General features: G+C 39.8%; 2 protein-coding genes, 2 non-coding genes and 1 pseudogene across 13 annotated transcripts; 2 read left to right on the forward strand and 3 right to left on the reverse strand.

Annotated features, from left to right (window-relative positions):
* Window positions 1–6868: 6868 nt before the first annotated feature.
* UBE2R2 (ubiquitin conjugating enzyme E2 R2) lies at window positions 6869–105577 on the forward strand. 2 transcript variants are annotated; one of them, XM_055427303.2, is made up of 5 exons: window positions 6870–7647; window positions 79805–79891; window positions 89281–89378; window positions 99206–99340; window positions 102368–105577. In XM_055427303.2, exons 1-5 carry the CDS (start codon window positions 7471–7473, stop codon window positions 102585–102587), a joined length of 717 nt encoding a protein of 238 aa, XP_055283278.1. In that variant the 5' UTR covers window positions 6870–7470; the 3' UTR covers window positions 102588–105577. The 2 variants fall into 2 exon arrangements, with proteins under 2 accessions (XP_088694190.1, XP_055283278.1); XM_088838064.1 differs by lacking the exon at window positions 79805–79891 and having other exon boundaries at window positions 6869–7647.
* Window positions 105578–106769: 1192 nt separating this feature from the next.
* Window positions 106770–237643, reverse strand: UBAP2 (ubiquitin associated protein 2). Of its 9 annotated transcripts, XM_055427294.2 has the most exons (30): window positions 236979–237074; window positions 232978–233226; window positions 199829–199968; window positions 179342–179419; window positions 176665–176775; window positions 171977–172130; window positions 170395–170472; window positions 162269–162323; window positions 160387–160490; window positions 154946–155011; window positions 151610–151662; window positions 148442–148509; window positions 144800–144989; window positions 141015–141228; window positions 134596–134876; window positions 133818–133987; window positions 130890–131103; window positions 126951–126990; window positions 124680–124863; window positions 123721–123790; window positions 112590–112782; window positions 111945–112036; window positions 111633–111680; window positions 109239–109317; window positions 108815–109020; window positions 108446–108545; window positions 108254–108361; window positions 108031–108098; window positions 107757–107948; window positions 106770–107681 (listed from the first exon to the last, which is right to left on the reverse strand). In XM_055427294.2, exons 3-30 carry the CDS (start codon window positions 199925–199927, stop codon window positions 107586–107588), a joined length of 3411 nt encoding a protein of 1136 aa, XP_055283269.2. In that variant the 5' UTR covers window positions 199928–199968; window positions 232978–233226; window positions 236979–237074; the 3' UTR covers window positions 106770–107585. The 9 variants fall into 9 exon arrangements, with proteins under 9 accessions (XP_055283269.2, XP_055283272.2, XP_055283271.2 ...); XM_055427297.2 differs by lacking the exons at window positions 232978–233226; window positions 236979–237074 and adding an exon at window positions 237514–237643; XM_055427296.2 differs by lacking the exons at window positions 232978–233226; window positions 236979–237074 and adding an exon at window positions 237319–237374.
* Window positions 125511–125594, reverse strand: LOC129557665 (small nucleolar RNA SNORD121A). The gene has a single exon (XR_008686265.1). It is a non-coding gene; the product is annotated as a small nucleolar RNA SNORD121A (small nucleolar RNA).
* Window positions 144597–144677, reverse strand: LOC129557664 (small nucleolar RNA SNORD121A). Its single transcript, XR_008686264.1, has one exon. It is a non-coding gene; the product is annotated as a small nucleolar RNA SNORD121A (small nucleolar RNA).
* LOC129556945 (large ribosomal subunit protein uL23 pseudogene) lies at window positions 217983–218526 on the forward strand (annotated as a pseudogene).
* Window positions 237644–267939: the final 30296 nt, after the last annotated feature.

Consider the following 267939-nt stretch of genomic DNA (forward strand, 5'->3'; position numbering starts at 1 on the left):
ATTATGAGCGAAAAAGTGATAGGTAAGAAGTAGAAACATACTCTATAGACAGAAGGTAGACCATTTCAAAATGTGAGACTGGCCTCAAAATATGATGTGGTTAGCTTTTACAGTCTGGGTAATTTCATAGGCTAATGAGCAGGAAGATTATCCCAACTATTTTAGGGAAGGGGCAAAGATTTCCAGGAACTGATCCATCACCCACTTTTTGGTCTTTAATGGTTGGCCTTAAAATTTCATGGCGCCGATGGAAGTGTCATTTAACTTGCAGATATGTTACAATGAGTGTTTACTGAGGCTCAATGTCCAGTGGAACTTGGCTCATCCACTATGTTGGACCCATTTGGTTCTAGTCAGTTTGTATCATGTCCTTGGGCTACATCATTCTTTTAAAGTTTGTGCTTTGCCCCCCTCTCTTCTGTTTCACCTTGAGTAATTTTCTTAACATCCCTAAGCCTTGGATATTTCTCTGTGCGTTAGTTGCTTACTCAGTCAGATCTGACTCACTGTGACCCCACAGATGGTAGCCCGCCAGGCTCCTCTGTCCACAGGATTCTCCAGGCAAGAATACTGGAATGGGTTGCCATTTCCTCCTCCAGAGGATCTTCCCAACCCAGGAATTGAACCCAGGTCTCCTGCATTGCAGGAAGATTCTTTACTGTCTGAGCCACCAGGGAAGCCCTAGATATTTCTAGTAATGTTCATGTCATGGATTTTTGTCAGAATTACACACATGAGATTTACCACATGTGGAGAGCCTGTCACATACTGATGCATAGCAAATCTTAGCTGTTGTTTTTAAAGGAAGATTGTACCTCTTTAGAAGCACCATTTAAGACTTACATGTATTAACATATGCAAAATGAAACAAAATAGTGGCCTCTTTCAAAAAGTCATTCTAGGGAGTTCCTTGGTGGCCTAGTGATTAAGATTCTGGGCTTTCACTTAATGGTCCAGGTTCAATCCCTGACCAGGGAAACAATTTCCCAAAAGCCATGCAGTTCAGTTCGGTCACTCAGTCGTGTCTGACTTTGCAACCGCATGGACTGCAGCAGGCCTGGCTTCCCTGTCCATCACCAACTCCCAGAGCTTACTCAAACTCATATGTCTATGGCATCACCTAGTACTCTCTAGACAGGGCTCCTCTGAAGAATCTATTACCTTTCTTACAAAGAGAAAAGATGTGGAAATAAATGAGAGGGAGGGTTTTTGCTTAGAAAAGTTAATTCTCACTTTACAGAATAACTAATTTTTGCCACAGTGCATGGCACTGCAGCCATGAAAGTCAGTGATGCTGACTTTGAGTAAGTGATGCTATCCAACCATCTCATCCTCTGTCATCCCCTTCTCCTCCCACCTTCAATCTTTCCCAGCATCACGTTCTTTTCCAGTGAGTCAGTTCTTCGCATCAGGTGGCCAAAGTATTGGAGTTTCAGCTTCAGCATCAGTCCTTCCAATGAATATTAAGGACCGATTTCCTTTAGGATTGACTGCTTTGATCTCCTTGCAGTCCAAGGGACTCTCAAGAGTCTTCTCTAATACCACAGTTCAAAAGTATCAATTCTTCGGCACTCAGCTTCTTGATAGTCCAACTCTCACATCCATACGTGACTACTGGAAAAACCATAGCTTTGACTAGACAGACCATTGTTGGCAAAGTAATGTCTCTGATTTTAAATATGCTACCTAGGTTGGTCATAGCTTTTCTTCCAAGGAGCAAGCATCTTTTAATTTCATGGCTGCAGTGCTAGGCAGTGTGGCAAAAAAAAAAAAAAAAAGTTATTCTGTAAAGTCAGAATTAACATTTCTAAAGCAAAAATCCTCGCTCTCATTTGTTTCCACATCTTTTCTCTTTGTAAGAAAGGTAATAGATTCTTTAGAGGAGCCCTGGCTAGAGAGTACTAGGTGATGCCAGACACTAGGGATAAATGTCCTGTTTTCTTTGCCACCAGAGGGCACCAGTCAGTCAAGTCAATCTCTACCTGTCATGAAACTAAGAAAGCTCTAGGAGGCTGTTTCTGCCATTCAGTCTTTGTGCTTTAAAGTAGCCAAACATTATAGTAGCTTGAATACGGTTATGTATAGCTGACAAAAGAAGAGAAGCTAAAGACAAAGGAGAAAAGGAAATATATACCCATTTGAATGAAGAGTTCCAAAGAATAGCAAGGAGAGATAAGAAAGCCTTCCTCAGTGATCAATGCAAAGAAATAGAGGGAAACGATAGAATGGGAAAGACTAGAGATCTCTTCAAGAAAATTAGAGATACTAATGGAACATTTCATGCAAAGATGGGCACAATAAAGGACAGAAATGCTATAGACCTAACAGAAGCAGAAGATATTAAGAAGAGGTAAGTAGAATGCACAGAAGAACTATACAAAAGATCTTCATGACCCAGGTAACCATGATGGTGTGATCATTCATCTAGAGTCAGACATCCTGGAATAGGAAGTCAAGTGGGTCTTAGGAAGCATCACTATGAAGAAAGCTAGTGGAGGTGATGGAATTCCAGTTAAGCTATTTCAAATCCTAAAAGATGATGTTGTTAAAGTGCTGCACTCAATATTCCAGCAAATTTGGAAAACTCAGCAGTGGCCACAGGACTGGAAAAGGTCAGTTTTCATTCCAATCCCAAAGAAAGGCAATGCCAAAGAATGTTCAAACTACCGTACAATTGCACTCATCTCATATGCTAGCAAAATAATGCTCAAATTCTCCAAGCTAGGCTTCAACAGTATGTGAACCATGAACTTCCAGATGTTCAAGCTGGATTTGGAAAAGGCAGAGGAACCAGAGATCAAATTGCCAACATCTGTTGGAGCATTGAAAAAGCAAAAGAAACATCTGCTTTACTGATTAGGCCAAAGTTTTTGACTATGTGGATCACAACAAACTGTGGAAAATTCTTTAAGAGATAGGAATACCAGACCACCTTACCTGCCTCCTGAGAAATCTGTATGCAGGTCAAGAAGCAACAGTTAGAGCCGGACAAGGCACAATAGACTAGTTCCAAACCGGGAAAGGAGTACATCAAGGCTGTATATTGTCACCCTGCTTATTTAACTTTTATACAGAGTACATCATGTGAAATGCTGGGCTGGATGAAGCGCAAGCTGGAATCAAGGTTGCCAGGAGAAATATCAATAACCTCAGATACGCAGATGACACCACTCTTATGGCAGAAAGTGAAGACGAACTAAAGAGCCTCTTCATGAGAGTGAAAGAGGAGAGTGAAAAAGCTGGCTTAAAACTCAACATTCAGAAAACTAAGATCATGGCATCCAGTCCTATCACTTCATGGGGAAACAATGGGGACAGTGACACACTTTATTTTCTTGGGCTCCAAAATCGCTGCAAATGGTGACTGCAGCCATGAAATTAAAAGATGCTTGCTCCTTGGAAGAAAAACGATGGCAAACCTGAACAGCATATTAAAAAGCAGAGGCATTACTTTGCCAACAAAGGTCCGTCTAGTCAAAGCCATGGTTTTTCCAGTAGTCATGTATGGATGTGAGAGTTTGACAATAAAGAAGGCTGAGTGCCAAAAAATTGATATTTTTGAACTATGGTGTTGAAAAAAACTCGAGAGTCCTTGGACTGCAAGGAGATCAAAACAGTCAATCCTAAAGGAAATCAGTACTTTAATTTGGGAAGGACTGATGCTGAAGCTGAAACTCCAATACTTTGGCCACCTGATGAGAGGAACTCACTCATTAGAAATGACACTGATGCTGGGAAAGATTGAGGGTGGGAAGAGAAGGGGATGACAGAGGATGAGATGGTTGGATGGCATCACTGACTCAATGAACATGAGTTTGAGCAAGCTCCGGGAGTTGGTAAGAGACAGGGAAGCCTGGCATGCTGCAGTCCATGGGGTCGCAGTGAGTCAAGACACAACTGAGGGACTGAACTGATATGAGCAAGACTTGTCCTTACACAACAGGGCACCTACTATGTGTCTGAGATACCCTATTAGACTACAGGAGTGGAGGGTGAGGCTTAATTTGTGATTCATTGTTGTTATTGTTGTTGTTACTGATTATCTTCCTGCCTTTGGCTATGGGCCCTTGAGAATAACTACTTGGTATCTATTTTATGTCAGAGAGTGTCCTAGTTGCTGAGGATCCAGGGATGAATAAGACACAGTTGCAACCTACTAATAAACAATGTCTCACCTGCTAAGATAAAAAGGCATGATACAAGTCCTGTGGAACTTGACTTCCTCTGACCTGAGGATGGAGTCTTTGGACAGCTCATTAAGACACTAGGCTGTGAGCTTCCTTGATAGGTATATGTTTATTAGTCACCCATCTTAGGGTCATGGCATTGTGAATACTTAGTATGAGTTTGTGAGTTGATTTGAGTCCAGGGAGCAGTATTTGGTCTGGGTGCCAGGTGCATGTTCCAGTGACTTAAGACTAGGGATCTGCCATCTTCTGGGTCAGGGCGGGGCTGTGATGAGTTTATGTGGGTGAAATGCTTTGAAGATGAACTTTCTGCCTATTTGTCTACTCATAGCCTTGCTATTAAAAGTGTCAACATCATCATCCACATTTCCAGGTCAGCAATCTTCTTGTCCTTAAATTGAGTGGGGAATCAGTCATACTCCATCCTTTGGGATGTAGGGGCTACACTGACTAAGAAGCACTCTAATGCCAGTGAAGTTTGGTCTCAAGACCAAGAGAATAGAGTTGGGAGCTAAGGAATGATTATTTAAAATATTGAGGCTTTGTGTCTGAGAAAAAAATAACACCAACAACAAAATGAAGGGGCTCTTTCCTTGTGGATAGTGCATAGTGACTTCCTTCTTAAGAGGACAGAAACGAGGTAAAAAGAGTAACTTTACAGTGAAGAAACCTGACACACTAGTTCAGCCAGGTGATTGAGGTCAATATCAGCATATCAATACAGTCATGTTGATATTATGTGTTCTTGATATGATGTGATGAAAATATTTTTCTCCTGGGATCTCTTCCCCTGTGGGCATGCTCAGTTGCTCAGTCATGTCCGACTCTTGGCAACCCCACAGACTGTAGCCAGCCAGGATCCTCTGTCTATGGAATTTTCCAGGCAAGAATACTGGGGTAGGCTGCAATTTCCTCCTCTAGGGGATCTTCCTGACCCAGGGATTGAACCAGCATCTCCTGCATTGGCAGGCAGATTAGGATTCTTCACCACTGAGCCCCCTGGGAAGCCCCAGGATCTCTCCCCAAACTCCAGTTTAATCATGAGAAAAACATCACAAATTCTAGCTGAGGGATATTCTAAAGTATACTTGACCAGTACTGTTCAAAACTTTCAAAGTCATCAAAAACAAGGAAAGTCTGAGAAACTTTCATAGTCAAGAGGAGCCTTAATAAAATATGAAAACTAAATATAGTTTCTAGGATGGGATCCTGGAACAGAATAGGGACACTATAAGGAAATGTGAGCAACTAAGATTTTAGTTAATAATATATCCAACATTGGTTCATTAATTGTAATGAATGTATTACACTAACGTAAGATGTTAATAAGGGGAAATTGGATGCCAGGTATATGGAAATTATCTGTACTATTTTCTCTCTTTTTTTTTAAGTCTATTAAAAAATGGAGGGGGTGGTATCCAGAATATAACTATGCCTAAAAAAAAATTTTTTTTTCTTATTTTAAAGTTCCTGTTTACGGAGCATTTACCATATGCTGGTCATTTACCATATGCTAAACCTCTGTATATGGATGATTTAATTTAATTTTTATAATTGTATATATATTAGGCATAATTAACCTGTTTTACAGAAGCTGATGAAAAAGGAAGAGGTAATATAAATGGTGGAGCCAGGATTGGAACCAGGGATGTTTCTGATCCCAGAATTCTAAGTGTGTGGAACTCACAGTATCCTGGCTTTTCTAGAAAATGTTCAGTTTTCATAGGACAGGCCTTCCAAAGAGAAACGGGGCCTAAATTATGGGGATTGCAGGCCATTTCCACATCTCACTTCAGTCATGATTATTTTAAAAGAACCCCAGTTCTAAGATCTGCAGGGGGTCAAAGTTCAACCAAGTACCTCATTTTACAAATGGGTAAATGGAGGATAGCCACAGCATTTGTCCCAAATCACACAGAAAAGGGCCAAGAACCCAGGTTCAGTCTGTATGATTACTTCTCTTTTTATTTCTCACAACTTCCTCTTTGTAGTCAAGAAGGGAAGTAGAAACTGACCTATCTGCCTTCCCCATTTCTCGGATGGGAAACTGCACTTCAACCCCACAAGTTGGTAACACGTTGCTCTCCAAGGACACAATGGCATGAGGGCTGGACCGGCAGAAGTGTCAGGACGCTTGTTCCCACCGACAAAACCCGTACTGTCAGCACATCCTTGTCAAGCACCTACTGAGTGCTGGGACGACAGACCGTGTGTCATGGCGGGGTGGGGAGGGGACGTTAGGCCTGCAGAGGATCAGAGCTCTTAGGAGGACAACTGCGGGAGGGCTGAGAATACAAGTAGGGGGAGGAGGGCGATGACAGCTCTAGGACAGAGGTCCCTTTCCGGGCGCGCCTTTGGAAACGAAGCGTCAAGCCGCACAACCGTCATTTTGGGGCCAAGGGCATCCCCAGGGGCCACCCTCAAACCCCGGCCCCCACCGTCACCCCCCACTGCCGCTTGGCCCTTTAAGGGCGGGGGACGCGCGCCGGCGTCACAAAGCGCCGCCACCTGGCGGGGTGGCAGAGAGGAGGCGGGGAAGTGGGAGGAGGAGGAGGGGGAGGAGGGAGAGGAGGGCGCCGGGGGGGAGGGAGGGGAGCGCGCACGCACGCGCGTCGCGTCGGGCCGCTCGCCGCCTAGAGCCGCCCTCAGCCAAGAGCCGCCCTCCCTCCCGACGCGCGCCCCTCCTCCCTCCCTCCTTCTCGGCTTCGTCGCTCCCGCGGCGCTAGGCGCTCTCGCTCTTCTCCTCCTCCTCCGCCGTCGCCCCTCCCCCCGCGCAGCCGCCGCCGCCGCAGCCGCGAGACCCCCGGGTGTCGCGCTTCCCCCGCCCTTCGGCCCCGCGCGCCCTTCGGCCCCGGCGGCCCCGGAGGAGAACAAGAGAGCGAGCGAGCGCGGCGCTCCCGGGCCATCCCGGCCCGGTCTCCTCACCGTCGCCGGCCTTTAGCCGCCTTCCTCCGCTTCCACCTCTTCTCCCCCCCCCCACCACCAAGTTGAGGCCCCCTCCGGGGGGGGGAGGCCCGAGACCCGGAGCGAATTTCTTTAACTCTCTCCACCCCTCCCCCCACCCCGGCCCGAGTGTGAGGAGAAGGGCCCGGCCCGGCCCGCGTCGTGTGTGAGGAGGAACCGGGCCGGCCCACGGGCCGTGTGGGGCCTGGTCCGGGCCGCCGGGTGTGTGAAGACAGGGGCCCGGAGCGGCCCGGCAGAGGGCGAGCGGAGGGGAGGGGCCTGGTCCGGCCCGGCTGGTGCGTGAGGACTGGGGCCCCGGCCCGGCGCCGCCGCCGCCGCGATGGCCCAGCAGCAGATGACCAGTTCGCAGAAGGCCCTGATGCTCGAGCTGAAATCCCTGCAGGAGGAACCGGTGGAGGGCTTCCGGATCACCCTGGTAGATGAATCCGACCTCTACAACTGGGAGGTTGCCATCTTCGGACCCCCTAACACGCTCTACGAGGGCGGCTACTTCAAGGTACCCCACCCCCTCTCAGACCAGGCTTCCCCCGGCGGAGGCCGCGGTTTTCGGCTGTTTTCCCCGCCGAGAGTGGGAGCGCGGGGGAGCGGTGGGGGCTCCTCACCTCGGCAGCCCCCTCCCCCCATCCGTGGAGGCAGGAAGGCCTCGCTTGCTCACCCGGTGCCTTTTCTTTGTCATGGGGGCGGGGGCGGGAGGCCAGCCTGCACCGGGAAATAGGAAAGCCTCTGTGGCTAGGGTAGTGGCTACCAGAGGAGGAGGGGGGAGGTCTTTGTTTTGTTTCCCCCGCCGAGGGTGCACGGAAAGAAAGGTGGTCAGTCCCCCACGGCCTCCCACCGGAACCATCTCGGCGCTGGCTGGAACTACCCCAGAGGGCAGAGTGACCTGCACTTATGGGATTGGACCTTTTTTGGGGGTGGGGGGGGTAGGAGGGTGGGGGGAGGGGTATCGGCCTGTCATTCCAGAGTCTGCCTACTGACCTGACATTTTGGGGATTTGAGGGCTTCTTGCTTATAGTGGTGGTTCCAACTTCGCATTCCAGTGGGTGGTAATGGAGAATAGGACCCTAGGGGTGGTAAACAAGGGCGCCTGCGTTTTCTTGCCATCAGCCACTTGAGGGAACTCGAATTTAGCCCTTTTCTGTCCTCATTTTCTATTTACTTTAGTGCTGTTTCCAAAATGCCCTTTGTCCTCACCCTGCCACCAACTTTACTGCACTCACCCCTGCCTTCCCTGGCCTCCCGTGTAGAAATATCCACTGAGGGCAGAACATGTTATGTAGGGAGATTGATAATTTCCCACTTCAGGGAGACAAAATTGAAACCTTTTGCTCAGATGGCTAACTCTAGCAAACGGGGAGGGGGGTGGTCTCACCGGTGAAAAGTATCTGCGGTGGGATGGTTTCACAAAGTAGGACCGCTCCTTAGCGACCGTAGATGTGCTTTCTATTGTTTTCGAGGATGTTAGAACAGTGGTTTTTATCATCCCTGAATCCAGTAGTTTTTTCAGTTCCCAAATAGATAGTTGGAGATATTGAGGGTCTTTTTGTTTTTATTTAACCATTTTTTTTTTAAGGGGAAAATCACAGATTGAAGGTCGAAGTTTTAAATGGTAGGGGACAGAGAGGAAATGAGTGCTTAGGAATTCTTTTAAATTATTTTTTTTAATTTCCAAAATTAAGTAAAATAGGTCTGTGAGTCAGTCTTAGTTTGTTTTGAAGGGAGGGGCTATCTTGGCATAAGTTTTAAATGAGTATCTTAGTCATGTAGTTACGTGTATTTTTAAGGACTGCCCAGTTACTTTAGTTTCTACTCTTCTAAAGGTAGAAGCCTTAGTTTCAGAGTTGAGATTGGGTCTGTTTTGTAGAAAATGTGAAGAATTGATTGGGGAATGTTTACTATACATGTCTGTGATAGTCACTTAATACCTGGTTAAAAGTATCCGTTTAGTGTTTAGAATACTGTATATACCAACCATACATTGTACTCTTAAGAGGAAAATACTTGGAAAATCTATTGGCTAACTTTAGTGAAATGAAGTTTAATTTCCAAAAAGTATCATTATTTGGGACAATCGCTTGTCAGGATAAATGGTTACTAACTAGAATTGTCTAACTCCTACGCAGTGCATTAAAAACAAAAAGCAACAAACAAAGGAAATAATGGGTTTAAAATGGTAACAGTTTTGCTGAGGTAACTGAGAACGGAGTGTGGCATAGGTAATATGGAAGGAGGATTCCTTGAAGCATGCACTGATTTAAATCAACTGCTTTTTAAATTCAGTCTTATTTAAAAAATTTCTTTTTGTTTTATGTTTTAGATGTATATATATTTTACTTTTGTGACATGTAAAAAATGTATGATAATTCTTAAACAGATTTAGTGTTTTAGTCTTATCTGAGAATTTTGTTCTCTTCTGCTTTTCTTTTTTCTTTATTAAATGGCTTTTTATTCCAAAGTCCATTATTGGAAAAGGCAAATTTATGGTCATGAGCAGTTAACACTGGTGACAGGTTTAAAACCATTGTTTTTTATTTCACTGCTTTTGTGAAACAAGGCTTTTAGTGTGTCCACTACAGCTGCAGTTAAAAGTTGGCACAGATCTTTCTCTACTACTATTCTCCCTGATCAAATGGTGGTTCTTAAACTTTTAATATAATTTATTTTCAAGTGAAACTATTTTCTTTATGGTATTATAGTTTCCAAAGGCAGTGGGCTGCCAGTCATTTTAAATTTTTCATAATTTAACTCCTTTACCTTTTACATATTAATAGACTTCTAACTGATCTTACTCACCATGAATTAGTTGACCCTAGTCTGTTTTAACTGTGGCATCTGTTGTAGTAGAGACTTGTGAGACCTGTATTTCACAAATTTGTTTTTTCAATGTATTTTTCAAATATCTTGAATCTGTGTGATTCTTAGCTTGGGTTGGGGATCGAGGGGAATATGGATGTATGGTGGGCAAAAGTAGTTTCTTGTGTTTGATTTTCTGTGTGTTATAAACTCTTCTTTGGCCTCATTATCTTTATGTCCAGTTTCTTTAATTTAAAAATTTTTTATTTTTATTATTTTTTTGGCCGTCCTGCGTGGCATGTGGGATCTTAGTTCTCCCACCAGGGATCAAACCCTGGTAACCCTGCTTTGGAAGCCAGGAGTTTCAGGGGAGTCCTTTGTCCAGTTTCTTGATCTCATTGATTCACAGTGAATTTCTTTGCTGCTTCAAACTTTTCCTCTGGGGTCAATCGTTGTAGAACACAAAGTAGGAGATAACTTAGAATACCCAGAACACTTCTGATCTTAATTTTGCTCTTGTGGAGCAAGTTGGAATTCTTTTATGTTACTGGAAGAGGAACTTGTTGATCATGTGAGCAATAGTAATGACTTTTAACAAATTTACCCCTTTTCTTTTAGAAACAACTATCTTTTCAAGTAACTCCTGATAATGACTCTAACTTAGTGTGGCGGCTTTTGTATAGAACCCCCTTGTAACTCCTGCATTATTTATATAAATACAAGATAGCAGTGAGTCTGAAGATCAGAGAGAGTGACTCTTTCATTATATGCATAACATTTAAGTGTTACAAAATGCTGAAAGTGTTGCAGGTTTTGTAGTTTTGATTTTATTCAGTAATGTATGGGAATGAAATACAGGTGTGTTCCATTTTTGGATAACTCCCAACAGATAAAATTTAGGAAGTATTTGTTATATTTTCAGAGTTTTCCTTAATAGGATATTCTTTATCAAATATAACACTTCATTTTATATTAAAGAAACTCTTCAATAGTAATTGTTTAAGATAAAGGACATACATTATTTTCATTTGTTCTGGAATCTGTTCTTCACGTGCCACCCTTCCCTGCCCCATAAAAACTTTTATGACTCTGAAATTTTTAATATATAGTTGAAACAATTTTTCTAAATAGCTTTGTCTTTTTGGCGTACGGATCCTTTTGAGAACTATTTATAAATTTTCTTCAAAAGACAATGAGAACACGCAAACTAGTTTGTATTGAGAAGGGTTAACTGAATCCTTGTTTTAAGAGATTTGGATTGTCAGCTTTAAAAACAAAATTAAACTCCTTTGACATTGTAAAATACTGCTTTTTTAAAAAAATTTTATGATAAGTCTTTCAGTTAGTTAAAATTTTCTTAGTTTAAAACTCTTTCTCAGTCACTTTAAGAACACCTCTTAGGACTTTTAGCTGTACCCTTTTCTGGAAGCTGAACTTGTCTTGAGTTCTGGGTGAACTAAGGGAATATTTTAAGTGGAAACATGGTTAATGTCTATTGATTTGGAACACTGAGTGCAGTTTTAGTCCCCAGCCTGCATCCCTGGCAAATGTATCATTCCAGTATTTCATAGATTATACTTTTACTATATTGATTCCAAGATGCTTATTTTTCTAGTTTCACATCTCAGATTTGGAATGAGTCCAGGAAGTCTTAGAATTGCCATCAGCTAGGTGGCACTTGTGACCTAGCTGTGAGAGACCCTTCTATTGAAATCATCTGATAAAAATTTTTTAAATGCCAGCATCAGTGTCTTAAATTTGATCAATAAGAATCATTTCTTTTTGAATGAAAGATTTGTTTCCGTAGTACTTTTTTGCTGCATGTTGATTCCTCTTTTTCAGAGATTTGTGTTAATAAACAATAATTATTGAACACACACCAAAGGCAAAGCACTATAGACGTGTCACTACCTTTCAGATAGGAAGAGTATTAGGATATTGATAACCTTAGAACTTTTATGAATAATCTTCATAAAAGTCTTTGTGCAGAAATGTGAGGGGTAGGTGTTACTGACAGAATTGTAATGGTAATTAAAATCAAAGTTTTAAGGCCAGTTAGTTCATTGGTCAACATAACCACAGTCTGTCATGATTAAATATTCTGCTCCATTTTTAAAACTTATTGATCCTAGGCTAAGTAAGGTTCCAGAAGAATCTGTTTGTTGGATACAGGTGAAATAAAAGAGGTTATCTAAGAAATTGGCCACCTCTGCTAACATAGTTTGGGAAAATAACAGGAAGAGTTATAAATTCAGGATTTAAGACAACAGAATTCCTTTCTTGCTGAAAGGTCATATTTAAACTTTTTAATTCTTTCATGTTCGTGAAATTCTTTTGGATGTTTCATCATATACAGCTACATATATATCTGAATAAGACTCAGCTGAACCTCTTTGAAAGTGTTTTGTCAGCACGGAATTAATTCATTTCAGCTTCGTTCAGTGAGAAATTATTATTGAGTTTATGCTTAAGTATCTTTAAATGAATTGATTCTGAAATTATGGGATGATAAATACTTAACTGAAGAGAAAATTTTAGTTTGGATTACTAAGGTTTGATTTTACATAAATTTGCCTCCATATAAGAATTGGAATATTCAGGGGGGAAAAAAAAGAATTGGAATATTAAGATTTGGGGATATGTATTTAACATAGAAAGTGAATATCCACTTTAAGCACCTTTGGTTGATTTGTTTTAATAGCAAATTAAATATCTTTTTGTTGCAACACAGTAAATTACTGTTATAAACTTACTGGCAGGGTAATTTAAAACATGCAAAACTCTGAATGTCATGTCTAATTGCAGATACACACTACTATCCTTATTACAGTAATGTAGATGTTAGTAGCTAATGTTTATTGAGTACTTACTATGTGCTATGTACTTTATATAGAATATTTCATACAATTCTCCTGTGAGGTGTGCTGCTATTACTCTCATGTATATAGAGAAACAGTCACAGAGCTTATTTAACTTGCTTGGGGTCCTCAGCTAGGAAGTTGTAATATCAAGATGGATTATCAGACTGCTTGATTCTAAAGCCTGTGTTATTCTCGGTGAGATCTTTTATTATTTTGGATGATGTTTGAAGGTACAGAAATGGAGCTTTAAGAAAATAAAATTTATGGACGGGACTTCCCTAGTGGTCCAGTGGTTAAGACTCTACTTTCTCTGCAGGAGGTTGCGGATTCGATCCTAGGTTGGGGATCTAAGATCCCACATGCTGCATGGTGTAGTCAAATAAATAAATAAATGAAATTTTTGGAACATTTGAAAAGGAACTTTTTATTTTAAATTGTACAAGTTTAAAGATCACAAGGGTAATTTGTTCCTTCAAATTTCAGGGAGATTATTACAACTTCTGCTTATAAATCTTAAATTGACTGAAGAATTGGATTTTGATGTTGTTCTTGGACCACTTGGATTAGAGAGTGACAAGTCATATTAGAGAAGGATTTTTTTTTTTAATTAGCAAATTGACTCCTTTGATAGCAACTTTTTCATTATGGGAAGAGTGGGATGTGCTAGAGTTCAGAATATAAATCTAAAAAAGCTACTTTTGGGATTAGAGATGATGGTAAACGTCTTTGAAGTCATACTGGATCATAGAGGAAGTTAAATTTCTTAATACAGTGTTGCTTTATGCTTTTAAAATAATGTCAGTACTTTTCCAAGTATATTTAAACATCATAGGAAACTTGAGCAGTGTAAAGTTGAGACCTTATTGTTTTTTCAGTTGAGTTTTAACTGGTATCCCTTATCTCTATTACAGCATCTTTATTTTTTTTTAATTATTGATATATGTAATAATTTGAATGAAGATTACACTGAGTGAAAAAGTCAGTCTCAAAGATTACATGGTCCCACTTGTTTAACATTCTTAAAATGTCAAAAGTATAAAGATTAAAACAAACCAGTGAATGCAGAGGGGTGGTGGGGGAGAGAGGAGGGGTTAGAGATGTTTGGGTTATGGGAAGCAGATGGATGTGACTATGAAGGAGGAGCATGAGATCTTTGTGGATGGAATAGTTCTATATCTTGTGTTGGTAGTTACACAGATCTATACAGACCATAAAATGATGCAGAACTGCACTCATATATTGTACCAGTGTCAAATTTCTAGTTCTAATATGGGGCTATAATTATGTAAGATGCAGCCATTGGGGGAAATTTAGTGAAAAACAGATTTCTGTGTACTATCTTTGCAAATATATGTTGTGAATCTGTATTCCAAAATAAAATGTTAAAAAATTAATCATCAGAGGAAGCCATATATTCATGCATTTTATAGCATCTTGAGATCATTGCCATAGTTTCAATCTATGTGTATTTGGATTTTTAGATTTCACAAAGAAAGTGACGGTGAAGTCCCTCAGTCCTGTCCGACTCTTTGAGACCCCATGGACTGTAGCCAACCAGTCTTCTCCATCCAGGGGATTCTCCAGGCCAGAATACTGGAGTGGGTTGCTGTTTCCTTCTCCAGAGGATCTTCCCGACCCGGGGATTGAACCTGGGTTTCCTGCATTGTAGGCAGACGCTTTACTGTCTAAGCACCAGGGAAGTCAGATTTCACAGTTATTTAGTTATATGCTTTGCTATATTTGCTGCATGGGCAGCTGATGCTTAATTTGAGGGATAAATCCCTTGAAATAATTTGGATTATGTGACTCACTAGTAGCATACATAGTAATTCAGATTATAAACATTGAATGTTTATTATCTCTTTGAAAATAACCATTTATAAGATAATATTGGCAAAGTCACAAAAAGTTGGACAATACTTAGTGATTCTTTATAGAAGAGTGATTTAAAGCTTAGAATACAGATTTTTAAGTTTACTGGAAATCATACTTCATATATATATATATGGTGAAACAAAAAAGTTTCATTATTGAAAAAATATCCTTCATATGATTTGAAACTTTTGAAATTGTTGGTAGAGGCACAGGTAGAATTTCTATAATAATACTTCATATTTGATTTTTTTAAAAAATGTTTTTAAAATATTTATTTTTGACTGTGCTGGCTCTTCATAGCTATGTGGGCTTTTCTCTAATTTTGTTACACAAACTTCTCACCATAGTGGTGTCTCTTGTTGAGCACATGCTCTCGGGTGCTCAGTCTTCAGGATTTGTGGCACATATGCCCCATATTGTGGATCCCAGACCCTGGAGCATAACACTCAACAGTTGTGGTACACAGGCTTAGTTGCCCTGTGGCATGCAGGATCTTCCCGGATTGGCGATCGACCCCATGTCCTGCATTGGCAGGGGTCCTGCATTGGCAAGCAGATTTTTTACTACTGAGCCATGAGGGAAGCCACACATTTGTTTTTGACTAAAATATAGTATTACTCAGATTATTTTCCTCCTTTACTGAGTTGAATCTGAATCACCTTTGGATGTTAAAAACAAGGTCCACAGGAAGCAAAAATTTGCCGCTAATAAGGACATTAAGAAGTTGTACAATAGATTCTGAGGGCAGTTCTCAAAAAAGAGTTTTGAACAGTGGCAGTCTAGCACTGTTGGAGTGGATATATAGCCAGCCTTCTGAGGTGTTTGCTTTGAAGGGAACAAAGCTCATTTGAGTCCTGTGGTAGTTGAGTTTAAAACAAACAAAAAACCTTATTACTTAAGGCTCATCTTGGTCTTGTCACATAACTGTTCTTTCTCCCACTGGCTAAATAGGGAGAGGAACAATATAAGCTAATCCTTCTGGAAAACTTCAGCGCTAAAATTAAAAAAAAAAGAAGGGAAAAACCACCAACAAGGTCCTACTGGATAATATAGGGAACTATTGAATGTACTGTAATAAGCCATAATGGAAAAGAATATGAAAAATAATATATATGCATATAACTGAGTCACTTAGCAGAAATTAGCACAACATTGTAAATCGACTGTACTTCATTAAAATTTAAAGAAAGGAAAAAAATATATAGTAACTGTCCTTAGGGTTTTTACCCTGAGTTCTTTCTCTTTGTTAATCATGTTTCAACGTTTAAGAATGAAGGAAAAATAGGTAGATAAAAAAAGAGACGTCTTAAACTGAAGATACGGAAATTCTGTAGAATTTAGATTGTATCTAAGGAATCTTATGTTAAAAGGGTTTTAAGGGGAGTACACTTCCTGAGTTTGGATTTGATGAGTTACCACTTTTTTTATATAACCATTTTTTATTGATAAATTGTTGAATAAGTAATGTACAGAGAGTTTCCTTAAATAAAAATGGTGTAAAACTGAAAGTGTAAGTGTTAAAACTGAAAAAGTTACTTCAGGTCATGTGTTATACTAAGAAAATAAGATTTTTAGCTTAAAAATTTTTTTTTCTATTGTGACCAAACCTAGTAGTGTGAGAGTCTAAATAAATTCTTAGATTATGGGCTTCTTAAGAAATGACTAGATCTTACTTCAGTCTTTGAAATTCCTTAGCATTTGGCATAGGACTTGAAAGAGTAATACTTAATCTTTTGGCAGAGGTCACATCTTTTGAGAAGGACGGTTGTCCCTCCACCCAGTTCTCCAGGCAGTTTCAAGAAATAACTGATACCTGAGTTTCTTCATAGATCTTAGGTGATTAGTCCCTTTTCTTGAATATAGTGGTTAGACTAGTGGGTCAGTATTTGGACTGTGTAGTTCCTCTAGTTTTGTGCTTTCCGTTTTTGGAGAACTTTTATTTTATTTGGGTTTTTCCCTCAATGACATTTTTCTGTAGTTGCTAGGTTGCCTCAGTTAAATCTAATGTTCTTAGTGACTGAAGGTTAGCTAAAAATTAATTAAGATTGAAATCTTGGTTATAGTAATATAGGAAATTAAGATCTTTGTAACGGGCTCCTTAAAAGAGGTTAAGAATTTTGGAGCAGTGATAACAAGAGGCATTGGGAAAACTGGCTAGAAATAGCAACTTTGACTTTTGTAGTCCCGTGAAGATAAGGATTGCTTAACTTCATTTGGAAATCTACTGAATAAAGCAAAATAATTAAATTCAGTTGTTTTAGCCTTTTTGAAAAATAGCTGAAGACATAGATCTTTTATTATTTTTTTGAATCATTTAAAAATTTTATTTATTATTTCCTTATTATTTTTTATATTTGGCTGCGCTGGGTCTTTGTTGCTTTGCTTGGGCTTTCTGTAATTGCAGTGATTGGGGACCACTCTTCATTGTGGTGCTCGGGCTTCTCATCGCCTTGGCTTCTCTTATGGAGCACAGGCTCTAGGCACTTGGGCTTCATTAGTTGCAGCACATGGGCTCAGTAGCTGTAGCGCATGGGCTTAGTTGCCCCATGGCATGTGGAGTTTTCCTAGACCAGGGATTGAACCCATGTCCCCTATATTGGCAGGCAGATAGTTTCTCCACCGTACCACCAGGGAAGTTCGACATAAGATCTTTTAAAAGCAGACTAGAAGTGCATTTTAGAAGTGCAGAATTTTTTATACAGTGGAGGATTTTTAAATATTGATTGTAAATGTTATGAATATTTTAATGGTTCTTGATACATTAAAGGAATCAGAATTATTAGAAAAGTACATTTTTATAGCTGTGCTTTGAAAATACACTGCATGTGTGCAATTTGTTAAAGAATAATTTTGATGACTTTTAGCCAAATATGTATGTGTTCTTATTTCTCCTATATCTATATCTATATAGTTCAGTCGCTCAGTTATGTCCAACTCTTTGTGACCCCATGGACTGTAGCATGCCAAGCTTCCCTGTCCATCACCAACTCCTGGAGCTTGCTCAAACTCATGTCCACCAAGTCAGTGATGCCATACAACCATCTCATCCTCTGTCATCCTCTTCTCCTCCTGCCTTCAATATATAGTCTAAGTATAAAATTAACACATCTTGATCATTCTATTTACATAAACACTTTAATTTTTAACAAGGTGGAGTAGGGAGGCAGCTGTTGCCAAGTTGTGTCCGACTCTTTGCGACCTTGTGAGCTGCAGCACGCCAGGCCTCCTGTCCCTCACAATCTCTTGGAGTTTGCCCAAATTCAGGTTAAATTTCTGTGTTGTGTCAATTGTAACAAACTCTCCTTGGTTGTTGTTCCACCTACCAAATATGTCCTAAAGATTTTTATGTCTATATTTTCTAATTAGCCCTCGCTTGAGTTTTTGCCTGGCTATTAACACATTTCCACCAGTATGTCCTTTTACACTAAACACTAAGCTGAACTCTACCTTTTTCCTTAATCCTGTTCTGTGTTCACTTTCCTGTGTATGGGACATTGTCTACCCAGTTGCATAAGCCTACATGCTAGAAATCAGTCCAGATGGTCTCTGCTCCCTCTTTCTGCATATTCAGTTATTTTTAGTATCTCATGTCTCAGGTTTTAGCCTCTAATCTTTATTTCTGCTCCCACCATATGAGTTCCCATTCAGTTGTCACTCCCCTGGACTGTGACAGTAGCCTCTTGACTCTGTTTTGTGGCCCTTCAATCTATAATGCCACCAGGGTAACCTGTCTAAAGCTCTAATCTGACCTGTCCCCACCAAGGAAAAAAAAAAGTTAGCAGTCCGTCTTCCATAAAATTAAAAATTATGGCATATAAGACTCTTCATGATCTGGTTGTTCCTTACTTTTCTGTGTTTTTTGTTCTTGCCCCATAGGTGGTCTTTGACAGTGCCATTTCTTAAGCTGTTACCTGTCTTTTTCATGTCTTCTCATGCCCTCTTTAGTCTTTGAACTCTAATTTATATCTTTAAGACCCAATTCACTATGAATGACCTCTTGGGTTCTCTCCCGTTAATTCCTACTCTTTCTAATTAGATTATTTTAAAGTAAATTCCAGACATGTCCTTTCACCCCTAAATACTGGAGTCCCTAAAAGATAAGGAATCTTTAAAAAAAAATATATTGTTCTAATACTTACTGAATAAATAATAATCCTTAATATTATCTGATATCCAGTGTTCATATTCTCCCAGTTTTGTCGTAGATATACTTGTAATTTCATTTGAATCAAGATCCCCAGTTGCTTTTGGTGATGTGCCTCTTAAGACTATAATTGATTTCTCTTCTTCCTTTAAGAAAAAAAAAAACTTTATTGAGATATAACATATACAATACAATTTATCCATTTAGATGTACAATGACTTTTAGTCATTGTACAACCATTACCACAATTTTAGAACATTTTCACTCCAAAATGAAACCCCATACCCATCAGCAGTCACTTCCCATTTCTCCCACACTCTAGGCAACTTGTCTACTTTTTGGGACTATAAATTTGGCTCTTCTGTAAATGTGTAGATTTGTATTTCATATAAATGTAATCATTTAATATATGGCCTTTCACTTAGCATGTTGTTTTCAAAGTTCATATATGTTGTGGCATGTATCACTTCATTCCTTTTCATTATTAAATAATCTTCCATTGTATGGACCTTTTATTTATTCATTCATTAGTTGATGAATGTTTGGGTTTCCCACTATTTGGCAATTATAAATAATGCTGATATGAACATTTGTGTACAAGTTTCACTGTGGACATATGTTTTCATTTCTCTTGAGTATTTACCTAGGAAAATAATTATTAGGTCATCTGATAATTCTGTGTGTAACTATTTGAGGAACTGCTAGACTGTTTTCCAAAATACATTCCCAATAGTAGAAAGAGGGTTCTAGTTTCTCTATATCTGCACAAACACTTGTTCTTTCTCCAAAAATTATTTGTTGGCAATTGAATATATTTAACTGCTAAACACCTGTCTTCAGTTTTAAGACTTTGAAACTGGACTGATAATTATATTTTATTCCAAACTAAAGCTACTTTTATAGTATTAAAAGTAAAGGAATGTTATTATGTTTCTAACTCTGGAGGTCACCATACATTTGTTATAAAGTAATTATGGTAATCTCTGGCCCCAAATCTAGTTGTTGTTTAGTTGCTAAGTCCTGTTGGACTCTTTGTGACCACATGGACTGCAACAGGCCAGGCTTCCCTGTCCTTCACTTTCTCCTGGAGTTTGCTCAAACTCATGTCTGTAGATTCAGGCTGCCATCCAACCAACTCATCCTCTGTCGCCGGCTTCTCCTGCCCTCAGTCTTTCTTAGCATCAGGGTCTTTTCCAGTGAATCAGCTCTTCGCATCAGGTGGCTAAAGTATTGGAGCTTCAACTTGAGCATCAGTCCTTCCAATGGATATTCAGGATTGATTTCCTTTAGAACTGACTGATTTGATCTCCTTGCTGTCCAAGGGACTTTCAAGAGTCTTCTCCAGCACCAAATCTAGTTAGCTACCTAATTTTTCCACATTATTTCTCGACCCACTTTAATTCATAAACCACCGCATGTAGGATCTTGTCATATCTCAGCTTCAACATGGAGCCACTTAAATTTAGTGTAGTAGGTTTGCTGGGGGAAAATACTAACTTCATGATGGATTAATCTATCATGTAGGTGTTATATAGGAATATATATTTCCTAACATTAAAAGATGTAATGTGCTCGAGTTAGTCGTTCAGTTGTGTCCGACTCTTTGTGACCTCATGGACTGTAGTGCTCCAGGTTCCTCTGTCCATGAGATTTTCCAGGTGAGGATACTGGACTAGGTTGCCATTGCCTTCTCCAGGGGATCTTCCTGACCCAGGAATCGAACCAGGGTCTCCTGAATTGCAGGCGGATTGTTTACCAGCTGAACTACCAGGGAAGCCCAAAAGATGTAATGAGGGATATTTATTAAGGGTGTTGATTTAATAATTTTTCTTAAAATCAGTCCAGAAAAACAGTTCAAGCAGTAAGAAAGTCTGGCCCCTGAAAATCACTTAACTGTTTGAACGTAATCCTCCAGAAATGTTCCATTTATCTACAGACACATCTAAGTATTTTAAAACTATGAATGTAGTTAGACTACAAGTATTTTTCTGCATCTTTTTAAAAAAACTTAATCTTGGAGATCTTTCCATTATTAATATTTATGAATTATCTTATAATTTTTAACTGCTCTACAATATTCCAGTTGTTAAGGAAGTACTTTTTTTATTCCCCTATTTAAGAAAAATCAATTATTTTCAGCTTTTTACTCTGGTAAGTGAAGCTGAAAGGGACATTTTTTCATACATCTACTTTTTTGAGTGCATTTGCTGAATTAAAGGGTTTGTGTATTTAAATTTTACTAGATAGTCAAATTACCCTTCAAAAATATTAATTTATATTCTGTAGTGTAACATAGGGATTGTCAAATATGAAGTTTGCAGTCATGATAAATTGGCCTTTATGATGGTGGTTTCTTTTAATTATGAATGAAATCTAACTTACTTTCACATCACTGGCCATTTGTAATATTTATGCAAGTTATCTGTATTTGTCCTTTGCCTGTTTTTCTTTTTTTAATAGGTAAAAGCTGTTTGTATAAAGGAAGTTAGTCATTGGTCAGATGTATTGCATGTTACAAATGTCTGTCATTTATTAATAACGTAATTAAAATAATATATTTAGAATTCTGTCCAAAGTTAAACATGGAGTCAAGCATAGAGAAAATTGTGTTGTAACTGTTGTGACAGTAGAGAAGAATTTATAGTTTAGAGTTGAACTCTCTTAACTTGTCATATGGGTTATTCATATGTTATGAACAAGCTCAATATTAATAATGTACAGGGTAGTACAGAGGTGCCTGGATTTTTCTGTGTAAGTGGCAATACCATTTTTTAAAACTCAGTATTATCTCCAGTTATAAGTCAACATGTGTTCATGGTAGAAAGTTTTTAAAGTTCTTGAAACTATGAAGAAAAAAGTCACTTATAATGAGCTATCCAAAAATACTTTAAAATATATTTCTTCTGAAATATACTATATTTCATCTAAAAAGTTGGATACTGTGTATCCATTTTTTAAAAGCAACATGTTTTGACCATTTCCTCAGCTAGTTTTTATTTAACATTTCCCCTTTTGTTGGACCTGGAGATTTGGTTTCTAAGCAAGACTGTGTTGAACACATTTTTATATCTGTATTTGTGTTTTCCACGTAAGTTTCCTAGTACTGGATATATTGGATTGAAAGTTCTGGGTGCCTACATGTTATATTTTGAACTAGTTTTGACAAGATAAAAGACAACAGTAAAAATTGCCAGTTTTCTAGGGGGCAAAGAAACCATTTAAAAGGTGGTTATTATGGCTTTATTTTTATTTTATTTTTTAATCTTTTTTTAATTTATTTATTTTAATTGGAGACTAATTCAGTTCAGTTCAGTCGCTCAGTCGTGTCTGACTCTCCGCGACCCCATGAATCACAGCACGCCAGTCCTCCCTGCCCATCACCAACTCCCGGAGTTCACTCAAACTCATGTCCACAGAGTCGGTGATGCCATCCAGCCATCTCATTCTCTGTCGTCCCCTTCTCCTCCCGCCCCCAACCTTTCCAGCATCAGTCTTTTCCAGTGAGTCAACTCGTTGCATGAGGTGGCCAAAGTATTGGAGTTTCAGCCTTAGCATCAGTCCTTCCAATGAACACCCAGGATTGATCTCCTTTAGAATGGACTGGTTGGATCTCCTTGCAGTCCAAGGGACTCTCAAGAGTCTTCTCGAGCACCACAGTTCAAAAGCATCAATTCTTCGGCGATCAGCTTTCTTCACAGTCCAACTCTCACATCCATAAGATTCCCCAAATTTAATGCTTTCCATTAGAATTCAGTATTTGAGAAGGTGGTGAATTTTTTGTCTCTGGGAGTAGTCAAATGCATGTTGGATGACTCTGAAGGACAGTGTTCTAAGAGGATGTTAATAATCTGGATGAATGATTAAGCTGCTTTAGAATCATGTTAGAAACTTTTAGAAATAAAGATGCCTGTCTATCCTCACACTGTTTGGTAGAATCAGAATCTTTTTTATTTGGCTGTGTCTTCCAGCATGCAGAATCTCGACCAGAATTGAACCCATCCCTTGCAGTGGAATCATGGAATATTAACCATTGGACCTTCAGGAAAGTCCCTAGAATCAGAGTGTTTTGAGGAGGGACCAGGTATACTAGTGGGCATCTCCAGTGATTCTAATGTAAAGCAAGGTTCCTGTCCTGTTCCTGAGATTCAGTGTGATTTTACATTTTGCTTTATTTTGTGGGTAGAATGCATTTATGTTCCAAAGGTACTGTATCTATAAACTCTTTATTAGCCAAAAAGAATGCTTTAAAATTCATTGTTATGTGGCTTCTAATTGCCAAATACTACCTTTCCCTCCTACTGTGAAAGACACACCTGTGAAATTGTAAACAGTTTTCTTAAGCTGTGGAATTTTTGCTAATAGCTTGCATAATTTTATTCCAGTGATTTTTGTGTATGATTTTTAAAAATAGAAGTATAGTTAATTTACAATGTTGTGTATGTTTTTAATGAGTAGTTGACAGTTTTGATTTTTGTTCAGATACAGAAGTTGTTTCATAGCATATCTAATATATTTTTGAGTCAGTAATACATCTCCTTAGTAAATGAGAATATGGGTAGAAAGTATTGCTAAACTGAATATTTTAGCTTCTTAGGTAATTCTTTACCACTTATGGAAGAATTTGGGACCTAAGTAAACCATAAATATGTTCTTTCTCATATATAATTAAAGCTGTTAGTATTAGAAATATGGAGAACATTTATTTTAAAGTTTGTCATTTTTATTGGTAGTTTCATTATCAAAGATTTATTGAGCACTTACTCTGTGTCAGGCACTTTTGTTGATGCTGAGGATACAGTGAATCAAAACCAAAAATTTTCTCCTTCATGGAACATTCAATGGGAGAGATAGGCAATGAACAAAAAAAGTATGTGGCATCTTAGAAGTGGTAAGTTCTCTAATGAAAGAAGGGTGAAGCGGTGAGGTAGAGTCTGAAGTTGGGAAGAGGTTGTAAAAAATCTTTGTGTGTCACATTTTAGACATCTCTGAAGAAAGGTGAAGGTGACTTGGAGTAAAATCATAGGGAAGGGGTGGGGCTAACCATGAGGATCCATGGAAGAGCATCTTACTGGAGAGCTAAAGAGTGTTCTTTATTGTTTGCCCTCGTGGGGTTAATCAAGTAGAAGGCAGTGAGTAAAAGTTGAAATTTTTTTTTTTCCTGTTGCAAAGATTTGTGGTAAGATTTTTTAAAGTGCTGTTTATTGTAGCTGATTTATTGTTTTTTTTTTATGGGTTATGATTTTAGAGTCTGCAGGCAACTTTAGAGATTATAACTTCAAGGTTGCCGCTGGATAAAAACTAATATTATATCTCAGTGGAATTAAGAGAGTAGGCATTATGTATTCTAGTGATCCTTTGAGTTTTGTGCTAAATCTCATTCTTTTGTATATTTAGGTTTGGTTTCCCTGGGTCTTTGTTGCTGTGGTAAGGCTTTCTCTAGTTGCAGGGGCTTCGCTTCGTTGTGGTGCATCGGCTTCTCATCATGGTGGCTCCTCTTGTTGCGGAGCACAGGCTCTAGGCATATGGGCTTCAACAGTTGTGGTCCACAGGCTTAGTTGGTCCGTGGCATATGGGATCTTCCCAGACCAGGGATTGAATCCGTTCCCCTGGCAGATGGATTCTTATCCCCTGTACCACCAGGAAAGTCCTAAATCTCATTCTTAATGTTAAAGATCAGAGAGGCAGTATAGGATAGTGGTTAAAAATGTGAGTTCTGGAGTTGGAGAGCTAGGTTCCAGTTCAGGGTCCATGACTATGATATTGGGCAGATTATTTATCCTGTTTGTCTTTGTCTCATCTGTAAAATGGAGGAAAGTATGGCATCTACTCTGTTAAGGATACTGTGAGAATTCAATACTGTATGTTAGTACATGTAGAGGTACATAGAATGTGCCTGCTATATAAAAAGCACCCAGTGTTAGTTGCTACTAGTGTTAGCTACACTGTTTTGAATGTTCCTTTTCACTTTATAAGTTAATACATTTGCAAGGTAAAATATCATAATCTTCTAGAGGTTTTTATTTCTTTTTAATTTATTTTAAAAGTTGTGGTAAAGTATACGTAACGTGAAATTTTTCAGTTTTGACCATTTAACAAAAATGTGTAGTTCATTGCTTAATACCGTTGATTTTTGTGTTTTATTTATAAATACTATTTTATGGCTGCATCGCATGATCTGTAGGATCTTAATTCATCAACCAGGGATTGACTTGGGCCTTTGGCAGTGAATATGTAGAGTCTTAACTATTGTACCACTGGTTTTTGCTTTTTAAATTTTATTCATTATATATGATAGCTCCCCATGGAAGATAAGGATTTCATTATTTTCCCTCCACGTCCTTCTTTCTCCCTCCAGCATACATGTACATACTTTCACACATACATGCACATAGATTTCTCCAGTCTCCCAGTAAAGTTATATCATAATTGTGATTTTCAGAGCTTACAATCTTAAGGTGTAATTATATATTTTTCATTTCTCATGTAATATTTTGTTTTCCATGCAGTTAATTTTTTTCCCCTTAGTTTTCTATCTACTTACTACTAAGAACTTTTAATAACAGCTTTGTTGCAATATAATTCACATTATCATATAATTCACCAATTTGTATAATTTAGTGGTTTTAATATATTTAGACTTGTGTAGCTGTTATTATAGTCATTTTTAAAATACATATTTCATCTATATTCTAAAAATGATTATCCAAGAAAATCTCTTACCCCTTAGCAGTCACATTCCATTTCCCCTCACCCTCTTCAAACTTAAGCAGTCACCAGTCTTCTTTCTGTCTGTATAGATATGTCTATTCTGAGCATTTCATGTAAATGGAATTATGCAGTGTATAATATGTGATCTTTTGAGACTGACTTCTTTCACTTGGCGTAATATTTTCAAGGTTTATCCATGTTGTATCAGTATTTCATTCCTTTTTATTGCTGAGTAATACTGCATTGTATAGACATGGCACATTTTGTTTATCCATTCATATGTTGATGAACATTTGGATTGTTTCCACCTTTTGGCTGTTATGAATAATGCTTCTGTGACTGTGTACAAGTTTTGTGTGGATATACATTCATTTCTCTTGGATGTATACCTAGGAGTCAGATTGCTAGATCATATGGTAACTATGTTTTACCTTTTGGAGCATTGCCAAACTCTTTCAAAGGGACTGCATCATTTTACCTTCCCTTGAGTTTCCTGGCGTACTCTGAACTTCATTCTGCATGGTTGCTTTTTCTATACCTAGTTCACAGCTGTTACCTGAGATCACCCCCTTCACAGTTGTTCTAGGTACTTTATGGAGGCTCCTTCTACCTGTGTTGGAGTGGTTTCCTTTATCTTCTCTGTCTTCTTTGGTTGATTGTCTTGTTTTGGTTTATCACATCCTTGAGTAGATTTTTGAGGAAATATGTATAGCAGGTAAGTTTTTTTTAACTCTTCTAACTTTATACTTCTACTGCTTGACAGGGTAAAGAATTCTAGGTTGAGAATCACATAGCTTTAGAATTTTGAAGCCATTTTTTTTCTTGGTTCTAGAAGTGCTATTTGAAATTCAAAGCCATTGTAAGTCCTGTCTGTTGTATGTGAACTCTTTGTGTTTCCAGTGTTCTGAAATTTCACATTACTGTAGGTACATTAAGTCTGGAAACTCATGTTCTTCAGAGTTGGAAATTTTTCTTGAATTATTTAAATGATATTTTCTACTATTTATTTTTGCTGTTCTCTTTTGGAAGCACCGATTATCTGGATATTGTATTTCCTGGCTTAATTCTTTAATTTAAAAAGTCTTTTTCTCTGATTTTCAGTTTCTTTTTGTTTTTACTACTTTTTATCTCACCTTCATCTTTCATCCCTTCTGTGGAACTTTTTGTGTTTTGTCTGATACTTTTTTTGAGTCTAAATGCAGTAAAATGTGTCAATATCAAGTGTATGATTTGATTAGTTTTCAGAAATGTATATACCCTATTGAGCCATCACCATAGTAAAATTACAAAACATTTCCATTATTCCAGAAAGTTCCCTTCTTTTCCAGTCATTTTTCCCAAGGCATCCTAGACAACCACTGTTCTTTTCTGTCACCATTGCTCTTAATTTTTCCTATTCCAGAGTTTTGTACAAATGAAATGATATGGTATGTATTCTTGGGTTTAGCTTCTTTTGCTCAACGTAGTGTTTTTGAGATTCACGTATGTACATGTATGTTCCTTTTGATGAGTGGTACTCCATTGTTTTAGTCTATCAATTTGTTTATCCATTTCTCTTCTAGATACTTGAATTGCTTCCAATTCTTGGCTGTTCTGAATAGAGCAGTTTCTATGAGCATTCATGTTAAGGTCTTTTAGTGAGCATTTATTTATTTCTCTTGGAGTAGAATTTGTTGTGTATATTTTAATTTCTAAGAGCTGTCTGTCTTGATATCTGATTTTTAAAAATAACATTATAGAATAAAAACATTTTGGTTTTGAGTTGAGTCATGGTTGCAGTGTCTCCTCTAAATCTCTGAGGACACTGTGTGTGTGTGTGTATATATAAAGTAATGTATGGGCTTCCCAGATAGCTCAGTGGTAAAAAAAAGTCTGCCTGCCAGTGTAGGAGGTGCAGGAAATGTGGATTCAATTCCTGGATTGGGAAGATCTTTTGGAGTAGGAAATGGCAACTTGTCCAGTATTCTTGCCTGGAATATTCCATGGACAGAGGAGCCTCAAAGGCTATAGTCCATGGGATTGCAAAGGCTCAACATGACTGAACATGCACACAATGTAATATATAATATGTATATTTTAAAAGTTTGCCTTCTCTTGTAGGCTGTTTTCTTCCAAGTTCTTATTTATTTTTGATAGGTGTATTTTGTGTTAAATATTTTGCCCAAATGTCTTGTAATCTCTGGTTATCTACTTAGTAGTTTTTAATTGAGACATAACATGTAAAGGGTATATATATTTATATCTTAAGTGTACAGCTTAATGAACTTTCACTGTATACTCTCTCATATATTCACTGCCTAGAACAATAGAGAGAACATTTTTAGTTTCCCAGAAGGCATTGTTGTACCACTTTCAACTTAATACATTCATTCTCCTATAGCCAGTAATTGTTCTGATGATTTACATCACCATGATTTAGTCTTGCCTGTGTTTCAACTTCATGTAAGTGAATTTGTTCTTTTTTTTCTTCTTCTTTACTTGATTGTTTAATTGTGCAGCTGGTAAAGAATCTGCAGTGCGGGAGACCTGGGTTTGATCCCTGGGTTGGGAAGATCCCCTGGAGAAGGGAAAGGCTACCCATTGCAGTATTCTGGCCTGGAGAATTCCATGGGCAGAGGAGCCTGGCAGGTTATAGTCCATGGGGTCACAAAGAGTTGGACACGGCTGAGTGACTTTCACTTTCATTTTCAGTGGTTACTTTGGATCAGAATTTTTCAGTCTTAGCACTGTTGACATTTGGGGGCAGATGATTTTTTGTTTTGGGGTGGAGAGGGCTGTGCTGTGTATTATAGGATGTTTAGCAGCATCCCTGGTCACAGTCCACTAGATACTAGTAGCATCCCCCAGTTTCCCAGTTTTGATGACCAAAAATGTCTTCAGATAGTACCAAATATCCTCCTGGAGGCAAAAATACCCTCTGGTTAAGAACCATGGCCCTAGCTAGATATTTCAGTCTGCATTGTTAATTTATTACAGTTTAAGTTAATACTTTTCAAAGAATGCAAGAAATCATGTAACAATTTAACTCCATCCCACCCCCACCTCTTGCCCTTTGTGCTGTCCTTGCTGCTGTATATTTTAGTTTCACATGTTTTATAAGCCTCTAAGGCAATAGTGTTTTACATAGTTTATAATTTTAACCTTTGTATTGAAAAGTAAGCGGAAAATCTTACTCACACACAAACTCATTTTAAAATAAAGCAAACATCCTTGTAACCATACCACCTAGGTCAAGAAATAGAACTTTTTGTAGATGGGAATAGAAATTGTCATACTGAGTGAAGTAAGTCAGACAGTTGAGAATCGTATGACATCCCTTATATGTGGAATCTAAAAAGAAATGATACAGGACTTCTCCAGTGGTTAAGAATCTGCCTGCTAATGCAGGGGGACACAGGTTCGATCCTTGACCTGGAACAATTTCCACATGCTGAGAGGCAGTTAAGCTCCTGCACTACAATTACTGAGCCGGTGTGTTTAGAGCCTGTGCTCTGCAACAAGAGAAACTACCTTGTTGAGAAGCCTGCACACCAGAACTAGAGAGTAGCCCTCACTTGCTTGCGACTAGAAAAAGCCCTCATGCAGCAACAAAGACCCAGCACAGGCAAAAATAATTAATAAAATAGAAATGATATAAATGAATTTATTTACAAAACAGACTCACAAACTTAGAGAAAGAACTTACGGTTGCCAGAGATGGATGGGAGGAAGGTATAGTTAGGGAGTTCGGGATTGACGTATATACATTGCTGTATTTAAAATGGATAACCAACAAGGACCTATTGTATAGCACAGAATGTTATGTGGCAGCCTGGATGGTAGGGGAGATTGGGGAAGAATGAATACATGTATGTTATGGCTGAATCCTTTTGCTGTCCACCTGAAACTATCACAACATTGTTAATCAGCTATCAGTTCAGTTGCTCAGTCATGTCCAACTCTTTGTGACCTCATGGACTGCAGCATTCCAGGCTTCCCTGTCCATCACCAACTCCTGGAGATTCCTCAAACTCATGTCCATCGAGTCAGTGATGCCATCCAACCATCTCATCCTCTGTCATCCCATTCTCTTGCTTTCAATCTTTCTCAGCATCAGGATCTTTGACAATGAGTCAGTTCTTTGCATCCGGTGTTGGCCAAAGTATTGGAGCTTCAGCTTTAAGCATCAGTCCTTCCAATGAATATTCAGGGTTGCTTTCCTTCAGGATTGATTGTTTAGATCTCCTTGCAGTCCAAGGGACTCTTGAGAGTCTTCTTCAACACCACAGTTCAAAAGCATCAATTCTTCAGCACTCAGCTTTATTTATAGTCCAACTCTCACATCCATACATGACTACTGGAAGAAAAACCATAGCTTTGACTAGTCGGACATCCATTGATAGTCATGTCTCTGCTTTTTAACATGCTGTCTAGGTTTGTCATAGCTTTTCTTCCAAGGAGCAAGTATCTTTTAATTTCATGGCTGCAGTCACCATCTGCAGTAATTTTGGAGCCCCCCCAAAATAAAGTCTGTCACTGTTTTCATTGTTTCCCCATCTATTTACCGTGAAGTGATGGGACCGGATGCCATGATCTTAGTTTTCTTAATGTTGAGTTTGAAGCCAACTTTTTCACTCTCCTTTTTCACTTTCATCAAGAGTCTCTTTATTTCTTTGCTTTCTGCCATAAGGATGGTGTCATCTGTGTATCTGAGGTTATTGATACTTCTCCTGGCAGTCTTGATTCCACTTTATGCTTCATCTAGCCTGGCATTTTGCATGATGTACTCTGCATAGAAGTTAAATAAGCAAGGTGACAATATACAGCCTTGATGTATACTCCTTTCCCGATTTGGCCTTGTCAGGTTCTAACTGTTGCTTCCTGACCTGCGTACAGATTTCTTAAGAGGCAGGTCAGGTGGTCTGGCATTCCCATCTCTTGAAGAGTTTTCCACAGTTTGTTGTGATCAACACCCTCTTCCAACAACACAAGAGAAGACTCTACACATGGACATCACCAGATGGTCAACACCGAAATCAGATTGATTATATTCTTTGCAGCCAAAGATGGAGAAGCTGTATACAGTTAGCAAAAACAAGACCAGGAGCTGACTGTGGCTCAGATCATGAACTCCTTATTGCCAAATTCAGACTGAAATTGAAGAAAGTAGGGAAAACCACTAGACCATTCAGATATGACCTAAATCAAATCCCTTATGATTATACAGTGGAAGTAAGAAATAGATTTAAGGGTCTAGATCTGATACATAGAGTGCCTGATGAACTCTGGACGGAGGTTCGTGACATTGTACAGGAGACAGGGACCAAGACCATCCTCATGGAAAAGAAATGCAAAAAAGCAAAATGGCTGTCTGAGGAGGCCTTACAAATAGCTGTGAAAAGAAGAGAAGTGAAAAGTAAAGGAGGAAAGGAAAGATATAAGCATCTGAATGCAGAGTTGCAAAGAATAGCACGGAGAGATAAGAAAGCCTTCCTCAGCAATCAATGCAAAGAAATAGAGGAAAACAACAGAATAGGAAAAACAAGAGATCTTTTCAAGAAAATTAGAGATACCAAGGGAACATTTCATGCAAAGATGGGCTCGATAAAGGACAGAAATGGTATGGACCTAACAGAAGCAGAAGATATTAAGAAGAGGTGGCAAGAATACACAGAAGAACTGTACAAAAAAGATCTTCACGACGAAGATAATCACGATGGCGTGATCACTCACCTGGAACCAGACATCTTGGAATGTGAAGTCAAGTGGGCCTTAGAGAGTATCACGATGAACAAAGCTAGTGGAGGTGATGGAATTCCAATTGAGCTGTTTCAAATCCTGAAAGATGATGCTGTGAAGATGATGCTGTGAAAGTGCTGCACTCAATATGCCAGCAAATTTGGAAAACTTAGCAATGGCCACAGGACTGGAAAAGGTCAGTCTTCATTCCAATCCCAAAGAAAGGGAATGCCAAAGAATGCTCAAATTACCGCACAATTGCACTCATCTCACACGCCAGTAAAGTCATGCTCAAAATTCTCCAAGCTAGGCTTCAGCAGTATGTGAATCGTGAACTTCCAGCTGTTCAAGCAGGGTTTAGAAAAGGCCGAGGCACCAGAGATCAAATTGCCAACATCCGCTGGATTATGGAGAAAGCAAGAGAGTTCCAGAAAAACATCTATTTCTGCTTTATTGACTATGCCAAGGCCTTTGACTGTGTGGATCACAATAAACTGTGGAAAATTCTGAAAGAGATGGGAATACCAGACCACCTGACCTGCCTCTTGAGAAACCTGTATGCAGGTCAGGAAGCAACAGTTAGAACTGGGCATGGAACAACAGACTGGTTCCAAATAGGAAAAGTAGTACGTCAAGGTTGTATATTGTCACCCTGCTTATTTAACTTCTATGCAGAGTACATCATGAGGAATGCTGGGCTGGAAGAAGCACAAGCTGGAATCAAGATTGCCAGGAGAAATATCAATAACCTCAGATATGCAGATGACACCACCCTTATGGCAGAAAGTGAAGAGGAACTCAAAAGCCTCTTGATGAAAGTGAAAGAGGAGAGTGAAAAGGTTGGCTTGAAGCTCAACATTCAGAAAACAAAGATCATGGCATCTGGTCCCATCACTTCATGGGAAATAGATGGGGAAACAATGGAAACCGTGTCAGACTTTATTTTTGGGGGCTCCAAAATCACTGCAGATGCTGATTGCAGCCATGAAATTAAAAGACGCTTACTCCTTGGAAGGAAAGTTATGACCAGCCTAGATAGCATATTAAAAAACAGAGATATTACTTTGCCAACCAAGTTCCGTCAAGGCAATGGTTTTTCCCGTGGTCATGTATGGATGTGAGAGTTGGACTGTGAAGAAACTGATCGCCAAAGAATTGATGCTTTTGAACTGTGGTGTTGGAGAAGACTCTTGAGAGTCCCTTGGACTGCAAAGAGATCCAACCAGTCCATTCTAAAGGAGATCAATCCTGGGTGTTCATTGGAAGGACTGATGCTAAAGCTGAAACTCCAATACTTTGGCCACCTCATGCAACGAGTTGACTCACTGGAAAAGACTCTGATGCTGGGAGCGATTGGGGGTAGGAGGAGACGGGGACGACAGAGAATGAGGTGGCTGGATGGCATCACCGACTCGATGGACATGAGTTTGAGTGAACTCCGGGAGTTGGTGATGGACAGGGAGGCCTGGCGTGCTGTGGTTCATGCGGTCGCTAAGAGTCGGACACGACTGAGCGACTGAACTGAACTGAACTGACACAGTCAAAGGCTTTGGCCTAGTCAATAAAGCAGAAATAGATGTTTTTCTGGAACTCTGTTGCTTTTTTAATGATCCAGCGGATGTTGGCAATTTGATCTCTGGTTCTTCTGCCTTTTCCAAATTCAGCTTGAACATCTGGAAGTTCACGGTTCACACACTGTTGAAGCCTGGCTTGGAGAATTTTGAGCATTACTTTGCTAGTGTGTGAGATGAGTGCAATTGTACAGTAGTTTGAGCATTCTTTGGCATTGCCCTTCTTTGGGATTGAAATGAAAACTGACCTTTTCCAGTCCTGTGGCCCCTGCTGAGTTTTCCAAATTTGCTGGCATATTGAATGCAGCAGTTTAACAACATCGTCTTTTAGGATTTGAAATAGCTTGACTGGAATTCCTTCACCTCCACTAGCTTTGTTCATAGTGATGCTTCTGAAGGTCCACACTTCACATTCCAGGGTGTCTGGCTCTATGTGGCTGATCACACCATCATGGTTATCTGGGTCACGAAGATCTTTTTTGTATAGTTCTTATGTGTATTCTTGCCACCTCTTCTTAATATCTTTTGCTTCTGTTAGGTCCATAGCATTTCTATCCTTTATTGTGCCCATCTTTCCATGAAATGTTCCCTTGGTATCTCTAACTTTCTTGAAGAGATCTCTGGTCTTCCCCATTCTGTTGTTTTCCTCTATTTCTTTGCACTGATCACTGAGGAAGGCTTTCTTATCTCTCCTTGCTCTTCTTTGGAACTCTGCATTCAAATGGGTATATATTTCCTTGTCTCCTTTGCCTTTAGCTTCTCGTCTTTTCTCAGCTATTTGTAATCAGCTATACTCTAATACAAAATACAAAAGTTAGCCTATTTCAGTTATAACCCTCTCCCTCCCTGCTCCAATAGTCACTGTTCTAACTCTTACAGTAATTCATTTCCTTTTTTTTTAAAAGTTTTGTCACAAGTGTGCATTCCTAGACACTGTAATGTTACTCAGTTTTTAAAATTTGATTTCTTATAAATATCTTTTAGTATACAATTTACCTCTCTGTCCCTTTCTTTTCCTTACAGTTTTTCTGTTGAAGAACCCTTGCCAAAATTTGAATTTTACTGACTACTTAACTACTACAGTTGATCCTTAAACACCATGGATTTGAACTGTGTGGGTCACTTATTTGTGGATTTTTTCCAATAAATATGTACTAGAGTACTACCCAGTCCACTGTTGTTTGAATCCATGGATGCAGAATGACATATGTGGAGAGCTAACTGTAAAGTTGTGTGCAAATTTTCAGCCACATGTAGAGTCAGCACCGTAACCCGAATGTTGTTCAACTGTATTTAGTTACTCTTAAGTAGAGGTTATATAGGAAAGGTAGGATAGATGCTTGATTCTTTGGTTTTATTACTTTTCAGGAGAGCAAATTAGTTCCTTATTAGTTTTCCTCTAAGAGAAAATTGTGTTTTTGTGTTTGTTTTTTTTTTGCTATGCCATAGCTTGTGGAATCTTAGTTCCTCGACCAGGGATTGAATCTGGGCCCTTGGCAGTGAAAGTGTGGAGTCCTTAACCACTGGACCACTAGGGAATTCTTGAAAAACAGCTATTTTTAAAAATATCACTGTGAATTCAGGGATTCAGACATATTTGATGGTTTTTAATCAATGTCAGTTATTATTATTTATGCTAAAGTTGCCCTATCTTTGGTCACTTGGAGCCTCAAGTTGGTTTCTAAATAACTTGATCCACTCCAGGTAGTCTTTGTAGCATCCTTGTTATCTGTTATGACCAAGTGTTCTAGGCTTATCTTTTAGATTTACAGCTCCAAAGTTGTAACCAGCTAGTTTCTCCAAGAAGTCCTAGTTTTAGTGGGAAATGGTGTTTGGAAATGTAATCTGGGCGTTAAGTGTGCTCATTGCTGTGAGTTACTGTGTCTCAGACAGAGTTAAGGGTGATACAGGTATATCTGTATATCTATATATACATACCTCCACTCATAAAAGATTTTAAAAATTTACTCTCTTCTATGCTACATCTATTGGATGTGAGAGTTGGACTGTGAAGAAAGCTGATCGCCGAATAATTGATGCTTTTGAACTGTGGTGCTGGAGAAGACTCTTGAGAGTCCCTTGGACTGCAAGGAGATACGGCCAGTCCATTCTAAAGGAGATCAATCCTGGGTGTTCATTGGAAGGACTGATGCTGAAGCTGAAACTCCAGTACTTTGGCCACCTCATGAGATGAGTTGACTCACTGGAAAAGACTCTGATGCTGGGAGGGATTGGGGGCAGGAGGAGAAGGGGACGACAGAGAATGAGATGGCTGGATGGCATCACCGACTCAATGGACATGAGTTTTGAGTGAACTCCGGGAGTTGGTGATGGACAGGGAGGCCTGGTGTGCTGTGATTCATGGGGTTGCAAAGAGTCGGACACGACTGAGCAACTGAACTGAACTGAACTGATGCTACATCTATACCTCTTTTTTTCCATAACAAAAATTCTGGTTCTCAAGGATATAGGGGATAATGCGTTAAACTTATTATTAATTAGTCACTTGTTTTATTCCACATTATACAATAGTCTCAGAATAGCAATACTAATGTTACCATTTCCTGTATGATCACTGAGAGCAGTTACAAAAAATATTTTGCAAATGTTATCCTCATTTCCTTCTCACTTTGTATCTGTACTACTGCTGCTGCTGCTAAAGTCACTTCAGTCGTGTCCGACTCTGTGCGACCCCATAGATGGTAGCCCACCAGGCTCCGCCATCTCTGGGATTCTCCAGGCAAGAACACTGGAGTGGGTTGCCATTTCCTTCTCCAGTGCATGAAAGTGAAAAGTGAAAGTGAAGTCGCTCAGTCGTGTCCGACCCTTAGCGACCCCACGGACTGCAGCCTACCAGGCTCCTCTATCCATGGGATTTTCTAGGCAAGAGTAGTGGAGTGGCTTGCCATTGCCTTCTCCATCTGTATAATTAGATTATATTGCCATTACATAGTATATAGTGGGCTTCCCTGGTGGCTGAGTTGGTAAAGAATCTGCCTACAATGCAGGAGACCTGGGTTTCATTGCTGTGTTGGGAAGATACCCTGGAGAAGGGAATTACCCACTCCAGTGTTCTTGCCTGGAGAATCTGTGGACAGAGGAGCCTGGCAGGCTACAGTCCATGGGGTCACAACAGTCAGACACGACTTAGCGACTCAACCACCACCACCACCACTATATAGTAGTCACCCCTTTGCTGTGAGGGATATGTTCTAAGACCTTTAGTGGATGCCCGAAATGGGGATAGTACTGAACCCTACGTATGGTTGTTGTTCAGTCGTTCAGTCATGTCCAACTCTTTGCGACCCCGTGGACTGCAGCACGCCAGGCTTCCCTGTCCTTCACCATCTGCTACAGTTTGCTGAAACTCTTGTCCATTGAATTGGTGATGCTATCCAACCATCTCAACCTCTGTTGTCCCCTTCTCCTGCTCTCAGTCTTTGCCAGTATCAGGATCTTTTCCAGTGAGTCGCCTCATCATATACATAAAGTTTAATTTATAAATTAGGCTCAGTAAGAGAACATCTGAATTGCCAGCATCACTACTCTTGTGCTTTGGGGCCATTGTTTAGTAAAGTAAGAATTACTTGAATACAAGCACTGTGGTACTGTGACAGTTGATCCTTATAACCCAGACAGCTACTAAGTGACTAACAGGTGGGTAGCATGTACAGCATGGATACACTGGACAAAGAAATGATTCATATCTAAGGCAAGATGGAGAGGATGGTGTGAGATATCATCATGCTACTCAGAACAGCAATTGAATTGCTTATTTCTGGAATTTTCTTTGTAATATGTTTGGATTCCTTGCCCTCAGGAAAGTAAATCTGCGGATCAGGGGGCACTACAGTATTTTTTACCTTCATTTATTTTTAGCAAGTAATTAATATATAGTTTAGGGGAACTAGCTAGTTCAGAGATTGACATACTTTTTCTGTAAAAAGTTAGAGCAAATATTTTGGGCTTTGTGGGCCAAAATGCAAACTCAAAGATACTGTTTAGTTATATAAAATGAGAAATTTCTATAAATCTTTATTGAAAAGTTTTAAAATACAAGTAATTGAATATGGTTTTTTAAATACAGGTTTGCTAATGAGAAGAATGGAATTAATTTGGGAGGGTTAGATAATGCTTCACTTAATTTGGGTTCAGTTGTTACTCATTATCATTAAACTTGATTGTAAATGTTCATCTGTGTTGATCTCTAATGAGGTTTCCTCTTTGAAATGTCTTTTCAGAGATTGGTGCTACCAAAAACAGTTATCAGTCCACCAGAATGTGTTTTTAATTGGGATATTGATTACTAGGAAGTCATTTGTAAAATTCTGTTAGATTTCTGCTCTTGATATTTGTCTTTTAGCATGTTGTTACAATGCAGATTAATCACTTTGAATGGAAGGGTTTCACCTTCAGTTGAAGGTCCAATCACTTTAGATTGCACAGTTAAATGAATTTAAGAATATGTAAATTTATCTTATATTTTGCTCAGAGTTTAGAAACACTACTGAAACTCCTTTGAGCTCAGAACATGTATGTTGCAAATTTTTATGGGAATGGCAATCTCACTTGTTTTAAACTTTGTTTAGGAAGTGAATAAAGCATTATTCACTTAATATTAAAAACGTTCAACATTACAGGTGTTTCCAGCCGGCTTTAGTTGTCATCAGAATATTTTAAGCTTTACTGTTGTGTAAGTTTTGCATATAAATGGTATTTTACCTTATAATTTTATTAAGATACATTATCATGTTTGTAAGCAAGAGTTCCAAAGCCATTTTAGTATTTTGTAATAATGATGGAGGCTAGCTCTTTTCTTCTTTTTTTTTAAAATTGTTATTTAATAAATGGTACAAAGCACAATGCCATAAACATTAACAGTTAAAATTTCACCAAATGAAAAAAATACTATAGAATACACAGTTTCAAAAAGCTACATTGTTATTTTACAACTGCCTCAAGCTGCAAAAAGAAAAAAAACCCAATGCCATACCTAAGTTATCCCTCTCTCAGAATAATGCCATTTATATTATAAACCACGAGCTCCCCATCAAAAGACGGGAACTGCTTTTGTTAATTCATGTATATATACATATATGACTGTATCACTTTGCTATACACCTGAAACAAACACAACACTGTAAATAAAATATAGTACAATATAAAATAAAAATAAGTAACAGATTTTTGGGGCTTTACACCGAGTTAGAGTTCCTGTCAGAGGGATAACAGCACCACAGCCGTACTGAATCCTCATGAAGGAGGCAAACGAATGACTGGATTACAAGAGTTACAGGAATGAGAGCTGCTCACTTCCCAGAAAGTACAGCTCACAGAAAACCAACAAAGGCACGAGATACAGACCATTTACTTATGAATGTGTAAAACTCAAGAAAGTCCACATTATTCCTACAACATGTTGAAAGTGCTTCAGAATTCACACAATACTAATTTTCTTTTGGTTCTGGTTAAATTATATACCAGTTTATAACAAATGGTAAAATCTGTAACTCTGTTCAAAGTTTTAAAAGATTACTTAAGAATAGTTTCTTGTATTTCTATGCCACCTTCATTGTTCTAGTTTCTCATTTCTTAATTAGTAAATTCAGCATGCAGCTTCTACCCCAGGCTAATTTATACACTTCCGGAAGGAACGGCCTCTTAAATCCACAGAGTGTTGAGGTGGGGAGCCCCCAACCATGTCAGATTCGTTTCACATATGATAATATACATGTTTCAATCCATTCTCCCAAATTATCCCACCCTCGCCCTCTCCCACAGAGTCCGAAAGACTGCTCCACACATCCGTGTCTCTGCTGTTGTCTCATATACAGAGTTATTGTTAGCCTCTTGCTATATTCCATGTATATGCGTTAGTATACTGTATTGGTGTTTTTCTTTCTGGCTTACTTCACTCTGTATAATAGGCTCCAGTTTCGTCCGCCTCATTAGAACTAATTCAAATGTATTATTTTAATTGCTGAGTAGTACTCCATTGTGTAAATGTACCACAGCTTTCTTATCCATTCATCTGCAGATGGACATCTAGGTTGCTTCCATGTCCTGACTATAATAAACAGTGCTGCAATGAACATTGGAGTACATGTGTCTCTTTCAATTCTGGTTTCCTCGGTGTGTATGCCCAGCAGTGGGATTGCTGGGTCATATGGCAGTTCTATTTCCAGACTGTTCTCCATAATTATAATTTTATTAAGATACATTATCATGTTTGTAAGCAAGAGTTCCAAAGCCATTTTAGTATTTTGTAATAATGATTGAGGCTAGCTCTTTTCTTTTAGAAAAATTTTGTGCTCATACCTGAGCTCATAAGATGAAAATAAAACATTATCAACATGATCTGCTGTGTAGTGGCAAGTCAGGATATTTGGCTTCTATTTTGGAACAGAAGATGGCTAAATGCACGAAAGCAAATGAAAATATACATCTTTTGGCACTATTGGTCAATAAGATATGATTAATTCAAATATTTTTCACAAAGTACCTGCTGATGAATTACTATAAGCTTGCAAGACCTTACATATTTTACATGTTGTTCACAGGTTTTGTTAATTTGTCCAATAAGCCCTTTTCTGTTCTACACATATTTTTTTGCCACCATCACTTGTAATATTCTTCAGCAGATTCTACTTCAGGTTATACTGACTTGGTATTTTCTCAAGTTTGAAAATACTGTTTCCTGTTGTGGTTTCACATAGACCTTCTTAGAGGCTAATTCTGTAGTCTCTTCAAACTCTGTATTGACTGCTCAAACAACTGGGCAGCAATCAGTAACATCTTTGACTCCTCTTGAGTCAAGGAAACCCAGTGAAAACCATTTGTCTTGTTTTTTTAATTGAATTTTTTTTAATAAAAAATTTTTTTGGCCATACTGAGCAGCACGTGGGATCTTAACTGCACCAGGGATCAAATCTGCACCCCTTGCATTGGAAGTGGGGAGTCTTAACCACTGGACCACCAGAAACATTCCCTTTGTTGACTGTTGATGTTGTTTCCAATAATCTCAACTTGGTTGAATGACTATTCTCACCAAAAAGCTCAGTCTCTTTTTTTTTTAGTATTCATTTATTTGGCTACACCAGGTCTTAGTCGTGGCATGCAGGATCTAGTTCCCTGACCAGGCATTGAATCCTGGCCCCCTACGTTGGGAGCGCTGAGTCCTAGCCAGTGGACCACCAGGGAAGTCCCAAAACTAATAATCTTAAACAAGTTTATTTTCTCTGGATGCATTTCTTTGACTATTCTGTAATCCAGCACTTTGACTACTTTCTATGTAATCAAGCACAATTTAATTAACTTATGAATAGTAAATGGGTTTTCTTGCTAGGCTGACCAATGAGCCATTCACCTACTTTATTTGCAGTTGCATTTTTTGTTTTATGAAAAAATTCCACTACAGTCTAAATGTTCTGATTTTTCTGACTGTAGCTTTCCTGTCAGTTTGGGAGTTGTTGTGGTGAGTGCAGTCTAGTAATGTCTATGTATATTGTATTCTTGAGCATAGTGTAGTGTTATTGCATAATAAAGACAAGGCTATGCCATTTAGTTTGATGACAAAACACACTGCACTGTGCCTTAATGTGTGGCATTTGAAGTGCACTTTTCTTGTTTTGACATGATGGGTTATGTACTCATAAATAAAATTGTCATGGTGTAGCAGCATTTGTGACAATCAAAATGCTGTTGGATATATCTGTATCACTGCAGTTTCTAGTGTACCATGATGCAGCAGTATGAATCAGTAAGGGCACTGCACATAGTCTCTGTTGCAACTACTCATTTTACCATTACAGCATTAAAGCAGCCACAGACAAGTCATAAATGAGCATGACTGTGTTCCAGTAAAACTTTATCTTACAGATACTGAAATTTGAATTTCATATATATCTATATGTTGTTTATTTATTTGGCTGTGTCAGGTCTTAGTTTCAGATCTTGGTTGTTTGGCAGCATGTGGGATCTTAGTTCCCCAACCAGGGATCAAACCCTTGTCCCCTGCATTGTAGGGCAGATTTTTAACCACTGGACCACCAGGGAAGTTACTGAATTTTATATATTTTTTCATGTGTCACAAATGTTCTTTCATATTTATGTATTTCCCTTTCCAGTTTTTCATTTTTCATTCCTTCCTGCAGAGGTACTTTTGTCTGAGATATTTTCCTTCAGTCTACAGAACCTTTAATAAATTTTGTGCAGCACCCTCTTTCAGATTTTGTTTGCCTGAAAGCATCTATTTTTTGAAAATCTTTTTGGCTAGGTGTAGATTTCTAAATTGGCTTTTTTTTTCATTGTGTCTTTCCACTCAGCACCTCCAAGTTGTCTTCCGTTGTTTTCTGACTTCCTTAATTTCTTTTTTCTAGCTTTATTGAGTTATAATGGACATGTAACCTTATGTAAGTTTAAGGTATACAATATGATAATTTTGATACGTGTATTGCGAACTGATTATCATAATTAAGTTAGTTAACTCATCCTTCATCTCACATAATTACCATATTGTAGTGATAACATTTAAAATTTACTTTCTTTAACTTTCGAATATTACAATACATTGTTGTTAACTGTAATCACTGTGCTGTACATTAGGTCCCCATTCGTATTTCTCTTGTAACTGGAAGTTTGTACCCTTTGACCCATCTCTTCATTTCTCCCATCCTACCTCCTCTCACTGCCAGTCCCTGGCAACCACCAATCTACACTCTAGTTTTTGTGACTTTTAGATTCCATGTATAAGTGAGATCATACAGTCTTTGTGTTTCTCTAACTTATTTCACTTAGCATTATGGTCTTAGGGTTCATCCATACTGTCCCAAGTGGCAGGATTCCCCTCCGCCCCTTTTCTTAAATGGCTGAGTTATATTCCACTGTGTGTACTTACACACACACACACACACTCTTCCTTATTTTCTTTTGACCAGTCAGCCATCAATACTGTTTTACTGCTTATTGTTCAGTTGCTAATTTGTGTCCTGTTCTTTGTGACCCCGTGGACTATAGCATACCAGGCTTCCCTGTCCTTCACCATCTCCCAGAGTTTGCTCAAACTTACGTACATTGAGTCGGTGATGCTATCCAATCATCTAATCTTCTTTCATCCCCTTTTCCTCTTGCCCTCCATCTTTCCCAGCATCAGTGTCTTTTCCAGTGAATCGACTCTTCATATCAGATGGCCAGGGTGTTGGAACTTGGGCTTCAGCATCAGTCCCTCTAATGAATATTGAGAGTTGATTTCCTTTAGGATTGACTCGTTTGAGCTCCTTGCTGATAGTTAGGGACTTTGGGAATGTCATGTACACACTGCTCTATTTAAAATGGATAACCAATGTTCATGTCTTTTAGTGTCTTGATATCTTGTGTCTATTTATCACTTGATAATACTCTATTGCTTGGATGTATCAAAATTTGCTTATCCATCACCTATTGAAAGACATCTTTGTTGCTTCCAAGTTTTGGCAGTTATGAATAAGGTTGTTATATAAATATTCATGTATGGGTTTTTTTGTGGACATAAGTTTTGAACTGATTTGGGTTTTAAATACCAAGGAACACAGTTGCTGGATTGTATGGGAAGAGTATGTTTAATTTTGTAAAAGACCGCCAACTGTCTTTCAGAGTGGCTGTATCTTTTTGCATTCCCACCAGCAGTAAATAAGAATTCTGTTTGCACTATATCCTCATCAGCATTTGGTGTTTGTCCTTGTTTTTTATCTAATAGATATGTAGTGGAATCTCATTGTTTTAATTAGAAATTTCTGTGATGTGTAATGTTGAAAATATTTTCATATGCTTATTTGCCATTTGTATATGTTCCTTAGTGAGATGTCTGTTCAGACATTTTGCCCATTTTAAAATTAAGGTTATTTTCTTACTGTTGAGCTTTAAGAGGTCTGTATATTTTTGATGTCTTTTATCAGATGTATCTTACACAAATATTTTCTCTACTCTGTGGCTTGTCTTTTCATTTTCTTGGCAGTGTCTTCTACAGAGGATGTATTTAATTTTAACAAAGTCCACCTGATCAATTCTTTTGTGCTTTTGGTATTATATCTGAAAATTTATCAGCAGATCCAAGGTCATTTGAAATTTTTCCTATGTTATATTCTAGGAGTTTTGTGGTTTTATGTTTTACTTTAGATCTGTGATACATATTGAGTTAATTTTTGTGACGGGTGTAAGGCCTATGTCTAGATTCCTTTTTCTGCACAGTTAATTTGCAGCACCCTTTTTTTTTTTTCACTTAATGCATAGTTTCCATATTGTTAAAGAGTATCCTCATTCTTTTCCTTCAGTTATTAATTTTTGCACATTTCAGTTTTATTGCTAAGTAATTTTTATTGTTATTTCAAACACAGGTGTACTTGCTTTTATTTTCTAAATAAATATTTGTATGTGGGGCACTGTTTAATTTATTGCTGTTAATTTATTCCAGCACCTAACTGGATTCTGTTACCATTGAAATAATCTTCCAGTTGATTCTTTATAGATTTCCAAGTAAATCATATCACTGAAAATCCTGATAGTTTTCTGATTTTTGCACTTTTATTTCTCCTATTTTAGTTATATTGACTGGTACATGCAAAATAATGTAAAAAATTTTTAATAGTAAAGAATATCCTCAGGAGAAGGAAATGGCAACCCACTCCAGTATTCTTGCCTGGAAAATCCCATGGATGGAAGAGCCTGATAGGCTACAGTCCATGGGGTCACAAAGAGTCAGACACGACTGAGTGACTTCACTTCGGAACACAGATTCCTTTGCTTTTCCATCAATGTCCTATACATAGATCTTGATACTTGTTGAATGACTTTTTTAGGACATAATGTTTTTGTAAAGAATTCTATGAGGAACATTTTAATAAAGCAATCAAAATTTTAAAAAAATATTCTTTTTTCTGACTTTTGCTGAGAATGCTTGGGAGCACTTATCAAAGATTGTTGGGTTTTGGGTTAGACATACATTCTTTACTATGCTATTAAAGTATCTTGTTTTAAAATAGTCAAGAATGAATGTTGAATTCTGTTGCATGCCTTTTCAGGATCTTTGAGGATGATCATTGATTTTTTATTCCCAGTTCTATTAATCATTAAACGACTTGATAAATAAATAAACCTGGTGGTGTATGGTTATTATTTAGAACCAGATAAGGAAGGTGGAGAAGGGTCTAGACTTGCCCACTTGTTTGAACTAAGACTGCCTGGAATTGAACCAACCTCACACATGTAGAAAAATAGTCCAGTCTGATGGACTGAGCAATTTTCAGGCCAAGATGAGTCTAATCTGAGATGAGTATATTATCTTAACAGAGAATTACAAAATTAATACTGGGCACTGTTTATTGAGTGATTGACATGTGCTCTGCTGTGCTAAGTGCAAGTAAAAATTATATACAGTACATATATATTAATGTATATTAGTATCTCCACAAGTTACTAGATATGTGACCTGATGGAAATTTCTAAAATTTTTAATTTATCTTCCTCTTTGTAATAGATAATAATACCTACCTTGTATGTGGTTTTAATAGTTAAATGAGTTAAGGGGATTCTCCTGGCAGTCCAGTGATTTGGACTCCTTGTTTTCACTGTCTTGAGACCCCAGGTTGAATTCCGAATTGGGCAACTAAGACCTTGCAAAGTTGCACGGTGTGGCCAATAAATAAAATTAAATGAGTTAGTAGATGTAGAAAATGTAGAACAGTGCCTGGCACATAGTAAGCAGTCGGTAAGTGAGAGATGCTGCTCCTGTCTTTATTCCTTACAGCAGCCCCATGAGGTAAGTTTTACTGAGCCAGTTTCTCTCTCTCTCATTTTATATATATGTATGTATGTATGTATGTATGAGTTCAGTCGCTTAGTCGTCTCTTTGAAACCCCATGGACTACCCCACACCAGGCTTCCCTGTGTTGGCATCACCAACTCCCGGAGCTTGCTCAAACTCATGTCCATCGAGTCGGTGATGCCATCCAACCATCTCATCCTCCGTCATCCTCTTCTGCCTTCAGTCTTTCCCAGCATCAGGGTCTTTTCAAATGAGTCAGTTCTTCGCATCAGGTGGCCAGAGTACTGGAGTTTCAGCTTTAGCGTCCGTCCTTCCAATGAATATTCAGGACTGATTTCCTTTAGGATGGACTGGTTGGATCTCCTTGCAGTCCAAGGGACTCTCAAGAGTCTTCTCCAACACCTCAGTTCAAAAGCATCAATTCTTCGACACTCAGCTTGCTTTATAGTCCATCTCTCACATCCATACATGACTACTGGAAAAACCATAGCTTTGACTAGACAGACCTTTGTTGGCAAAGTGATGTCTCTGCTTTTTAATATGCTGTCTTAAGTTTATTGTAGCTTTTCTTCCAGGGAACAAGGTCTTTTAATTTCATGGCTGCAGTCATCATCTGCAGTGATGTTGGAGCCCAAGAAAATAAAGTCTGTCACTGTTGCCATTGTTTCCCCATCTATTTGCCATGAAGTGATGGGACTGGATGTCATGATCTAGTTTTTTGAATGCTGAGTTTTAAGCCACTTTTTCACGCTCCTCTTTCACTTTCATCAAGAGGCTCTTTAGTTCTTTGCTTTCTGCCATAACGGTGGTGTCATCTGCATATCGGAGGTTATTGCTATTTCTCCTGGCCATCTTGATTCCATATATATATACATTTTTTTTTTTACTATGCTATTGAAGTATGACTTTTAAAAAAAATAGTCAAGAATGGATGTTGAATTCTGTTGTATGCCTCTTGTTGTGTGTGTGTGTATAAACTAAGGCTTGCAGGGAGTTTGAGTCTAGGGTTACACAGATTCCTGGTTCTTTAGCTTATTTAAGTCTGTCTGCCTTAATTTTGCCCTGGCTCCCAAAGCAGGATACTTGGATGTTCAGAAAGGGAGGTTTTCCAGGAAGTTGTTTGGTTAGAGGACTAGATAGATCCCTGCTACTGGAGTTTGGACAGATACAACCTTCGGTAAGATATTGGTCACGGTAAACAGAAACTGAATATACTTTTAGAACAAGAACTTCAGCATTAGAGTTGGCATACTTTGGCATTTGGGCTGGATGAAATAGATTGGAGTCCAGTAATTAGACCATTCAGGATTCAACTGAGTCTGAGGATTGAGGGCTTTAAATAGTAATCAAGTCAGAGTTGTCCCTGGGAGTTAAGGATGCCCTGATTCTCTGGGTGTTGAAAGTGGCAGTAGCCAGCTATAGGTACGATTAAAGCGGAAACTGGGAACAAGGCCATCATTAGTTACCTCATTTCTAAGTTACCAGTATTTACTTTTCTTCTCATGATACCACATTGGCTGTGCCCTGATATCAACTGGATTCGTGATCTGCTGAACTCATTTTAGATGCCCTTTGCAGTAACAAGTTTAACCTGTGTCCTGATGGCTGGCAACTTAACTGACCTGCCTATCTAGATTCCTGACTTCTGGCTTACTCTTAATCCTTCAAATCCTAATTTAGATTCTTTACTGCCTTCTCATTACTGATTTGACGCTTGCTCCTTTTTTTTTTTAATTTCTCATTTATAAAAATAACTCACATATATAGTTTTAAAAGTCAAACATGCTATAAAATTTATAAAGGAACATTAGTCCATTACTCGGAGAAGGCAATGGCAAGCCACTCCAGTACTCTTGCCTAGAAAATCCCGTGGATGGAGGAGCCTGGTAGGCTGCAGTCCGTGGGGTCGCTAAGGGTCGGACACGACTGAGCAACTTCACTTTCACTTTTCATTTTCACACATTGGAGAAGGAAATGGCAACCCACTCCAGTGTTCTTGCCTGGAGAATCCCAGGGACGGGGGAGCCTGATGGACTTCTGTCTATGGGGTCACACAGAGTCGGACACAACTGAAGTGACTTAGCAACAGTAGCAGCAGCAGCAGTCCCTTACTACTAGTCCCCCCTGCTACTTAAAAGCAATGTCTTGTAAGCTGTTTTAGAAATGGAGAGAAAGTGAGTCTTAGGTTACTTTCTGTCCTGTTTCTAGCATAAAGCCACACATTAGGTGAGCCCTACCCCCAGACTGAATCACATATTTAAAACATTTTTTCTTGTTACTGTTCCTAGGATTGAAGTAATCATACTTCTCAATTCAAAGCTCTTTATCATTATTTTGCCTATACTAGACCTTGTCTTTTGATGGTTGGTTGATATGTATATATGTATCCATTTATTGTTATTCTCATTCCCATTTTTCTCCCTTTCTTATTATCCCTTAGGCAGCCATTCTAGCAACTTTATGAATATCCTTTGGTAGCTACTTTTTTAATGATTAAAAATTTTTTTTCAATAGTTACAGACTTACAGCTTTCTTTCTGAACCATTTGAGAGTAAGTTGCCAATCTCTGATGTCCCACCATTCCTCTGAATATTTTAGAGTTTATTTCCTACAAACTGGATCCTTCTACATAATCATAATTGTCAACAGTAACAAAATTAAGATTGAGACATTACTGGAATTAATCCTCAAGCTCCATTCTGTTTTGTGAATTATCTTGATGTTATTCTTTGTAGTGGAAGGATCCAGTTCATAAATGTGTTGCTTTTAGTAGTTGCCCGTCTCTTATACTCTCTTGCAGACTGTAATCATGCCTTCTTAGTCTTTTCTGGACTTGCATGCCCTTTATAGGTTTGACAATATTCTGTTTTAAGTATCTATTGATGATATTCTATTTGTAGAATATCCTTCAGTTTGAGTTAGGAAAATTTCCTCATGTTTATTTGTCTCATTACTGATGATGTCCACTTTGGTCACTTAAGAGAGATCTGGTAACTTAGTTCTGTAAGGTTTTACCCTTCCCCTTTTAATTAATAAGTATTTTGTTGGAAGCTATTATGAAACTGCATAAATTCTCACTTCCTGTTGTTATTCAGTTGCTAAGTCGTGTCCAACTCTTTGCGACCTTAGAGCACACCAGGCTTCCCTGTATCTCCTGGGGTTTGCTCAGACTCATGGTCATTGAGTCAGTGATGCCATTGACCCCCTCATCTTCTGTCACCCCATTGTGCTGCTGCTCTCAATCTTTCCCATCAGGGTCTTTTCCAAAGAGACAGCTCTTCACAGCAGGTGGCCAAAGTATTGGCGTTTCATCATCAGTCCTTCAAATGAATAGTCAGGGTTGATTTCCTTTAGGATTGATGGGTTTGATCTCCTTGCTGTCCAAGGAACTCTCAAGAGTCCTATCCAGCACCACAATTCAAAAGCATCAGTTCTTGGCACTCAGCCCTTCTTATGGTCCAACTCTCACATCCATACATGACTACTGGGAAAACCATAGCTTTGACTATACAGGCCTTTGTCGACAAAGGAGTGTCTCTGCTTTTTAATATGCTGTCTAGGTTGGTCATAGCTTTTCTTCCAAGGAGCAAGCATCTTTTAATTTCATAGCTGCAGTCATTGACTGCAGTCAGTTTGGACCCACGAAAATAAAATCTGCCACTGTTTCGACTTTTCCCCTATTTGCCATGAAGGCTGCGAGGGATTGGGGGCGGGAGGAGAAGGGGACGACAGAGAATGAGATGGCTGGATGGCATCACCAACTCGATGGACATGAGTTTGAGTGAACTCTGGGAGTTGGTGATGGACAGGCAGTCCTGGCGTGCTGTGATTCATGGGGTCACAAAGAGTCGGACACGACTGAGCGACTGAACTGAACTGAATGGGACCCCACATGACATGATTTGTTTTAGAATGTTGAGTTTTAAGCCAGCTTTTTCACTCTCCTTTCACCCTCATCAAGAGGCTCTTTAGTTCCCCTTGCTTTCTTCTATTAGAGTGGTATCATCTGCATATCTGATGTTGTTGATATTTTTACCACCAATCTTGATTCTAGCTTGTGATTCATCCAGCCTGGCATTTCACATGATGTACTTTTCATGTAAGTTAAATGATAAGCAGGGTGACAATATACAGCCTTGATGTATTCCTTCCCCAATTTGAACCAGTCTCAATTCCTACTCAACTTTGAATTTATTAATATTTATGTCTGTATGGATTCATAGTTTCGTGTTTTATTCAGTGGGTAATTGTATGCATTCAGATAAAATATGCATTTATATGCATGTATATTACAGTGGTGTAAATGATAACTGTTTAATTTTAATATATAGCAGCATATTAAAGTATTAAAATGGGATGTGAATCCAGAAGGTCATATTCTAAAATATTCAGAATGATTATTTGGTTGGTAGTGAGTAACAAAGCTAGTGGAGGTGATGGAATTCCAGTTGAGCTATTTCAAGTCTTGAAAGACGATGCTGTGAAAGTGCTACACTCAGTATGCAAGCAGATTTGGAAAACTCAGCAGTGGCCACAGGACTGGAAGAGGTCAGTCTTCATTCCAATCCCAAAGAAAGGCAATGCCAAAGAATGCTCTAACTACCACACAATTGCACTCATCTCACACGCTAGTAAAGTCATGCTCAAAATTCTCCAAGCCAGGCTTCAGCAGTATGTAAACCGTGAACTCCCAGATGTTCAAGCAGGTTTTAGAAAAGGCAGAGGCACCAGAGATCAAATTGCCAACATCCGCTGGATCATGGAGAAAGCAAGAGTTTCAGAAAAACATCTATTTCTGCTTCATTGACTATGCCAAAGCCTTTGACTGTGTGGATCACAATAAACTGTGGAAAATTCTGAAAGAGATGGGAATCCCAGACCACCTGACCTGCCTCTTGAGAAACCTGTATGCAGGTCAGGAAGCAACAGTTAGAACTGGACATGGAACAACAGACTGGTTCCAAATAGGAAAAGGTGTATGTCAAGGTTGTATATTGTCACCTTGCTTATTTAACTTATATGCAGAGTACATCGTGAGGAACGCTGGGCTGGAAGAAGCACAAGCTGGAATCAAGATTGCCGGGAGAAATATCAATAACCTCAGATATGCAGATGACACTACCCTTATGGCAGAAAGTGAAGAGGAACTCAAAAGCCTCTTGATGAAAGTGAAAGAGGAGAGTGAAAAGGTTGGCTTGAAGCTCAACATTCAGAAAACAAAGATCATGGCATCTGGTCCCATCACTTCATGGGAAATAGATGGAAAAACAGTGGAAACAGTGTCAGACTTTATTTTTGGGGGCTCCAAAATCACTGCAGATGCTGATTGCAGCCATGAAATTAAGACGCTTGCTCCTTGGAAGGAAAGTTATGACCAACCTTGATAGTATATTAAAAAGCAGAGACATTACTTTGCCAACCAAGGTCCGTCTAGGCAAGGCAATGGTTTTTCCCGTGGTCATGTATGGATGTGAGAGTTGGACTGTGAAGAAGGCTGATCGCCGAAGAATCGATGCTTTTGAACTGTGGTGTTGGAGAAGACTCTTGAGAGTCCCTTATACTGCAAGGAGATCCAACCAGTCCATTCTAAAGGAGATCAATCCTGGATGTTCATTGGAAGGACTGATGCTAAAGCTGAAACTGCAATACTTTGGCCACCTCATGCGACAAGTTGACTCACTGGAAAAGACTCTGATGCTGGGAAAGGTTGGGGGCGGGAGGAGAAGGGGACGACGGAGAATGAGATGGCTGGATGGCATCAGCGACTCTGTGTACATGAGTTTGAGTGTACTCCGGGAGTTGGTGATGGACAGGGGGGCCTGGCGTGCTGTGATTCATGGGGTCGCGGAGAGTCGGACACGTTGAGCGACTGATCTGATCTCAGATCTGAGTGAGTAGAACTACACCATAGTTAGATAGGTGGAGTTCCAAAAATTTCATCACAGAAAATATGAGCCTAGTGTTATTTCTAGCTGGCCTGTGAAAGTCACTCAGTCATGTCCAACTCTTAGCGACTCCGTGGACTATACAGTTCATGAAATTGTCCAGGCCAGAATACTGGAGTGGGTAGACTCCAGTCTAGCATCCCTTCTCCGGGGGATCTTCCCAACCCAGGGGTCAAACCTAGGTCTACCACATTGCAGGTGGATTCTTTACTAGCTGAGCCACAAGAGATGCCTCTAGCTGGCCTGGAGTTACAAAAATTCATTTACAAAAATCTGCTTGATGGCGATCTGATCAGATCATGACTGTAGTTTGGTGCCACCTGGTGGCATTTGTCCACTTCAGGATAAATATAGACAGACAATTTGGCTGGCTAGGACTTCTGGTGTCAGCCCCAGTTTTAGGTGTGGATAGCTGTTGCCAGGTTTTTTGACAAAATCTTAGGAGATTGGGCCAGGGAAATACTGAGAATGAGAAGACTGTTTGCTGCCTCCTTGCTTTCTGAGACAGATGGCCTGGTTTTCTCTTCCAGGCCTCACTGTTGTCTCTTTTAGGGCAGAGGTGAATGGTAGGTGAATATATTTACTGATAATAGTGTCAGTGGTTTTATTTTTCTCTTTTAATATCTGTACCTTCTGATAAGTTGACATGTACGAAATGAGGCAAGTGAGTAGGTAATTTATGTAGAAACTTTCCCAGCACTGCAAAAGATTCTTTCAAGTAGTATTTATTTAAGGCCTACTCTCAGGACTTGTTCTGGCTATGTAAAAGAATTCTCTCTTCCAAAGCAAGTCATGGTGTCTTCAACTTTTCTAATTTAATTCTATTATGTATTATTGCCACTCTTGAATTATTTTCAAATTTCTGTTGGTTATTCACCACAAACAATTTTCTTTTTGTATCTTCGATGCAGATTAATGGAGGATGAATCAAAATCCTTAGGTTATGGCCATTGTTGTCACTGGTTTGTGCAAATTATACTTCTCTTGCCATATCTTTCCTTTTATCCCCAAACTCCACTTTCATTTGGCAGCTATTCTACTTTACTTAAAGTTCTTGTTAAATGTGTTTTCTTCATGTTTATGTACTTTATGTATTCCTTTATGTTAATTTTTTTCCTCCAAAATCACCGCAGATGCTGATTGCAGCCATGAAATTAAAAGACGCTTACTCCTTGGAAGGAAAGTTATGACCAACCTTGATAATATATTGAAAAGCAGAGACATTACTTTGCCAACAAAGGTCCGTCTAGTCAAGGCTATGGTTTTTCCTGTGGTCATGTGTGGATGTGAGAGTTGGACTGTGAAGAAAGCTGATCGCCGAAGAATTGATGCTTTTGAACTGTGGTGTTGGAGAAGACTCTTGAGAGTCCCTTGTACTGCCAAGAGATCCAACCAGTCCATTCTAAGGGAGATCAATCCTGGGTGTTCATTGAAGGACTGATGATAAAGCTGAAACTGCAATACTTTGGCCACCTCATGCGACGAGTTGACTCACTGGAAAAGACTCTGATGCTGGGAAAGGTTGGGGGCGGGAGGAGAAGGGGACGACCGAGAGTGAGATGGCTGGATGGCATCACCGACTCTGTGGACATGAGTTTGAGTGAACTCTGGGAGTTGATGATGGAGAGGGAGGCCTGGTGTGCTGTGATTCATGGGGTCGCGGAGAGTCGGACACGACTGAGCGACTGAACTGAACTGAACTGAAGTAGTTTAACGATCCATCCATGCTGCATGCTATGTGTACACCTAATTGCTTCAGTTAATATTGTAATATGCTGCTGCTTCATGCTCCTCAGTTGTGTCAGACTCTTTGGTTCCCCATGGACTGTAGCCCATCAGGCTCCTCTGTCCATGAACTTTTTCCAGGCAAGAATACTGGAGTGGGTGGCCATTTCCTCTTCCAGGGGATCTTCCCGATCCAGGGATCGGATTTGTGTCTCTTGCATTGGCAGGCAGATTCTTTACCAATGAGCCATCTGATAAGCCCAAATATATATTTATTTATCTGGCTGGGCCAGGTCTTAGCTGTGGCATGTGGGACTCTTAGTTGCAGCATGTGGATCTAGTTCTCTGACCAGAGATTGAACATGGGTTCCCTGCATTGGGAGCATGGAGTCTTAGCCACTGGACCATCAGTGAAGTCCCCATTATAGTATGAGTCCATCATAATCTAGCTGTTCATTTTCAGTGATAATCATCCAGATTGACTTTTTACTTTGTGATCGTTACTGCTATAGTGAATATCCAAATATGGGTCTTGTTACATACCTTTTTGAGAATTTCTTTGGAATATAGAACAAGGAGCAGAATTGCTGGATTATAAGGGATGCCAACTTAACTTTACTGAAGAGTGTAGGATTTTTCTCTAGCAAATAGAATAGGGAAGAAATGAATATGCACTCTTAAGTAGCAGTACATGATGTTTCTTTTATCTTTGCCAACACTTAACAATATGCAGCTTTATTGTTTTGGCCAATCTATAAATGTATATACTTTTAGTCTCTTAAAGGCATTTTTTGGTCTTAAATTGCATTTTATCAGATTGCTTCTCAACTTTTAGCATGCTTTTTCTTAGTACATTATTCTATCCTTTTGCTTTTTCCAATATTTTTTAATCTTATAGATAACAAATTGTTGGATTTTGAAATAGATCGAGAATTTAAAATAAGCATGATAATTTTGGAGTGGGTATAGAGTACTTTATTGATGGTACTCAAGAAGGTAGGGCTCCCTAAGCCCCTCCCCTTCCTCAGGGCATCTGGGATGGAAACTGTGGGCCATCATAATAATTTTAAGGAAACAAAGGATTGAAATAGTATTGTTGTCTGGTTCTATCTGTCTCTTATTATTGTTGTATGTATTTTTCAGGTGATTGTTCTGTTTCATGAGCAGCTTTTTTTCTGAGGTTTTTAGCTACTGTGTTTGTTAGTTCTCAGCTATTAAGACTATTTTGGAGAATGGAAATAATGGAAGTCCAGGTCCAAGTCTGTGTACATTTCTAGAGAAAGAATGAGCCCTAGGCACCATAAAATCAGTGTTAGTCATTCCTGTTTGCTGTTATACAACAACTTTGAGCTGGGTTTTACTTTGAGACTCACAGGAAAAAATGAAAGGCGGCATTAGATTATAGTCTATCTTTCCTGGGTATCTGGAGGAGGAAAGGGAGAAAGGCTCGGAAGAGTGAGTGCTGAGGATAAGGTATGCATTTTTGTCAGTGCCTTACAGTAGCAGGGCTTTTGCACTGTCCTGACTTTACACTGAAGACACTTGCAAAGTGAAGTTAAACTGTAAATTTATTTGGAGAAAGGGACAGGTGGTCATTATCCCAAAGCATAAATAGGGGAGAACAAAAGGAGGTCAGTCCTGGGTGTTCATTGGAAGGACTGATGCTAAAGCTGAAACTCCAATACTTTGGCCACCTCATGCGACGAGTGGACTCACTGGAAAAGACTCTGATGCTAGGAGGGATTGGGGGTGGGAGGAGACAGGGACAACAGAGAATGAGATGGCTGGATGGCATCACCGACTCAATGGACATGAGTTTGAGTGAACTCTGGGAGTTGGTGATGGACAGGGAGGCCTGGCGTGCTGTGATTCATGGGGTCGGAAAGAGTCGAACACGACTGAGCGACTGAACTGAACTGAAGAATGAAAATGTAAAACCTCTCACCATCCTGTTCTTTCATCACTGCTTCCATTAGGCAGTCTTTTTCTCCCAGGTAGCACTCAGCAAAGCACTATTTTCTAAAGGTTTGTTTTTTTTTTTCCCCCACTCTTATCAAAGTGATGTGTATATATAGTTGTGGGTGGGTTTTTTTTTTTTTTGGTAACTATACACATTGAACATCAACGTCCCTATTTCCCCTCTGCCCCCATTCCCTGGCAACCACCATTCTATTCTCTGCTTCTGGGAGTTTGACTATTTTAGATACCTCATATAGTGGCATCATGCAGTATTTGTCCTTCTGTGACTGACTTCACTCAGTGGAGTGCCATCCATGTTGTCACAAATGGTGGGATTTCCTTCTTTTTTAAGGATGAATAATATTCTGTTGTATGTATATACCACATTTTCTTTTGTCCCTTAGTCTGTTGATGAATATTTAAGTTATTAGGATATTTTGTCGCAAAAAAAATGCCCCTAGATTTATGATAGCAGTTAAATATGATTCTGTTAAATAGCAGTACACTGCTTTACCTATCTCTCCCACATTTTCTTTCTTTGGTCTTGTTTTCTTATATGGTTTTTTCCTCCAGATTTCTAAATGGTGTGCTAATACTATAAATGATTGTTAAGTTTTAATATTTTCTTTTGAATTGCTGTTCCAGAACCTAACAGTTTAGTCATCTTATACCACTGCCTCTTATCACCATTTCCCCTTCCTTTGGCTTTCCTAATATGGTTATAGCAATATTTAGTTTACTTGTCATTTAATGTGTATGTATTCCTTATTTTTAATACAGCTGACCCTCTGCATCCATGGGCTCCACATCAGCAGATTGATCCAACCAAAGATTGAAAATATTCAGGAAAAAAACAATTCCAGAAAGTTCTAAAAAGCAAAACTTGGGTTTGCCGTGTGTTGGCAGTGGTTTACATTGTATTAGGCATTTTAAGTAATCTAGAGATGATATATGGGAGGATGTGTGTGGGTTAATGCAAACACTGCATCATTTTATATAAGGGACTTGAGCATTCTCGGATTTTGGAATTCATGGGGGTCCTGAAACCAGTCCCTGCCATGGATACCGAGGGACAGCTCTACATATAAGTATTATGTTGACTTGTGTCCCCAGTGTGTAGTATGATTACATTTCCTTTCTTAGAAATTCTGTTATTTTTCCTGGACTTAATAATTGTCTTGCTTTTCCATTTTACTTGGTTTCCTTTGGCACTCTTCATTTATGATTCCAAATTCTCTAATATTGTAGAATTGTAAAACCCCCTTGAATACTGTTTTCTACATGGTCAAATAAATTATTCTTGGTTTCATTTTAAATTTTTTATCATGTATTATACTTACCTTGGGGAAGATCCCTTGGAGGAAGGCACTGCAACCCACTCCAGTATTCTTGCCTGGAGAATCCCGTGGACAGAGGAGCCTAGCTGGTTGCAGTCCATAGGGTTGCACAGAGTCGGACAGGAGTGAAGTGCGTTGCTGCTGCTGCTGCTAAGTCACTTCAGTCGTGTCCGACTCTGTGTGACCCCATAGATGGCAGCCCATCAGGCTCCCCCGTCCCTGGGATTCTCCAGGCAAGAATACTGGAGTGGGTTGCCATTTCCTTCTCCAATGTGTAAAAGTGAAAGTGAAGTCGCTCAGTCGTGTCTGACTCGTAGCGACCTCATGGACTGCAGCCTACCAGGCTCCTCCGTCCATGGGATTAGCATGCACGAATGCACACCTCTAAGGTGTTTACCTTAGAGGCTTCTTTCTGTCTGGAAACTCTAGTCCTTTAGTTCCAATTTTATTAACTTCTTTAATTCTCTTTCTGACATTTTCTTTGCTCTCTTTCTGAAACTCCTGTATTACTTGCCTGATGAGTTAGATAGATTCTTTAATTTTTATGCTCTTATTTTTTACATTTTTATTTTCTCAGCTTTAATCTTCACAGTTTTATGAATGATTTTTTTTTAAATTTTATCATTTAAAACACTTTACTACTGAAACTGTAAATTAAAAAGTGGAGATAGAATCTTAAAACTGTGATGCACCTATCATTCAGTTTAGTGATTAACTTTTTACCAATATTTCATTTCTCTGTAGTTTCTGAGAGCAGATTTAGATATCATGCCATGTTACCCATAAATAACTGAATATGCTTCTCTAACTATGATTGTCTTATTAACTGGGGGACTTTGTTTTTCCAAGTTTTCCCATTCATGTTACTGTTTTGGGAAACAAAAATTATCTGAAGATACTAATTACAGTGTTGTTTTTATTTTCATTTAAGTTGTTTTTTACTTTTTCTTCTAATTTTGCCTCTTATTCTGGAGGTTTTCCTCAAATTTCTAGTTTCTGTTTGCTCTTGGGTTATAGTTACAAGTGAGTCACTAAGAAGCTGCAAGTGGGAAATTGAATGTACCTTATTGATTTGTGGGGCTCAACAAATTTAGATTAGAGCATCAACCTTTTTATGGGGAACCCACAAGGATCAGTATCTGTAGGCCTCTTCTCTTAGTGAGTAGTTTCTCTGGAGAAGAATCCTGTAATCTTCCACCTGAGAGAGAGAGAAGACTAGTGTTTGGATTGGGTAGATGAATGAGACAGCCTGTGGTTTTAGTGTTCAGTTACAGAATTTTATTTAATGTCCTTGTTTTTCAATAAATCTTAATTCTGTTGTCAGCTAGAGGTTCTCTTGTTTAACCTTCCCATAGTACAAACCTTCTGCCTTATAAGGGTAGTCACCTGACTGAAGAGCTAGAGGAAGAGATTTAACTGTTTTTTTTAAACCTTTCATCCTTTTTTTCCAGCCCCATCTCACACCTTGACTTTCAAACTGTTTGGATCCTAAGCCTTTACAGGTTTATCTGTGCACAAGAGTTTGCTTCAGCCCCTCATTCTGCACCCGGCACCCCACCTCCACCCCCCAGTTAGGTTTCAGCCTTCTACCAGTCTGCTAACTTCATCTTCTTCATATTGCAAAATTCTCTCAATATCTGGTCTATTGTCCTCTTCCATTTTCTTTATCCTTTTGAGGTTATATGTATTTTTATTCTTCTTACGATCTTTTTGTTAGGGTTTTAGAATTTTAAGTTCTTTCTTCTGTGTTCAAACCACAATTAGTATTGACTTAAATTATTTTAGGCTACAAAGTGTTGTTTCCTGTGATAATATACTTGAAAGTCATATTAGGTATTTTTGAATTTATAAGGTAATAATATTTAGCTTTGAGAAACAACTCAGCTAGCTGATTAGACTGATTGTTAGCCTTTTGTGTTTTATGCAAAAGATTGACTAATTGTTGAACAGCATGCAAGCTATTTTGCTTGTAATATACAGTGATGTAAGGACTTGTTTGAGTAGCTATTTTCATTTTTTACATGTAAGATAGGAAGTCTTGCGTTGTATTCTGTTTTCTACTACTATAAGGCTAAGACACTTTTTTAGGCACTGATTATGCTCATTTGAAATTTTTTTTGAGCTCATGGAATAATTGCGTATAATAAAAGCTTACCTATTTTTTCTTGAACTTTTCTTGCATTTCTCTTGCACATAAAATATGCACTTTCACATGCCTACCTAAGTACATTATTGAGTGATATAAATAATAGTTTTGATGTAGTTTCCTGAAGTTTCAGAATCCTCTCAGGGAGGCTAAATTAGATTTAGAAAGGTGGCTTAGCATTATCATGAGTTGGTGCTCTTTATTCTGTAAAATGCCTTCTTACTGTTCTGTTACCAGGGGAACAGGTGAAGGCAATAATTATATTTTGTTAAGCTTAGGTTTTTGGAAATTGATGATTTATAATAATACAGTATAAATGTTACATTTCTAATTATAATCATTACTAAATGATTGCATTCTACTCTAGGACTGTGCCATGTAATAGTCTGTTTTCTTTACATTTCAGTTTATGGAAGAGTTCATTTTGTTGTCTTTTAAAAATACACTGTAAGTTATGGTTTCTGTATTTGGGAGCAGAAATGCAAAAACTTTGAAAACGATGTATAGCCTTTGTAAATTCTTATTTCGAAAATGTTCATTATCTCATCAGTATATGTAATTGCTAATGTAATGTATTTTTGTGTGTTTTATCTCTTGCCCTAAGTTGACACACTTGGATCCTCATGAAAACAGTAGAACCAGGAAGGACAATTTATGTTTAAATTTGTTTAGGCTCATTGCCCAAGTTTAGTTTAGAATTCCCGCCCTACCTGATAGTTTTACACCCTTTAGAATATCCTTGTTTTAACATGGAAGGTCAATCAGAGTTTCACAGATCCATGATTGTATAACATGCTGCTGCTGCTGCTAAGTCACTTCAGTCGTGTCCGACTCTGTGTGACCCCATAGATGGCAGCCCACCAGGCTCCCCCGTCCCTGGGATTCTCCAGGCAAGAACACTGGAGTGGGTTGCCATTTCCTTCTCCAATGTGTGAAAGTGAAGTCGCTCAGTCGTGTCCGACCCTTAGTGACCCCATGGACTGCAGCCCACCAGGCTCCTCCATCCATGGGATTTTCCAGGCAAGAGTACTGGAGTGGCTTGCCATTGCCTTCTCCGTGTATAACATGAGATACCCATTTTTTACTTGTTTGTCATGTCTGACACCTACTTTTTTTTTTCCTTGGGGTGGTCTGGTAAAGAATATGAGTTAACTCAGTGTTACACAGTATTCTTTAGTAATGAAATAATTCAAGATAAGATCTAGGTTTCCTCCTCTGCAAGGTTTCAGTTCAGTTCAGTTGCTCAGTCGTGTCCGACTCTCTGCGACCCCATGAATCACAGCACGCCAGGCCTCCCTGTCCATCACCAACTCCCGGAGTTCACTCAGAACTCATGTCCACAGAGTCGGTGATGCCATCCAGCCATCTCATTCTCGGTCGTCCCCTTCTCCTCCTGCCCCCAACCTTTCCCAGCATCAGAGTCTTTTCCAGTGAGTCAGCTCGTTGCATGAGGTGGCCAAAGTATTGCAGTTTCAGCTTCAGCATCAGTCCTTCCAGTGAACACCCAGGATCAATCTCCCTCAGAATGGACTGGTTGGATCTCCTGGCGGTACAAGGGACTCTCAACAGTCTTCTCCAGCACCAATTCTTTGACGATCAGCTTTCTTCACAGTCCAACTCTCACATCCATACATGACCACGGGAAAAACCATAGCCTTGACTAGACGGACCTATGTTGGCAAAGTAATGTCTCTGCTTTTTAATATATTATCAAGGTTGGTCATAACTTTCTTTCCAAGGAGTAAGCGTCTTTTAATTTCATGGCTGCAATCAGCATCTGCAGTGATTTTGGAGCCCCGAAAAATGAAGTCTGACACTGTTTCCACTGTTTTTCCATCTATTTCCCATGAAGTGATGGGACCAGATGCCATGATCTTTGTTTAGTGAGGATCTATTTTCTTTCTTTTCTTTAATTTAAATTATTTATTTTAATTGGAGGCTAATTACAATATTGTAGTGGTTTTTGCCAAACATTGACATGAATCAGCCACGGGTGCACATGTGTTCCCCATCCAGAACCCCCCAGAAGATCTATTTTCTGTTTATCTGAGAAATTACTGATTTTGAAAAAAGATGAGAAATAGTTATATTAAACTTTATTATTTCACAGTAAAATATGGATTAATGAAGAAAGTTTTAAATCTCTTCATTCTGTTGTTTCAAAGGAGGTATCCTTTGTTGATCTGCTTTTATCTTTGGTAATAGAATGTTATGCTTGTCATTTGATAAGAGAAGCAGAGGCAAGAATTAGCAATTTGTTCCTTTTTCTCTTGCCACTATTAAAATTTAGATTTCCCCCCCTCCTTTCTGGTGAGTTAATTTAACCCCCTTCAGCTATCATGCATACCCTTATCAAATACCTCCTCACTCCTTCTGTTAGACTCCTACTCAAGAAACTTGTGTTTAGTTAGGTAGGAATGCAGAAGATAGTATATAGGCAGAATATTGTTAGATTCCTTTTCTTGTTTTGATAAAGTTAATTCTTGGCATGTATTTCTCTGCTTGGCTGAATTATATGTTGTATTGTGTACTCTCATTTCCCACTGGTATACATAAAAAAATACCCTATATTTGAAAAAGTTGCTGACTCATTTTGCATATAGGAGTGGCTTTCTATCTCAATTTCTCAGTCTTAGAGAGTTCGTGAAAAGACTGCTAAGAATGTATTTCTCTGTTTTGGCTTGTTCATGTCTTTTACCTGTTTTTCTGTAGATAGTTTTATCTTTATGCTTCATGCATAAACCTATATATTTTTGTCAGAAGAGTTATATACATCTCCCCCAGTTTGTGCTTTTGCTTTTATCCATATTTATGGTATATTTTCTGTGTTGTATGGAATTAATTTTCATGTTATAAAATTCATCAGGGTTTTTACCTTTTGGTGTCATGATGGAATTAAAGTTTTTCATGAAAAATTTAGAAAGAATATAATCAATCTTTTTGGCCATGTAGCTTGGAATCCTCATTCCTCCATCCAAGGATTGAACCCTGGCTTTGCCAGTGAGAATGCTGAATCCCAACCACTGGACCGCCAGGGAATTCCCTATAACTAATCTTTATTTTTTATCTTACAGTACCGTTTTAGGATTGTTTATGTATAATCATTTTTTACTTGTCTTAGGTATGCTCTCCTAGTTCAGCATCAAAACTGGTTAGTAATTTTATCTGCCATTGTTCACATATGTAAATATATGAGGTGCTAAAAGATACCTTGTTAATAAAGGCAGAGAGAACTGAGAGGAAAAATCCCTTAGCAGTAGAATGCCTTTTCTTGTGACTGCAAGCATTTTTTGTTTTGTTTTTAGCTTTGAGCTCATGTGTTCAGATCAGGAGCCCAGGATGTCTTACCCTGGCTGCCAAGAATTCCATCATTCTTAGGTTAGCCATAACAAATCATTCATGGATAACCTGTAACACATAATTATATAGTAGGAACTCTGTGAGAGGCCAGAATGCTACATGATTGTTAACAACAGCTAAATCTATTTTTTTTTAAGTTGTTGTCAAATTAATAAATGTAAATAGTGTAAAGAGTCTGATAATCCTACAAGAGCTGCACTGTCCATTTCCTACCCCTGAACACTTCTCCCCAAAGAAAACTTCTTTGAAACTTCTCAACCTTACCTTCTGGCATTTGCCCCCGTATTTCTAAAAGCTTTTATTGCTATTTATTTACCAACAGTTTGCTAAATTGGTATATATTCGCACAAGCACTGTGTGGGAGTTAACTGTACTTCTGCATCATTGCCTTGCCAGTCTCTTTCATTTGAGGTATTATTGTGTTTTAAGCTTGCATTTCTCTAATGACTAATGGGGTTGAATATCTTTTTTTGTTTTATTCTTGGCATTTGGATATTCTCTTTTATGGTGTGCCTGTTTAAGTCTTTAGCCCATTTTTATTCTTTTTCCTTTTTCTTATTAATTTGCAGGAGTTATTTATATAATTTGGATAAAAATCATTTGTTGGATATATGTATTGTAAATTTTCTTCTGCTTGTGCTTGTTTCAGTCTCAATTCCTTTTGATGAACCAGAAGTTCTCAGTTTTAATGGAGTCAAATTTAACAGTATTTTCTCTTGTGGTTAGTGCTTTTTGTGTCTTATTTGATTATCTTCTCCAGTGTCATGAAGATATTCTGTGTGTGTGTGATAACATACATTTAGATTTACAGTTAAGTGGCATTGTAAGTGCGTTCATGTTGTTGAATAACCATCACCAACATCTATCTCCAGAACGTGACCATCTTAAACTGAACCATGAAATAAAATAATAACTCTTTACGCCCACTCCTCTTTCTAGCTCCTGGCAACCACCATTCTGCTTTCTGTTCCTGAATTATTAACTATTCTAGGGAACTTAATATAAGTAGAGTCATATAGTATGTATCCTTCTATGACTGGCCTAACTTGGGATTCCCTGCTGGCTCAGACAGTAAAGAGTCTGCCTGCAGTGCCGGAGACCTGGGTTTGATCCCTGGGTTGGGAAGATCCCCTGGAGAAGGAAATGGCAACCCATTCCAGTATTCTTGCCTGGAAAATTCTATGGATGGAGGAGCCTGGCAGGCTATAGTCCATGGGGTTGCGAAGAGTTAGACACGACTGATCGACTTCACTTTAACTGAGCATAATGTCTTTAAGGGTTCTACATGTTCGTAGCATGTGTTAGAATTTTCTTCCTTTTAGAAACTAAATATTTCATTCTATGTATATACCACATTTTGTTTATCCATTTGTTCATTGATGAATACTTGGGTTGCTTTTACCATTTAGCTATTATGAATAAGCGGCTGTGAACATAGGAGTGAAAATATCTGCTTGAGACTCTCTTTTTTGATTCTTTTGGGTATATACCTAGAAGTGAAATTGCTGACTCATATGGCAATTATATTTTTAATATTTTGAGGTACCACCATACTGTTTTCCATAGTGGTTGCACCATTTTACATTCCTACCAGCACTGTATGGGAAGTGTTTTCAGGTTCTCCATATCCTCACCAACATTTATTTTGTTGTTTTGTCTTGATTTGGCCATCCTAATGGTTATAGTGGTATCATTGTGGTTTTGTGGTTTAGTCATTACATTTCCTTATTGAGTGTTGCTGTTGAGCATCTGTTCATGTGATTATTGGCCATTTGTAAATATTCTTTGGAGAAATATCTACTTGTCTTTTGTCTGATTTTTAATCCTATGTTGAGTTGTATGTAGTTCACTATATTCTGGATATTAATTCCTTATCAGATACATGATTTGAAGATAATTTCTCCTGTGGATTGCCTTTTCACTTTGTTGATAGTATCATTTGATGGATAAATATTTTAAATTTTGATGTAGTCCAGTTTATATTTTTTTCTTTCTCTTACTCTACTTCTGTTGTCACCTACATGTCACCATGTAGAAATCATTATCAAAGCCAGTGTCATGAAGCTTTTCCTGTTTTCTTCTTTTATAAATTTAGGTGTTATGTTTAGGTCTTCAATCCATTTTGAGTTAATATTTATATATGGTGTAAGGTAAGGGTCAGTTTCATTCTTTTCTATGTGTATGTCCAGTTTTTCTGTCATTTGTATCTTGGCGGCCTTGTCAAAAATTATTTGATCACATATGTGAGGGTTTATTTCTGGGCTTTCTAGAATTATATTTCATTAGTGTCTTTGCTTTATGCCTTTGTCACATTGTTTGTTTACTGTAGCTTTTTATTAAGTTTTGATATCAGGAAGTATCAGACCTCCAAACTTTGTTCTTGGAAACAAACTTTGTTTTTGGCTATTCGGAGTCCATTGAGATCCCATTTGACTTTTAGAATGAATTTTTCTATTTCCCCAAAAGTTACAATTGGGATTTTGCTAAGGATTGCATTGAATCTGTAGATCACTTCGGGTAGTATTAAACATATTAACAACGTTAAGTCTTTGAACCTGTGAACATGGGTTGTCGGGCCATTTGTTTGTGTCATCTTTAATTTCTTTGAGTCATGTTTTGTAGTTGTCAGTGTGAAAATCTTTCCCCTTTGGTTAAGTTTATGCCTAAGTATTTTATTCTTTTCATATATGTGTGTGTATGTATAATACATGTAAATACTTTCTTATAGAAATACGTGTAAGGATAGAGCATCCTCTTATCAATAAGGGGGCTTCCATGGTGACTCAGCAGTAAATTTTGAAAAAGTATTTATTTTATTTCTTCCTTTCTTTTTCTTTTGGCTGCGCTGTGCGGCAGGTGAGATCTTAGTTCCCTGACCAGGAGTCAGATAGTGCCTTCTGCAGTGGAAGTGTCAAGTCCTAACCACTGGACCACTAGAGAATTCTATATGCCTAAATATTTTATTCTTGCTGATATGGTTGTAAACAGAATTATTTTCTTAACTTTCCTCTTTGAATTCATTGCCTTTTTTTTTTTTTTGGCCTTGCCACAAGGTATGGGATCTTGGTTCTCTGACCAGGGATCAAACCTGAGTCCTCTGCGTTGGAAGTACAGTTTTAATCACTGGATTGCTAGGGAAGTCCCAGTCTTACAATCTAGTAGTGTATTTTGGGAATAATAAGGCTTTGCTTTCTAAGCAGAGAGGAACATTTTTATATTGCTCTGTTAAAAAATAAGACTATCAGCATTGATACTGAGAGTTACTTCTCCTTAACTGTCAGAGGTTTAATTTTAAGAGTCCAGGAAACTTCCTGGCAGTCCAGAAGTTAGGACTCTGTGCTTCCACTGCAGGGCACAGGTTTGATCCCTGGTCCAGGAACTAGGGTCCCACATGCCACACAGTGCAACTCCCAAAAAAGAGTCCAGTAAGAGCATCATGGGTTTACTGCTATTTATTATTTCATCTTAACTTTAGAATAATTACATTATTATAGTAATTGTAAATTCACTTTTTGTATTGAGATTTATAGTCAGTAAAGGGGCTTCCATTGTGACTCCAGTGGTAAAGAATCTGCCTGGCAATGCAGGAGGTGGTTTCAGTTCAATCCCTGAATTGAGAATATCTTCTGGAGAGGGAATGGCAACCCGCTTTAGTTTTCTTGTCTGGGAAATCCAATGAACAAGGAGCCTGGTGGGCTGCAGTCCATCGGGTCACAAAGAATTGGACATTACTTAGCAACTAAACAACAACAAAGAAAGACATAATTTCTTGATTTTAAAAGTCTGTGGCATATATTAATAGCATCACTGGGTATATGTTTTTCACATACTATTAATGGACAATTTAAGTTTGTACTGGTAATTGGCAGATTTTTGAAACTTTCAGCAAGTTAATAAGAAAATATGTTTTGATTGCTTTTGCTGTCATGTTGAAAACATATCTTATAGCAGATGTGAGCTGATGACATAGCAGAAAAACTCAGCAGTGGGAGTGTCCTCATTTCATACTATCTTCAGGCACTAATCCAAAAGCAGCAGCAACTCTGCCTTTGCAGTCAACTGACTTACTACCAAATATAGTTATGTTTAGAACTGGAAACTTTTTCCTCACTTATTTAATAGTATGTTAATAACAAGGTAACAGGAATAATTAGAATATGTTTCACTCTTCATATTTGTTTTTTGTTATGTTATAGCTGAAATTCCCTCTGTATAGAAATAGGGGGTAACATAATTAATGTTGCACATTGGGGTTAGCAAAATTTTGTCCCAAGCAGATGTATACTTCATACAGTAATGTTATCTAAATTGTTTTTTGGTGTTGTGCATTGTAGGGTTTCTTTTTCTTTGCTCAGAAGTTTTTGGTTTTTGTCACATTTGGGGTGAATAAAGAACCTGGGAAAAGTTATAATGAGAGCACATCACATTAAAAAGGAGACAAGAGGAGCTAAGGAGTGTGATAAAGAATGGGCAGAAAAGAGAGAACATGAGTAGACAATGAAATTGGTGAAGTCCAGGAAACAGAAGAGCCTGCTAACTGGATAAGTCCTAATGCTGGGAAAGATTGAGGGCAGAAGAAGAACGGGTTAACAGGATAAGATGGTTGGATGGCATCACTGACTCAGTGGACCTGAGTTTGAGCAAACTCTGGGAGGTAGTGAAGGACAGGGAAGCCTGGCATGTCGCAGTCCATGGGGTCACAGAGATCCAGACACAACTTAGCAGCTGAATAAAAACAACAGGAAATAGATGGTGAAACAAAATGATAAACATGGAGAGGTGCTTCTTGGTAGTCAGAAATGTGAACTGGAAATAATCTATTACTCAGTTAAAAGTCATCTGCGTTTGTGGGTGTATGTAAATCTCATCTTTTGATTTTATAACTGAATAATGAAATGACTCATTGGAAAAGATCCTGATTCTGGGAGGGATTGGGGGCAGGAGAAGGGGACGACAGAGGATGAGATGGCTGGTGGCATCACCGACTCGATGGACATGAGTTTGGGTGAACTCCGGGAGTTGGTGATGGACAGGGAGGCGTGGCGTGCTGTGATTCAGATTCATGGGGTCGCGGAGAGTTGGACACTGACACGACTGAGCAACTGAACTGATTGAAATGAAATGATACATATGAAACATTTAGTTCAGTGACTGCCATTTAGTACATACTTTGTAATTATTATTTATTAGCAGTTCCAGCTATCATTGTTCACCCATTTCCTCAATCCAGAAAACATCAAAAGAGTCATTTTATCCTGTTTTTCCCTCTTTCAATCCCAGAATCAAATCAATTACTAGATCTCATTGATTATATTTCTAGATGCCTTGAAAGTCCTTAAGGACATCCCATGTGGTCCAGTAGTTTAAAATCTGCCGGCCAATGCAGGGGACTCGGGTTTGATCCCTGATCTGGGATGATTCCACGGACTGAAGAGCAACTAAGCCTGTGCACCACGACTGCTAAGCCTGTGCTCTGCAGCAAGAGAATCCACCACAGTGAGAAGCCCACATCATAATCAGGGCGTAGCCCTTGCTCGCAGCAACTAGAGAAAGCTGGCATCCAGCAAGGAAGACCCAGTGCGACCAAAAATAAATAATATTTTTTAGAAATAGAACGTCCCTGGTGGTCCCCAGGGTAAAACTCTGCTTCCAATGCAGGAGCGTGAGTTTGATGCCTTGTTGGGGAACCACAGCCAAAAAAAATTAGTCTTGTTATTTTCACTCCTGTCCCTGCGTTTCCTCTCATGCATAAACCTTTCTGCATTTTTTTCCCTCTGCCTCTAAGGTTCTTTTTTGCTTTGGCCTCAATTTAGCTCACGTTTCACCCTTTAGGAAATCTTTCTTTACCGTCTCAGGCAGGGGCAGACATTTGTTCACAGTGCTCTTTTAGCACCTAATAGATATCTCTTTTAAGGCACTTAATTTGTGATTATTTATATGCGTGTCTGTGTTTTCAGTTAGTTCACAGCCATTCTGGGGTAGGGATATAAACAAATTGTTGTTTGTTGTTGTTGTTATTGGCTATGTTGTGTGGCATGTGTGGCCCCGTGGCATGCAGGATCTTAGGTCCTCAATCGGGGTGGAGCTTATGCCCCCTGCAGGAGTCTTAACCCCTGGACCATCAGGGAAGCCCCTAAATAAGTTTTTATTGTAAATACCTTTGTTTCTTACCTCCCATATTGGCATCTGGCAGCATGGTTGATTTTCAAGAGTGATGTATTGAATGATTGACTAAATGAAAATATTAACATAAATGCTCAATGTGTAAATAACTAGTCATAAAATTAGTGAGTTCAGTGATTTCATTAAGGGTAGAGTTAGGAGTAGCTTGAGCATTTTAGAGAACGCATATATTGTGATGGTACAGAAAACATTTTGGAGATACTTTATGAGTTTGCAAGTTAGCCAAGAAAAATATGAGGAGTTGCCTACAAAGAGAGAGTTTAAATTACTTGTAAAACAACTGTAGGTGTGATTTTTCACATTTATTTCCTGTATCTCTAGATATAGTTGTATATGAAATTTAAAACTGTACTTCATGAATTAATATGTTAAAGGTATAACAGACCTTAGTATTTAAACCAAAACCCACAAAGCTCAGTTTATTGCTTATTTAAGTAAAGAGAGCTTTGCTGGTCAGTCTTAATCTCTCCATGTAGAACAGACGGCTAATCTTATTATAGGGCATTTGAAAAGTGTGAAGTTCAGAGATTAGTGGATTTTTCACAGTTGTTGTGCAGTTGGCATTAGCTGTGGAAGCATGGGTACTTGGCTGAGAGCATTGCTGATTGGTTGGTATTCAGAAGTGTGTTTGTTGACAGGAGTGTGTACCCAGTTGGCTGGCTTTCAGAAGAAAGGGACTGTTACTGATAGGTTGGCTTGCAAAAACATACTCATTGATGAAAGTTGTTTAAAAGGGCTTAAAGTTGGTTCTTATTCCATGCCTGTAGAACTGTCAGATATTACTTAGCAATTTAAAACCGATTCTAATTATACATAGAATGGATAAAAACAAGAGTCCTACTGTATAAAGCACAAGGAACTATATTCAGTATCCTGTGACAAACCATCATGGAAAAAATAAAAATGTGTATATTCCCCTTGATTTTTAACTTCAGTTAAACGCTTTAGGATTGTAAATTTCATTGAAAGAGTTCTTATAAGAACTTTAGATAGCCATGCGGGGGTATACCACCCAATGTTAACCTTTTTCAGTTGTAATGTAAGCATAATTTAGGCATAATACTTCCTTTTGGCTGCACCACTCAGCTTCCGTGATCTTAACTCCCTGACCAGGGATTGAACCCCAGGCCACAGCAGTGAAAACACCAAGTCCTAATCACTGGACTGCCAGTGAACTCTCCAGCATGATACTTTTATTTTTTTTATTTTATTTTTTAAAATTAATTTATTGTTTATTGGAGGCAAATTATTTTACAATATTATATTGGTTGGTTTTGCCATACATTGACATGAATTCGCCCCGGGTGTACATAAGTTCCCCCTCCTGAACCCCCCTCCCACCTCCCTCCTCCCTTTATCCTCCCTCTGGGTCATCCCCGCACGCCAGTTCCGAGCATCCTATAACATGCATCGACCCTGAACTGGTGATTCGTTTCACATATGACAACATACCTGTTTCAATGCCATTCTCCCAAATCATCCCACCCTCACCCTCTCCCACAGAGTCCCAAAGACTGTTCTATACATCTGTGTATCTTTTGCTGTCTCGTATACAGGGTTATCATTTGCATCTTTCTAAATTCCATGTATATGCATTAGTATACTGTATTAGTGTTTTTCTTTCTGGCCAGCATGATACTTTTAAAAATCAGTCAACAGTAGTTTAAACTTGACTTTAGCCTGGAGATGTTACTTTTAAAATTTTTGCAGAGGAAACATGTTCGAGGTAGAGATTGTTTACAGATGAAAGCTCAAAAGAAATAATGTAAAATATTAGATGCATAGAGGAAATAGAGAAACCCAATTAAAATATTAAATAATTGATGTTTTCTAATTATATTTAAGTAAAAAGTAATTAGGATTGGTGAAGCTCTAAGGAACTGGTTCCATAAAATTCAGGTTGGGAAGCATCTCTCCAGCTGACTTTTCTAAAGCTGGTAGTGTTAGAATCAAAAGGCAGGTAAGTAAAAGAGATAAAGTGAAAATGAGTAGTCTGTTAAAGACACTTTTTATAAAAAAAAGATTTCATGACATAACCCTTGACAGTTTAATTTGCAAACAAAACCCTTACGTATTTCTTATTATATGTTACTGAAAGTGAAAGTCACTTAGTCTTGTCAGACTCATTTCGACCTCAAGGACTGTATAGTCCATGGAATTTTCCAGACCAGAATCCTGGAGTGGGTAGCCTTTCCCTTCTCCAGGGGATCTTCCCAACCCAGGGTTTGAACCAAGGTCTCCCGCATTGCAGGCAGATTCTTTACCAGCTGAGCCACAAGGGGAAGCCCTGTTTATTATATGTTAAGCACTGTTCTAATGCATTTTACAAGCATTTACTCACTCCTCATACCAAGTCATTTAATAAGTACTATAAACTTTATTTTACTGATGAGGAAATTGGAGACACAAATAACTTACTTCGAAAAACACCTAATAAGTGGGACAGCCAGGATTCAAACCCAGGTAGTCTGGCTTCTTGAGCGGATATTCTTTACTATTCTTTTGTGCTGTTGTATTAGTGCATTTCATACATTCTTTATAAATTTTCATGCTGCCATAGTTACTCTGGAAGAATTTCTTTATAATATAGTAGTAGTCTAGGAAAACATTTTGGGGGGACCTCAGGATTTTGACTACTAAATTTTATAATTTTTAGAAAGGATAATCTAATTTCTCATAGAAATGTGATAAGGAGGCTGCATTTTCAAGCAACAGAGTTCCAGTCTTTTATGGAAATTTTTATAATCCTGTTTTATTCAAACATGCATTATATAACTGTGTGTGTGCTGTGTGTGCTTAGTTGCTCAGTCATGTCTGACTCCTTGTGGCCGCATGGACTACAGCCTGCCAGGCTCTTCTGTCCTTGGGGATTCTCCAGGCAGGAATACTGGAATGGGTTGCCATGCCTTCCTCCAGGGGATCTTCCCAACCTGGGGATTGAACCCAGATCTCCCACATTGCAGGCGGATTCTTTACTGTCTGAGTCACCAGGGAAGCCCATATAACTATGTAATAAATACTAAAGCTTTCTAAAGTATATACAGATCCGGGAGATGAAACAGATAAAATGAAAAAGAAAAGAAACCACTTCTAACTTAATGTCTGTTTTTTTTATCCCATTCAATTCATCTTTTACAGTGCTGTCCTAGAGTCATTTTTCTAGCATACACATCTGGCCTTTTCTGTCTGTATGTATGACAACCAACTGCAGTATTCTTGCCTGGAAAATTCGATGGACAGAGGAGCCTGGCAGACTATGCCCACAGGGTCGCATAGAGTCGGATATGACTGAGTTACTGAGCATGCACGTACAGCTTTCCACTAAAACACCTAAACACGGCCTCAGCCTGCCTTCATCCAGTCTCCTGAAGTTAATTACCACCAAGCATCTCACTAGCCATACCTGACGACTCCTCATTCTTTGCACCTGGTGCCTTCTTGCTGTTTCCTCTGCTTTAATCCACTCGGAATTACTCAAGACAACACCTAGCCATAGTACCAATACATTGTAGGCTTTCAAAGTATACAATTTATTGGATTTTTTAAAATTCACAAGGTCATACAGCCATCATCACCATCTAACTCCAGTTTATTTCATCAACTCCAAAAGAAATCTCATACCCATTAGCAGTCAGGCTCAATTCTACCCTGCTGCTGCTGCTGCTGCTGCTAAGTCACTTCAGTCGTGTCCGACTCTGTGTGACCCCATAGACGGCAGCCCACCAGGGTCCCCCGTCCCTGGGATTCTCCAGGCAAGAACACTGGAGTGGGTCACCCGTAATTGCCTTTTATTATTCCTGGATACACTTCAGAATACTGTATTGCATTTAGTTGTCATGTCTTCTTAGTTTCCTCCAGTATTTGATGATTTCTCCATCTTTTTTGTATTTCATGACAGTTTTGAAAAGAACTGGTCAGATATTTTGTAGGATGTCCCTTCATTTGGGTTTGTTTAATGTTTTTCTCATGATTAGAAGGGTTATGGGTTTGGGGGTAAGAGCATCACCAAGATGCATTTCTCATCACATCTTATCAGGAGGTCATGATTTCAATGACTTGACACCAATAATGTTAATCTTATTCACTTGATTAAGGTGTTGTCTACCAAGTTTCTCTACTGTAAAGTTAGTGTTTTTTCCTTGCCCTACTCTATTCCTAGGAAGTGAGTCATTCAGTCCAGCCCACACTCCAGGGGGAGGGGAACTAAACTCCACCTCCTTAATGGGATATATCTATATATATTATCTGGAGTGCTGTTGTAAGAAAGATTTGTCCCTTCCCTAATTTTTTTTCACTCAATAATTTATACCAATATGCACTCATTTATATTTATTTTTTACCTTGGTTTATCACCCAGTACTATAAATTGCTTTACCTTTGGCCAGCAGGGCCTCTTTCAGATTGGCTTCTATGGTGTTTGTTTTTGCCTTTTGTTTTTGGCATGCCTCCATTGTTAACAGTTCCTTACTTTCAGGCACTGTAAGATGCTCCATGCTCATGCTGTATTTCACTCCCCCAGATCCAGTATCAAGTATTCTTCCAAATAGCCTTGATTCTTTTTATTAGAAAATGGTATTTTGAAACTAAGATCTGAAGAACTGAGTATTCTTGTTGCTATTAGGATGTGACTGCATTTGGACTCCAGGTTTATTTATTTTTGGCTGTGCTGGGCTTTCTCAACTTGCGGCGAGCAAGTTCTCTAATTGAGGTGCATGGACTTCTTATGGCAGTGGCTTCTCTCATTGCAGAGCACGGGCTCTAGTAGTTGTGGTGCACGGTTTTATTTGGGGCTTCCCAGGTGGTGCTAATGGTAAAGAATCTGCCTGCCAGTGCAGGAGTCGTGGGTTCAATCCCCGGGTCAGGAAGATCACCTGGGGAAGGAAATGGCAACCCACTTCAGTATTCTTGCCAGGTGAATCCTATGGACAGAGGAGCCTGGCGGGCTGCAGTCCACGGGGTCACAAAGAGTTGGACATAACTGAGCACAGCACAGTACAGCATGGGCTTACTTGCATGGCAGCTTGCGGGATCTCCCTGGAACGGGGATTGAACTGCTGTGCCCTGTGTTACAAATAATGGCAGATTCTTAAACCACTGGACCACCAGGAAACCCCCCACACCTGCCCCCCTTTAAAAAATAAGCAGCTTTTTTGTGATTTTAATGTACATATACTGTTCACCCATTTAAAGCACACAATTCAGCTGTTTCTCGTATATTCATAAAATTTTGCAGCCATAACCATAAACAATTTTAGAGCACTTTCCTCATCCCCAAAGTTCGTGCATCTATTTCCTCCCAATTTACCCTAGGCAGCTGCTAATCTCTCATTTTCATAAATATGTGGTCTTTTGTGACTGTCTTAACTTCACATAGCTAATGTTTTTGTTGTTCATCTACATTGTAGCATGTGTCAGTACTTCATTCCTCTTTTCCCCTGCAGGGAAGCTGAGTCCTAACAACTGGACCACCAGGGAACTCCTGTATGTCATTCCTTTTAATTGTCATATAATATTCTAGTGTATGGATATATAATGCCTTTTGTACATTCATTCCTCAGGTAGTGGACATTTGGGGTTGTTCTACTTTTTGTCTGTTTGCTGCTATGTACATTTCTCTACAAGTTCTTATGTAGTTCATTTCTCTTGGTCATATACCTGGTAGCGGACTTGCTCTGGCAGAAGTTTATCCTTTGAAGGAACTGCTAGACTGTTTTTCAAAGTGACTACCATTTAGTATCCCCTTCAGCATTCTGATTTCATGACATCCTGGCCAACATTTTTTTAAATTATCTCTCTTTTTAACTATAGCCAGTAGGTTTATGTCAAATGATATCTCATTCTACTTTTAGAATGCACTTCCCTGATGGCTAATGATGTTGAGCATCTCTTCTTATGCATATTAGCCATTTGTTTATATTCTTTGGAGAAATGTCTGTTCAGATACTGTGCCCATTTTTAAATTGAGTTATTTCTCTTTATTACTGAGTTATAAGCATTCTTTATGTTTTCTGGGCATATGTCCCTTATCAGATTTGCAAGTATTTACCTCCATTCTGTAGGTTGGTTGTCTTTTCATTTTCCTAATGATGGCTTTTATTCCTTCTGGTGTTCCTATTACATGTATCTTATACTTTTTGCATTTCCTACAGTCCTTGGATACTGTGTTCTGGTCCATCCCACCCCAAGTCTTTGTTCTCTTTGCTTTTCTGTTTTCAGGGATTCTATGCATAATATCCTCTAGTTCAGAGACTTTTTTCCCAACCATGTCCAGTGTTAGAAAGCAGCCCATCAAGGCATTCTTCAGTGTTTTTATCTCTAGCATTTCACTTTGGTTCTTTCTTAGGATTTCCATCTCTCTGCTTATGTTGCCTATCCGTTTTTGCATACTGTCTACTTTGTCCATTGGAATCCTTAGAATATTAATCATAGTTTTAAATTCTGATAATGCCTACATCCCTGTCATATCTGGTTGTGATAATTTGCTCTGTTTCTTCATGTGTGATATATCCTTTTGTTATTCCTTATAATTTTTTCTTGTTACTTAGCTGTGATATACTCTGTTAAAGGAATATGCTATAAGTATCTCAGTAATATAGTGGTGAGGTGTGAGGGGAAGGGAAAGAGTTGTGTACTTCTGTGATTGAAAAGTGAAAGTGAAGTTGCTCAGTCGTGTCCGACTCTTTGCGACCCCTTGGACTGTAGCCCACAAGGCTCCTAAGTCCATGGGATTTTCCAGGCAAGAATACTGGAGTGGGTTGCCATTTCTTTCTCCAGGGGATCTTCCCAACCCAGGGATCGAACCCGGGTCTCCCGCATTGTAGGCAGACGCTTTACCATCTGAGCTACCATCTGGTCCCTAATCATTTCTGTGATTAGGTTTCAGCCTTTTAGCGAGGTTTTGCCTCTGGACTGTGAACTTTTCAAGAGTTTCTCAATTTTTCGTCACCCATGAGGTGGCATATTAGGGTTGGAGTTCTATATTTCTCTTCCCCTAGGCTAATTATGCTTTGACAATAATCCTTCCAAGTTAGATTCTAAGTAGTTTTTCCTGAGGGCAGGCCTGAAGCAAAATCCTCTGGTGTATTTAAAAGGATTAAACTTCACTCCTTTGCATGTGAATATCTAGTTGTCTCAGCACAATTTGTTGACAAGGCCTTTTCCCCATTGAATTGTCCTTATGTTAATACCAAACTGTCTTGATCACTATGCTGCTGCTAAGTCACTTCAGTCGTGTCCGACTCTGTGCGACCCCATAGACAGCAGCCCAAGCAGGCTCCCCCGTCCCTGGGATTCTCCAGGCAAGAACACTGGAGTGGGTTGCCATTTCCTTTTCCAATGCATGCAAGTGAAGTCGCTCAGTCGTGTCCCACTCAGTTCAGTTCAGTCGCTCGACTGACTCTTTGCGACCCCATGAATCACAGTACACCAGGCCTCCCTGTCCATCACCAACTCCCAGAGTTTACCCAAACTCATGTCCATCGAGTCGGTGATGCCATCCAGCCATCTCATTCTCTGTCGTCCCCTTCTCCTCCTGTCCCCAAACCCTCCCAGAATCAGGGTCTTTTCCAATGAGTCAGCTCTTCGCATGAGGTGGCCAAAGTACTGCAGTTTCAGCTTTAGCATCAGTCCTTCCAATGAACACCCAGGACTGATCTCCTTTAGGGTGGACTGGTTGGATCTCCTTGCAGTCCAAGGGACTCTCAAGAGTCTTCTCCAACACCACAGTTCAAAAGCATCAATTCTTCGGCGATCAGCTTTCTTCACAGTCCAACTCTCACATCCATACATGACCACTGGAAAAACCATAGCCTTGACTAGACGGACCTTTGTTTGCAAAGTAATGTCTCTGCTTTTTAATATGCTATCTAGGTTGGTCATAACTTTACTTCCAAGGAGTAAGCGTCTTTTAATTTCATGGCTACAATCACCATCTGCAGCGATTTTAGAGCCCCCCAAAATAAAGTCTGACACTGTTTCCGCTGTTTCCCTGTCTGTTTCCTATGAAGTGATGGGACCAGATGCCATGATCTTAGTTTTCTGAATGTTGAGCTTTAAGCCAACTTTTTCTCTCTCCTCTTTCACTTTCATCAAGAGGCTTTTTAGTTCCTCTTCACTTTCTGCCATAAGGGTGGTATCATCTGCATATCTGTTTTGCACACATTTTTGTTAAAGACTTTTTTCTTTTTTATGTGAACCATTTTTAAAGTCTTTATTCAATTTGTTACGTTATTGCTTCTGGGTTTTTTGTTTTAAAATATTTTGGTTTTTTTGGCCATGAGGCACATGGGATCTTATCTCCTTCACCAGGGATTGAACCCACACCCCTTGCATTAGAGGGTGAAGTGTTAACCACTGGACTGCCAGGGAAGTCCCAAGTTTTGTACTTGTTATTAAATTCATTCCTAAGTATTTATTATTTTTGTTGCTATTATAAATATAATTTTCTTAATTTAATTTTTAGTTTGTTCAGGGCTGCTGTATAGAAATATAACTGATGCTGATATTACAAGTTTTATCTTGCAACTTTACTGATTTGCTATTCTAATGTATTTAGTGGATTCTTTTGATTTTTCTGTATATAGGATTATGTAATTTACAAATAGAAATAACTTTGCTTCTTACTTTCTAACCAAGATACCTTTTATTTCATTTGCTTGTCAGTTGCCCTGGCTAGCATCTCCAATACAGTGTTGAATACACGTGATAAGAGTGGACATCCCTGTATAATTTCTGAAATTCCTTAACCATTAAGTATGATATTAGTTTCAGTTTTGTTTACTAGATGTCCTTTGTCAAATCGAGGAATTTCCCTTGTATTTCTAGTTTGTTGGGTGTTTTCAGTCATGAAGGGGTGTTGAATTTTTGGAATTATTTTCTATAATCAACATCATATAACTATACAGCTCAATTATTTATTGGTATACAAATTACTTCTTTGTGTGCTTTGTGCTCTTTAGTAGATTTATAATTATGCTATGTATTTTTTAAATTTGTTCATTTTTGGTTGTGATAGCTCTTCACATCCAAATCACATTGGGATTTTCTCTAGTTGTGGGGAGTCGGGGCTACTCTCTTGTTGCTATGTGCAGGCTCTTCATTGCAGTGTCTTCTCCTGTTGTGGAGCACAGGCTCTAGGGCATGGTGCCTTCAATAGTTGTGGCCAGTGGGCTAAGTAGTTGTGGCTCCCAGGCTCTAGAGCACAAGCTCGACAGTTGTGGCACATGAACTTAATTTCTTCATGCTGTGTGGGATCTTCTCAGATCAGGGATCGAACTCATGTCTCCTGAATTGGCAGGCAGATTCTTTACCACTGAGCCACCAGGGAAGCCCTGTTTTTTAAATTGGGAGGAAAAAGTTATAAACAAAAAGAACATTTATTGTATCTTTTGTATCTATTCTGTCCTTGTACTGTGTATTTATTTGTGCTCTTTCTTCATCTTGTTTCAGGTAGTAGCTAGTGTCCTTTCCTTTCAGCCTAAAGGACTCCCTTTAGTATTTCTTGCAGGTGAGGTCTGCTAGTCATCATCTGCTAGTTCTTAGTTTTTGTTTACCTAGGAATGTTTTAATTTGCCTATTTGAGTTTTGAGGAATAATTTTGCTAGCTGCAGAATTCTCAATTGACAGATTTTGTTCTTTGTACTTTGACCGTTATTCCACTGCCTTCTGGCTTCCTAGTTTCTGGTGAGACAGTGTCTGTCAAGGGATTCTACTTGATGGATTGTTTCTTGATGCTTTCAAGATTCATTCTTTAGCTGTGAACAGTTTGATTATGATATATAGATAGATGTGTATCTCTTTGAGTTTTTCTCTTGGGAGTTTGTTGAGCTTTTGGTTATTAGAGTCATTGTTTTAATCAAATTTGGCAAATTTTTGGCAATTATTTCATCAAATGCTCTTTTTGCCCTTTTTGTTTCCTCTTCTGAGACTCTTAGTAGGTATATATTAATAACCTGGTGTCCCATAGGTCTCTGTTAGTTGCTTTTTATTTCTCTTAACTCAGACTGGTTAATCTAAACAGAGCTTTCTTCAGTTTCACTGATTCTTTTTTCTGTTTCATCAAATCTGCTGTTCAGCCTATCTATCAGATTTTTAAAATTTCAGTTACTGTATTTTGCAGCTTCATGGTTTATATTAGGTTCTTTTCCTCCAAAGCTTTTTCGTTTGTTTTTTACAGTTTCTTCATGTTGATATGCTGAAAGATTTTCCATATACATTTCCTTATTTCTTTAGCCATGGTTTTCTTTAATCTTTGGAATATATTTAATACAGCTGATATAAAGTCTTTTTCTAATAAATTAAATATCTGACCTTCCAGTTTCTGTTGGTTGCTATTTTTACCCTTTGTATGTGCCATACTTTCTTTCATGTTTTGTAATATTTTGTTGAAAACTGGATGCTTAAATAATATATTGTGGCAACAGGATTTTGGTTGTTCTTGTTTGTTGTAGTGCTTCCTTCCTTAATGACTTTTCTGACCTAATTCTGAAATGTATTTGTTCTTGGTTGGGTGTGGCCAGTAAAGTCTTCACTCCTTAGCTTAGTGGTCACCCAGTGATTGGGCAGAAGTTTCCCTTACTAAATTAAATGCAATTATTTTCCTGGAACCAACAAACCTGGGCATTTTAGAGGAGCTCTGTGTGCATTTGGGGGCACCCCTTTAACACTCAGCTGCTGCTGCTGCTGCTAAGTCACTTCAGTCGTGTCCGACTCTGTGTGACCCCATAGACGGCAGCCCACCAGGCTCCCCCATCCCTGGGATTCTCCAGGCAAGAACACTGGAGTGGGTTGCCATTTCCTTCTCCAATGTGTGAAAGTGAAGTCGCTCAGTCATGTCTGACTCGTAGCGACCCCATGGACTGCAGCCTACCAGGATCCTCCGTCCATGGGATTTTCTAGGCAAGAGTACTGCTGCTGCTGCTGCTGCTAAGTCACTTCAGTCGTGTCCGACTCTGTGTGACCCCATAGATGGAAGCCCACCAGGCTCCCCCGTCCCTGGGATTCTCCAGGCAAGAACACTGGAGTGGGTTGCCATTTCCTTCTCCAATGTGTGAAAGTGAAAAGTGAAAGTAAAGTCGCTCAGTCGTGTCTGACCCTTAGCGACCCCACGGACTGCAGCCTACCAGGCTGCTCCATCCACGGGATTTTCTAGGCAAGAGTACCGGAGTGGCTTGCCATTACTGCTAGGTAGTTGCAAATTCGGCCTAGCCCTCACTTCCTGCTTGTGCAGATCTCAGGTTCACCAGAGGTGCTAGTTGAAGGCCATCTAATGACCTCTCGTGACTTTTCTGAGCATGTGCCTAGCTGAGGCATATTCATGGCCCTATATATTGGCCTGATCTTTTAGTTAGAAATTGGTCAGAGATTTTCAAAGCCATACAGACATTTCATATTCCACCCTTTCCTATTAAAATAGTTGTTTAGTCTGTTTGACCTGCTGAGTCCCTGGTGGCTCAGATGGTAAAGAATCCACCTGCGATGTAGGAGACCTGGCTTCGATCCCTGGGTTGGGACGATCTCACGGAGATCTTTTAACTAAAGCAAGTTAAAATACCACAAAGTTTACTATAAAAACCATTTCAATTATTTTCCTTGAATAGATCCTCCCTGAATTGCTACAAGCCTCACGTGATTTTCTAGATTTTGAAGAAGTTGATCACTGTTATTTTTTGCTATTTTTTCTCATTGCTTTTATTGAAGACAGAATTTTTGAGGATCCTGACTGCCATTTTCACTGCTATCCTCAGCTTTACTCTCAGCTTGTCCTTTCATTCCCATCCTCATTCCCTTTGACTGGTGCGGTTAGATGAGACTTTGTTTGGATTTATTCATATTTGAAATGTGGGATTCTGCTGAGGACATTCACTGTAACTGTATTTACAATAGCAAAAGAGTGCAAAACCACCAGTATGTTCCAAAAGAAGGAAATAGGTTTTTTAAAATGGTTCATCTATATATCCATATGATGGAAACATCTTCCAAATACTAAAATCATACATACATAGGAGAATGTTTATGATATAATACAGATGGAAAGAAACAGTATAAATACAGTAATTGAAAATAAGCTTTGTAAAGAGATAAGCATACTTGAGCATGAAAAACTCCTGGAAGAGCCATATCAAAATGCTAGCATTTGTTACTCCTTGGTGGTAGTTAAATGGTGTTAAGTAAAACAAATTATCTTTGTTTTTTATTATACCATAAGGTCGTATTAATTGTTATTAATATAAAATGCAGCCATTAATGTGACACATATTAAACTTTTTCACTCATGTTTATTCAATTAAAATTATATAACTGTTGAGCATTGGCAGTTTAACATAAGTTTTTATAAATATTTAAAGAGATAGTTGTAAAAACATGCTAATAAGTCTAGCATTGGGGCTAACAAAATATATATGAACTATTTTAATCTCCAGAGTTTATGGTGTAGAAAGATGTTCTGTTTCACTGGAGTATATTAGGGTGAATTGTTAGGCAGATAAGTAACCTGTAGTCTTACTTATTAGCATTTCATTTTTTTTTTCTTTTTAGGCGCATATTAAATTTCCTATTGACTACCCATATTCACCACCTACCTTCAGATTCTTGACCAAAATGTGGCACCCCAACATTTATGAGGTAAGAGATATCTATCATGAATTTCTTTGAAGATTTGATTTTTTGATACTGTCCTTTAAAATAACCTCCATAGCTCAATATGCTGTGGTGACAAAGAACTATTCGTGGCTTTTATTATACCAGTATATATTATGGTTGGGGCTTTCCAGGTGGCTCAGTTGTAAAGAATCCTCCTGCCACAAGGAGCCACAATTTCGATCTCTGGGTTGGGAAGTTCCCCTGCAGTAGGAAATGGCAATCCACTCTAGTATTCTTGCCTAGAGAATTCCATGGACAGAGGAACCTGCCAGTCTGCTGTCCATGGGGTCGCAAAGAGCTGGACATGACTGAGCACATACTGTTTCATATTACGGTTAATTTAAGATTGAGACTTTAAACCTTTGCTGCTTGTTGCTAAGATTATAATTCATATGTGTTAGCATTTACATTTTTTAAAATTTAGTAAAGTTATACAAATTTATTTGTGTACCTGTTCCATAGCTTCATAGACTCTAGCTTCACAATTTGTCACTTTGATCCGAGATTCAACTTGTGGGCAAAGGGAGTGGGAATCATTTGTACTGGTCTCCTTTAAGGAGTTGCTGCATACCAGTTGAGAGTCTCTTCTGAAATAAATTCAAGGTTAGGGTCTGTTGGACAAGTGCACATGCCTGGGAACACAATTTCTAGCTTTTTTGATAAAATGTACTTAACTTTGTGCTAAGTTTTAAGCATCCTGAAACTATTCCTTGTTTCTTGGGGTATATATCAAGGCCCACTGATAAATCCTTTGAGTCTACTCCTTTACCGTTTTGTAGTCTGTTTCATCACAATAGGGCTCTGAAGTTGTAGCTGAGGCCCAAGCATTAAATTTGTTTTTTTTAAATTTGCAACTTTAGTAGTATAGTTTTTGTTTTTGTTTTTGGTCACGTGTATGTTGGCAAGCTCCTGTGCTCCAGAAATAGAGCTACAAGGCCTTTACTTATTCTATAGTGCTGAATTTTGGATCTCAGTCTATGTAAAGAACACCTTGGAGCAGCTTTATTGTTTTTCACAATCTGCTTTTTTCTGTAAGTCATTATCTTCATTTTTCTTTTCTTAAAACAGGACAAAGAGTGCTCAAAAGGTGATACATTGTAACATTTCCAGAAATAAGCTCCCAGAATATTGTTTTCTTTAGTATTTGACATAACCATAATACAAACAACACTGAATGTGTTATACCGTTCTGTATAACAGTTATCCTGTTGTAGGAGAGAGACTATAGAAATATTTCACTGTTTCATAAGTTAAAACTGAGTTCAGTTAACGCCGAAATATTTTTGTGTCTGTCTCCATTTAATAATCAGAAATTCTTGCCTTCAAAATTAGGTGGTATATATAGGTTTTAGATAATAAAAGAGAAAACAACATTGAATGTGTTATACCGTTCTGTGTAACAAATATATACCTTGTCTTGCCACTGAGAATGAATTCACCTTAAAGCCACACACTTGCCTGTTTCCATCTCTCATTTATCTAATTCTCAAACTTTTTCAAAAAAGAAAAAAAAGCGTGATAAAGGAACCAGAGCTCTTTCAGAAGAAAGTGTAGGTAGATACAGTCCCCTTTCCAATTGCTTTTTCACCACTTAGGTAGGCAATCTAGTTCTGTCTCTTAAGATTTAGCATTGGATCATTATTTTTAGAAATATTTTTCATATTCATAGAAATTTTAGTGGTAAAATAATGTATATATATCTTACGAATATGCAGTTGTTTACCATGCCGTATAAGTTGTTTGTAAACAAGTGTTAAGTCATAGTTAAGCATTAAATTTGATGTAATCAAATGAGTCACGAGAGACTTTCCTCATATTTGTTAATTTACTTTGCTACATTCTGGAAATGGTATCAGAATTGAACTTGGAGGTCCAAGTAAGTATTTGTGATTTTAGACATTAGGGCTCATGGTTCTTAGCTAAAGGGATGGGATATTCTTGGAGGTTGCTCTCTACTTATCCATCTATGTTGTCACCTAGAAATAAAATGGACCTCAGTGTCAAATTGTTCTAGTCACCAAATTGTTTACTGCAGATCTATGATAGAACTGGGGTTGAAATGGGGGAACAGTGACAACAATATCAACAGCAACAAAAGAAAAATACTAAAGCAAAAGCCTACTCAAATGCTAAAATATATGAATTGATGAGATTTTTGTGTATTAACTTCATGAGTATTAAAAATATCATAAAGACTATTTTTGGTAGAAAATAGTTTATCAAGTTTTTAAAAACTAGAGCTTTGGTACAATTTTGTTAAATACATTCACAGATATTACCGTAGCCCCCAAAGTTATAAATAAACTGCTGTGTTATAAATTTCAACATTTCTTTTATCATTGCCACGTTTGTGAAATTTATAAATACCAAGGGGAAACTTGGAGAACAAAAGAAATTTAATGTGAACTTATCCTCAATGACCATGCTGCACAGTTGACTCCTTTTTGCTTTATATAATAACATTGCATGATCTCAGTAACAGTTTGCCTGGTTACATGTGTTGTGTGTTTTCAGAAATAGATAACCAGTGAAGCCCATTTGCTTCACAAATCATGTATTCAAATGAGGTTTTTGTACACAAACTCTTAAGTATGAACTTCACAGCTGTGGCAACTCAAAATCTCACTGCTCTTTGTATTTATTATTCATTTTACGTCTCAGAACTGCCTTTCTCAAAGCTTAGAACTTCTCCCTCCCCCTTCCTTTTTTTTTTGTTTTTAAGATTTATTTATTTTTGGCTGTGGTGGATCTTTGTTGTTGCACCTGGGCTTTCTCTAGTTGCAGCAGGCAGTGGCTCCTCTTTGAGGTGGCTGATTCATGGGGTCGCGGAGAGTCGGACACGACTGAGCGACTGATCTGATCTGATCTCTTGTTGTGGAGTAGGAGCTTCAGTAGTTGTGGCTTGCAGGCTGTAGTGCACTGGCTCAGTAGTTGTGGCTCATGGGCTTAGTTGCTTCATAGCATGTGGAGTTTTCCCGGCCGGGGGATCAAACCTTGTCACCTCCTTATAACCTGCAAATATTTCCTCTCGTATGTATCAGTTGTTTTTTTCCCATTTTCTTTGATAATGTCCTTTGCACAAAAGTGCTTAATTTTGATGGAGAGGTCTAGTTTATCTTGTTTATGCATGCTTTTGGTGTCATACCTAACAGTCCATTGCTAAATCCAAGGTCATGAAGATTTTAAACACACACATAGACAAACACAGATACGCTTTTATAAAAAGACTTTATGATTTAGGCTCTTGGTTCTTTGTTCCATTTTGAGTTAATTTTGTATATGGTATGAGATAGGAGTTCAACTTCATTCTTTTGGAAATCCAGTCCCAGCATCATTTGCTAAAGAGACTGTTCTTTCCCCATTGGATGAACTTACCATCTTATCAGAAATCAGTTGGCCATGTTGTATGAATATGTGTAGACTCTGAGTTCTGTTGCCTTGATCTATATGTCTGTCATGCCAGTCCTAAACTGTCTTATTCTCTGTATCTCTATAGTAAGTTTTGAAATCAGGAAGTATGAATCCTTCAACTTTATTATTATTTTCCAAGATTGTTTTGGCTTTTAAATTTCCTTATAAATTTTAGGGGCGGTTTGTCAGTTTCTACAAAAAGGGAAGCTAGGGTTTTGATCGGGATTGGATTGAATATTTAGATCATACTGGGGAATATTACCAACATTAAGTCTTCCTACCCATGAATATAGGCTGTTTTTCTTTTTTTTTTAGGTCGTCTTTAATTTCTTTGAGTGTTTTGTAATTTTCTTTGTACAGGATTTTCACCTCCCTGGTTAGATTTATTCCTAGAAATTTTATTCTTTTAGAAGCCATTGTAAATGGAATTGTTTGCTTAACTTGTGTTTTAGATTGTTCATCACTAGTGTATAAAAATGAAACTGATTTAAAAATTTTTTATTTATTTTTGACATGCTACATGGCTTGTGAGATCTTATTTCCCTTACCAGGGATTGAACCCGGGTCCTGGGCAGTGAAAGCACAGAGTCCTAACCTTTGTCCATGGGATTTTTCAGGCAAGAATACTGGAGTCGGTTGCCATGCCCTCCTCCAGAGATGCCTCCACTGGAATTTCAAAAATCCCAAAATGAACTGATTTGAGTGTTGATCTTGTATCCTACAACTTTGTTGAATTGATTGTCTCTAGTAGTTTGTGAGTTCTTTGGAATTTTCTTTGACATTTACAATAGAAATGGATTTACTTCCTTTTCAATTTGTACACTTTCAGAATTTTTCTCAATTGCTCTTGCTACTACTTCCAGTACATTGTAAATAGCAGTGGTAAAAGTGGTTGCCCTTTGTCTTATTTATGATCTTAGGAAAGTTTTCATCATTGAATATGTTAGCTGTTGGGTTTTTGGTTTCTTAAATTTATTTATCTTCTTAATATAACTCCCTTTTAGACTTTTAAGATAGCTGGAAAGTATGGTTTTCTGAGTGTTTTTATCATGAGTAAGTGTTGGGTCTTGTCAAGTGCTTTGCCTGAATCAGTTGAGATGCCCATCTTTTTTTTTTTTTTTAATGGAAACAAGGGCATTTTCTTTATTCTTAACTATGTTTTTATTCCAAGTTAAGTGTTAAGTAAAATTTCTGAGTAGTGAAATGATATAAACATATGTACATAGAAATGACATATCAAAAGATGGGCGTCTCTGGAGGAGGGCAACTCACTCCAGTATTCAGGGCAACTTCTCCAGTGAGGAGGCAACTCACTCCAGTATTCTTGCCTGAAAAATCTCATGGACAGAGGAGCCTGGCGGGCTACAGTCCGTGGGGTCCAGATCCAGCAGGTGGAACTGATTGCTCTCTTCCAGTGATCTGGGCTCAAAAGACAAATACAACTGCTGATGTCTTCATTGAATTCACTGATGATGAGACTTTTGCTGGAACTGTCCATTCTGAAACTGTTGCTCTTTTAGCGTTGTAAAATTGCTGCTGTTGTTTAGTCACTGAGTTGTGTCAGACTCTTGCGACCCCATGGACTATAGCCTGCCAGTCTCCTCTGTCCATGAGATTTTTCAGGCAAGAATACTGGCGTGAGTTGCCATGCCCTCCTCCAGAGATGCCCATCTTTTGATATGTCATTTCTACGTACATATCTGTTTATATCATTTCACTACTCAGAAATTTTACTTAACACACACACTAAACTGTGAACAAAGTAACATACTCCTCTGTTTGCTCTATTTTTCATTCAAACTGTGTTCTTCACTCCTGTGATAGGTAGAATAATGCTCCCACAGAGAAGTCTGCATTGTAATCCCTGGAATCTGTGATATGTACCTTCATATGTTAAGAAGAATTAGGCTTCCTTATCAAGTGAACTTGAACTGAGATTATTCTGGATAATCTAGGTGGTCCCAGTATAATCACAGGGTCCATTAAAGTAGGGGTCCCCAATCCCTGGGCCTTTTAGGAACCAGGCCACAGAGCAGGAAGTGGGTGAGCAAGCCCCCACATGGTAGGTGAGCAAACCAAGCTTCATTTGTGTCTACAGCTGCTCCCCATTGCTCACATTATTGCCCGAGCATTAGATTCTCATAGGAGTGCAAACCCTACTGTGCTTGAATCATTCCAAAATCACCCCTCACCCCCACACCTGGTCATGGAAAATTGTCTTCCGCCAAACCAGTCCCAGGCGTCAAAAAAGTTGGGGACTACTGCTTTAAAGTGGAAGAGGTAGGGTAGGAAGAAAATCAGAGTGAGAACAAGATGTGACTTTAGAAGAAAGGCTCCAAAAATGCAGCATTGCTTCCTTTGAGGATTAGAGGAAGAGGGCCAAGAACAAAAGAATGCGGTTGGCCTTTAGAAGCCAGAAAGGGCAAGGAGAGGGATTCTTTCCTGGAGCCTCCAGTAAGGAATGTGTTGCTACCCACACAGTTGGATTTAACCCTGTGGAGAGCAGTGTCAAGCTTAGACCTGCAAGACTGTAAAATAATAAATTTGTGTTGTTTTGAGCCAATTTTGTGGTAATTGGTAATAGTACAAAATAAATACAACTACCCAAACATATTTCTGATGTTGGTTTATTTTTTCAGGCAATCTCATGTCTAAATTTCATCTAGGTTATTAAAATTGAAATCATTATTGAAAACTTCTTCAACCTTTAAGCGTTTCATTTTTCTTCCAAAGCACCTCCTAGATGTCCTCTCCAATTATATCTAGTTTCTTTCTCCTTGTTTCTGTAGTGGTTTTTTTTTTAACTTCTTCATGTTATCTAACATTAATACAAAGTTTTGGAATATAGTATTTGACATTGATGTTATTAAAATTTTATTCTCCTTTTTAAAATGTTATCTTGGTGTGTGTGTACATGTATGTAAATTTGGGCTTATATATAAGATTTATTCCACTTTATATGATTATACCTCTCTTTTTAAACATTTGAATCTTTTATTTTAAACCAATAGGCTACTACATCTTTCTCAGTCTTTTCTGTTAACAGTCTCTATTGCATATAGAGAGTCCATGTATGTTTTAAACTTAGCACTTGTGAATTAGATCCTATAATTTAAATTTATGATCCAGAATATTATAGTGGTGAGTTCTTCTATCCATATACCAAGGGAGTTATATATAATTGTTAGGAGGCATGTATCAGTTTATATAAACCATACTTACTGAAGCCAATCATTGATATTAAAGGTGATTATAGCTTCTCTGTAGACAGATTATAGGCAGATTTTCTTTTGTTTTTTAATTGGGGTATATTTGCTTTACAACATTGTGTTAATTTATGCTGTACAACAAAGTGAATCAGCAGTATATAAACATATATTCCCTCCCTCTTAGACCTCCGTTCCTTTTACCACACCCCCTACCCCCATCGCACCCATCCAGGTCACCATAGAGCACCCAGCTAAGCTTCCGCACTATGCAGCAGGTTCCCACTAGTTAATCTGTTTTACACATGGTAGGGAGTCTGTGTCAGTACCAGTCTCTCAGTTGATTCCTCCCTTCCCCCATTCATGTTCACGCATCCATTTTCTTCATCTGTCTCTGTTCCTGCCCTGCAAATATATAGAATTTTTCTACATTCCACATATATGCGTTAATACATGGTATTTATTTTTCTGACTTCATTCTATGTGACAGTCTCTAGATCCATCCACATCTCTACAAATGACCCAATTTCATTTTTTATGACCAAATAATATTCCATTGTATATATATGTGGTGGTGGTGTTTAGTCACTAAGTCGTGTCTGACTCTTGTGACCTCATGAACCCATCAGACTCCTCTGTCCGTGGGGTTTTTCAGGCAAGAATACTGGAATGGGTTGCCATTTCCCTTTCCCAATCCAGGTATCAAACCTGTGTTTCCTACATTGGCAGGTGGATTCTTTACCACTGAGCCACTTACATATATATACCACATCTTTTTTAATCCATTTATCTGTTGATGGACATCTAGTTTGCTTGCATGTCGTGGCTATTGTAAATAGTGTGCTACAGTGAACATTGGGGTGCCTGTGTCTTTTTGAATTATGGTGTTCTCAGGGTATTTGCCCAGTAGTGGGGTTGCTGGGTCGTATGGTAGTTCTATTTTCAGTTTTTTTAAGGAACCTCCATACCGTTCTCTATAGTGGCTATATCAATTTACATTCCCACCAGTGCAAAAGTGTTCCCTTTTTCTCCACACCCTCTTTAGCATTTATTTTATTATTTGTAGATTTTTCAATGATGGACATTCTGAGTGGTGTGAAGTGATACCTCATTGCAGTTTTGATCTGCATTTCTCTAATAGTGATATTGAGCATCTTTTCATGTGCCTTTTGGCCATTTGTATGTCTTTTTGGGAGAAATGTCTATTTAGGTCTTTGGCCCATTTTTTGATTGGGTTGTTTAGGGTTTGTTTTTCTTTTGGTATTGAGCTACATGAGCTGTTTGTATATTCTGGAGTAATCCCTTGTCAGTTGCTTTGTTTGCAAATGTTTTCTCTCATTCTGAAGGTTGTCTTTTCATCTTGTTTACCATTTCCTTTGCTCTGTGAAAGCTTTTAAGTTTAATTAGATACCATTTGTTTAGTTTTTGTTTCATTAGTCTAGGAAGTGGATACAAAAAAAATCTTCCTGTGATTTTTATCAAAGAGTGTTCTTCCTATGTTTTCCTTTAAGAGTTTTATAATCCGTTTTGAGTTTATTTTTGTGAATGGTGTTAGTGTTCTAATTACATTCTTTTACATGTAGCTATCCAGTTTTTCCAGAGGCATTTACCTAAAAGACTGTCTTTTCTCTGTTGTATATTCTTATCTCCTTTGTCATAGATGACTTGACCGTAGGTACGTGGTTTTATCTCTGGGCTTTCTCTCCTGTTCATTGATCTATAGGTCTATTTTTGTGCCAGTACCATACTGTCTTGATTACTGTAACCTTGTAGTATAGTCTGAAATCAGGGAGCCTGATTCCTCCAACTTCACTTTTCTTTCTCAAAATTGCTTTGGCTATTTGGGATCTATTTTGTTTCCATACAAATTGTAAAGTTTTTGTTCTAAATCTGTGATAAATGCCATTGGTAATTTGATAGGGATTACATTGAATTTGTAAATTGCTTTAGGGTAGTATAATCATTTTCACAGTATTGATTCTTCTGATCCAAGAACATGGTATATCTTTCTATCTGTGTGTTGTCTTTGATTTCTTTCATCAGTGTCTTCTAGTTTTCTGAGTACAGGTCTTTTGCCTCCTTAGATAGATTTATTTCTAGTTATTTTATTCTTTTTTGTTGCGATGGTAAATGGAATTGTTTTCTTAATTTCTCTTTCTGATCTTTCATTGTTAGCGTTATAGGAATGCAAGAGATTTCTGTGCATTAATTTTGTATCCTGCAACTTTACCAAATTCATTGATTAGCTCTAGGAGTTTTCTGGTGGCATCTTTAGGATTTCATATGTAGAGTATCGTGTCATTTGCACACAGTGACAATTTTACTTCTTCTTTTCCAATTTGGATTCCTTTTATTTATTTTTCTTTTCTAATTGCTGTGACTAGGGCTTCCAAAACTATGTTGAATAATGGTGGTAAGAGTGAACATTCTTGTCTTGTTCCTGATCTTAGAGGAAATGCTTTTAGTTTTTCACCAGTGAGAATGATGTTTGCTATAGGTTTGTCATATATGCTGTCTCTAGGCAGATTTTAGGCAGAAGTAAGAAAAGTATTTTGGAGATTGGTCAAAATGAATATTTATAATATAAAAATGCTTAATTCTTCTTTATCATTGGATCTAAACATGAAGAAAAAGCAGTTTACTCCCCAGTGGTAAGAAAACAAGTTTTCTAGGAATAAAAGAAATTTCAGCAGAATTGATTTTTTTATGTCATACTTTTGAGTATTTACTGAATGTGTTATTTGTATCTTGTAGAATGGAGATGTATGCATTTCAATTCTTCATCCGCCTGTAGATGACCCACAGAGTGGAGAACTGCCCTCTGAAAGGTGGAATCCTACTCAAAATGTCAGGTAAGGAATTAAATAAGGAATAATCTGGTTTCTAGGTGGCTCTTAACATTAGATTTAATCTTTTAACAAGTACAAAAGAATCCTTTCTATATATGATTGCTTTGTTTTATGCTAGAGCTTTAGCATGCACGATTCATTTTGAAGAGTTGTATTTATGGACTAATAATGCATATGTTACTCATCTCTGTGTTCACTTTGGAAGAATTATACTCTTAGTTCTTCCTCTTGCATTATCTGAGTTCCACCCTGCTGCTTTAGATTTCATGACTTCGTGTTTGAATTGGTTGCTTCTGTATTCTAGGACTCTTACTACTTTTTGCTGAAAAGTCTTATTTTAATCCATTCACCAGTTGATGGACATTTCGGTTGTTTCCACTCATTGGCTATTATGAATAATACTGCTGTGAACATTGTATGCAAGTTTTTACGTGCACATATGTTTTCATTTCCTTGGACTTATTCCTGGAAATGGAATTGTGGGGTCATAACTCAGTGTTTTCGGAGAAGGCAATGGCAAGCCACTCCAGTACTCTTGCCTAGAAAATCACATGGACAGAGGAGCCTGGTGGGCTGCAGTCCATGGGGTCACTACTAGTCGGACACGACTGAGTGACTTCACTTTCACTTTTTACTTTCACACATTGGAGAAGGAAATGGCAACCCACTCCAGTGTCCTTGCCTGGAGAATCCCAGGGATGGGGGAGCCTGGTGGGCTGCCGTCTATGGGGTCGCACAGAGTCGGACACGACTGAAGTGACTTAGCAGTAGCAGCAGCAGCAGCAACAACTCAGTGTTTTAACTTTTCAAGGAACTGCCATGTTTTCCAACATGCCTGCCCTAAATTTTTAGTGCATTCCCACCAGCAGTGTGTAGAATTCAAATTTCTTCAGATCTTTGTTAGCACTTGTTATTTTCCATGTTTCTTATTATAACTATCCCAGAAGGTTGACGGGGTATTCTTATTTTAGTTTTATCATCAGTGTGTTTCTTTTAAAATAACTTTAAAAAACTTATAATGATTTTAGATTATCAGAAAAATTGTGAAGAACAGATAGTACCCATGTTCCCCACACCTGCCAGTTTTCTTTGTTACTAACATCTAACATTAGTATGGTTCATTTATTACAATTAGTGAACTTGTATTAGTACATTCAGTTCAGTTCAGTTCAGTCACTCAGTTGTGTCCGACTCTTTGCGACCCCATGAATCACAGCACACTAGGCCTCCCTGTCCATCACCAACTCCCGGAGTTCACTCAAACTCATGTCCATCGAGTCGATGATGCCATCCAGCCATCTCATTCTCTGTCGTCCCCTTCTCCTCCTGCCCCCATTCCTCCCCAGCATCAGAGTCTTTTCCAGTGAGTCAGCTCATCGCATGAGGTGGCCAAAGTGTACATTATGATTGATCAAAGTCCATATTCTTTCACGTTTCCTTTTTACCTACTGTCGTTTTTTCTACTCTAAGATCCTATACATTATAGATAGCACATTATATTTCATAGATGTTTCTCCTTAGACAACTGCAACAGTTTCTTCAACTTTTCCTCGGTTTTGATGACTTTGACAATTTTGAAGGGTGTTTTATAGAATGTCCCCCAACTGGGAGTTTGTTTGGTGCTTTTTTCTGCTTATTATACTGGAGTTACAAGTGTTGGGAGAAATTAAGGTAAAGTACATTTTCATCATGTCATATCAAGGGTACATACTGTCAGCAGACTTATCACTCTTGATGGTAACATTCGTCACCTGGCTGAGACATGTTTCTAGGATTTCTCCACTGTAAAGTTCCTCATTTCCTACTTTCTGTTCTGTATAAAGGAAGTTATAGGTGTAACCCACACAAAGGAGTGGGGAATTACATCCCCAGGAGGCTGGGATATCTGTGTAAGTTGTTTCAGGTTCTTCTGCATAGGAAATTAATCTGCTCTCCCACATTTATTCATTCTTTGATTTGTTAATCTTTTTTAATGATCTGGAAACTAGTAATTCAGTTAGAATCTCCATTTTTGTCAAAAGCAAAGCATTGGAAGCTTCCTGATGTATGCAAGGCTCTCTTACCTGTTTCTTCAAGTTAATGTATTTGCTTCCCACTCTCTGTGATGAGTATACGCAAAAGACTATTCAAGACATATGAGATACTTTTGATTATTCTAGTTACTCACTTCTTTTTAGGTACTTTGTTCTATCTAGTATACAGGATTGGGAAAAATGGGTATATTTTGGACTTCACCACATCTTGCAAGTATATTTTCTTAATCAGAAAAAAATGACTTCCCTTTTTAATTTAAATAAATGTGTTGATACACCTCACCTTGACAAGCATCATTTCTATGAATAATTCTCAGATCAGGCATTAAGACTTGCCATAGTTTATGTCTATGAAATAAAGAATCATTACACATTTCCTATACTTTCTGCTTTGCTTTAATGGGATTTTCCCTTGGGCTGAAGCATTTCTCAGCAGTATTCAGAGATGGAATTACTTAGTTTGTTTTAGTGAAGATGTAATTCCAGCAGCCCAATCTATACATATCTGAGTTTATTATACTCCACCAATAGCAAAATACTCAAAAAAATCACTCTATGCTTTTAACAAAATTATTTATGAGGAAGGAAAAACATCTCTATTTGTAAATTTCTCTTTGTTTTGTACTTCTGATGTTTCATCCCCACTAGGCAAAGCACCATAGAAATACTTGGGATGTGTGAGAAATAGGCATTTCTTGTAAAGGGCAATCCTGAAAAGGGAAGCTGGAAAGAACGGACGTTATATTTTATATTATCTCCAGGGTTGCATGGATGTTAGTTTCAAGACCATTGCTTTACACAAGATCTTTTATGATCATTAGGAAAATTAGTATAGTTCTGCCTCATCCCCTCGTATCTAAGCATTATACCGCTGTTATTAGCTGAGTATTTGTACCTTTAGCTCATACATACTTTATTAGTTGAATTTTCAGCATCAAATAATACACTGATGCTGCTAAGTCACGTCAGTCGTGTCCGACTCTGTGTGACCCCATAGACGGAAGCCCACCAGGCTCCCCCATCCCTGGGATTCTCCAGGCAAGAACACTGGAGTGGGTTGCCATTTCCTTCTCCAATACACTGATACTTGGATGTAAAAGAAAAGGAAATCTTCTGCTTCCCCCTTCCCCATTCTAGCTTTTAAGTATTATTGTTTCTGTATTGTCAGGGTTATAAAACTTACAGTCTGTACTGTAATGTGACATAATCCCAGTTTTTAAAATTCTTATTCCATTTGTTAGATCAGTACACTATTTGCTGCTCATGATTTAACTTCTTTTGCTCTATTAATTGGCTGAAATTTGTTCATTAGTAATTTCTCAAGGGATTGCTCCTAGGAGCTGTATTTCATTCCCTGAGTTCTCACACATGCAAAATATTACGTGCTTGTGTATATGTGTATATTGGAGTATACTAGTGTGTTTGCCATTATATTTCAAATGACAGATTTTGACTAGATGTAAGATTTCAGGATCATGCTTTCTTTCCTTGAGGATGTTATTGGCATTACTCTGTGGTTGCTGTGGAAGAGTTTGGCTACCCTGTTTCTCCTCTCTTTCACACTATGTAATTGTTTAAGAGGCTGACAAGCTTTTGAAAGAAACACATTATGTTTTGTCAGTATAAGTAAACTGACAGTATAGAGGAAGAGATTTAAATATTTGGGAAGATTTGTTGAAAAATTGGACCAAAACTGCGGAGTTGTTCTTTAAGTGATTTTGGTGCTTGTTTTTCAGGGCTACCATTAACCCTAGACTAGAAGGAGGAGTTCTGAGGTGTTAGTGATTTGCTTTTGGAGGTTGAATGGGATGCTTCCCATACCACCGCACCTACCCTTGGAGAAAGCAAGCCTTCTCTTTTTTTTGTGGCTTAAACAGTAGAAATTTATTTTTTCACACTTTTGGACACTGTAAGGTGTTGGAAAGATTCTGTTGGAATGGTTTCTTCTGAGGCTTCTGTCCTCAGTTTATCTCTACATGGTCTTCCCTCTGTTCATATCTGTGTCCTAATTGCCCCTTCGTATAAGGACATTAGTCATATTGGATTAAGACCTGTTTTGAGGACCTTATTTTAACTTGATTACCTCTCTAGAGACTCTGCTCCACATATAATTTGAGGTACTGGGGATTAAAATACAGCATAGAATCTGAAGCCTTCCCATTCTTTAGATGCAAAGCCCAAAACAGGATTTTTCTCATTGTATTCATGTGCTGCCTAGATGGAAAATCTATTACCATTGCCCATAGCAATTCAAATTTTTTGCCTTTACTACTGTGCAAATATACAAAGACTGTATTTGCCTTGTCTCAGCTTAAAATATTATAAACTTTTTTTTTTTTCCCAAAAGAAAGGCCTGTTTGGGGAGTTTGGTGGTGGTCCACTGGTTAGGACTCAGTGCTTCACTGCCTTAGCAGGGTTCAATCCCTGATCAGGGAACTAAGATCCTGCAAACCACACAGCATGGCCAAAAGAAAGAAGAGAAAGGCCTGTTTCTCATTTAATACAGTCCTTTGGGGGCAGGGAACTCCTTTCGTATTACTCTGCACTCTAAAACTACCTTAACTACTTTGGGTACCAGCATCAGTATTTTTTCTCTTTGGACCCTGAGGTAACCTGAGCCCCAGTTTAGAAGCACCTGGACTTGACATCAGAGGTTGCTTTCCTTGCCTTTATGCTTTCTTATTTAGAGGCTTTACAGCTAGAACTTAGTTAAGGTATTTGCATCGGAAGTCATTAGTGAACCTCTCGGACCTTTTTGTTTCTTCTTTCCATGTAATTATTGGATGATTCTTCAATGTATTGATCTTGGAGTGGGCAAGTAATGGGAGAGTTTTGGTGTTTGTGTATTTCTAGAGAGGGCATGGGGTTTTATATGACTTGTGGAACCTCATCTGGAACTCTTGGTGATGCCCAGAACTCTGAAAAGTCAGAAAAGCACTACCTAATGTGAAACATGTCACATTTGTCAGTGTGTTATTTGTTTTGAGACAAAGGAGTTCCTTAAGGTAGTAAATTGTATGTATTTCTCATAGGTTATTTATAGCACTGAAATATCAAGAGGCAAGATATGAGATAGCAAAGGTTACTGTTGATATCTGCTTGCTGCTAAATTATCTAGAGTCAGCACTTGTCTGCCTCAGGAGTCTAAGCTCCATATCGAGTTTATGGCTGTAGCAAGACAGCAGTGGAGGCGGCAAAAGGTTCATTTCAGCCTGTTGTAGGGTCTTGACTGCTGAATGTCTCTGTTATCTGAAAATGGTTCCATGTTCGCATGTGCTTGGACTTCTCCATGACCACATGCACTAGTCTTTGATTTAGCACCTCAGTGAACATACTCAGAAGATGAAGTTTTGTAGGCTTTTGTAACCTGAGGAAGAGGAAGGAATTCCAGTTACCTTTGCAAGCCTAAGTCTATTTATATAACAAGGCCTGTTGAGTAGTGAGAGTTGGCTAAAGAGCAAGGAAAATGTGCTGTGCTACAGTTGTAGGGATCCAGAGCATTAGCCAACTAGTTTCCATTAAGAACTCAGTAGTCTCCTCCTCTTAGAGGAAGCCAGCATACTTTCTGGAAGAAGAGATCCACAGCCTTGTCCTCAGATGTCCAGGATTAAGTTTAGGGGGCGGGAGTTCCTTACAGAATTGGGAAGTTTCAGAGAAGTAGGCATTAGTCAACAAAAGACGGAGTTGGGAGGGTTGGGACCCCTGATACTGCCACATCTTTGTGATGAGGGGTCCACAGCACCATGCCTCCTCTTCTCAGTGGGAAGAAATAAAATGTGCCTGAATTAGTATTCTCTCAAGAACCAAATGAGAGATTTCAGTGGGTGGGTGGGGGTTCTCTCGGACTTTGCAGTAGGATTCACAAGTGCTTTCTCTGAGGAACCACCCTCAGAACTACCTGCCGTATCTACTGCAGACTCTTGGATAGGAAAGTGGTCTTTGTTAAGGATTTGCTCTCCTCTGAAGGATAGAAAAGTGTTTTCTTTGCCATGGGACCAGATGTATGGATCCACTCCAGAGGACACAGTGTCATGTACAAGGGTCTCTCTAGGAGTAGGCTAGGATGTTCTCCTGTCTGGTCTTCTCTACAACCCACTGAAAGGGCAGAGAGCTAGTGGCACAAGTGCTGGACAGCTTAAACTGTGTGTATAATATATTTGCCAACCTTTTTGAGTCACCATACATAGGAAAAATGAACTGATATTATTTGTAGATCACAGTGTAGCAAACTGAAGAAGCTCCTTTGGCCAGAAGTTACTATTCCAGAGGCTCAGGTTGTCCCAGGTCCTCCCCACCCATCTGCCTGAGGGGAATCAAATACAACTTTTCTGTAACCCAGTCACAACATACTGGTTGGGAAATTTTGAATAGGATATTGCAAATGGAATTGCATCAGAATTCTTCATTAGTGTTGAATTCTTTGCCAGCACTTGGTTGTATGTCTACTGCTGTGGGTGGGTGGATTGTTTTTATGAAGGTGTGGCATTGTTGTTCGAAGGTGTACTAAATGAAGAAGATTAACCCCATCTGAACCAGTGGCATGGATTCCATGTACCCTCCCCCCCCAAAAAAAAAGATTTCTGCTCTCCAGACAAAGGGAGGAAGTGAAAACATGCTGGGTTAATAACTGTTATTAACAAATATTATCACAGTTTACTGTAGTTAGTGCCTGATACTTCTGAAAGCATCATGGATTTCAATTTAGGGAGTATATGGTACTGGAAGTGATTTTCTTTTCATAGAAATAGATGATTTACCACTTTTTAAAATTGTACTTTCCAATTTGGTGTTTCAGTATGGTATTTAAATTGCAACATATAAAAAATCTACTTGGTGAACACTCCTGGGAAAAGTGTCCAAATTCTGTTAATATAATTCATCTGGATCTGTGTTGTCCAGTAGCCACTGTTATATTGGATAACACAGATTATATGTTTCCATCATCACAGAAAGTTGTGAAGATACAGTACTGATCAGGACCATTAATCTATACCAAAGTTTGTCCTTATTCTGCTTATTTTTCAAACAGATTTTGTATATGTTTTCTTCTGAAACAATCCTTATAGAATTTTCTACCCATATTTTTCTTTTACTTCTAGGATATTGTCAGTCCATTTCCCATTTTTGGCAATGATGAGTTTCTTTGAATCTTCTTACTGTAACTACTGAAGAAATCCAGAAGGATGGGGGTGGGAGTTACAACAAGGAGTTAACCTAATAGAAAGGTGGGGGGGCATATTAATATATGTGATAAATGGATTTTAACTAGATGGGAAAGTTTTCTTTGAAAGTGCCTCTGTGGTAATCTTGTATAATCACGTAACAGAAACTCTACCCTTTTAAGGAAAAGGTTTCATCAAATCAAACATCTAATTGCCCGGTTCCCTCCCTTTATATTTTGCTTGGAGTCAGGAGCAAAAGGCTATTTTGCAACAACACAATCTGTAACCTCTCACCAATGAGAAAAGGTAGAGAAATTTAATTTTTCATCCCATGTTTCTTCTTAACTTCATGCACATAGCTTTTAGGGGAGAAAAAAGCATGAGAACTATTTCAGACATTTTTGGATCTTACTGAGTTTATTTTATCTAACAGAAACTTCATTCCCTGTAATTAAGGTATCTAGTTTTATCTGTGGATGAAGATTTTTCACAGAATTTCTGAGCCCTAAGAGATCAGGGATGGCATCTAACTCTCTCACAGTTGTACATTCAGCATCTCACTTAGTGCCTCTGGTACAATAGTAAGTGCTTAGTAAGTATTTTTGAATAAGATTTCTATTATTAAGAAATTAGTTCTTCCATGTTGAGGCTGTTGCTTTTTTTCCATTCTCCTGCTTAACTCTTATTTGCTTCCCTTAGAAGTATGGGAAAGAAATACATTTGTATGTAATGCTGGTTTTCAGATCTTCTAAGCAGCCATGATACAAATTAGATATATGGAGTCTAGCATCATTTTTACCCTTTGCCATGAAAAGATTGCCTTCAAGCTAAGTATTTTTGCTTCTGCTTTTTCCTTTTGCGCTTAACTAGAGTAATGGAAATAAAAACAAAAATAAACAAATGGGGCCTGATTACACTTAAAAGCTTTTGCACAGCAAAGGAAACAGTAAACAAGATTAAAAGGCAACTTTCAGGATGGGAGAAAATATTGCAAATGAAATAACTGACAAAGGATTAATCTCCAGAATATATAAGCAGCTCATACAGCTCAACATTAGGCAGACAAACAGCCCAATCAAAAAACGGCAGACCTAAACATTTCTCCAAAGAAGATATATAGATGGTCAGTAAACACATGAAAAGATGTTCAACATCACTAATTATTAGAGAAATGCAAATCAAAACTACAATGAGGTCTCACCTCATACCAGTCAGAATGGCCATCGTCCAAAAATTTACAAACAATAAATGCTGGAGAGAATGTAAAGAAAAGGGAACCTCCTATACTGTTGGTGGGAATGTAAAATGATACAGCCATTATGTAGAACAGTTTGGAGATTCCTTAAAAAACTAGGTATAGATCTACCATATGACCCAGCAACCCCCCTGCTGGGTAAATACCCACCCACCCCCACCCCTGAGAAAACCATAATTGAAAAAGACACATGTACCCGAGTGTTCATAGCAGCTCTGTTTACAGTAGCCAGGACATGGAAGCAACAGATGTCCATCGACACATGAATGGATAACGAAGCTGTGGTACAGATATACAAAGGAACATTACTCGGCCATAACAGAGTGTGAATTTGAATCAGTTCTAGTGAGGTATAACCTAGAACCTGTTACACAGAGTGAAGTAAGTCAGAAAGAAAGGAAAAAAAATACAGCATTAACACATATATGGAATCTAGAAAAATGATGATGAACCTATTTTCAGGGAAAGAATGGAGACGCAGATGTAGAGAGTGGACTTCTAGACATAGCAGGGGAGGGAGAGAGTGAGACTAATGGAGAAATTAGCATCAGCGTATCATGCGTAAGATGGTATCATGCCTAAGACGGTATCATGCGTAAGATGGTATCATGCGTAAGATGGTATCATGCGTAAGATTAGTATCATGCGTAAGATGGATAGCTGGTGAGAAGTTGCTGTGGAACACAGGAAGCCCAGTGTGGCCCTCTGTGATGACCTAGAAGGGGAGATGGGGGGAGGAGAGGGAGCTAGGGAGGGAGGGAATGTATGTATGCTGCTGCTAAGTCGCTTCAGTCGTGTCCGACTCTGTGCAACCCCATAGACGGCAGCCGACCAGGCTCCGCCGTCCCTGGGATTCTCCAGGCAAGAACACTGGAGTGGGCTGCCATTTCTCCAGTGTGTGAATGTATGTATAATTATGGCTAATTTGTGTTGTTGTGTGGCAGAAACCAACACATCATTGTAAAAATTAAAACATACACACACACACACATACCCATATAAAAACTGTATGGCATTTAAAAAGACATTGCAATAAAAAAAATTTTTTTTTAAACTTAAAAAAAAAAAAACTTTTCATTTTTAAAATGTTAATTGAAAAGCTTCCAGACATCCGATTTTTGTAGATTGGAACATGTTACCAGTTAAGACAGTACCTTCTACAGAATTCATATTTTGGCCTGCAAACCAGCCTTCATGCTAAACTCAGATTCCCTCTGCGTTGTCTCCCAGATAACAACTTATTCCTAGTCTAACCAGTACTGGAAGCAAAATTTTGATACTCCCCTAAAGCCTCAAATATTATAGTCTTAAATTTAAAACAAAACTTTTGAGAACTGTGAATGTGCATATTCATAGCTGACCCTTTTTTCCTGTTTCTAGGACTATCCTGTTAAGTGTAATCTCATTGCTTAATGAGCCCAACACCTTCTCCCCAGCCAATGTGGATGCTTCGGTTATGTTCAGGAAATGGAGGGACAGTAAAGGAAAAGACAAAGAATATGCTGAAATCATTAGGTAAAGTGTTTTGTTTTGTCTTCTGTTTGCTTCAAATCTTCATACAGAATCAAAGTATATCCTGGAAGCAAGGGCTTAAATTGAACTTAAATGTCGACTCTGTGTCTGCCAATTAGATTTATTGTTTAGGAAGAGATTTGTGTCTGAGCCTAATGATACTGGCTTTTGAGAGAGCAGCAGATCTGATTTCCAGAACTTCCATGTTCTGACTAGTTGAGTTTGCAAACTCTTCCTCCTGATCAGTTTAGGGACACTGTTCTAGGCTTTCAACATGTCCTTTTTTAAGTGTAGCAAACACCCAAGGTATTCCAGCTGTCCATTCCAGATATTTTTGTTTTCAAATTTTTATTAATGAAATTCTATAAATTATTGACGTTTTTAACCACAGCAACTTCTTCCAAGAATCATCCTCGACTTCTCTAACTCCCTTACCCTACAATCGTTATCAGCAACTGTGAGTGAAGTCACTCAGTCGTGTCCAACTCTTTGCAACCCCATGGACTTTAGCCTACCAGGTTCCACCATCCATGGGATTTTCCAGGCAAGAATACTGGAGTGGGTTGCCATTTCCTTCTCCAGGAGATCTTCCCAACCCAGGGATTGAACCCAGGTCTCCCACATTGTAGGCACTGTAGGCGGATGCTTTACCGTCTGAGCCACCAGGGAAGTCGTAGTACATGATTTAACAGAACGGAGTAAGAATCAGGAGACTTGGCATATACTCCTAGCTCTGCCATGCCTCACATGACCTTTTATCAGTTAACTTATATATTTATTTATTTAACTGCCCCGGGTCTTAGTTATGACATGCGGGATCTTTAGTTGCAGCCTGTGGGATCTTAGTTCCCAAACCAGGGATCAAACCCACGTCCCCTGTACTGAAAGTGTGAAGTCTTAGCTGCTAGACCACCAGGGAAGCTCCTGTCAGTTAACTTTTGAGGGTCTTTAATTTTCCCACCTATAGAAGGAAAGAAAAAAGGTAAATGGTATTAGGCTCAGCCATTCATTTCTAGTTATATCCTGCATAGAATAAAAGGTTTTCCTAACAGTACTTAAGGATTGGTAGAGCCCCAGGGACAATTCCAGCCCATTCTGTGTATAGGAATTTTAGTAAGCACTAGAATTTATTTAAAAAGCCCCTCTCTATAAATCTAGTTGGCACAATACCATATTTTTAAAAAAATACATATCATCTGACAACTGAATAAGTTATCTGTAAATCACCTTCAGATCCTCTCTCTAATCCAGTCATTTAATGAAATTGCAAGGATAGAATCTGGGCATCTGTATTTTGTTTTTACCAGCCACGTAGGTGACTGGTTTATACCAAAGATTGAAGATAACTTTTAGTGTAAGTAGTAAGAAGTTGAGTGTGGAAATGGACTGAGGATTGGAAAATGGGAATTCTTCATAAAATTGTCAAATGGAAGTCTGATGTTCACAGGAAGGTTGGATGTCAGGCACAATCTTTTTCCTTAAGGGAATTCATACTTCTGTTCGTAAACAAACAAATGACTATGTAATAGGATAAGTACAACTACAGAACCATAAACCAGACACAGTGGGAGGAATATATAATATGTTCCTAGGAGAGAGACTGCGTCATAACTAAGAATTTTTCAGAGAGAGGGAGAAGCATGTTTACTAAAACACAGGTGTATAACAGCATGACATGTCAAGAGAGTCGTAAATTCTAATTTGAGAATTGATGGGAAATTAAGAAAGGCATCAGGTCTTAAAAGTGAAGTCAGAGGAGGTGACAGAGTGTCACTTAAAGATTTTGTGTGAAAGGATAATCCTATTTGAGTTCCAAAGGAAAGTAATTGACCAAGAGATCTGAGGAGGCTGAGATGAAGACGAAACTGACAGAGTGACAAACAAGAATGAGAAAACAGTTTTGAAAATATTTAGGACTTTGAGGAGCTGAGAGAAGAAAGATGGGAGAAACTGGCCACAGAGGTGGACGGCGACAGACAAGACAGATGAAGACGCTGCGTTAGGATTCCATCCGGATGGAGAAGTGTATAGGCCTCAGAAGAGAAGTCTAGGCTGGACCCTGATGATTTGAGTGCTGTCAGTATGAAGGGTTAGAACCATGGGAATGGATAAGGTGGTCCCAGGAGAAGATTGTAAGAAGAGAGATTCAAGCCTGAAAGCCTCAGCACCAGCATGCAAGGCAGCAAGAGCAACCGAGAGGAGTCTAATTAAAAGGAAGAAGGGGAGAATAGTGGTTTGATGTTTTAAGTTCAGTTTCTCTAAGCCCTTGAGGGATCAAATTTTCATACTTGTTGAAGGAAACAACCTTCATGCATTCATACAATCAGTATTTGTTGCACAGCTGTGTATGACAGACTGTGTTCTAAGCAGCGGGGGAGCAGAATTAACTAAGACAAGGCCTTTGCTCACATTCAGGGGTGAGAATGACAGAAAAGTGAACAAGTGAGGAAGTAGGATAATATGAAGGAATGACAAGATGGCTCCTTTTCTGTCAGAACAAGCCTCCTCTCAGGTGACGTATGTTCATACGTTCATATGTGTAGGGCAGAACAAGTGATCCACATAGAAAAACTAGGTGTGTTTGAAGGTACTAAAAAATACCCCATAGTGGCCTGAATGTTTTGGAATTGGAGAAAGCAGTGAAGTGGTAGGCAGGTAGATCATGCAAGACTTTGAATTCAAGATGAGATATTTGGATTTTACTCTGAATAGGAGGATTATTGAGTTGTTGGGGCCTGCATTCTAGGATTAGTGTGAGACCAACTGGGGAAAAAATGTGAGATGATTTCCAGCTAACCAGTATTTGAAATCCATGGCTTCAAACACCCTTCAGAAGGGTCATTATTAAGTGTCCTTCAGACAGGTACCTGATGGGCTAGAACTTGTGGTGTAGTAGAGGGTATTTGTCGAAGATGCTTTTAAGTAGATAGGTTCTAAAGTTCAAAAACCCAAGTCACAAAGACTTTTGGATTATTTTGGCCAATTATAAATCCACGTTCCAGAGACTTACATAAACTATCCTCTCTTCAGGAAACAGGTGTCAGCAACTAAAGCCGAAGCAGAAAAGGATGGAGTGAAGGTCCCTACGACCCTGGCGGAATACTGCATCAAAACTAAAGTGCCTTCCAATGACAACAGCTCAGATTTGCTTTATGACGACTTGTACGACGACGACATTGATGATGAAGATGAGGAGGAGGAAGATGCCGACTGTTACGATGATGATGATTCTGGAAATGAGGAGTCGTGACGTGCTCCTTCAAGGCCCCTGTACTGCCCTGCCATCTCAGGCCAAAGGGAGGGGAGCAAGTGGGGACCTAGCAGTGGCCCCTCGGCAAAAAGCTATCACGGGGGTGGGGAAAACAAACACGGCTCCTGCTGACTCCCCTTATGGATCTCTTTGCTCCTTTTTATGGACCTCTTAATGGAGAGAAAGTAATCCTCCACAGAATGTCTGAATTCTTGCATTCTTTACCCTTCCATCACTGTATTGATTTTTTTTTTTTTCCTTTCTTTAAATCCAAACTCCTGCCTCACTTTGCCTCTACAAAGCGTTCACAGCAAAACACGTTTGGTCTGTTTTTAGATTCTTGAAGAATTAGTCTTTCACCAAGACATTTAATGTGTTTAAAGCTGGGAACCCATTGGGAGTTCACAAGTGCTGCATATGCTGGGTAGAAAAACAAAACAACCACAAAACCCCCAGAAAACAAACTTTTTTTTTAAAGCAGATTTGCCAAGGTTTAGCTGCTCATTTACGTGTGTGTGCATTTGTTCAGCCCCATGGTGGTGAGTTTTGTTTCTTAAAGCTGGGGTACAGTGGGCGTCAGGGACTTTGTTCTGAACCTGATGAGACATGTTCCTAAGGGCACAGAACCGTTCAGCCTCCAGGAAATCATCCTCACACGGAAGAGAGGAATCAGATCTTGTTTTTTGAAATTGGGATCTAAAGCCTGAAATAAATATTCATACTTTACATAGAACTGATTGCTATTTATTTTGAAGGCAGAGTTATTTTTGCCCCCCCCCCCCAGGGAGTGGGGAGAGAGTTGGGGGGATTAGCGTGAGTGTGTGGAGACTTAGTGATGGGAACAAAGATTTAAAATCACTATGCTAGTTTGGTTGATGCTGCTGGGGGAGTCAAACTGCTGGTGACCACTGCTGGGGGAGAAAACATCTGTTTCATATATGTAACATGGCCTTTCCCTGAAAGATACACTCTCACGAGCATTTTTTTTTTTTAAGTAGCAAGGTTTTAATTACTCAGTATTAATACTAGGTGCATGTGTTTTAAGATTTTGGTTTCCATTGAGCTACTTATACTGATAGTGGTAACTGTGGATATATGTGAGACCTGAGTGACTGGTTCCCGCTTTCCTCACTGGATGTGACCCCAACTTTTCTCTCCTTTTGATGTACTCGGGCTGTGGAGTGCAAGCAGAAGTTGTGCATGGAGCTTTCCCCTGAGCTGCTTTGTCTCTTCTGGCAGGGCCGGGGGAGTTGGCTGCAGGCAGTGTCCAGGCAACGCTAGATCTTCCTGCCGCACAATTGCTGCAGCTTTGATTTCCCCTGTGCCGATCATGTGTTACTTCAATCAATATCAAGTTCCATCAGCCTTCACCAACCAGGGACTTCTGTACATGGCGATGATTTTTGTTTTTTGTGGGGGCGGGCCAGTGCATAAGAGAGCAGTGTTCTTTCAGTGGGAAAAATACCGCTATAAACTTACTTCAGATCCCTGTGCGCTAGCATCAACTCCTTTTCTTCAGATTGTACAGCTCAGAACGAAAGGGTTGATGAGGGACAGGGGTAGGATGGATCCTAGGACAGAGTGAGTAATGCTTAGGTCCTTAGTTCCTCCTTCCTTTCTGATCTCAGGGTTTTCATTCGCTCTTCAGACTCTCCAAACATTTGCTGACTAATTCCCAGCAGCCCTCTTAGACTAGGTTTGGTCTAGTATTAAATTGGGAACGTTAAATGTGCTAAGGTTCATATGGGACAATGTTGAGCCTGGTCCCAGAATCTGTCCAAACTCCATGGGGCTACCTACACCTCTGAATCAACAACTGTGGTCAGATTCAGAAAACAAAGCAGCTCTCCTGTGATGAAAGTGATGTTGAAACTAGCTTTTTATACCCATGTACTCTCACCCTCCACTACTAGACACACACACACATCCCCCCCCGCCCGACGTTTACAGCCAGTAGCTTGGTCTTACTCTTGGAACCCTAAAACTAAGCCTTCCCCCTTCCTGCTGAAGCATTTCTCTCCCAGGGCAAGCCAGACACTTTGGCATTGTGGGAGGTGCTGTCCCATTAGGCCCTATGGCCTCTGTTGCACATTGACTCAGGGAGCCAGAGAGCCAGGTGGAGGTTGTACCTCTCAGCCCTTTGGGGTTTTACTTTTGAGGGTTGTTTTGCCTCTGATGAGAGTACAATCAATTCCAGAAAAGACTGGGGTGTGTGTTGATTTGCTAGAATTGCTAGAAGGTGGACGTTCGGATAGCTCTGACTTGTAAAACCCAGGTGCTGGTTCCAGAGCACTGTCCTGAGAACACAAAACACAGGAGACCTTGAGCACGTGATTGCTTTTGGGAGTGGAGATCTTAGGCTCAGGCCACAACCTTGTGAGTACAGTTGTGCTGTTTGGTGTAACATGAATTCGGAAACCACCCTGCAATTTGAGGTTTCTTCAGATTCTAGCGGAGGCCTCTGGATGCTCTTCAGGTCTGTGTATTTTGAGGCTGGGTGGACAAAGTGTATCATTGTGATTTTGTTGTTGCTTCTCAGTCTTCCCCACTTTCATTTCACATCATTCCAGAGTTCTTTTCTGTTAGCCAAACTTTTTTGTAGTCCCTTCTTTTCCGGGAATTAATTACTTCTTTATTTGCTGGTTTCCTTATGTTTGGAAAATACATAGTAAGTGATTGAAGGGGAAAATGTGTAGTTCTTCACTGAAAATTAACCCTCCACCCCACCCCCACCCTGATTTTAAAAAAAAGGTTTACATTTACAAAGATTCAGATGCAATTTTCAACTCTTCTGAAACCAGCAGGACACACCTGACTTTAATAGTTTTCTTAGCTGAAATTGTAGATGTTTTTCTTCAGTTTAACTTATGAGAAAAGATTATCTGATGCATTTTGTGTTCAACTTCCCCTTTAGTGGTTTATTTTTGTCTTTTTCTGCCCATCTGTCTACTAATAAAATGTGAAATAAAATATACCTGTATTGCTACTTCCCCATGGAATGACCCTTTTCTTTTTTTTGTGTTAAAAGGTGGTCTTAATACTTCCTATGTTCCCAGATTATACACAGGACTCAGCTGAAAAATTAAACAAATCCTTACTAGTTTAAGAAAGGTTACTAAAGACAAAGCCATTTGTTAACCTTAATTCTGAAATAGGGCGCAATCTGCTGGTACAAGTAGGTCGGTGGACTGATGGACGGGTGCTCCACTGCCCTCCTTAGGCAAGTTTTTTGTCTTTCTTGTCACTTGTCATCTTAACTTCCTGCTGTTAAAATCAGTGATTAGGAGGCAATAGGTGCCACGATAGTTAAGTTTCAGTTGTGGACACTTAACCTTTTTTTAAGCCAGCCAGCAATCCGCAACGTATCTGACGAATGACCGTTGATTTTAGAGGTCAAAAGCAGCGAAAATGAGGACTCTGCCCCTGGGCTGGTTCCATCCAGCATGCTGACCTGAAAGGAGACGCTATAATGTAATGCTCTGGGCAACACCTCAGGGCCCTGAACTAGCTGCCAGGTTGAACTACATCTGTGCCTCAACATGCATGGAGATTAGCCTCCTGGCAAGACACATGGATAGTTTTATGGCCCCAGTTCCTTCTGCACTGGTGGCCTGAAATCCAAGAGGGAGGAGCTTAACGAAAGTCAGAATCCTGGCCTCAGGTGAATAGTTCCTTGGGACCTAGAGCAATTTAGCCCAGGACCCACTTACCTACTTCATAGCACCTTGACTCACTTGTTACAACTATCAGTCAAGATGGCATTTGGCTGATGAAAAGGAAAGGACAGAGTTTAACTATTCAAACTCTCTCACAGGCCTAGAACTGTGTTCTCAGCTCTTACCTTTCTTTGGTTGGAAAAGAAGTTACCCTGCTTGTCCCCTAGGTGTGTTACAGAGCTGCAAGGAAAGCAAGGGTAATGGGCAATATCTGTGCGATGTCATGGGGGTTAGCTACCTTGTCAGCTGTATCCTTTACCTTTCCTATCTCCCTGGATGCTGACTGGGGGCAAGAGAAGGGCCCCAGCGAAGCAAAGAATACCCAAATACCCACTGAAGCCCTGATAACCTGTTACCAGAAGACATGAGTTCTGCTTCAACCCTGTGAAGTCCAGGGTACCTGGCACTGTAATGAAGACACCTCTGCCCTGAGCCCTCCTTCAGTCACACCATACAAGAGACCAAGAATGCTCTCAGAACTTTATTAGGTGGAGTTTGGGCAAAAGAGAAAACCTCTGAAATAGTCGCCCTCTGGTTCAGGACAACTGGAATAGAGGAGCCTTTGCTGAAGATATGCTCTCACTGAAATGAAACCATATCTGATGTTTTTTTTTAAGTGGGGAGCTGACTGGCCGAATATCTGAGCGCAAATTCAGAATTAAGAATGGTCAGCCAGAGGAAGGCAAGTCTGGGGCAAGACCAGATGCCCCTGCTCTCTATGGAGACAAACAGTGCCACTTCCATGTGGGGATATATCTCTGCTATTCCCAGATCAAGATTTGGAGGGAAGGGGAACATGACAAATGACAAAAGGACCAGTTTCTCAAAAAGTGAGGGAGAAAGTAATTACACAGGGACAAAAACTCAAATAATGGTTTACAAGGGAGCGAGATAAATCGTGATTCTTCATTGGTACCTGACCCTAGTACCCGAACTGCCCTAAGCCAGCCCCTCCAGACACTGCCCGTGCAGGGGGCTATGAAGAAGGCCTGAGGCGGGGGGGGGTGGGGGGAGGCTTCTTTTGCTACAGTGAGAAGGGGCTTCAGTGGGGAGAGTAGCAGCTGCTCCCCACCCCCCTAAGACTTGTATCACATTTACAAATACATACATAAATACATTACATACAATAGCGAGTCTGGGAGGCAGGCTCCCCAACAGAGGCTTCTGACACAGTTACGTGTCTCAGGAATTCTAGGAAAGGGCGCCGGGCTCCCAGGGAAATGGGCTCCATGTGTTTTCTCCTGCCCAGGGATAGCCCGCCCAGCCCACCCGGCTTCAGGGTTCAGTTTGTCCAGTATGGAGAGTTGCCGTAGGCAGGTTTGGAGGCTTGCGACTTGGGCTGCAGTGAGCTGGGCTGGTTGCGCTGACCGGAGCCGCTCTGAAGAGGAGAGAAGCCGGTCAAGGCTGGAGCGGACCACCATCACCCCCCACCTGGGTGCCTCCAACAGCTCACCTGAGCATCCTGCGGAAGGTGGTGGTGCAGCAGTTGCGAGGGAGGCTGCTGGTGGGCGGGCAGGATGTGCAAGAATGGTGGGGGCGCGTACCCGGGCGCTGCTCCAGGGGCCAGGGGCCCAGTGGAGCCCAAGGCCGAGGGCAGGCTGAATGGGGGTGGAGTCCCTGCATGAAATCCCTGCTTGTCGAATGTCTGCAGGGCAGAGAGACAACAGTGAGGGCCGGCTGGGCAGCACCTACCCCAGCCTGGCCCCCCAGTGTGAGGCCTCCCTCACCTGAGTCTTGTTGTAGACAGACCCAGTCATATCAGGGAGGCCAGAGGTGCTCGCAGTCGCTGACACTCCTGGAAGGAAAAACGGTGGGTGGTTCCCATAGCAGCTGGGCCCAGCTCCAATCTCCCCCACCTCCAGGGGCCCTCTGGGATGGCCTCGCCTGAGCAGTCAGGGTGGGAGACAACTGCTCTGGGCCTCAATCCTGGACGGAAGGGGGTGATGCTACCTTTGCCAGGCCCAGAGCCTGTAGACTTGTTCTGTGTCTGTGACGCTCCACCATAGCCACCCTTGCTGTAGTCTCCCGCTGCGGTGCCCGGGGGTAGGTCATCATAACCTAGCGTGGAGGGGACAAGAGGCGTGTGTGACCTTGGTGAGCCAGTCCTGCCCGTGCCTCTCTGGGCTGGGGGCCATCCCTCACCTGTGCTGTAGCTGTGCTGGCCGTAACCACTGGCCTGCTGGAAAGGGGTGGTGGGGGTGCTGAGGCTCACACCATGCTGCTTGGCTGAGGCCGGAGGGACCTGAGGGAGAGACAAGCAGGAGAGGCATTAGTGGAGAACAGAGTGAGGGGAGCAGGTCACCCCAGCTCAGCCTCGGGCATCGGGTGGCACAACCACCAGGGATGTGTCTTTACTAGTGCCACACCCACTAGGTCTCCAAGCAGATGAAACAGGAAACTCGCTCCCAGCCTTGACCCATTCTTCAAGGTCAGGTGAGCCCGAGTGGGGACCTGTCCCCCCTCCCTGCTTCTGCTCCCTGGAGCCGGAGGAACACCCCCACAGATACTCACAAACATGGTGGGCCCATACTGGAAGGCACTGGGCATGCCTGTGTAGTAGGGGAGGCCAGTGTAGCTGTAGCCAGGCGGTAGGGCGGGATTCAGAAAGGGCTGCTGAGCTGTGTGGTGGGCCTGGGACTGGCTCTGCTGTGGCTGAGCCAGAGTGGTGGGGGGTGCAGGGGATGCAGAGTCACCTCGGCCAAACTTGGTGACATCACCTAGGGGAACAGGGGCACTGATGCAGTCCCACCCCTCATACCAGCAGGAGGAAAAAGTCAGACAGGCCCCTGCAAATAGGAGCAGGGCTGGCTGCTGGCTCAACAACAGGAAGCTGGCAGGTCTCTACAGCCCTTCCGTTTGTTTCCAGGCTCCTGGGATGGGCCACAGGCCAGTCCTTTGAGCAGCCCCTACTCCTAACCCCCTGAAGACGACTAACCTGAATACGGGTTATTAGTGAGGCTCCCATCTCGACTGGCGAGGGCTGGGGGTGTAGCGAAAGGGATCCCATAGTAATCCTAGGAGAGACCAGAGACTCGGTCAGCGGAATGGCCTCACCCACTCCTAGGACAGAGGACCCTGCAGGCAGCTGGGTGCCCCAGGGAAGGCCGCTTTCCTGACTGGACTGTGGGACTCACAAGCCCACCACCAGAGGGCAGCACTTGGAAAATTCAAAACAAATGGTGCCCTTCAGAGTGGTGGGAGCCACACAGCACGTAGACACACTGACCAATCCCTCAGCCTTCCCAGGCAGAGCCACTGGATCCCAATCACACACATGATCCTGGGCTGAAGATGCTATGGATTTCTTGGGAGATTTCCTGGCAATGAAGCTAAAGTGGATCCAGAGGAGGGTGTGAGTGCTTTTCCGGGACACTGCTGCCCACGAGGAAAGCAGGAGGGCTTTCCTTCGGCTCAGAGGCCCCAGGTGCAGTGCGTCAAGGACTGGCAAAGCCCTGGGCGTTAAGGGCCAGGGCAGAGCCCCCCTTCTCCACAGGGCTCCACTGTGGAGCCCTCCGCACACACACTCCTCCCAGCTCTTGCGCAGTGTCAGGGTTGTTAGGATAGAGGGCTGGTCTCTCCTAGCTCAGGACTGACGTGTGCCTGCCTGTAATTGCTGCCCTGACCTGTTAAGCCCTTGAGGCTCCTCCTCCTCCTCAGATTTCTACTTGTCCAGGTAACTGTCCTAGCTGTCCCTTAGAGTCCCTCTCACTGGAGAAGGCACTGGAATTAATTTGGCCCATGACCCTCACCAGCATCCACCTGTGACATAAAATGCATGAGAGGAGGGGGTGCTAGGAAAGCACAGCTGGTAGAATTCAAGTGGGGAAAGGCCTGCAGGAAACCCAGGAGGGAGTGCTCTTTCACAGAAGAAAACCCAAAGGTGGAAATGAGCACAAAAGTACCAGAGCCTAAGAAACGACCAAAGGGGAAAATAAGAGAAATCTCTATCTTGAAAGAGGCTCACAAGTGATTTCTTCTAAGGCACAAAAAGATGAACGGAGTATGAAGCAGGACGACCCCCAGGCCTGGAATCCCACCAAGTCACTCTGAGGGGCCCGACCAGGCACCACACGCAGATTCATCTTTCAGAACCAGCTCCCACATTCCATCTCTGAGGCCCTGGGGCTACGAGGTTTCCTGAGTGTCAGGAGGACCTGGGCCACGTTTCCTGGTTTCCCTGCAAAGCCCTAGGCATCCCCAGACACCCTGAGTTCTGTTTTCTACCACAGAAATCTGCCGGTGCGTCCTCAATACCTTTCTGGGCCCTCCAGGGATGTGGAAAGACCCTCGGGCAGTAGTGTGGGTTTGCAGTGGCTGCTGGTTTGCACACTGGGGAAGAGCAGCCCATCTACAAGCTTCTGGAAATACTCCAGCAGATGAAAGAGTCTCCCAAGAGAAACAAGCTTCAGCCACTGTGCCCACGGCTCCCTGAGCTCTCTGTGGTCAGCCCAGAGCGGGCGACACTACTTCTGGAGGCCACCACGCTGCCCTGCATGGAGTGTTGGCTGGGGAGCGGGGGGAGGCACTCCACTCCAGTCTTCAGTCTGACGGACACCTCACTTAGGGAAAAGGAAAGCCCGTGCCCAACAGAGCTGACATCAGTGTCCAAATAGCTATTACTCCCTGACAATGTGACAGATGCCCCAGACTGCTGAAAATGATCAGGAATCTCCTAAACATTAGGCCAAGAAGGGAGCGGCAGGACAGGAGCCTGCAGGCTGTCCAGGCTGAGTGCATGCCTCATTATGTCCTGTTCCTGCACTGCGTCCTGTTCATGCGGCCATCCCAGAGAAGGCCCAGTGCCTCATCTTGGGAGCAAGGGCCAAAACAGACAGGCAACACTGCCCTCAGAGTGAGGCTGCAGCAATCAGAGATCCCAGGGCCACCAATCTTACAGACAGGCGGCAGGCTCCACCTGGAAGGGCCCTTCCAGACTGTCTGCTCCAGCCACTCACTCCAGAGAACAACGCTGCCATCACCGATGGCCACTGCATAAGCTAGATGGCACTTGGACAGGACTTAATAAAAAGCCTAGGGGCACAAGTAACCCCATGTTCTGGTCCGTTGTTTTGTTTTGTTTTTTAATGGGGGAAGGCTTAAGGGAAGAGAAGGACCCACGTTTGCTGGAGGCACTGCCTACCGGGGCCCCAGGTACCAAAGAACTTCAAGGTCCCCAGGCTATAGCTGCACCAGGCAGCACTATCACGGCAGCTTTCCCGGCTGCGTTGCTGAGGGAGTCCTCAGGCGGGATGTCCTAAAGGCCAGACAGCGGGTGGGATGCATGAGACTCAGAGCCTGAAGCCCCCAGCCTCCCTCAAACCCAACTCACCATTGGCAGCCGTGACTGCAGCATCTGGAGTTCGTCATAGCCATAAATCTGCGTGAGGACACAAAAGCTGTAAGAGACCACACGCCACCCCTGGGGAGCCCAGGCCAAAAACAAGGATGGAGGCAGAGGACACGTGTAGGAAGGAGACGGGGATGAGTTGCTGGGGGCAGACACCCCACCTTGACTGAATCCAGCTAGAGAAAGGACCAGGGTCTGAGGGCAGCTCTGAGGGGGAGCAGAGGCAACTCAAGACCCCCCAAGGCCAGCTGGGCTGAGGGGAGCCGGGTGGCCAGGAGCCCCGGGTGCGCTCACCGGGTAGGCAGGAAGCAGTCCTCCGGGGCCCACGAGGTACTGGTTGTGCAGCAGGGGAGGCACCCCCTGGGGCAGGTTGGGGGGCGCTTTGCCTGGAGAGGCAAAAATCAAACGGAGTGACGTGGCCCCCACACGAGTACAATTCCTCAGCTACTGGGGCACAGCAGAATGCAGCAGACCGGGTAGCCCCAGGACAGGGACAGGCTGGGCCACAGCAGGTGAGCTGCTAGCAAACCACAGTCGGCTGGGCCCACACAGCCTGCCCAGGTCTGGCTGATAAGCAGTCACACAAAGTGACCAGGAGCAGCCCATGAGAGCTGCCCGATCACCTCACTTGCAGGGATGAGCAAGGACAGGAAAGAATGGAGCGCTCCAAGCAGAAAGGCTGCCGGGAATTCTGCCCAGGGAGCATCCTCCCCCACAAAACTGATTTCACCATCAGCCAGGATCTGGCCCCCACTCCAATCCCAGCTCTGGAAGAACCGGGCCTCAGGACAGGACAAGCCCACAGGGGCAGAGCCGGACGGAGCTTTGTGCTTTCAATGCCCGTGAACCCCCCAATGCCTGCCCGCCGGGGCCTCCTCCCAGGAAGCCAGGCTACACTCTTGATGGGGGAGGGGGGCTGGCCAGGCCACGGGGACACACCTGAGGTCATCAAAGATGCAGCCCTGGCGCTGCTGGGGGCACTCCCGGGGCCACTGCCCAGGCACAGGCTGTTGACCGTGTTCATGCCGCTCGGCAAGCTGAGTCCTGAGGACATGGCACTCGAGGTGGAAGTTGCTGCCGTTGAGAAGGTGGCCGAGGGCTGTAGGGAAGGGGCGCTGTCCACACTGGCATGCTGGCAAAACAGAAAAGCCAGGGCACATGGATCTAGGGGCAGAGCAGAGAATGCACCAGGACTGGCCTGGGCTGTGGGCCCACGGCCTCAGGCTGACCTGTGTGCTTGCCCTGGCCCCTCACTGCAGCCATGGGGACACAATTGGTCAGCTGAGTATCAAGACCACAACTGAGATTTATGACCAAAAATCCTCCTAAAAATCGCTCAAGTTGCTCATGCTCTGGTAATTGAAACAGGCACAGAAACCTCAAGTAAACCTTAGTTCAGAGATGAACACAGAGAACCGCTACAGGAGGTGAAAACCCACCTCATTAAAATAGCAGGAGAGTGGAGCCTGGGGCCACGACAGCCCAGCCCAAGGCAGGGCCTCCTGGGCACCTCTGACCTGAAGCTGCAGGTGGCCTTTGCTCCAGCTTGTGAGGATTTTCTGTAGGTCCTCAGGGTCTGCACCAGGAAGGGCATGGCCCTGCCCTAGGCCTGCCCGAGAAGAGCCACCAAGGAAAGAAGGGCAAAGCCCAGCAGAAAGCTTTGAAGAGCCTGAGCACCACCCACCCAGCTGCCAGTAACAAGGCGGTTTCGAGGGTTGAGAGGAGGCTAGACGAGATATACCTGGTTGGGCAAAGTGGGGGCCTAAGACAGAAGCAAAGGCTCTCTAAGACTGAACGTGTGCACCACAAAGAAGCCGGGAAACTGATGAGAAGCTGAAGAACAGGAAAGACCAGAAGAACACCGTGCATGGCCTTCCATGGCCCAAACGACTGTGCAGGTCCCAGCCCCACAGGCTGCCCTGCCCACCCAGGCACTAGCAACCAGATCCAGTTCAGCAAGTGCAGATTCTGAAAATTCTGGTCTCCTGGGGCTCCCCAGGATTCCTGTCCCTTCTGCCAAGATGGAGAGACAGACCAGCGAGAGAAGGGCCCAGAGTGGGGCTGAGGCTGCCCACTACCCACACTTCACGATCCCCTGCACAGAACCCAACTTCCACCCAAGGACACCAGCCAGAGTCAGAAACAGCTCTGACCACTGCACTGTGATGTCACTGGCCACCCAACCTTTCAACCACAGGATTAAAAAAAAGCCAAACTGGCAGTGTGGGGAGTGGGGGGAATCCATAGGCACTCAGGAGTCATCCAGAGAGCCTCTCCTGCCTTGAGTGGGCCCTGAAAGGATCCCTGAATCTGCCGTTCCACCTCTCGAATCTGTGAAGAAGATAAGCTGCTGGCCCGCTTAGTCCATGTGATGGGGCCGTCATTCAGCTCTCCAGATGGGCCCAGGAGAGCACAGCTGACCACACCTTCCACACACCACGAGGGGCAGGAGAAAAGATGAGATACTTTACAAAGTGGGAGAGACCTGGCTTTGACAGATTATGATATACCTGACTATTTAAAAATTAAAACTATTTCTAAAACAACAAACCTAGGAAAAATATTTGTACTTCCCATCACAAAGGGCTACTTACTAGTCTCCCAACTATAGAAATAAATACCACAGACTGGACAGAAAAATGTAAACATCTCAGCCAAAAGGAAATTTAATGGTTTACCAATGTATAAAATAGATGTTCAAGCTCTTTCAGTTAAACACTATACTGACAAGGTCATTTTTCTATTAACACATTAGAAAAATACAAATATTTGGTAACATCATTTTAGGAGGCAGTGGGGAAAGAGGACACTTCACTGTTTGCCAATGAGAGGTAAGTGGGTTGAAATCACTATGCAGAGCCATGTGTGTAGTATGACAAATGCCCAGCAATTCCACACAGCATGTGCAGAAGGCTGTATAGGTACATCTCACATTCTTGTGCTTTGTAGATACTGTGTTTCCTACAAAGTGAAGGTCCAAGACAACTGGGGGGGTCAAGCAGGTCTATTGGTGCCAATTTTCCAACAGCACTGGCTTACTTTTTGTCTCTGTGTTACATTTTGGTAATTCTAGCAATATTTCAAAACTTTTCTTAATATTTGTTATGATGATCAGTGACCTCTGATGTTACAAATGCAAAAAGATTACAACCTGCTTGAAGGCTCAGGTGATGGCCAGCATTTTTAGTTAATGTATTTATTAACTAAGATACATATATTGGGGGACTTCCCTGGCAGTCTGCTGCTGAAAACCCCCATGCTTCCACTGCAGGGGTCATGGGTTGGATCCCTGGTTGGGGAATTAAGATCCTGCATGCCACAGGATCAGCAAGGCAAAAAGAAAAAAGATAAATATGTTGTATTTTTTAGACATAATGTCATTGCACACGTAACAGACTGGAGTGTGAACAAAACTTCTATGCACTAAAAAAATAAAAAGATTTCTGTGACCAACTCTCCCACATTATTCACTTTATTTTTTTTTTAATGTTTATTTAATAAATGGTACAAAGCACAATGCCAAAAACATTAACAGTTAAAATTTCACCAAATGGAAAAACAGAATACACAGTTGTAAAAAGCTACATTAAGTTATTTTACAACTGCCTCAGGCTGCAAAAAGAAAAAAAACCCAATGCCATACCCAAGTTATCCCTCTTTCAAAATAATGCCATTTATGTTATAAACCATGAGCACCCCATCAAAAGACGGGAACTGCTTTTGTTAATTCATATATATGAGCACCCCATCAAAAGACGGGAACTGCTTTTGTTAATTCATATATACATATATATATGACTGTACCATTTTGCTATACACCTGAAACAAACACAACACTGTAAATAAAATATAGTACAATATAAAATAAAAATAAGTAACAGACCTTTGGGGCTTTACACCGAGTTAGAGTTCCTATCTGAGGGATAACAGCACCACAGGCGTACTGAATCCTCATGAAGGAGGCACACGAATGACTGGATTACAAGAGTTACAGGAATAAGAGCTGCTCACTTCCCAGAAACTACAGCTCACAGAAAACCAACAAAGGCACGAGATACAGACCACTTACTTATGAATGTGTAAAACTCAAGAAAGTCCACATTATCCCTACAACATGTTGAAAGTGCTTCAGAATTCACACAATACTAATTTTCTTTTGGTTCTGGTTAAATTATATACCAGTTTATAACAAATGGTAAAATCTGTAACTCTGTTCAAAGTTTTAAAAGATTATTTAAGAATAGTTTCTTGTATTTCTATGCCACCTTCATAGTTCTGGTTTCTCATTTCTTAATTAGTAAATTCAGCGTGCAGGTTCTACCCCAGGCTAATTTATACACTTCCGGAAGGAACGGCCTCTTAAATTCAGTGTTGAGGTGGGGAGCCCCCAACCATGTCAGATTCATTTCACATATGATAATATACATGTTTCAATCCATTCTCCCAAATTATCCCACCCTCACCCTCTCCCACAGAGTCCGAAAGACTGCTCCACACATCCGTGTTTCTGCTGTTGTCTCATATACAGGGTTATTGTTATCCTCTTGCTATATTCCATATATATGCGTTAGTATACTGTATTGGTGTTTTTCTTTCTGGCTTACTTCACTCTGTATAATAGGCTCCAGTTTCGTCCACCTCATTAGAACTAATTCAAATGTATTATTTTAATTGCTGAGTAGTACTCCATTGTGTAAATGTACCACAGCTTTCTTATCCATTCATCTGCAGATGGACATCTAGGTTGCTTCCATGTCCTGGCTATAATAAACAGTGCTGCAATGAACATTGGAGTACATGTGTCTCTTTCAATTCTGGTTTCCTCGGTGTGTATGCCCAGCAGTGGGATTGCTGGGTCGTATGGCAGTTCTATTTCCAGTTTTTTAAGGAATCTCCACACTGTTCTCCACAGTGGTTGTACTAGTTTGCATTCCCATCAACAGTGTAAGAGGGTTCCCTTTTCTCCACACCCTCTCCAGCATTTATTGCTTGTAGACTTTTGGATAGCAGCCATTCTGACTGGCATGAAATGGTACCTCACCGTGGTTTTAATTTGCATTTCTCTGATTATGAGTGATGTTGAGCATCTTTTCATGTGTTTGTTAGCCATCTGTATGTCTTCTTTGGAGAAATGTCTGTTTAGTTCTTTGGCCCATTTTTTGATTGGGTCGTTTATTTTTCTGGAATTGAGCTGCAGGAGTTTCTTGTATATTTTTGAGATTAATCCTTTATCAGTTGCTTCATTTGCTATTATTTTCTCCCATTCTGAAGGCTGTCTTTTCACCTTGCTTATAGTTTCCTTTGCTGTGCAGAAGCTTTTGATTTTAATTAGGTCCCATTTGTTTACTTTTGCTTTTATTTCCAATATTCTGGGAGATGGGTCATGGAGGATCCTACTGTGATTTATGTCGGAGAGTGTTTTGCCTACGTTCTCCTCTAGGAGTTTTATAGTTTCTGGTCTTACATTTAGATCTTTAATCCATTTGAGTTAATTTTTGTGTATGGTGTTAGGGAGTGTTCTAGTTTCATTCTTTTACAAGTGGTTGACCAGTTTTCCCAGCACCACTTGTTAAAGAGATTGTCTTTTCTCCATTGAATATTCTTGCCTCCCTTGTCAAAGATAAGGTGTCCATAGGTGCGTGGATTTATCTCTGGGCTTTCTATTTTGTTCCATTGATCTATATTTCTGTCTTTATGCCAGTACCATACTGTCTTGATGACTGTGGCTTTGTAGTAGAGCCTGAAGTCCGGCAGGTTGATTCCCCTAGTTCCATTCTTCTTTCTCAAGATTGCTTTGGCTATTTGATGATTTTTGTATTTCCATACAAATTGTGAAATTATTTGTTCTAGCTCTGTGAAAAACACCATTGGTAGCTTGATAGGGATTGTATTGAACTTATAAATTACTTTGGGTAATATATTCATTTTCACAATATTTATTCTACCAATCCATGAACATGGTATATTTCTCCATCTATTAGTGTCCTCTCTGATTTCTTTCACCAATGTTTTATAGTTTTCTATATATAGGTCTTTTGTTTCTTTAGGTAGATATATTCCTAAGTATTTTATTCTTTTCATTGCAACGGTGAGTGGAATTGTTTCCTTCTCTATTTTCTCATTATTAGTGTATAGGAATGCAAGGGATTTCTGTGTGTTGATTTTATATCCTGCAACTTTACTATATTCATTGATTAGCTCTAGTAATTTTCTGGTAGAGTCTTTAGGGTTTTCTGTGTAGAGGATCATGTCATCTGCAAACAGTGAGAGTTTTACTTCTTCTTTTCCAATTTGTATTCATGTCTTTTTCTGCTCTGACTGCTGTGGCCAAAACTTCCAAAACTATGTTGAATAGTAGTGGTGAGAGTGGGCACCCTTGTCTTGTTCCTGACTTTAGGGGAAACGCTTTCAGTTTTTCACCATTGAGGATAATGTTTGCTGTGGGTTTGTCATATATAGCTTTTATTACGTTGAGGAATGTTCCTTCTATTCCCGCCTTCTAGAGGGTTTTGATCATAAATGGATGTTGAATTTTGTCAAAGGCTTTCTCTGCATCTATTGAAATAATCATATGGTTTTTATTTTTCAATTTGTTAATGTGGTGTATTACATTGATTGATTTGTGGATATTGAAGAATCCTTGCATCCCTGGGATAAAGCCCACTTGGTCATGATGTATGATCTTTTTAATGTGTTGGATTCTGATTGCTAGAATTTTGTTACGGATTTTTGCATCTATGTTCATCAGTGATATTGGCCTGAAGTTCTCTTTTGTTGTGGCATCTTTGTCAGGTTTTGGTATTAGGGTGATGGTGGCCTCATAGAATGAGTTAGGAAGTTTACCTTCCTCTGCAATTTTCTGGAAGAGTTTGAGTAGGATAGGTGTTAGCTCTTCTCTAAATTTTTGGTAGAATTCAGCTGTGAAGCCATCTGGACCTGGGCTTTTGTTTGCTGGAAGATTTCTGATTACAGTTTCAATTTCCATGCTTGTGATGGGTCTGTTAAGATTTTCTATATCTTCCTGGTTCAGTTTTGGAAAGTTATACTTTTCTAAGAATTTTTCCATTTCTTGCAAGTTGTCCATTTTATTGGCATATAATTGTTGATAATAGTCTCTTATGATCCTTTGTATTTCTGTGTTGTCTGTTGTGATCTCTCCCTTTTCATTTCTAATTTTATTGATTTGGTTTTTCTCCCTTTGTTTCTTGATGAGTCTGGCTAGTGGTTTGTCAATTTTATTTACCCTCTCAAAGAACCATCTTTTGGCTTTCTTGATTTTTGCTATGGTCTCTTTTGTTTCTTTTGTATTTATTTCTGCCCTAATTTTTAAGATCTCTTTCCTTCTACTGACCCTAGGGTTCTTCATTTCTTCCTTTTCTAGGTGCTCTAGGTGTAGAATTAGGTTATTTAGTTGGCTTTTTTCTTGTTTCTTGAGGTATGCCTGTATTGCTATGAACCTTCCCCTTAGCACTGCTTTTAGTGTCCCAGAGGTTTTGGGTTGTTGTGTTTTCATTTTCATTCATTTCTATGCATATTTTGATTTCTTTTTTGATTTCTTCAATGATTTGTTCGTTATTCAGCAGCGTGTTGTTCAGCCTCCATATGTTGGAATTTTTAATAGTTTTTCTCCTGTAATTGAGATCTAGTCTTACTGCATTGTGGTCAGAAAAAATGCTTAGAATGATTTCAATTTTTTTGAATTTACCAAGGCTAGATTTATGGCCCAGGATGTGATCTATCCTGGAGAAGGTTCCGTGTGCACTTGGAGAAGAAGGTGAAATTCACTGTTTGGGGGTGAAATGTCCTATAGATATCTATTAGGTCTAACTGGTCTATTGTATCATTTAACTTTTGTGTTTCCTTGTTAATTTTCTGTTTAGTTGATCTATCCATAGGTGTGAGTGGGGTATTAAAGTCTCCCACTATTATTGTGTTATTGTTGATTTCCCCTTTCATACTTGCTAGCATTAGTCTTACATATTGTGGTGCTCCTATGTTGGGTGCATATATATTTATAATTGTTATATCTTCTTCTTGGATTGAGCCTTTGATCATTATGTAGTGTCCTTCATTGTCTCTTTTCACAGCCTTTGTCTTAAAGTCTATTTTACCTGATATGAGTATTGCTACTCCTGCTTTCTTTTGGTCTCTATTTGCGTGGAATGTCTTTTTCCAGCCCTTCACTTTCAATCTGTATGTGTCCCTCGTTTTGAGGTGAGTCTTTTGCAGACAGCATATATAGGGGTCTTGTTTTTGTATCCATTCAGCCAGTCTTTGTCTTTTGGTTGGGCGTTCAACCCATTTACATTTAAGGTAATTATTGATAAGTATGATCCTGTTGCCATTTTCTGTATTGTTTTGGGTTCAAGTTTATACACTCATTCTGTGTTTCCTGTCTAGAGAAGGTCCTTTAGCATTTGTTGGAGAGTTGGTTTGGTGATGCTGAATTCTCTCAGCTTTTGCCTGTCTGTAAAGCTTTTGATTTTGCCTTCATATTTGAATGAGATCCTTGCTGGGTACAGTAATCTAGTCTGCAGGTTTTCTTTCATCACTTTAAGTATGCCCTGCCATTCCCTCCTGGCCTGAAGAGTTTCTATTAAAAGGTCAGCTGTTATCCTTATGGGGATCCCCTTGTGTGTTATTTGTTGCTTTTCCCTTGCTGCTTCTAATATTTGTTCTTTGTGTTTGATCTTTGTTAATTTGATTAATATGTGTCTTGGGGTATTTCGCCTTGGGTTTATCTTGTTTGGGACTCTCTGGGATTCTTGGTCCTGGGTGATTATTTCCTTCCCCATTTTAGGGAAATTTTCAACTATTATCTCCTCAAGTATTTTCTCATGGTCTTTCTTCTTGTCTTCTTCTTCTGGGACTCCTACGATTTGGATGTTGGGGCATTTAAAATTGTCCCAGAGGTCTCTGAGATTGTCCTCATTTATTTTAATTCATTTTTCTTTTTTCCTCTCTGCTTCATTTATTACTACCATTCTACCTTCTAACTCACTTATTCTATCTTCTGCCTCCATTATTCTACTGTTGGTTCCCTCCAGAGTGTTTTTGATCTCATTTATTGCATTGTTCATTATATATTGACTCTTTTTTATTTCTTCTAGATCCTTATTAAACTTTTCTTGCATCTTCTCAATCCTCGTCTCCAGATTATTTATCTGTAACTCCAATTTGCTTTCAAGATTTTGGATCAATTTCACTGTCATTATTTGGAATTCTTTATCAGGTAGATTCCCTATCTCTTCCTCTTTTGTTTGGGTTGGTGGGCATTTATCCTGTTCCTTTATTTGCTGGGTATTTCTCTGACTCTTCATCTTGCTTATATTGCTGTGTTTGGGGTGGCCTTTCCGTCTTCTGGCAGTTTGTGGAGTTCTCTTTATTGTGGAGTTTCCTCGCTATGGGTGAGGTTGGACGTGCAGCTTGTCAAGGTTCCCTGGTTAGGGAAGCTTGTGTCAGTGTTCTGGTGGGTAGAGCTGGAGTCTCTTCAGTGTCTAATTTCCTCCCTGACTCTAGGGGGTGGTGGTGGTGGACACTTTTTAAGGCTCACTTGTTCAGTCCTGTTCTGCGAAGGGAGGAACACTGCAGAGCTCTGGCGTCTGTGGGGAGTGCTCGCAGTGTCCCGGCCACACTGGGTGTGCCCCTGCTCACGGCGTGTGTGCTGTCCTGGTCTACACTGCACAGGCTCTAGGTTGCTCTGCCGGGAACTGTCTGAGGCAGGCACTGGGTAGTATGCACTTCCCAGGTCTAAGCCGCTCAAGTTCAGGTTCTCGGGTACTCCACAAAGGCGCAGACTTGGTTGGGCCTGTGTTTTGTGTCTTCCCTGGACCGAGCAGCTCAAGTGACCAGGTGTTTGGCAAGCACAGTCGCTGCAACTTAACACCTCCTGGGTTCCTCCTGCTCGGTTTTCTGTGTATACAACCGGCACACCTTCTCAGGCGGATGGTAACCAGCCAGAAACCCAAAAAGTCTTGGTTAACACTGAAGCCTGCCTGCAGTTTGGTATCGGATGCCTCTCTGGGGCCGCGATTGCCCCCTTCTGGCTCTGGCTGCCCTTCCCTGCCTGTCTCGGCAGGGGATGGGCCGTACGCAGCCAGCTAGTTCTGCTCAGTCCTTTGTTCTGTGAGCGGGACTGGCGGAGTCAAGTTAGGGCTTTTCGCGGGGTAGCTACCCCACAGTCTGGTCTACTATCTCCAGTCAGCTCCCCGAGACTGCCCTCGCGGCATTCAGGCCCGGTCCTCTCTCTCCATTATTCACTTTATAGCAGTGGTCTAGAACCAAACCCACAGTATTTCTGGGATATCAAAACTGAAAATGGCCCTCAAGTTCCATCAGAGGAGGACTACTAAATAATGCAATGCAGCAGAGCTGTGAAAAAAGAACAAAGAACTCTGATCCAACACAGAAACCTCCTAAAGATACACTGTTGAGTGAGGGGAAAAGATACAGGAAACTGTATAGAACGTTCCCATTTACATTACAGGAAAAGGAAAAGAGCAAAAAGGAAAATGACTGTGTATGCATTTGATAGGTTAAAAAAACAAACTCTAGAAGATCAAGAAAATAATAGGAAAAGGGACAAAACCAAGTAGAAAAGAGCCAAAAACTTTTCAGTGTGTGTCTTTATGTCTTTCCTTATTGAGTGTTGTGACTCAGTGACCACCTTAGCAACTGCACAAGTCTATTCTGGTTGTGGCCACTGGGACTGTATGACAGTTTCCTGCCAGGACACAGAGTGCAGCGAACCATGAGATCAACAGTGCCCAGGATGGGAGGTCAGCTCTCCAGGGCTCACAAAGGGGACATCTCAGGGCTCCCACTGGCCAAACACAAGGCATAGGTGGTGGGCAGGCAGCTTACTCCAAGGACAGAGACAGTCACACCAATCTCTGCTAGGAAGACAGTGATCTGTGTGTTTCAAGCAAAGAATTATGTATAAACCGATTTCACTTAAGCTAGAATAGGAATGCCACAATGTTGGCCAGATACTAATGAAAGACAGGACTGAACCTTTTCCACCACTTCATTCTACAGCAAAAGATTTGACTTCTTCTTCAGAAAAAACTAATTTGCCAATTTCCCAACTCCCCCATTCACCTGGGCCCAAAACTTCCCTCCCTGCTTAAAGACCACCTACTCCCACCTTGTGGAAGCCTGCTGTCTCCTGGGAATGGGGCACTTGGTTCTTTCCTGGCACCTTTCCTTCCATGTTCCCACAGTTTAGACTGAGCCCTGAGACCATGATCCCAGCTCCACAGCTTAGATGCTGAGACTTCAGTAACCACGATCTAGGGTCCTCCAGTAACACATCAGAACCTCTCCAGCTGGCACCCCGCTTTCACTTCCATTCTTGCCTCTCCACACTCCACACATGCTTCTGCCACAGGACCGTCCCAAAGCCCCTGCCCCTGAGCTGGAGAAGACGGCCTGAGCTGGCGGGAGTGAAGGCTCCACAACCACACACACTGGATGTGGTAACACTGGCTGGACCATCTGTCTGTCTCAGAGACACACAGACTCTTCCTTTTCCTTCACACAGTTTCCCTACAATGTACTTCACAAAGTACCAGAGTGGTCTCCAGCAGCACTGCTCTTGATAAAACTGGACTTTTAGCAAAGCCCAGTCCACAGGGTCACAGAGAGTCAGACATGACTGAGAACACACACAACAGATACCAAGCAGAAGTTAGCAACAAATCGACCTTCCTCTAAAAAGCTTGCAAAGATCCCAACATAAGAAGCCCCAGAAAATAAAACCAACCCTGCCAGGCAGAAAGGTCTCCTAGAATGAATAGTGAATTCCGGGGAACAAATTCACCACCTGACAGCCCTGCCCATCATATCAGGTCTGGAGAACTGATTTTACCACAGAGGCAGGAACCACACGTCCTCCATGGGGCCTAGGAAATCATCTGTTCAAACCATGAACCTAGATGAGACATCACAGCCAAGTGATTACAGTATCCAGATATTCAGATTCACAAACTACAGCCTACCCCTACCCTGCCCATGCCTAGGCCCCAAGCCGGCTAAGGAGGGAGTGGGTGGGGGAGCTGGGAACACTTACTGTGTGGGATGTGCTGGCGGAGAGCGGCATGTGCGTGGAGGCGAGGCTGCTCTGGTGGCTGGAGAGGGAGCTGGAAGACAAGACGGCACCACGTGTCCACCACGGCCCTCCATACCAGGGGCCACTTGGCCAGGCAGGCTATCCATGAGCTTGCCTTGTCCCCCCATGGGAAGGAAGGTCTGGATGGACACCCTTCATTCCACATCACCTTGGACAGGTGTTCTGTGGTTAGAAATGACCTAAAGGCTTGCTCAATTGCCATGAGGATCCAGGACATCCTTCCCTGGGAACCTGCAGAGCCCGCTTCAGGGAGCTCCATCTGCTCTGAGACTGTAAATGGTAAGAACAGGATTGTACTAAGAACAGTCAGCCTTGGAGACCACCCCCTTAAATCTGTGTGTGTGGGAAGAAATTTCCTATGTTGGCCCCACACACCAGAGCTTGAATGCCCATCAAATACAGAATTCAAGAAGCCTGGCTTCTGCTCCAGGCTTCATGAGGCAAGAGGAGAACTCTGCTCAGAAGCTAGGTGAGGAGCCGCCAGTCCGGTCCTCCTATGCCTGTGCTGATCACTCATCTTTGAACCCACAGCAAGTGCCACACAAGAGACCTGCTCAGAAATCCCCCAGCACTCTCACCCCACATCACAGTGATGGGGCCCAGAATATGGGGCAGGGGTGAGGCACGGGGCCCCCTCCTGAGGGCTAAAGAGGAGTAGAAGCGACCTTTGGCCCCACCCCATTCCCAAAGACCCAGGGCTGTGTGACAGCAGAGGTGTTACAGGCGGCAAGGCTTTCACACCTGGCGCCTGAGACCCCACCCGAGCCATACCGCATTACTGCGAAAGGCCAGGATGAAAGGCAGGGGCAAATGTGGGCTCTGTCCATGGACACAGCCATCCAGAAGCTTCAGGACTTGGCCTTGGTGCCTCGGACTCTGGGTCCCTGTTGTCCCCGTACCTGCTAAGCTGAGAGAGGGGACTGCTGGACAGGTCTCCGGGCTGGGACAGGGAGGGCAGAGTGGCAGTGTGCTGGGATGCAGGGGGCAGAAGCGGAGCGCAGGAGGTGGTGCTGGGCAAGGAGGCCACAGATGGGAGGGCAGAAGGAGGGTCTGTTGTCTTTGGAGCTGGAACGGATGAAGTAGCTGTAAGAAACAGATCAGTTTAGCTCCAGAACCAAATGTGAGTATCGGAGAAATGCTCAATGTTTTGTGACAGGTTGGCTGGGTTGTGACACATACAAAATGACACCCCAGGGGACAATGCATGAGCAGGCTGCAGGCGGGTTCTGCCCTGTCTGCTGTGATGGTGGGAAGGATGGTCAGAACATAGGCCCCAAGCGAGGAGGGAGATACATCTTTACCATCACACCCAGTCCCGATGTGGGGGTCAAATCCTCCTGACTAAAGGAACCTGACCCTAAGCTGCACCCAGACACGGAAAGAGGCTCAGAGACTGACAAATACGGTCACAACATGAACACAAGGGACAGTGACCACGTGGTGGGGGAACCACCCAGGGGTTAGGTCTGCTTCTATCAAATGAGTATCACAGCAGGCTGACCTCAAGAAAGTTCACTGCCAGTAGAAGGGAGGAAGGGGCTGAAAGCCCTCTCCAGGGTACATACAATGGAGAATAACACACACCTGAAACCTGAGGAAGACACCCCTGCCCTCCACAGCTACTTCCAAAAGTGAGCATTTTCTTTGCATACACTTCAAAAGAACAGACCTCAGAGCACATAAATGCATGCAGTAGGCTTTCAGAAGAATAAGAATGCAATCAATCCCAGCTGCAGAAAAGACTCAGTTTTAGTGCCATCCACACATACAACTCAGATATGTGCTTGGAAATAAAGCATCATTGTCTTCTGCAGTTAGGAGGGGGCAGCACCTTGCTTCAGGAGGCCCTGAGAGTCCACGGGACATGAGCTAGTCTCCGAAAGGGAGGATAGTTCAAAAGCCAGCACAGGCAGTGACAGGGCAACACCGAGCATGGTCAGTTCTTAGAGTGGTCCTCACACCCCTGAGGCTTTTCACTGACAGGCCTTCCCAGATGGCACCTGTTCTTCCAGAAATCAGATAAAGACACCACAGATGTCCCTGGCCCAAAACTCACCTCCCTGGGTATTAGATCACATCAATGACAGGTTCATAGAAAGTGTGTGGTGAATGTGAGTGTGACAGTGTGTGTGTGTGTGTGTGTGTGTGTGTGTGTGTGAGAGAGAGAGAGATGGTTAGAGAAGAGCGCATGGGAGATAAAAACCTATCTAAAATGCACACTGTTTTATGGACATCTCACATCTCATTATCTCATTTGAAATCCTCAAATAAAATCTCTTAGTAAACCTCTGCGTGTTCTCAACTCCACACCTGGGCCAAAGAAACTTTCTACCACAGACTGAGCAATTCACACTTCCTGTGACATCTAGTGTTCTCAGATGAATGTTATCTGTTGCTCTGGCGGTCCCTGAACACCAGATCCAACTCGGGGTAAATCAATGTGTCATTTCAATTCCAACTGAGGCCCATTCCTGGTCTGGCAAAATTCCACAGCCACACTCCCAAAAATTTATAAATAAAAAGAGGGTCCTTCTGGCTTCCATACCCAATAGATATCCATTTGCTTCACTGAATGATCAATGAAAATTGATTTCATTTTAGATTATGACCATAATCTGATAAACTAGCCAAGAACAAAAGGAACAACTAATGGGAATTCACCTACACTAACTCCAGTGATCACTGAGCTGTACTAGATTTGGCGGGCTCTCCCTCCATTTCTCCCAAGTATTTATAGTTAGCAACATTTTCTCTCTCTCCTAAACCAGCATGCCAATCTCTGCTTTAAACATCTTTCACATTACTGAAGTGAAAGCCCTCTTAAACCTCCTGGAATCTGGGCCTCTGAGAAAAGCATATTTTAAATCCAACCTACACTCCACACTGGGGATGAAGTCTTAAGACAGCAGAATGATACAAGACCCCCTTCTTGCTGTAAATATATTTCTAGTAATACCATCACCTACAGTCTGGTCACAGGGCCTCTCTAGTTCAACTCTAAACTGAAAGAAATGTTGCCAATGATGAGTCAGAGATAGCTCTCAGAAAAGGAGGACTACTTTTGCAGAATTAGCCATTGGCCAATCATTTTCCCCACCACATCAGTTATGCTCTTTTTCTGTCTGTGGTTTCCACCAGCCACAACAAGAATAGTTAGCTCATATACTTACTGTCTACTGTCTGCTGACTTCGACTACCACCATGTCCATTCTATAAGAAAGAGAAAATAAAGTAAGTAAACCCTCCATCAAATGACAACCTAGTTGGGATTTAGCCACAAACATATGAAGATTATGAATTAAGCAAAGAACTATGACCTGTTTTATTTTGTTTCTTAAGAAAAGGAAAGGCAATACAACAAATTCTTAATAAGTCCCAGCAAGCTGACCTTATTTACACCAAACTGGTTATTTAAGGAAGTAATAAGAATAAAAAATAAGGCCAAAAGCACAGAAAGCAATGAAACAGTCCTAAAAATTATTAAGCCACAGGCAGGACTTGGGAACTCTCACTATATTGAAATCACCACATCTCATGGACATTCTGTCTCCTGAGTACCCCACATACTAGAAAGTAAGTGTTTCCAAATTATAATGAAGATAACTTTCATGCAAGGAATTATCATATTTTATATCATTCAATTGGTCTGAGTTAACCATGAAGCACTTCCCTAGAACCTTCAAACAGAAACAGGCATCCTCACAAAGAAAACCTTACTTCCACAGATGGGGTGTGGAGACCTGGCAGAGAGGTTGAGGGCTTCTCTGGTGGCTCAGTGGTAAAGAGCCACTCCTGCCAAGGCAGGAGATGCAGGTTTGAGTCAATCCAGGAAGACCCCACATGCAGCAGAGCAACTAAGCCCGTGTGCCACATCTACTGAGCCGCTGCTCTAGAGGCTGGGAGGCAACTACTAAAGCTTGTGTGCCTAGAAGCCCGTGCGCAAAAACAAGAGAAGCCACAGCAGTGAGAAGCCCGCACATCCCAACTAGAGAGTAGCCCTTGCTCGCCACAACTAGAGAAAAGCCTCTGCAGCAGTGAAGACCCAGCTCAGCCAATAAATAAAAAAATAAACTTATTATTGAAAAAAAAAAAACAACAGTGACTGACAGTGGAGCCTACAGGGCTCAGACAGGCTCTGGATGGGACAAGGAAGCTGAGGAGACGATCTTCTCAGAACAGAAATTCAGTACACCTTCTTTTCATAAAATCCTACATACAACACATTTTATTCTTAAAATAATTTGAGATTATTTACAAGAAATGTAGACAATAAAACAGGACTGCTAGAGAGAAATAAAGCAAACAGAGCTAAAAGACTGAGAGAAGGGAAAATCAGTATAAAGGGCACATGCAGAGCAATCAAAGTTCTCTCCTGTTCCGCCTCCCACTCAACGATGGTTCACTGTTTGGTAAATATACACATGTGACATCAAGCATATTCCTCCAAGACAGCACAAAACTGACATACAAAGTCTTCTCAAAACTATACCAGGGCTTCCCTAGTGGCTCAGTGGTAAAGAATCCACCTATCAATTCAGGAAACATGGGTTCAATCCCTGATCCAGGAAGATCCCACATGCCTTGGAGCAACTAACCCCATACACCACAACTATTAAGCCTGTGCCCTAGAGCCTGAGAGCCACAACTACTAAAGTCCCCATGCCTTAGAGCCTATGCCCTGCAACAAGACAAGCCACCATGAGAAAACGGTACACCACAACTAGATAAAGTCCTTGTAGCAAGAAAGACCCAGAGAGCCAATAAAAAAATAAAAAGACTCACTAGACAAAAAGACAGGAAAAAAGGAATGCAACAGCTGCCATCACATCTTGGGAACACTTCATTTCACCTAGAAAATCATTTTTAAAATACAAACACTGGACCACATGTAAAAATAGATAGCCACTGGGAATTTGTTGTATGATGCAGGAAGCTCAAACTGCTGCTCTGTGACAACCTAGGGGGTGGGATGGGGTGGGAGGGAGGTTCAAGAGGGAGGGGATATATGTGTATGTAAAAGTGAACGTGTTAGTTGTTCAGTCGTGTCCAACTCTTTGCAACCACATGGACTGAAGCCCTCCAGGCTCCTCTGTCCATGGAATTCTCCAGGCAAGAATACTAGAGTGGGTTACCATTCCCTTCTCCAGAGGATCTTCCCAACCCAGAGACTGAATGTGGGTTTCCTGCACTGCAGGCAGATTCTTCCCAACTGAGCCACCAGGGAAGCCCCAGGCTGATTCATGTTGATGTATGGCAAAAACCGACACAAAATTATAAAGCAATTATACTTGAATTAAAAATAAATAAACCTTAAAAAAATACAAACATTGGAACAGTAAGGTCCTACTGTATATCACAGTGAACTGTGTTCCATATCTTATAACCTACAATGGAAAGGACTCTGAAAAAGAATATATACATATAACTGAATCACTCTGCTGTACATGTGAAACTGATACAACATTGTAAATTAACTACAATTAATTAAATAACTTCAATTTTAAAACTATTAAAAACAGAAACAAAAATTTCACAAGCAATGGACAAACTGACACAATAAAGAAGTCATTATTATTAGGGATGAAGGAAATTCTAGGCAGAAGCATGTTGGGAACAAAAATGACATCAAATGATCAAAAGAGATCAGAAATCTAGTTCAATTAGCTGAGCAAGAAATGAGTTGAACAGTGATATGGACAAGAAGAACAAAAGGTCAGGTTAGAGTTGGAACTGAGATGTCATGCAGATGACTGAGATTTAAAGAAATGGTCTGATTTATGTCTTACACACTAAAGACCAGCACTTTCCAAGGGAACAGAATATTCTGCAATAGTGGAAATACTGTCTGTCTGTACTTGGTAGTGTACTATAGTGACTGACCAACCATATCTAGACAGACAACATTTAAATCGTGGTGTGTCAGAGAAGCTGAACTTTAACTACCATATGTGGCTAGTGGTTACCACGTTGGAAATCACAAAAATAAACTTCTTACAGAATATATATCAAAAATACACGGCTTTTTAAAAAGGTGTCAACCCAGAAAGAGAAATACAGGTGGAAAATGAGAGCAACAAGATGTTATACAGTAGAAAGCAGATGCCAGACAGTAACTGCCTTAGCTGACCTGGTAAAGCCAAATCCTAAGCAAGTAGTTGAGAAAATCAGAAAACCATTCAACTTATATCCAAGAACCATACCAAGCAACTCAGTACTAATATATATCACATGACTTTGGAACTGGGTGTCGAGGCAGGGCTAAATGTTAGAGAAATTTTTAAACTCTGCACAGCAGGGTGAACGCGCCCTTCCACCTTCTCCCACAGGCTCTAAACTTCATCGATGAATATTTAACAGCAGCCTTCTCTTTACACTAGGTTTTTAAGACACTGACAGACAGGTATAGGTCCTACAGGGAAGAGACTGGAAGAAGAGTCCCTGAAGAATCCAAATAAATCAAACAGGAAAGGCCCACAGGGCTGATGAAGGAGCTCCCATCCCTACAGAAATGGCCATCCACACTGTCCCTCACTGAAGCCCATGGCCAACAACCGACCCCTACAGACAGTTTCAGTGTTAAGTGGGCACACTGGATTGACCAGACATTTGAGGAAAACATCCAACATGAAAGATGGAAAAGGAAGGGAGGAAAAAACTCTTAAATCAATACATGCAAATATTTCCTCACAATCTTAGAAGGAAACTTAAGAAAAGAAAATGTATCCAAATGTCTGCTATGCCAATTCAACTGTTTCTATTATTTTCATGTTCTCACCACTTTAAAGTAGCTCTCACTAGTAAGAATGTCTGCCTTACAGGAAAGTGAAACATTACAGACTATAGTCCCCACCTACCCCACCGAAACCACTGCACAACTCAGGGTGTATTCTAACCCTATCTGTATACCAGGTGTCTGGGTCCATTCACACAATCCCTATGTATGGGTGCGTGAAACACGGGTTTCAAATGAGATGGCCACAAACTATATGGATTCCTCTCAAAAGGTTAGCCGATTTCTAAACTCAAATTTTCTAAAAGGAAATTTCCCAAACTACATATTGAGCTCCAACTGGAATCTCCTGTGAGAATAAACCTGAAAGACCACTTGCCGTGATGGTTCCTGGAGCTGACTCCGACGGACTCACAGAGCTTTGGTATGCGATCCTGTTATGCACAGAACTCTGGTCGTAGGAGGAAGATGTTGTTACTGGACTAGTGGAGCTCAAAGAGGAGCTGGTCAGACTGGAGGAGGTAACGACGGAAGTTGTGTAGGTGGAGTTCTGTACTGCACTGGTCATCGGTAGGGAGGTATTCAAAGAATCACTACAGAGAAAAAAGACATGAGACACAAATCTGTCACTTCACGAGGTAGAACAATTCATGAGGTAGAACAATTTCATCTCTTGTCATAATAAATTAATTAAATAAACATATCTGTAACTATAAAATTTATACTGCTGCATCATTTATATCATGCAAATGAAGATTAAAAGAACAATTAATCCCTCCTGCCAAATTAGAGCGACCTAATTTGACAGTTCAAAACTGGGAAAAGAGTATGTCTAAAGACTACACTGTGACCCTGCTAATTTAACTTATATACAGAGTACATCATGCAAAACAACAGGTCAGACAAAGCTCAAGCTGGAATCAAGATTGCTGGGAGCGATATCAACAACCTCAGATATACAGATAATATCACCCTAAGGGCAGAACATGAAGAGGAACTTAAGAGCCTTTTGATGAGTGAAAAAAGAGAGTGAAAAACCTGGCATAAAACTCAACTTTCAAAAAACTTTGAATGTTCAAAAAGATACAGCATCCGGTCCCATCACTTCATGGCAAACAGAAGGGGTAAAAGTGTAAACAGTGGCAGATTTTCTTTTCCTGGGTTCTAAAATCACTGCGAACAGTGACTTCAGCCACAAAATTAAAAGATGCGTGCTTCTTGGAAGAAAAGCTATGAAAAACCTAGACAGCATATTAAAAGCAGAGATATCACTGCCTACAAAGGTCCATATAGTCAAAGCTATGATTTTTCCAGTAGTCATGTTATGGATGTGAGAGTTGGACCATAAAGAAGACTAAGCACCAAAGAATTGATGCTTTTGAACTGTGGTGTTGGAGAAGACTATTGCAAGTCCCTTGGACTGCAAGGAGATCAAACCATTCATTCAGTCCTAAAGGAAATCAACTCTGAATATTCTATTGGATGGACTGATGCTGAAGCTCCAATACTTTTGCCACCCAATGCAAAAAGCTGACACACTGGAAAAGACCCTGATGCTGGGAAAGACTGAAGGCAAAAGAAGGAAGCAGCAGAGGATGAGATGGTTAGATAACATCACTGACTCAATGGACATGAATGTGAGCAAACTCTGGGAGACAGTGAAGGACAGGGAAGCCTCGCATGCTGCAGTCCATGGGTTGTGGAGTTAGACACGACTTATCGACTGAACAAGTTTAACTAATAGGCAGAGTGACATTATTAAGAATTCGTAAGAAACTTTAAGGAATCTAAATGTCCTGAGTCTGTCCTTAGAAAGGGAGCTCAAAGCAATCGCACTCCTGGGCACACACTCCGAGGAAACCAGAATTGAAAGACACATGTACTCCAATGTTCATTGCAGCACTGTTTACAATAGCCAGGACATGGAAGCAACCTAGATGTCCATCTGCAGACGAATGGATAAGAAAGCTTTGGTACATATACACAATGGAGTATTATTCAGCCATTAAAAAGAATACATTTGAATCAGTTCTAATGAGGTGGATGAAACTGGAGCCTATTATACAGAGTGAAGTAAGCCAGAAAGAAAAACACCAATACAGTATACTAACGCATATATATGGAATTTAGAAAGATGCAAATGATAACCCTGTATACGAGACAGCAAAAGAGACACAGATGTATAGAACAGTCTTTGGGACTCTGTGGGAGAGGGTGAGGGTGGGATGATTTGGGAGAATGGCATTGAAACACATATGTTGTCGTATGTGAAACGAATCACTAGTTCAGGGTCAATGCATGTTATAGGATGCTCGGGGCTGGCATGCGGGGATGACCCAGAGGGAGGATAAAGGGAGGAGGGAGGTGGGAGGGGGGTTCAGGAGGGGGAACTTATGTAAACACGGGGCGAATTCATGTCAATGTATGGCAAAACCAATATTATATTACCAATATAATATTGTAAAATAATTTGCCTCCAATAAAAAATAAATTAATTACAAAAAAAAAACATGAAAAAATAAAGAAAGAAAGAAAGAAAGGGAGCTCAAGCAAATATCAGATTTGGCTCTAGAAGGTAAAAAATGTAGTAAAATAAAATCTAAAATCTGAGATTCCTCTATTTATAAAACATTCCATTGAAAGAAAATAAGTGTTAGCAAAGATGTATACACACTGCATCCCTCATAGATTACTGGTAGCAATGTAAGTATTTCAGCCACTAGGGCGAAAGTCTGACAGATCCTCAAATGGTTAAATACAAGAGTTATCAAAGGATCCAGCAATTCCCAGGTACAGATCCAAAGCAAATGAAAGCACACAAAACTTAACTGAATTTTCACATCAGTATGACTCATAACAGCCAAAGAGTGGATGTAACCCAAATATCTAATGAGTGGATAAACAAAATGTGATGTACCTGCACAATGAAATACTACTTGGAAAACAAAATGCACACACACTGTAAAATGGATGAACCCTGAAAACACTACGCTAAGTGAAAGAAGTCAGAAACAAAAGACCACTTATTGCGTTTTCCTAGTTATATTCAATCCTACAATAGGCAAATCAGGAGACAAATGAATGGTTTTCAAGGGATGGAGTAAGGGGGAAAGCTGGGCATGACTGCTAACAGGCACAGGATTTCTTTTTAGGGGGATGGAAGACATATTCTAGAGTTAGCCACTAGTGATGGTGACACAAACCCATAGGGTTTATTTTCTCCACCAGGTGATTTCTTAAGCTCTACTGTGTTTTACTTTGCAAAGGAGTTAAACAAAACTAGAAAGAGAAGTGGGAAACTGTATACCTTAAAGATTTTGAATACAAGCTAATGGGAATCTGACTACTATTTTCACTGCTTGCAGCTGATCCAAATTCAGAGAGAGAAGGGTCTGATCCAAATTCCAAGGCGCCAAACTGGACATTTAATCCTGTGACATCTGCTGATCCAGGCATTTCCACTGCAGAAACTGGGATCTGTAAAAGCAAAACCATGATGTTAGCAACAGAAGTGAGAGATTCCCAGTCCCAAAGCCCTGCAGAGCTAGCAAGCATTGCGTTCCCAGGGCCCTGTGGGGAGGCCTGAGGAACAAGGAGTTAAAGGCAGGAAAAGAAATAGGATCTTTTTTTTTTAATTAAAGAGAAAGGAACAGAGCCAAGAAAAATTAAAAAGTTAATGGAATGGTCAGTTCCACCAAATGCTTCTTAGGATGGGGGTGGGAGTTGGAGGGAAGGGTAGGGGGAGAGTGTGACACGGGATTGTGGTGATGGATGAGTGAAGAAGAGGGGCCTCTAATGAAAGCATCACCTGGTCAAGGAACCACTCCGCCTACCTCTACAGAACAGAGCTAAGTAAGTACAGAAGAACATCAGATTCTCTTAGCTAAATGCACAAGAATATCAGGTTTCCTGAGCGAGATCTGTAATTTGAATGGACAGTCCTGTCTCTTAGCACAAACCGATTAGTCACTCAGAAACGACTGATTCCTCATAAATCAAGAGATTACGTACTTGAAAATACCCCATGAACTAAGTGTTAAAATGTAGCCACCTTTGGCACTATGACTTCCTGATAAAAGACCCACCTTAGAAGCTGGAGGTATGCGCCGAGACTTAGGGAGTTTGATGTGTTTGGGCTGTGGTTGGTGAGCAGACACAGCGATGCTCTCGACAGTCATGCTGGGAAGCTGCAAAAGTTTGTTCACAGTGGAGGTACTGCTGTCTCTGGGTGCTGCCTCTCGGAGCTTCACCTGGGAAGGAAAGGACTCCAACCCAGGAGGAGGAACAGTGACGGCCTGAGTCTGGTGCTGCTGTCGTTGGCTCAATTGGCTAAGAACAGGGGATGGTTCAGGCTGAGATTTGAAGTCTAAGGAGCGGGGTGGGGGTGGGGGGAGGCAACAATCAATCATTTAGGCACATGAGCTCACAGCTCCCTCTTCCGCCGTCCCTGACAGTGGAGGGCTGCTGTCACCACTGCTTTCTCCCAACCATCTTCTACCTCAATCCCAAACATGGTGTGTGCGTGTGTCTATCATATTTTAACAACTGGCCTGTGACAAATGGAAAAGCACACCTGAATGAGTTTGTAGCTAATATCTTATGCAGAGAGGAGATTCAGTTTATGCTAAAGCATGTGGGATGGAGAATGGGTATTCATATTTTATATTAACTTTTGAAAATTATTATTTCAATAACATATGTGATACTACAAAATCCAAAACATACAAAAATATATATGATGAACAAAAATCACCCTTCCACCCTGTTCCCAAAAGCAGACATTGTACCCAGTTTCTTGAATAAAAATATTAAAGATATTTAGTTTTCAGAGACTATGCCACATTAATATATGAAGAACTACTTCATTTTTATGATTACAAAGTCAGATATTATACACAAGTTTTGATTTTTAAAACCAGTATTATATTAACAAACTTTGAAGTTTTCCAATTTCTTACTACGAAAAGTAATGCTGCAATAAATATATTTTTATGTAAGACGTTTTGGTCAAGTTTAAGTACAGCTGCAGGATCAACTGCTAGAACAGAGCTGTTGGTTCAAAGAGTGACGATACTTTTTATATACAGGAACTGCACCCTTTGCCTATGATTTTTTTGTCAGTTTGTCTCCTTTTTCATTTGGTTATGATATTTCCTATCACATCCAGACAGGTAGGTCTACCTCACACAGAGTATATAAAAACCTTCCTATGTTTTTCTGTTATTGTTATTCATTATCTGTGTTTCGGTATTTCACCCATTTGGCACTTTGCTGAAGAGTAGGAGTTAGGGATACAACTTCATTTTCCAGCTAGAGACCCAAGAGAAATAAACCATCTTTCCACCGTGGATTTGCAGTGCTACCTTTACCATACAGAGAATCTTTTTCTGCAAAGAACCAGACAGTAAATATTTTAGGCCCTGAAGGTCATCTATTAGCAACTATTCAACTCTGCCTTTGCAGACTGAAAGTAGTTACAGATAAAACAAATAAATGGCTGTGTTCCAATAAAACTGTACTTCCACAAATAGGTGGCAAATCCAGTCAAAGGTTGGGCATCCCATGTCTTAGTCTATTTCCATCATAGTTGAATCTATTTTTGTCTTGATATTAGAGGAAAGTACAAAGAGGACAGACTTTCAAAGAATACGGGAATAGCATGCTTAGATCTAAAAACTCATACCACTCAGTAGTTAAATGTGCAGAAAAAAGTTAACATACACAGGAGGCCTACATCAGAAATATCAGCTTCTGTCAGGGAACATGGAATTTTTGGTATGTTCCAAAGGATGCCAATGCTCTAACTGATAAAAGGGACTCTCTTTACCGCGATTATTCATACAATTTGGTTTATGTTGAATGTTCTCTCTCCTGGGATTCTACAATTTTGGTTTAAACTAGGTAGAGAGTGCCCATGTAACCAGTCCCCCAATAAAAACCTTGGACGTTGAGTCTTTAATGAATGCTTTGGTAAAAAAGACTTCAAACCTAGAGTAGTCTCAGGTACTTCTGTAATAGTAAACCATTTCATTCAGCAGAAAAATGTGTTTCCACGTCTCTTAGTATGCCCTAAACATAAACCAGACAGTCAACCCTATGGTTAAAGCAACCCTCTGCTATTGTGGCATGTGCATTGATGGGAAACGGAGGGTTAATGTCACAAAGTCTATGGGTGTACAGCTTGGAAAACATCTAACTTAGAAAACATTTCTAATACAAACCACAGACATTTAGCCTAGACAAAATCATGGCAGATACACGCATGTGTTAGAATCAGAACACAACAGAGAATATGATTTAAAGTATTGTCCACATTCCACCTTCTTATTCTAATAAAGCTCAAAAAAAAAATCTGTCTACGTATTTATTCAAAGTGTTGTTTCCTTATATCTGCTTGACTACTATCATGCTTTTGCACATCTGTTCAAAGTATGGACTACTATTAATATTAACAAACAAATATAGGTATTTATACAATGCCAAGCTGAATGATTTAATTCAGAAACTGCAGAAGTTCTACTAAAAAGAAATATGCCTGGTTAAGACAGAACCCATAAATACTAACAATTGACATTCACCTCAAAGTCTCCCCTGGTGACTCGATGGTATAGCGTCTGCCTACAATGCAGGAGACCCAGGTTCAATCCCTGAGTCGGGAAGATCCTATGGAGAAGGAAATGGCAACCCACTCCAGTACTCTTGCCTGGAAAATCCCATGGACGGAGGAGCGTGGTAGGCTACAGTCCACGGGGTTGCAAAGAGTTGGACACAACTGAGCGACTTCACTTTCACAAAGTCTCCTGCTTCTGAATTGGCTGGTGGGGTGTAGTGGCTAAGAGTGCTGGGTGGCTGTGGTTTGGGGCGGTGGGTGGTCAGGACCAGAGGGGTAGTCTCTGGCTGACTCAGGGTGGCCCAAAGGTGGAGGGACTTTATCTTGGCATTTGGTAGTGGTACTAACTGCTTCCCAGTTTCTGCTGAGTCAGAGATCTCCATTGTGTTCCTATGCACTGGCTTTTGGAACTCAAGTAAAGGCCCTTTCGTTTCGGGTGAAATTCCTCTTGGTAGACTGGACTGAGCCTGGTCTTTGGAGAGAGATCAAGCCCTGAGCCTTTGGAGTGGGAGCACTAACTCCAAGAGCCTAGACAACCAGAGAACTAACCCTAGGGAGTATCAAACAGTGAAAACTCACACAAAGGAAACCACTTGAATACAAGACCTGGCATCACCCAACCACCAGAAGCACCCTGTGCAGGATGCCTCATCTAAACAACAAACAAAACAAAAATACTAACCCAATCATCAGCAGACAGGATTACCACCTCACTCAGCCTTGCCCATCAGAGGAAAAACCAACCAACAAAAACTCAGCACAAATATCACCCTATACAAAGCTTACACAAACCACTGGACAGAAACCAAAAGGAAGAAAGAATTCAACATTGAAGCCTGGGAAAATGAGATCTCAAATACAGTAAGTTAAAAATAAAATAATGAAAAGGCAGAGAAATGCTACACAAATGAAGGAACAAACTAGAAACATAGAAGTCCAAATAAATGAAGAGGAAATAGGCAAACTACCTGAAAAAGAATTCAGAATAATGATAGTAAAGATGATCAAAACCCTTGAAAACAAAATGGAGAACAATGCAAGAACCAATTAAAAAAGATCTAGAAGAATTAAAGAATAAACATACAAACAACACAATTACTGAAATTAAAAAACTCTAGAAGGAATCAATAGCAGAATATCTGAGGCAGAAGAATGAATCAGTGAGGTGGAAAATAAAATGGTGGAAATAACTTCTGAAGCACAGAATAAAGTAAAAAAGAATGAAAAGAACTGAGGGATAGTTTCTTCTCATCACATCACATCATATCAAAAAGCTAATACACCATGATCAAATTGGGTTTATTCCATGAATGCAAGGATTCGTCAATATATGCAAATCAAACAATGGGATACACTCTATCAACAAACTGAAAGATAAAAACCATATGCTAATCTCTATAGATACAGAAAAAGCCTTTGACAAAATCCAGCACCCCATTTATGATTAAAACTCTCAAAAAAATGGGCATAGAAGGAGCCTAACTCAACAAGTAAAGGCCATATATGATAAACCTAGAGCAAACATTATTCTCAATGATGAAAAACTGAAAGCATTCCCCTTAAGATCAGGAACAAGACAAGGTTGTTTACTTTCAACACTATTATTAAACAGTTCTGGAAGTCCTAGCTACAGCAATCAGAAAAGAGAAAGAAATAAAAGGAATTCAGATCGGAAAATAAGTAAAATGGATTAAAGACCTAAATGTAAGACCAGAAACTATAAAACTCTTATAGGAAAACATAGGCAGAACACTCACTGTTTGCAGATGACATGATACTGTACATAGAAAACCCTAAAGATAGTATCAGAAAATTACTAGAGCTAATCAGTGAATTTAGCAAAGTTTCAGGACACAAAATCAATACACAGAAATCATCTGCATTTCTATATACTAACAGTGAAAAATCAGAAAGAGAAATTAAAGAGTCAATCCCATTCACCATTGAAACAAAAATAAATAAATATCTAGAAATAAACTTACCTAAGGAGACAAAAGAACTGTACACAGAAAATCATAAGACACTAATGAAAGAAATCAAAGATGATATAAACAGATAGATATTCCATGTTCCTGGGTAGAAAGAATCAATATTATGAAAATAACTATACTACCAAATGTAGTCTACACATTCAAAGAAACCGCTAATTACCAATGGCATTTTTCACAGAACTAGAACAAAAAATTTCACAATTCACATGGAAACACAAAAGCCCCCAAATAGCCAAAGCAGCCTTGACAAAGAAGAATGGAGCTGGAGGAATCAATCTTCCTGACTTCAGGTTATACTACAAAGCTACAGTCATCAAGACAGTATGGTACTGGCACAAAAACAGAAATATAGACCAAGGAAACAAGATAGAAAGCCCAGAAATAAACCCATGCACCTATGGATACCTTATTTTTGACAAAGGAGGCAAGAATATACAATGGGTCTAAGAAAGCCTCTTCAATAAATGGCGCTGGGAAACTGAACAGCTACATGGTAAAGAATGAAATTAGAACACCTCCTACCACCATACACAAAGATAAACTCAAAAATGGATTAAAGACCTAAATGTAAGACCAGAAACTATAAAACTCTTAGCGGAAAACATACGCAGAACACTCGATGACATAAATCAAAGCAAGATCCTCTATGACCATCTTCTAGAGTAACCAAAATAAAGACAAAAGTAAACAAGTGGGACCTGATCAAACTTAAAAGCTTTTGCACAGCAAAGAAAACTATAAGGAATGTGAAAAGACAACCCTCAGGATGGGAGAAAATTAATAGCAAATGAAACAACAGACAAAGGATGAATTTCTAAAATATACAAGCAGCTCATAGAACTCAATGCCAGAGAAATAACCCAATCAAAAAGGGGGGAAAAGACTTAAACAGACATTTCTCCAAAGAAGACATACAGATGGCTAACAAACACATGAAAAAATGCTCAACATCACTCATTATTAGAGAAATGCAAATCAAAACCACAATGAGATTATTACCTCACACCAGTCAAAATGGCCATCATCAAAATGTCTACAAACAATAAACGCTGAAGAAGATATGGAGAAAAGGGAACGCTCTTGCACTGTTGGTGGGAACATAAATGGATACAGCCACTATGGAAGACTTATGGAGATTCCTTAAAAAGCTAGGAATAAAACTACCATATGACCCAGCAATCCCACTTCTAGGCATATACTCTGAGGAAACCAAAATTGAAAAAGACACATGTATCCCACTGTTCACTGCAGCACTATTTACAATAGCTAGAACATGGAAGCAACCTAGATGCCCATCGATAGATGAATGGATAAAATAGTTGTGGTACATATACACAATGGAATATTCCTCAGCCATAAAAAGGAACACACATGAGTCGGTTCTGTTGAGGTGGATGAACCTAGAATCTATTATACAGAGTGAAGTGAGTCAGAAAGAGAAAGATAAATATCATATTCTAACACATATATACGGAATCTAGAAAAATGGTACTGAAGAATTTATTTTCAGGGCAGCAATGGAGAAACAGAGAATAGACTTATGGACATGGGGAGAGGGGAGGAGATGGTAAGATGTATGGAAAGAGTAACATGGAATGGGAATTTGCTGCATGGCTCAGGAAACTCAAACAGGGGCTCTGTATCAATCTAGAGGGGTGGGATGGAGTAGGAGATTGAAGGGAGGTTCAAGAGGGAGGGGATATATGTATACATATGGCTGATTCATGTTGAGGTTTGACAGAAAACAAAAAAATTCTGTAAAGCAATTATCCTTCAATAAAAAAATAAAAAAGAAATAAATATGCCTGGTCAAACCCACATTAGTGTCCAAAAGTCAACCTACTCTGCCAGTGTTTGGCATGTCCTCACTAGGGGCAAACCACCGTAGAAAATGCACACTTACCAAAATGACTAAGGACTGAGGACTGGGAGGCTGGAGGCTTGAGGTCCCAAGAAGAAGTGGTTGTGGGAGAACTCGTACTGTTTTTCTGTGAACTTGAGGTGGTGGTAAACTGGCCCAAACTCGGAGCTTTCAACTGGTCCAAAATCTGGGAGCTGGTGATGTTTGCCATTTTTGAAGGGGCAAGCTCTCCAAATCCTGAACCAAGGACGGATGACTTTAAAGGGAAAGAAAAACAAAAGAATATTGCTGTATTCCTCAGCAATACAGAACTGCTACATGCTATTGTATTTTCACAAGGATTTTAAAAATTATAGCCTAGAACATTCTGAATTAGTAAGACTCATCTGAATAAATACTACACAAAAATATTACCAAGCACAAGATCTGACTAAATAAATCTAACAATTCCTGCTTCTGATACAAGAGCTTCAAGGGAAGAGGAAAAGTTTCCCTAGATTTTAAGAAATTTATTTTTATTCAAAAAGTGGTATCATTTAAGCTTAAAACACAACATTACCTTTTTTAAAGTAGAGAGAAATATCATTAATCAAATGACAAAGACAAGGTTGAAAAACAAAATACAGTATTTTCTTAATGTGTGGAATGGCAATCATCTTTAAATTTGCGAAGTTTTTACTAGGGTTAGTCACAGAGAGATGAGCCATCAGATCATCCTGCAAGGTTAAAGGCATGTCACAGTACTTAACAGTTTGTATCCCAGAATCAGACACTGAATTACAAGGAGATATGTGTGTACTGAAAAGATGCCATGGACACTCCTGTGTTTATTTCAAGGTGTTTTAATGACTAAGTATACCAAATACACTTCCAGAGCAAATGACTAGCCAACCTAAAAGCATTTTTACTTATCAATATCATTCAATTATTGAAAAGATTAAGTCAAAACATAACTCCACAACCACCATAAAGGTTAAAAATAGAAATGATCTACATTCCATCAAGAGGCCTGATCTACAGAGCTGAATCAATTATTTCTGGTATCAATTTCCAAAGCTATGGACTATCTGTCCCAGTTGTTTGAAAGATATCCAAATTCTCCAATGTGAGCAAAAAACTTCAGGCTGTGGGCAATTCAGTTCAGTTCAGTCACTCAGTCGTGTCCGACTCTCCGAGACCCCATGAATCACAGCACGCCAGGCCTCCCTGTCCATCACCAACTCCCGGAGTTCACTCAAACTCATGTCCACAGCGTCAGTGACGCCATCCAGCCATCTCATTCTCGGTCATCCCCTTCTCCTCCCGCCCCCAATCTTTCCTAGCATCAGAGTCTTTTCCAGTGAGTCAACTCGTCGCATGAGGTGGCCAAAGTACTGCAGTTTCAGCTTTAGCATCAGTCCTTCCAATGAACACCCAGGATTGATCTCCTTTAGAATGGACTGGTTGAATCTCCTTGCAGTCCAAGGGACTCTCAAGAGTCTTCTCCAACACCACAGTTCAAAAGCATCAATTCTTCGGCGATCAGCTTTCTTCACAGTCCAACTCTCACATCCATACATGACCACGGGAAAAACCATAGCCTTGACTAGACGGACCTTTGTTGGCAACGTAATGTCTCTGCTTTTGAATATACTATCAAGGTTGGTCATAACCTTCCTACCAAGGAGTAAGCGTCTTTTAATTTCATGGCTGCAATCAGCATCTGCAGTGATTTTGGAGCCCCAAAAAATAAAGTCTGACACTGTTTCCACTGTTTTTCCATCTATTTCCCACGAAGTGATGGGACCAGATGCCATGATCTTTGTTTTCTGAATGTTGAGCTTCAAAGCCAACCTTTTCACTCTCCTCTTTCAATTACTGCACTTCAAACACAGAATCTGCTTCTATTAAAACAGCTGTGATAACATTACTTACCACTGCTCCTGATTCTGTGCTCATGCCACCCATTACACCACTCTTATGTCGCTTATAAATGCATCAAAACCCAGCTCAAGCCTACTTGCTCAAAAAAAGGCATCTGCTTCTTTCTTATCCAATCTCTATCCTGCATCAGCTCATTTAATTGTAACGCACTTTCTGTGTGTTTCACAACACGATGACATCACTGCATCAATGACTAAAACCTTGCTTTAGGTAATACCTATTAGCACAGGGCTTCAATTCCACCTACACATTTCAATCAATGGCGACAGTTTACAAATGTGCCTACGGGTACACTTGTGCACGTGCATTCACATAAATACATACAAATGCTCAAGTCCCAATGCCAAGGATCCTGACCAGTCTTGTGTAGAATCTGGCTTAATCTTATTACTATTATTATCTGGCATATTTAGTTATTATAACTGAAGTTTCCCAATGATAATAAAAGTACAGTAGGGCTGAGAATCACTGCTCTCATATGTGAAACAAACAATATGTATTCTGGTTTCTCAAGATGTTGTTCACGACAAAAAGCAACATGCCTGAAGGATGCTGTTAAAATAAAAACCCTAAAGTCCTATCTACATTCTCAAGTGGCCTGACTATTCCAGAAAGTCAGCAAGGACATCATATCAGTGTACCACTGGCAGATGGAAGAAAGGAACTGGACGGTTCAATCAAACTCAGGGGTATTAATGGGCCCTCTCAAGAGAGTCTGCTTTGGGTCTGTCCATCTTTAAGCAGTGACACCCTCTCAAACACTATCAACAATAACGCTAAAAATGCCAAGTTCCCAAGCTAGTTATACTTGATATGACATGACTATGCAGAGGAGAAGATGAAAATGAGAAATTCTCATATTCAAGCCTCCAATTTTTAGGGAACAGCAAAGAATTTTGAATCAAGGCAGGGTGGGGAGGGGGTGATTATCATAGATCATATTCATAAGAAATTCCATTTTTCAACTGCAGATTTCAGATTAAACACAACAGAATGAACCAAAGTATTATCACTAATGAAAGCTGTGGATTTGTGTCTATAGTCCTTTCAACCTCTAGTCTTACAACTCAGAACAGCCCACACTTGGATGGAGACCTGAGTTTACCATTCTGCAGCTACATTCTTTCACATTCTATACTCTAAGCTTTTTACACCCATCACCTATCTTCATTTGCTTTACTTAACAGTTTCTGGGCTTTTCTCCGAGGGAAGTTAGTTCTCTTTTTTTGTACTTTATGTTGCAAAGTATGAGGTATCTTAGTTCCCTGAACTCTCACCACTGCAGTGGAAGCACAGAGCCTTAACCACTGGATCACTAGTGAAGACCCGGGAGCTGAACTGTTACAGAAACCAAATTCATATATGCAGCAGCAGATGACACTGTTTCAATAAAAACATATTCAATTTTTAAGGGCCTCTACTATACAACTGTTTGGAATAACAAAACCAAAATGCTAAAAGTTTAAGAACGTAGGCAGATCCAGAAATAACTGTTTTTGCAGATTAGCAAACCAATACTGACAAACATTAGCATTTAAGTAAACTGGAAAATAAATGAAAATTTAACATCTTAAGTATAGAGACAGACTCTGAAACAAACCCAAGGAAAAAATCATCCTTCTTACTATAAGGATCCCTAAGTTGATTATGACTGAACTAATTCATAATTCAACTAATCATAAGGAAGTACTTTTTATCTTCATCCAGAAAACTCAGTGGTTGAATTCCGCACAGAACTGTCAGATATGTGCTTGGAAATTATGACATCATTGTTTTCTGGGTTGAGGTCTAGTGTAGAGATTTTTATAGCAAAAAAAAAAAATGATAAGGCAAGTGCCATTCAAGAATACATTTATTCACAGGACCATTCCTTGAAATCCCATACTGAGAGAAAAGTGAGTTACCAAACTCTGAGGTGGATAGGAGTTGACAGCATCAGAGCTGCCAGTCCCTGGTGCCATCTGATTGTTGTGCTGAGAGTTCGTGAAGACAAGGGCTTGGCCAAAGCTCTGCTGTTGGGAAGTTTCAAAGGAGTTGACTTCTGGGGCTTGACTGGGAGGAACAGGCTTCTGGAGCAAGGCTACCAGATCAACACTAAGCAGACAAAAAGCAAATGAAAGAATGAGTCAGAGGCAAATCTTACCAAAAAATAAACTTGAGAAATGAATCACTATAAATAAGTTCATGCTAAAAATAATCCCAGGGAGGAAAATCTTTGGAAACTGGAGTTTAAGAGCAGCAAAAGGGGAGTATCAATCACCCCCCACATGCCTACCCTACCACGAAAGCACACCAAGCCACCGAGACCAAAACAGGGCTTTGCAGAGAAAAGAAAGGTGCATTGAGATGTTTCCACAGAAATGGCACAATGACAACTGATTAGAAAACCTGGAGCAACTGAGTACACCTCAACAGTTTTCTTGGCTTGTTTGCTTTAGAATATTTGGCCCTCTTCATTAATTAAAACCAGTCTCTCTTAAACTTTCCCAAAGGAAAGTAAATCCATATTTCTGAGGAATGAGGACCAAAGCTGTGCTAGACCATTCAAGTAGTTTTGACATTTACCATAAATACTCCTGTAAGTTTTGTGTTCTAGCCCATGATATATTTCAGTTCAGTTCAGTTCAGTCGCTCAGTCGTGTCTGACTCTCCGAGACCCCATGAATCACAGCACGCCAGGCATCCCTGTCCATCACCAACTCCCAGAGTTCACTCAAACTCATGTACACAGAGTCGGTGATGCCATCCAGCCATCTCATTCTCTGTCATCCCCTTCTCCTCCCGCCCCCAACCTTTCCCAGCATCAGAGTCTTTTCCAGTGAGTCAACTCGTCGCATGAGGTGGCCAAAGTATTGCAGTTTCAGCTTTAGCATCAGTCCCTCCAATGAACATCCAGGATTGATCTCCTTTAGAATAGACTGGTTGGATCTCCTTGCAGTATAAGGGACTCTCAAGAGTCTTCTCCAACACCACAGTTCAAAAGCATCGATTCTTCGGCGATCAGCTTTCTTCACAGTCCAACTCTCACATCCATACATGACCACGGGAAAAACCATTGCCTTGACTAGACGGACTTTGGTTGGCCAAGTAATGTCTCAGCTTTTTAATATACTATCAAGGTTGGTCATAACTTTCCTTCCAAGGAGCAAGCGTCTTTTAATTTCATGGCTGCAATCAGCATCTGCAGTGATTTTGGAGCCCAAAAAAATAAAGTCTGACACTGTTTCCACTGTTTTTCCATCTATTTCCCATGAAGTGATGGGACCAGATGCCATGATCTTTGTTTTCTGAATGTTGAGCTTCAAGCCAACCTTTTCACTCTCCTCTTTCACTTTCATCAAGAGGCTTTTGAGTTCCTCTTCACTTTCTGCCATAAGGGTAGTGTCATCTGCATATCTGAGGTTATTGATATTTCTCATAGCAATCTTGATTCCAGCTTGTGCTTCTTCCAGCCCAGCGTTCCTCATGATGTACTCTGCATATAAGTTAAATAAGCAGGGTGACAATATACAACCTTGACGTACACCTTTTCCTATTTGGAACCAGTCTGTTGTTCCATGTACAGTTCTGTTGCTTCCTGACCTGCATACAGGTTTCTCAAGAGGCATTAGGTTTATATAAATCTCATAATTTCTCTCTTAAATATTTAGGGAAAAAATGAACAACACATTAACAAATACTGTGTTAATCAGACTTCTTATAATGTCCCTAGGAAGACTGAGATTCCAAGTTCAGAATCATGGCCTTAAAACCTGAAAGCATGAGGAAGAAACGATCTTTCAGATAATATATTTCTTGATATGAGAACGAGCTACTAATGTCTCCACAGAATGACATAACATGGAAATCTGCTCCATTAAATCCTTTCAAAGGGCAGTTCCCAATCAGTTCTCCTAACGGAAACTCACCATGCCAATGAGACAGATTCTGGAATGTCAAATAATTCAAAACTCACTCGTGATATACATCCAAGTTCCTAGGCTTGAGTTCGTCTCCTTACGCACTACCCACTCTCATGTCCCCGTACCTGAGAAACAGTTATGGGACCTAGTATTATGGACCCCAAGGAATGTTCTAGCTTATGAAAACCTAACTCCAGGGATACAAATTCATGGTAGTTATATTACATATGACCCATCTCAAAAGTTCCAAAACTACAAAAACAAGAAGTTCTATTCCAAACAATTGATGAAATATATATATGAAGAATACTGCAGCACTACTGTCTAAAAAATAATCCTTAAAAGGTCCACTTATTTTTAAATGAAAATGATACTATGCAATTCATCAAATACTAAATACAATGAAGAAGATACATCCATTTAAGGAAAAATTCTAAGTCACAAAATAATATATCGCAAGACATAACCTTTGATTTTTATTTCCCTGTAATGAAGTCTTTAACACCACCTAATTTAGCAAGAGATTGAGCATGTTAGGTTCAAAATTGCCTTCAATGCTCAGGTATCATATATATCAAGGCTCTCATCCTTCTAGATCACTACTTTTTGAAACCATAATCAAAGGTTTTTAGAGTTATTGTAAACCTGAGAATGTAAATAAATACTTTTCAATAATTCAATTCTGCACACATTCTAACAATGTTTCTATCATCCCAAAAGCTCCTCCTTGTCTGTAATCTATGAAAGAAGTAGATTAAAACTATTAGAACCCATATAAAAAGAGAACTTTGTACTATCCTAAGATCTAAATACGGAGAAGACAATGGCAAGCCACTCCAGTACTCTTGCCTAGAAAATCCCATGGATGGAGGAGCCTGGTAGGCTGCAGTCCGTGGGGTCGCTGACGGTCGGACACGACTGAGCAACTTCACTTTCACTTTTCACTTTCACACATTGGAGACGGAAATGGCAACCCACTCCAGTGTTCTTGCCTGGAGAATCCCAGGGACGGGGGACCCTGGTGGGCTTTTGTCTATGGGGTCACACAGAGTCGGACACGACTGAAGTGACGCAGCAGCAGCAGCAGCAAGATCTAAATAAACGGCATTATATAAAGAAACCAGAAGAGATTTCTGTTACGTTTATCTGTCAAAAAAATGTTAACAAAAGTAAAAAACAAATTGTTATTTAACATTATCACTGCCATGTGTGTGACCACGTGCTCAGTCATGTTGACTCTCTGCAACCCGCCTGGTCTGTAGCCTGCCAGGCTCGTCTGTCCATGGAATTTTCCAGGCAAGAATACTGGAATGGGTTGCCACCTCCGAATTCAGGGGATCTTCCCAACCCAGGGGTCGAACTCATGTCTCCTGAAGTGGCAGGCAATTCTTTATCATCTGAGCCACCTGGGAAGCCCATAACTTGCTATTTTAATTCATCAGCAGACACAACAAATTAGGAAATGATGGAGGCTCTGTCAGCTTACCAGATAAGGGATAAAACAAAAGTCTTAGACAGAAAAAAGAAAAACAGAAAGAGATTCAAGAAAAGGGTAAAAAATAAATCTGAGGAAGAAAACCACTCTCCTACAGCAAGAAATTTTAATTCTGCTCTGAATTTAAAAAGGTGGGGAAAAGCATTTACCTTTGCCCAGGTATGACATGATTCTCTGCTGGAACAGATGAGGAAGTGAAGACCTTTGTTTCAGAAAGCTGTAACAAAAGGATTAAAAATATTTTAATCTTATTTTATATAATATAAAACCAAAAAATGTAACAAATTCCTGATAATTTTTAGTCATCAGTACTCTTCTTCTAGTTCACCCAAAAGGCAGTCTAAAGGAAAAGAAATAAACAAGTGATGATGGCATGTAATTTTCTTAAGGTGAAGATAATTTTAGATTGATAATTCCACAATAAGGATTCCACGTCAGGGAAACAAGAAAGTGAAGTAAAGTCAGATCAGAGTTTAAGTTCCAGTCTCACTATTCTACTTCACATTATACTAAATGAGAACTCCTATAAAAACCACCACTAATGTTACTATAAACACCAAAAAGGAGTAGGAAAAGTTTGAAAAGGTAAATTACTGACAATCTCTTTTCCCAAAGACAGGTGGCTTTAGTATTTTATTAGTAATAGATTTACTAGTCATAGATTTCCTTACTGCTTTTATCAAAATATTACTGAGGTTTAACACAAATAATAAACTGAATATTCAAACTGAATAACTGAATAAGGTGTGTCATATATATACTCCATCACAAAATCAAGACAATATCTATTACCCCAAAAGTTCGCTCCTGTCCCTGTGTAATCAATTCCTTGAGTACTCAATTTTGTCCCCAGGCAACCATGGGTGTGTTTTCTGTCATTATAGCTTAAGCTGTACTTTCCAGAATTTTAAGTGGAATTTTTACACATATAATCTTTTTCATGTGACTTTTTTTTTCACTGAACATAATCATTTTGAGATTCATGCATATTGTTTTAAGGCACACAGGATACAATTTCTTGAAACCTCAACTGACACTGCTGAAAGGCAGACTTATATTTTCAAAATGGGGCACAGTCTTGTAAAGGCTAATACTGTTGATCTAGTGACAATGTTGAAAACTAATGAAAATGCTATTCTTAACAATGCTAAGTGTCTCAGACTTAAAAAATCAGACTTCCTCAGACATTAATATTAAGGCAGGGGCAGAGCAGGCAGTTAGGTGTTCACTTTCCATAAAAACAAAAAGTGCTAAATTCATTATACTGTTTCAACAAGAAAGGCTTATACTATGCACTGCACTCTATTTCAAGATAGTATCTTAAGAATTCCAAGGAATCCATTTTTGTCTTAAAGAATCTTATGAATTAAGACAAAGAGAGAAGCAATCAAGGAGTAACTCTATTAAAAGTAGTAACAGAAGATCTAAAGCCTTAAAATATAAAATATTAAGTTCAAGGTAAATAACAACGATTATACATTTATCACTGAAATCCTATCTAACCTGCAACAGAAAAGTTGCATTGTTTTCTCCTCCTAAGCTCTAGAAGGAACTCGGGATCTGCATTTTAGATTACTCACCATTCAATCACCATTACTTTGTAAATGTCAGAAACTTTTAAGTAATTTTGGTATTTCCTGGAAAAGAAGATGTCCTCTATTGTATAGCACACGGAACTCTGCTCAATGATACGTTCTAGCCTGGATGGGAAGGGGGTTTGGGAGATAATGGATATATGTGTATGTATGGCTGAGACTCTTCACTGTTCACCTGAAACCACCACAATACTGTTAACTGACTATATACCCCAATAGAAAATTAAAAGTTTAAAGTTTGGGGAAAAATTTTTTTAAAAGATGTCTAAATTCCCTACTGTAATTCTTTTCAGTAATTCTATTGTGATACAATACAGCCTACACAGCACAGCATTACTACCTATACGTGTGTGCATCTGAACTGCTTATTAGACGACTTACATCTTAAAACCTCACCTGAGGCACAGAAAAACCCCATCAGTTAGGCAGGATGGTTATTATGATAAATCATTTTAGGGATAAAAAATAGAAGGCTCAGAAAGGTAAGATGCCTCATCTAAGGTCAACCCAGCTAGAGTATGAATACAAGTCATCCGCCCTCTGATAGCTGGCTGGCTTTCTCCTGCCTGCTGCCCCAGACAAACCTTTCAGCTCTGGAAGACTTTTTTTCTCCCAACAAACTCTTAGCAAAAATTCTAGTAACACAAAACATGTAAAACTAGGACAGATCTGTTTGAAATAAGGTATGGTGCCCACAGGTTACTCACTGACTTCCTCTTTTCACTGGTACCATCCCTCCACTGACTCTATTAGCCACCCATCTCGTCCACTCTCCTCAGATTACAGGTAACAGAAAACCTGGTGACATCATACCCCAAGGTCTTATGATTAGTATGTGGGATAAGTAAATAAAACACCATAAGTCTCTGAAGTTCCAAAGGAGTATATCCTTCTCCTTTCTTATACCCTATCCAGCTTTACTCCCTAATAAGTCAGATAAAATAGTGATAAAAGAAAGCTCAAGTGTTTTGTTTCTTTTTTAAAAAAACGTAAGTACAAATGGGGGGAGGGAGGATAATCTCAAAAAGAAAAATAAAATCCCAAACTCTGGGTCATGTTATGCAATTTTGAAGGTCAGTACTTGTAAACCCTTTATTCTCTCCCACCCAGTGTCAGCTGTAACTTTCTAACATATACATACTTCTGTTCTGGACCTTAAGAGTGAAACAGAAAAACAGTTAAGAGTATCTTATGCTGAACACAAAACTTAAGATCAATATGCTACTAATACCAAGAAGCTAGTACAGTATACTCGAAAATATCTGTGGAATAAATGAATACAAAAAGAGCCAGTCTAGTTGAAAGGGGAATTGCTTGGCCCTAGAACCAGAATGTTTTATTGAGGTTAATTTCAACTGTAAACCTAAAACATAGACTCTCTCCTTCAATAAAAAGGTTATAAAGAGTAAATAATCATTCACAGGCCAGGGTATTAGCAACAGCCCGTCACTGGGCCAAATAAAACAAACAGTGAAAAAATGACGTTGCTCCTATTTAACACCTGGTCATCTTTAAATAGATGCTTTAAAACCAAGTTTCTCAAAAATCTGGAAACACCAGCATGTTTCTGAGAAGCATCTGCTTAAAAAAAAAAATATTAACCATAGAAGTCTGAAAGGGAGCTTAGAATAGTCACAAGATATCTCGAGCTTTCCTCAAAAGTACATGTGTTCCTGCCAGAATCCAAAAGAAAGACAGTCACATCTGATGCTAAACACTTACATCTTCAGTCCAGTCTTCCGCTGTCCACTCTTCCACAGAATTCTTCCAGGCCCCTGTTGACAATCACAGTTTACACCAAAGTCAAAGAAGGTCTGATTCCAAATGATTCTCCATTGTGTACGGCACAAGATTTATCATGTATCTCATTAGCAATATAGTTTACAATCCAAGAAATGTGAGGCTCTTAACCTATCTCAAGAAAATCAGTCATGTTTTCAAATGCAGCTTGGCTAAGCACTAAACACACACACAAGCCATGTCTCAAATTGCTTTTGGATAATATCCACTGCCTTGAGAAAGTACGGCAGAGCAAAATAAATATATTTAACAAGGAGATCCTTATGATACATTATTTAAAAAAGAACACAATTCAATATAAGGTAGCTCTGCTTTGGGCCCTCATTTCAGGCAGATTATCAGATTTTAAAAAGCATTTTTTATATTAGCTCTACTGTATCATTTCCTAACAGGTCTCCAGCAAAGCTGGAGCACTAGTCCTGTTCACATAAAGTCTGTTGCTATACTCCTGATAAGCAGGTACAGAAAATGTGTTCACACAGTTCTTACAGAATAATCATCTATATAGAAAACAATTAAAAAAAAAAAACAATTAAGTACTTTGAAGAAAAGTATATGAATTCAGATATGCTGATATTAGTGCTTAGTGATCCTGTGTCCATTCCCATTATTTTAAAACATATGTACAAACACATACCCAGATAAAACAGTTTTAAAAGGAAACACGCCAAGATACTGACTATAACCACCATCAGGAAGTGGGAGTGTGAATGTTTTCAGTTCCTTTAATAGGAAGAAATAATCGAGCATCTGACCTGCAATGAGGTTTGTGTGTGGGAAGAGGAAGGGCACACCCCTGAAAACAAAAGGCAGATGAACAGATCTAACTACCTTGGAATCACATCAGTAACCTAATAACTAAACTGATGCTATAAACCTAAGAAAAGAGGTCTTCTCTGTGGAAGGCTTTCAAAAACAGGATGTCCCTAAGTCAAGATTGATTATGGCAAACAAAAGTACAATCTATGGATTTATGGAACATGACTTCTTATAAAATATTACCCCAAAAATGCTATTTTGTGGCTATGAAAAGGGAGATGTTTCTAACGTGAACAGATTCCGTGGTGTGGGAGAAACCCACACACATCACACCAATACTGTGGATCATGGGGCACATGCATTATAGGAAAGCACTCCCTACTCTTCTGTCCCTCTAGATTGCATGCACCCTTGTAATAATAGTAAAACTTGATAGAGGAATGTCTCAATATTTGAAATGATAATCTGATCCACTGCTTTGGCTAATTTATCTTATCTTTAAATGGTTTCCATAATTTCTCCAGAAATGTCACAAAGTAAGTATCAACTTCTGTGTCCCCAAAACATCTCTTTGAATTAAAATATTTTCATAAACAAAAGCAGAAAGATGTAATAGCTTAAGTTAAAAAACACAAGGTACAATTAGTCCCAAGTGGAAATCAGTACCAGAACTTAGATCTCTAGAGCATGCTTTACATGAAGTTAAAGGGATCCAAGGCAAGCCATCCACCTACATGTCACTATCATCATGGTTTCTTAAGTACTAACTAGTGCCTTTCTTAAGTACTAACACATAAATCTCCAACCTTCTAACGTATTTCCTTCCAGACTTTTGTCTCAGTTCTGTTCCGTTCCATCGCTCAGTCGTGTCCGACTCTATGCGACCCCGTGGACTGTAGCCTACCAGGCTTCTCCGTCCATGGGATTCTCCAGGCAAGAATACTGGAGTGGGTTACCGTTTCCTTCTCCAGGGGATCTTCCCAACCCAGGGACTGAACCCAGGTCTCCCGCATTGGAGGCAGACGCTTTAACCTCTGAGCCACCAGGGAGCTTTTTTGTCTCAGTACATGTATATCTTAAAAGTTCACAAAGTGGGCTAGTTTTGAAGCAGGTCACTACATAGTGTTCTCGGTGCCACCTCCATCCCACCTACCCCAAATTCACTCTGTCACATTCATCACAGGAGACAACACTCCAAAGATTGCAAACTCTAGAAAAAAAAAAACTGAAGCTCAATCTAAGCAGATTTAGAAACACTCTGCCTCAAAAATCATTCCTAAAACTTTCACTTTCAAAGCAACTAAGATTATAACAAGAAACAATGTATGATGGAATTGTTCTTAGGATCTCCTTCATCATCAGTCATCAACCAAATAATACTGGGTTAAAAGCCTACACATAAAGCATTGATGCTAGATATCAAATATCTCACTGAAATACCATTAAAAATTTACTGAGTGATGTGAATGATAAATTACATGAATCTGATTAATACACTGGAAATCTGCAGGACACAAAAGTTAAGGAAAGCTAGAATGCTAACTGAAAGTTTATGGGGGAGATGAATCACAGCAAAAATCCTGAAGGCTGAACAGCTAGATATATAATGAAAAGATATTCCAGGAGAGAGAAAACAGTGATGAGAAATTACAAAGAACTAAAATATATTAAAATTAACCTTAAGTTCAGAATATGCCTTTTTTCCCCCAAAAAACAATATAAGTTGTGGTAAGATGTTTTAAGTGTACAATTCAGTATTAATAATTTAAAACACATTCTTATATATGATATGTAAAAAGACTGGCCTACCATTTTAGAAGTATTATGAAAATAATTAAAACACAAACTAAGACAAGAAGAAGAGGATGAGAAGCTGAGTATATTCAAAAGCAGGCAGAAGATAATGAATGAAGTTGTAGGCAAACATCCAACATGGTAAGGTGTTACGTCCGGCAACAGAGAGGAATGCCCGTATCAGCAGCCAGGGCCAAACTGTTGCAGTGATCTACCCTAGATACACAGACTGTAAAAACTACATGACATTAGATAGAGAAGACTACAAAGTCAGGTCCTAATCTTACTAAGGAATATTAAAATTTTTATAGGAAGACCTTATTCCCCATTGTAGACCTATAGAGCTTCACCTCAAACTATGAGAAAAATTCAATGACATTCATTTATTTTCAGCTTAAAACAATAATCTGAAATGTATGCTTTGTGTTCAGTTTAACTTGATGTTAGTCCTCTATCAAAAACACATGTAAGGCAGACTTACAGGAAAAGAAGCAACAGTGATCCAAACTCCACAATGCCCTAAAGGCCAGTGTGAAAAACACTTTCTTTATCAAAAGCTGATAATTATTTTATCAAGAAATTGTAGAAATAGTTTACAAACATTCACCTGATGAACTTTTATTAGCTAGCCTTGATAAAAATGGAAGTTATTTAAAAGAATCATATAAGAATCTTAACTAAGGAATTTTTTTTTTAAATCCATACCTTTGATTCCAAAACAATTTTTGTTTGGTAGATTCTGAGCTATATTTTGAGCATCAGCTGCCAGTTCTGTGGATCAATGTAAAATATAAGGTTTTAACTATCATCAGAAGACAGAAGGAATTCATCAGAAGAGAAATTAGTAAGTAAATTAAACAACGAAGGGACAGCCTCACAGCTAAGTATATGCTGTGTGTCCAAGGAAAAAGAAACTTCTGCACTTCATGCTATGACAGACTGCTGTGGCCCAACTATGAATCTTACCAGCCAGATAGATCTCAAACACTCAATTTGCATCAATTATGCTTGTTCTCATTCCCACGTTCACCAAGTTCCCTTCCCACTTGTCAAAGAAAACATTACAATCTGTTTAAATGGTATGTTTTTAGTGTATTTATAAATTTGCATTTTGACTATCCTTCAGTCTTTCTGTTTTGGTCAATCTCGAGTCTGACCCTAAGGAATGGATTTGATTATCATCCTGTCAAGTCAGCCTTCTGAGGCTGTAACGCTGTGGGCTAGACTCAGAACACTGTGTTATCAACAAGACAATACCAATCTGTGAGGCTTCTAGAGAAATAGCCAGAATCCCATCAGATGACAACATCTTTAACTGTATTTTGCATCAAACATATTTTGCTTATCTAAATGTTTTCCAGGAAGGAATCTGATACTCTAAATGAAAACTAGAGGGATGAGAGGGAAGAAATAAAGACAAAAGGAAAAGGAAGAAGAGAAAGAGGAAAAAGAAAACATAAAAGTAACAGTTAATGGATTAATTCAGTATTGTTTCAAACATCCAATTTAAAACTCAGTGGAGGTTCTAAGTAAAGCCACTATAAACATCACATGCAGGTCTCAGTATGGATGTGTTTTTATTTCTTTTCAGTAAAAACCCAGGGTTGAGATTTTTAAGACTGTATAGCATCTATGACGAAGAAGGCAATGGCAAGCCACTCCAGTACTCTTGTCTGGAAAATCCCATGGATGGAGGAGCCTGGTGGGCTGCAGTCCATGGGGTCGCTAAGGGTCGGACACGACTGAGCGACTTCACTTTCACTTTTCATTTTCACACATTGGAGAAGGAAATGGCAACCCACCCCAGTGTTCTTGCCTGGAGAATCCCAGGGACGGGGGAGCCTGATGGGCTTCCATCTATGGGGTCACACAGAATCGGACATGACTGAAGTGACTTAGCAGCAGCAGCATCTATGAATGCTTTCACACCAGGAATAAGTTCGAATTACACCATCACCTTCACTAACACTTGGAACTGTCAGTTTCAAAGTTATTTTAGTGGATGAATGGAGGTAGCCTACTAAGCATGCATGCACTCACTGTAAGTTTATATTTCCCCAATGACCAATGATGATGAGCACATTTTTGTTTGCTTACTGCCATCCATGTGTCTTCCTTTGTGAAGCATCTGTTCAAATCTTTTGCTAATTTTTTATTAACTTATTTTGAAACAATTACAGATTCACAAGCGGTTATCCTTGCCTCAGTCTCCCCAATGATTACACCTCACATAATTCCAGTAAAATTTAATAGCAAAACAACTGCCTTAGATACAAAATGTGTATACCATTCTATGTCAGTTTTTACTGTGGTAAAATAGTGTGCATGTGGTTAATAGTATTTACCATGCTAACCTTTTTTAGGGTTACCATGCTAACCCTGAAGGACAGGGAAGCCTGGTGTGCTGCAGTCCATGGGGTCACAAAGAGTCAAACACAACTAAGCGACTGAACAACAAACCTTTTTCAAGTGTACAATTCACTGCCATTGAGTGGTACAGCCATCATCACCATCCATTTCCACAACTGTCTCATTTTCTGTTGTTTTAATTGCTATTTTCATTGGGTTACTTGCTTTCTTCTTAACGACTTCTGAGAATTCTTTATATATTCTGTATACAAGTAACTTTTCAAGTAGAGGTTTTAAATAAATATTTCCTCCTAAACTATGCCTTGGTCTTCCATTCTGCTTTCTTCTCAAGAACCATGTTTCTCTTTTAGACTCATGCTTATTTTGTCCTACATAAGAAATTTTTCCTTAATCCAAAGTTGCTAAGATTTGCCCCAGTATTTTCTTTTGAAGTTGTGGATTCAGCTTTCACATCTATAGCTATTATCCACTTTTGGTTATTTTTTTAATATACAGTATAATGTATGCTGTATTGAACTGTCTTGGAACCTCCGTCCAGAACCAACTGTATCTGTGGGTTTATTTCTAGATTTGCTATTATGTAACTGATCTATCTCCATGCTTTTGCCAATTCCACAGTCTTGGTTACTGTAACTTTAGGGTAATTTCTTGAAATCATGGAGTGTGAATCTTTGAATGCTGCTGGTTCTCAAAACTGTTTGGACTATGTTCACACCTATACTTTACTATAAAAATTTCAGAATCAAGTTTAGAATCAACTGACACAAAAAAATCCTGCTAGGATTTTGAACAAACTTGTATGTTCAAACCTATGTATCAATTTGGGGAGAAATGCCATATCAATAACAATATCAATGATATATCAATAACATATCAATAACATTTATGAGTCTTCCAACTCATAAATACCTCTGAGTATCTCGCCTCCTTTATGGATCATCTTTGATATTTATCTTCATGTTGCATAATTTTTGACATACAAATCTTATACATATTTTGTCAGATTGAGACCTAGGGGTTTCATGCTTTTGTATTACTATAAATGGTAGTTCTGCTCATTAATGTTTCTTCAGACACTCAATTTTTACATTTTACTGTAAGTTTTTTATATTCTGTATTTTCACAGAAGTCTTACTTTGCATATCATTAGACTTCACAGGCATTTGACATTTTTTGAAGCTACTTTTATTCCCCATTTTCTCTGTTGATTATAGAAATATTACCTGTTAAGTGAACTAGCTATAGCTACATCATTTAAAGCTTTCTAACTAATTTCATTAATTTATCTATAGATTATTTTATATCATTGCCAGAGATGACAGGTTTTTTCCCTCCCTTTCCAATCCTTTTCTTTTACATTCTTTATTTCAATGGTTCAGACCTCTGGTACAATGGTGAACAGAAATAATGAGGGCAATCCTCCTGTTTCTCTTCAGTTTTAACTAAATCTTTTGTCTTTATTCAAAAGAAAAAAAAAAAGGTAAGCCCCTTGAATTTGCTGAATGACTCAGGGAACTCAAATTGGGACTCTGTTACAACCTAAAGGCCTGGGATGGGGAGAGAGGTTGAAGGGAGGGAATATATGTATACCGATGGCTGATTCATGTTGATGTTTGGCAGAAACCAACACAACACTGTAAAGCAATCATCCTCAATTAAAAGGTAAGGCCCTCGATCTTGTTACAAAAGCATAGTCTATACATCACTAATTATTGTGAAGTTTGCTGTGACTTTTGAATCGACCCTTTTAAGGTACATGACTGATTAATTTTCAGTCTATTCACAAGGTGTACAACAATCACAACTACCTATTCCAGAATACTTTCATCACTCCAAAAAAAACTCTAGAACCCATTCGTAGCCACTCCCCATTTCTCCCAACATTCCCAGCCATCAGCAACTACCAATCTACCTCTGCTTCTATCTGACTAATCTGAATAATTTTTCTTTCTCATTCATCCATTGAAGAACATCTGGCTTTTGTATGAACCTGTATCTTCCATTCTGTCTGGTATATATCTAGGAGTAGTTTGATTTTTTAAATGTTAGAATATCAAGCTTAAACTTAACATGGCCACGATATATCCTTTTTCGAGTTTACTGAATTGTTTTCCAATATTGTGATTTAAAATTTTTACATTTATGCTGAAGAATGAGATTAATCTATATAACTTCAAATGTTGGAAAGAAATTTATCAACAAAATATCTTCTGATAATTTTTAATAGCTATTATATTAATTATAATAGATTATAATAATATCAATATTCCTTTTCTCATTCCTACAACCAATTATGTTTCTTCTGCTTTCCTTGATCAGTCTCATGATAAACTAGTGTTTATCATTTTCACTAGTGCTTACTAGTGTTTTCAAACTACTGAAAGGGTAACAGGCAGAAAGGCCAGGGGTCTCCAAACCGAGGAAATAGGCTACAAGTGTCAGACGTTTTTCTCTCTAAATGGCAGGAGGCAACAAACAAGTGTCAGATTTTTTTTTTCCTCTTAAAAGTCTGTGTTGCCATGATGACATCTGGTTCCACTTGAACTTAACTTTTCTCAAACCGTGAGCTAACCAATGCATTTTTTTTACGGAAATTTTTTTAAACTATGTTATGAATCTATGTGTTTGCTCTGGAATTTGCCTTTCTTCAAAATGGTTCCACGTATAAGACTAACTTTTGTCTGATAATAGATCAACAAACCAGTATTCATATCAACTGTTTTTTGGCTGGGGGATGACACACCTTGTGCCATCCTATCTCAAAAATGCATCTTGTGGGAGAGGGGCCTGAGGAAACTCCATCAGCCTTGAGGTATCTCTATTATCTGATTTGTAACTTTCTAACAGACATAAAACACCTGGCTAAAGACTAGCAGGGGGCACTCTTTCTGCCCCCCTCTGATGTCTATGTCATAAGCTTTCTCTATCTCTTTTATACTTTAATAAAACTTTATTACACAAAAGCTCTGAGCAATCAAGCCTCGTCATTGGCCCCAGATTGAATTCCTCTCCTCCAGAGGCCAAGAATCCCGGCGTCTTTCACAGCTTAACAACAACCTTTCACTTCCATTTTTATAACTTTTGTTGGTCCTCTCCATGGTATATTTGATTCCGAGTTTTCCATGCTTCTGTGATGGTGCCACTGTCTTTTTTAGATAATTACTGAGCTATGATTTTATATTTGGGATTATAATTCATGAAGAATCAAAGTATGTTTTTATAAATATAATTCACAGCAGTTAATATATATTATAAAAATATATTATCAGGAACAAATATTCAAAAGATTTCTATTAAATAAATAAGCCAATTAACAAGTATTTATCTATGAACTTCAGTAAACAAATAACCTTAAAGTTGCAGGATACAAAAAATGCAAAAGCAACTATTACCCTAAACTCACCTATCACCATCAACCTCTTAATCTGGCCATATTTGTGTTCACCACTATGAACAGTGAATACTCTGTTTCAAGTCTGCCACTAAGATATTCTCTGTATCTCTGAAACCAAGATTTAAGTGTAGGTTTGTACTGCCTTACACAGGTTTGTTACAGCATCTTCTTCAGAGCACAAAAAAGGAAAAAAACCACGTACCTTATCGTCAATAAGCTTTGTAAATGAGAAACTTTGGCGCTAAGGACCAGCCAAGAGTAGCCTCAGAGGAAGAATAGCTGCCTGTTTTTCATTTTCCTCCACCAGCATACTCTGATGTCATCTTTGATTGTTAAGAGCTCAAACAATTAAAATACATCTCTGGTGAGGACAAACACTTACCAGTTCCCTCATCTGCACCATTCTGAGCAGCTTCCCAAACTACTGGTTTTGTCCCACACCCATCTATAGATGGAGAATCTGAATAGTCCGCAGGATTAAATGTCCTTGGGTTTGAAATAAAAAATAAAGGCAAATCAAAAAATCACAAAATTAACTGTATATCATTTTCCCTAAAATAAGCCCTGTCCCTCTCAAGAACCACTTTAACAGACTTCATCCTCCTTCTACTTAACCATAAGCCAATTCTTCTGGCCATCAGAATCTAGAGCTTCTAAAAAGCAGAGGCCGACTAGGGACTTCCATACACTCTTGTATGATGCTTCTACTTGCCTAAATTGTTGTCCTCTGCATCCTAAAGCAGGCATGGAGACCTAGGCAGGGTAAAGGCTCTAATGAAAAACCCACCCACCCCCTGCCAACTAAGCCTAGACCTAAATAGGCAACAGGTCTTTTCTTCCCAAGTCAGAATCCAAGTTGGCTTTGAACCTTGTACAATAAATGATCCATTTTGTTTAGATGGATACAAATAAAATATTTTGCTCAGTGCTTCTTTTTAAATTAAAACCCTAAATACCCATGATTCAGATGCCTGTGCTGTGCTTAGTTGTTCATGTCCAACTCTACGTGACTCCACGGACTGTAGCCTGCAAGGCTCCTCTGTCCATGGGGATTCTCCAGGCAAGAATACTGGAGTGGGTTGCCATGCACTCCTCCAGGGGATCTGCCCAACCCAGGGATCGAACCCAGGTCTCCCACACTGCAGACAGATTCTTTACCATCTGAGCCAACAAGGAAGCCCAAGAAAACTGGAGTGGGTAGCCTATCCCTTCTCTAGGGGATCCTTCCAAGCCAGGAATTGAACCACAGTCTCCTGCATGAGACTGTGAACCAAATTAAATAACATCACAAAAATTTTCACAACTTATAAAAAAACATTTTAGCATTATTGGGGTGTCACTCATAAAAAGAATCACAATAGCATTTTTTTTTTGAAGTGGAGGACAAAATCTACAAAATCCTTCAAAACTACGAGGCTGGGCATGTATGTTCAAATGTTCCAGCCAATTTGCTTCCTGTATTTTCATCCTTTTGTCAGGGAGCTCAGGCAGAAAAGAAATGCCAAGAGTCACCATCTCTAAGCAGTGACCCAAAACAGTGCTGCCGGGAAGCTATGGAGAAACAAAGGACTCTTCGTTTCTTGACTATCATCTACCTATGGCCTCTGTAAGATGCTTAAATACTTTTTATAATAGGGGGGTGGCGACTAATGCTTTAGATTACAGCAAAAAGTGAAAGAATAACCAGAAATAATGAATAAATAACTGACTATACCATCTATTTAAAAACAATATCCTCATCTTTCAGTATTACAATTCAAGATAAAAATGTTCTTCATAAAAAATTAAAAAAAAAAAATATTGCATTTACTTACCATTCAAAGACAACTGCTGGATTTACCAACATAATTCTTAAGGAATGGTTTTCAACTGGGGTGGTTGTGCACCTCCCTCCCAGGGAACATTTGGCGATGTCTGGAGAAATTTTTGACTGTCACAACTTGAGGAGGGGTGCTACTGGGATCTAGTAGGGAGAGGCCAGGGATGTTGCTAAACATCCTACAATGTAAAGGGAACCCAACCACCTCAATAAACTATTATCCAATCCAAATGTCAATAAAGCCAGGTCTAAAAAATCGCTCTAAGGCTTACTGCAATACAATGTCATTTGTTCTATTTCATTTTTTTAGTATTTTCTCTTTGCAAATATAGAAAACATCTGACTCACCAGGATGGTTAATCAGGTACTGGATAGAGGAAGGAAAGCCTTAGAGATATCAAAAAGAGAAGGTAGCAAATTCGAAAACAGGATAGCTAAGACTTACCCCATGCCTTGGGTTGAGAATCTTCCTGCCCCTCTCCCTCTGCCACGCCCAAATCCTTTAAAAACAAAAAAAGTATAAAAATAATATTTATGTTCCACACAACTCTACTAACTTCATCCCTTACACACCTGTCCAAACATTACTGACATTGCTCCTAACAGCACCAACATTCCCAACCAGTACACCCAATCTGTAGGTTGCTGATGACACAAATACCTATTGATCTCAAGGGAGAGAAAAGAATTTAATTCTGCTTGTACAACATTTGTCATATACTGCAGCTTAACATAGGCAGGTTATACTTTTAAAAATTCTGGATCTTTTTAAACACATATAGTGTAAACAGCATGACATCATAAGCCTCTACTATAAAATGAAATGAGAAACAAAAAGAGGAATCTACTAAGGAAGCTGAAGGTACTATTACATACCATTTTTAATAATAAAATTTTTGATAAATGACCAAGAGGGCAGCAAACAAGAGAGCAAGCAAGCACGAAGAAATAGTTTTATTCAGTGACTCTTTGGTTTTTCTTAATTGAATCCTAAATTGTGTATTAATGAACCAAACCCAAGAGTTAAAACTATACAACCCTTAGAAAATATAGAGCAAAAGCTTATTACAGTGAATTTTGTAATAACTTCTTCGATATGACCCCCAGAATGAAAGGCAAGAGAGGAAAAAATTAGATTTTAAACAGGTGAATCAAAAGACATGAACGGAGTAAACAGGCAACCCAAAGAATATCTGCACACTATACATTTGATAAGGAAGTAACATCACGAATACATAACAAAATTCTACTACTAACAAATAAACAGATTAAAAAATGCACAAGGGGGCTCTCTTCCCTGGTGGTTCAGTGGTAAAGAATCTGCCTGCCAGTGCAGGAGACAAACGTTTGATATTTGATCTGGGAGGACCCCGCATGTCACGGAGCAACTAAGCCTGTGTGCCACAACTTTTGAGCCCAATTGCCACAACTACTCAAGCTTACACACCCTAGAGCCTGTGCTCTGCAACAAGAGAAGCCATCTCATCTGCAATGAGAAGACCGTGCACAGCAACCAGAGGAGTAGCCCTCACTTGCCGCAACTAGAGAAAAGCACTCTCAGCAACAAAGATCCAGAACAGTCAAAAATAAACAAAATTCTTAAAAAAAAAAAAAAAAAGGTATGGTGGGTGGGGAACGGACTTGAATAGATATTTCTCCAGAGATGATGTAAAAATGATCAATAAGCATGAAAATATTGTCACCATCACTAATCATTATGTAAGCCCGGCACCAATTACAATGGCTGAGGTGGGGGTGTGGGGAGACAGAAAATATCAAGTGTTGGCAAGAACACAGAGAAATTGAAGCCTCTGTACACTATTTGATGGGAATGTACAATAGTGCAGCCACTGTGGAAAACAATATGTTTGGCAATTCCCCTCAAAATTAAAAATAGAATTATATGATCCTTACAGCATAGGGAACTCTCCTCAATATTCTGTAATAACCTAAATGGGAGGAAAATTGGAAAAAGAATAGATATATGTATAACTGAATCACTTTGCTGTATGCCTGAAACACAGCATTGTAAATCAACTGCTGTTGTTGTTTAGTCGCTAAGTGCTATCAGACTCTTTGTGACCCCATGGACTATAGACCACCAGGCTCCTCTGTCCATGGGATTTCCCAGGCAAGAAGACTGAAGTGATTTACCATTTTCTTCTCCAGGGAATCATCCTGACCCAGGGATGGAACCTGTGTCCCCTGCAGTGGCAGGCAGGTTCTTTACCACTGAGCCACCAGGAAAGCCCAAATCAACTGTGGTCCGATGTAGAATTTAAAAAAAAAAATTTTTAAGGGAAAAAAAAAATTATATAATCCTGTAATTCTGCTTCTGGGTGTGTGTGTGTGTGTATATATATATATATCTCCAAGAGAATTTGAAAGCAGAGTGCTGAAGAGAGATTTGTACACTCATGCTCACATTGCAGGAGACACAGGTTCCATCCCTGGTCCAGGGGGATCCCACATACTGTGGAGCAACTAAGTTTGTGCACTGCAACTATTGAGCCTGTGCTCTAAAGCCCGGGAGCTGCAACTACTGAAGCCTACAGCTTAGAACCCAGAAGCCCATGCACCGCAACTACAGAGTACCCCTGGCTTGCTGCAACTAGAGAAAGCCCTCGCAGCAACAAAGACCTAGCCTAGCCAAAAATAAGTAATTCTTTTTCAAAAAAGGAAAGAAATCTTGATAAATGCTACAATATGACTGAAACTTGTGGATATTTTGCTATGTGAAAACAGGCCAGTCACAAAAAGACAAATATTTCATGATTCCATTTAGTACTTAAGAACACTCAAATTCAGAGAAAAGTTGTCACAGGATATATTCACCATACTAATACAATTAAATGTATATTTAATCATGTACAGTTAACTTATCCAGTAGTCCAAGGTAAACTATTAAAAAATATGGTCTTGACAAAAAACTACAAGAGACAGGGGAAGAGAGGGAAATGTCCTAAAAAGTAGAATTCTAATAATGCCTATTATTAGAAATGCCTATTTTAACATCATCAGAAGGCAAAGGTAAGACCTTACACAGCATACCACAGTCTAAAAGAAGGTCAGAAACTGGAGTAAAAAAAAAAAAAAAGAAAGCTTTCAATGTACAAGTTTGGGCAAGATTACAACCCAAAATTTAGGAATAAGATAATTTACCCTTAAAGTTAAGGACGAAAAGATGGAAGGAGGAGAGTCACCATACAAGCTTTAAAAAAAAAAAGCAAATCTTAGTATATAATAAAATGGAATATTATTTGGCTGTAAAAAGAAATGAAGTACTTACACATGCTACAAAATTGTGCTAATATGAAGTAGAATATCAATGAACCTTTAAACCATTACATTAGGTCAAAGTAGCCAGTCAGAAAGGGCACATATTACTAGATTGCATTTACACTGTATGTCCAGAACAGACCAATCTATAAACACAGAAAGCAGATTACCAGTTGTTTATTGCTAGGATTGGGGTGGTGAGGAAGAGGAAGGAATTGGGAATCAATAGTTTTGATTATGGTGATGGCTGCATGATTGTATTATTGTTGCTGTTCAGTCACTAAGTCCTGTCCAACTCTTTGTGACCCCATGAACTGCAGCATGCCAAGGCTTCCTTCCTGTCCTTCACTATCTCCTGGAGTTTGCGCAAACTCATGTCCATTGAGTTGCTGATGCAATCCAATCATCCCATTCTCTGTCGCCCCTTCTCCTCCTGCCCTCAATCTTTCCCTATCAGGGTCTTTTCCAATGAGTAGCCTCTTTGCATCAGGTGGCCAACGTATTGGAGCTTCAGCATCAGTCATTCCAATGAATAATCAGGGTGATTTCCTTTAGGATTGACTGATTTGGTTTCCTTGCTGTCCAAGGGACTCTCAAGAGTGTTCTCCAGCACAATTTGAAACCATCAGTTCTTTGGTGCTCAGCCTTCTTTTGCTCCAACTCTCACACTACTGGAAAAACCACAGTTTTGACTATAGTTGACCTTTGTCAGCAAATGATGTCTCTGCTTTTTAATACACTGTCTAGATTTGTATAGCTTTCCTTCCAAGGAGCGTCTTTTTATTCCACGGCTGCAGTCACTGTCCACAGTGATTTTGGAGCCCAAGAAAATAAAATCTGCCTCTAACGTAAGTCTATAAATACACTAAAACCCACTGAATTATATAATTTAAATGGATGAATTGTATAGTATGTAAAAAAATTTTAGGCTACAATAAACACTGTTACCAGTGAAGAAATCTAAACAATACAACTGCTCTTGATAAGTGCACCCATTCAATGGAATACTGTGTGACAAAAGACACCAACAAGTGGTTAAATATTAATAGTGGTAAACTTTTAAAAAATGATTCTGCTAAGACATCATTAAATAATATCTAATCCTTGAGCCAGAAAGCAATATGTACATGAAAGAAAAGAAAGAAATTTATAAAAGAAAAACATAATCTAAGGACCAAAACTCAAGAAATCCTGCAAGTTCCCTGGAAAAAGTCAGTACCAACGACATATCTCCATGTCTCCAGAGAGCAGCAGCTGCACTCAACTACCAAACAGGAACAACCCAAATATCTTCAGCAGATTTTCAAAAATCAAATCCAGGACCTCCCCAGTGGTTCAGAGGCTAAGACACCATACTCCCAATTCAGGGAGCCTAGGTTCCATCCCTGATCAGGGAACTAGAGCCCACATGCCGCAGCTGAAGATTTGCATGCTGCAACTAAAAGAACCTGCATGCCACAATGAAGATGTAAGGTCCCACATGCTGCAAAGACCTAGTGCAGCCAAATTAAATAGAAACATATTTAAAAAATAAAATCCATATTCACATACATTTTAACAAGCTAACAAAACTATTCTTTCCTTTTCACCTGGCTAGTAATGCTACCAGCAATATTGTTTTTGGTGTGTATACATTTCCCTTTATCGTGACTTGGTACAAATAGCTGTTTTCTTCTAACAGCTCAGAAGACAGACCTGGATTCATAAGATAGAGAAAAACAAGATTAAAGTAGATAATCATAAAGAATAAATCAATGTTATGATAAATGCTAAAACTTTACTCATACAGGTCTCTCTAGGGACTCTGCACTACATCTATGTTGAATAACTGCTCAAGTCTTTAATTGTTTAATACTATGTATTACACTGAGAACCAGAGTAGAAAAGTTGTTTACTTCCTTTGAAAAAAGCCAAAACACAGAGGACACCTAATCATCTTTACTAGAAGAGGCAAATCCAAATAACAGATACTCCCCCAGGGCCAAACATGTGCAACCTAAAGGAAAGTAAGTAGAAAGCAATCCCTCTCTCATCCCCAGGAGACTATAAGCAGAGCTTTGAAAACAGCCAAATCTACCAGAAACTGTGTGCACTTGAACTTATTACTGCACACTTCAGGTCATGATCTTTAAGATCCTAAAGATTTTAAAGTCTAGTTAAAGTTAGTTATAAAGTTTTGTACCGGCAAAAGTTTCCAGGCTTTCAGAGCTGGTTCAATGATAAAGATGGCTGTTGTGTTGACGATGAGCTGCCCACCTGCCCAGAGACCAGTTCAGCCCAACAGGGCATCTCTGGGGATTCTTTCACTCAGAGACTTAGGATTCAGGCAACTTGTCCCTAGTTCGGGCTTCATCTACAGAAAGATAGGAATACATCTTCCCAAACTGTAAAGTAGCATAAATGAGTCAAATGGCAACAACAAATGCCCCAGGAATTCAAAGAGAAAGAAAGCTTATTTAGCAGTTTATCCTCATGTCTCATATATTAGTTTTTCTTTAGCAGAAAAGTCCGAATATAAATGTGCCACAATAATTATTTCAGGAAAAAATTAATGGATTCTAATACTTTGGCCACCTCATGCAAAGAGTTGACTCACTGGAAAAGACTCTGATGCTGGGAGGGGTTGGGGGCAGGAGGAGAAGGGGACGACAGAGAATGAGATGGCTGGATGGCATCACCGACTCGATGGACATGAGTTTGAGTGAACTCCGGGAGTTGGTGATGGACAGGGAGGCCTGACGTGCTGTGATTCATGGGGTCGCAAAGAGTCGGACACGACTGAGCGACTGAACTGAACTGAACCGAATTGAATACCAGTGAAGAAAAGTCTGATGGGAAAAGGGTCATTTACAGTCTCAGAGCACTCCCCTGAAAAAAATATGTATTAATTACAAGGAAGGAAGGAGTAACTTTACAAAGGAGAAACTTGGCAGAAACCACTTTCCTTAAGTAATCAAAGCTAACATCACTAGTAATGGGATAAATCTGTATCGTGTACCCTCTAATATGATGTACTGAGAAAGATAGCTGTATCATTCTGTGGCATTTCTACCAAAAACCAGTAACATGAATCTAAACATGAGGAAACTTCTCAGATTGTTAATAAACATCTTTCTACAAAAGAGATGCTCCAAAGTGTCATCAAGGCCATGAAAGACAAAGAAAGACTATTCCAGATGGATAAACTGTTCTAGATTGAACACTAAACAGACATGGGAAATAAAAACTGTGTGTGATCTCGGCTGGATACTGGACCAGAATATTTGCTTGCTACTAAGGACATGAGCAGGATAACTGGAAAGTTTTGAATAAGACCAATAGACTGAAACAACAATTTCCCGATTTTATAATTTTAAGGTAGTTCTGTAAGCAATATCTTTTTTCTTAGGAGTTTACACACTGAAATATTTAGGGGTAAAACGGCATTACGTTTGAAATGCATACACAATGATTTCAGGAAAAAAAAGTAATAGGTACATATATAGAGAAAATGACAACGCAAATATAGCAAAATATTAAAAAGTTTGGGGACTCTGGGTAAACACTCTACAAAATTCTGCTGTTTTTTTATTTTAAAATAAAATGTTAAAACCATAGCCTGAGCACTTCTGTGTATATTGTATAATCCAGTAGATATTAGGTTGGTGGAAAAGTAATTGTGGTTTCAGACCATGAATTTTAAATCACTGTAACTAGGCTCAAACACATCTTTATTAATCAAAATAGGAACTATTATAGTCAACATGTTTTTGCCATGAGAAATAAGTTTATTACTGTGCGTAAAAATCTGTGTTTCAGAATTTGATGAACTCTTGGGAATCATTTTCTGCCTTGTTTTGACTGTGGAAGCATTTTCCCTGCAAAAAGTTGTCGAGGTGCTTGAAGAAATGGTAGTCGATTGGTAAGAGGTCAGGTGAGTATGGAGCATGAGACAAAACTTCAGAGCCCAATTTGTTCAACTTTTGAAGCACTGGCTGTGAAATATGTGGTCAGGCAGCTAAACCCGCATCATATTAACTACTGAGCCTGTGCACTCTGGAGTCAGTACACCACAACTAAAGAGGGAAGCCCACACACTGCAAAGAAAGATCCTCCGTGCTCTCAAATAAGACCTGATACTGCCTAATAAAAAAAAAAAAAATTAAGAAAAAGAAATCAATTACAAAGACATTTTTTAAATAATCAGAAAACTTTATGTATAGATTATTAGATGATATTTTAAAGTGTGAAAACAGCATTATGGTTACATATAAAATCACATACATTTTTTAGAGGTGCTTACCATAGTAATATGTGATAAAATATCCACAAAAATCTACTTTAAATATTTCTGCAGACAAGAAACGTAGAGATATATAAAGCATATACGGCTAAAATCCTTAAATATTACTGACTAAACACGAAGGGACTCAGGGTTCATTTATTCTCTCCATTTTTCTCTGTGCTTGAAATTAATAAGAAAAAATCTAGAAAAGGGAATTACAACTGAAATCTGTTTTTAAAGCACAACCTTCTTTTCACTGTGCCCAACAAATTAGTATATAATTCTGCCCTTTTCTGAGCTCTGACAATTATTTACTTTTGGCCCACATAGTAGAAATATAGTAAATGATAACTGGATGAATAGCCAAGGGAATTGATAGCATATGCAGTATACCTACATTAATTTCTATCCCTAATGTTTCTGATTAAAAGAAATTCTGCCACTGTAAAATGCTCATTTGGAGAACAGTCACAACTGAGAGGAACAATGGATCAAACAAAATGTCGGTCAATTCAGGTAGCTTTACTGAACCAAAACAAGATCATCCTATTACATTATGTATCTTGATTTTTAGAGCCCTAAGAAAATTCAGTTACAACTCTAATTATGTGGAACTACATTCTTGAAGTGGCTCAATGACATCCCGAATTAATAAATGCAAAGAAATGATCACTAACAGAAAACACTGGATGGGGGTAATCAATGGGCAAATAATTTAAAAACTATTATCATATGGGTAAGACACATCTGTTAAAGTTCAACACAGGAGAACTTAAAAACTTTTTCATCAGAGCTTCAAATTTTAAATTATTCACACAAAGGGCCTGTCTCAGCTCATCTGAAAACAACCAATAGGGTTCCTCAAAATTATATAATTCAAACATTTCACTTATAGGCATCAGTAAATGAATCAAAAGATTTCGGATCAACCATTCTTTCAGAGTACACTGCCCTTAGTGAACAGAGTATATGAACACCCTGCCTCCTTCTCCCCATCACAAGTATCTCCTTCCTCCTCATTCTCTTACCTCTACCACGAGCTCGCTTGCCTCGATCTGAAGGTTTGTCCCCTTGATTGCAATCAATTCCGTTCTCTTCACCTCTAACTAAAGTGAAAAAGAGCAAACAGCTACTAAAGACAAGAACAAAAAGACTCCTGCCCTTCAACAACAACAACAAAAAAGTGTTTTAAAAAAGGTTAAAATTTAACCAAAGGGTTTGGAAAATACAATAAACAAAACCAAGCCAGAGTGGCTCAAAAAACTGACAGCAAAACTTAATTTGCAGGTGAAAATTTAAAAAGAAATCAAGATATCATACTACTTTTTTTTTGTTTGAACTTGCCCTCCCATAAAGTTAAGTTTATTTTCAAAAAAAAATACCTTTGTTACGCAAAGATATGCAACAAAACCTGCTCATTGGTTAAGTTCAAAGCCTGGAAAGGCAAAAACTAGCCAACTACAATACCAAGGAAATACTGAGTTCTTGGGGAAGTTAACTGTTAACAGAGTCTTTTCTTCTCCTCGTTCCTATATTGGCATTAGTGATTCTACATAATATAGACTCTTTATGAATAATACTGGCACAGCTTGCTCCCCTCTTTCGGGGTTTAACTCTGCGAGTTATCAGTGAGGCCTTCCATGGCCACTCTCTTTAAATTTATCAAACCCCTATTTATAATTCCCATTGTCTTTCCCCAGAACATAATTTCTACATAATGCCATTAAAATACTGTAATATTAATATGAAATGTTACTCTTCTTTTTTATTACTACATCTCACACTACCTCCCTTAAAAGTTTTAGAAGGGTAGGGGCTTTCCTGTGGTCCAGTGGCTAAGATTCTATGCTCCCAATGCAGGGGCCCCAGGTTCAATCCCTGATCAGGGAACTAGATCCCACATGCCTGGAACTAAAGATCTGGCATGCCACAACTAAGACCCAGCACAGCCAAATAAATACATAAATAAAAGTACATATGTTTTTAAAAAGTCTTAGAAGGGCAAAGATTTCTGTATTCTTCATTGCTGTATGCCTTTAAGAGTATCTTCTAAATTGTAGATACTCGATAAACATCTGTGGAATAAATAAACTAGCGAAAGTTTGTAAGGGGACATGTTAAATATTTATATTCTATTCATCCATAATTTAGCTACTTTGGTATGCCTGCACAAAAGGTAGTGTTGTTCTGGGTGAATGATGCCAAAACCTGAATTGAATGGAAGTACTGAGAAAGATCTTCCCTATTCAACAACTTTCCTCTTAATCTAAACCCTGCAAATACCATGAATATCCGTAAGTAGGGAGGAATAAACAGCTTTATCTATCAGTCAACAAAAAAACCCTTCTTTAAAATTAGAAGATGCACTAGATTAGAGAAGGCAGTCTTAAGACACAACAGAACTACCTACAGCCCAGGTCAGTGCTAATATGAAACTGCATCTGCTGGGTTTCTAACAACCTACTCAATTGTAATGTAAGTGTTACTTATATTAACAAATATTGCATTAAGGAAGTGGATTTATGGGCATTCACTGAATCATTCTGAAAGCTTTTTAGTATGCATGAAAATTTTCATAAAGCAAAGCTGAGGCTAAAGGTCTGTACTTACACTCTCTCCCACGATTGCCACCTCTTACTTTCCGGTTGTTGTTTCCACGTCCACGGCTCACTTCTCTCTCACTTCTCTTCTCTCTATTCTCTTTGTTTTCTGAACTTTCTTTTCCAAAATTCTTCTTCTTCCCTCCTACAGTCTCCCATGAAGTCTACCGAAAATAAGAGCATTTATTCAGAGCTGTCACTTAAAGTACGTACAATCATCAAGGGTGTGTGCATTTATCTTTTGAACCTAATTACCCATACCTTACACCTTGTGTGCCTACCATTCTACTTCTTCTCCATAAACATACTGTACTTTCTGATGACAAAGACAAAGAAATCTCTTGCTAGGTTCCTACTGCTATGGAGAGCACAAAAGATTACAGCAGTAGCTTAACTGACAACATACTGTATGTTGACCCACAACAGATCCTTTTTCTGTACTGATAAGAATAAAGCAAATGTTATTTCCCCAAGCTCCCACTCTATACCATCCCCACCTACCTCAGTAGTAGGCCAAACACCTATTAATATACAGAACTAGTTCAAAGACTGTAAGATTTTACCCTAAAATCTCAGGAATACAATTTTCCCTATTCAGTTGTCTAAGATAACCATCTTAAAGCATTTAGTGGTTGACAAATTTGAGGTTAGTTTTTAAATACGGAAAATTTCAGTCCCCAAAGACCTGTTCTAATGAGAAGTTAAATGATTTATATAACCTCCTTTCTCTCACAAATCATATCATACGCAGAAAAATCGTGGAGAAAGAATGAAACACTATGTTCTTACAGATATGAGTATTAGGATATCCATCAGGATGTTGCTGGGAGATCCCAAAACTGACCCATTCATTTCTATTTACTTTTCCATAATTTACTCACAAGGGATTTGAAGTGATTCAATTTCAAATTAAGCAATAACTATTTTAAACTTAAGAAATAATCATTATCCATATAAACGCAAGTGGATAAAATGATTGGATGTGAAAAAAATACAAATTAAAACAAGTCATTTTTCACCTCTAAGCTTTGATAAAAATTTTAAAAAATCAACAGCCAATAGTTATGGCAGAATAATCAGGTATTCTCAGTTCTGATGAACATCCATCCATTCTAACCTTCAAGCAAGTCTACCTGGCAATAGTGTCCAAATTTTATATTAGTTCAAAACTTCTGGCCCAGTAATTCTACTTTTTGGTTTTTATTCAGAGGAAATAATCTGATAATTGTACAAACATTTATATGCAGACAATGAACAACAGAACAAAAGGATGGAAAATTTCCCAAATATTTAGCTTAACAGACTACCTACTCTAGAACATTCATAAAGTGAGAAATATATAGCTAGTCAAAGAGTAATCCACGTGTTCATAGAAAGAGAGCCATAATATATAAGTGACGCAAGCTATCAGCAAACTGTATAAAATAGGATTGCATTTTTTAGCTCAAATAGGAGCTTGTGTATTGCTGGAAAAAGTAGTAGTTATCTAAGTGAGGGCCTTTTAAGGTCATTTACCTTTTTTATTGTTCTGCATTGTTTTTTAATTGGCAAAAACAATAAAGCTATTTATTCCAGAAAAGAAATTCCACAGCATATAAACTCCATCTATTATGTTCACTGATATGAAAAAACAAGACAAATATGTAAGATTTCTATATAATACATTTGAGAGACAGTAACATCTTACCCTATTTTCATTCAGCAAAGCATACCCCTAAGCAAGTCTTGGCTTGTGATCAAAAACTAACCAGAACTTATATGGGGAGGAAAGCAGGGCAAGGAACCTTTAAGGGGCAAATGGACTAACACTATGCTGCTGCTGCTAAGTCACTTCAGTCGTGTCTGACTCTGTGTGACCCCATAGATGGAAGCCCACCAGGCTCCCCCATCCCTGGGATTCTCCAGGCAAGAACACTGGAGTGGGCTGCCATTTCCTTCTCCAATGTGTGAAAGTGAAAAGTGAAAGTGAAGTCACTCAGTCGTGTCCGACCCTTAGCGACCCCACGGACTGCAGCCTACCAGGCTCCTCCATCCATGGGATTTTCTAGGCAATCGTACTGGAGTGGCTTGCCATTGCCTTCTCCGGGACTAACACTATAGTGAATGCTAAAGGGAATACAACTGCACATTTTGCAAAACAGTCTACATACATGCACACGGATTTTCAAAGAAAACCAACTAATTACAAAAGATTTTCAACAGAACTTCTGACAACCTTTGTCATCTATATTTTGCTACCTGTATAATAGGTTTGAAGAAATGTTAACAGAAACTGTCTTCCAAGATACCATATTTAGCAATCAGAAAAGCAGCTGTCTAGGCCAATTCATTCAAAATCACTCTCCTACCCCTTTATATTTGCCAAAAACTAAACAATACAAACAGGTTTCCCAAGTGGCTCAGTGGAAAGAATCCACCTGCCAATGCAGACAACACAGGAGATTCAGGTTCAATCCCCGGGTCGGAAACTTCCCCTGGAGGGATAAATGGCAAACCAATCCAGTATTCTTGCCTGGAAAATCCCATGGACAGAAAAGCCTGGCAGGCTACAGTCCACAGGATCACAAAGCGTTGGACACAACTGAGCATGCACCATACATACATACATACAAGAAATACAAACATATATATATATTTTTTAAAGCACACTAAAGCAAGTGACTTCAACTTCAAAACTATTTTGTCACACAAAACAGCGCTATAATGAAATGAAAAGTTCAGTACTTACGATTCTGTTCAGTGGTTTCCTTTGACAACTACTCTATTAGACAAATGCACCCCTACAAATTGTGAGAACAACTCCACTATTTTTTCAAAGTAATCATTTTCTTTCAGAAGGCCTTGTTACAAAACAAGATTAGCCAATTGGACAACACTTGTTTGCTTTCATAGTTTATTTTGAACAGTTCCTGCTCCTAGCAATCAATCCTACCACGCTCACATTCTCCAACTGCCTACTCCAAATAATCTACCGCAGGCAGGGGAAGATATTCCTTACAGCTGGTTACCCATAGCTGCTGCAGAGACCAAAGTAAGAACAAGGCAAACAGGATGAAAGATGGACCACAGAATGATCCTAAACAAACCAGGGTTTCAAAAGGACTTTCCCTCTGCCTCTCTATTTCTCCTATAGCCCTCTCACCTCCAAACAGCCAAAGGTCTTTTGTGTCTGTGTTCAGACCCTAATTTGCAAGTTTCCAATCTTTCAAGAAAACAACATGGCAGATCTATGCCCCAACTGTGTGACTTTTAGGTTCTGGAGGTAATCAAAGAGACTTTTATAACTTTCAGCCCAGAACCACCTCCTTTGAGTTCAGTTCCAAATGAGAAAAGCAAAGTTAAAACTCTTTATTGAGATAGAACTGGATGTTCACTTAAGACTTAAAGATTAACCCAGCCACCACAGAAAATGAACGATGAATCTGTGGGAGCTAAAGGAAAGGCAAGAGAAAACAGCATCCAGGCCGATCTCTACCATATAAAAAAAAACAGGCCCCTCACTTAACAATCTGGAAATATTTCATTTATTCAGTGCTTTCTTTGAAAAAAATAAGGGCAATTCAGTCCTTCAGTTCATTTTAAAAAATAAGTTGAGACCCATTCTACACTGCATTCATTAGCAATGGGCTGAACACTCCCCATATGTTATAAAATCCGGCAAATACAGGCGTAAGTGTCAGCAAACAAGAACTCTTCAAAATTTGATTTCCTCACTTAACATCATGCATTTTCCTGACAAACTGACATATTTGGTAGTTTTATCATGTTGGATCAGTGTTATCTTACACAGGATTTTACCCACAGATACTGCTATACTCAAATAATGAAGTATTTTCCCAATTATCTGATGTTCATAATTATAAATTTCATTCCACCTGCTTTCCTATTAAATAAAAAGATACTCATTTCAGTTTTGAGCTTGTCACAGTAGTTCATTTTAATATCGCCTGTGCCTAACAAAGGCACCTGTAAAAACAAGAACCTGATTAAATAATGATAAGGAAGGCACTTTTTGATGTGCTCATCTTTATATATCTTCATTCCCATATAGGTGAATGACTGTTTTAATCCGCTCTGAAATTTATTTTCTCAATGAAAAAATACAAATGAAATACTGTGTAATTTCTATTTAGAAATCAAAAGATCAGAACTGACACCTGCCTCTGGTGTGGCTTTAGCAGCACCCTTTCTAAAATACAAAGGGAGGAGCTTTAGTGTGCCATGTGCATTCCTCAAACTTTACAAAGCTTAAAAAAAAATTTTTTTCTTATTTTATATAGCTGACAGACTGTCATGAAAATGTGTCTGACACATAAGCAAATAGATATAACAGCAAATTCTGATTTTCTGTTAACCTAGAGATATTAGGAGTAGCAAGAGGTGATGATTGAGATGAACAAACATGAGTAGTGGAACCAAGAAGTTTTTCAGGTAGTAAAATTGTCCACAGGCCCAGAGAATTTTGGCAACTGTGCAAGGCTGCACTAGATGACCAAGTTCTCTTTAGAGTCTTCAGATTCTACAACATCATGAAGAAACCATACATATATAACAAAACAGACATTTCTGGTGAGTGTTCTTTCTGGTTCTAAAACATGTATGGAATGGCACCCATAATCCCCTCTGCCTCCACCAAGTAAGGTAAAGCTGAAAATGCAATATGAAACTGGAGACAAAGTTTAGCAATGCAATACTTACAGTGTCTGAATTCCCCTCCAGCAATACATTGATAGCTTTGTTGACATCTCCATTACAGTCATGTAGAGCCACTATGCATTCATCCTGATTTTTTCCTGTCACCTCCATAAGCTGTTGAAATTATAAGAAAATGATTAGGGGAACCCAAAATTGGCACTTGATATTAATTTTAAGATTCTACTATATAAAGACAAAGATTATGCAATCCTTCCACATGAAAATGGCCTCTTCCAGACTCTGAGTGTAGAATCTAAGATCAGGTTTACCTGCTTTTTGTGGCGACTCCATGTCTTTCCACCAAAACTGGCAAAGTCAAGCTACAAATCAACCTTCCTCCAAGCTGACCAAGCATCAGATTCTTAATCAGCGGCATATACATACATACATACATACATACCAACATTCTCAGAACATTCAGGATCACCTTTATGACTGCTCAAACTAGTTCACAGGCCTGGGATTCCCAAGTTTCTAAACTACTCAAATGTTAAGTGGGACTATATATATTTCAAAAAATACTGGAGTGGGTTGCTGTTTCCTTCTCCAGGGGATCTTCCTGACCCAAGGATCGAACCTGGGTTTCCCACACTGCAGGCAGAATCTTTACAGTCTAAACCACCAGAGAAGCCCTTCCAAAGACCAAGTATGAGTATATGGCCACAACTGCCAAACATCCAGTCCAACCGCTCGCATTGTACAACAGTCTAGCAGTCTCTGACGATGTTCCCTACATGGGCTATCACTGCTTGCTTTAGAACATTCCACATACAAAATAATCTATAACCCTTTAGTGAAAGTCACTCAGTCATGTCTGACTCTTTGCAACCCCCTGGACTGAGCCTGCCAGGCTCCTCTGTCCATGGAATTCTCCAGGCAAGAATACTGGAGTGTGTTGCCATGCCCTTCTCCAGGGGATCTTCCCAACCCAGGGATCGAACCCAGGTCTCCTGCATTGCAGGTGGATTCTTTACTGCCTGAGCCACCAGAGAAGCCCTATAACACTCTAAGGTCTCACAATTAGAATTTGGCAGCTATCACAAAACTCACTCTTGGACATACTATTTTCTCAAGTGGCCTCAACAGGGTACTAATGTTTGAAATTAAAGAAATCTTCTTGGTGGGCTTCCCTTTAACAAGAGATACTAAGCTATTTAATATGTTCAACACAAGGAACAAACCACAGATTAAGCACAATACAGGTTTCTCAATTATTAGTGAGCAAATGTATGATCTAAATATGTTTGTTTAACTACATTTAACTATTTCAATATGCACCAATATCAGCTGCATTTCAAAATACTCTGACCCCAACATCTGAAATGGTTTCTCTGTGGTCATAAAACAATCAGCCTATCAAAAAGGCAGGACTCCTGATCTCCTAAATACAGCTCTTTACACCACCCCATTCCATCTCATTTCCTTCCTGTGTTACCCAGCAAGGCTGTATACACTCTATAGCTTTCCAGTGCTTGAGTCTTTGGATGTCTACTAACGAGGTTAGATTTTTATCAAGAATCTGTAGTGGTCCAACACCCATCACATGCAGTAATTAAGATGTACAGTTACTGTCGAAATTCCCCCATTGACTGGATTAGTAAAAGAGAGAACCCGTTAAAACTTAAAGCTCTGAACTCCTATACCAGCGCTCTTGTTTGTGTGTCTGCCATGCTCCTCAGACAAATATGTAGAAGTATGTCTCAAACAATTCATAAACCTCAGTCCAGTGAATGAGTTCTATGACTTTGTAAGAAATCCTTTCTATGGCTTTCCAAAAATATCACTTTAAGTCTGATGACAGCAACTTAGGTAAGAACAGAGTTTACCACAGTAAAGTGCTAAAAGGTTCGCCAAGGGACTTTCATTACAAGGAATTATTGGGAGATGTCTACCAAGGTAAGGTAAGGGTTATAGCTTAGTTTCTAGAATCTTGAATGGAAAAAAACTTTTTTCAAGAAAGAATAGCATGAAATTAATGTTATCTCACTGAAGTTCTAAATGAAGACATCACCCTAAAATTTAATAACTTTTCCAATCTATGTTTAGAATCATCACAATATGTGAAAAGGCAATTCAGCTCTTAACATCAAACAAAATTTTCTGAGAATTTGTCAATTACTAAATATACTTTCTATGCACAAGTATATACAATGTCAGCCTGCTTTCACAAATGCTCATTGTTCACATGTAACACTAATAACTCAGAAAGGTTCTACTGCTAAAATTGTTTCATTCTAGCCACTAATACCGGAGAAGGCACTGGCAAGCCACTCCAGTACTATTGCCTAGAAAATCCCATGGATGGAGGAGCCTGGTAGGCTGCAGTCCGTGGGGTCGCTAAGGGTCGGACACGACTGAGCGACTTCACTTTCACTTTCCACTTTCACACATTGGAGAAGGAAATGGCAACCCACTCCAGTGTTCTTGCCGGGAGAAACCCAGGGACGGGGGAGTCTGGTGGGCTTCCGTCTAAGGGGTCACATAGAGTCGGACATGACTGAAGTGACTCAGCAGCAGCAGCAGCAGCCACTAATACAGGTATTTAATCACCAGTTCAAAACCCAATTATTTGCAACTAAGCAAAAAATGTAATTTAAAATAAGAATCTCTAGTGAAATTACCTTTTAAAGCACAGTAAAACAGATTACAAAAATAACAGTATCCTTTGCCAGAAACATACCTGTTTAACTTTAGCTTCAAACTCTGAATCATTTTTATCAAAGATCACTTGAGCAAGACGCATCTGTTCAGCTGTAGCCTGGAAAATCAAATACAACTGTTAAAGATTTAATGTCAATATCTGGTGCAGATAAAAGTTCTCATTCACTATGGTTACAGAAATACTGATTAACTAAAAAAACAAAAGGACTCTGAATTTAGACCTCTTAAGCTGAATACTTTGGCTACCTCATGCAAAGAGCTGACTCACTGGAAAAGACTGTGATGCCGGGAGGGATTGGGGGCAGGAGGAGAAGGGGTTGACAGAGAATGAGATCGCTGGATGGCATCACTGACTCGACGGACATGAGTTTGAGTGAATTCCGGGTGTTGGTGATGGACAGGGAGGCCTGGCGTGCTGTGATACATGGGGTCGCAAGGAGTCGGACATGACTGAGCAACTGAACTGAACTGAACTGTATATAATGTGTTCCCATAAAGTAAATAAGTACCAAATTAAATAGCATAAAAGTCCCATTCCTTTGGCCAAATGACCTAAATAAAGTCCTGTTCATTTTCATTAGCCATGTGACTCATTTAAATTTTCTTTTTTGAATTTTCTTTCCCTTGAGGAGATGAAGTTACAGCATAACAGAAAGTAGAAGAACAGGAAGCAGTGCAAACTTCCAGAATACAGGCTTAGACCCAGCCTTGCTATCAAAAAGCAAAAAAGCTTTGCTATCAACAAAAAAGACCAGTTCTGAAGAGAAGGTTGTACTTACCTAAATGAAAACTTTTAAGTTACATTTTTAGCCACAGTTTTTTTTAAACGATTTTAACAGAATTTTAAAAGAACCAACTATCAAACACTAAAATTAGCTACAGAGAAAATTCTTTTCCAGCTGCTTTTTTCACTCAAAACCATTTTTCTTAAAAAAAAAAAAAAAACAAGTCACTGAATTTTTGAGGTTTACTTTTGCAGTAGTTCTGCCAATTAAAAATTTAGAAAGGTAGTTTTTTTAAAAAAGTAATTCTTGGGAATTCCCTGGCAGTCCAATAGTTAAAACTGCACTTTCACTACTGAGGGCATGGGTTCAATCCCTGGTCAAGAAACTAAGATTCCCACAAGCTGCATGATACAACAAAAATAAATAAATAAACAAAAATTAAAAGATTTTTTTTAAAAACTTGAACGAAAATCTGAAAAGGTAACTCTTGTGCAGTGAGTTAACAGCAACATACTAATTTGGTTCCTTGGCTCTGACAAAGGTACCATAATTGTGATAATAAAACCAGATGAGGGATATACAGGAAATTTCTGGTCTCTCAGCAACACTCTAATAAATCTAAAATTACTCCAGGGCTTCCTCGGTGGCTCCGTTGTGAAGAATCTGCCTGCCAATGCAGGAGACACAGGTTTGATCCCTGGTCCAGGAAGATTCCACATGCAGCAGGGCAACCATAACTATTGAACCTGTGCTCTAGAGCCTGGGAGCCACAACTACTGAGTACACAGACCCTAGAGCCCGTGATCCTCAACTAGCGAGTAGCCCCCACAGCTAGGAAAAAGCCCATGCAGCAACGAAGACCCAGCACAGACAAAATAAATAATAAACACTTTTGGAGTAATTTAAGTAAAGTTACTGCTGCTGCCGCTGCTGCTACTGCTAGCTAAAATCTACACTAACTCCTAACATAAAATTTTTAAAGTTAAATCATTTAAATTACTGAATGAGCATGGGGTGGGAGATCCACTAAATGCTAATAATAAACAGCTTTTCATCTTTGCTTTTAATATAGATTCATAATAATCTTGACAGCGGGGATAAGGGAGTTGTTAGTATTTTTTTACAACGTAAAAACACTTTTCATAAGACCTTTCCAGTTCATGTATGTGGCTGATTATTCAAGCCCCATATAGATTCGGCCAGTTCACTCCAACAAAATGGCCAATCCTTTGATCCCAACCTATGCCTGCTGTGATCTCAGCTGAAGTGCTAGTACATTACAGAAAGATGTTTACATTACAGAAACACGGTCTACACATATGGCCAATTTTACCTCAATCCTCATCAGTATACAAAAAGGCCTTCTTTACATACACCCTCAAATGAGAAGTCCCAGTGCTGCAGCCTAAAGAATCAAGGTATGAAATAACTGAGAGGTAAAAGGGAAAACCAAAGGGGAAAATGAGTTTTGGAAAGATAGCACTTCCACATTACATATCTGAATTTTGGGTAGTGGCAACCACTTATGAATCAAAATAAACCACTAAGACAGGGCTTCCCTGGTGGTCCAATGATTAAGAATCTGCCTCACAATGCAGGGGACACGGGTTCAATCCTTGGTATGGGAAGATCTCACATGCCACGGAGCAACTAAGCCCATGCACAACAACTACTGAGCCTCCACTCTACAGCCCTCAAGTCACAACAACTGAGCCCATGTGATGTGTAGCTAGAATCCAAGTCCAAAAAGAGAAGCTTCTGCAACAAGAAGTCCACACACCACAGAGAGTAGCCCCTGCTCGCTACAACTAGAGAAAAGCCTGAGCACAGCAACAAAGACCCAGTACAGTCAAAACTAAAAATAAACAATTTTTAAAAACCCATTGGGATTAAAAAAAAGAATATATATACTATACATATATATATATATGAATCATTTTGCTGTAGAGCAGTAATTAACACATTGTACATCAACTATACTACTATAAAAATAAATAATAAAATTTAAAATACATTTTTTAAAAATAAAGTAAACCATTGGGGATCTTGGTGCTAAAATCCCACATATTAATTTCTGTCCATTTTCCCTAATGCTAATCCCTCCTAGTCTCTAAACTTCAGTCTAAAAATCGTGCCTCACTCATATTCACTCAGCCTTGCTCCAATCCAAGCATATGAATGCTCATAGCTTCTTAACATAAATTTCCTTAAATAACAAAACTTACACACAGCCCACAATAAAATCACAGTGACTCATAAGGTAACTGCCTAATACCAAAAACTACTTACTTGGCACTTACATATTTCTCTCTGATATCAAACGCAAAATACTAACCATTACTACTTTGTATGGTCACATTATCAATGGTAAACACCTGTTTTATGTTTATTGGCTGCATAAAAATCTACTAGATAGGTCTTGCATTTTACTCTATAAACTTTCATTACAATCTAAACACTACAGGAGTCATTATTACACTTAATCTTCTATATATATCCAGGATAGCTTCCTTCAGCTCAGTCGCTCAGTCGTGTCCAACTCTTTGCGACCCCATGAATCACAGCATGCCAGGCCTCCCTGTCCATCACCAACTCCCGGAGTTCACTCAAACTCATGCCCATCGAGTCGGTGATGCCATCCAGCCATCTCATTCTTTGTCATCCCCTTCTTCTCCCACCCCCAATCCTTCCCAGCATCAGAGTCTTCCAGGGAGTCAACTCGTCACATGAGGTGGCCAAAGTACTGGAGTTTCAGCTTTAGCATCAGTCCTTCCAATGAACATCCAGGATTGATCTCCTTTAGTATGGACTGGTTGGATCTTCTTGCAGTCCAAGGGACTCTCAAGAGTCTTCTCCAGCACCACAGTTCAAAAGCATCATAGCTTCCTTAGAATACATGCAAAGATGGGTCAAAGAAGTGTCTAGAAAAACGTTAAAAGACGTTTCATACATCTGCTCAAAAATGCTCCTCACAAAGGCTGCAAAAGTTTATAATCAACAGTGTAAAAGGGTCTGCTTTCTCAAAATTCAGTTTTTAAAAAATGCATATTTAACCAATTGAAAATAAAGATGATCTCTATTTGGTTTGACTTTACATCATAGATCATTAGTAAGAGTAATCTTTTAAAAAATAAACTTACTAATATGCTGATGATAAAAAAAACTATGAAACAAGAGTGTAGGAGAGCTGAAACATCTTCATTTTGCTACCACCACAGGAAAAGTTAATTCAAATAAGAATCCTCAACGAATGCTCATTCTAAAGGGGAAAGTTCAATGAGGAAGAGGTTATTTACACAGGATCTCTAAGAGTCTCAACAAAGATTATTTTTTAGTTGTTGGCCGAGACATCATAACAATAAGGGAAATGGGAAAAACACTGACTGAGTGATCAAAATTAACAACCTCAGTGAGGGCAGAAACATCATGTGACACTACACATCGGACTCAGAAATACTCCATGTCAGTTAAACAGCATTCCAAATAAACATCTATAACCTGAATCTAATCATAAGGAAATAAATTCAAACTGAACATTTTTTAATAGTAACTGGCATTCTTCAAAATTGCTATTATCTCAGAAGACCAATAAAGGCTAAGAATGGTTCCAAATTAATGAAGACTAAAAAAGCTTATCAAGCAAATAGGATATGATGATTTTGTACTGGAAAGAAACATGATATAAAAGACATTGTTGGAGTAAATGACTTTATTGGAATATATGAAAGTTCCACATTGACAAAACTGGAATATTAGCTGTAGAGAACACTGCAGCAATGATAAATTTATGAAATTTGATACAGAAACTGTGTCTGCACAAAGGAACATCTCTGTTGTAATTTTACAGCAAAACTAAAATCCCAGGGGCAGGACTTCTCTGGTGGTCCAGTGGTTAAGACTCTGTGCTCTCAATGCAGGGTGCCCAGGCTCGATCCCTGGTCAGGGAACTAGATCTCAAATGCCACAACTAATCATTTGTATGCCACAACTAAAAGATCCCTTGTGTCTCAACTAAGCCCCAGTACAGCCAAATAAATAAATATATATATATTTTAAAAAATCCCAGGGACAACAACATAAACTAGGTGGCAAGGTATCTCTTACAAACCTGAAAATACAAACATGACAAGGGAAAAAATAGTTACAACATCTGCATGGAATTAACTGTGGCAGAGGCCAGCACTGGAGTGTCTGACTAGTTGAAGAACAGGAAACCCCATGTAGCCAAGTGGCATTTACTTGAAAGTAAGGTTGGCCTTACAGTATGAAAAGGCAAAATGATAGGATACTGAAAGAGGAACTCCCCAGGTCAGTAAGTGCCCAATATTACTGGAGATCAGTGGAGAAATAACTCCAGAAAGAATGAAGGGATGGAGCCAAAGCAAAAATAATACCCAGCTGTGCATGTGACTGGTGATAGAAGCAAGGCCCAATGCTGTAAAGAGCAATATTGCATAGGAACTTGGAATGTTAGGTCCATGAATCAAGGCAAACTGGAAGTGGTCAAACAGGAGATGGCAAGAGTTAACGTCAACATTCTAGGAATCAGCAAACCAAAATGGACTGGAATGTGTGAATTTAACTCAGATGACCATTGTATCTACTACTGTGGGCAGGAATCCCTTAGAAGAAATGGAGTAGCCATCATGGTCAACAAAAGAGTCCGAAATGCAGTACTTGGATGCAATCTTAAAAACGACAGAATGATCTGTTCGTTTTCAAGGCAAACCATTCAATAACATGGTAATCCAAGCCTATGCCCCAACCAGTAATGCTGAAGCAGCTGAAGTTGAACGGTTCTATGAAGACCTACAAGACCTTTTAGAACTAACACCCAAAAAAGATGTCCTTTACATTATAGGGGACTGGAATGCAAAAGCAGGAAGTCAAGAAACACCTAGAGTAACAGGCAAATTTGACCTTGGAGTACGGAATGAAGCAGGGCAAAGGCTAACAGTTCTGCCAAGAGAACACACTGGTCATAGCAAACACCCTCTTCCAACAACACAAGAGAAGACTCCACACATGGACATCACCTGACGGTCAACACCGAAATCAGACTGATTGATTATATTCTTTGCAGCCAAAGATGGAGAAGCTCTATACAGTCAGCAAAAACAAGACCGGGAGCTGACTATGGCTCAGATCATGAAATCCTTATTGCCAAATTCAGACTTAAATTGAAGAAAGACCATTCAGCTATGACCTAAATCAAATCCCCTATGATTATACAGTGGAAGTGAGAAATAGATTTAACGGACTAGATCTGATAGATAGAGTGCCTGATCAACTACGGATGGAGATTCGTGACACTGTATAGAAGACAGGGATCAAGACCATCCCCATGGAAAAGAAATGCAAAAAAGCAAATTGGCTGTCTGAGGAGGCCTTGCAAATAGCTGTGAAAAGAAGAGAAAAGCAAAGGAGAAAAGGAAAGATATAAGCATCTGAATGCAGAGTTCCAAAGAATAGCAAGGAGACCTATTCTTAAGCCTTCCTCAGCGATCAATGCAATAGGGAAAAACAATAGACAAGGAAAGACTAGAGATCTCTTCAAGAAAATTAGAGATACTAAGGGAACATTTCATGCAAAGATGGGCTCGATAAAGGACAGAAATGGTACAGACCTAACAGAAGCCGAAGATGTTAAGAAGAGGCGGCAAGAATACACAGAAGAACTGTACAAAAAAGATCTTCACGACCTAGATAATCACGATGGTGTGATCACTCACCTAGAGCCAGACATCCTGGAATGTGAAGTCAAATGGGCCTTAGGAAGCATCACTACAAACAAAGCTAGTGGAGGTGATGGAATTCCAGTTGAGCTATTTCAAATCCTGAAAGATGATGCGTGAAAGTGCTGCACTCAATATGCCAGCAAATTTGGAAAACTCAGCAGTAGCCACAGGACTGGAAAAGGTCAGTCTTCATTCCAATCCCAAAGAAAGGCAATGCCAAAGAACGCTCAAACTACTGCACAATTGCACTCATCTCACACGCTAGTAAAGTGATGCTCAAAATTCCCCAAGCCAGGCTTTAGCAATACATGAACTGTGAACTTCCAGATGTTCAAGTTGGTTTTAGAAAAGGCAGAGGAACCAGAGATCAAATTGCCAACATCCGCTGGATCATGGAGAAAGCAAGAGAATTCTAGAAAAACATCTATTTCTGCTTCTTTGACTATGCCAAAGCCTTTGACTGTGTGGATCACAAGAAACTGTGGAAAATTCTGAAAGAGATGGGAATACCAGACCACCTGACCTGCCTCTTGAGAAACCTGTATGCAGGTCAAGAAGCAACAGTTAGAACTGGATATGGAACAACAGACTGGTTCCAAATAGGAAAATGAGTATGTCAAGGCTGTATACTGTCACCCTGCTTATTTAACTTATATGCAGAGTACATCATGAGAAACGCTGGGCTGGAGGAAGCACAAGCTGGAATCAAGATTGCCAGGAGAAATATTAATAATCTCAGATTTGCAGATGATACCACCCTTACGGCAGAAAGCGAAGAGGAACTAAAAAGCCTCTTGATGAAAGTTAAAGAGGAGAGTGAAAAAGTTGGCTTAAAGCTCAACACTCAGAAAACTAACATCATGGCATCTGGTCCCATCACTTCAAGGGAAATAGATGGGGAAACAGTGTAAACAGTGTGGACTTTACTTTTTTGGGCTCCAAAATCACTGCAGATGGTAACTGCAGCCATGAAATTAAAAAACGCTTACTCCTTGCAAGGAAAGCTATGACCAACCTAGATAGCATATTAAAAAGCAGAGACATTACTTTTCCAACAACGGTCCGTCTAGTCAAGGCTATGGTTTTTCCAGTGATCATGTATGGATGTGAGAGCTGGACTGTGAAGAAAGCTGATCGCCGAAGAATTGACGCTTTTGAACTGTGGTGTTGGAGAAGACTCTTGAGAGTCCCTTGGACTGCAAGGAGATCCAACCAGTCCATTCTAAAGGAGATCAGTCCTGGGTGTTCATTGGAAGGACCGATGTTGAAGCTGAAACTCCAATATTTTGGCCACCTGATGAAAAGAGCTTACTCATTTGAAAAGACTCTGATGCTGGGAAAGATTGAGGGCAGGAGGAGATGGGGACGACAGAGGATGAGATGGTTGGATGGAATCACCGAGTCAATGGACATGAGTTTGAGTGAACTCCTGGAGTTGGTGATGGACAGGGAGGCCTGGCTTGCTGCGGTTCATGGGGTCGCAAAGAGTTGGACACGACAGAGCCACTGAACTGAACTGATCAGCTGAAGTTCCCATCGAGAGAAAATATTGGAAGTAGAATCAAAATTGGGCCACAGAAAATTCCAAGAAAAGTCCACACTGAGGGAACAGAACAAAGCCAGGAAATCTCAGAAAGGAAGCCAACATAATTACATAGGTAAAGAGGAAACACTGAAATGAGAAAACCACTCTGAACCATGTTGCCATGTAAAAGTTCAAGACTCAGTTCACATAAAAATGAGCAATTTAAAGGTCAAACCCAATACAAAGTTAGTATAAGAGAAAAAGAATAAGCAAGGTAATACCCCCCTATAACCAATGACAGTACACCATAAAAGGTGCCTAGGGAAAAAAGTAAAATGGCTATCTTCTGTTTCAATATGTACTAAAAGACTGAGCATGAAGAAAAAGATAAAAACATAAAAGAATAACATTTTATGTCTACGTTTTTCTAACTTAGAAATGAAAATGAAAACTAAACGGAAAAGAAGACAAAAATAAACAATTAATGCTATAAGAGAAATAAAAGGCAAAAGAGGAAAAATACTTAAAGTAAAAACGAAATTTAAAAAAGGAAAAAGATAAAGGAATGGGAGAAAAGAAAGTGTCAAATGTTGAATGTAGGCAAAAGACAACCCAACCTCAATCTGTGGAGAATACAAGTCTCTGAAGATGACAAGGACAGAAAGGGAACAGTACAAATATTTAAAACTAAAATTCAAGAAAAACGTCTGGAAAGCAAACAGAATAATGTTTAAATTTTTGAACAAAAACACACCATACTTAAGAATATCAATGCATAACAAACCAAACTAGGATATTTTCTAGTACAATAGCTGAACTTTAAAACAAAAGTATCCATGTGTATGTAGGCAGAAATAACAAAAGACTTCTAAGGGAAAGAAATCTGAGTTATCAATAAACTTGTAAAAAGTAATGCTTAATGCAAAAAGAAAATAAAGATTTTAAGATATTCAAGTAGAGGAAGTAAGAGCCAAATATGTATAGCCAAAAAAAATGACTTTAAAGTCAAATACAAAGGGCATAAATCATTACCAGCACCATAGAACACTGGGATGATTATTCCCATGAGCCTTTCCTGGGGAATCAACAACAGCATTGTCTTCAGATAAATAATCTAAATGACTAGAGATACTGACCTAAGTACAGGCTTAACAGTCACAGTATTTATTGTAGAAGTAAAACTAAATGATGTCTCAAATGGAGAAAATACAGTATACAACTAACTGGCACATGATCAGGGCATGCAGGTATAGGATACTATTTAAAGAGGGATATAAGCAGACTCCCACAAGTTCCAGATGGAGCTTATCGGCTGATTCAGGTGCCATGAATACCAAAGGCTGTACCCTAGAACAGTGAGTGCACCAATCTGTCCTTTGTGCTGGCATTAGCAGCCACATCATTTTATTCACTTCAGGGCTACCTCTATCAAGTAAAATATGCTTTCAAAGCTATTAATAAGGCTGTCATAGCAAAAAAAACATGTAGTGACCCTCATAAAAGAGAGCAGATAACAAATTACTAAATTTTAGCAGAGTGATTATTCAAGATAACTAGAAACACTGGCTGTGTCAAGAAATAACAGAAAGACGGTTGACAATGGTTCCGCACTATGAGTCACATTGTGAGACAGCAAATGGCAAAAACAAGTGTGGCTATGAGACCCCCCCTTGTGTTCAAGAACTGGAGACACTTACTTCCCAGGTCTGTACACAGAGTGCCTTTTGGTTGTTGAATAATTTTCACCAATACTAATAAAAACCGAGGCACTCAGCTGTACAAGTGTGATTATCCTGCAAATTAATGCTGTTAGTTTAAAAGCCGCTACAGAGGAGCTAAAGTAAATAAGCTAAGCAGTTTCACTGAAATTTCACATCTGAAGAAACTATTCAATTAGACATTTCTTCTATCAACTGGCTTTCAAGGTAAAGCTGAAAATTCTAAATTCAAAAAAAATTGTTTTCTACAGAATCAGAACTGATACACACACTGGTGCTCCACCAAAGAATGTAAACATTTATATTCAGTATGTTGAAATCTGATGCCAATGATCAAGATATTACATACAAACAAGGTAATGTTTATGGAGGCCCCTGGAATGAAAAAGGACAAATTCCCTAAGTTGAAAACTGTGTCTAAATAAAAATAGCACTGGGCACAGGAGAGATGGTGTAAAAATGGGGAAAACATGATAGTAGTTTTAGCATTGTTATTTTAAAGGCTGTATATACACATAATGTGAGATTTGCTTTAATAAGTAATTTGGGGATATTCTAATTACACCAACCCCTGGGTTCTGAAGAAACTAGGATTCTCAGTGTAGAAGTAATGAAAATGTAATATAAAAAATGAAAATGAAAATTCTGTAGTCCTGAATTTGAACTATCAGCATTATTAAGTCATGAGGCATTTTTACTTTTCAGTCTGTCCACTGGAGAGACCTATAAACAATGACAAACCCAAATCCGTTACCAGATGGAGGTCTCTAAGTGCCATTTCCCACTAAAAGATGCCAGGATACCCTAGTGCAACGTCTGATCAAGGTATGCAGCAGAAATAATACAAGAGAAGTCTGGAATAACTTATAATGCCAGTTTATGAAGAAACTATCAAAGATTTTACTAAAACCAAGTCAAAAAGTCCTCAGGACCCAATTTCAAGAGACCTGGCTAAAGATGGGAAAATTTCAACTTTAAAGAAAAAACAACAACCAGGAATAACTGCTGCTGTTAAGTCACTTCAGTCGTGTCCGACTCTGTGTGACCCCACTGACGGCAGCCCACCAGGCTCCACCATCCCTGGCAAGAACACTGGAGTGGGTTCCATTTCCTTCTCCAATGTGTGAAAGTGAAAAGTGAAAGTGAAGTTGCTCAGTCATGTCTGACTCGTAGCGACCCCATGGACTGCAGCCTACCAGGCTCCTCCGTCCATGGGGTTTTCCAGGCAAGAGTACTGGAGTGGCTTGCCATTGCCTTCTCCGAGGAATAACTAAAACCCTTTAAATGGTAAAACTCGTAAGTTCATAATATTTTTAATATTAAGTATTCACTTTTGGAGGATAGGTAATCAAGTAATTATTTTTAAAATGTATCAATATACTCTTCAAATGTGTAAATGGTCATGAAAAACTGTTGCAGATCAGAAGAGACTAAGGAGATATGACAACAAATTGGATCGGATCCTGGAACAGAAAAGAGACCTTAGTGGAAAAACTAGATAAGTCGAAATAAAGTCTGTATTTACTTAATAATATTGTGCCAATGTTATCTTCCTCTTGACAAATAATTACATAAGACAGTAGTCAATAAACTATAGTCTAAGATATGATTTTGCATGATGTGCCAGCTAAGAAAGGTTTTTAGCATTTTTAAAATGTTGTAACACAACAAAAACAAAGTAAGAAAGAACATTCAACAGAGACTGTGTTTAGCCTGCAGACCAGAAAAGTATTTGTCATCTGGCCCTTTCTGAAAAACCTTTGCCAATATTTAATATAAAATGCTAGGATTAAGGGAAGCTGGGTTAATGTTGTAGCTGCTGCTGCTGCTGCTGCTAAGTCACTTCAGTCGTGTCTGACTCTGTGTGACCCCATAGACGGAAGCCCACCAGGCTCCCCCGTCCCTGGGATTCTCCAGGCAAGAACACTGGAGTGGGTTGCCATTTCCTTTTCCAATGTGTGAAAGTGAAAAGTGAAAGTGAATTCGCTCAGTCATGTCCAACCCTTAGTGACCCCACGAACTGCAGCCTACCAGGCTTCTCCATCCATGGGATTTTCTAGGCAAGAGTACTGGAGTGGCTTGCCATTGCCTTCTCCGTAATGTTGTAGAGACCTCTCATTTTCCAACTTTTTTTTTCAAATCTTAAAATTATAAACCTTTTAGCTAGAACAACCAAGAAAAAGACAGAAGTCTCAAGTTATTAAAACTAGGAATGAAATGAGAAACATCACTACAAACTTAAGAGAAATTAAAAAGATTGTAAGAAAATAACCATGTACAAGTTTATGCCATCTAGCTGAATAACCTAAACAGAAGTCAACAATTCTGTCTAAAAGGCAAATTCCTAAAAAAGATACAAACTCCTGAAACTGCCTCAAGAAAGACTGAAAATCTGTAACAGTGATTGAATTAGTCAAAAAGAAGCTCCCACAGAGAAACTCAGGCCCAGATGACTTCACTGGTAAATCCTACCAAACAATGAAAGAACACCAATCACCAATTTTTCACAAACTTTTACAAAACATAGAGAAGGGAACCATCCTAATTTATTCTATAAGGCAAGTATTATCCTGATACCAAAAGCAAAGCCATCACAAGAAAAGACAACTACAGAAAAATATCCCCCCACAAAATCCTAGCAAACACTAGCATACCAGCAACACACAAAAAGGAATATATACTGTGACCAGGTTAAGTTTATCTCAAGAATGCAAGGTTGTTTAACATCTTAACATAATACATCATATTAATAGAATAACAGACAAAACACAATTATTTCAGTAGACACAGAAAAAGAATTTAATAAGATCCAGTACCCCGTCAGGCTTGAAGCTCAACATTCAGAAAACTAAGATCATCGCAACAGGTCCCATTACTTCATGGCAAATAGATGGGGAAACAGTAGCTGACTTTACTTTTGGGGGCTCCAAAGATCACTGCAGATGGTGATTGCAGCCATGAAATTAAAAGACGCTTACTCCTTGGAAGGAAAGTTATGACCAACCTAGACAGCACATTAAAAAGCAGAGACATTACTTTGCCAACAACAGTCCGTCTAGTCAAGGCTATGGTTTTCCCAGTGGTCATGTATGGATGTGACAGTTGGACTATAAAGAAAGCTGAGTGCTGAAGAATTGATGCTTTTGAACTGTGGTGTTGGAGAAGACTCTTGAGAGTCCCTTGGACTGCAAGTACATCCAATAAGTCCATCCTAAAGGAGATCAGTCCTGGGTGTTCATTGGAAGGACTGATGTTAAAGCTGAAATTCCAATACTTTGGCCATCTGCTGCGAAGAGCTGACTCATTTGAAAAGACTCTGATGCTGGGAAAGACTGAGGGCAGGAGAAGAAGGGGACAACAGAGGATGAGATGGTTGGATGGCATCACTGACTCAATGGATCCAAGTTTGGATAGGCTCTGGCAGTTGGTGATGGACAGGGAGGCCTGGCATGCTGCGGTTCATGGGGTCGCAAAGAGTCAGACATGACTGAACGACTGAACTGAACTCCTTTAGGATAAACAAACTCCAAAAAATCAGAAATAGAAGGGAACTTCCTCAACTTAATAACAACTTAACTTAAACCAACAGCTTTAACAATCTACTTACTGGTTAAAGACAACTGAAAGGTTTCCTCCTAACATCAAGAACAAAATAAGGATGTTTGTTCTGGCCATTTGTACTGGAGTGTCTAAACAGACAGTCTTTCAGCAATTAAGTGAGGAAAGTAGAATATATGCATGAACTAAATTCTTATGGCAAAAATGCCAACACACACATACAAACACACTCACTCACTCAATCTCTCTCTCTCTCAGGAAAATGACCAAACTTGAGAAAAACATAGTACAAGTATTATACAGTACAGGGCCAACAGTAATTTGGTAAATAACCATCATGAAACTGTTCATCAATGAAGAATTATCTTCCTGTAAGATTCAAAAGTTCCTATTATAAAAATTATTAAATCACAAAGTACAGCTTCTGTTTTATGGCTAGGAAGATCTCAGAGGTAGTAATCCAGTTCAACTCCATACTGCACCCCTATGTAATTTACTCATGCTTTACGCTGGGTATTACTGGCACAGACCTCCTAACCAGAGGTGTGGGGTATCCATTGTTAACAATCATGCTGCCTCCCAACTAGGGAAGAAGCTATTTGAACAGTCTAAGAAAGCAGTCATGAGAGTCCAGGCTAGTGTGGCCAAGAGAAGGAAGGGATATAAACGGAGATGCTTCTTCTATCACTTCATACTTGCAGACCGAAAAAAGTGACCGCAACAAACGCAAGTTTTGGGAGAACTCTGCCTACATTGGTCACAGAAAACCTGTGAGAATCCAATGAAAAGAGGCACACAGAATGAGAGAAATGAGAATGGGGGGCAAAGTGGAAAGCAGTCAATAGTACATAAAATCACCAGAACCCTAAAGCAGGTGTCTATACCAAGAAACGGAGAAGGCAATGGCAAGCCACTCCAGTACTCTTGCCTAGAAAATCCCATGGACGGAGGAGCCTGGTACAATTTGTTGTCATATCTCCTTAGTCTCTTCTGATCTGCAACAGTTTTTCATGACCATTTACACATTTGAAGAGTATATTGATACATTTTAAAAATAATTACTTGATTACCTATCCTCCAAAAGTGAATACTTAATATTAAAAATATTATGAACTTACGAGTTTTACCATTTAAAGGGTTTTAGTTATTCCTCGGAGAAGGCAATGGCAAGCCACTCCAGTACTCTTGCCTGGAAAACCCCATGGACGGAGGAGCCTGGTAGGCTGCAGTCCATGGGGTCGCTACGAGTCAGACATGACTGAGCGACTTCACTTTCACTTTTCACTTTCACACATTGGAGAAGGAAATGGCAACCCACTCCAGTGTTCTTGCCTGGAGAATCCCTGGTGGGCTGCCGTCTATGGGGTCACACAGAGTCGGACACGACTGAAGTGACTTAGCAGCAGCAGCAGCAGACCAAGAAAATAAAGTGAGCACAACTTTCTGAGATGAAGGTGATATTCTGTATCTTGATAGGAGACTGGGTTACACAAAATGTATACAAAAAAATATATTTAAGTGATCTGATACATTTAAATGCACCTGTATGTAAATTTCACCTAAAAAAAAAAAGAGAGAAACCTAGACAAATCTTAAGCTCTAGTTAATGACATATAAGCAAGAGTGTCCAGGGGTAAATCATATGATGTATTTGAAATGCATAAAAAAATAAGACAGCATGATGGATAGCTAGTCTAATGTGATAAAAACAAATAGAGCAAAAAGTTAATTGTGAGGGAGCTGTCCTGATGGTGCGTAGTTAGGAATCCACCTGCCAATGCAGGGAACACCGGTTTGATTCGTGGTCCGGGAAGATTCCACATGTGGCAAGGCAACTAAACCCATGCACCACAACTATGGAGCCTGCATGCCCTAGAGCCTGTGCTCTGCAACGAGAAGCCACCACAATGAGAAGCCTGCACACCACAACTAGAGCTCCCAGCTCTCTCTACTAGAGAAAGCCCATGAACACCAACGAAGACCCAGGGTTGACAAATAAATACATAAACAATTTTTTAAAGGTAGTTGTGAACTTGTGGGTGTTCGCTGTACAAGTCTTTTACGTTCTCTTTATATTTGAACATTTTCATAATAAAATATTGGTGGGGGGGTGGATTTCAGCACACCAGAAAAGAAGGCCTGGAAGAAGGCCAAAAATAAAGGACCAACGAGAAGAAGGGGGAAAAACAGATGTTAAACAGGAGCTAAAATTAAAAATATAAATGAAATCAGACAGAGAAAGCAAGTACTATTTGAGATCACTTATATATGAAATCTAATAAATAATACCAATGAATCTATATACAAAACAGAAACAAGACCCACAGACATAGAAAACAAAACTGACAGTTAAAAAGCGAAAAGGACACGGAGGCGGGATAGGAGTATGGGATTAATGGATACAAAATATAGTTAAGGTACAAGGAATTACTGCATAACACAGGGATCTGTATTCAGTATCTTTTAATAACTATAATGGTAAATAATCTGAAATATATACATATAACTGAGTCACTCTGCTGTACACTTGAAACTAACAATGTTATAAATCAACTATACTTCAATTAAAAAATAAATACACACACACACACACAATAAATGGGGGAAAACATCCAAGAAAGTGAACCACAGACCAGTTGAAGAAACTCACTCACTGTATGTTTATTAGCAGAATATGCCTAGTTCAAGACATTTCACAGAGAAAATACGGCATATAACAATTTTACAGAGTATATGATACACCAAGGACAGGGACTCTGGCTATAATATCTTTCTGAAGAGCGATGTGGGATCAATTAAAAGTAATAGGGCAGGGAGAGAAATAGCTATAATAATACCTCTAAGGGCAGCAATATTTAAACTTAAAAATTGCTAGAGAATTGTCTGTGCTTCCTAAATATACACAAGTTACAGAAACAAAGAACACTCCTCTAACTCTATTAAAATATCTTATAAAATATTAGTAAGAAAAACACTCAAGTTGACGAACTTTCACGAAAGACTATAAGCAGAAAAGTTACTGCCAACAGCATTCTGCTGCAGGCAATAGTCAAGGGCTTCTATATATTTCCTTATTTTCATTTTGATATTTTTGCATCCACACATTTCTAACCATAAAATCATTCTTCAGTACCATATGTAAGGTAAATACTAATCACTAATTTATTCAAACTCAGCTTTTTCAGGTTAAATACTATGACTGAAATATTCTTTGTATTTCTCTTCAGTGATATCATTTTATTCCTAAGAGATTATAGACCATCTAGACACAACACAGCTGATGCACTTAATAGGAGTACAGTATCGCAATATTAGCATATTGATGAAATATAAAGCATTTTAAATCAGAACCTTAAATATTCTTTTCCTTTGTTGACTACCCTAGTCAAGAGAAAATTACTTTAAATATTCAATAACCAAAGCACCAAATTATGAGTATGATAGGAAAGTTGCCAGGCTGAGCTCTAGAATGTGTCAAGAGATCTGTTCAGCTTCTGAAATCAGAGGAAAAAAGCAGAATCAAGGAGTAACTTAACAAGGTTACACACCCTCCACTACAACAAACATTAGTGACATCCACCATACAACTGTTAAGTGGAAAACTAAAAGTCTTGCCAAGAAAAACAGCATTACTAACTCTCTTCCTCTGGATCTCTCTTCCATTCACTTGGCTCATAATGAGCTAAAGCTACTTTCACAATGAACAATGTGTTCATAGTTTTTCTAGTGCAGCCAAAAGTTTTGGGTTGGATCTGCCACCGAGTAGATTTGGAAAATACAATGAAGTCAGATTTTGTTTTATAAATCACCCTTATGCCCACCACCTAAAGATAAGTATTGTTAGTTATAATTAATTACTTAGAAGATGTTTGCTTCTTGGAAGGAAAGCTATGACTAACCTAGACAACGTAAAGCAAAGATACCGCTTTGCCAACAAAGGTCTGTATATTCAAAGCTATGGTCTTTCCAGTAGTCATGTACAGATGTGAGAGTCGGACCATAAAGAAGGCTGAGAACCAAAGAATTAACAGTTTCAAACTGTGGTGCTGGAGAAGACTCTTGAGAACCCCTTGGACAGCAAGATAAAACCAGTCAATCCTAAAGGAAATCAACCCTGAATATTCATTGGAAGGACTGATGCTAAAGCTGAAGCTCCAATACTTTGGGCACTGAATGCAAACAGCTGATTAACTGGAAAAGACACTGATACTGGGAAAGATTGAAGGCAAAAGAAGAAGAGGGCAACAGAGGATGAGAAGGTTGGATGGCATCACCAATTCAATGGACATGAACTTGAGCAAACTCTGGGAGATAGTGAGGGACAAGGAAGCCTGTGTACTGCAGTCCATGGGGTCGTAAACAGTCGGGTATGACTTAGCGACTGAACAACAATTAAGAACTATTCTTTTTACTTAAATGTTTTAATAGCTGGGAGTTATAAGCAAAATACTGGGTTCTTTCAGTAACCAGGCCTTTTTCATTAAAATTTCAAATATTATTATAATCATTTCATAACATGTAGAATATACAGTAAAAGCTACCACTTCCTGAATAGAACTTAAATAATTTCTAATTCCTTCCAAGCATTCCAAGTAAATATTGTGAAATTAATAAAGGGAAAATTCACTAAAATGGAATCAGGAGACCAGAAGGGGAAACTCTCAGGCAGTACCACTAGAGGTCAATTACAGGAAAAACTAACATTGCAGGTAGGCCCCAATGGGAAAAGATGTACATTGCATCCCTACAAGAAATCAACTATTTCAGCAACTCAGTTAATGAGAAACCCTTATTACCCTGTACCTCACTTTTCTCTAATGGACTTCTGTTCAAAACAACCCCTCCCAACTTCCTCATTTTTCTCTATAAAATAAGGTTCCTCTGTTTCTGAGACTTGCCTATGGTTTCTGCAATGGCTTGCTTATTCTGAATTGCAATTCTCTACTATTCCCAAATAAGCCTATTCACACTCCATTTTATGTTTTTTAAAACTAGAGTATTTTTCTATCTCCTCACATGATACTAGATAATCAAGTGACAAAATTACCAGTTTATAAGACAAACCTATGTTCTAAATATCATATATGATACATTAAGTACAGATCATCATTTCTGTGGTACTTCTACCAAAAATGCATAAACTCCCTCTAATCATGAAAATATATCAGACAAACTAAAACTGGGAGACATTCTATAAAATAAATGGCATATATTCTTCAAATACATCAGTGTCATGAAACAGAGGAAGTTCTACATTAAAAGAGACTAAAGAGGGACTTCCCTGGTGGTCCAGTGGCTAAGACTACGTGCTCCCAATGCAGGCAGCTGGGCCTATGCCCTGGTCGGGGAACTAGATCTCACGTGCCACAACTAAGACCCACAGCAGCCAAATAAATAAATGATATTTCAAAAAAGAAAAACTAAAGAGAACTGACACCTAAATATAATGTATGATCAAGGACTTAATTAGCTAAAAAGGACATTACTGGGACAACTGGGGAAATATGAATACAATGTACAGGTTACATTCAGTTCAGTTCAGTCGCTCAGTCGTGTCCGACTCTCCGCGACCCCATGAATCACAGCACGCCAGGCCTCCCTGTCCATCACCAACTCCCGGAGTTCACTCAAACTCATGTCCACAGAGTCGGTGATGCCATCCAGCCATCTCATTCTCTGTTGTCCCCTTCTCCTCCCGCCCCCAACCTTACATTAGATGAGCTGATTTTCTGATTTTTGATCAGTTTTGTGACTACAGAAAATAAGATCCTTGTTTTTTTTAAAAAAAACAAGGGCTTCCCTGGTGGTTCGGATAGTAAAGTGTCTGCCTGCCATGCGGGAGACTCAGGTTCGATTCCTGGGTCAGGAAGATCCCCTGGAGAAGGAAATGGCAACGTTTTTTTTAATAAGGAAAGTCAGAAATCTAAGTGTCTAGGAATCCTTCTCAAAGTTCAGTGGGCAGCTTTTTTCTTGTATAAAATGAGCCACCCATAAAGGGCCAATGGAAAAACTAGCAGAGACAATACTTGGCGGTCCTCCTTCCTCCATTCTGTAGACTTTGATTCTCTGGAAATCAGAAATCTAAAGGTCTAGAAATCCTTAAAGCTCAATGGGCAGCTTTCCAAAAATTTTATTTGGGTGGGAGATGGAGACAGTTTCCATTCCCAACAACTCACTTTTTTTTTTTTTTTTTTGCCACACTGCACGTCATGCGGGATCTCAGCTCCCCAACCAGGTATCATACTCATGCCTGTTCAGTGGAAGCATGGAGTTCCAACTCCTAAACCACCCAGGAAGTCCCAGAAAAGACAGCATTTTAAAAATCTCTTGTAATTCAGATTTCTCTCTACTTCAGAGTATTGTTTTCCATATAGCTGAGATTTTCATATTACATTCCAGGGACACACCTAGATTAATAACAAAAAGGAGATGGCCTAGGTGCTAATAAGTAGCAGGAAAAAGTTCAGGATTAAATAGTTAAGGAACAACTTTCTGTACTTCCTCTTTCCTATTATAAACTATCGTTTAAAAAATTCAATATATCTTTTTCTTTTAAAAAAATTACTTTATTTTTGGTTGCACTCAGTCTTGGTTGTTGTGTGAAGGTTTTCTCTAGTTGGGGCAAGTGGGGGCTACTGTCTAGTTGTGGTGGGCAGGCTCTTCATTGTGGTGACTTCTCTTACTGTGGAGCGTCTAAGGTGTGTGGCATACTTGTGGCATACAGGGTTAGTTGCTCCATGGCACGTAGAACCTTCCCAGACAAGGGATTGAACCTGTGTTCCCTGCTTCGGCAGTGGATTCTTAACCACTGGACCACCAGCGAAATCCCTAAACTATCTTTTTAAAACCAAGTTTCAAAATCCTGGGTTTCCTACAAGGAGAACATTGAAGCATGCTGCTGTTGCTGCTAAGTTGCTTCAGTCGTGTCCGACTCTGTGCAACCCCATAGACGGCAGCCCACCAGGCTACCCCGTCCCTGGGATTCTCCAGGCAAGAACACTGGAGTGGGTTGCCATTTCCTTCTCCAATGTGTGAAAGTGAAAAGTGAAAGTGAAGTCGCTCAGTCATGTCCGACTCCTAGCAACCCCATGGACTGCAGCCAACCAGGCTCCTCTGTCCATGTGATTTTCCAGGCAAGAGTACTGGAGTGGGTTGCCATAGCCTTCTCTGACATTAAAGCATATATGCCCCTTAATTTCTGTAATTTTAAACAAAGAAAACAAGAGCCCCACAAAAACTTACCTGTACCACTTGTTTCTGTAGTTGTGTTGCCTGTGTTGCTGAAATCTGTGGTTTTTCCCGAGCACCTCTGGACCGGTCACTGCTCACCGAAGTCATCATATACAGTATATACAAAATAACGTATGCACAAAATAGAAAATCTGCAAGAAATCAGACATGGTAAGCAAAACTTCCAGATTACAAAAAACAGCAAGGATAAAATTCAGGGATATGGAAGAAATATGAGATAAAACAAAGATTCTCTAGAAAGGAAATTCTCAAGAAACTACCCACTAAGGATTTTAGATTCCCCTGGCATCTTTTAAGCCAATTTTACCAAGGCAGTCAAAATGTCTATGGTTTACGATTACAGCAATTTTTAAAATTATTTTTAATTGGGGGATAACTGATTTACAGTATTGTGTTGGTTTCTCCCATACATCAACATGAATCGGCCACAGGTATACATATGTGCCCTCCTGAAACTCCCTCCCACCTCCTATCCAATCTCACACCTCTAGGTTGTTATAAAATACTGGTTTGAGTTCCCTGAGTCATAGAGCAAATTCCTACTGGCTGTCTATTTTACATATGATAGTGTATATGTTTCCATGCTACTCTCTCCATTTATCCCATCCTCTCCTTTCTCTCCTCCCCTCCCCCACCTCTATATCGGTAAGTCTGTTCTCTATGTCTGCATCTCCACTGCTGCCCTGCAAATAGGAGCACCACTATCACCTTTCTAGATTCCATATATACGCATTAACATACATGTATGTTTTTCTTTCTGACTTACTTCACTCTACGTAATAGGCTCCAGGTTCATCTCATTAGACAAATTCTTAGAAAAGTATAATCTTTCAAAACTGAACCAGGAAGAAATAAAAACTATGAATAAACCAATCACAAGCATGGAAATCAAAACTAATCAAAAATCTTCCAACAAACAAAAGCCCAGGGCCAATGGCTTCACAGGCGAATTCTATCAAAAGTTTAGAGAACAGCTAACACCTATCCTGCTCAAATTCTTCCAGAAAATTGCAGGAGGAAAACTCCCAAACTCATTCTATGAAGCCACCATCACTCTGATACTAAAACCCAGACAAAGATGCCACAAAAAAGAAAATTACAGGCCAATATCACTGATGAACATAGATTCAAAAATCCTCAACAAAATTCTAGCAAACAGAATACAACACATTAAAAAGGTCATACATCATGATCAAGTGGGCTTTATCCCAAGGATGCAAGGATTCTTCAACATAACAAATCAATGTGATACACCACATTAACAAATTGAAAGATAAAAGCAATATGATCATCTCAATAGATTCAGAAAAAGCTTTTTACAAAATTCAACACTTGTTTAAGATAAAAACTCCCTAGAAAGTAGACGCAGAAGGAACATACCTCAACATAGTAAAGGCCATACACAACAAACCCATGGCAAACACTACTCTCAATGGCGATTATAGCAATTCTAAACAAAAATATAAAATATCTCAATTTTAACCAGCAATTAGTTTACCACTATACAGTTGGCCCTCTGCATCCACAGAGTCAACCAACCACAAATATAAAATATTAGAAAAACATTTTTTTCAGGAAGTTCCAAAAAGCAAAACTTCAAGTTTGCCACACTATAGCATTTACATTGTACTAGGTATTACAAGTAATCCAGAGATGACTGAAAGTATACAGCAGGATGCGTGTACGTTATATTGAAGAAATATTATTTGCCTTTTTTTTTTCTTTTGGCATGGGGGAATCTTAGTTCCCTGACCAGGGATCAAACCCATGTCCTCTGCAGTAAAAGCATACAGTCAACCACTAGACCACCAGAGAAGTCCCAATTATGCGATTTCTATAAGGGAGATAAGCATCCACAAAATTCTGGTATATGAGGGAGGTCCTAGAACCAATCCTGTGCAAGATCCCAAGGGACAAGTGTATATAGTTAACTACTATTAATATATGTAGTTTTAGCTGCCTCTTTCCATTTGCAGTTGGTAGCTGAACCCAAAGGCAATATTATGTCCAGTGGAGACTTTACTGCCAATAATCTAATTCAAAATGTGATGTCTAGAAGCAACCTATACCTTAAGGCAAAAACAACTTATAAATAACAAATCTTCCAATGAGACAAAAACAACTGTAATTTTCCTTTATTTACTCAACACTTACTCAATAGCAACTAAATGCCAGGCACATAATTCAATATGCCATCAAAACACAATTACAACAACAAAACACCATTTCACACTGAATAGCATGGCTACAATGATAAAAAAAAAAATTTAAATAGAATGTAAGTTTTAGAGAAGATGCAGAAAAACTGGAATCCTGAATACCACTGGTAAGAATATAAAATGGTGCAGCCGCTATGGAAAACAGTATCGTGTTCCTATAAAGTAGAACTACCATCCCATTCAATAATTCCACTTCTGGGTATAAACCAAAGAAATTAAAAGCAGGGTCTCAAAGAGATGTTTGTACACCCGTGTTCACAGCTAAAAACAGCTAACAACAGCTCAGAAGTGGAAGCAATCCAGGTTTCTGTCTACAGAAAAGGTTAAGCACACAAGGAGTATAAACATAAAATGGAATATTATTCAGCCTTAAAAAGGGAGGAATTTCTGACACATGCAACAAACATGAATGAACCCTGAGGACATTATGCTAAGCAAAATTAGCCAGCCAGAAAAGGACAAAAATCCTAAGACTCTACTTATATGAGTTACTTGGAGTAGTCCAAATCACAGGCAAAGTTGAATAATAGTTACCAGAGGTTGGGAGCTTGGGGAAATGGGAAGTTATTGTTTAAAGGGTATGGAATTTTCGTTGAGGAAGAAATGTAAAATGTTCTGAAGATGGATGGTCACAATACCATGTGAATGTACTTAACATAAAGTGTACAAAAAGTACACTTAAAAAATGGTTAAAATGGTAAATTCTGTATACTTTACCCCAATTTAAAAACAGTGCAACAATGCCTTAAGGGCATAATTTCCAATCTAGAATCCTATACTCAGCAAAGATTCCAATCAATGTGAAGACAGAAACAGGTTGTGGACCTCATATTTAGGAAGCTCCTAGAACAAACAAAACCTCTAAAACAGCATACCAAGAAAAGGCCATTTGCAACTGACACCATGAATTACCTACCAAAATCCCTTTACAACATATTTTTTCTCTCGCAGTCCTCTTGCTAAGAGGGTGAAAAGCTAAATATTCAATTTCTCAGCCTCCCTTATAGTTCAGGATAGCCACAGGCCACTTTTCTCAAAAATAATCTGAAAAGTCACAGCACCTTTATTCACAGTCCCCCCGAACTGGAAATATGCCAAATATGCTTCAAAGAGTGAGTATATGTAGCATATCCATACAGCTGTTAATTAGCAATAAAAAGGAACCAACTGTTGAACATGAATGAATCTCAAATACATTATACTAAATGAAAGCAGCCAGATTTAAAAAGCTGCATACTTTATAATTCCATTTTTATGACATTTTAAAAAAGACAAAATTAGAGAAAGTAGATCAGTGACTGTCAAAAACTAAGATAATAAGGAGGATAGTAAGGAGGTCTAACACAGGAGACAGGAGAGGTGGCTCCCTCAGATGACAGTGAAAAATTATCAAGATGACATCTTGACTACAGGAGGCCTATAGAGCAATCAAATCTAATCAGAGCAGCAAAACAGAGGGATACCAAAAAGATGCCTCCAAGAAAATGTTTTTGACCATCTTAAGAAGTGAATTTATATATATGATAAAGTATAATCAGTGGTGGGTACACAGAAACATAAACAACAGTGAGGGGAAAAAAAACAATTACTGTTCCCCATAAAAGGTAATATGGCTCAACTGTAATGTTTTTATAGTGACAGCAACTTATTTAAATTTATTACATGCTGAACAACAAGCTAAATGTTTTATTTACTCACTGTAATCCTCAACACTCTATAGAATTTGGCATAATCACCATTTTAAGAATCAGAAATAAAACTTGAAAAGGTTCTACAGACCAATGAGATGCAACACAGTGAGCCCCAATTGCTTATTTCCTAGGGTACAGACCCTACAAATCAAACCAGTGAGTAACTCTTGCCTTCATATCCTATACTAGCAAAACAGCAGCCCAACATCAAGGATGGAGACAGAACTCTTATTTATGTAAACAAGCTACACAACACCCAACTGTAGACACTGCAGTCTCCCAACACACAAAACCTGTGGCTAGAGACATCGTAATTTGCAGCCCACCTTAGCACCATCTCCCTAACTTTTCCTGACAGTCATATATGCTCAGAAAAATAGCAAGGTTATTTGCTAAAAAATAGCAAACAACATGAACATTTAAAATAACAAAATAAACCCTTTAATATTTTCAAGAATTTTAAAAATCACTGCGTGAATTGAAGGTCCACTGGAACTCTGCAACTAGGAGGTCACTGGTGATCACTGCCAACAGAGCTTAGGAACCCTGGAGTGGAAAAAGTCAAGATGAATGAGGGAGAGGGACAGCAAACTAACTAATCATACTTGCAAGAAGTAGTAACCAGAAGGAGATACAGAACAAAGTAGAATTTTATAAGGATGAGGTACACTGAGCAATTCTAATACACTGTAAGCACCATGAGGACAGCGATTACATCCATCCTGTCACTTTTGTTCTTCCAGGGCTTAACATGGGATGTGTGCTCAATTATTTAATACATAATAAAAAAGGCCTATCTATAAGCCAAAGAGGAGATAACTGAGAGGCATTAAACTGAAATAGCAATAAAGGAAAAAGACTCCCTTGGACAAGAAGAGGGTGCCCTCTCCTCAGGCCAACAGAATGAATAAAAGGGCAGGTGCAACAGCAGCTAAATCTTTCGAAGACTAGGAGAGACAGTCAACAGAGTTGGTTTTATCTTTACGTTTTTAGTAAAAGAGACAAAACACCTGCAGAGAATGCATACTAGATGAGTGGGGGATGGAGGAACAAAAGAAAATGGCAAAGGTTTTAACCGCTACTAAGTTGAATATGAGAGGAAGCAGAAAGAAGTCATAAAAAAGAATTAAAAAATGATACTGATGATCCACATGTTACCATGAAAATGTCAAAAATTCAGGATCACAACTCAATTCAGTAATTAAAGTAGAAGTGGGTTAAGATGAATAGATCCTTTGCTAAAACATCCCACAAAATAAAAAGAACTTGAATTTTAAACAAGAGTCCATTTAAGTCATACATGATGTCACTAGGTGAAGAGCTGCTAATTCTGGTGCCTTTCTCACATACTTTAAGCTTCAATACATATTTGAAAACATCCCTTCATAAAGAATGTTCTCTCTCCAGTTTATTACAATCTCAGATACCAGATTCACAACCTCATTAAAGATAAAAATAACACTTTCATGTCTGTCATTAAACATGTGTTTCACTCTAATATGGTGACTCAATCTTTTGGGCCATTAAGCACTTAGACAAACTGATAAAAACTATGGCCCCTCCCCTTAGAAAAAGGCATATCCAAAGAAATTTCTGCCTGAAATTTCAAGAGAATTACATCTCATCTCCCCTCCCTCTCCTGTCAAAACCCATCCAGGAACAACCCACTCGACCTGCTCAATGCTGATGAATGCCCAGGCTAAAAAAAACCCTGCTCTAAGAATTTAGTAGAGCTCTAAAATGTATTTAAAGCTTAAGGGTATTCCTTCCAGGCAAAATGAAGACTATCACTGCTAATTCGGTCATTAAACAAAATCCTATAATTCACACACTGTTTTAACAGTCTCCATGCTTCCTTAAGAACAAAAGGTACCTGCTTGTTCCCAAAGAAACTATTAGGAGAAAATGCTGACCCTCAATAAACATACACGTGGTATTTAATCAACATACTACCTATGTTCTTTCCGAAGAAACTTATTGTTTTCAAGATCTGCTGAGATGGTATAAACCCAATCAACTAATTGTAGTGTTAAAATAGTCCGCTGTAGGACTTCCCTGATCGTCCAAGGGTTGGTTGGATCCCTGGTCCGGGAGGATCCCACATGCTTTAAGGCTGCTGCTGCTAAGTCACTTCAGTCATGTCCGACTCTGTGCGACCCCATAGACGGCAGCCCACCAGGCTCCCCCGTCCCTGGGATTCTCCAGGCAAGAACACTGGGGTGGGTTGCCATTTCCTTCTCCAATGTGTGAAAGTGAAAAGTGAAAGTGAAGTCTCTCAGTCATGTCCGACTAGTAGTGACCCCATGGACTGCAGCCCACCAAGCTCCTCTGTCCATGTGATTTTCTAGGCAAGAGTACTGGAGTGGCTTGCCATTGCCTTCTCCGTGCTTTAAGGCAACTAAGCGCAAAAACCAATTGCGCCTGCCAAGCCTCAACTACTGAAGCCCAAGCTCCTAGAGCTCATGATCTACAAGAAAAGCCACCGCAACGAGAAGCCCATGCTCTGCAACCGGAGAGTAGACCCTGCTTGCCACAACTAGAGAAAGCTCAAGCATAGCAATGAAGACCCAACATGGCCAAAAATAAACATTCTATACTAAAATTAAAATTTTTTTAAAAGTCTGCTGTTTCAGGTGAATGTAATTAACTGGAAAACACACGCATCTTCCCCTCTGAACCACACTTAAGGAGCATGAACTGGAAACAGACTAATCATCTATGGCTTACAAAAATCTGCTTGACTCAACTGGCCTAAATGCAGCACATAGAAAATTATGTGCTTCAATGGAACATTACTCAGCCATGAAAAAGAATGAAATATTGCCACCTGTAGTAACAGAGATCATACTGAGTGAAGTAGGCGAAAGACAAAGACAACATCACCTATATGTAGAATCTAAAAAAAAGAAAACAAAAATGAACTTCTTTACAAAACAAAAACAGACACACAGACACAGAAACTTAGTTACCAAGTGGGAAGCTGGGGGAAGATAAACTAGGAATCTGGAATTAACAGATACTCATCACTGTAATTAAAATAGCTAAGCAACAAGGATTTACTGTACAGCACAGGGAACTATATTCAATATCTTATAGTAACCTGTAATGGAATATCATCAGGAAAAATTTATATATAACTGAATCACTGTGCCGTACACCTGAAACAAACACAGGATTTTAAATCAACTAGTCTTCAATTTTAAAAAACAAAAATAAAATACTCCCTGGAGAAGTACCAAATAATAATACTGTACTTGATATTAAATTTTTAATGTTGAGCCTACTAGATTGAAAATTTAAACTGAGATTTAACAATGTCTGCCACTTAAAAGATGATTCAATGAATGAGATGTCCAAGCAGAAGAATACAATGCCCTAACTGATCCAACTTATCTCCTGATCCAACCTATCTCGTTTAGACTGAATCATATCCGTCCGCTCAGGGAAGCCTAGAAACTCATTATCAGCCTTCTCAAGGTCCTCTTTTTAAAAAGCCAGAGTTTCGCAGTTCTCTTCCGGGTGGTGGTGGGCAGGTGGCCCGGATGTAGCCCTGGTGAAAACCTCTCTCCCTTTCTTCCCCCACTTTTCCTGGATCCTTAGTTTTGAAAAGCCCTTCTGTCCAGTCATGCCAAAGAGGAAAGTGACCTTCCAAGGCGTGTGAGATGATGATGAGGATGAAATCAGTGTCCCCAAGAAAAAGCTGGTGGACCCTGTAGCTGGGGTAGGGGGTCCCGGGAGTTGCTTCAAAGGCAAACACTCTTTGGACAGTGATGAGGAGGAGGATGATGAAGGGTCCACATAATCTCACAATTTGTATGGAAATACAAAAAACCTCGAATAGCCAAAGCAATCATGAGGAAGAAGAATGGAACTGGGGGAATTAACCTGCCGGACTTCACGCTCTACTACAAAGCCACAGTCTTCAAGACAGTATGGTACTGGCATAAAGACAGAAATATAGATCAATGGAACAAAATAGAAAGCCCAGAGATAAATCCACGCACCTATGGACACCTTACCTTTGACAAGGGAGGCAAGAATATAAAATGGAGAAAAGACAGTCACTTTAACAAGTGGTGCTGGGAAAACTGGTCAGCCATTTGTAAAAGAATGAAACTAGAACACTTCCTAACACCATACACCAAAATAAACTCAAAATGGATTAGAGAGCTAAATGTAACACCAGATTCTATAAAACTCCTAGAGGAGAACATAGACAAAACACTCTCCGACATAAATCACAGCAGTATCCTCCCAAGACCCACCTCCCAGAATATTGGAAATAAAAGGAAAATTAAACAAATGGGGCCTAATTAAAATCAAAAGCTTCTGCACAGCAAAGGAAACTATAAGCAAGGTGAAAAGACAGCCTTCAGAATGGGAGAAAATAATAGCAAATGAAGCAACTGATAAAGGATTAATCTCCAAAATATACAAGCAGCTTCTGCAGCTCAATTCCAGAAAAATAAATGACCCAATCAAAAAACGGGCCAAAGAACAGACATTTCTCCAAAGAAGACATAAAGATGGCTAAAAAACACATGAAAAAATGCTCAACATCCCTCATAATCAGAGAAATGCAAATCAAAACCACAATGAGATACCATTTCACACCAGTCAGAATGGCTGCTATCCAAAAGTCTACATGCAATAAATGCTGGAGAGGGTGTGGAGAGAAGGGAACCCTCTTACACCGTTGGTGGGAATGCAAACTAGTACAGCCACTATGGAGAACAGTGTGGAGATTCCTCAAAAAACTGGAAATAGAATTGCCATATGATCGAGCGATCGCACTCCTGGGCATACACACCGAGGAAACCAAAATTGAAAGAGACACATGTACTCCAATGTTCATCGCAGCACTGTTTATAATAGCCAGGACATGGAAGCAACCTAGATGTCCATCTGCAGACGAATGGATAAGAAAGCTTTGGTACATATACACAATGGAGTATTACTCAGCCATTAAAAAGAATGCATTTGAATCAGTTCTAATGAGGTGGATGAAACTAGAGCCTATTATACAGAGTGAAGTAAGCCAGAAAGAAAAACACCAATTACAGCTGATTGCAGCCATGAAATTAAAAGACGCTTGCTCCTTGGAAGGAAAGTTATGACCAACCTTGATAGTATACTAAAAAGCAGAGACATTACTTTGCCAACCAAGGTCCGTCTAGTCAAGGCTATGGTTTTTCCCGTGGTCATGTATGGATGTGAGAGTTGGACTGTGAAGAAAGCTGATCGCCGAAGAATTGATGCTTTTGAACTGTGGTGCTGGAGAAGACTCTTGAGAGTCCCTTATACTGCAAGGAGATACAACCAGTCCATTCTAAAGGAGATCAATCCTGGATGTTCATTGGAGGGACTGATGCTAAAGCTGAAACTGCAATACTTTGGCCACCTCATGCGGCGAGTTGACTCACTGGAAAAGACTCTGATGCTGGGAAAGGTTGGGGGCGGGAGGAGAAGGGGACGACAGAGAATGAGATGGCTGGATGGCATCACCGACTCTGTGGACATGGGTTTGAGTGAACTCCGGGAGTTGGTGATGGACAGGGAGGCCTGGCATGCTGTGATTCATGGGGTCATGGAGAGTCGGACACGACTGAGCGACTGAACTGAACTGACTGACGCATATATATGGAATTTAGAAAGATGCAAATGATAACCCTATATACGAGACAGCAAAAGAGACACAGATGTATAGAACAGTCTTTGGGACTCTGTGGGAGAGGGTGAGGGTGGGATGATTTGGGAGAATGGCACTGAAACATGTATATTATCATATGTGAAATGAATCGCCAGTTCAGGGTAGATGCATGTTATAGGATTCTCGAGGCTGGTGTGCGGGGATGACCCAGAGGGAGGATAAGGGGAGGAGTGAGGTGGGAGGGAGGTTCGGGAAGGGGAACTCATGTACACCCGGGGTGGATTCATGTCAATGTATGGCAAAACCAACCAATATAATATTGTAAAATAATTAGCCTCCAACAAAAAACAAAATAAAATAAAAAGCAGGAGTTCTCTCTCTGCTGCCACAGTTTGATCCCTGGTCTGGGAAGATTCCATTTGCTGCAGGGCAACTAAGCCCTTGCACTGCAATTAGAGTCTGTGCACCACAACGAAAGATCCCACGTACCACATAAGACCCATCCCAGGCAAATAAGTAAATAAAGATTAAAAAGAGAGAAAACAGCAAAACAAATCCAATTCCAATAACTACACATAAAAAGCTTTATCAAATTAAATAAAAAGCTGAAAATGGAGAGTGGCAATATATATGACAAAATAATGTAGAATGGTCATATTATTTCATGCTTAGGGAACATGTTAAAAGTTTTTAAGAATCCATTTTAATGACAAAGCATTTCTACAAAAAGGTGGCAGTAAAACAAGAATATCCAGTTGGAAACAACTTCCTTAGTATTCTTTTGGTCAAGAACTTCCCCGGAGATTCAATAGGGAACACGAGTTCAATCACTCGTCCAGTTTCACACCACGTGCCATGCAGCAACTAGGCCTATGTGCCACAACTACTGAGTCCGGTGCTCTGGAGCCCGTGAGCCACAACTATTGAGTACACTCACCTGAGAGCCCTTGTTCCACAACAAGAGAGAAACCTGTGCAGAGCAACTAGAAAGTAGCCCCCACTCACCACAACTAGAGAAAACCCAAGTGCAGCAATGATGACCCAGCACAGCCAAAAATAAATTTAAAAAATAAAAAAAAACCCACAGTTCCCAAAGAAAAGTGTAAACACCTGAAACACTGTAAACCAACTATACTTTAATAAAAAATGTAAAGAATCTTCAGCTACATTATTATAATTAGTAAGTTCAGCAAAATTTTAGATACAAAATAAAAATAAATGTACAAAAATTACACCTAAATACCAGCTAGCAAAAAAAAGTTCTACGTAAGTTGTCTATGGCTGCTTTTGCACTACAATGGCAGTACTGAATAGGTAAGTTATAACACAGGCAAAGCAGAAAATATTTACTATCTGATCCTTGAAAAAAAGTGCTCTAACTCCTATTTTAAAAGGTTCACTCAGTAAAAGTGATCATTCTTCCTCAACTAGATTCAACTGAATTCCCACCAAAAGTCTAACAAGGGTTTTGTTCTCAAACCTGACTAGGTGATTCTAAAAAAACACAATGAACAAATAGTCAACAGCTAAGATGCTTCTTAAAACAACAAGGCACAAGACTGATCATCTGGGTATCAAGGATTATAAGCTACAGTATTTACCACGGTACACAACTGGTACAGGGATAGACAATCCATGCAATGGGTCAGCAGAGAAAGCCCAGAAATATGATTTCCAACAAGATGCATGTGGTCAGGAAAAGATGGACTTTCAAAGAGGCTGAAAGAACTGGTTGAGTATAATTTTAAAAATGTCTTTTCCTAAACCATACATTATAAAAGTTACTTTACAGGTACTCTAAGAACACACAAAAAGCAAAACTATTGATTTCAGAAGAAAATAAGGCTAATTTTTTTTAACCCCATGAAAGGAAGTTTTATCTCATGACAGTAATTATTTTCTTAAGAGTCAGTCAGTCAGTTCAGTCGCTCAGTCGTGTCCGACTCTCTGCGACCCCATGAATCAGAGCACGCCAGGCCTCCCTGTCCATCACCAACTCCAGGAGTTCACTCAAACTCATGTCCATCGAGTCGGTGATGCCATCCAACCATCTCATTCTGTTGTCCCCTTCTCCTCCCGCCCCCAACCTTTCCCAGCATCAGAGTCTTTTCCAGTGAGTCAACTCGTCGCATGAGGTGGCCAAAGTAATTGCAGTTTCAACTTTAGCATCAGTCCTTCCAATGAACACCCAGGATTGATCTCCTTTAGAATGGACTGGTTGGATCTCCTTGCAGTACAAGGGACTCTCAAGAATCTTCTCCAACACCACAGTTCAAAAGCATCAATTCTTCGGCGATCAGCTTTCTTCACTTCTTAAGAATCAAAAGGTGTTAAAATTACAAAGATTAATAACTTTTTTTTTGGCCTCACCATGTGGCATACAGGATCTTAGTTCCCCAGCCAGGGATCAAATCCATGCCCTGTGCAGTGGAAACGTAAAGTCTTAACCACTGAACCACCAGGGAAGTCCCAAAGATTAAAAACTAAAATTAAAAACTTCTGTTCATAAAAAGGCAGCTGGCCCTGTGAAAATATAAGCCATAAACTGGGAAATTTTTTTATCAACATACATGTGACAAGTAGTATTTGGATTTTTATTAAATACTAAGATGGATAAACAACAAGGTCTTACTGTACAGCACAGGGAACTATATTCAATATCCTGTAATAAACCATAATGGAAAAAATATTAAGAATATATATATAAGTAAAACTGAATCACTTTACACCAGAAACATTGTAAATCAACTATATTTCAATTAAAGAGAAAGGAGGGAAGGAAGAAATACTATGAGAAATGCCCTAGCAGTCCCATGGTTAGGACTGAGCTTTCACAGATGAGGGCCTAGGTTCAATTCCTGGTAGGGGAACTAAGATCCCACAAACCACTCCGTATAGCCAAGAAAAAAAGAAAGAAATACTACAAAACAAGAAGCAATAGAAAACTATCCAATAGTTGGATATCCAACCAGCAAGAGTTGACCAGAAGTTTACAGCAGATAAACCATCCTTAAGTTTCTATCAAAGTCCATTTAAAATATTCCAAAACAGCCTACACATTTCTAGGATTTTATTTCCTAATGCCTTTTATCTATTGACTTTCCTCTGAACTCTAAAGTATATACATGCAATTCATATTTCAGCTTATAAAGTCTCTATTTCTTCTATATTTAACTTGCCTTCCCAGACTTAAATCATAAACAAGACCAGAAACTCATTTTGTTTTGCTCTCTTTAGTACTCTGTAGGTGTCAATAGAAGAGACATTTGACAAATGTGTTGAAATGACATGTGATATAAGTTCATATCTTTTTTTTAATTGGTGTATAATTGCTTTATAATGTTGTATTCATTTATGCTGTACAACAAAGTGAGTCAGCTATATGTACACGTATATCCTGACTGTAAAAATTAAGAAAAACCTAAGACCAAATCATAAGAGTCAATGATTCCAAAAAAAAAAAACAATACATAAACTGAATTGTTTTCTAAAACAATCAGTTATGGAGACCCCAAAGCAAGCACTCCCATGATGTGAAACAATGTACCCCTATTTATAAATCTTACACATCTCAGGTTAATGAAATGACACTAAACAAGCATTTCTAGTTATCTTTTGGACCTGTATCTCTTAAATTTAAAGAGGGGAGACATAACTCAGGATACCATTTCAGGCTGATGTCCTGAAATTTCAGGAAAATTATGTCCCTGAAAACTATTTTAGCTAAAGAATGTTTCACAAGCTTTGTACTGAACTAGGTGTCCTAACATATATTGATTTTCTTAATAGGTCCTCTGTCAACTGGAATGCTTAAGGCTACAGGCATGTTACTGCACTCTTTTGCATACACTATAATAGCAAATAACCAATTAACGAGAACATCTCACATGTCTATTATGATTTAAAACTTTTCCTCTATTTGAATCTCTCACTGTCAGTATGAATCTTTGCATCCTTTTTTGAGATAAACAATTTGAAGATTTTGTTGGTTTGGGTCTATTCTTTTGGTTGTATTATATAAACAAGGTTGCTATGTCATGATTATCTTAAAAGCTTTGAGTTTAGTATTCTCAGCTATGAAAACATACATACAAATACATTGTCAGGCATCATACAAATGTGAAACATACTAGTATTTCTGAAGTAAAGAGATTACTTATTTCTAAAATCACTTTCAGCATTAATACCCTGTAATTCTTCACTCCATAATTCTATGCTAAATATCTAAAGTTAAGCATCCAACCAAAATCTGCCTGGCTGAGTGGGTATTCCAAGGGTAAAACCTTTTTTAAAAATCTTATCTACAGATTTCAAAAGTTATTTTTTTAATTGAATAATGTGATCCTTTTCTCACTTATCTTTAACTATCCCTCAGTTGCCTCTCTTTATGAAAATAAACCAGGTACATTAAAAATAACAAAATGAAACTTTCTTCTTACAGCAGTGCCATCTGGTGATGAAAATCTGCAAGTACAGAAATAGGCTAAACTGAATAGATTAAGACTGAGTTTTTTGATTTACAAAAGACTTCTAGTCTTAATAGCCTTGCTATTACAACCAAATATTTTGATGTAACATATCCAAATTCTCAGTTGTCAATCAGATTGAAACATAAGGAGCTTATGTTTCAAACTATAAAAAATTTACTAATTCACTGTCTCAATATATAAACATTAAGACTTTCTATCTCCATGTGTGTGTGCTAAGTCGCTTCAGTCGTGTCCGACTCTTTGTGACCCTAAGGACTGTAGCTCGCTGGCTCCTCTGACCAGGGGATTCTCCAGGCAAGAACACTGGAGTGGGTTGCCATGCCCTCCTCCAGAGGATCTTCCCTAACCAGGAATCAAATCCACAGTCTCTTATATCTTCTTCATAGGCAGAAGGGTTCTTCACCACTAGCACCATCTTCTACCTCCATTCCAATCATCAATTCTTAATCCACATTCAACATGAATAGGTGATTAGGCTTCTGCTCCATCAGTTCATTCAGTTCAGTAGCTCAGTCGTGTCCGACTCTTTGCAACCCCATGAATCACAGCACGTCAGGCCCTCCCTCCAACTCCCGGAGTTCACTCAAACCCACCTCTATCAAGTCGGTGATGCCATCCAGCTATCTCATTCTTTGTCGTCCCCTTCTCCTCCTGCCCCCAATCCCTCCCAGCATCAGAGTCTTTTCCAGTGAGTCAACTCGTCGCATGAGGTGGCCAGTGTATTGGAGCTTCTGCTTTAGCATCAGTCCTTCCAATGAACACCCAGGACTGATCGCCTTTAGAATGGACTGGTTGGCTCTCCTTGCAGTCCAAGAGACTCTCAAGAGTCTTCTCCAGCACCACAGTTCAAAAGCATCAATTCTTTGGCGATCAGCTTTCTTCACATAGCTAAACCAAAATAACTGCTTTGTAAAACATGAAAAGTGCATTGCTTACTTTATGTTTAAATATTGTTGTTTGGAAATAAACATTTGCAATATTTATGCCAAAGGTCTTTCGTAGCAATAGTTTATGAATAACCTTTTATTTCCAAACAATAATATTTAAATATAATGGAATCCTCTGGGAATTGAAAACAGAGCTCAGAAAATGCAAAGTTAACAGGATGTATGATTCAACAGACATACCTTCTTATATTTTACATAAAGGTTCTGGAGTCAGTAAATTCTTAAAGCAAGGTAAAAAGCCTAAGTTACCAAAATCACTATCAACATCCTTAAAAATTACCACCAATAAATTGTGAAAATGAGTAAGGAATGGAAATTAGATGTAAAAATCAACACCTTCAGCATACTCTCACATGGGGAAATTCTGTTTCCTTTTCTGGAAAAAGAGCTAGCTCTGTGTAGTAAATGACAGTACTTCTCCAATAAGCACCCAGTTGCCAGACCACAGGAATTCAGTTTACACTTGTGTTCCATCCCCTCTATCACTCTCCACCCCCAAGAACTACTACCACGGAACAGGTTCCAAGAGAATTCTTAGAATAGAAACAGACAAGAGCAAGAGATTCTAAAAATAATGCAGTAGAAACTCAAACATACATATCTCAGGTTCTCAAGTGGCAGGAAGCACCAAGTTATTTCAATCCATACAACCAAATTTTAAAAACCATATTCACTTCACCTCATTCAAAGTAAATTAAAGATGTGATAGATTTTAACAGGGATAAGAAATGCTGCTACATCTGTAAAACAAAAACAAAATCAGCAAATACCACATAAAGCTCCTAGATTTATCTAAAGTCCAAGAATGGTCTAAAATTACCTGCAAAAAAATTAAATAAAATAAAATTACTTGCAATATAAAGAAAGTAAAACAGAATAAACCAACTTGATTAAAGTACAAAGATTTTCTCTGTAATGGGTCATTTTTAGAAAACGGGTTTTTTTTTTTTCCCAAGGACCTTTTGTTGATAAGATATCTCGGCTGCATTTTCAAGTGTTCCAGAATTTCAGAATGAACTCAAAATGGTTAACAGCCACCTGTACTTCTATTAAAGTTTACAGGAGCAATACCACAAATTCACCATAAGAAGATGGTAACTAGAGTTAGACATAAAAAAGACATTAAAAAAATAGTTGGGTAAAAATTTATCTAAAAACCATATAAACCCTAAAAGAAAAACAAGGGTACATTTGGTCATCCTGAGGAGTTACAGAACACTTGCTGATAACATGCTGAGAACTGTGAAGATGTTGGTGAAAGCACCAAGGGCTTGAAGACAGTATCACAAAGTGTCAGCACTGGAAGATATGTCTGAAACCAGGAGGTTCACAGAGTATTTCATCTACTGGCTGCATCAAGAAAAAATTACATTCCAGAAACAGCAAAATGAATGTCTTTTTTCCCCCCAAACAAGATAATACACCCACACAACATGAATTATGTAATCAACTAAGGGCTCAACTACTAAGAACAGAAGCAAGTCTCCATCAAGAATGCTCACAAAGGAACTCCTCTGGCAGTCCAGCGGTTAAGACTGTGCTTCCACTGCGGGGGGGCGGAGCAGGGGGCACAGGGACACACAAATGCAGGTTTGATTCCTGGTCAGGGAACTAAGATCCCACAGGCCATGCGTTAAGGTAAAAAAAAAAAGAATGAATACTCAGAGATGCTGTTCACTCAGACCTGAGGCCAGCAGTGCCAGAGCTATCTTAGACTGGCAAGACTGGGTCGGTCAGGGGTCCTTCATCTGTATCAGACTCATTCACTCATTCCCAATATCCTGAAACCATTAAGCTATATAATAATAGCAGCAAATGCAAACTATCATGTGCCTGACACCACTGAAGTGCTTTATACATACAGAATTGTCATTACCTTCCCAACAACACTCTGAAATGCATACTGACACTACTCCCATTTTACAGACAAGAAACTAAGACAAAGATTCAAGTGGCAAAGCCAAGATTCAAACCCAGGCCATCTGGCTCCACAGTCTGTGCTCTTCCCCACTGTTCTATGCTGCAAGCATATGTATCAATTATAGATAAACAACACATTCCAAGTCAGCTTCCTTGTCTTGAAGACAGCGTTACTACTGTTAGTGCCACCTTAATCACTCACCTCTGCTGCAAAAGATCTGGTTCTGGGTCCAAATCTCACCTAACTTCCCAGCCTTTCAGATACCCAGAGGGGCTCCCTTAGCTCTCTATTATAATGTTTTGCTAATCGGATCTGTTTTATTATTTTTACTTAACTTCCAATATGTGTTCTTGATTTTTCTATCGAGAAAATACCCATTATTCTCAACCTTTTTCTGCAGAGGAAATTCATCCTTTCATTCCTGCAGAGAACAACACTGATTTATACTAAGGACCTCAACAAATTTGGAAGGCCCAAAGCAGCCGGCAAGAGGAAGTCTACAACCCCAACTCAGGGGAGAGTAAAGCAGCTACAGTGCCAAGGATCTCCAGTGTGAGACCCAATTCCACACAGCTAAACTGCTTGTGCCATGCGTGCCAGGAGCTGACCAAGCTGGTACTTTTTTATTCTCCGCAGCTGCTGAGGGCAGGGTCAAGCCTCAAGCAGTTGGTGGACAAGGTTAACTCCCCTACACCAAAGCGTGGCACACAATGTTATCTGCTATTCTGTACTCATAATCTGCCCACAGAAAAGATGAGTGCTGGTGAACCCCTGGACATTACGGGACATCAAAAAGTATTTGGGATAGTTATATTTCTCTTTGCAGTTATCTAAGATCAGTCAAGAAAAAGTATTTAATTGCCTAGTTGCTTCCACACATCTGTCCTACTCCTCCACTGGTAACTTCTTGGCTCTAAACCCTGGCTTTTAACTAAGATCTTAGTTCAGCAGTCACCTCATGATGCTTTGCCCTTCTATCCCTTGAAAAACCCCTCAGTATTCATGAGCAGTCTTAACCCTTTCAGGTCTTTTCTCTTTAAAAAAAAGGCAGGCGAGAGGGTTTCAGACTTTGCTGATGGTCCAGTGGTTGAGACTCTGCATTTCCATCCATGGTCGGGGAACTAAAATCCCACACACCTCACAGCATGGAAAAAAAAAAAATTCTTAAAAATAAAAATCTTTTGAGATTGTCCAATCAGCTTTAAGTAGAAAGTATCGCGAGTCTTCGATGAGAGTTGGCTCTATAAGCCCGTGGTAACAAGTCTTGGAGACCCTTTTCATGAAGATGGCGCTGAAGGCGAAGAAGGAAGCCCCTGCACCTCCTAAAGCTGAAGCCAAAGCAAAGGCTTTGAAGGCCAAGAAAGCAGTGTTGCAAGGTGTCCACAGCCACAAGAAAAAGAAGATCCGGACGTCACCCACCTTCCGGCGGCCCAAAACACTGCGGCTCAGGAGGCAGCCCAAATATCTTTGGAAGAGCGCCCCTAGGAGAAACAAACTTGACCACTATGCCATCATCAAATTCCCCCTCACTACCGAGTCAGCCATGAAGAAGATAGAAGACAACAACACACTGGTGTTCATCGTGGATGTTAAGGCCAACAAGCACCAAATTAAACAGGCTGTGAAGAAGCTCTATGACACTGACGTGGCTAAGGTCAATACTCTGATCAGGCCTGATGGAGAGAAGGCGGCATATGTTCGACTGGCTCCTGACTATGATGCTTCGGATGTTGCCAACAAAACTGGGATCATCTAAACTGAGTCCAGCTGGCTAATTCCAAATATAAAAGTTTTCATTATGTAAAAAAAAAATAAATAAAAATCTTTTTTAAAAAAGAGGGTATGTTGGAGGGGGTCCCTATACTATACAGCATTTTAAAAGATCTACAAGTTATAGTACTGTACTTTTTATTTACATTGCATTCAAACAAGCACTCCCCAAATAATACCAGGATATTACTTTCATTAGAGGGTTACTACACCATAGACAAAGACTAGTAAAGAGTTCAGTAGAATATACTATTAACAGCTTTCTCATAAATCCAAAATAATTCTTGCTAAACAGACACTCGCATTTTTTTTCTTGCTCTACTTATAGCAGATTCTGTTCATCTGCCTATGTTATATACTTTGGTCTTGCTCTCCCAGAATTAGTACCCACCCACATAAACAGTGACACAGCTAGAGTCTGCCTTCAACCTCCATTCTAAACCTTCTAACTACCTCACAGGCTGTGGCTACAAGGAATTACTATATACCCACTATCTTCTAATGACCTATAATGAAATATAATCTGAAAAGATACTGAAGCACTATGTGGAAATTAACACAACATTGTAAAGCTACTATACTTCGAAATTTAAAAACAATTACTAGATAACTATGCCATTATCTCCTGCCCTGTTCTGATCCTGTGATTGCATAATGGGCCTAAGGAACCAACAGAATGGTGAAACAAGTAAAGCAGGAGCCCAGAAAAACTCTACTCTGCAAAAGTGCTAGAAAGTCAACCCAGGTTTGTCAGCTTACTCATGACCTAATGTGGCTTTCCAACCATGTCTAAATGTCCACTCTTAAGTGGTGATACTTCCAGAAGCATCAGGAATTTCCCATCATCAAATAAATAAAGTTTAAAACTCTGGAATAGTGAGTGGATCACCATCCATCACCACCCCTAGTTGTGTAGTACAATCACTTGAGCAATTTCTAAAAAATGAAACCAGGTCCTATTACATCAGGCTCAAAATAGTTAAGACCCAGACACCAATACTATTTTTTAAAAGTTCTCCAAGCAGTTCTTAAAAAATTAAACAAAGAATTACCATATGACCAAGCAATTTCAATCCTAGGTATATACTCAGGAGAACTGAAAACAAATATTTACTCAGAAATTCACACATGAAATGTCCATAAGGAGCATCAGTCATAATAGCCAAAAAGTAGAAACAATCCAATGATGAATGGATAAATAAAATGTGATGTAACTATACAGTGATTAGTCAAGTACTGAAAGGAACAAATTTCTGATAAAAACTACAACATGTACTAACGCATGTATATGGAATTTAGAAAGATGCAAATGATAACCCTGTATACGAGACAGCAAAAGAGACACAGATGTATAGAACAGTCTTTGGGACTCTGTGGGAGAGGGTGAGGGTGGGATGATTTGGGAGAATGGCATTGAAACACGTATGTTGTCATATGTGAAAAGAATCACTAGTTCAGGGTCGATGCATGTTATAGGATGCTTGGGGCTGGCATGCTGGGATGACCCAGAGGGAGGATAAAGGGAGGAGGGAGGTGGGAGGGGGGTTCAGGAGGGGGAACTTATGTAAACCCGGGGCGAATTCATGTCAATATATGGTAAAACTAACCAATATAATATTGTAAAATAATTTGCCTCCAATAAAATATAAATTAATTACTTAAAAAAAATAAAAAAAATAAACTACAACATGGATGAACACTGAAACCGTTAAGTGAAAGAAACCAGTCACAAAAGACCAGATATGTATACTGTATTACTCCATTTACATGTAATGTCCAGAAAAGGCAAATCCACAGAGACAGAAAGTATCTTAGTGCATGGGATCAGGAAAGAATGGGCAAACTGCCCATGAGAATGGGGGGGGGGGGGCTTCTTTTTGGGGGTGATGAAAATGTTCTAAAAATACTGATACTCACACAACCTTGTGAATATACTAAAAATACTGAACTGTATACTTTAAAATTATGAATTTTATGATATATAAATCATATATCAATTTTTAAAAAAAACAAGCTCTGCAGATTTCTAATGTGCAGCCAGGATGTCACACCAACTACCTTGGAGCAGTGGTTCTCAAAAGTGTGGTATCCAGACCGGCAGCATCAGCACTACCTAAGAACTTATCACAAATGCACATTCCAAAGGTCACCCCAGATCTGATGAATCACAAATGTTTAAACAAGACTTGATGCACAATAAAGTTTGAGAATTGCTGCCCTCAAAGAACCTTAGATGAAAACATTGATCCTGCTGGTTCCAATTGAAAGGTGAGAAAACTACAAAAAACATAATTTCACTTTATTTTACCCATAATAGTCATTCAGTCATACAAAGTTCCAAAAAACACACTGAAAAGTGGGAAAAAATAAAACCACCACCTACACTTCCACCACCCCAAAATAACTACTGTTAACAGTTTAGTGAATAGCCTTCCACTGTTCTCATTTGTTTTACATCATTGTAATCCACAAGAAATGACTATACCATGCTTTTATCACAGAACATTAACATATAATTATGTAAAAGCAAGGTGGCAATGTAATTATAGCACCTCGATTACCCCAGTCAGTTGAGAAATTGGGTATATTACAAGAACATGAAAGAAAATTCTTTAGGTGCCAAAATGTTTTTGGCTCCAAGCCTTTTTGACATAATTGCCTTCTAAAATGCAGTATTTCTCTTCCTTGGCAAATACAGTACAATAAACATGATTTAACTTTTTCTGATTCTACATCAGTTATTCTAACCATGTGATGGGTAAATGTGAGGAATTAGTTTGAATCTATTCTAAATTCAGGGCATGCCCAGGAACTCGCTTTCCTAAGTAAATTCATTGTATCATTATCTTTCCTGTCTTGGCCTCTTTTTCAAAGTGGCAGCATTTACACATCTGCATGACTTCTGGGCAGCACAGTGTGGCCACGTTCCAAAAATATTTCAGAACCCAAGGACAATAGGATCTTTCAGGCTGTTTCCTTGTTTGTTTTAAAATCATCTGCATTGTTTCACTGTCTTGAGGGGGAGAGGAGGCAAGACAACCAGTTTCCACCTTAAACATTCTTGTGAGAAGCCCTCAAATGTTTCCTCAGAGACAACCTTACCTACCTGTAAGCATACACTGAGCCACTGATGTCAACGTACATTACATCAGGCACCAAAAAAAAGAAAACACACAGAAAAAGAAAAAATAAAGCCTATTTCCTGGGTATTAAAAAGTCACAATAAATTGCTAGCTGGATGGTCCCATCTCAAATTCTCCTATCCACATACTAGTTTGACTTGGCTCTTCTCCAACCACATTCTTCAGCTGCATTTATCCCCACCTACCCTCTCAAGAGAATCCAGTGAAGCCTCAGAGCCACTGGAACACAACAAACATAATGCCAACAGTAGTCTTAGTCTGTGATGAAGACTGAGACGTATTTTTGTAAATTTTTTGCCTTCACACCCTCACTGCCATTTTGCCACCACCCTCCATTGGAGAAAGATGAATTTCTCACTAGTTGCACATTCCCAAGGTCTTTATAGCGAAGAGGATAAGCAAGGAAGAAGTCACCTTCTTCCTTTGGTTATTTGCTCTTCCTGAGACCCACTGAGAAAGGGTAGGCTAACCTACCTCACCATTCTTGCGGATACAAGTTTGATACGCCAAATCTCTGTTTTAGTCAAGTCATATTGACCAGAACCAGTTACAAAGATAATGCTAAGCCAAAACATTATCTTAAACTGTAATGCCAGTTTAATTCTTGCCTCTTATTTTCAAGAACAAAAAAGCCATAACAATACCCAACACAGGAAAATCTCCAAACTCCTCAAGATGTGAAAAGAACTTCAGGAAATATCCCTATTCAACAGCACTCAAAATATTACCCAGTTTAACCCATAATCACTTAAAAAGTTTTAACCCATTCAGTTCAGTCGCTCAGTCGTGTCCGACTCTTTGCGACCCCATGAATTGCAGCATGCCAGGCCTACCTGTCCATCACCAACTCCAGGAGTTTACCCAAACTCATGTCCGTCGACTCAGTGATGCCATCCAGCCATCTCATCCTCTGTCGTCCCCTTCTCCTCCTGCCCCCAATCCCTCCCAGCCTCAGGGTCTTTTCCAAGGAGTCAACTCTTCGCATAAGGTAGCCAAAGTATTGGAGTTTCAGCTTCAGCATCAGTCCTTCTAATGAACATCCAGGACTGATCTCCTTTAGGATGAACTTTAACCCATTATCTCACACTAATTTATTGTGTTGGTTTTTGGGCAAATCGGCATCTCTGCTAACCACTCTCATACAGTAAACTGCATATTACTGCTCAAAGTGATTAAATCCCTACTATACTTCCTGGGGTCGCAAAGAGTCGGACACGACTGAGGGACTGAACTGAACTGATACTTGCTCAACAGACAAAACTTTACAAATCTTCAGTTTTGTTTTTAAATTGAATTTTAGTTGATTTACAATATTACATTACAAATCTTCGATTCTTACTGAAAACAGATAAAATATTTCAAGTTACTCTCACTTTTCACAAATCATTTAAACATTTGGCATCAACTGTTACAAATACATAAACATTTCACAATTGATTTAAAAGGTTCAGTATATTCATTGTTAAGCTATTCGAAAACAGCTCTATCATAAGCCAAAAATATAAATACTTATTTTTAAGTACTTCATACCCACAGCTTTTCATTACAGTTTTTCAACTTTCCTCATATACCTCAGGATACACAGTCCTGAATTCCTTGACTTTTTTTCCCTTTCTTTAAAGCATATTTGTTTTATTCTAACGGTATGTTTATTACTGTTTCACTCATGCCAAAAGCAACTTTTTAAAAAATGTCAGTTACCTGAAGAATGTACCTACCAAAACAGAGTCATGCAATCCATGTAAATGTTAACACACCTGTCACTTATGTACCAGGCTCAGTTTTCATTCAAACCAAATAGAAAATTCCTTAGTGAGGAAATCTCCAACAGCTACACTGAGAAAATATTCCATATTCTTTTAGTTCTCACAAGAATGTGCACAAAAACCTGTTCAACTATTCTCTACATCCAGATTTTCAAAAACAATGGCTTAGAAAAATTACCTTCTCAGTCCTCTTAGAAACTACATGTTCTATCTTGCAAGCAGTAACTACATAAGCTGTTTCTCTCACAAAGAATACACTCACTGCCTCCATTTCCTCACCAAACATCTCCTTGACGTTCAGTCTGGTTTCCACCACCTTAACACTCCAACAAAAGGAAAGATACTATTCCCCCAAGTCATCACTGACTCCTAGTAATTGTCAAACCTCTCTTGTTCTCATCATTCTTTCGCCTATCTCTAGCATGTGACACATTGTGTAACCTTTTCTCTTGGTTTCTCAGATACTACACCATCTTAGTTCTCTCTTGTTCTCAAATCCTCAGCGGCATCACATCTTTCTCCCACCTCTGAAAGAATATTGTTCAATTCTTAAGCACATTCTCCCTTCCCACAGAAATGTTATGCCCTACTGGCATCAATTATTACCTTCAACTTCAAAGCAAAAGCCAAAGACTATGTCTCTCCAGAGATTCAGCCTCCAAGTAACTGCCTAGTAGATAGTTATACCTGTAATGGAGTTCATCCAAAACGACCTTACTTGAAGATTTCTGAAATTTTCCAAGTAGTCAACAGCATTTTCAAAGTGTTCCAGAGCTCAAAAACCTTTAAGCCATTCCTTTAATGAACCACTTCTTCCTATACCCATTTAAGGATTTAAGGCCTTAAATTTATGCCTTCCTTTACATTCTCTGCCATCAACTTACAACAGGTACCTGATTAAGGGTTATGTTTATATTTAAAGTCTCTAAGGTTCTAAGCAGTTCTACGGCATCTTTATCAACTAGAATATCAGTAATTGCCTCTTCTCTATTTCATTGAAATGACATACCCCTATTTACCTGTCTGAACTACCTTAATTATGAAACTAATGCCAAAGTGGATCAAAATGTTTAATCTTTCAGAATACTGCTAAACTCTATCAAACAACACTATCACTTGGGTTTCCCTGGTGGCTCAGCAGTAAAGAATCCACCTGCCCATAAAAGAACCCCTAGAGAAGGAAATGGCAAAGCACTCCATTATTCTTGACAGGGAAATCCCATGGACAGAGGAACATGGTCGGCTACAGTCCATGGGGTCACAAAGAGCAGGACACAACTGAGCAACTAAACGACAACAACAAACTTCATTAACTTCTGTTCACAGACCATCAATCATCACAAATACAAGGTCTTTATTCCATTCTGATCCCTACACTTTGATCAAATCGGCCTTGTCATTCTTCCAAACTGCACCTGGTTTTGTTTTGTTTTGTTTTGGCTCCACCGGATCTTAGTTGCAGCATGTGGGATCTAGTTCCCTGACCAGGGAGCGAACGCAGGCCCCCTGAATTGGGAGCATGCAGTCTTAGCCACTGGACCACTACGGAAATTCCTATTTTGCTTTTTGCATCAACCCTTCATAAGACATATTTTCTCAACAGCATACTGAATATATCTCCATTTTCTCATTTTCTGTCCTTCAATGTAAAGAGCGATTAGTCTTGATGTCCATAATAACTATGATTATTTTACTATTTCTTAACAATCTCACACGCTATTAAGGTCATGCTCAAAATTCTCCAAACCAGGCTTCAGCAATATGTGAACCGTGAACTCCCAGATGTTCAAGCAGGTTTTAGAAAAGGCAGAGGCACCAGAGATCAAATTGCCAACATCCGCTGGATCATGGAGAAAGCAAGAGAGTTCCAGAAAACGATCTATTTCTGCTTCATTGACTATGCCAAAGCCTTTGACTGTGTGGATCACAATAAACTGTGGAACATTCTGAAAGAGATGGGAATACCAGACCACCTGACCTGCCTTCTGAGAAACCTGTATGCAGGTCAGGAAGCAACAGTCAGAACTGTACATGGAACAACAGACTGGTTCCAAATAGGAAAAGGAGTACGTCAACGTTGTATATTGTCACCCTGCTTATTTAACTTATATGCAGAGTACATCATGAGGAACGCTGGGCTGGAAGAAGCACAAGCTGGAACCAAGATTGCTGGGAGAAATATCAATAACCACAGATATGCAGATGACACCACCCTTATGGTAGAAAGTGAAAAGGAACTCAAAAGCCTCTTGATGGAAGTGAAAGAGGAGAGTGAAAAGGTTGGCTTGAAGCTCAACATTCAGAAAACTAAGATCATGGCATCTGGTCCCATCACTTCATGGCAAATAGGTGGGGAAACAGTGGAAACAGTGTCAGACTTTATTTTTTGGGGCTCCAAAATCACTGCGGATGCTGATTGCACCCATGAAATGAAAAGATGCTTACTCCTTGGAAGGAAAGTTATGACCAACCTAGATAGCATATTAAAAAGCAGAGACATTACTTTGCCAACAACGGTCTGTCTAGTCAAGGCTATGGTTTTTCCAGTGGTCATGTATGGATGTGAGAGTTGGACTGTGAAGAAAGCTGATCGCCAAAGAATTGATGCTTTTGAACTGTGGTGCTGGAGAAGACTCTTGAGAGTCCCTTGGACTGCAAGGAGATCCAACCAGTCCATTCTAAAGGAGATCAATCCTGGGTGTTCATTGGAAGGACTGATGCTAAAGCTGAAACTGCAATACTTTGGCCACCTCATGCGAAGAGTTGACTCACTGGAAAAGACTCTGATGCTGGGAAGGATTGGGGGCGGGAGGAGAAGGGAACGACAGAGAATGAGATGGCTGGATGGCATCACCGACTCCATGGACATGAGTTTGAGTGAACTCCGGGAGTTGGTGATGGACAGGTGTGCTGTGATTCGTGGGGTCACAAAGAGTCGGACATGACTGAGCGACTGAACTGAACAATATACTAATCAGCCCGACTTAACAGCAGCTTGAGTTCTTAAGTGTAATTTTTACAGCCTTCCTGTCATTCTTCTTAGGATGTGCTTGTGTGCTATTAACGGCCGCTTCTCAGTGCTGTGTGCCTCACCTTCCTCGGAGCACGCACCTACACTGGCAGAGAGCTTACAGAACAGCTCTCATCATGCTGATGAGAACAGCTAGTAAAATCAGAATGAAAAACTAAAGCAAAGGCAAGTGTGTTGCTTTGTTTTTAAACCACTGAAACCAAGTCCAACCAAACCAGTGACTAAATCCTAACACATAAAGCAGATAAAGTGAAATGGGTCTAGAGGAACTAGGCACAAGAGTTCAAGGGCCCCACCTTCATATATCCATTCCTCATTCCCCGTCCATTACAAAACCCCAGCCTTACGTACCACAAATGTGGACATTGTTTGACTTATCAGCTAGCATTTGGCTGTACTTCTGACTGTACTCCTGGCTGTATTTCAGATAGATAAAGTAGTATAGTATTATGATTAGGAGTACAGGCTTGGATGGAAGTCACACAAATTACTAGATTAAGTAAGCTTGAGCATTTTATTCTTTCTCAAGTCTGTAAGGAGCACCACACAAGATAATGTACCTCACTCAAATGGTTAAGCTAGATCATAACTGGTAGCAACTATAGGATTAAAGTACATTGACCACTTTCTTTGTTAAGTCTGTTTCAAAATAGTGTCGATTTATTCAAACAATTTAAATAACTTTACTGAGGTATAATGAGTATTGTACAGTCCACCCTTCAGTGTATAATAGAGTGATTTTTAGTATTTATGAAGCTGTACAACTATCACTACAGGCCAGAAGTCACTGCAACAAAATCCTTTGTGACCCTGGTCATTTCTTTGTCCCACAGATGTCTAGATCAGAGTATATAAATTGGTTCAGGGTATGCCAGCTACCGGAGAAGGCACTGGCGACCCACTCCAGTACTCTTTGCCTAGAAAATCCCATGGACAGAGGAGTCTGGTAGGCTGCAGTCCATGGGGTCGCTAAGAGTCGGACACGACTGAGCAACTTCACTTTCCCTTTTCCCTTTCATGCATTGGAGAAGGAAATGGCAACCCACTCCAGTGTTCTTGCCCGGAGAATCCCAGGGACGGGGGAACCTGGTGGACTGCCGTCTATCGGATCACACAGAGTCGGACACGACTGAAGTGACTTAGCAGCAGCAGCATGCCAGCTACATCTCATTACAGCTGGGATCTTTTGGTAAAGTGAGAGAAGCACTGGAACAATTAAACAGCCCAAACTGCCTTTAAAAAAATGAAAGTTGAAAGTTCTTTAATTAAAATAGTAAATGGCCTCCTTTAGCGAACAAGAATTTTATTCCTGTTACCACTACCTGGAACGTTCTGTACAGGGGTATTTTTTCCACCATTACCTTAGCACTCCCAATCACAAGGAATTAAAAGGGTACTAAGTAAGGATGTGAGAGTTGGACTGTGAAGAAGGCTGATGGCCAAAGAATCGATGCTTTTGAACTGTGGTGTTGGAGAAGACTCTTGAGAGTCCCTTATACTGCAAGGAGATCCAACCAGTCCATTCTAAAGGAGATCAATCCTGGATGTTCATTGGAGGGACTGATGCTAAAGCTGAAACTCCAATACTCTGGCCACCTCATGCAACGAGTTGACTCACTGGAAAAGACTCTGATGCTGGGAAAGGTTGGGGGCGGGAGGAGAAGGGGACGACGGAGAATGAGATGGCTGGATGGCATCACCGACTCTGTGGACATGAGTTTGAGTGTACTCCGGGAGTTGGTGATGGACAGGGAGGCCTGGCGTGCTGTGATTCATGGGGTCGCGGAGAGTCGGACACGACTGAGCGACTGAACTGAACTGAACTGAAGTAAGGTGAAGTACCTAAGCTAAAAATTTTTTTAACAAGTTATCTGATCTTCAACAATTCAAAGAAGCATTTCACCAAGTAACTGATATTACAGGAAATTTCTCATCAAAATAAAATGAGATCTTCATTGGAGAAGACATGTCGAAACATCCAGTAAGTTCCAATAAAACACTTATCCCAAAAATGTTGAAAGCTACTAACTTACATTAAGAATAACTTTTTACTAGTGGCTACAAATAAACTACCAAGTCAAGGCCAAACAAAAGATACAATAATATGGTAACCCAAATAACACCAAATTTCAATAAAACTCCATTATGATGAAATTCAAAACGTTTTAACAAAAGAAACAATTGTAACTTCAAGAATTTTGGAAGAACCCAGAAGAAGTAAGGCTCAGACTCCTAATACTTCAAGGAAGCCTTGGCCAATACCTGGAATCAGCTGACAGTGTGTTCCTCTGTAACTCCCAACAGCATCCTGATTCCTAACTGCACTGTCTGTCTTCCCACTGGAATTAAGCGCCAAAAGAACAGGGACAGTGTATTATTCACCTATATCCCTAGCATCTAACAACTGCCAACAAGTAGCAGCAGTAAATGTTGTTCAAGTGAACACCTGTATAGTAACCAGTAACATCAAAAAACTGTTATTCAGACCTAATCTGTATTAACCTACATTCTGAGCATTCCAGAGAATTGTCATGAGAATATACTATCTAACAGTTTTTATAAATATAATAGTTTGGCTTCATTCTCACACATTAAAAAGGGAACTTTAATCAGTGTTTCAAAACTAGGGGTGGGCAAAGGAGTAACAGGATACACTTTGAGCCTTCCAAGAATCCAAGAAAGTTACACTTATCCTACAATAAAGTTAAATTTACTTAACATTTACAAGAATTATCTTAACTAAGTAACAGTGTCAAAGATATGGTTTTTCCAGTAGCCATGTATGGACCTGAGAGTTAAACCATAAAGAAGGCTGAGCACTGAAGAATCGATGCTTTTGAATTGTGGTGCTGGAGGACTCTTGAGAGTCCCTTGGACTGCAAGATCAAACCAGTCAGTCCTAAAGGAAATCAACCCTGAATGAATATTCACTGGAAGGACTGATGGTGAAGCTGAAGCTCCAATACTTTAGTCACCTGATGCAAAGAGCTGACTCACTAGAAAAGACCCTGATGCTGGGAAAAACTGACAACAAAAGGAGAAGGGGGCACCAGAGGATAAGATGGTTGGATTAAGGTATCACTGACTCAATGGACACGAGTTTGAGCAAACTCAGGGACATAGTGAAGGACAGAGAATCCTGGCGTGCTGCAGTCCATAGGGTCACAAAGAGTCAGACAGGACTTAGCGACTGAACAAGGAACAGCAATAGTTAATTCTACTTATCAGATGATTTTCTGACTGGCAGTTACATCTGATAAATAATTGAGAAAATAATCACTTAAGAAATGGATTATTATTCAGTAGTGTACCTCAGTGACTATAACTAAATAGGGTAAAAAGAAACAGAAACCCTGACTGAATAGGGAGGTTATAAAAGATATTTTGTGAACAGTTAGGAAAATCTGAATGTGGATGTCAAATTTTAAATAAGCATTCCCTTTCCTAGGTGTAAAGCTGTTATTGTGGCTATTTATGAGAAGTTTTTATTGTGAAGAAACACTTGCTAAGGAAACATTTAGGCATAAATGTCAAGATATTTGCATTTTACTTCAAATCATTTAGACTCAAAAGATAATGCATGGAGTATATAAAGAAAAAAGTCAATGTGAATATTAAGTAGTAACTCCAGCTCAAAAGTATACACTATACTCTTTCACCTTTTATAAATTTGAAAAATGTCTTTAAATTGGAGGAAGCCAAACAAAAAAAAAAAAGAATTAAAACTGCAAAAAGGACAGAAAAAAAATAAAGACAAGTACAGGACCATATGGTAGAAATATACCTGAAACATCCATAATTACCATAAACATGAATGGTCTCCATGCTCCAGTTTTTAAAAAAGAAGTTGGCAGGTTGTAATAACAAAGCAAAATCCAGCTGTGTGTTGTTCATAAAAGATCTATCTAAAACATCCCACCAGAATTGGCTAAAACAAAAAATTAAAGCAATACCAAATGTTAGCAAAAATGTGGAGCTCTCACCAATTCAGTCTTTAAGAATTAAGCTCCAATGTCAAACATATCCATTGTATGTACGAATTATATTTTTCTATAGGTATCCAGAATGAAACTAGCTATGTAACATCCTCAAGAGAACTAAGAAAACAGTCACTTTCTATGTTCTGTGGTTCAAATGGTGGCTCAGATGATAAAGAATCCACCTACGGAATGCGGGAGGAGATCTGGGTTCGATCCCTGGGTTGGGAAGATCCCCTGGAGGAGGGTATGGCAACCCACTCCAGTATTCCTGTCTGGAGAATCCCATGGACAGAGGAATCTGGTGGGCTACAGTCCATGGAGTCGCAAAGAGCTGGACTGAGTGACTAAGCACAGCACACGGTGGTTCAAATGAGGAGCCAGTTAAGAATGACTGTGTAACACTATGGGCTTCCCAGGTGGCTCAGTGGTAAAGAGATGCAGGAGACACAGGTTTGATCCCTGATCCAAGAAGATCCCACATGCCGTGGAGCAACTAGGCTCATGTGCTACAACTACTGGAGCCTGTGTTCCAGAGCCCAGTAACTGCAACTACTTAGCCCAAGTGCCACAACTACTAAAACCCAAAAGCCCGAGCGCCCATACTCCACAAAAGAAGCCACTGAAATGAAAAGCCCACGCACCACAACTAGAGAAAGCTCATGCACAGCAACAAAGACCAAGCACAGTCAAAAATGAATAAATAAAAATTTTTTAAATTTCCCCTTAAAAAAAAAATCCACCTGCAATGCAGGAGATTCGATCCCCAGGTTGGAAAGACCTCTGGATAAGGAAATAGCAACTCACTCCAGTATTCCTGCCTGGGAAATCCCAAGGACAGAGGAGCCTGGTGGGCCACAGTCCATTGGGTCACAAAGGGTCACACACAATTTAGCGACCAAAACAACGCTAATATTTTGGGATTACCTGGTAAAGTTACACATACCCTACACACAACCCCAAAATACCACTCTCAGTCATACAATCTCAGCAAACTAGTTTACTCGTTTTGAGGTGGGGTGCAAATGTTCACAAGGATAATGAGTATAATTTGTAATCAGAAAAAAAAAAAAAACTGGAAATGAGACAAACATTTATCACAATAAAATAAGATGCACCAAATTCTTACAATGGAGTAACATACTACTGAAAATGATGGAGAAGAATCAATATGGATGAAACTAAAACATGCAAAGTATCCAGAGAATCACACAATCCCATTTAGATCAGGACTGAAAATGGGCAATACTAAACTATATATTATTTACAAACACATATCGAGTAAAAATTATTCCTAAAAATAATAAGACCAAAATAATAGGGTAATGGTAACCCCCCGGGGGAAAAAATAATTTAGGAGATGGAATACACAAGGGAGTTTAAGGTGGCATTAATGTTCCATTTCTTGGTTGGTCATTTTATTTTTGGTTTTAAAAACTCCACGTTTTTTTCTACTTCATATACCTCCTTTGGCATGTAGTTTATATTTTTCAATTAAAAAAAAGTATGCAAGGTATGTCTCATTCTTTTCCAAGTGTACACTTTATCTAGGGAAAAAGAAAAAAAGACTTATACTAAAATGTTAAACAACGATGTCACTTTTTTTTTTTTCAAATTTTCTAAAATGCATTTTCTTACATAAAACAGTCCCAGCCAGCCTGACCCAAAAACCAACCTTAAAACGGAAATTTGTAAATTAACTTGAAAAAAGAAAGCGGGAAGAACTGGTTTGGTCTAGGAAAGAAGTTAGGCTTGTCAATAAATCCTAAAGACAGTTACTTTTTCCCTAGACCTTATTTCAATTAAATTTGTATTTTTTAAGCCCACTTATTCTCGTTTATGATCTGACAACAAACATTATAATCAAATGAAAAATCCCACATTCCAGCTGAGTAGACATATACAATACAGACAGCACTATACACCTTCCCCAAGCCTGTGAAACTGCAAAGATATTTCAAGTTTTCAACTGCTTGCTTAGGAAGCAGCAATGTTATGGTGGCAAACAGTCAGAAGGAATACAACCTCCTCAGTTGAAACTTGCGTGTTGAGTACTTTTGTATGTGGTTAAAGGAACAGAAGGCAAAAAGAGAGAAGGGAAGAGGAAAACAGGAGGACAGGAATGGAAAGAATTCAAGAAGGCAAAGAGGAAGAAAAACATTAATAGCAAAAAGGAACGCTGAGCTTCTAAAAGTCTTCATAGGTATACCTAAAACTGATTTGATAAGAAGATTGAGACATGGCAACCCACTCCAGTATTCGTCTGGAAAATCCCATGAACGGAGGGGCCTGGTCAGCTACAGTCCATGGGTTTGCAAAGAGTCGGATACAACTGGGCAACTTCTCTTTCTTTTTTTGGCGACATGTAAAAATTTTTGACTAAAGAGCAAAGCATTAAAGTATTGGGGGAACTCCCTGGAAGTCCAGTGGTTCAGTTCAGTCGCTCAGTCATGTCCGACTCTTTGCGACCCCATGAATCACAGCACGCCAGGCCTCCCTGTCCATCACCAACTCCCAGAGTTCACTCAAACTCACGTGCATCGGGTCAGTGATGCCATCCAGCCATCTCATTCTCTGTCGTCCCCTTCTCCTCCTGTACTCAATCTCTCCCAGCCTCAGAGTCTTTTCCAGTGAGTCAACTCTTCGCATGAGGTGACCAAAGTATTGGAGTTTCAGCTTTAGCATCAGTCCTTCCAATGAACACCCAGGACTGATCTCCTTTAGAATGGTTAGGACTCCACAGTTCCACTGCAGAAGGCATGGGTTTGGTCCCTGGTCAGGGAACTAACACACCAGATATCATGACATGGACATATAAATAAAGTATTAGTGGATTATGTATGTATAGAATAACTTTAAATGAGTAAGCTCCTATGTGACAACTTATGTAAAAAGTTAATAACAAAAGAAATGAAGGTACAGCAACAAGTCTAAATCCAAATAAAATTCTCTCCTCTACAAATCCTTGAAAATAATCAAAGTTTAATCTAATCAAACATACGTTCTATTATTTTTAGAGCTCCAAATGAAAAAAAACAAGCAACGCATTGCTAACACCCTTTAAAAGTAGAGCATTGCCTAGTCTTAAATGAAACACCTATTCCTTGGTCCAAGCCTCATTTCATAAATTAATTCCAAACAGTGAATGGGTTTCAATTTAATTGAACTCATAACTCCAGTATGAAAATGAGTTTTCTGAAAACTGAAACACACTATAATATACATGCTATGTCAGCCAGAATTTCACAAGCCTGTTCTTCAAAACCTAGGCCAAGAAATTTCAAAATTAAAATAACTTACTTTAGGTACAGAACAAGCACCTTTGAGAGAAACACTGTCAAGAAAACAGAGAGTAGGAGGGGGACTTCCCTGACAGCCCAATGATTAAGATTCTGCACTTCCACTGTAGGGGGCATGGGTTCAACCCCTGGTGGAGAAACCTAAGATCCCACGCGCCACTCAACGTGGCCAAAAAAAAAAAAAAGTAGGAAATTTCAGCATACATAGTTGACATTATAATTGTCAAAACAAAACCAACTAATTTGATTCTTGGATTTAAAGAAAAAAAAAGGATTCCACTTGATCAGTTCAGTTTAGTAGCTCAGTCGTGTCTGACTCTTTGTGATCCCACGGACTGCAGCACGCCAGGCTTCCCTGTCCATCACCAACTCCTGGAGCTTACTCAAACTCATGTCCATCGAGTCAGTGATGCCATCCAACCATCTCATCCTCTGTTGTCCCCTTATCCTCCCGCCTTCAATCTTTCCCAGCATCAGGGTCTTTTCCAATGAATCAGTTCTTCCCATCAGGCGGCCGAAGTTTTGGAGCTTGAGCTTCAGAATCAGTCCTTCCAATGAATATTCAGGACTGATTTCCTTTAAAATTGATGGGCTGGATCTCCCTGCAGCCCAAGGGACTTTCAATAATTGGGTCAAAAATATTTCAAAACCTACCACAGGTTTATAAGGTGATATTCCCCCTCTCTTCACCTTAAGTTATATTCCCACTCTCCTTTTGGGGAAAAGAAAAAAGAGAAAACAAAGGTTTCTAAGCTCTATCAGAGCTCCACCTTCTCACTAGTCAACACCACCAGTGCCATACTACTTAGCTTTTAAAGGACACTGCATATACTCCAGCTAACAACTGAGAGCTAACTGATCATTGCTGACTTACAGCTGCCTCACAAGAAGAAATGAAAGATAGGTTTGTTTAAAATCAAAGGAGTACTTCCCTATTGGTCAGTGATTAAGAATCTGACTGTCAATGCAGGGGACACAAGTGTGATCCCTGGATCAGGTTTGATCCTGCATGCCACAGGGCAACTAAGCCTGTGTGCCAGTACTATCAAAGCCTGTGCACCCTAGAGCCTGTGCTCCACAAGAGAAGCCACCACTCACCCTAACTAGAGAAAGCTCTCACGCAGCAATAAAGACCCATCAAAACCAAATAAATAAACTTTAAAAAATAATAAAAGCAAAGGAACTTCACATGAACTGTGAATTCATGCAAACCACTTCTTCTGAGCAGGCATTAATCCTTTATAATGCACTTACACACACACCCCAAAAAGTTTCTCATGACAACAACAAAATCTTAACGGTAAGTTTTCATTCTTTAAGAGGACTGGGGAATCAACACTTCAAAAGTACAGGCTTCACTTCAGACCAGTTCAAACCTTCAAGACTGGTTTATACTCTCTATATGCGGTTTATACTCATGGGAGCAGAGATAGCAACCACTTTCTATCAAAACACAAATCCTGAAATAAACCCATTCTCCTCCTGGTTCTCCTGCATTTCTCACCAAACAATAAAAGTCATTCAGGTTAATACCAAGAGACACCACTGGTGAGCACTGCACAGGCTGACCAGTTACCAGGAAAGGGAAGCAGAGGTGTTACAGCTGTTCTAGCCCAGTTCTAAACGCAGCTCTCTCTGACCACTGCTGGTCCAGCCCACATAAAAAGAGAGAGGCCCGAGCAAAGGAGAGCAGCAGGAAACAAGCAGGAGGGGCAATTACCACAAGCCTTTCCCATGGCCTCATTCCCATGCCACCACTTCCAGTCATATTTCAATCATAACAAAAACCTCCCTTCTTTCAATCGTTTTCTTAATTATTGAAGGTCAGAAACAAGGAAGCAGACAGAGGAAATCAGAGCTGTGGGAAACAAGGAGGACAGGAGTGGAGGAAAAAAATCTCACCACACATGTGAACTAGCCTTAAGGAGACAAACTCAGGAGAAAGCAGAAAAGTAGTGTAGGAGAAACTAATCACTTTTGCCTGGATAAGTCACCGCAATGAGAGGGCAGTCCTAGCCAAGGGCTCTGCAAGTTTAAGAGATGCTGGGGTACGGGAAGACCCTTCATCTCCATCGGGTGAATTTATTCCCTTTCCTGAGACAGATCCCACCCCAAGAGTCACCCAATCCTTAGGATTACATTCACCTTCCCTCCACTTTCATTAGACAAACTACAACTAAAAATTATGAATGTACAACTCATAGCGGAAAAGTGAGGAACACACTAATTACTGACACACTTTTGATTTTAAAAGTACTATCATAATCAAAGAGAAAAGAAATACAACATAAAAAACAATAATCAAAGAGAAAATATAAAGCAATTGGGTTCACTCAAAAAGTGAATTATATGCCCTTCAAATAAAAGATGATCTTTAGGTACCCTGTGGAGACCTTTAAAAGTTCTCAATTGTTACGGCACACAAGGGCAGAACACAGTAAGCCTAAATACTGGCGGAGACACCTTGAATACACGCAGAAACAATATCCAACAGAGGTGGAAGTAAACTACAGGATTAGGTCAAACAGGAAATAACAGGAATGATGATGGAATCAACTAACTCCTGAGATGCAATGCACCAATGAAAAGAATAACATTCGGAATAAAAGAGAGCGTTTTAGCTTACAAAACCCTTCTCAAACCTAAAGAACAACCGTGACACAGTCAGCCTACAGGAACTAGGACCGAAAAGAAAAACTGAATCCCAAGAGTGTGGCACCAAAGCCTTACAGAATGAGGAGAAGTAGAACTGAACTATGCCTCCGGCCTGCCGGGAAAGCCGAGAGTGCAGAAGTTGGGCTCTGAGATGTCCAGTTCCAGGACTAGCGACAGGCGTGAACGCGGAAAGGTGGTCATTGACAGCGTGGCGTGGAAGCTCGAGCGGACAGGCAGGAAGGGACAACGGTGAGAGAGAAAAACCACACCCTCCAGGACAGAAACCCGAAGCGGGGGAGGGTAGGCGCCCCCTGGGGCTGGGTGGGGCTGGGCTGACGAGGAAGGGGTAGGCAGAAAGGAGCGCAGGACAACCAGCGGTAGAGAGGAAGGACAAGCACCCAGGCCTGGGCAAACTGAGGACGCACGAAACCGGCGAGGGAAGCTCGGCCCGACCTCAGGGTGGACGCTGGGGCAGTAGGAAGGGCTCTGGAGGAAAGACGAGCTGAACCATGGTCTACTAAGCGCGAGCTGTAGCGCTCAAGGAGCTGGAACGGGGAAGAAGAGAGAGAAGGTGCCAATTACCGCCGCTGCTCTCGCTGGACTCGGGACCCGCCGCCGCCGCCGCCGCCGCTCGTTACCTGCCAATGTGCCTCTTACAAAGCGGCGGCGGCGGCGGCAAAGGCTGCGCGGCCCGGCCCGTCACGTGACGCCGCGTCACGGCCGAAGGAGGAGCCAACACACGTAGCTCGCCGCGCGGCTCGTCAGCCCGCCTACAGAGCGCGTTGTTTCCTGTAGCCAGCCCCCAGACTCCCACCCCGAGAGGCCAGCAGCTACAGGTCAGGAGAAGGCACGCAGATAAGGTCAACGAGGGAGAATTTATGGAGTTTCTCGAACTCGGAGTTCTCAGAGACGTACTACCCACCGCGTCCAGGATGCCCAAGAACAGCTCGTCGTCGCTGTGTGATGACCTCACAAGGCACCACAGGTCGCTCCCTTGCCTACGGCCGCCTTTCCGTCATCACGTGATGTGGTCCGACCACTCAAGACAAACCCAGCCTCCCAAACCTTGTGCAAGGGGACTGCGACTCCCAAACTGTTGTACAGCAAAGGCACCCACCACCACATCTTTTCCCTCCTGGGTTCGTTAGATGGTGCGCCTGTGACTTCGGTCCGAGGGAAGGCCGAGGCGGAAAGTTGGCAGGGCTACCACCTGAGACTGATAACCGTGGGCGCCGCCTGCCAGGTAGCTGAGCGTCCCTCCTCCTGGAAGATGTAGTTCCGGCGAGGCGTGGGGGTATGCGACCACGTTCCCGGGCTCGCGCTCCGCCCCGCCCCCTGCGCGGGAAAACGCCAACGGCTCGCAAAGGTAGCCGCTACGCCCGGCGGGATTCAGGAAGCATCTCCACGGGGCGGGCGGACCTCGCAGCTTCCGACCTATTCAATGCGGGCGTGAGTTCTGCATTCCCAAGCCTCTTCTGCCTGAAAAGACTAGCATTTGTTGAAAAGCCTACTCGTTGCCGGTCGTCATACAACTTTTTTTATTAAGTCATAGAATCAAAATCAATCCTTTGAAACAGGAATTGTCCCGGTTTTAAGCGCAGAGAAAGAATTCAGTTTCCCAGCTGAACTGACCCAAACCCAAGTTTTCTATCTCCAAACAATGAATAACCCGCCTCTCAAAATGACCTCACCCGTTTTAACTCCACGAATTAAGCGTAAAGAAGTTAGTGGGTCATAATTACGGCACAGTGTTTTTTAATCTTTTCTCTTTTACTGGCCTGTTGGATCCTCACAGGTGTATCCGAAACTGGTTAGCCACACGGAATTTGGAGCCCAGCAGACCTCACCGCGATTCCAACATTACCTTATGACATTTCACCTGCTTGTGAAATTAAATGAGATTACGTGAAGTACCACTTTGGCACAGAGTGAAGCGATTTGGCGTGCACGCAATCCCTCAATAAATATTAGTAATCATTTTCACACCTTGTATATACCCTTTGGACACAACAGGTTTAATAAAGATGAAAAGGGAGTTAAGCATAAAGTGATATCTGTGTAGGATACTATGTTGATTACTAACTTGTTAGTTACTAACAGACTCAGTTCAGTTCAGTTGCTCATTCGTGTACAACTCTTTGCGACCCCGTGGACTGCAGCACACCAGGCTTCCCTGTCCATCACCAATTCCCGGAGCTTACTCAAACTGATAAATCCATTGAGTCAGTGATGCCATCCAACCATCTCAACCTCTGCTCTTCCCTTCTCCTGACTTCAATCTTGCCCAGCATCAGGGTCTTTCCCAGTGAGTCAGTTCTTCGCATCAGGTGGCCAAAGTATTGGAGTTTCAGCTTCAGCATCAGTCCTTCCAATGAATATTCAGGATTGATTTCCTTTAGGATGGACTGGTTGGGTCTCCTTGCAGTCTAAGGGGCTCTTCAGTCTTCTCCAACACACCACAGTTCAAAAGCATCAATTCTTTGGCTCTCAGCTTTCTTTACATTCCAATTCTCACATCCATACGTGACTACTGGAAAAACCACAGCTCTACTAGACATACCTTTTTTGGCAAGTAATATCTCAGCTTTTTAATACGCTGTCTAGGTTGGTCATAGCTTTTCTTCCAAGGAGCAAGCGTCTTTTCATTTCATGGCTTCAGTCACCATCTGAAGTGATTTTGGAGCCCCCCAAAATAAAATCTGTCATTGTTTCCATTGTTTCCCCATCTATTTGCCATGAAGTGATGGGACCATGATCTTAGTTTTTTGAATGTTGAGTTTTAAGCCAGCTTCTTCACTCTCTTCTTTCACTTTCATCAAGAGTCTTTAGTTCTTCCTCACTTTCTGCCATAAGGGATATATCTGAGGTTATTGATATTTCTCCTGGCAATCTTGATTCCAGTTTATGCTTCATCCAGTCCAGCATGTCTCAAGATATACTCTGCATATACTATTCAACATAGTTCTGGAAGTTTTGGCCACAGCAATCAGAGCAGAAAAAGACATAAAAGGAATCCAAATTGGAAAAGAAGAAGTAAAGCTTTCACTGTTCACTGATGACATGATCCTCTACACAGAAAACCCTAAAGACTCTACCAGAAAACTACTAGAGCTAATCAATGATTACAGTAAAGTTGCAGGATATAAAATCAACACACAGAAATCCCTTGCATTCCTATACACTAATAATGAGAAAATAGAAAGAGAAATTAAGGAAACTATTCCATTCACTGTTGCAACGAAAACAATTAAATACTTAGGAATATATCTACCTAAGGAAACAAAAGACTTGTACATAGAAAACTATAAAACACTAGTGAAAGTAATCAAAGAGGACACGAATAGATGGAGAAATATACCGTGTTCGTGGATTGGAAGAATAAATATTGTAAAAATGAGTATACTACCCAAAGTAATTTATACATTCAATGCAATCCCTATCAAGCTACCAACAATATTTTTCACAGAACTAGAACGAATAATCTCACAATTTGTATGGAAATACAAAAAACCTCGAATAGCCAAAGCACTTTTGAGGAGGAAGAATGGAACTGGGGGAATTAACCTGCCGGACTTCAGGCTCTATTACAAAGCCACAGTCATCAAGACAGTATGGTACTGGCATAAAGACAGAAATATAGATCAATGGAACAAAATAGAAAGCCCAGAGATAAACCCACGCTCCTATGGACACCTTATCTTCGACAAAGGAGGCAAGAATATAAAATGGAGAAAAGACAGTCTCTTTAACAAGTGGTGCTGGGAAAACTGGTCAGCCACTTGCAAAAGAATGAAACTAGAACACTTCCTAACACCATACACCAAAATAAACTCAAAATGGATTAAAGATCTAAATGTAAGACCAGAAACTATAAAACTCCTAGAGGAGAACGTAGGCAAAACACTCTCCGACATAAATCACAGCAGGATCCTCCAAGACCCACCTCCCAGTATATTGGAAATAAAAGCAAAAATAAACAAATGGGACCTAATTAAAATCAAAAGCTTCTGCACAGCAAAGGAAACTCTAAGCAAGGTGAAAAGACAGCCTTCAGAATGGGAGAAAATAATAGCAAATGAAGCAACTGATAAAGGATTAATCTCCAAATTATACAAGCAGCTCCTGCAGCTTAATTCCAGAAAACTAAGTGACCCAATCAAAAAATGGGCCAAAGAACTAAACAGACATTTCTCCAAAGAAGACATAAAGATGGCTAACAAACACATGAAAAAATGCTCAACATCCCTCATCATCAGAGAAATGCAAATCAAAACCACAATGAGATACCATTTCACACCAGTCAGAATGGCTGCTGTCCAAAAGTCTACATGCAATAAATGCTGGAGAGGGTGTGGAGAGAAGGGAACCCTCTTACACTGTTGGTGGGAATGCAAACTAGTACAGCCACTATGGAGAACAGTGTGGAGATTCCTTAAAAAACTGGAAATAGAACTGCCATATGATCCAGCGATCGCACTCCTGGGCATACACACTGAGGAAACCAAAATTGAAAGAGACACATGTACTCCAATGTTCATTGCAGCACTGTTTATAATAGCCAGGACATGGAAGCAACCTAGATGTCCATCTGCAGATGAATGGATAAGAAAGCTTTGGTACATATACACAATGGAGTATTTCTCAGCCATCAAAAAGAATGCATTTGAATCAGTTTTAATGAGGTGGATGAAATTGGAGCCAATTATACAGAGTGAAGTAAGCCAGAAAGAAGAACATCAATACTGTATATTAACGCATATATATGGAATTTAGAAAAATGGTAACCTGAACCCTGTATAAGAGACTGCAAAAGAGACATAGGCATTTAGAACAGTCTTTGGAACTCTGTGGGAGAGGGTGAAGGTGGAATGATTGGGGAGAATGGAATTGTAGCATGTATATTATCATAAGTGACCAGTCCAGGTTCGACGTATAAATTTTCCTCTGTTCAAAAAAAAAAAAAAAAAAGAGTACTGGAGTGGCTTGCCATTGTATAATCTTATTCAAAAACACTATCCTCCATTACAGTTGTGTATGTGTGTGTATGTTTGTAGATGCATAGATAAAAGTCTGTAAAATAAATAAATAAATAAATAAATAAATAAATACATTAATTAAAAAAAAAAAAGAAGAAGAAGCAGGGTGACAATATACAGCCTTGATGTACTCCTTTCACGATTTGGAACCAGTCTGTTGTTCCATGTCCACTTCTAACTGTTGCTTCTTGATATGCATACAGATTTCTCAGGAGGCAGGTAAGGTGGTCTGGTATTCTGATCCCTTGAAAAATTTTCCGCAGTTTGTTGTGGTCCACACAGTCAAAGACTTTGGCATAGACAGTAAAGCAGATGTTTTTCTGGAACTCTTGCTTTTCTGATGACCCAGCAAATGTTGGCAATTTGATCTCTGGTTCCTCTGCCTTTTCTAAATCCAGCTTGAACATCTGGAAGTTCACGGTTCACATACTGTTGAAGCCTGGCTTGGAGAATTTTGAACATTACTTTGCTAGCTTGTGAGATGAGTGCAATTGTATGGTAGTTTGAGCATTCTTTGACATTGCCTTTCTTAGTTGTAGATTAAATTACTTGAAAAACACTTGAAACCTTGTCCCACTCAGTTGCAGGGAAGCCTTTGTTATTCATCTGAATTGATCAAAGAATGCTCAGCTTGTGCCTTTAACAAACAGAACTTATTATCATGACCATTCATGTGTAGATGTGTCTTATCTCTCTTTTGACACTGAGCTAGGGTTGTGTCTGGGCAATTCAGTCTTCCTCCTTTTTGTATTTCTGCTGTATAGAATTGTGTGGGAGAGTCAAAGACGAAAACCACCCTCGAGAGGCAAAGACAATGGAAAGAGCCCAAGAAAGCTCTTCCAAAAGGATGTGGACACTTCTCAGCTGTCTCTGAGAAGTGGGAAGAGGTTTGTGAAGGAGACTGCTAGTCGAAAGAGACTATAATCTAATCTGTAATGTTTTCATTTTCTATGTGGAGAAAGTACTGGTTTTAATTGAAGATTAACTTTTAAGAAAAGAGAAACCAGAGAACATGTGTTAGCTTGTACAAGCTATGTTACCTCTCCAGGCCTCAATTATCTCTTGTTATTATATTTTAAAATGTCTGTTTTTCTATTCCAGGCATACTGCACTGGGTGCTTTCACTAAATTATCATTTATCAAGGAAGAAGTCCTTCATAAGACTTAGAATAAGGGGGAAAAATAAGGGCATCAAAGTCCTAAATCCGCTGATTATAGTTCCTACCACCTGGATGCAATAGAACGATCCTCTGAAAATAATCTCTCCTGAGGGATATCACCACCACCTTTTTCTACCCAGCCTGACTGAGAAATTGAAACTAATTTCACATCACCATCCCTTTCACTACCTTTTGTTTAAGTGCTTTTGGCTAGACTAAAGTGAGAGCATTTTAATGTGATAGAAAATACTCTGGAGAAATTCTCAGAAGCCTGGGTTTTTAAGTCTGTACCTAAGGTAGGTGAGTGAAATTAGTCATTCTGAAATAAGGCCCATCTCAGAAAAAAATCAGTAACTGGCAGCTCACATTTAGGAAGGTTGAATCAATGTGTATAAATTTCAAAGGATTTTCATAATGTAGATAAAATGAATCACTTTTCAAATCTACTCATTTATGGCAAGATATAGGCTCATAAAGGATTTTCACAATATAGATAAAGCTAATCACACTTCAAATCTAATTATTCACTTACAGTAAAATAAATGATCATAATCAAATGCATTATATCCTGCATGAAGAATGTGATAACTCAGAAAGGATGGTCTGTATAGAATCTTAAAAAGAATCTTAAGCAAAAATATACATCATGCAGGGAAGATGGTGACCGGACCCATTTGTGGGACATTCTGGTCCCTTTAGCAGACCTGCATTTGGCAGATAGAGATGAGTGCTCCATGCCTTACTATTCACAAAGATACTCCAAAATTCCCAGGTCACCAGCAAGCTAGAATTAAAATTTGGCTTCTCATGATTTTTCCTCCAGAGGTGTGAATGTGTTATTAACTGGAAGACCATATGTTTTTTTGTTTGGCTGAAAATTAGTACAGTGACAATGACAATTTGGCATATACCATCCGTTTCTGAAGTATGTTTATGCCCAGAGCCAGCTGTGGGCACGCTGACCTTTGAAAATAATAAATAAACAGTTAATGTGTGAATGAGTCTATGTGAGACCTGTGTGGAATAGCCAAAAAGACTCCTTGGTGGAGCTTTCTTGGAGGCTCAGTGGTAAAGTTTCCACCTGCCAATGCAGGAGATACGGGTTCAATCCCTGGTCCAGGAATATCCCACGTCATGAAGTAACTAAGCCCAAGTGCCAACTACTGAGCCTTGCTCTAGAGCCTGGGAACAGCAGCTACTGAAGCCCACAAGCTCTCAAGACTGCTCCACAAGAGAAACCACTGCAATGAGAAGCCCATACACCACAACTAGAGAGTAGCCTCCACTCACTACAACTAGAGAAAAGCTGATATACAGCCATAAATAAATAAATAAAATGAATTTATTTAGGGAAAAAAAACTTGGTAACACTGTTGTGTCTCATTTCTCTAAAAGTCCAGTTCCTTCCTAACTCTACTAATTGATAACTTGTCCTTTCTAAACTTATTCTTTCATCTATATAAAGGAGCTAAATTCTGTTAACTTTATAAGGCATTGTCAGGTTCATATAAGATACTGCCTATGAAAGTCCCCAAAATAATTGGACCATAAAAATTGTAAGGCAAAAAAAAAAAAAATATTGTAAGGCACTATTGTTATCAGGAAGAACTTTGGTTACACCAGTACCTATATAGCTCTAGTCAGTGGTAAAGGCATGAGTTCTAGAGGAATCCAAGAACGCCTGGATTTCAGAACAAGGGTCAGCAAACTATAGCTTGTGTGCCAAGTCCAGCCCACCTCCTGTTTTCTACAATTTACTAGCTAAGAATTGTTCTTACATTTTTTAATGGATTAGAAATATTTCACAACACACAGAACTTCAATTCAAATTTCAGTGTTCATTAAGTTCTGATGAAGTTCAGCCATGCTTATCCATTTATGTACTGTCTATCTATGGCTGCTTATTTAACTTATATGCAGAGTATATCATGCGAAATGCCAGGCTGGATAAAGCACAAGCTGGCATCAAGATTGCCGGGAGAAATAATCAATAACCTCAGATATGCGGATGACACCACCCTTACGGCAGAAAGTGAAGAAGAACTAAAGAGCCTCTTGATGAAAGTGAAAGAGGAGAGTGAAAAAGTTGGCTTAAAGCTCAATGTTCAGAAAACTAAGATCATAGCATCTGGTCCCATCACTTTGTGGCAAATAGATGGGGAAACAGTGGAAACAGTGGGTGACTTTATTTTTCTCAGCACCAAAATCACTGCAGATGGTGATTGCAGCCATGAAATTAAAAGATGCTTACTCCTTGGAAGGAAAGTTATGACCAACCTAGACAGCATATTAGAAAGCAGAGACATTACTTTGCCGACAAAGGTCCATCTAGTCAAAGTTATGGTTTTTCCAGTAGTCATGTATGAATGTGAGAGTTGGACTATAAAGAAAGCTGAACGCCAAAGAATCGATGCTTTTGAACTGTGGTGTTGGAGAAAACTCTTGAGAGTTCCTTGGACTGCAAAGAAGGGACTGGAAAGAAGGCAGGGTTCAATACTTTTTGACTGCAACCCATAAGAAGAAATGTGCATACTCAGTCAGGTCTGACTCTTGTGACCCCATGTACTGTAGCCTGCCAGGCTCCTCTGTCTGTGAGATTTCTCAGGCAGGGATACTGGAATGGGTTGCCATTTCCTTCTCCAGGGGATCTTCCTGACCCAGGGGTTGAACCCTAGTGTCCTTCACCTCTTGCAACACAGGCAGATTCTTTATCATTGAATCATCAGAAGAAATATATACTCAAACATATAAAACTGAAATAAGTTTTATAAAACAGTACCTATCCTTATAATTATGTACTCTGAGTTTCATCCCCTTTATCTAGCATCCCTTAATGTTAACATTTTACAAAATCACAGCACATTAAACTCTGATATTCTATTCTATTTCTGTTTTTTAAAAGTAGAAAGAGCATTCAATGACCAAAAATGGAACAATTTGAGCAGCAAAATAAATAATGATGGTATTTGATTATACTTCAAGGAATAAAATAAATATCCAGGAGTAAATGCTGATATAAATAAATGGAAGAGTAAATAGGGAGAAGAGAAAACTCTTCCATACAGAAGAATTCCAATTAATACACATGAAAGGAATGAGAGAAATAAAAAATCACCTTTATAATATTCACAGTAATTATTATCATGAAAAGTGAATTGAAAGTCGCTCAGTCGTGTCCAACTTTTTATGACCCCTACAGTCCATGGAGTTCTCCAGGCCAGAATACTGGAGTGGGTAGCTGTTTCCTTCTCCAGGGGATCTTCTCAACCCAGCGATCAAACCCAGGTGTCCCGAATTGTGGGTGGATTCTTTGCCAGCTGAGCCACCAGGGAAGACCAAGAATATTGGAGTGGGTAGCCTATCCCTTCTCCAGCAGATTTTCCCAACCCAGAAATCAAACCAGGATCTCCTGTATTATTGTCATACCAATGAATAATAAAATAAGTGGACAGGGGTACTTCCCTGGTGGTCCAATGACTAAGATTCAGTGCTCTCAATGCAGAGGGCATGGGTTCAGTCTCTGCTTGAGGAACTAAGATCCTACATGCCATGAGGCTGAAAAGTAAAAATTTTTTAAATAAGCAAACATTTGAGAAACTAGATATTTATATAGCCTCAAAGTCTGTCACTCAAAATATTTTTTAATTACTGTGGTGGTTTAAGTTCTCTGATACTCCTCCCTTCAAGAGATGGAGCTTAATTCTCTTTCCCCTTGACTGTAGGCTGGGCTTAATAATTCATATCTAACAAATAAAGAATAGAATGGGAAAAAAAAACAATTTTACACAGTAAAGACTTGACAGACACCACCTTAACCAAGTGGCCAAGGTTTCCATCATGGAAGTCATGTTGAAAAAATACAAATAAAAATAGAAAAATAAAACTTTAATTAAAAAAAAATTTTTAAGTCATGTTGAATTCATGTGCACCTCTGTGGCATTCTTCCCCAAAATCCATCATCTGAATGTAATCATAAGAAAACAGCAGACAAACCCAAACTGAGGGACAGTATACAAAGTACCTGACCAGTACTATACAAATGTGTCAAAGTTAAAAACAACAAGGAAACACTGCGACATTAGTACAGATCAGAACAGACTAATCACAACTACATGCAGGATGAGATCCTGGTCTGGCTTCTGGGATAGAAAAGGGAAATGAATGGAAAAGGGGGGACATGGGAATAAAATCTGTAGCTTAGTTAGAAGGGTTTTGTTCATTTCTTACCAGGATTACATAAAATGTCATCATTCAAAGAAGCTGGCTGCTGCTGCTGCTAAGTCACTTCAGTGGCGTCCTACTCTGTGCGACCCTATAGACGGCAGCCCACCAGGCTCCCCCATCTCTGGGATTCTCCAGGCAAGAACACTGGAGTGGGCTGCCATTTTCTTCTCCAATGCATGCATCTATGCATGCTAAGTCGCTTCATTTGTGTCCAACTCTGTGGGACCCCATGGACAGCAGCCCACCAGACTCCTCTGTCCACAGAGTTCTCAAGGCAAGAATACTGGAGCGGGTTGCCATTTCCTTCTCCATCAAAGAAGCTAGATAAAATGTATACAGAAACACTCTCTTTCTATCTTTGAATCTCTTCAAATCTAAAACTATTTCAAAGTATATTTTTTTAAAAATGTTGGTCACAACCCACTAAATTGATTTCCTGACCCATGAATGCATCTAGATCTGCAGGTTGAAAAAATTGAATTAATACAAATACTTAGAACATTGTCTGGCACATTGTAAGTGCTGAACAAATATTAGTACTAAGATCCAAAAATATTGTTTATTTTCTGCCAGGTTAATTTTTTCTTTCGTTCAAGACAGATTTGCCTTTAGTGGTTGAAAATGCATGGACCTCAATATGGAATGGCATGTATCCTCTGTGCCAACCACAGTCCAGGCTAAAGTAGAAGAGAGACACTAATTTGGTGTAATAAAATAGTTCAGGGAATTCCCTGACGGTCCAGTGGTTAAGACTTCATGCTCTCACTGTCAAGGGCCTGTGTTCGATTCCTGGACAGGGAACTAGGATCCCATATGCTATGCTGTATGGTGCAGCCAAAAATAAAATAGTTCATCATAACTCTACTTCCATACTGTCAAAGTTGTTATGCCTAAAATATTTGAGCAAACTGAGAAATCCAAGTTTCAGTATATATACTCTTCTTGGCATTAAGGTAGCAGGGAAATATTTCAGAAAAAGACCCAGGGAAACAAACAAACAAAATAACTAAACAGTCTAAGACTTCAAAAACATCCACAGCTATGAAAGGAGCGTGATTGCTGTCTGCTAATGAAGCAAATTCTGCCTTTGCAGACAGTAGTTAAAGTAAGTAGTGAGAGGGCTTTCCCAGTGACCCAGTGGTTAAGAATCTGCCTGTCAATACAGGAGACACGGGTTCGAGCCCTGGTCTGGGAAGATTCCATGTGTTTGTGGGGAGCAACTAAGCCCTTGCTCCACAGCTACTGAAGCCCAAGTGCCCTCAGTTCAGTTCAGTCGCTCAGTCGTGTCCGACTCTCCGCGACCCCATGAATCACAGCACGCCAGGCATCCCTGTCCATCACCAACTCCCGGAGTACACTCAAACTCATGTCCACAGAGTCGGTGATGCCATCCAACCATCTCATTCTCCGTCGTCCCCTTCTCCTCCCGCCCCCAACCTTTCCCAGCATCAGAGTCTTTTCCAGTGAGTCAACTCTTCGCATGAGGTGGCCAAAGTATTGCAGTTTCAGCTTTAGCATCAGTCCCTCCAATGAACACCCAGGACTGATCTCCTTTAGAATGGACTGGTTGGATCTCCTTGCAGTATAAGGGACTCTCAAGAGTCTTCTCCAACACCACAGTTCAAAAGCATCGATTCTTCGGCGATCAGCTTTCTTCACAGTCCAACTCTCACATCCATACATGACCACGGGAAAAACCATTGCCTTGACTAGATGGACCTTGGTTGGCAAAGTAATGTCTCTGCTATTTAAATACTATCAAGGTTGGTCATAACTTTCCTTCCAAGGAGCAAGCGTCTTTTAATTTCACAGCTGCAATCAGCATCTGCAGTGATTTTCAAGTGCCCTAGAGCTCATGAACCACAAGAGAAGCCAAAAGCCACAAAGAAAAGCCCACACACTGCAACCAGAGAAAGCCTATACAAAGTAACGAAGACCCAAAGCAGATAAAAAGAAAAAAAAATAATAATAATTTAAAAAGTAGTAATACAATCTATTACCAATCTGGGGGAAAAGACTGTGAGCCACACTGCACTCTCTGTGATGAAATGGTTTAAAGATAAAAGGGTAAGCTTTTAATACATGTCAGGCACAGTGCTATATATGTCCATCTTATTTTTATCCCAATTACAAATATTCTAGGTAGGAACAGGGAGGAGAGGACTTGTGCTCTTTCCACTAAAGCAGGCTGTGCTCGATTTGGTTTAGTCGAAAAGCCAGACTGGTTTAGTGAACAAAAATTGTCATTTTTAAAAAATAGAAATGCTTAAAGGAAACAGAAATAAATATTTAAGCCATGGAGAGGCAGAAAGGAAATAATTAAGAGATAAAACTGCTATTAAATAGAAAACTTCTTTATGTAACATAAAAAAATTAAAAGATAAACAATAGATGGTGGGAAACACATTTTTTAATATATAATACTTACCATAAAAAGCTCATAGGAGAACCCTGAAATTTCTGTACATAAGTTGTCAACAATTTCTAAAAGAGGGAATAGAGCCAATCAAAAAACATAGGGAAATGTTTGCCTCGCTCATAAGTTTTTAAGTCAAAAGTCATAGAAATAACGTGTATTTTGCCTACCAAATTAATAATAGTGAAAATAATGATGCTACCCAGTGCTAATCAGTGTTTTGTAAAAGAGGCACTCTCTTATGTGGCTAATAGAAATATATGCTGGCATAAAGCATTACAAAAGTCATAATATATTAAAATTCCTTCATCCAAAGCAATTCTGGTACCCTGCCTTAAGGAAATAATTTTAAATATGGAAAAATTGTTATGCCAAAAAAACATTTCTCACAGCTTTATTTATAACAGCAAAAAATTGGAAACATCTTATTAATACATGTCTGACTGTAGAGAAATGGGTAAGTAAATTATGGCATTTTTATGAGATCCCACACAGCGAAGCCTTTATAAATAACATTTACAAAGAACGTGCCAGAACATGGGGAAATGCTGGCTGTATAGAGCTAGGTATAAAAAGCCAAAACCTAGAAAATGTAACTACGTAAGAACACTACAGATAGGAAAGGCTATAAAAGTACATCAAAAGAATGTAAATATGGGCCGTGTTTATTTATTTGGGGGGGGCAATGGTTTTCCAGGTGGCGCTAGTGTTAAAGAATCTGCCTGCTAATGCAAGAGACCTAAGAGATATGCGTTTGATCCCTGGGTCAGGAAGATCCCCTGGAAGAGGGCATGGCAACCCATTCTAGTATTCTTGCCTGGAGAATCCCCCAGACAGAGCAGCCTGGCAGGCTATGGCCCACAGGGTCAAAGAGTGTCAGCAGGACCAAAGTGACCTGGCACAGACAAGTGTTTAGACAATGTGATTATAGATAACATTGTCTCATTTTTCACATCTATATTTTCAAATTGCCTTTAATACTCAGGTCTTTTATGATTAAAAAATTTTTTTAAACAGGGGACAGTTCAGTGGTTAAACCCTGGCAGTCCAGTGGTTAAGACTGTGCAACCACTGCGTGGAGCATATGTTTGATCTCTGGTCCAGGACCTAAGATCCCACATGCTGCACAGCCAAAAAGAAAGGTAACTGTATATTTATCCTTTATAGAGTAAGTACATTTTAAATGTATAGAGAAATTATATTTTTAAAACACACCACTCCTCTGTTCAAAAATCAACACAGTACTTTAAAAACAGCATAAAATAACTCTGACCACTTCTCAAAACCCCCTCCATAATCTAGTTCATACTTCCTCTGCTGCTGCTGCTGCTGCCAAGTCACTTCAGTTGTGTCTGACTCTGTGCAACCCCATAGACGTTAGCCCAACAGGCTCCCCCGTTCCTGGGATTTTCCAGGCAAGAACACAGAAGTGGGTTGCCATTTTCTTCTCCAATGCATGAAAGTGAAAAGTGAAAGTGAAGTCGCTCAGTCGTATCCGACCTTTAGGGATCCCATGGACTGCAGCCCACCAGGCTCCTCCGTCCATGGGATTTTCCAGGCAAGAGTACTGGAGTCGGGTTGCCATTGCTTTCTCCGATCATACTCCCTCACTTGAGTTCAATTCAGTTCAGTCGTTCATTCGTGTCCAACTCTGCGACCCCATGGACTGCAGCACACCAGGCTTCCCTGTCCATCACCAACTTCTGAAGCTTGCTCAAACTCATGTCCATCAAGTTGGTGATGCCATCCAACCATCTCATCTTCCGTTGTCCCCTTCTTCTCCTACCTTCAATCTTGCCCAGCATCAGGGTCTTTTCCAGTGAGTCAGTTCTTCGCATCAGGTGGCCAAAGTATTGGAGTTTCAGCTTCAGCATCAGTCCTTCCAGTGAATATTCAAGACTGTTTTCCTTTAGGATTGACTGGTTGGATCTCCTTGCAATCCAAGGGATTCTAAAGAGTCTGCTCCAACACCACAGTTCAAAAGCATCAATTCTTTGGCACTCAGTTTTCTTTATGGTCCAACTCTCACACCTGTATGACCACTGGAAAAACCACAGCTTTGACTAGACAGAACTTGGTTGGCAAAGTAATGTCTCTGCTTTTTAATATGCTGTCTAGGTTGGTCATAACTTTTCTTCCAAAGAGCAAGCGTCTTTTAATTTCATGGCTTCAGTCACCTTCTGCAGTGATTTTGCAGCCCAAGAAAATAAAGTGTCTCACTGTTTCCATTGTTTCCCTATCTATTTGCCATGAAGTGATGGGACTGGATGCCATGATCTTAGTTTTCTGAGTGTTGAATTTTAAGCCAACTTTTTCACTCCCCTCTTTCACTGCCATCAGTAGGCTCTTTAGTTCTTCACTTTCTGCCATAAGGGTTGTGTCATCTGTATATCTGAAGTTATTGATATTTCTCTCAGCAGTCATACTCCCTGCTCCACTTTATTTTTCACTTCTATCCATCAGAGCTTGATGTTGGCTTGAAGCTCAACATTCAGAAAACTAAGATCATGGCATCTGGTCCCATTACTTCCTGTGAAATAGATGGGAAAACAGTGGAAACAGCATCAGACTTTATTTTGGGGGGCTCCAAAATCACTGCAGATGCTGATTGCAGCCATGAAATTAAAAGACGCTTACTCCTTGGAAGGAAAGTTATGACCAACCTAGATAGCATATTAGAAAGCAGAGACATTACTTTGCCGACCAAGGCTATGTCTAGTCAAGGCTATTGTTTTTCCAGTGGTCATGTATAGATGTGAGAGTTGGACTGTGAAGAAAGCTGAGCGCCAAAGAATTGATGCTTTTGAACTGTGGTGCTGGAGAAGACTCTTGAGAGTCCCTTGGACTGCAAGGAGATCCAACAAGTTCATTTTAAAGGAGATCAGTCCTGGGTGTTCATTGGAAGGACTGATGCTAAAGCTGAAACTCCAATACTTTTGCCACCTCATGCGAAGAGTTGACTCACTGGAAAAGACTCTGATGCTGGGAGGGATTGAGGGCAGGAGGAGAAGGGGACGACAGAGAATGAGATGGCTGGATGGCATCACCGACTCGATGGACATGAGTTTGAGTGAACTCTGGGAGTTGGTGATGGACAGGGAGGCCTGGTGTGCTGTGATTCATGGGGTCACAAAGAGTCGGACACAACTGAGCGACTGAACTGATCCATCACAGCACCTCCATTCCTTCATCCCAAGACCTTCATGACTACATACCCTTACTGTCCCTCCCCAATACCTACCTTTCCACAACACAGGTCTCATCTCCTCTCAAGGCCCACCTCTCCAGGAAATCCCAGCCCTCCTTGATCCAGTCTCACAGTATTATTAACTCTTCATGTGTGTGGGTCTCGCTATTTTAACAGACTATAAATTAGCAGAAAATCACATCTGGTACTTGTTCTAAATTCCCGCTTGGCCTATATTCCTCATGAGACTCAGAGTTACTCAATGAATGCTTGTGGTTTAAGGAAAAATGAAGGAAAACTAATATTTATTGAGCCCATGTGAAGTGCTAGGCCCAGTGCAAGATGTTTAATAGAAATTATTTTCCCATAGCAACTCTGAAGTATCATCAGTATCATCACCTCTCAGAAAGGGTTAATTCAAGACATACTGATAACAAGTTGCAGAGTCAAGATTAACACTCAGATCTCCCTAACTCCAAACATAGTACTTAATTTTCTCCAACATCAATAGTGTTTTTGCTTGCCTCTTATGAGACTATAAGCTTCTAGAGACGAGACAGCACATCCTTTCATGTCTCTATTTCTAGCTTATAGCAAGCATACTCAGTATTTTTTTTTCATACTCAGTATTTTTTAAATGAAGTGTAATGCTTTCAGTTTTACAAAATTCTATTTTTTACTTTCTGCGTTTTACTTACAAGGGAAATGCAGAAACCAATACATACCCACCTGCATGTCTAAATTATAACTTAGCAAATTCTAGCATGGGTACTAAGTCACTTCAAACCATATGAACTGTAGCCCACCAGGCTTCTCTGTCTGTGGGATTCTCCAGGCAAGAATACTGGAGTGGGTTGCTATGCCCGCCTCCTCCAGGGGATCTTCCTGACTCAGGGATTGAACCCCCAGCTCTAGCCATCTCCTGCATTAGCAGGCAAGTTCTTTACCACCAGTGCCTCCTGGGAAGCCCAGCAAATTCTAGAGATGGAAGGAATACAAGGCAAGTTTCACATTGGGTTTGTTGTATGCCCAGTACGTGTCTAGCTTTTTCCTAGGGGCTGTAAACAATTGAAAAACAACAAACAAAACCCAACCCTGACACAGTGCTTCACTGTGTGTCTGTGTGTGTCCTCTCAGTTGCTTCAGTCATGTCTGAAAAGAACATGTCTTTGCATTCCCACGGAGTAGATGATAAATAAATATCTACTGAGGGGATTTCCCTGGTGATCCACTGGCTAAGACTCTGAGTTCCCAATGCAGGGGGCCTGAGTTTGATCCCTGGTTGGGGAACTAGATCCCACATGCTCTGATTAAGACCTGGTGAAGCCAAATACAAATAATAATTATTTTTAAATGTCTAATGAGAAAAGAAATAGAGACAGACTAGGGGAAGATGGGTGGCCAAATATTCCAGGCAGAGGAAATTGCATGGACAGCAAGCAGAGGGGGTAATAAATACAAGGTAGGCTCAAAGACCAGTTTGGCTAAAGGAGACTTCTTTGGGGATCAATGCAGTGGCAGATAAAATTGTAGAGCTCGGTAAGTGTCTGATTATGTAGTATCTTGACGTTAAGTTAAGGAATTTTATTTCCTCCTGTTACTCATTCTGGCTAAAATGCTCTCTCCAGAGGAAGTGGAATGTCACTTGGGTTGCTAGAAGTAGAAAAACCTCCTTAGAGACACTGAGGAATTCAGATTGAATGGTAAAATGACAGGTGGAAGGGTGGATACTCTACATGAGGAGGCCACCCCCTCAGATCCTCTGCTGATACGGCGCCAGTTCTGCCATCTTGAGAGTGGGCCAGCTGTGGTCACTAAAGAAAGAACACTTCCACTCAGCACTCACTTGCATGTCAATTTTCAGTTCCTGAGTAAACCTGAGCAAAACTTTCCTATCGCGCTTCCAAGAACAAGCACATGGTAGTTGCCAGGAGAAATCTGTTCTGATGAAAGACGAGGAAAATTCCCAGCCTGACTGTGGAGGGGACTTGACAACCTGTTGAGCCCAGATCTTCCCTGACATTCCCCCAGTCAAACACAAATCTCCCAACAGTTTGGGCCCTCTTCCGGGCCAAAGATAGTTCAGTGTGGCCTTTGGCAGCAACAGAATGGCTACACCTGTTGGCTTCTTAAAGTAAGATCAAATACCTTTGGGGTGAAGGTTAAAACCACAGTGCTTCTCAATGTATCTGAAACCGGGCTCCGCTCTAGGGGAAATTCTGAAGCATCTCATGGATCTGAGAAATGACCTGTAAGCTCATCTCCTTCAGCTTCCCGGCAGGCAAGGAAACATTATCTTTAAAGAGGAAGATCTGAGGCCTAGAGAGATTAGCTGTTATGCTTTCCTCTCCCTAGACTATCCCTTTGATAAACAATTGTTGTTGCCTACTAAGTGAATTCCTGAGACTAAATTGGGCCATGGGAGATGATGAATCAGATTCTGTCCTCAAGGCTTTCACAGTCTAGCAGGGAAACAGATAGGTCAATTCTTTTTTTCTCAAGTTTTGTTGAGATATAATTGACATACTGCTGCTAAGTCACTTCAGTCGTGCCCAACTCTGTGCGACCCCATAGACAGAAGCCCACCAGGCTCCCCCATCCCTGGGATTCTCCAGGCAAGAACACTAGAGTGGGTTGCCATTTCCTTCTCCAATGCATCAAAGTGAAAAGTGAAAGTGAAGTCGCTCAGTCGTGTCTGACCCTCAGCGACCCCGTGGACTGCAGCCTTCCAGGCTCCTCCGTCCATGGGATTTTCCAGGCCAGGCAAGAGTACTGGAATGGGGTGCCATTGCCTTCTCCAACATACAACACTGTAAATTTAAGACATACAATGTGATGATTTGATACATATGGATGTTGCCAAATGTTTACCACAATAAGGTTAGCTAACAAATCCTGTATGCAGGTCAGGCAGCAACAGTCAGAACTGTACATGGAACTATAGACTGGTTCCAAATAGGAAAAGGAGTACGTCAAGGCTCTATATTGTCAACTTGCTAATTTAACTTATATGCAGAGTACATCATGAGGAACACTGGGCTGGAAGAAGCACAGGCTGGAATCAAGATTGCTGGGAGAAATATCAATAACCTCAGATATGCAGATGACACCACCCTTATGGCTGAAAGTGAAGAGGAACTAAAAAGCCTCTTGATGAAAGTGAAAGAAGAGAGTGAAAAGGTTGGCTTGAAGCTCAACATTCAGAAAACAAAGATCATGGCATCTGGTCCCATCACTTCATGGGAAATAGATGGAAAAACAGTGGAAACAGTGTCAGACTTTATTTTTTTGGGCTCCAAAATCACTGCAGATGCTGATTGCAGCCAGGAAATTAAAAGACGCTTACTCCTTGGAAGGAAAGTTATGACCAACCTTGATAGTATATTAAAAAGCAGAGACATTACTTTGCCAACAAAGGTCCATCTAGTCAAGGCTATGGTTTTTCCCGTGGTCATGTATGGATGTGAGAGTTGGACTGTGAAGAAAGCTGATCGCCGAAGAATTGATACTTTTGAACTGTGGTGCTGGAGAAGACTCTTGAGAGTCCCTTGTACTGCAAGGAGATCCAACCAGTCTATTCTAAAGGAGATCAATCCTGGGTGTTCATTGGAAGGACTGATGCTAAGGCTGAAACTGCAATACTTTGGCCACCTCATGCGACAAGTTGACTCACTGGAAAAGACTCTGATGCTGGGAAAGGTTGGCAGTGGGAGGAGAAGGGGACGACGGAGAATGAGATGGTTGGATGGCATCACTGACTCTGTGGACATGAGTTTGAGTGTACTCCGGGAGTTGGTGATGGACAGGGAGGACTGGCGTGCTGTGATTCATGGGGTCGCGGAGAGTCGGACACGACTGAGCGACTGAACTGAACTGAACAAATCCTTCACCTCACATTAATACCATTTTGTGTTTTTTTGTTTGTTTTTTGGTTTGCTTTTGTTTTATTTTGGTGGCCACTCTACAGCATGCAGGATCTTAGTTCCCCACCCAAGGAGGGAACCCAGGCACCATGCAGTGGGAGCACAGAGTCCTAACCATTGGACCACCAGGAAATTCCCTATTTTGTATTGTTGTTATGATGAGAATGTGAAAGCTCTAGTTTCATAGCAACTTTAAGTATACAAGACAGTATTGTTAACTGTAGTCACCATACTGTACACTAGATCCTCAGAATTTACTTTTTCTAAAAATTTATTTATCTTTTAAAATTTAATTTATTTATTTTAAATTTTTGGCTGCATTGATTTTGTTGCAGCCCACGGGCTTTCTCTAGTTGCAGTGAGTAGAGGCTAGTCTCTAGTTGCAGTGCTAGGGTTTCTTATTGCAGTGGCTTCCCTTGTTGAGGAGCATGGATATGCTCTAGGCACTTGGGCTTCAGTAATTATGATTCAGGATCTTAGTTGTGCTGAGGCATGTGGGACCTCTTCCTGGATCAGGGATCGAACTGGTGTCCTCCACATTGGCAGGCAAATTCTTAACCAAAGGACCACCAGGGAAGTCCTAGAACTTATTCTTATCACTGAAAGTTTGTATCCTTGACCAACATCTCCCCGATCCAGTGTATGAAAATACTAGAGAATTAATTATTCCAGAGAGGATGGGGCAGCAGCTAAGACCTCAGAGACTAGAAACTATACACAGAATTCACCTGCCAATGCAGAGGACACAGTTTGATCCCTGGTCTGGGAAGATTCCACATGCCTTGAGCAAGCCGATGCGCCATAACTACTGAGCCCGTGCTCTAGAATCTGAGAGCCACAACTACTGAAGCCTGCACTGCCTAAGGTCCAAGAGCCAAAACTGATAGAAACACTGTGCTGCAACTACTAAAGCCTGAGTGCCTAGAGCCCGTGTTCTGCATAAAGGAGAAGGCATTGCAATAAGAAGCTTGTGTACCACAAATAGAGAGTAGCCCCCACTCTTCTCAACCAGAGAAAAACTGAGTGCAAAAATGAAGACTCAGCAGAGCCAAAAATAATAAATAAATATACCAGTGTATACATGTCAAAATAAAAAGTACAGCAGTATAAAAAAAACAGCAACAAAAAATAAATGATGGCGGCATTGTGGAGGATGACTGAGTGATAGTGTTATGGATATTCTCACTCTCCCCTCATTCTCAATCTGGAATTTTCAGGCATCCCTGACCAATTTACTCCTTTATCTAACCTGTTGCCAGATTTCTTTAGAAATGGTATGAGGGTCTGACAACAGCTCAAATAGTACCCATCTCTTACTTCCCTGTCAAATTAATTTAATCAAGTTATTTAGGTGGCAAGAAACTGAATAACACTAAAATTACTTTCATTCATTTATGCAAGAAGCATTTATTGACAATATATTATGTGCCAGGCCTTATTTTCGTGGATCTTACAGTCTTGTAAGAAACCAGAGTATGCTAGAGTTGGCTCCTATGGGCTCACAAGAATCACTTGCTAGATTTTCAGAAATGTAAGAAGTCCTCAAAAATTGAATTACATAAACTTTAAAAAGTTATGTAAAAATAAAGATAATAAATAATCCAATTCATTGCCTTCTAGTGATGTTACTATTGCTAAATGGCTTCAGTCACGTACGACCCTTTGTGACGCCATGGACTAGCCTGCCAGGCTCCTCTGTCCATGGGATTCTCCAGGAAAGAATACTGGAGTTGGTTGCCATTCCTTTCTCCAATGTTACTATTATCTATGCTATTATATTTGTATGGAGAAGAAACCATATAATGGTGTGCTACAGTGCATTTCTTCCTAACTCATGGTCAGTGACATCATTGTTGGCAGCTTGAAATAGGATATGGTGAGAGTATTTACCCACAGAAATCAGCAAATGCTACAAATCAGAGCTAGTTTTGTTCATTGTCTAGACTTAAGAAAGTGATGGAGAAAATATGAACAATGCAAATTAGAAGTGTCTCATGTCTGTAGCTGTTGCATTGTGGATACCACAAAAATTAAAGAAATATTTTTCCAGTACTCAAAAGGTATTATTCAGCTAGTAAGTTGCTCACTTCACTGATGAAATTCCTACACTTTTCTCCTGTTTACTGTGTGATAAGAAGTATACACATGTTTGGGATTCCCTGGAAGTCCAGTGGTTATGACTCTACACTTCTCTTGCAGGGAGCACAGATTGATCCCTGCTTGAGGAATTGAGATTCGGCAAGCTGGGTGGTGTACCCCCCCAACCAAGGAAAAATGTATACACATGTAACCCAGTAATTCTGCTTCTGAGTATATGATAGAAAAAAACAAAATCAGTAATTCAAAAAGATATATGCACAGTAATGTTCATAACAGCACTATTTTCAGTTGCCAAATATAGAAGCAACCTAAATATCCATTAACAGATGAATGGATAAAGAAGATGCAGTACGTATATACAATGGAATACCACACAGCCATAAAAAAGAATGAAATTTTGCCATTTGCAGCAACAAGGATGGACTCGGAGTGTATCACATTAAGTTAAATAAATCAGATGGAGAAAGACAAACCCTGTATGATAACAGTAATATATTGGATCTAAAACAAATACAACAAACTAGTGAATACAACATGAAGGAAGCAGATTTACAGATACAGAAAACAATCTAGTGGTTACCAGTGGAGAAGGGGAAGGGGGCAAGGACAACATAAGGGTAAAGGATGAAGAAGTACAAACTATTATGTATAAAATAAACTACAGGGAATTCTCTGGCCATGCAGTGGTTAAGACTTGGTGTTTTCACTGCTGTGGGCCCAGGTTCAATCCCTTTCCAGGCAACTAAGATCCCACAAGCCATACAGTGTGGGAAAAAAAAAAAAAGCTAGAAGGATATATTGTACAACACAGGAAATATAGCCAATACTTTATAATAATTACAAATGGAGTATAACCTTTAAAAAGTGTGAATCACTATATTACTCAACTGTAACTCACATAATATTATACATCAACAATGCATGTGTATGCATGCTAAGTCGCTTCAGTCATGTCTGACTCCTTGCAACTCTATGGGCTGTAGCCCATCAGGCTCCTCATCAACTATACTCCAATGAAATTTTTTAAAAAAAAGCCAAATATGTAGTTGTCCCTCAGTACTGTTGATGAAAAAGTTAATCAATAGTCAATCTAAGGAAAATGGACTTTCCTGGTGGTCCAGAGGTTAAGAATCTACCTTGCAATGCAGGGGACACAGGTTCAATCCCTGGTTGAGAAACTAAGGTCCCACATGGTACTGGGCGACGATGCCCATGCGCTGCAACTAGAGAAGCCGGCACACTGCAACAAGTAGCCCACACACCACAAAGAGAGAGTCTGCCTGCTGCAGCTAAGTTCTGATGCAGCCAAATAAATAAATGATTTTTTTTTTAATTCGATCTACAGGCACCACAGGGAGCTCATCTTGGTGCTCTGTGATGACCTAGAGGGGTGGAATGAGGCGGGAGTGGAAGGGAGGCTCAAGAGGAAGTTGATACATGTGTACTTATAGCTGATTCATGTTGTCGTACAGCAAACCAACACAACATTGTGAAATAAGTGAAAGTCACTCAGTTATGTCTGACTCTTTGCGACCCCATGGACTATACAGCACATGGAATTCTCCAGGCCAAAATACTGGAGTGGGTAGCCAGTCCCTTCTCCAAGGGATCTTCCCAAACCAGGGATCAAACCCAGGTCTCCTGAATTGCAGGTGGATTCTTTACTAACTGAGCCACCGGAGAAGCCCATTGTAAAGACATTGTAAACACAACATTGTAAAGCAATTATCCTCCAGTTTAAAAAAGTCAATCTAAGAAAGAAATGGAAAATTTTACTAGAGCCACCCTGAGGATCATAGTCTGGGAGATAGTCTTTTAGAAAGCTGTGAGGAATCTTCTCCCCTTGGAAGTCAAAACACAATTATAGAAGTTCTTGAGACAAATGATGTATCATGGACTGTTTACACTATCCAGATCTACAGGTACAAAGTAGTAGGTCCTGGGTCATGTTGGCCCCTTGCAAGATTAAGAAGGAAGGTTATCTCCTAAGAATTCTCTGAAGAATTGATGCTTTTGAACTGTGGTGTTGGAGAAGACTCTTGAGAGTCCCTTGGACTGCAAGGAGATCCAACCAGTCCATCCTAAAGGAAACCAGTCCTGAATATTAACATTGGAAGGACTGATGCTGAAGCTGAAACTCCAGTACTTTGGTCACCTGATGCGAACAATTGACTCACTGGAAAAGCCCCTGATGCTGGGAAAGACTGAAGGTGGGAGGAGAAGGGGACGACAGAGGATGAGATGGTTGGATGGTATCACCGACTCAATGGACATGAGTTTGAGTAAACTCTAGGAGTGATGGACAGGGAGGCTTGGTGTTCTGCAGTCCATGGGGTCACAAAGAGTCAGATACCACTGAGCGACTGAACTGAACTATCTTCTAAGGAGTAGTGACTATTGAAAGAAAGTGAAAGTCAGTCAGTGCTGTCCGACTCTTTGTGACCCTATGGATTATACAGTCCATGGAATTCTCCAGGCCAGAACACTGGAGTGGGTTGCCTTTCCCTTCTCCAGGAAATCTTCCCAACCCAAGGATTGAATGTGGTTCTCCCTCATTGCAGGCAGGGAATTCCTATGTAGATGCATGCTGCTACTGCTATGTCATTTCAGTCATGTCCGACTCTGTGTGACCCCATAGACGGAAGCCCACCAGGCTCCCCTGTCCCTGGGATTCTCCAGGCAAGAACACTGGAGTGGGTTGCCATTTCCTTCTCCAATGTGTGAAAGTGAAAAGTAAAAGTGAAGTCTGTCAGTCGTGTCCGACCCTTAGCGACCCCACAGACTGCAGCCTACCAGGCTCCTTCGTCCATGGGATTTTCTAGGCAAGAGTACTGGAGTGGCTTGCCATTGCCTTCTCCGATGTAGATGCATAGTACACAGTAAAGGGGAGGGAGGAGGCCCAAACAGGCAAAGAAGAATTTTGTTCAAATTTTCTTGTCTTGCCATTAAATATGAATTTCATTTCGTCAGTATCCAGAGGGGATTGGCTCCAGGATCCCACCCCACCCCACCTACCCAGAGGATTCATCCACAGATACTCAAGTACATTATATAAAATGGCATGGTATTTGCATTTAACATTCTCCCTTATATTTTCTGTTCGGCTTGCACAAGCAGCTTGTCAGATCTTATTTCCCGTACCAGGGATTGAATACACACTCTCTGCAATGAAAACTTAGAGTTCTAACTACTGGACCACCAGAGAATTCCCACTCCTGTATACTTTAACTTACCTCTAGATTACTTATAATATCTAATACAATTTAAAGCTAGGAGTTGGTGATGGATAGGGAGGCCTGGCGTGCTGTGGTTCATGGACAGGGAGGCCTGGCGTGCTGTGGTTCTCTCGCAGAGAGTCGGACACGACTGAGCGACTGAACTGAAATGAACTGAACTGAACTGAAACAGTTGCTGGTGCCCAGAAAATTCAAGTTTTAGTTTTTGGAATTTGGTAGAATTTTTTTTTTTTTCCCTGAGTGTTTTCCATCTTCCCTTGGTTGAATCTGCAGATAGGAATGCACAGATACAGAGGGCTAGAAGACCATTTGTATTTGAGCCCTGGTTCCTGGAAGAAAGCTAATAAAATCTTTGTTTTTATCTCAGTGGTAGGATTGTCTGTCTTTTGTTATTCACAATAAGCCCTTTCTCTCCTACCTTAGGACTTCCCTGTAGCTCGCATGGTAAAGAAGCAGCCTGCAAAGCAGGAGACCCAGATTCGATCCCCAGGTTGGGAAAATCCCCTGGAGACAAGAATGGCAACCCACTCCAGTATTCTTGCCTGGAGAATTCCATGGACAGAGAAGCCTGGTGGGCTACAGTCCACGGGATCCTAAAGAGTAGGACAATACTGAGCAACGACGCAACTACTACTCCTCCTCCTCTCTCCCACCTTAGTTATGCTACCGGTTGACCTGGGGAGGTTTCCTACACAGGCTCAGTATTGGACTGGTGATCAGGAAGTAACAGTGATTAGAGAGTTTCAGTCCTGCCCACTGACCTCAGGGAATATTCATGAGCTTCTGGTCCAGAAGGTGGCATACCATAGTTCTACTCCTGCACTCAGGATCCTTCCAGACCTTGCCCTGTGTACCTCTTCATCTGGCTGCTCATCTCTATTCTTTATAATATCCTTTACATAAACTGAGAAACATAAATATTTCCCTGACTCTTGTGACCTGTTTTAACAAATGAAGATGAGATGGTTGGATGGCATCACCGACTCAGCAGACACAAGTTTGAGCTAACTCCTGAAGATAGTGGACAGGGAAGCCTAGCGTGCTTCGGTCTTTGGGGTCGCAAAGAGTTGAATATAACTGAGCAACTGAACAACAAATCCAGACCTTGACAAGATGATTATTTTGAGATATTAGTCTGCCTTCTTCTCAGTCAGCCAGCTTTCTGAATAAAGTCATATTCCTTGCCCTGATACCTCATCTCTCTTGTTTAATTGGCCTGTTGTGCAGTAAACAGACAGTCCTTGGACTCAGTAACACATGGGGTTGAAAATGAGTTGGACATGACTTAGGGACTAAGCAACAACAACAAAAATCTCTGCATATAAGTTAGTATCAACTAAAAAAGGATGCACAAGATGAGAGTTGCTAGTTAGGTTTTATCTGAGGCAAAATGAGGACTGCAGTCTGGGAGACAGTCCTAGCTAACACCTGTCAGATAGCTCTGAAAAACTGTTTCAAAAAGGTAATGGGGGAAGGTCAGTACATATGATTCTGATGAAGCAGGAGTTTAATGCAGCCAAGCACTTATTTTACAAAAGGTTTTCTGCTGGTTGGTCATGAGGAACTGATGCCACCATGAAAGGATTTAGTGTGCTTTTCTAGATATGAGGAGGTGAAAGGATTCTGATCATGAAAATAAGCTCCTGAAAATATCTATCTGAAGACCTGTTCCACCAGTTTCCCCGAAGCACAGAGTGCCTCTTTCTTCACCCTGAACTCCTTTCAGGGCATGTCAAAGGTCAACAGCTGCAGCAGAACAGAGTTCAATCTCCACAGAAGCAGATGGCAAATGCCCCTGTAGTTGTTGTTCAGTCACTGGCAAATGCCTTTGGCAAGAGCCAATTTGTAGTTGACATTAAATAAGCACAGTGATAATATACAGCCTTGATATACTCCTTTCCTGATTTTGAACCAGTCAGTTGTTCCACGTCCAGTTCTAACTCTGCTTCTTGACCCATATACATGTTTCTCAGGAGACAAGAAAGGTGGTCTGGAACTCCAGTCTCTTTAAGAATTTTCCACAGTTGTGATCCACACAGTCAAAGGCCTTAACATAGTCAATGAAAAAGAAGTAGATGTTTTTTTGAAACTCCTTTGCTTTCTCCATGATCCAACATGTTGGCAATTTGATCTCTGGTTCCTCTGTCGTTTTGAAGCCCAGCTTATACATCTGGAAGTTCCCAGTTAACATACTGCCGAAGCCTAGTTTAAAGGATTTTGAGCATGTCCTTGCTAGCATGTGAAATGAGCGTAACTGTACAGTAGTTAGTTTGAACATTCTTTGGCAGTGCCCTTCTTTGGGACTGGAATGAAAACTGACCTTTTCCAGTCTTGTGGAAATTGCTTAGTTTTGCATATTTGCTGACATATTGAGTGCAGCACATTAACAACAAACAAAATAATATCTTTGAGTTATTCTGTGGGAACTAGGATCCCCACCCAGGTAGAGGATGGTAACTTCAGGCTGAGTCCAAGATCCTTGGAGCACCGCCCTCTTACCTCACCACCAATTAATCAGAAGAAAGTCACACATCCTGCAGCCCTCACTCCAAATTTTGCCTTAAAAAAAAAAAAAAACTTTCTCCAAATACTATGGGAGAGTTTCGAGTTTTAGAGCATGAGCCATCTGTTCTCTTTTCTTGGTCCTGCAATAAGCCTTTTTCTGCTCAAAAGGCCAATGTTTTGGTTTGTTTGCCTTCACTTTGTGTCAGGCACATGAACTGTTCTATAACACATTCACATTTTACAGAGAGCTAGTTGTTAAACATTTTTCCAGCATACTCATCGGAGGGGAAACAAATAAGCAGACATAATATAATGTAAGGTCTTAAGGACTAAGAAAAAATAATAAATAGAATCTGGAGTTGGAATGTCAGGGAATGTGCTATTTTGAATGGGCAGTCAGGGAAGTTCTCTATAATTAGATAACAGCTGAGCAGAGACCTGAATGAACTGAGGAAATGAGCCATGTGAAGAGCGTCTCAAGTAGAGAAACCAGCAAGGACCAAGGCTGTGAGAAGGGAATATGCTTGTGTAATCAGGGAACAGTAAAGAGGCTGGTTTGGCTGGAGCCCAGTAAACCAGTGGGGAACAGTAGATTGAGATCCAAAAAGGCCAGTGGTAGAGGCTGAGATTGAGTCTATCCTGAGAGATGGTAAGCATTGCAGAGTTTTACAGAGTTGTGTCATGATCTGAATTTACATGACTAAGGATGGCCCAGGTAGCTGCGTGAACAGACTGTAGAGAGAATGGAGGAGCTTGGGAAGATGAGGAAGCAGAGACCAGTCAGAATGCAAGAGATGTTGTGGCTTGGACTAAGGAGGCAGCAGTGGAGTTGATGAGAAGTGATTCAATGTTGGATATATTTTGAAAATCTACCTGACAAGAAACACTATGGATGTGGGGTGTGAGAGAAGGAGATGAGTAAAGGATGACTCTAAGGTTTTTGGCCTGAGCAGCTGAAAGGCTGAAATCCTATGTACTTGAAAGAAATCAGAAAGTGGTTGGGGGAGGGCAGGTTGGAAGCTGTGGTGGATATTTTATTGGTTAGAGATATTTTATTGGTTAGAGGCTTGAGTGAACTTTCTGGAATGATGATAATGATCTATGTCTCATTTTGAGTTGTGGTTGCCTGGGGATATACACTGTAAAAACTCAACTGTTAATATCTCTGCATTTTATTTTATAGAAATTATACCTAAACATACATACACACACACTCACACACACACACACACCAGAAATGATCTTTATTGATACGGGGAAGGCTTAATAACAAAGGAGTTTACTTTAAAGCTTACATGTGAGAGAGAATGGGATCCATCTGGAAACTCGTTTAAATCCAAGGCTGTTTTGGGGGTGATCCTTCCATCTTTCTCATGGTGGGGGGGAGACTCTGAATCTCCCTGTGCCTCTGGATCTTCATCACTTTCTTGGAGCCACTCTCTACTTGTGGTATGTGGGCTTCTCATTGCAGTAGGTTCTCTTGTTGTGGAGCACAGGCTCTGTGGTGTGTGAGCTTCAGTAGTTGCAGCACGCGAACTGAGTAGTTGTGGCTTGCAGGCCCTAGAGCATGGGCTAAGGAGTTGTGGTACACGGGCTTAGTTGCCCCACAGCATATGGAATCTTCCCTGACTGGGGATCAAACCCATGTCCTCTGCTTTAGCCAGTGAATTCCTAACCACTGGACCACTAGGGAAGTCCCTTCATCACTTCCTTAAGCCATAACAATTAACAAAACAAGCTGATCGTAACATTTGCTGATTTCTGCGACAGGAATATTCCCCCCATCGTTCAAGCCTCAGTTTGTCAGGCTACAGCAAGCTACATCATCAACCTGGGGGTGGTAGTGTGAAGTAGCAGAGAACATAGACTTCAGTGCAACAAGTCTTTTTCCTCTCTGGGCCTGTTTTCTCATCTGTAAAATGAGAAGGTGATGATACTAATACTGCCTTCATAGGGTTGTGATGAGGATTAAAAGAGTTAATATGTGGCATTTTGTACCTTTTAATTGGTATTATCTCTGCTGGCTTCCCAGGTGGCTCAGATGGTAAAGAATTCTGCCTGCAATGCAGGAGACAGGGGTTTGATCCCTGGGTCGGGAAGATCCCCTGGAGGAGGAAATGGCAACCCATTCCAGTATTCTTGCCTGAAGAATACCCATGGACAGAGGAGCCTGATGGGCTCCAGTCCACGGGGTCACAAAGAATTGGACATGACTGAGTGACTAACTCAACGCTGCTGTTAATTTACTGTGTGTCCTTGGGCAAGACCCTTCCTCTCCCAGAATCTTAGTTCCTGTATTTGTAAAACATAGAGGTTTTAGTATAAACAATCTCTGAAGTCCTTCCAGCTCTAGAAATCTTAGGGCCTTCTATGACTCCAGTTAAAGAGAAATTTCAGCCTCCCTCTCTGGTTTTCAAGTACCTTCCCTGAAATCACAGGTACAAGCCATCCAAGGAGTACAAGAGACAGCCAGGTAGATTCCACAGTGGACTCAGTCCAAAGCATAAAGTTAAAATGGTCAGTCTGGGTCTCATTCTGGGAAAACTTCTCCAGAGCCAAAAGTTTCTGGCACAGGGACGCTCCCTGTGACTGGCAGCTCCAGGTTCTGGTCAGTTTCGACAGCTTCATTTGGATGCCTGCCAGGAGCTTTCCTTTAGGAGCTTTCCATTCTCCCTGGCTAAGTAGGGGCTGAGGGGAGTACTTTTTTTTCCTTTCCTTTTCTTTGTTTTATTGGAGAGAAAGAGAAATAAAAAGAAGAAAACAAATACAGAGAGAGACTAGATTAATAGAAACAGAGAGCTTGAGGGGAAAAAAAATCAAGAGAAAGAGATTTTTCCTACATTTTATAAGAAGAGAAAACAAATACAAACAGAGCTGAAGATGAACTAAGAGCAGACTCCGACCACGTGCTAGAGAGTTTCTTGGAAAGGACCATGTTTAAAATAAACACACATGCAGCACAGATGGAGGTGTTTCTTCCTTTCCTTTTAAAAAATTCCTTTCCTTTCCAAAATAAAAAAAAAAAATTTTATTTTGCGGCCTTGGGTCTTAGTTGCAGCATTCAGACTCTCCTGCTGTGGTGCGTGGGTTCAGGAGTTGCCAGTCATGGGACTTAGTTGCCCTGTGTCACGTGGGGGCTCAGTTCCCTGACCAGCGATCAAACCCATGTCCCCTGCATTGGAAGGCAGATTCTTAACTACTGGACCATCAGGGAAATCCCTGGAGGTATTCTTTGCCTTTTCCCACCAATTCTTAACTCTGAGGTAAGCTCTGTAACTCCTACATCCAGATGCCCAATGGAATAATTCTACATATTTTTCCATTCAGGCCCATGAGTCTCCTGGTTAAATTCTGTAGGAGCTACACTTACCACCTTGGAACAGAAGAGTCTAAAAGCTGAAAATAACCTCAGGGCACACTTTCCCTCCCTGCAGTGCTTCACAAAGGAGGAAACAAAGGCTCAAGAAGGCTGAGTAACTTAAGGTCCCACCAATAAGTGACAGAGCTAGGTTAGGTGGTAATTCATATATCTCAGCTGTACTTGCTCTGTCTATCAGGGTCCCAGCATGAGACAAAGGATAATCCCAGGGCCAGTGACAGGGGGAAATTTGATCATTATGGGATCTGAGGAGACAAATCTTAAAATTCTTAAAGAGGTGGGAATACTAGACCATTTTACCTACTTCCTATGAAATCTGTATGCTGGTTAAGAAGCAACAGTTACAACTGGATATGGAACAACAGACTGGTTCCAAA

This window comes from Moschus berezovskii, chromosome 7, assembly GCF_049115385.1.
Source record: "Moschus berezovskii isolate FMDL1 chromosome 7, NW_MosBer_1.0, whole genome shotgun sequence".
Classification (NCBI taxonomy): Eukaryota; Metazoa; Chordata; class Mammalia; order Artiodactyla; family Moschidae; genus Moschus; species Moschus berezovskii.

Coding starts and splice junctions, on each gene's coding strand:
- UBE2R2 (XM_055427303.2), top strand. CDS start 7,471: ATGGCCCAGCAGCAGATGACCAGTTCGCAGAAGGCCCTGATGCTCGAG. Junction 79,892..89,280: donor GGCACCCCAACATTTATGAG/GTAAGAGATATC, acceptor TGTATCTTGTAG/AATGGAGATGTATGCATTTC. Junction 99,341..102,367: donor GAATATGCTGAAATCATTAG/GTAAAGTGTTTT, acceptor TCCTCTCTTCAG/GAAACAGGTGTCAGCAACTA.
- UBAP2 (XM_055427297.2), bottom strand. CDS start 199,927: ATGATGACTTCGGTGAGCAGTGACCGGTCCAGAGGTGCTCGGGAAAAA. Junction 134,877..141,014: donor CTCAGTCCTTAGTCATTTTG/GTAAGTGTGCAT, acceptor CCCGCTCCTTAG/ACTTCAAATCTCAGCCTGAA. Junction 107,682..107,756: donor ACCTTCCGCAGGATGCTCAG/GTGAGCTGTTGG, acceptor TCTCCTCTTCAG/AGCGGCTCCGGTCAGCGCAA.